Raw genomic sequence first — 262,004 nt, 5'->3', positions numbered from 1 at the left:
ATGTATGTTATAAAACACAAAAACAGACATTAAAAAAAGGACCAATGAGGAAATCCTATTTGATCCTAAATTTAACAGCAAACTACCACAGTTAATTAGAATTAACTGAGTAATAGGCAATAAGCCTGGAAGGGTAGGCTATCATCAGTTTGTAAAAGGAAAAAGAGGAAGGAACAAACATTCATTTTTGTCATTCAGTCATTTTTTTCAGTAGCGTCTGACTCTTTGTGTCTTCATATGGGGTTTTCTTGGCAGAGATGATGGAGTGGTTTGCCTTTTCCAGCTCATTTTACAGATGAGGAAACTGAGGCAAACAGGGTTCAGTGACTTGCCCAGGGTCACACAACTAGTAAGCATCTGAGGCCAGATTTGAACTCAGGTCTTCCTGATTCTCAGCTCGGTACTTTATCCACTGCACTATCTAGCTGCTCAAACATTAAGCACCTACTATGTGCTAAGCACTGTATAAATGCTTTACAAATATTATATTTGTGAGGTAAGTACTAATATTATCCCCCATTTTCCAGTTGAGGATACTGAGGCAGACAGAAATTAAGTGACTTGCCCAGACTTACACAGCTAGTAAGTGTCTGAGCCTGTATTTGAATTTGGATCTTGACTCTAGGCCCAAGGTCCCATCCACTGTGCTTAAAAGGCTAAATAGAGAAGCTTCTATTTTATCCAAGAGGCAAGAGGGTCCTTAACCAAGGGAGTGACATCTGACACGCACTTAAGGAAAAATCCCTGGTTACAGAGTGAGGAAAATGAATTGGAAGGAGAGACATAAGACAAGGAGGCTAATGCAGTCAACCAGGTGAGAGGTGACAAGGGCCTGAGCAGCGGGGTGGCAGGGTGAATAGAGAGAGAGAGACATGTAAGAAAGATTGGAAGGTAGAAACAAAAATGTTCAGCAACTAATTGGATATATGGAATCTTTCTGTCAATAAGCATTTAAGTGCCTACTGTTTCCTAGGCACTCTGCTAAATGCTAGGGTACAAAGAAAGGTCAAAGTCCCAATCCGAAGGAGCTCGTAGTCTAAGACAGTCTATATGGGCACCAGCATTACAATGCGGTTGGGGAAAGATTCTTGTAGATTTGCAGGCGGGGTTTGAATGGGGGCTTGATGGTTGCCAGCGAAGCCAGGAAGCGGAGATGAGGAGGAAGAGTATTCAAGGCATGGGGGACAACCAGTGAAAATGCCTGGAGTCTGGGGCCTGGGATGTGAAATTCTCTCCTGGGCTGGATGTCTTGTGAAAGGAACAATGGGGGAGGAGTAAGATGGAAAGGTTTGGAATGCCCAACCACGATTTTACATTTGACCGTAGAGGTCCTAGGGAGTCACTGGAGGGAGAGTGAAGAGTTGAGTGCAGAGCATGGTGCCTTGAAAGATGCCTGCTCCAGCCATGCCGTTAGTGGGCAGCAAAGGCCGGGGGGAGGAGGGAAATGTCCTCAGTGGCACCTGAGCAGCCACTGTGGGGGCCTGAGTAGTAATGAGGTTGTAATATAACCAAGTGTCTCATAAATTGATGTCTCTTGTTGCCTTTGGTCACACAATGAAATCTACTTTGCTGACACCCACACTTTCCCCTCCAAGGAGAACACAAGAGTCATCTTTCCATTTATTTGCAACTTAAGTCTTCTAGTACAGTGCCTTTAGGGCAGAAATTGGGAGCTTGAATAAGAAGGAGGTGGAAGAGTAAGGGAGTATTGCGGAATAAAGGTTGGTGAGTCTGTGCTGGAGACGAGCCCTATGATTACCTATCAAGGAGGAGGGTAGGATGAGACCCCTTTTTTCATCTTCTGATTGGCTGATCATTGATCCCCTTGGGGTCAGGCCATGGCCTTAACTTTAGAAACTGCTGGTCTAGAGCAGAAGTCAGTGAGAGCTCGTGTTTACTTAGTACTCATTGTTATTGCTCAGTCATTTCGGTCGTGTCTGACTCTCCGTGACCCCATTGGGGGTTTTCATGGCAAAGATACTGGAGTGGTTTGCCATTTCCTTCTCCAGCTCACTTGACAGATGAGGAAACTGAGGCATAGAGGGTTAAGTGACTTGCCCAGAGTCCCATAGCTAGGAAGTATCTGAAGTTAGATTTGAACCCAGGTCTCCCTGATTCCACTGCACCCCCCCCAGCTGCCCATGTAGCACTATACCTTCCTAACAACAAGCCTATGAGAAATACTCCCATTTTAAAGGTAAGACAACAGAACCCAAGACTTTTTATTCCACATCTCTCTACTAAACAAAAACAACATGAGACAGGTTCATGGACCAAACAAATATCACTGGACTGCTGCTTTACCAGAGACCCAAGGGTCTCCTTTGTCCATTATATTTTGCCAGCCTCCAGGTTAAAGGGTCCCTTATCCTGATGGGGTTTCTACTGCTATTTCCTCAGCTCTCTCAGTATAGGGACATCCATAACTGCAGTCTAACTGCTTTTTGCTATTTCTTGATGTCTCATGGAGTCATTAGCCTCCACTTGACCAATTCTAATTTTTAAGTAATTATTGTCTCTGGTGAACTTTTGTATCTCTTTTTCCATTTGGCCAATTTTGCATTTAAGGAGTTTTTTTTTCTTCCATGGATTTTTGTGCCTCTTTTTTTATTTGGTCAATTCTATTTTTTAACATGTTATTTTCCTGAGTATTTTTTGTGCTTCCTTTACCAAGCTGTTGCCTCTTTTTTCATTAAATTTCTTGCATCCCTCTCATGTCTTTTCCCATTTTTTCCTCTACCTCTTTTATTTGATTTCTAAAATCCTTTCTGAGCTCTTCAGGAACCGTTCCTTTTTGGCCTTGTATCCAATTCACATTTTTCTTTGAGGCTTTGCATGTGGCTGCTTTGATTTTGCTGTCTTCTTCTGGGTTTGCATCTTGACCTTCCCTGTCTCCATAGTAACTTTCTATGGTCAGGTTTTTCTTTTGTTGTTTGCTCATTTTCCAGCATATTTCTTCATTTTTAACTTATGTTAAAGTTGGCCTCTGCCCCTGGAGAGGAAGGGGTGCAGCGTCAAGCTTCAGGTTTTTTGTGCTACTGTTTTTAACACTAGTTGTAGAGGTCTGAAAGTTTTCAGTTTTTCTGGCCTGTGCTCTGGCCTGTGAGTGACCACAAGCACTCCTCTCCACCCTGGAACTGGTGCTCCCTCACCTGTGACCATAAGCACCAGTGCACTAGTATTCCTTTTCACTCTGGGACCCCGACCTGGAACTGTGTATGGGCAATGCACCCAGTGCCAGCAAAAGAGTCCCCTGTAATTTCCTTCTGGGCACTTGTTCACCCCATTTACTGTCTGTGTGCTGAGAGCTCTGGAAGCTGCTACCTCTACCAGTGCAGCTGGCTCCATGACACATCCTCCACTGTACTTCAAATCCAGCCACCACTACACACCTTTCCTGCCAACCTCTTACGTTTTCTTGGATTGGAAAATTGTTTCACCCCACCTTTTATTGGTTCTGCTGCTCCAGAATTCAATTTGAGGTATTATTTTAAAGTTGTTTGGAGGGGTAAAAAAAAACTATCAAGGCAGCTAAGTGGCACAATCCTGGAGGCAAGCTAGATCTGAGTTCAAATCCAACTTCAGATGCTAGCTTTGTGACCCTGGGCAAGTCACTTAACCTCTGTCCACCTCAGTTACATCATCTATAAAACAGGGATAATAATAGCACCTACCTCTCAAGGTTATTGTGAGTTTCAAATGAAATAATAACTATTTAGCACAGTGCCTGGCACATAGTACATACTACAAAAATGTCAGGAATTATTATTATCATCATTATTACATGAGTTCAAATCCAGCATCAGACACTGTGTGAGACCCTGAGCAAGTCACTTAACCTCTCTATGCCTCAGTTTCCTTAACTGTAAAATGGGGATGATAATAGCACTTAGCTCACTAATAATATTGCTTAGTACAGTACCAGGCACATAGTAGGTCCCTAATAAATGCTTGTTCTTTTCCACTGTAAAATGAAGAATATAAATGCATCTATCTCACAGGATTGTTGTGAGGATAAAATAAGATATTTATGATGCACTTAGCATGGTGCCTGGCACACATAGGTGCTTAATGAATGCTTATTCTCTTGCCCTTTTTCATCCTTAACATTAAGCAATTAGGGTCTGCTGTCTCTACTTCTTAAAAAAAAACCTTACAAGCTAGGAAATCGTTGATCAATGTGAACACTTATACAGAGAAGGCCAGAAAATGGGGATTGTGTGAAACTGTGACTCCACTATATGTAACTCACTCATTCATTTGGACATGTTGTAAATTTAACATTGTAGTACCACCGTGGTCCTGCTCGTCGATGTCCTCTTTTGAACCCTCCCTTCTCCTCTGTGTATTTTTAAATACTTCATTAATGTTCTTTTCTTTACTTTCTCTTTTTTTCATCACTATGACCACACTCCCTTCCCAGCCCCCACTCCCAATAAAAGCTCTCATAACAAATGGATAGTCAAACAAAATGATTTTGTGTTGTAAATGCCACGTCCAGAGATGTATCTCATTCTTCAACTATAGTCCATCACCTCCCCTAAAGGAAGTGGGAGGTGTGTGTCATCATCAGTCTTCTGGAATCATGACTGGCTATTGCATTGATTTGTGGTCTTATGTCTTTTAGAGATGTTTTCCTTTACAACAAATAGCCATCATACATAACTAGTTCTCCTGGTTCTCTCACTTCTCTCTGCATCAGTTCACACGAGTCTTCCCATACTTCTCTGGATTCAGCACTTTCATCATTTCTTATGGCATTCTATTCTATTCCATTTAATTTATGTTCTATAACTTGTTCAGACATTTCCCAATTGATGGGGAAATTAAGGGGAAATTGTAAGTGGGAAATTGACCCTTCATTTCACCGAGACTCTATGGTGTTTCCTTCTGGAAACCTTCCATTAGGGAGCAATCAGACTTAGAATAACCAGTTCCAGAATTGTGGAATGGAACTACACTAGGTCCAGTTCTTCCACCCCTTGGGGGTCACCATTACTAATAATACTAATGGGAGCTATCCCATGAAACAACAAATTACTGAGTTTTAATGTCCCCACAAACAATGTCCCAAACTACACCATGAACATGCAGCTGACCCCACATCGAGTCTGAAGTGGACTATGATTTATCAGCAAATTAGAAATGCTCAGACACAGCTCACTGATGCCAGTGGTGTTCGTGTGTTCCAGCCACGATCTGGGCAGTCAATTTTTTCTCCCTGAATTACTCTTTTCTTCCTAGGGCTCTATTCACCACTGGTTTCTTTCCCTACTGTGATCCTTCTCTTTTTTAATAACTGGATGCTGTGCTTGATTGGTTTGGATTAACAAAGGGAGATCTTGCAGGAAGAGTCTCTAAATTTGGGGCAGTTAGGTGACACAACAGATAGAGCCCGGGCTCAGAATCAATAATACCCGAGTTCAAATGCTGCCGTAGATACTTATTAGCCGTGTGACTGTGGGCAAGCACTTAAGCTCTGTCTGCCTCAGTTTCCTCCCCTGTAAAATGGGGATAATAATAATAGCACCTACCTCCCAGGGTAGTTGTGAGGATCCAATGGTGTAATTGTAAAGTGATTAGCACAGTTCCTGACACATAGTAGGTACTATATAAATGTTAGCAATTATTAAATTTGGCTGTCTAGCCCCAGGTTTAGGCATGAATGGAATATATAGAAAGTATATGAGCTTCAGAATCATGATGTAAATGACAGGATGAAGCTCAGCAGCAATGGGAAGCCAAGGTGCAAAAAGCATGTGATGGGAAATGACACATGAAATGGGGCTTGATGGCTTATCTCATAGGAGTTTGAGAGGATGCCTTATTTCCTTATCTTTACAAATAATTTGTGTGTAGTGGAGGACTAGCCAATGTGGGCCCAGTCCTCAGAGCATATGCAGATATGACCTTCCCGATAGATAATACAGAGTGTGCACAATGTTTTCTACCCACTGTCAATCCAATATGTGGGACTTTGGGGAGCCCATTTCTGGCCATGATCAACTGAGGAGCTGGTGTACCGTGATGAGTTTTATAACTGACTTCAGCGATGGAAGGAGTTTGAATACTGAGCACCAAAACAAAAGGATCAATGCTCCCTTCCCTCAGCCCCTTTTGTATTTTGCAGCTTTCAGGTGAGGAAGAATTGTTATGGGTTACCAGGTCAGAAGAATGGCTTCAGTTGACTCATCTTTCCACCTGGTCGTCGTGTGTCTATTAAAAAAAAACAAACATGGCACCTTTGTTTCTTGTATCTCTTGTGTTTATTCTTTCTTGATCACAAAGACAGAGCAGGCCAGGTTACAACCTTGAAAGTTTTGAAAAGATTGGAAGACCCATCAGAGGTCTAGCACCTGTAGATGGAAGCTGAGTCTGCTATTGGCCATGGTAGCCCAGTCCAATGAAGAACTAGGCCCAAGGAATGACCTGCTTGACCCAGCCCAGCCATAAATTAATCCACAGCTAAGACATACTATCTTGCAGGCAAGGGAGTGATTCATCCATTGGTTATACAATGCACGGAAATGAACTTTATGAAAACTATGAAGGAAAAAGAATCCCGGGGCTAATGACCAAGAGGTACTCCTTGGTCACATGTGTTTCTTATAGGGATTCCTTTACTATTGTCGTTCAAGTTGGTTCCCTCTCTCTCTAGGGAGCTTTATATATATTCAGGAGGAAGTATTCTCAAGGTTGGTGGGAGTTGTGGAGGGGAATATTTTGAACCCACCATTTTAAGTCTGATGGCATTCTCTATAGAACTGTATGCAGAGGAGAGAGTTCAGCCTTGATTTGTGGAGCAGGGAATGTTTTTTGCACGTCTGTCTTTTCTGTACCTTCTCAATAAATATCCTTTTGTAAAATCTATCCAATATCAGCTGCTTAATTGATATGGGGAAGATAGCAACTGGTTAATGACATTGAGGGAACCACACAGATGAGTACTGTGAGCGACGGGGACCTAGCCTGTCAGTACAAGTAAAGGCTGGGAGAATGAACCCAAGAGGGCGCTATATATGTACAACTGGAGGTAATTGTTCTTTGAATGTTATCAATCCATATGGCCTTGGCTTTTTTTTTTTTTAATTTGGGAGTTCATTTGTTGCTTGTTCAATTCCATTTTTTCTGAGACTGGATTATTTGCCATCTCTATTTATTGTTACAATAATGTGAGTTTTATATTTTTGTAAATATTCATCCATTCCACTTAAGTTATTTTGTGGGCATGTAATTGGGCAAAATAATTTTTAAAAATTTCTTTTATTCTCTCTTTATTTGTCATTTGCAATTTTTAAATTGGCAATTTGGTTTTCCTCTTATCAGATTAATTAGCTAATTAACATCTAACATTTTATTCATTAAAAAACTCCTAGTTTTATTTATCACTTGAATTTTTTTTGTTTTCAATTTTTTTTCTCCCATTTGCTTTTCAGAATCTCCATCTTTGTCTTTAGTTGGAATTTTTTGATTTGTGGCTCTTCTTACTTTTTTAGTTATAGGACCAATTCATTGATCTGTTATTTCTCCATTTCGTTAATGAAAAATGTTTAATGGTGGATTTCAAAAATTCTGGTATGATAACACTTTGTTTCAATATTCTTCAATGCAGTTATCTATTGTTTCTATTATTTATATTCTGATCTAATGATTCTTTTGAATTAAATTATTTAGTCTCCTCTTAAGAACCCTTTCATAAGATATCCTTTATTGATTATAATTTTGATTGTGTTGTGATAAGTATGTGTTTTATACATCTGCTTTTCTGCATTTATGAGATTTTATTTCATTTGTTTGTGAAGTTTTTCTAGATGCCACACGTAGCTGAGCATATATACATAGTTTTTTAAATTCCCTTTCAGTGATCTTTGGAGATCTATATCATACATAATATTTCTAAAATTCTATTCAAGCCCTTAACTTCTTCCTTCTTTATTTGTAATTCTATGATACTATCTTTTTTTTAAAAAAATTAGATATCTCCAAGTGTCAAAGGGCATACTGAGTTCCCAAACTATCATCATTTTCCTCTCTATTTCTCCCTGAAATTCAATTAATTTTTCTTCATGTACTTAGATGCTGTGCTATTTGGTGTATAGAAATTAAGTATTGATACTATTTCTTTATCCTTTAGGCAAAATCTGGTTTCCTTATTAATCTTTTTTATCCATGTAAATTTTTATTGTTTCCTTGTCTGAGATTTGTTACACCAGCTGTTGTTTTTGGGGGGAGGGCAAGACAATTGGGGTTAAGTGACTTGCCCAAGGTCACACAGCTAGCACATGTCAAACGTCTGAGGTTGGATTTGAACCCAGGTCCTCCTGACTCCAGGGCCGGTGCTCTACTCACCACTCCAGCTAGCTGCCCCCTACACCAGCTGTTTAAATTAGCCAGAAGCATAATAAATTCTACTCCAGCTCCTCATTTTAATTCCAGTTAAATCTTTTGAAATGTTTCAAGTGTGTTTCTTATAAACGTATTTTTGGCTCTTCTCTCTAATCCTGCTATCCTTCTCTATTTTTTGGTGAGTTCAGCCCAATCACATTTACTATTGTGATTGTTAATTATGTATTTCCCTCCATATGTTCTTCTCTTTTTCCTATTCCCTCCTAACCCTTCTTTACAACGAAGGAGTGAAGGAAGAGTAGGAATCTGATTTATTGTTGTGGTTCCGTCATTTCAGTTGTGTTCACACTTTGTAACCCCATTTGAGGTTTTCTTGGCAAAGATCCTGGAGTGGTTTGCCATTTCCTTCTCCACCTTATTTTACAGATGAGGAAACTGAGACAAACAGGGTGAAGTAACTTGCCCAGGGTCACACAGCTAGTAAATGTCTAAGGCCGAACTGGAACTCAGAACTTCCTGACAATATCTCTCCTATATGTCCCTTTCTTTCCACTCACCAGCCACCATCCTTGTACAGACTCTGATTACCTCTTGCCTACACTCTTGCAATAATTTTCTAATTGATCTCCATACCTCAAGTACTGCAGTCAACATCATGGGTTGGTTCTCAAAGTGTGGCCTAAGGGCAAGAGGCAGGGGGAGATTGGGAATCTCTAAGACCCAGGGGGTCACTAAGGTCAAAACTAATATTTTGCAGGGCAAGGCAGTAGGAGCTAAGTGACTTGCCTAGCCAGATTTGAACTCAGGTCCTCCTGACTCCAGGGCTGGTGCTCTACTCACTGTGCCACCTAGCTGCCCCCAAAATGATTTTCATAATAATATTAAGCTATTATTTTCCTGTTAGAATATTCCTCCCTTTCCCAACTATGTATCTGTGTGAGGTTGAATTTTCTTCATATAGTTCAACCAAAACAACTTTTTACAAGAGATGGAATGCAAAAGCAGATATGAAAATCCAGATGTCTTCTATTAAGTAAGACATTAAAGAGACTTGCAAAAATATACAAACAGTGCCATTCTTTTCACTGAAGTATTTTGTTTTAGAAATTAGTTACTTTCATGACAGATATGTTATTCACATGTAATGGATTATTTTTGTTATTTTTAAACGAATTAGTGAATTTTTAAAAATTTATCCATTTTAATTTTTAATACAACTATCAATAGTATGGCCCTCATAAGCAAACAGGGCAGCTAGGTGGCACAGTGGATACAGTACCAGGCCTGGAGTCAGGAAGACTTATGTCAAAATATTTTGGAAATGCCCTCTCTCCCAGAGCTAAGGCCCAGCAAAGCAGGCCGTGCCCTGAGCTTGGCATAACTATAATCCTCTGCGCTCTGGATGATCTCACCCTCTGGCAAAGAGTCTTGCACCAGGTGTTTACTCCATCTATTTCCCAGGGACCTAAGAGCCAACATCCATCTCACTCCTGACACGCTCATGGTGTTCCTTGTCCTGTACTCCTGTTCCCGTCACAGAACTCTGCTTCTGTACCCCACCCCCAAGACCTGGGACAATACTGTTCCCACAAGACCCGTGGGAACAGTAACTCAAGACCTAAAAATGATTATGTCACAGTCCAGCCCACTTATGTATATAAGCATTGCCTGTACCCAACACATTAAGCCCTCCTTCTCAGGAAGGGGGCTTCTTTGCATGCAAGTCATTTTCCCCATTCTGAAATAAATTATACCACTGCTTTGTGTCCTGACACACCTGCTTTTAGCCTGCTCTGTTTGGCTCCAGCCATTCCCAGGTTAGAGACCAGTCCAGGACTGCTTTCAAAATTCTGTTGACACTTATCTTCCTGAGTTCAAATGTGACTTACTAGTTATGTGACCCTGGGCAAGTCACTTAACCTTGTTTGCCTCAGTTTCCACATCTATAAAATGAGCTGGAGAAGGAAATGGCAAATCACTCCAGTATCTTTGCCAAGAAAATTCCAAATGGGGTCATAGAGAATTGGACACGACTAAAACAACTCGATGACATAAGCAAGCACTCTTTGGGGTTCTCAGTAATTATTAAGAGTGTTAAGGGGTCCTGGAATCAAGAAGTTTGAGAACCACAGCTCTACATGGCAGCCAAAGTGATTTTCCTTAAGCCAAGATCTGACCGCATCACTCAATAAACCCCAGTATCATCTCCAGGATCAGATATCAAGCCCTTTGTCTGGTGTTGAAAGCCCTTCCCAACCTTCTTATCTTTCCAGTTTTTTTTTTACACTTTACTCCTCTTCAGGAACTCTCCAATCCAATTACACAGGCCTCCTTGCTGCTCCTCACACCCCGAACTCCATCTCCTGACTCCTAGAATGCCCTCCCTCCCTGACTTCCTCCAAGACCAAGCTCAAAACTCACTTTCCACAGGAGACCGAAGCTTCACCAATCCCACCTCCTTCTCAGCTCCCCAACCCAAACCCTTTCTACTGAGATCACTTTCCACTTAACACTATATACACTGGATCTCATACGTACACAGTGGATTGCATGTTATCTCTCCTGTTAGAATTCAAGCTCCTTGAGAGAAGGAAGCATGCTTCCCCCCCCCCACTTTTTTATCCCCAGAGCTTAACACAATGCCTTGAACATAGAAAGTACGTAATGAATATTTTTTGACTTGACAACTTTTATTTTCGTTCTTTTTTTAAAAAAAATTAATCTCATTTTTTCCAATTACACACAAAGACAATGTTTGACATCCATTGTTTTATTTTGAGTTCCAAATTTTCTTCCTCCCTTCTCCAATTCTCCCCTTCCTGAGAGAGAAAACAACTTGATACAGGTTATACATGTGCAATCATGCAAAAGATATCTCCATATTAGTCATGTTGTGAAAGAAGACGCAAACCAAAAGTAAAAAATAAATAAATAAAACATGAAAAAATAAAGTGAAAAATGGTACACTTCGACCTGCATTCAGACTCCATTAGTTTTTTCTCTGGATGTGGAGAGCATTTTTCACCATGAGTCTTTTGGGATTGTCCTGGATCGTTGTATTGCTGAGAAGAGCTAAGTCGTTCACAGTAGATCATTGTACAGTATGGCTGTTACTGTGACTTGACAAGTCCAGTTGAGGATACAGGCAAAAAAAAAGTACCATAGTGACAGAAAAGAATTCACAATTCTGATACTTATCAGCTGTGCGCCCTTAAGAAGGTTAGTTCCCTCCCTCTGGCCTTCAAGTTTCTCTTCTATAAAATCAGGGTATTAGCCTTTCTCTTGGATTTTTTTTAGATTTTTCCCTTCTGGAATCCTCTCACTTCTAGAGTTACCTCGTCCTCTCCATGGCCCTGATCAAGGGGGTAATGGTGGGGTGTGTGTCTCAGTGCCACTACTGGGAGTCATAAAGGATTCAACACAATTTATGTCTAAGGGGATTGTGTGGGCAGCACTCTTGGGATTCTCCTTAGCCATTCCACTGGGTCTGTCTCACCAGGAACCATGGAGGAACCAGGACAGAAGGAGAAAGGGCCAGTAGAGGGCATTGGAGGCTTTCTTTTCAAAGTGGTTGTAAGGTCTGATAAACTTTGGCTCTGAATTCAGCCAATCTCCTTTCCTCACTATGACAGGGTGGGTGTGGGAAGGAAGTGTTGTAAGAGGCTTAATGGCGAGGAAAATGGTCACTGGGGGGAAGAAGAAAGATTTGGCCCGATATGCCCTCTAATGAGGGAATGGAAGCCAAGAGTGCTGCTCCCCAGCTGGGACCAGAAGAAAGCCCCACCTCCCCCCACTATTATAATAGTTCATTAATACACAAAACAACTTTGAGCAATACAAGCTCTGTTATATCATTTGTACAAATGAGGAAACAGGCTCAGATCTGAGGTGGGAATGGGACCCTGATAGTTTTCTGCTAAGCCAGGCTTGTCTCCAGTCTTTGCTTTGGAGAGATCGTAGGAGGCAGTGGGATGTAATGGGTGCAGCCCTTGCTAAACTGGAGCAGGTGCTGTGGAAGGTGACAGTGGAATGATCTATTCCCTCTATCTCTAACACCCATTCTATCATGGAAGGTTTCCAAGAGGAAGGGGCCTTCAGATTGCAGCAGGGGCAGCTGATTCAGCTCTGGGGAGGAGACAGGGAAAGGAGGGGATGGATGTTTGGAGAAGTCCTAATGCCTGCATACTCCCAGAATTTCTTCTACTCCAGTTGTGCTGGAGATCTCTCTTCATTCTTCACATTGGGCTCACTTGCCCATAAGAAGGAGACCCTCCTTCTTACTCTTGTTGGGCCGCCATCTATAGCCCATCAAACAGAGTGTATATTTTTATGCTGTGTCCTAGGCTTTCTTCTCTTCTCTTCTCAGCTCTTCTCTTCTCTCTTCTCTCCTCTCCTCCTCCCTCTTCACTTTACTCTCTTTACTTCTCTTCTCCTCTCCTCACTTCTCTCTCTTCACTTCACTCTCTTCTCTTCATTCTGTTCTTTTCTGTTCTCTCTTGATGATCTCTTTAGCTCCCATGGGTTCAATGGTCTTCTCTATTCTGATGACTCCAGGATTTATATTCAGCCACAGTCTCCACTGAGCTCCAATCCCACATCACCTTATCAAAGATTTATGGAAGATTTTGAACAAGAAGACAGAGCCATCTCAAACTCAACGTGTCCATAACAGTCCTCATTATCTTTCCCAAACCTATTCCTATTGAGGGCATCACCATCCTCTAGTCACCCAGGTGTGCACTCTCAGTGTCACTCTCACTTCCTCCCTCTCACTCACCTCACATAGCCAATCTGTTGCCAAATCTGTTCATTTCTATCTCCGCAACATCTCTTGTATCTACTCCTTTCTCTCCACCAATACAGCCATTGTGTTATCCAGGCCCTCACCACCCCTCACTTGGATTCTTGTAATGGCTTCACTTGCATCCCTGCTTCAGTTCTTTCCCCACTTCAACCTCACGTCCACCCACAGCTGCCAAAGTGATCTTTCTAAAACACAAGTTGGACCCTGTCACTCCTCCACCCAATAAATTCTGATGCCTTCTTAATAGCTTTTTGCTGTTGCTGTTCAGTTTTTTCAGTCATGTCTGACTCTCCATGACTCCATTTGGGGTTTTCTTGGCAGAGATACTGGAGTGGTTTGCCATTTCCTTTTCCAGCTCATTTTACAGATAAAGAAACTGAGGTAAATGGAGTTAAGTGACTTGCCCAGGGTCACACAGCTAAGAAGTGTCTGAGGCCAGACTTGAATTCAGGAAGATGAGTCTTCCTGACTCCAGGTCTGGAACTCTGTGCATTATGATGCCCCCAGCTGCCCTTGCCATCTAGCCACCCTCTAGATTCTAATCATTCTAATTCTTTAAAGACCCTGCCACATAGCACAGTGACACCAATATGGAAAATTGCATCATATAATAAATGCATTAGAGGTTTACAAAACAAAGGGCCATGTGAGGTCTGAGCAGGAAGCTCAGGTAACATTAAGGTTTCTTAGATGTCAACCTTAATTTCTCACTCTCTTACCACCCTATATCCAATTCTCAAAGTATAAAGCCTTTTTTTAAAAGGAGCATTTGGGGTTAAGTGACTTGCCCAGGGTCACACAGCTAGCATCTCAGAGCAGATTTGAACTCAGGTCCTCCTGCCTCCAGAGCCAGGGCTCTATCCACTTCACCACCTAGCTACCCCAACACCTTTTCACACTTAAGAGGAGTGCCTTTGATTTGATTTGATCTAGATAAACTGCCACTAGATTAAGGGTTGAGTATTTTATTACTTAATTTAGGTAGGGTGAGGTAATTTTATTGATTTATTCAACAAACCTTTCCCCTGCTCCCTTACACATAAAGGACAATCCATCCCAGGGAGTGATCTTAATTCTCTGAAACTAAGTCTTAATTTAAAGTGACCAAATTAAGAATAGAAATGTTTTTGTTTAACTCAATTCAGAGAGGTATTTCTGTTCACCTTTGACCAGATGGAAAGAGGTATCAGGTTTCAGGAAGAGATTTCCTCCCATGATACACTGTCATTAACATTACCATTGTTCCATTTGATATGTCAAGAAATCCTGAACTCAAAGCATGGGACTGTTTCACTTTGCTTTGGAAGTTTGCCTTTTGTTCTGGGATCACTATAAAATAGAAGTGGAAATTGCTTGGGGGAGAGAGAGACAGACAGACGGAGAAAGAGACAGAGACAGAGAGACAGACAGAGACAGAGACAGACAGAGGAGAGAGAGAAACTCCAGTTTGTTCAGGGATCTCTGCCAGTTTGGGAGTCTCTCCAAGCAGAAATGTTTGGAGGTCAATAAATTATCTCTGACAGATTTTGGCTTAAAACATGGAGTACAGAGTTCTTCTTTCACATGAGGAAATGGAGGCATTGGATGCAGATAACTTTAAAAACATTTTATTGTTATCTTTTATTTTTACATCACTTTCATTTCCACATATATTCTTCCTCCCTCCCTCCTCTCCCTAGAGAGTTATCTCTTGTAACAAAGAATAAAAAAGAGAAGAAAAACCAATTCAGCAAAACCAGCCATTATATATGTCAAGATTGACAATGTATGCAATGTTCTGCCACATATCTTTGCCCATAGCCCATCCAGGTCACTGAGTGAGAGGACTGTGAAGAGGGGAACAGAGAGGAAAGGGCTTTTTCTTCCTCCCCACCCCAAACACCCTAGAACTTATCCATGTATCAGAGAGCCTGGAGTCTTTCTTCCCTGACCTTCTTGTCAACGCCCCTTTCACATGACCTCTCCCTGAACGGTGAACTTCTCCCACTCCCATCCTTGTTCGAGAGACCAGTTTCACTTGGACCTTCAGGTCTGCTCCCCAAAGGGGGAGAGCAGTGGCACACCCTTAACACTAATATATAATCATGTATCCCCCTATTGAAAAATTGAAATAAGATACTCTGCTTATTGGTGATCAATGTCCTGTGTTTGCACAAGGGGCAGGGCAGAGTTGTTGAGTAGGGAGAGAGAGCTCTTCAGTCTCTTCCAATTGCTGAGTCTCTTTGGGTTTTCCAATCACTTTGGGTGTTTCTGGCTTCTGACTTCATTGTTGTTGTTTGTCCTTCATTCTCAAAGAAGACCGTGACAATGGGGAGGTGATATATGCAGGTAAATCGGATTTAAGTAAGGGAAGGCTGTGCAAAGTCACGAGCCTCACTCTCTCCTCCAGAGCAGCCATCTGGGTGTACTGGCCACATACAGATCAGGATGACTGGAGATAGCCCTGCTTCTGGCTTTGAGAGAGAAGATGGAAGATGCTAACCGTACTTCATATTACTGAAGGAAAAGACTGGCAAGAGCTGCCAGTCTCTATCATGTCCCTATCCCCAGCTTGCTACACTAGAGACTTTGGGGAGCTTCCCCATGGGTGAAATCTAGGACTCTCTTGGTTTAACTGAATTACCTCTCTCTCAATGAGAGAACTCCTTCACTCTGTATTGTCTGGTATGTATTCTCCTGTGTATAATTTCCCTGATTTTCATTTTGCTATCGAATTGTATAAATGGGTTTCTTGGCTAATTTCTATGTGTGTTCATTGTAGAACTGCTTTTTCTGGGGAAGTGAGTTAAGCCTTGGATATAAAACATGGAGCCCCAAATTAATGAACAGCAATCAGAAATTAGATTGAACCTGAAAACCACATCCTGTCAACCAAAAATATTTAAGTGAGCAGATAGATAAAATTCTAACTCAGTACTGAGGAGAGTAGCACTGGCCAAATTTCTGTCCCGCAACCTTCTGCTTCCCCTCCCGGCAGGAATTAAAGTCTCCCTTGGAAAAGGGTAGTGGGGAGAAGAGATTAGGGATGTTGATTCTGCCTCCCTTTGAGTCACACAATGACACCCCCATGCTATATGTAGGAGACAGCCCTTGCAATTTGTATACTAACTAATGTGACAGATAAGAGTAATTAGACATATTTCTCAATGCATACAATAAAACTTGCATGCAAAAAAATCATTACATACAGATATCAACCCTCTAGGAACAAAACCTGATTCCTAGAGGCCCCTATAAGTCTGTTTCATACCAATGCTGATCATAACGTTTTCTTTCTGGCTAGGTGGAGGACATGTGCCTCCTCTGAAGTGGTGGTTTGGCAAATTTCTGTCAATCTTGAGCCAATGTGGAACACTTGGATCTCCAAGGGCAGGTAACGTAGAAGTCTGTCCCAATCATGATCTGGGAGCAGACTGATGACTGGGACTACTGTTTTTATGGTTTGGCTAAGGACATCTATCTATAAATTCCATCTAAGTTCTGACTGGTGTTCAATTACCTGTTCTTCATCCTTTGTCTGGAAGGGGTGGTCTTGACCTGCTCGTAAATTGGATTTAAGCAAGGCAGAGTTGCACAAAATTGCCAGCCTTACTCTCCCTTCCAAAGTCATCAAAGTCCAGTGGCAAGACAACAATCAGTACAACTGGAGATGGCTTGTGATGCAGTAGATGATCTTGGTATCTTGGACGCCTGACCAAGCTCTAATGCTACACAGCACCTGCTTCAGCTGCCTTCATGGCTTTTAGGGCAAATTGTTCTCATTGGCCCATTCTGCTAGGGGAAGCCTTCACATGCTTGGGTAAGACACTCCGCTCACTCACTGATGGGTTGGAGGCTTGTCAGTTACCTTCAACCTGGTTTAGCCCATCTGCCCAGACAGTTTACTGGGGTGTGGCTGCTGTGCATGCTACAGCTTCTTGGAGCCACAGGTGAGAGCTGAATGCCAGGTAGACACCAAAGGTGGATGAGCAGCCATGAAAATGGCTCAGCAAGCCCTAATGCCAGAGGTGCTAGTCCTCTCTTAACACCCCACATACCCTAATTGCCTAAGCTCATGTTGAAAGGAAACTGTCAAAGTTTTAGTTTCCTAAAATCTCTAGCAAGTGTTCTTAATAGATGATTTTCCAGATTTAAAACAAATGTCATAAGTAATTGCCAAATGTGAGGAACACAAATAGGTCAATAGTTGTCAAATGTGAGGGACACACACATCATTGCCAAGCTATACTATTCAAATCCTTTTCTTACTATAAACAACTTACATACCAATCACTCAGTCCTCAAATGGAGGCTTAAAACAAAATGGAGTTGTTCATCTTAAGTTAACATAATTATTCCCATTCCAGGACCATTCCAGGTTCCCCCTGTGAAGTAGATATGGCTACTCATACCTCTTGGATGAACAAATTTAGAGTCATCTCCACTCCAGATGTTCATATGAACTATTTGTGCTCAACCTGTGGTAGAGCCTTCCAAGCTCATATTGGTCTGTTCAACCATAGTTGGACCCACTGTACTTTGACCCTAACATAATGATGTCATTTTGGTCCCCTTCAAAATCAAAAGACAACAACCAGCCAACCTCTTGGATGAACTACAATCCTTTTTTTAATAAGGAGGACCTCCAGGTCTTACCATGCAACGTGCCTTGTTGCTGCGTCCTAAGGTCCTTCAGGTCTTACCAAGTGCCTGTAACTAAGCCCTCCAGACCCTAGGCAGTGCCATATGCCCTGCTTAAGGAGCTTAAGGATCCCTGGGTCTTTCCATTTACCCTGCTGGTGCATCCTTAGTATTTCCAAGCTTTTCTATGTACCCTGCAGCTAAACTCTCCTATATGTGCCATCTTACCCAACTGGAGTGTAAGCTCCTTGATAAGAGAAACTATCTCCATTTTCTGTTTGTAACCCAGCACTTAGTGCAATGTGTGGCAGTGATCAATAAATTCTTTCATCCATTCATTGGTAGTTACCCACCTCTGTGAAAAAGAGAGGTGCATAAATAACTTTTTTCAAGAATTTCTTCACTGAAGAAGAAAAGGAAAAGGAAAATATGGGACTCTTACTAGATGGAATATAATGGTCAAGGGAAGGCTTTAGAAAAAAAGAAATCAGTAAATCTAACTATTTATAGCAGATGGGAAGGAACCAGTGGTGATGTAGGGATTAAAGATATGTGAGAGAAGGGATGATTACTGGAGCAAGATCCTAGAAAGGGCAAGAAGAGATGAAATCAAGGAATTCACCTTTGTATAGAGTAGACACATCTCTTCTGTGGTAAGAGAAATGATGCCCAGAAGGCTTGAGGAATGAAGGAAGGAAACTGAGAAAGTTCACAAGGGGTGAACTCAAACTCCTCAGTGAAATGAGAGGCCAGGTCACCCCCTGTAAGTATGGGGGTGTGGATATGTTTGATAAGGAGAGGAAAGGAGAAAAGCTTTGGAACCATTATGGCAAATGAGACAAGGAGTTAAGTGTAGGGCCCACATGAGGTTATGGACCATGAACCGTGCATGGGTCCATGATTCTGTAATGTCATCCAGACACCTTTAGGACAGTCTAGGTTTGATGTTTATGCTGTTGTGTTCCCGTCATTGTCCAAAACCCTTCAAAGTCTTCCCCTGTTTACCACCAATGAAGTCTAGCATTCTCAGCTCTCTTTAAGGACTCTTTGTTAGCTGCTCTACCTGCCCCTCCCTTCATCCCATCTCAGCTGCCATGCTGAGTTCTGGTTTCAGCCAATTCTAGTAATTTATATAACACCTTAAGCTTTGAGAAGCACTGTCCATACATCAGCCAATTTGATCCTCACAACCTTGTGAAATGGATGCTGTTATTAACTCTGTTTTGCAGATGAGGAAACTGAGGCTTGGTGAGGTTGAATGGCTTGCCCAGGATCATAGAGCTAGTAGGAAGGTAAAGCAGGATTTCACTTTAGGTCTTTCTGATGCCAAGTCCACTTCTCTATTCACTGTACCATAATATCTTTCTCTTTATCTAATTGAATTTGCCCGTGGCCTGGCCAGTTTGCTAATCTCCATGTTGTTGTTAATCCCATTTGGTGTTTTCTTAGCAAAGATACCGAAGGTGTTTACCATTTCCTTCTCCAACTCATTTTACAGATAAGGAAACTGAGGCAGACAGGGTTAAGTGACTTACCCAAAGTCACACAGCTAATAAGCATCAAGGTTGGATTTGAACTCAGGTCCTTCTGACTCCAAACTCTGCAATCTATCCACTGGGCCACCTAGCGGTCCATCCCTCCTTAAAACCTAATTCCTAATCCCTCATCCAAGAACCTTTACCAGATTAATCTTCCTCCTAAAAGGATGATACCGCAAGGACTCATTTGTGTGTCACTTTTAAGTTTTTTAAAATTTATTTAAAAATTTTATTGACACCTTTAGTTTTTATATCACAATCATTCCTAGATATACACCCCACAGTCCCACTATCACCCAGTGATGTAACAAAGAAAACCAATCATGTAAAACCAACCTACATAGTCACTCTGTCTGACATCTCATACAACATTCCACTTCCATAGTCTTCCATCTCATTAGTGAAAGCAAGAAATTACACTTCTTTATCTCTTATCTGGGGCCAAAACTAGCCACTACAATTTTGTGTGCTGAGTGTACCACCCTCTGTTCTGCCATCTCCTTTGGGCATATGAGAACTTCACACAGGGAGCGCTCAAATGGTGGTCAGAAGAAACGATACAAGGACACCCTCAAGGTCTCTCTTAAGAACTTTGGAATTGATTGTGTGGCATGGGAGACACTGGCACAGGACTGCTCAGCATGGCGTGCCCACATCAGAGAAGGTGCTGTGTTCTATGAGCAAAGCAGAATTGAAACAGCCCAAAAGAAATGCAAGATGCACAAATTTAAGAGAATTCACCCCAAATGTTCACACAGACTATCTGTGCCCAACTCATATTGGTCTGATCAGCCACAGTTGGACACATTGAAACTGGACTCTCTCATAGTGATGTCATTTTGGTCCTCTTGGAGAATGAAGGAAAATGACCATAACCAACCTCAGCGATGAGAAACCTGATGTCAGACCCTTAGCCTTGCCTTCTATTCCAAACAGTAGCTCTGGGGGACATATTATGGGTCTGTGGTCATCCTCCTGACACCAACCTCAAAGGTCAGGGATATCCCCAAAGGCATCCCAGTTCCCATTAATTACCAAGTGGGGATTCTGTCATCCATAAACTTAAAGAAAACTCACTTCCATTTTCAGCTGGTACTGCTTTTCAGAGGGACAAGTTCCTTAAATTGTAGAGCATTCTGGGTAAAGAAATGACATTTCATTGCCCTGACCTTATCGCTTTCAAGTTTCAAGGGGGAAGAAGAGGTGACACCCTGGTATTACAAATGCCACCAAATCTGTGAAGCCTACCCTGAATCATCTGGCCCAAATCAGAAGTGACTGTTCCCTCCTATGGCCCTCTTTTTGAGTCTCTGCATTTTTTCAGTAACTTTCAGTAACCATGAGCACGTACTTCTTCCCTTCCCCTGCTATTCCCTGTCTTTTAAGTACTCAGAGTTTGTTAAATGAGATTCCACCCCAACCTGTGTGTGAGCTTCAAAAGTTCAGTTGTCCATAAATGAATTTGCCAGTAGCTGAGCCTAGTAAGACACCAGCGACCGGCTTAAGAGTAAGTTGCCAGAGGTTCAGGGTCCCTACCAGAGCTGGCCAGTGGCTGAGCATGGTGAGGAATGACCTGATGAAAACCCAGCTTAGCGGTGGATCAATACTGGCCAAGAGGAAGTGACTTGTCTGTTAGTTGTACCACCTTCAGAAGTCAGTTTGGTGGGGTGAATGCCTTGTAGCAGCTGCTATAAGTTTGAGCAATGGGGCCACTAGATGGCACAGAGGACAGAGTGCTGGGCCTGGAGTCAGGAAGACTGGTCTTCCTGAGTTCAAATCTGGCCTCAGAAACTTACTGGCTGTGTGACCATGGCCAAGTCACTTAACCCTGTATGTCTCAGTTTCCTCATCTGTCAAATGAGCTAGAGAAGGAAATGGCAAGCCATTCCAGTGTCTTTACCAAGAAAACCTCAAATGGGGTCACAAATAAGTGTACGCGACTAAAATGACTGAACAACACAACCTCTCTGGGAATGGAGGTAGTGGAGAGGTAGAGTATGCCATGGTGTTAGGAGAAATGCTTTGTAACTTCTGTTCCTGCTAGGTCTTCTTAGTAAATATCCCTTTTGTAAAAAATTTTAAAAAATAATAACAGAAAAAGAATTTGATTATAAATGTTGTTCATAATATGTAATGATCATATATATGTATGCATGTACATGTATGTCACTTTAGCTTCTGCAAAGCATTTTCAGAGACAAGAAGTTCCTAACATCCCTAGGAGGTAGGCAGGATCGGTATTTTTATCCCCATTTTGCAGTTGATCAGACTCAGCCTCAGTTAGGTTAAGTGATTTCTGAAGGTCACAGGGGCAGAGGTAAAATTTGAACCCAGGTATAGAACAAAAAAGTATCAACAGTGCTAATGAGGTGATGAGCATGTTTACTACCTCCAAAGAACAGCGGAATAGGCAGAGGAGAAAAGTTCTATTCAAGAGGACTGAGGAAGGCTGGAGAAGGACCACAAAACCACAGAGATCTAGAGCTCATGTAGTCCAAATCTTTCATTTTACAGGGTCCAGTAAGTGATGGACTGGGGATTTGAACCCAAGTTTTTGGACTCCAAATGTGTAACTTTCCATCATACCAAGAAGCAGAGCCAAACAAAAAAAAGCAGCTGTTTCGATAAGTAAAGCTTCTAACAGTAAAGTAGCATAATGATGTCTAAGTTTGCACTTAGAAGTTTGTCATGAAGCATTTCTGTAACCGAGTATTAAGCTATGTTTTGGGTCCATTCCTGTGATTTCATCAGTATTGGAAACTCCAGGTATGGAAACTCCCTCCACTGATGATGCATAGCCACTTCAAAATGTCTTAGAGTTTCCTGGTAGCACCTAGGGGTTAAGTGATTTGCCCAAGGTCACACAACTAATTAATGTTAAATACTTACAAACTACTTACATAAGTATAGGTATGTGGATTATGTATTATGTTTCTACTATAATCTCTGACCTAAAACTGGGAACCCTCCGAGGGCAGCAATTGTTTCTGGGAATACTGAGGACTTGAGGCATAAGACCATGTTTCTTTCTTCCAAATTTTCCTCTATCGCACATCTTAAGAGTTGAATAAAGCAACAACACACACTCCTGCCTCCTGTATCCCTAATTCCATAAGCCCTTCTTAGTCAGTCAATAAACATTTATTAAGCACCTACTGTGTGTCAGACACTGTGCTAAGCACTGGAAGCTCCTTTATAGGAGACATTTAAACAGGACCGGTCCCAGGCTTCCCTCGGACCTATAATCATCTCCTTTCTCCCCATCGGAAGCATACATGACTAGGGTTAGCCAAGATAACAGATGTGACTGGGGGAGGTTTTGTCTCACATCAACTGCTTTTATTTGGGGTCTAGAGCTAGACTGTGGTGGTTTGATTGACCTAGATTTTAACACCAACAATATTGATAACTCTGCCTTCTGTCACACCCCCTCATTATGGTAAATGGACCTGTTGCCCACAGAACTTGAGAATGGGGGCAGATGTGACAGATCTCACCTCCAGGTAGTAATTCTGGGCCTGTCCCTCTGTTCCCCCTGGGGGTCTGATAGCATAAGCTGGCCCCACCCAACAATGTGTTTCCTGGCCACAAAACAGGAGCCTGCAACCAGAGGTTGGGGCCCAATCTGGCGAAGGTCCAGGGGAGCCACTCCAACTCGCTGGGCTTTTCTTCTGAGTTGACAGCTTAACCACTAGAACCTCTCTCCCTCACCCCTCACCTTTTCTCCAGACACTTGTAGTCTTACCTGCCCAGGAGAGAAATTTCTCACTTTTCATTTTTCCTTCAAAGTCAAGAAATGGCAAGCCAAAATAATCTAGGCTGTGATCTAAGAAAAGGTTGAATTTCCTTGGAAATGGATGGAAGATGGAAGGCATCACAGGGATCCGAGTGGATCCCACTTTCCAGATGATGAAAGAGAGGTCAAGGAGAGTTAGATGCTTGGTTCGGGGTCATACAGAAAGTGGGAGATCCTGGATTCAGTCCCAGGTCTTCAGGCTCCAAACCTAATACTCCTTCCACTACACCACTTCCGCCTCCTCTTTTACGTATCCCCTTAATTGGACATTTCAGGAGCCTTGGTGACTGAGACTAAAGAGTTTAAGGTTAGACTATCAAATATACATTCTTTTGGCCCTGGCCACGATCTTATGGGGTACATGTGGGAAGGGAAGAAAACAACTTGTCTAGGTCAGAGCCTCTTGTTTCTTGCCGATGTGTGATGTTATAATCCTTTTTTGTTTTAGTTTTGATTTTGATGATCTTTGGTACAGATAGATAGAAGATCTCTGAGCCACTCTGTTCGAGCAAGGGGGAAGTGTTTCCTCTGAACCCAGGAAGCCCAGATGCCTGGTGACCCAACTGTGGCAGCCAGAAGTCTCGTTTATTATATGAATTCCAGGCAGGGGCCTCAGCATTTTGCTTGGACCTCTCTCTCCCAAGACTAAAGGCATTGTAAGTTAGTGGCCAGGCAGTGACTACAAGAACCTAGGTCTTCTGACTCTCAGTTCAGTAGGGTTCTGAGAAGCCAGAGTGGAAGAGGGAGGGGACAGGGAGGATCACATGGTAGAGGAGATGGAAAATGAAAGACGGTTGAATAGTTTGAATCTCAGATCTGAGAAGGAATAGATCAGCTGGGTGAGTCCCTCTCTCAGCCTCAGTTTCTCTTCTGTAAAATGAAGATAACAATATATCATTATCTATTTTATATGGTTACTGTGAGTGTAGCCTGAGAGAATTATCCTTGTCCTTTTAGCTCTAAATTTTTATTTTCCCCTAGGTCCAGGGACATGATTCTCAGCGATAGGGACACTGGAAGAGCACTATTTTTTGTTTTTATTTTTGTTCTCAAATGTGCTATTTATTTATTCTTAACATTCTTTTCTTTTTAAATTTTAAGTTCCAAATTCTCTTCCTCCCTCCACTCACTGAAAAGGCAAGCAATGATATCAGTTATACATGTGAAATCATGCAGAACAGATTTCCATATTAAGCATATTTCAAAAATGGCAGAGCACTTTCTGATGAGCCTGGCATGAAGGGGATTGCCCTTCCCCCCTCATCAGGGGTCCCAGTGAACGCATTTAGGGTTCAGTCACTTTATCATCAGTCAAAAAGCATTTATTAAGCACTGTGGTAAGTAATGGGGATACAAAGACAGACAAAAAACCCAACCAACCTGTTCTCAAAGAGCTCAGTCTAACAGGGGGGTGGTGGGTGGGCAGGGGATGGTTATAAACTGCTGTCTATAAGCTGTGGTGACATATGTTCACCTGCATAATCTTCCCCTCTCCTCCCCTCTCTGGAACAGACATCTATTCACTACTCTCCCCAGCTTGGGTTTTTGTACCCAATTTATCGACTCCTCCCCACCCCCATGCATTTCCACACTTCTCCTGGAGCCAGCCAGATGCCGGTATCCCCAGGAGCCCAAGTGACCACTAGGCAGATAATCTGTTCTTTCTTCTTTTAAACCTTGCGATTATGAGAGAGGTTCAAAGATACTAATCAGAATCCAAAAAGAGAAAAAGTCTAGAGTTGCCAAGGCTATCGATTATTATGAATCTCATTCTGGTCAGGTGGAACAGTTGGTTTCCCTTGTGGTCCATGAGTCTGAGAGAAGTTCTCACTGTTTTCCCCACTTTTACTTTTTTTTTAAGTCTATGCTCCTGAGACTCAGAGCAAACTACCCTTTCTTCATTCCTTTGGAGATTCTCTTCAGCCATGCCCAGTGATCTGGGACAGTAATGGGAAGAAGGCTAGGGGGTGGTTGTCTCCAAAATGTTTCCATATAGGAATACTTGATTGAATTGATAATTTATGAAATTATGAAATGAGGGCAGCTATGTCTGGTCTTTGGGCATTCACCAGGAAAGACCATAACTAGCTACAGGAAATGAGGTGCTAATCACATTTTAATTAAACACAGCAGGTATGGGGGCAAAAAGCCTATAAAGGCAGAGACAAGAGGCAAAAAGTAGTATAGAAGTAGGGAATGGGTTGGTGAAGACAGGCAGCATGAAGAAAAGGTTGGGGCAGGGAAAGAGGCAGAGAATATCACTCATATAACCATGGTTAGAATTGGGAGCACTAGGCAGTAAGCACCCAATGGAGATGGAAGAATGCGGAGGGACAGGAGTTGGAGGTCTCATTTTTATAGGTTTTTTGGGCGGGGGGAAACAGACCAACTCCTATCTGTACCATCCTGGGGTATTTAACATATTAACATTATATAGTTAACATATTATCATTAACATATCCATCTCATCTCAAAGTTATCAGCGCCTTTTGATGTTCTGCTGGGCTAGAACTGCGGAGGTCTGGATTTAGCCTGGAATTTATGTATCACAGGACCAGAAACCTTGACAGCAGCGTCTAGATGGTTTCTCCTGATTCAGCACATATTACCAGTCGTAAATTTGGGTTAATATATGACACAACTTGTAGACTATGTTCCTTTGATCTTTGGAATGGTTCGTATGTGACTTCTAGGTTCTTACTGCCCCTTTATACTGGCTACCTCTAAACTTACTACACTGACTAGGAGGGGGACCAGAACAAGATATAATTTTTACACTTTAATCTAGTTTTCCTTTCATTTTATTCTATGTACAAGAAATTATGTGACTGAAGCACACTCAGTCTTTGAATCTATGAATACAGTGTGGTGAATCTAAAGCATAGAAGACACCACAGGATGAGGACTTTGAACTAGGTATGTACACTAGATGTTACATTTCAATATTTTGAACAATTTTCCATTTCATCTCTTAAATCAATTGCAGACCCAGCTATGGAGGGGCTGATCAAAACTGCTTAGCACAATAACAATAACAGTGATATGGGCTTGGAGAGGGAGACTGGGAAACCTTACCAGTTCCTGGCTAAGTTCCTTCTATGGGCCTAGGAAAAGGCTATCTCAGGCACATGCCAAAAGAGTAACTGACAAGACTGGCTAGCCTAAAAAAGGGCTATCTCAGGCATGTGCCAAGGGAGTAACTGAAAAATCTGGCTGGTGTCTCGAGGCTCTTTCACTTCTTCACAGGATGAGTAATATAGTGATGCCTGTTTTTCTGAAGGCTTAAGGAAGACAGTATTCCAACTACAGGACTGACAGGACCCCAAAATAAGGACCAGTGTGCAGGAGGAAAGTACTTTGCGAACTGTAAAACATGGTAATCATACCTCATATTTATATAGTGCCTACTATGTGCCAGGCACTGGGGTAAGCACTTTAAAGTTATCATCTCATTTGATAGTCACAATAACCCTGGGAGGTAGGTACTATTATTATCCCCATTTTACAGAGGAGGAACTGAGGCAAACAGAAGTTAAGTGACTTGCCCAGGGTTACACAGCTAGTAAATGTCTGAGGCCAGATTTGAACTCAGGTCTTCCTGACTTCAAGTCTAGCACTCTATCTACAATGCCACTTACATTTAGAGCTGAAATAGGCCTTAGAAATCAATTCCTTATTTTTCAGTTCAGGAAACTGAGGTCCAGATAGATTAAGTGACAGAAAAGGGATACCGTTGTGTGTTTAGGATTGGGGGTGCAGGACACCCTCTGCAGCAGAGTGGGAAGACTTAGAATCAGAAGACAGATTCCAATAGTAACTATACTGCTTATTACTAGTAGCAGTTTCAGCAAGGGGTTCAGCAAGGGGTTACACTCAGTAGCTTCAAAGGTCCCTTCCAGTTCTAAATATATTAGCCTTTTGTGGTACAGGCTCTGTCTAGGGCCCTGAGAGCAACTCTCTAAAACTCATTCTAAGAAGTTAAGTGATTTGCCCAGGGTCACACAGCTAGTAAGTGGCCAAATGAGGCAAAATTAGAATTCAGGTCTTTCTGGCTTTCAGTTCATCACTACATTCATTGTACCACCTTATATCTTGCCACTGGACCCAGATGGCTCTGGAGGAGAAAGTGGGGCTGGCGATTTTGCACAGTCCTGCCTCACTGTAGTCTAATTCACTTTCGTGTCATGGCACCAGCTTCTTGATGTCACAGTTCTCTTTGTGAACAAAGGACAAACAACAACCACAGCTGCTTCATAATAATCCGTAAAGTTCTTTCTTTTGAGTCTGAGATTGGGGGATAGAGAGAAATGGTAGGGTCTGGTATTATCAGGTGCAGGTTAGCTCAATGAGCTATTTATGACTCGTACTATAAACCTCTCTAGAAGTAAGGCTAGGACTGGCTGTGCCTTCCCACCTCCTCCGCTTACTCTCAACACCTCCACCCCGTCCATGCCCCCCAGAGGAACTCAGGTCACCCACACAAGGCACAGAAAGAAAGCCATTAGGCCAGGTGATCAAGTTATGCTGCTCAGGTGTCAGAACAGAAGTTGGGGTTCATCTTCTGCTCCTTTCCAGATAAACTCTGTGATAACTGAGGAAGCCAAGTCTAACGACTCAGAACTGCCAGCCTTCTAGTGAGCCTAGCGTAGAGAGAGACACGCGGAGCCTAGACCTCCACATTAGCAATGGGGCCTCTCTGGTCCTTTTGTTGTGTCTTCAAGAGGGAAAACTGGGGCCTCCGAGAACCATGCCCACAGCCCTATCACAGCTTAGGTCAGATAGCAACCAGCAACTACAGAGCCTCCTCCCTTCCTCCTCCCCAGGGCTCTACCATTCCCCAGGGGGCAACACACTCATTCTTAGATATCCCTAGACTTCTCTGTCCTGTGAAGTTTTTAATAAGACAAAAAACAAGTTAGTGTTAGATTCATCAATCTAATAAACATTTATTAAGCACCTGCTGGGTACAGGGCACTGTGCTAGGCAATACAGGGATACCAAGTTTAAATGAAGTACAATCCCTGCCATCATAGAGCCTACACCCTAGTATAGAATAATATGCAAATATAGATAACTTTAATATGGCAATATACTGTATAACTAATTACATGTGTTATATAGCTTTGATATGGAAATATATTATATAACTTATACTGTATAACTACATAATTACATGTTGTACAGCTATTATGTATCTATGGTATAACTGTATAATTACATATATAGCTTTAATATGGCAATATATTACATGATAAGTTCATTAGAGAGGTGAAAAACTATGTTCTCAAGAGAGCTCCAAGGGAAAGGGTATTACTGGCCTGAGTCAGTTCAGGCCTCAGTTTCCTCCTCTGTAAAATGAGGGGGTTGTATTCAATGGCCTTAAACATCCCTTCCAACTCTAAATATATTATCTTTTTGTCGCATAGGCTCTTGGCCCTGACTGGCTGGGTCTCCAAGAGTATGTGTCTAAGACTCCTGCCAGGTGACTTACCCAGGGTCACATAGTTAGTGCATTTGAATTAGCCTTTAGAGCAGTGGTTATTAGACTGGGATCCATGAACTTGTTTTTTAAAAATATTTTCCAAACTATTTCAATATAATTGGTCTCTATATTAATATAATATTTATATTATTTCTATAATTGGTAATCCTATGCATTTTATTTAAAAACATAATTCTTACCCAAAGGGCTATCAAATTGTGGTGAATTTAAAGGGTAGAAGATACCACAGAATGGGGACTCTGAACTAGGTATATACAGTAGATTTTTTATTTCACTATTTTGAACAATTTTCCATTTCATTGCTTAAATTAATTGCAGACCTTTTGATCCAGCAACACCACTACTAGGTTTGTTTCCCAAAAAGATTGAAAGAAAAAAGGAAAAGGACCTATTTGTACAAAAATATTTATAGCAGGTCTTTTAGTGATGGCAAAGAATTAGACATTGAGAGGATGCCCATCAATTGGGGAATGGCTAAACAAGTTGTGGTATGTGATTGTGATGATATACTATTGTGCTGTAAGAAATGATGAGCAGAATGCTTTCAGAAAAACCCAGGAAGACTTACACGAACTGATGCAGAGGGAAGGGAGCAGAACCAGGATAACATTATACACAACAACGGCAATATTGTCAGGATGATCAGCTGTGAATGACTTCACTACTGTTAGCAACATAATGATGAGAAATAATCCCAAGGGATTCACGACAAAAAAATGCCATCCACCTCCAGAGAAAGAACTGATGGAGTCTGAATGCAGATCAAAACATGCTACATTTCATTCTATTTTTTCATGGTTTTTTTTTCTTTTGGTTTGCATCTTCTCTCACAACATGACTAATAGAGAAATATGATTTCGTGACTGCACATGTATAACCTATATCAAATTGCTTGCCATCTCAGGAGGGGGAGAAGAGGAAGGGAGGGAGAAAATTTGGAGTTCAGAATAAAAAAATGAATGTTAAAAATTGTCTTTATATATAATTGGGGAAAAATAAAATATTATTTTAAAAACGATTCTGAGCAGGGTCCATAGGTTTCACTAGAGTGCTCAAATGGTACATGCATGAATGCTTAAGAGCCTTGGTTCTCAAAAATTGTGGGTAGAGGGAGTTTTATTAGGTGTGCTGCAAAATATTGCTCCCCACACACCCTTTCAGTGGGTCAATCAACATTTGTTAAGCACCCACTACATGCCAGATGTTGTACTAAGTGCTTCCTTATGACATAAATTATAAACTAGCCACTTTAGCCTCTACCATAAACTCTGCTCCTTTTGAGCTTGCAATGAATATCACGAACCATCAGAAACTACTCCGAGCAAGATGCCCTCCGGACCTCAAGAGGATGCTCGCCATCTCTTTTATGAGCCTTCTCTCCACACCCTGACACTTCCACATCCCTCAGTCCGCTGCCTGCTCTGGCTTGGCATAGGGAGGATCCCGATAGCAATTCTATCCTTGAGCCTCCTCAACTGGGGAAGTAAAGGAAGAAGGAAGGGAAAGAAGAAGAGGCAGAGGAGGAGTCCCAAGACCCAGGTAATGTTGGGAAGGCAAGGACACATTAAGCATCCATCAGCCAGAGTGAAGAGAAAAAAGAAAAACACAAGGGTTATGTAAACCTTAAAGGCAAAGAGAACAGACCTGTGATTTCACCGATACAGAGAATTCCTGGATGAGGGAAATCCCTGTACCAGTACAGGTCAGTGTTGTTGTTCGGTCATTTGGGAATCTTTGTGACCCCAATGAGGATTTTCTTGGCAAGGATACTGGAGTGGTTTGCCATTTCTTTCTCATCTTCCAGATGAGGAAACTGAGGCAAACAGGGTTAAGTGACTTGCCCAGGGTCATACAACTAGTGGTTTGCCATTTCCTTCTCCAGTTAATTTTACAGATGAGGAAACAGAGGCAAACAGGGTTAAGTGACTTGCTCAAGGTCATACAGCTAGTAAGTGTCTGAGACTGGATTTGAACTCAGGAAGATGAGTCTTCCTGACTTCAGGCCTGACACTCTATCCACTGCTAGAGCACTGGGAGGCCAAATGATTTGTTTAGGCACACACAGCCAATATGTGTCAAGGTGGGCCTTGAACCCAGAGCTTCCTCAATTTCTTCTTTAAATTTCATCTAACCTCACACTCTTTTGCTTACAGTTGTCGCCCTCTCCTCCCCATCTCCACTTCCCTTCTGCTCATGCTATTCCCCATTCTTACAATATCCTCCCTCTCCCTCTACCTGTTGAATGCCTAGCCATCCTCAAGATCCAAGATTGGTTTTCTAGCCTTCCTACTTCTCAAACTTTAAACCTCTGTAGAATTATGAGTTATTCTCCAGTGATCAGGGCCAGGACAAGAATTACATAGGAAGAAAGGGGGAAGCTGGGAATGAGACATGGGTTTCCTTCCTCCCAGGCCTTTCCTATGGGAAGATGTCACTCCCCACTCACTATCAGGGAGGCATGAGCTCTGACTGGTGTCGTCCAAAGGGAGCATGGGATGCATGGAGCCATACCCATTCTTGAGGTCAGTTCCTTTGGACCAGTGGCAAGCATTTGTGATCCAGCTGCCAAAATAAATTTCCCTTGTATTTTCCTACTTTCCTCTCTTTACTCTGGGCTGATGGATGCTTAATATTTCCTTTTCTCACCAAGCAGTGAGATGTTGCTTTCCTGACCTATCAACACTAGAACAATGTCCCAACTCACCAACAGTCAATATGAACTGTGATTTATGGGAGCCTTCTCTGGATAGAGGCTGGCCATATGGTGTAGAGAGGGGAAACAGGAGAGGAAGCAGCAGAAAGGAAAGCATCCCAATATATAAGAGCAGCTAGGTGGCACAGTGGATAGACTGCCAATCCCAGAGTACTGGACAGAGTACCAGGATTGAAGTTGGACAGACCTAGCCTGGTATCTTAATATTAACTGCAGTTAATATTGTAGACAGATCACTTAACACCTCTGAGTCTGTTTCCTCATTTGTAAAACGAATAGTATCTATAGTGTCTACCTCAGGGGTCATTGTGAGTTCAAATGAGATAACGTATATAAATTTCTCTAAAGCCCTTAAAGTATATAGTCTAAAGGCCTTAAAATATAAACGTAGGCTGCTATCTTGGGAGTAGTCAGTCAATCAGTCCAATCAATATTTATGAAGCGCCTACTATGTGCTAGGCAGCATAGTAAGCACCTGGGGTACAAAGAAATGTAAGTACTAGGTGGAGTGAGAACCTGAGTTCAAATCCTGACTTAGTATCTGTGTGGCCTTGGGTAAATCACTTAATTTCCTGCTTTCTATAAAACGAAGGATCAGACTAGAAAAATTCTGAAGTCTCTTCCAACTGCTATGATTCTATGAACTCTCAAAGGATCTCAGGGGTCATCTAGTCCAGCTCTCCAGGGATCTTAGGACTGTACATTTGGAATAGGAGGGAACCTCCAAGGTCATCTTATCCAATCCCCTCATTTTATAGATGAGGAAACCATGGCCCAGGAAATTTAAATGACTTCATTAGCATCACATAGCTGGTAAGCAGGGATCTAGGATTCGAACCCAGATCTATCTCTGCCCACCAAGTCCATTCCTCTTTCTACCATATTGCCTTTCTATAATCTTTGTAAACTTAAATACTGCTGGATTTTGTAGTGTCCTTCAATATCTGTTACTTTCCCCTTTAATTACTAGTAAAGTTTCATCTTTTACCATACTCTTAGATTGGGCCAGGAGAGCTGGAGGCTGGGAGAGAGATGTCCCCTGATGTTTTCCTACCCCCAATCTCCTCCACCCTTGCATTCTGTGCCTCTGCCTCCCTATTCTTCCCAGTTTGTCCATTCACCCTTTCACCCTTGCCCACTCGGGCACCCACCCACTGGTGCCTGCCCGCTTACTCGTTCCTGGAATCAGGTTGGCTACACCACCTTCCTCTTCCTTTTTCTGGTTTTCACTTGCCCTTTCTCATTCCTCTCTCTTCTCAAATATGTAGGCATCTGTGTGTATACACACCTCTTAGTGTGTGTGTGTGTGTGTGTGTGTGTGTGTGTGTGTGTGTGTGCTATAGTATAGTGCTTTGTGAAGTTCATAAAGGGCTTTCACAGACATTCCCTCCCTGTTCTTGTTCAGTCATTTTCAGTTGTGTCATGCCTCTTCGGGACCCCTTTTGGAGTTTTCTTGTCAAGGATACCGGAGTGATCTGCCATTTCCTTCTCCAGCTCGTTTTACAGATGAGAAAACTGAGGCAAACAGGGTTAAGTGATTTGTCCAGGGTCACACAGCTAGTAAGTGTCTGAGGCCGTATTTGAACTCAGGCCTTCCTGAATCCAGACATGAGTCAGACATGACCCCAAAACAACCACCACCACCACCACCTCTGCGCCTCTCAGAAATCCCCATTTTCCTTCAAGGCTGAGCTCAGCTCATCGATCCTCTCAGCTGTTCACACTCTCTTCTTCCTCAACTTACCCTGCCTCATATGTATCTGTGCTCCTTGCTGCCCCCTTCCCCTCCCTCCTCCCAGCAGAACGTAATCTCCAGGCAGGCAGAGGCTGTTTTTTTGTTTTGGTCTTTGTACAGCACCGTACACCTACACAATGCCCTACATAGTAGATACTTGATAAATGCTTACCGAATGGAATTGAATTTCCTCTTATATAAACCAAGAATACAAACACTTGTACTTTTACTTCTCGGAGCTATTGGAAGAACCCAAACTGTAAAATGCTATTACTGATCAGTCTGACCACAAACATTCCTTAGGTATTTGCTGTATACAAATCACAGTGTTGCTGCTGGGCTCTGGAGGGCCAGGCAGCTGGGTGGTGCAGTAGATGGAGCACTGGACCCAGAGTCAGAGAGACTTGAGTTCAAATCTGGCTTTAAAGGGCACTTCTTAGGACACTACCCATGAGGATTAAGCATTCATAGATTTAGAGCCAGAAAAGGAGCTTAGAGGACATCAGTTCCAAACCTCTCATTTTACATTTGAGGAAACTGAGGCAAATAGAGGTTAAGTGACTTGCCCAGGCACTTTCTTACTTTACAAGGAGACATCGCTCCTTTTTTCAGAAGTTTGTACTTATCTCTAAGTAAATTCTGTCCCTTAGCAATGTCCAGCCATTGATCCCAGCTCTGTTCTCTGGAGTCACACTGAACAAGTCAATCCCTCTCCCATACTTAAGACAGCTCTAATTCCCCCATTAACTGGATTTTCACCAGACTATAAATGTCCTTGGTTTCTCCCATCCATCAATCCTCTTCTGGCACGATCTTGACCAGGGCCTCTTTCCTCTGGATGCACTCTAGCCTATGCATGGCCCTCCTAAAATCTGCCCAGAACTAAGTACAAGGGGGACTAAGATAAGGGGGAATGTCACTTGGCTAGTCCTAGACACTCACCCTTTTTAAATACACCTCAGATCTCATTAACTTTCTGGGCAGCCATGTCCCACTGATGGTTCATATAGGGCTTCCCGTCCACCTGCAGCAATGATTCCCAAGAAATAGTTGAAGTTGTGAGGAGTGGCCAAGAAAACTTTGTTAAAAAGCCTCCTCAGATATCTCTGTGGTTCTCAGGGAGGGCCTATGGTTAAGCCACAGGCCAATCAGAGTCTTCTTTTCCCCAGAGAGACGCTTCCACAGACCACCATGTATCCTATTAAAACAGGGGTTTTCCTGGCCCTTTTGAAAACACACTACACCATAGATTCTTAATCTTGTGTGTGTGTGTGTGTGTGTGTGTGTGTGTGTGTGTGTGTGTGTGTGTGTGATGGATTCTCTGATAGTCTGGTGAAACCTATGGACCCCTTCTCAGAAGAATGTTTGGATTTTTTTTTCTTTCCTCTTTAGAAGTCTCCCAGTTTGAGAGATTTTATTTTACTTTATTTTTTAAAAATGTTTTGGCTGATTTTTTAAAAATCACCATAATTTCTCCTAGTATCCCTCCTCCACCCCCTCGCAGAGGGCTATCACATATAACAAATTGCATTTTTAAGAGAAAATGATAGAAAAAGTCAGCACAATAGATCAAAACATCAGGAAAAGCCTGAAAGAATGCATAATACTTGTGGGCTTCTCATCTCTGAAGGGGATAGGGCTGGAAGTGTAGAAGAAGCTTTTTAAATGCAGTAACTAAAATATATAATATCAGAAAGGAAACCAATGATATTGAAATAAAGTTAGCAAAATATATTTTTGAAAGTTCTTAGCCCAACAGCAAGAGATAGAAAGAGAAATTCCATTTAAAGTTACCATAGACACTATAAAATATCTGGGAGTCTATTTGCCAAGACAAACCCAGGGCCTATATGAACACAATTACAAAACACTTTTCACACAAATAAAGTCAGGTCTAAATAATTGGAAAAACATCAGTTGCTCATGGTTGGGTCAAGCTAATATAATAAAAATTACAATTTTACCCAAATTAATTTACTTGTTTAGTGTCATACCAATTAAACTACCAAAAAATTATTTTATAGAGCCAGAAAAAATAATAACAAAATTCATCTAGAAAAACAAAAGATCCAGAATATCAAGAGAATTAATGAAAAGAAATGCTAGGGAAGGTGGCCTAGCCATACCAGATCTTAAATTATAATATAAAACAGCAGTCATCAAAACTACTTGGTACTGGCTAAGAAATAGAGTGGTGGATCAGTGGAATAGGTTAGGTACACAAAACATAGTAGTCAATGACTAGAGTAATCTACTGTTTGATAAACCCAAAGACTCCAGCTTCTGGGATAAAAATTCACTATTTCACAAAAAATGATGGGAAAATGGGAAAATAGAATGGCAGAAACTGGGCATAAACCAATATCTCACACCATATACCAAAATAAAGCCAAAATGGGTTCATGATTTAGATATAAAGGCTGATACTATAAGCAGTGTGGGAGAGCAAAAATAGTTTACCTGTCAGATTTATGGAGAAGGGAAGAATTTATGACCAAACAAGAGATAGAGAGTGTTATGAAATACAAAATGGATAATTTTGATTACATTAAATTGAAAAGTTTTTGAACAAACAAAGCCAATGCAACCAAGATTAGGAGGGAAGCAGAAAATTGGGAAATAATTTTCACAACCAGTGTCTCTGATAAAGGCTTCATTTCTAAAATATACAGAGAACTGAATCAAATTTATAAGAATACAAGTCATTCCCCAATTGAGAAATGGTCAAAGGATATGAACAGGCAGTTTTGAGGAGAAGAAGAAGATATCTATAGTCATATGAAAAATGCTCTAAATCACTATTGATTAGAGAAATGCAAATCAAAACAACTCTTAGGTACCACATCTTACCTGTCAGATTGGCCAACATGACAAAACAGGAAAATCATAAATGCTGGAGCGGATGTAGGAAAACTAGAACACTAATGCATTGTTGGTGGGGTTGTGAACTGATCCAACTGTTCTGGAGAGCAATTTGGGACTTTGCCCAAAGGGCTATAAAAATGCACATACCCTTTGACACAGCAATACCACTTCTAGGGCTGTATCTCAAAGAGATCACACAAGTGGGGAAAAGGACACATATGTACAAAAATATTTATAGCGGCTCTTTTTGTAGCAGCAAAGAATTGGAAATCAAGGGGATGCCCATCAATTGGGAAATGGCTGAACAAGTTGTGGTATATGAAGGTAATGGAATACTATTGTGCTATAAGAAATGAGGAGCAGACAGACTTCAGAAAAACCTGGAAAGGCTTACATGATCTGATGCTGAGTGAGGGGAGCAGAACCAGGAGAACATTATACACAATTACAAACAGACGGTATTGCTAATGACTAACTTTGATAGACTTGGCTCTTCTCAGCAATGCAAGGTTCTAAGACAGCTCCAAAAGACTCATGATGGAAAAAGTGATTCACCTCCAGAGAAAGAATTACGGAGTCTGAATGCAGATTGAAGCAAACTATTTGCTCTCTTTTTTCTGTCTGTTTTTGTTTCTGTTTCTGTTTTGTTTCTTCTTTCTCATGGTTCATTCTATTGGTTATAGTTCTTCTTTACAACTTGACTATTGTGAAAATATGTTTAGGGTGAAGGTATATGTGGAGCCTATATTGGACTGCATGCTGTCTTGGGTGGGGAGGGGGGAGGGGAGGGAGGGGGAGAAAATTTGAAACTCAAAAACTTGAGAAACTGAATGTTGTAAACGAGAACTAAAAATTAATTAATTAATTAATGTAAAAAAAAAAGTTCTCGGGCCCCAGGTTTTAAAACCTTGAAGACTAAAGCCTAAAACCTAAGGGAGATGGATTCACTTGAAGAATAACCAGGCTCCTTGAGGACTTGACTTCTGCATAAGCATAGTGTGATTTCAAAGGTGCCAGGAAAACTCCTGGTGCACCAGACAGTACATTTCCCTTACTTTACAGAATATGTGTATTAGCAAAAAGCTGAAGGTCAATTAAATTCCTATAAATTAGAATCCCGGTTTCAATTTCATTCCTACTGGAGGCGAACAGTTTGAGATCATTGAAATGTGAAATAGATGACATTTGGGAAACTATTCTCACAGTACATAGTTCCTGCCCTCAGGGAGCTTATATTCTATGTGAACCAAGTTCAAGGCCTGCAGTTTCCCAAATATGATCTGTCAGTCTTTCAACCAACAATTATTATAGTCATAATAATAATGATAGCTAATACTTACATAGCACTTTAAGCTAAATAGCATTAAGGTTTGCAAAATGCTTTAAATGTGTTATCTCAGTTGATCCTAACAAATGGCACTGTGAAGTAGGTACTATTATTATCCCGATTTTACAGATGAAAACACTGAGGCTGAGAGGGGTTTAGTGACTTGTCCAGGGTCACACAGGGCCATCCCTTAATTCACTTCTTAAAGAGGCCTATTCACTGAATGGGTGTTACCCCATTCAAAGTGAGAACCTGAAAAGACCTTAGCCTGAAAGGGCCAGGGTGCGCCATTGCATCCTGGATTATCTCCAGTCGTCTTGGTGAATATCAGGCCACTGGACTCTGGACTCTCTGGACTCAGGCCATGGCTCTGGAGGAGAAAGTGAGGCTGGTGACCTTGCACAGCCCTCCCTCACTCAAATCAAAGTCAACTGCAAAGTCATATCATCATTTCCCTGATGTCATAGTCCTCTTTGAAAATGAAGGACAAACACAAGCCTTAAAATTTGCTTGATTCTGATACCTAGTATATATTAAGCATTGTTCTATCCCGGTGGAGACAGACGAAAAACAAGGTAATTCCTGTCTACTGGAGGATATAATATATCCACAGAGAAGTAAAGATTAGATTATTTAAGGAGGGAAAAAATAAATACTAATTATCTGAAGCTGCTCTTTTTACTCAGTTCTGGGTCCAATTGTGTTACTCTAAAAAAAAACCTTTTGGTTTTCTAAGTTTGGCCTTTGTTATGACTTCTTATGACTCCTCTCTCTCCCTCTCTGTTCTGTTCTAAGTATGGACCATCCTATTGCCTGGCAAGATCGCCTTTTTTTTTTGTAATTCTCTATCTCTAGAAACACTCATGCTAATTTAGGCCTTGCTCTCCCCTCCTTGGGCTTCCTTCCCCCTGAAGACAGCCTGGAACCACAGGTGTCTTGTCTCCAAGCCAGAAGCAGGAAGCTCTCCTCTCCCAAGCTCTCACCACCTCCATCCCTTACATAAGCTTAGAGGATCTAGGGATCATTCTCTCCACTACTGAAACAGTGGGGCTTGATCCTACACTAGAAACTCCCATGCCCCACATAACTTCTCTAACTGGAACTCCCCTGCCTGTGAGTGAGAGGTGGGAAAACCAAGCTGACTCACTTCACCAAGACCCTGCCCCCCTCTCTAGGCCCCGTGGGCCTCTTCCACATTGCTGAGCAACCCTAGTGTGAAAACCCTGATGCCATTAAACTCCTTGAGGGTAAGGACGGCCTTTTGCTTCTTTTTGTATCCCCAGCACTTAGCCCTATGCCTGGCACTTGCTGTTCTGTTCAATTGTTGCAGTTGTGTCTGACTCACCGTGACCTCATTTGAAGTTTTCTTAGAAAAGATACTGGAGTGTTTTGCTTTTCCTTTCTCCAGCTCATTTTACAGATGAGGAAACTGAGGCACTTGCCCAGGGTCACACAGCTAGGAAGTGTCTGAGGCTGGATTTGAACTCATGAAGATAAGTCTTCCTGATTTTAAGGGCAGTGCTCTCTCCATTACGCCACCTAGGTGCCTGGCACATAGTAGGTGCTTAATAAATGCTCCTTGATTGATTATAGATTGACTGATGCTCCTACAGGAACTGAGAGAAGTGGCAAGAAATCAACATACCCTAATCTGATCTCCAATTCCCCTCCTCCTCTTTCTTTCATGGCATAGAAATCATTTCGCCCAAGACCTAGATCTCTCTTCCAATGGCTGGGCAATTTCCTCTAGACTTTAGAGTCTAGAGATTCAGCTCTAGCCTTGTCTCCCCAAGAACTGTGATCCAGGTATATCCTTGTTCCCTCTTCCCCTGTTCCCTTTCTCATGCTCCCACAACCTCAAGTTAAACCACAAACCTTCCCTTTGTAAGATTTTAATCCATGCCAGCCACAGGACTAAAAGAGATAAGACCTGGGAGCTGGAAAGTCCCATTCAGAGTCTTCAAGGGAAACAGAGATTTGCACCTTTGGGTGGAGTAGCAGGAGGACTGTGACCTGCCTCTAACTCCTCTTAAGAGGTTTACTGGCTAAAAGGATAACTACTACTAAACATCGGTCTAGGGGTATAATGTTCTTTCATATTTTCAGGAGAAAAAAAAAGTTACTTTCCTGAGTCTCTCTGGGTGAGAAATAGTTGTGCCCCTGACCAGTGATAGTTTAATTTCAGCCAGTTATCCGCCTCCCAGCAAAGGCTCGTTAACACCCCAAAGTCAATCACTGATAGCTAACAAACATATTTGTTCAAGCAAGCAGTAAAACAGAAATTGGGGAAGTTATGTGGATTAAGGTAGCCGATAGAATACACAACAGCAAATTGGTTCTTGGACCCCAGAGACAAAATCTCAATTCAACGAAAGGAGAGAACACCTCACTGGAGAAATCTGCTCTTAGCAGGTGACACGTTGTGGGTGGGGAGGCTGTTTCCCCACATGTCTGTGGTTCCGGGGACTCCCATTAGCTATTTCAAAGTTTGTGCTTCCTTTTTCCCCTGTTTCTTGGACTCTAATTCTCTCCTCCACTCTCTCTCTACCCCAATCCAAAGTCAAAACTCCCACATATGCCATATCAAAGGCTCAAAGGTTATTCAGACAAGGAGGAGACTTGTGCCTCTGGCTTTTTAATGCCTTTCCTCTACCTGTCCCTCTGTATTCCTCATCTTCCTCTCCTCTTCCTTCCCCTCTTCTTCCTCCTTCTTCTCTGCTGTGTATCAGATGCTTTAAAAACATTAACTCATGCGCAGAGAGTAGAGCACCAGCCCTAAAGTCAGGAGGACCTGAGTTCAAATCCAGCCTTAAACACTTGACACAATTACTAGCTGTGTGACCTTGGGCAAGTCACTTAACCCCAATTGCCCCGCCTTCCCCCCTCCAAAAAAATTTAAAAAAAACATTAACTCATTTTAACCTCAGAATGACCCTAGGAGGAAGGTGCTATTATTATCTTCATTTTACAGTTGAGGAAACTGAGGCAAACAGAGGTTAAGCGACTTGCCCAAGGTCACACAGCCACTATAAATGTTTGCTGCAGTGATATAAACTCAGTTCATCCACCGAGCTGCCTACATACAATTGATCAGCAAGTCCTGTTGATGCCACTTCATAAGAACTCTCCACTCCATCTCCTTTAGTCTATTCATATAGCCACCACCCTAGTTCAGGCCTGTATCATCTCTTACTTGGACTATTGTAGTAGCATCCTAATGGATCTCCCAGTCTTGAGTCTCTCCCCCTCCAAACTATCTTCCACATAGTTTTTCTAAGAGATTTTCCTAATGCACAAGGCAGATTATATTACTCCCTGGCTCAAGATACTCCAAGGCTTCTAGAATAAAATGCAAACTCCTCTGAGAGAAGAAAAAAGTTCTCGGAGCATTGTCAAGGACACAGCTGCTGCTGACTTCATGGGCACAGAATGCTCACTGCCAAGGGTTTGGTGTTCTGGGTGCCAAAGACCTCAGGAAGCTTATAGTACAATCTGGCACACAAGACTTCCCCAGGGGCAAACAAAATAGGAAAGAACCCAAGGAAACACAAATTCAGATGCACTATTCAGAGACATGGATTACCCACATGCAACCTCCCCTCCCCTCCTGTCCTCTCTCCTCTCCTCTCCTCTCTTTCCCTCATTCTTCTTTCCTCCTCCTTCTAGGAAAACTAGCTGTGCAAAAACAGTATAAAGAACCAAGCTTCTCTCTTTTTCCAACTTTTATTTGCTGTTTGTAAGCAGCCCCACCATGGAAGAGAGGTCCATAGGCTAATGGACTCATAGACTTAGAAGGAAAGGAACTTAGAGATTCTCCAATCTGTTGTGTCTGACCCTCTGTGACCCCATGTGGGGTTATCTTGGCAAAGATACTGGAGGAGTTTGCCATTTCCTTCTCCAGCCCATTTTATAGAAGGCAAACTGAGGCAAACAGGGTGAAGTGACTTGCCCAGGGTCACACAACTCCTAAGTGTTTGAGGACGAGTTTGAACGCGTGAAGATGAGTCTTCCTGATTCCAAACCCAGTGCTCTGTCCACTGGGCCACCTAGCTAAGCCCTCATTTTTCAGATGAAGAAACTGAAACCTCGAGATGTATGGTAATTTGCCCAAGATCACACGGGTATCAAGTGATGGATTCAGGCTGATGCCCTGCTTAGGTCCCGACTTCCTTAATGAAGTGACATCATTTTGCTGTCAAAAAATGAAATCAGATTAAGTTGGCATTAACCCATGACTGGTTCTTAGTGATTACCACTTCCCTTTCTAAGCACTCACAAACCATCCCACTTTATCCCACAATTGTGGCAGAGATTGATGTCAAGCTCAATCTATAGTGCTGGGTTTTTTTTTTTTAAATTGACCTTTCCCCTTCCTTGTGAACAGGACATTTGCTAGGCCAGAGCCCATGCCTGGAGCTTTAATCGTTTCACTTCCAGAATGGAGTCCCTAATATCTTGATCGTTGACTGACCCACTACCTCAGCGTCCCTTTACTCCCTATTCCCTAGCCATCTTCTTGCCAGTCACCTGCTGCATCCATACCACCCTTTGCTCTCCCCCTCTACAGGGGCACATATGACAGGTGTCTCAAGTTTTGTAGCATGATTGAATCAGTTTTCTTGGAAGGACCCTATTTATCATCCTTCTGACTTTCCAGGCCACAGAAACCCTCCCTGGCCATGACTCCGTCATGTGCATTCTCTGTCTCCCTCTCTTAGACTGTAAGCTCCTTGAGGGCAAGGAACTATTTTTGATTTTACATTTGTATCCCTAGTTCTTAACACAGCACTTAATAAATGCTTTTTCATTCCTTCATTTTAATCTTCTGTCATCTCTCCCATTTTCCAGGACTCCTCAGAGTTAACTGACAATTGTCTTGTGATCACATCTGCAAGTTCTTTCAATACAAGCAGCTATAATTTGAGTTTCATCCTTGTGGGAGTCAGAGAGGCATTGAGAGCTGCCAGGGGGATACTGAGTCCACAGAATATTGAAAGTGGAATGGATGAGGTTGGGAGAAGGGGTGAGACTTTGCACGCACGCATGGATTGAATCCCTTTCTCAGTTTTGCAGGCTTGGGCCTGAGGAGGGATTGTCAGTCTTCTATTCTCTTCTATCCCTTGGGTAAAGGAGATGGGGGATTTTGTTGTTATTGTTCAGTCTATTCAGGCATGGCAGAGTAAACATGTGGCCCTGCTATATACATGCACGGCTCTGCTGTTGCTTCAGTCCCTGATGGGGGGGGGGTCTCTTCTTTCCTACCCCTATAAAGTTATTATTAGAGACAGAATGGACTAGGATATATACATCCATACCTATACATATGTATATATGTGTGTGTGTGCATGCATACATACGCATACACATGCACATATACATATACATATGCATATACATAACCTTGTGAGAGCTTCAAAAGGTCAGAAGATAGACCAGAGGTCCCATCAACTGTATTCCATACCAGAGTTTGCCAGTAGCCGAGCACAACCCTGAAGAGAAACCTGCTTGACCCAGCTGAGCGGTGTAAACAGACCCATTTGGGGTTTTCTTGGCAAAGATACTGAGGTGGTTTTGACAGATGAGGAAACTGAGGCAAACAGGGTTAAATGACTTGCCCTGGGTCACACAGCTAGTAACTGTCTGAGGTCATATTTGAACTCAGGTCTCCTGGTTCCAAGTCCAATGGTCTATCCACTGAGTGACCTAGCTGTCCTCACACGTGTTGTATGTAGGGGAGCAATTCATGCAAATGGTTTTAGTGCATTTGGAAGTGAACTTGGTGGGTTGAATGTTTTGTAGCAATCCCTTTAAGATTGAGGTCACTTTCCCCAAGGACTGAAATGGCAGAGTGGAGAATACACCCTAGTTCAGATGAGATGTTTTCATACTTTGATGCTTGCTACATCTTTTCATTAAATACTGACTTGTGCAGTAATTTTGTATAAATGAAAATACCTTTCACAATACATCAAGGGGTAGGGACTGTCCTCTTTGGTATCTCCAATGTATCTCTAGGTACAGTAACCTGGTACACAGTGGGTACTTAATAAATACTTAGTGACTGATGGATCTTGTAAAAGTTCATTGATTCTAAAGATGCTAACTGGCACTGGGCAATTGCTATGGGGGGAACACACACTGGAATGGGGCTTGAGCCAGTGGAGTTAGAGAAATACCCATAACCCTTTAGGATTACCCCTAGAACTCAAAGTTCAGATTTAGCCAGCTATGGGGACCCCACTTGTTAATGAGGAGAATGAGCCAAAGAGCCCCTACTGATTCCACTCACTCGTGTCCAGGAGTGGACAAGTGGAGATGGACAGCAGGCAGCCAGTGGCTGCTTTCAGCCTGCACTGCAGCTGCTGCCAATGTCACTGAACCACTGCATTGAGAAGGCAGAGATGAAACGTAGAGAGCTGGACCGGCTGGGGCACAGACCCTAGAGTGGAGATGGGGGCTAAGTTACTGAGGTGGCAAGATAAATGAGTGACCAAAGAAAGAGAATGGGCTAGTGGCTGCTGTGAGATCAGGCTTCTCCTGAGACCAGGCAAGGAGGTCCAAGCTCAATCCCCTGGGGCTTCCTCTTTTTCTTCCTCTGTTTGCAGAGCTAATCCGAGCAGCTCTCAAGCAAGCAATCCCTTCCCTTCTCCTTTCCTCATGATTTACCTGCTGGGAGGAGATTGGGGATGGTAATCAGATAGACAAAGGAGCTTCTTTAGTTTTACTATACTATTTCCCATAAAATGTATGTGACCATGGTATGGATTTCCACTATAATATGGGGAGAGGGGCAAACTGGTCTCTAATCATCTGACATCCCCCACCCCAGGATGAAATAAAAAAGAATAAAGTGTAAAGACAGGAGAGATGTTAGTGTGTCAGCAAGGTGTTAACCCTCTGCTAACTCTTGAGGGAATGTGAAGTTCTCCTCTGATGGAATTAGAAAGGAAGCATACCATTAGATAGCAGAAGACAGGCCACATCCCAGGGTCACCTTTAAAAAGTCAGCTTGTAAACTCTGCAGTCAAGACTGGGGGCAACTTTGTGGAAAGGAACACCCTCCAGACAAATAAAGACTATAAAGGGGTCAAGTGGAGGAACTCAAGGCAAGAAGCAGTTTCAAGAACTGGGACCTCTGGCAGTAAAGAAGAGAGCTGATTATATGTCCAAGAAAGAACTAGTTCTGGCAATGCAGGAGGGTAAGCTACCGAGAGGAATGAAACGTGGCAGCCCAGCTGAGTAAGGACACACCAGCAGAGCTGCTCTGCCCAGGGTGGGAGCGTCATGAGCATTCCATGATGGGAGAAAGGACACACATAGAGTAATGAGGATGCTAGCTGTCCTCGCCACAGGCATTTGCTTAATGTATGCCTCACTGTCTATAGTCTGTTTGCGCCTACTCTTCCATCTGACACTGCATATTTGCGGTAGAGTGCACCCCAGGTAGACGGGAAGAATATTTTGTGGTTGTTCCTCTTAACATAGTCCTAGTGAATGCTGGGGCTCAGAGCTAACTGTGTCTGGTAGATGATCGATCAACGAAAGCCCACTCGCTGGAGCTGATGAGCTCTGATTTTAAGAGTGAAGATCCATCAGGCACTGATCAGAGTACTCACTTCCCTGGGGACCCAATCTGTAAACCTAAGAGGGCCAAACCAGGGGGGTTGCCTAAAGGGGATGTTACATATATATATAAGATGTCCATCAGGAAAATCTCCCAGAAAAAAAGAATCGGAGGCTAGAGCCAAATTGAGATTGCCATTATTTGAATATTGCAGAAAAATAATCCATTTTTTTCCATACCCGTAAGTCAGTACTGAATCCAGGTCAGCATGTGTCCCGCCCCCCCCCCCCCTTCCAAGCTGAGACCACGTGAGTACAAGGAAATAGGAGGAAGAGACTCCAAGTGTTTATTATAAACAAGGGTACTCTGTAAGCAGTAGGAATATTGTAGCCTTTGAAAAAGCCAGCATATTTGTACTAGATACCCTCTATGGATAAACCAGAAGGCAGGTTACTTGAAAGTAGTGACACCTAGTGGCCACATCATACACCCTTTGGCTGGTTAATGAATTAAGCGACAGCCTGCTTTTTTGTAGACTTACAGAAAGTAGAAACAAGTTAGGTCAGCACCTTATGTCCCGTGGGACACCCACCAAGGACACCGAGGCACCTGGCACCACGGTTACACTCACCTACCCTTTGCTCTTAATCATCTATGTTCCACTCTTTTCCATTTGAAGATCATTCTCCCTAATAGCAAAGTGGGAGTTGATTACTTCTGCCATCTGCAATTAACTTTTTAACAACTGCTCCAAACGAACGGGCCACTCATTCTCCTCGCTACAAATATAAATCGACCTTTTTACTGTCATCAACATTTCTGGCAGTGCATCCGGGCCTTCGGGTTTCCTGTAATTGTTCTTACAGGTCTCTGACCCTCTTTTGTATTCATCCTTAGTTATGTATCCTTCGCAGAATCCTAGGGCTAGAAAGGATCTCAGGAGTAATCTGTCCAAACCATATCTGAACAATAACCAACTTCCTTTAGCTTTAAAGTAACATATGTTGATGTAAAATGCTATCACCTCTAGATAGAGGACTGATGGACTCAGAAGCACATTGAAGCATACTTTTTCCCTTTACTTTTCTTGCTGTTTCTTTTTGGAACACAGCTAATGTGGAAGGATGTTTTGTGTGACTTCATATTTATAATGAGTATCATTATTTCTTGCCTTCTCAATGAGTGGGGGAAAGAGAATTTGGAACTGAAAATATAAATAAAACATTCTGTAAAGGAGCTTATAGTCTAAAGAGGGAGACGACATACAAACAACTATGTACAAACAAGGTATAGACAGGATAAATTGCGGATAATCAACAGAGAGAATGCACTAACTATGAGGGAGATTGGGAATGTCTTCTTGTAGTTTGTTGTCGTTCGGTTGTGTCTGACTCTTCAAGACCCCATGGACCATAGCACGCCGATACTGTCTATGGAGTTTTCTTAGCAAGGATACTGGAGTGGTTTGCCATTTCCTTCTCTAGTGAATTAAAGAAAACAGAGGTTAAGTGACTTGCCCAGGGTCACATTTGAATTCAGGTCTTCCTGACTCCAGAGCCAGCACCCTATCCACTGAGGCATCTAGCTGCTCCTACTTCTCGTAGGTATATACAAGATATAGAAAGTAGATGGGAGGCATTCCTACCTATAATAATGCCTGAAACACAGTAAGCATTTAATAAATGCTTGTTGATTGCTTGATCTTTCCTGAACTCCAGTCCCATGTTACCAGATGCCTGCTGGACATCTCCAAGGAGATGCATAATAGGAAGTTCAAATTCAACATGACCAACACTGAAATAAAATCTTTTAAAGTTTGTACCGATGCCCTTTTTTTTCATTATTGTAATGTTCCCCAGTAACCCTCCCCTCTCTCTTCCAGAGAGCCGTCCTATATAATGAATAGTATAACTGATCAATAAATGAAAAAAGTAAAAAAGAAAGAAAAAAAGAGCATATATCCTTTTAAAATCAGAGCTCTGATCAATGGGTGTGAACAAATACAAACTGTTAAAAAAAAACCATTACACTTTCTAATAATCAAAGAAGTTATCTTTTTTGAGACTAGGTCTCCCTATCTGGTCTGGGCTCAAAGTGCAGCAACTATTTACTGGAATCATCACACTATTGATAGGCACGGGAGCTTTGACCAGCTCCATTTCTGACCCGTTTGCTGGTCTACCCCACTTTACATAAGATGTTGGGCCTCCATTCCTGGGGCTTCATCATTGTGGTGTTGGACTTCGTTAAGACATGAGATGCGCTTAGCCCACTGAAGCTCATAATTGCTGAGCTCAGATGATCTACCAACATCAGCCTCCCAATAGCAGGATTATAAACATATATCACCATGCCAGGCCATCAAAAGAAATGCAAATGCAAATGATTCTGAGGTACTTCTTTATTCTCAACAAACTGGAAGAGAGAGCTTCAAACTATCAAGTTCAAAGATGGTGCTGCTGTGGAAGAATAGGCACATCGTTGGTGGAACTATAAATAGGCGAAATCTTTTAGAAAGCAATCTGGCAAACACAGCCAATACATCGATTTGTTTCACTCAATTGTACTTATGTATTACAAGGAAGGATTTTATCGGTGGAAGTGTTTGGGTGGGGGAGTCATTGGTAAATGTTGAAGATGTTTTTAAAAAAGAGTATCAATAAAACATTTTTAAATAGACAAAATCTGGAATATAATAATACCCTTTGGACCAGTGAGCCCACAGCTAAGAATGTAAAGGAGTTTACCCAGTTACTTTATTTCTAATAGCAAAACAAAATAGAAATAACCCATATGTTCAACAGGAAATGGCTAAATTAATTGTAGTCTATGCATGTAAAAGAATATTATTATATCATAAGAAATGAGAACTAATTAAGAATACAAAGAAACACAGAAAAATTTACATGGAGTACCACAGAGTCAAGAAAACAAAATCAAAACAAAAATGTATACACTATGATACATAAAAGTAACAGCAGCAAAATCTGATAATATATGTGAAAGAAAAAAATCAGAAGGGCACAAAGAAGATACTGCTATTTTTTTGGTAAAAAAAAAATTAATATACACATTCTATAAACAAATTATAGTTTGGAGTTTATGATTCTAATTTTTAAAACATTTACTGATTTTCTTTATATCACCAAAAATTTTCCCTTTATCCTTCCTCCTCCCTCCTCCCAGAGAACCATCCCATATAACAAAAAACTTTTTTACAGGAAAAAAAATGAGAAAAAATTTTGATCAATACATCAAAAAGTCTGCAGCGTACTACATCTAGGGACCACCCACCTCTAAAAAGCATCGAGTTAGGATTGTCTTCTCATATCCCTTTTATGGGGCCATGCTCGTTCTTTGTAACTTTGCAACATTTACTTTGGATTGTTTTGTGGTTGTTCTTTCTATTTACGTTGTTGTCGTCACAGTGCATATTATTTTCTTGTTTCTGTTTACTTCACTCTACATCATGTCATGTAAATCTTTCCATGCTTCTCAGTAGTTATCACTTTCCTCATTTCTTATGGCACAATAATATCTCATTACATTAATATACCACAGTTTTTTTAGTTATTCCCCAACCAATGGGCATCCACTTTGTTTCCAGTTCTTTGCTACCCCAAAAAGTGCTGCTATAAATATTTTAGTGTATATGGAAATTTCCTTATCAATGACCTCCTAGGCATATAAACCTATCAGTGGAATCTCTGGGTCAAAAGTTATAAACATTTTATTTATTATCATTCCAAATTGCTTCCCAAGTGATTATCCTGTTATTCTCAGTTCTACCAACAATGCATTAGGTTGCCTAACTTCTCACAACCCCTCCAAACATTGATTACTCCTATTTTTTTCATCTCTGCCAATTTGCAGGGCATAAGGCAAGAGCTCAAGTTGTTTTGATTTATATTTTTCTTACTACTAGTAATTTGGAGCATTTTAAAATATGGTTGTAAATAGTCTGCAGTTTTTTGAGAACTGTTTATTCATATCTTTTCACTACTTTTGAGGAATAACTATTGGTCATATCCATACACATTTTCTATTCTATGTATATGGTTTCTATTTTTAAGATTTTATATATCTGCACATTTGTTTTGTCAGTGTCTTCTAAATCTATAATAAAATTTATTTTTTTAAGATAGACTCACAGCATTAGTCTTAGCACTGGAAGTGGCCTCAAAGACTGTCTAATACAACTTGTTCTTGGCCAAGAATCTCCACCACAATGTCATCAACAAATGGCTATCCAGCCTTTGCTTGAAAAGCTCTAGTGAGAAGGAACTTACTATCTCTTAAGGCAGCCAACTCTACCTCGTCTAGCTCTAACCATTAGCAGAATTTTCTGGCGTCAGGTCTAAATCTACTTCTCAAAAATTTCCACCTACCTTCCGTTCTTAGTTCTCATGGAATCACATGTTCTGCCCTCTGGAGTCAAACAGAACATGATAACCCTTCTAATACTTGAACATGTCTTGACCACCAAGGCAGGGATCATTTGGGATTGTTTCAGAATTTTGCTTTTAGAGGATCTTGTTCCTCTTCACCCATCTTCAAGTCATGGGGTCCAAAAGTCTAGAGTACATTTCTGACCACACCTAACTTTGAGCTATTACAAACTCTAATATAACATGATTTCTTTCTTGAAAAGCTCTGGATATTTCCAAGGCCACAGGAAGATGCTTGAGGCTAGAATATATGTAAAATAAGTGATATTGGGGGTAAGAAAGGGAAGTGGGGATTGGAGGTGATATTTGAAGGAGAAAGAAGGAGGAAAAGTTGGAGGATGGTAGAGGAATAGAGGGAAGAGTGGAGTTGGATTTAGTCCTCAAGCTGGGAGAAGGAATGGATTCTCAAAATCCAATCAGCTTTCAAGGAGGATTTGATTCATTTAAATTCAATAAGCATTTATTAAGCACCTACTATGTGCTATGTCTTGGGGCAAAAATGAAAAAAAAAGTCCCTTTGCATAAGGAAATTACATTTTACTTGAGGAGGATACACCAAATAAAACGGATGAATAAATAAAATATAATTTGAGGAGGGGGAGAGTATAGTCAGTTCTGCTCTACAGCTTATTTTGAAATATTAATTTGTTCCAATATGACTGGTATATTAGGGAATAATTTTAGCACAACCTGAATTCCAAGTTTGGTTTTTTTGAGATTTTGCCCAAACAGTAAGAATGCTTTAGAGAACTACACTACTTCAGGTCTTTTTCAAGATAAAGTGCCATATACATTGCATAGCTATCCAAAGGTGCAGCAGGCACTGTAGGTGGAGCTGGGCTGGTGTTTCAACAATCCTGCTGGCAGCTTCTGTGGGGGTATAAGATTCACCCACAGCCAGCACCCAGAAAGCTGACAACAGCACAGGTTCTTCTGATCTGCTTAATTAAGGAAAGCAAGGTGAAGGGGTTGACGAGCTTACTTCTAATTCAGCATTCAAATATCATTCAGTTAGTTCAGGGGAAAAAGCCAGCACCCTGAACTTCAAAACAAAATGCAAACAAATTACAGACATCAACAGACTTTGTCTGATTCAATCCCAACACATAGTTACCAGAGTTCAACAAAATCTCAACATCCGGGTTTACAAGCTGGAGGGCTCCTTAGCTACAGCTGCCCAGAGTCTCCTCATCAGCACCATCTCCAGAGCCCGCACAAATGGCTCTGTCCTCCCTTCTTATAGGGCTTCAGACATCATCAAACATCATCTGACTCACCAGAGCTCAGGCTCTGGCTATTGGTTCTTGAGTTGGCCCCTCCCCTTAGGACCCTGGGAGGTTCACATCCACATGGATTAGGTTAACACCTAATGGGGTTTGGGCCTGGGGCTTAGCACCTAATAAGGCTCACTGAATTACTCAGAGAAAACAAAGGCTATTTTGCTTATCAACACAGCTGGCCTGTACCTTCACCCCATTCTCCCACCTCTTTCTTAACCACTGTATAAAACCATGCTACTATTTTATTAAGTTATCTTTTTTTAAGTGTGTCACTGACATTTTTCTCATGATCCCTGACGTTTTTATTGCCTGATTTTTAGTGGGGAAAGGATTTTTTTTGAAGCCTATGTCAAGGTATAGCAGAATTGACTTCCTAACAACCGGGGGAATCAGGGACATCTCTTCATAGAAACTGGCACCTGAGCTGAGCCTGGAAAGAAACTAGGTGCCAAAGGAGATAGAAAACTGGGCTTGGAGTCAGATCTGAGTTCAAATCCAGCCTCAGACACTCATTCACTCTGTAACACAAGGCAAGTTACTTAACTCTGTCTGCTTCAATTTCCCCATTGCTAAAATGGGGATAGCACCTACCTTCCAGGGTTAAATGTAAAGATAAAATGAGAAGATATTTGTAAAGTGTTTTGTAAAAATTAAAATGTTATACGCATGCTAGCTATTGTGATTATTGGTGCTATTAACTAAAGATTCTAAGAAGCAGAAGTGAAGAGGAAGTAAATTGTAGGCATGGAGAACATGCAAAGGCACAGAAAAGAGAGATGAAATTCCCAGCTCAGGAAACAGCAAATAGGCCAGTTTAGCTGGAATGAAGGGGAACGATGAGAATAATTTCGAAAAGGTAAACTGGATCCAGATTTTGCAGATTTTACCACTTTAGCTGTAAATGCCAAGCTGGGGAGTTCCTATTTAAATCTAGAAAGAAAAGAGAGCCACCAATGATTGTTGAGCAGGAGAATGACATCACCAAACCCAAGCTTTAGCAAGATTATTTTGTGTAAGAAGGATGAACGGAAGGGAGGAGAGATTGGAAGTAGGTATACTAGGTATACCAATGAGGAGGCTAATGCAAAAGTCTGGGAGAGAAGCAATGAGCATTTGAATGAAGGTGATTGTGGTGTGGGTTAAGAGAAAGGAATGGATGGGAGAGAAGTTGCGGAGGGAAGAAGGGTAACGAGATTTGGTCCATCCCTAGACAGTTCTAGGTGGAAGATGGACGATCACTTGCCAGGGATATCATAGAGGGAAATCATGCTCAGACAAAGGCTAGATTATACATCTTCTCTCTGAGGATCCTTATAACTCTGAGACTCAGTGGTGAAATTTTAAAAGGTGAGTAGCCATTCTACAGTGACTTTGGGGCTATGAAAGTGGTTATTCATATTCTTCCTAATATGATTCACTTACTAGAGAATCTGGATGAACAGCCAGTTAATTTCCAGAATTAATTAAATGAATGCCAAAATGGTGTTAGTGACCCACCAAGATATAAAAATGATTCTCTTGCCAAAAGTGTTCCATAGAATTCTGGCCAAGATTTTTTAGAGGTTCAGTATATGATGCCCCTGAGAAAGAAAATTGTCTATGGTCTAGTTGTTTTCTGATGTCAAAAATGTATTTACTTTATTTATTGAACGTCCCTTCTCCAGAAAGAGTATTCAAATAAATACTTTTTTTCTAGTAAAAAAAGAAAACCACTACCACCAACATGAGAGTTAAAAACTGATTAGTTATGGGACGAGCCAGTCCAGGACAGAACTTAAACTCTATGACCCTAGGTGACTAGAAAAATAAGGGTGTCCTCAATAGAAATAGACACGTTTGGAAGAGGAGTGGGTCTAATGAGCTATTTCACAGTTGTTGAGGTTGAGAAGCCTATGGGACATGCAGTTGGAGATGTTGTCTTGTTGGCAGTTGGCTATGCAGGGTTGACACAGACTATAAGCTTCTTACATCCAAGGACCATTTGGTTTTTGTCTTTGTGCCCAAAGTACAATCACTAAGTACTTAATAAATATGTATTGAATTTTTGAAGATCACATGGTTGATCCCTATATAGGGCAATTAGGCTCCTATTCAACAATTTTTTTTAACACTTGCAATGTGGACTTCCTGTGCCAGGCAATATGGAGAAGGAAAGGAAAGAAAACAAGAATCATCTATAAGAAACAACTGGATGAGAATGTAAGATCGCATCTGTATTGTGAATTTTGCTCCATGGCTACGGGTCAATCCCCCAGCTTTAGCTAATATTGGCCATCCATTAGGAGGTGACAGGGTAAGTAAATGCTAATAAAATCACAGATGGTCAGAGGAAGAAGAGACTATAGAAAATAGAATGTTAGCGTTGAAATGACCCTAGGACATAAAATGTTAAGGCTAGAAGGCAAAAGGTATGTTGGAATCAGAGTGTACCAGCTCTCACTAGCCAATTGTTAATATTTCAGTGTGACCATTTACACCCCAGGAATCAGCAAAATCAGGGCTTGATTTATTATTTTGTTGATTGTTTTGACTTTAAAAAGTGGTGGGGAAAATATTAATAATGCAAATTAAACTTAAAGTATCACATGTGTGTTCTCTCCATCCCCACCCCACCAAGAGCTGGTTGTTAAACATTTACCAACATACCACTGAAAAGGACCACTGAGCATAGAATGTTAGGGTTAAAGGAGCTAATAGGGCACAGAATACCAGGGCTAGAAGGAACCATTGAGCATAGAATGTTGGGGCTGGCAGGGCCAATAGAACATAGAATGTTAGAGTTGAAAAGGACCACAGACTAACATAGACTGTTATGGCCAGGAGGGCCAATAGAGCATAGAATGCTAGTGCTGGAAGGGACCATAGAATATAGAGTGTTAAAGCTGGAAGGCACCAGTGAGCATAGAATGTTGGGGTTGGAAGAAAACTTAGAATATCGAATATTAGGGCTAGAAGGAACCACTGAGCATTGAACATTGGGGATGTAAGGGCCAATAGTGCATAGAATGTCAGAGCTGAAAGGGACCTGTATTAGAGACCATATAGTTCAAGCCCATCATTTTATAGAGGGATGCCCAGAAAGGTGAAAGAATTTGCCTAATGTTACTCAGTGTTGAAGGTACAGCTGGGACTGGAACCCATTCCTCTTAGTCCTTCCCATAACCCGAGCCAGAAAAGGCTTAAGACAGTTCATTGCCCTCTCCCCTGGGAACAAATGCGAGTCCCTCAATCTAAGGCTAGTCCACGGCAAGCACCGCACCCTGCTGCGCAGCAGGGGTTAAGCAGTGAAACTCCAATCCCTCTGACGACACCCTGGTGAGTGGTGATGGTAAATGTCAGATCCTGTGGTCTGGGTTATTTATACCCACAAGCCTTTGGGAAGTGAAACTTATTCAGAGCCAAGTTGTTTGGGGTTGAGTTTCATAGACTCAGGCCACAGAGGCAGGGCTACCAGCTCAGCCTGAAAGACAATGAAATAAGCAAAGGGGATGTGGGAAGGAGAGGAGAGGAGCATCTTACAGCCATGGCCCGTGCAGGTGAGAAGGCACAGAGCCCACTGTGGGGATTCCCAGGTCACAAAAGAGCTAGCGATTCACACGAATTCTATCTCTTTCTTAAAGCATGACTTGGGTTCATAGGATCATAGATTTCATAGTTGAAGGACATTTTTGAGGCCATAAAGTGCAACCCTTTTCATTTAACAGATGAAGAAACTGAGACCCTTAAAAGGTTGTTACTTACACAAGGTCACATAGCTAATATAAAAGTGTTTCAGGTAGGATTTGAACCCAGGTGTTCTTGACTCCAAGCCCAGTGTTCTATCCACTACCAGGGATCTCAGGGGAGTTTGTGAACTTGGATAGGAAAAATATATCCACACAATATACATACATGTATATGCATGTATAAATGCACATATGTATATACATGTACACATATGTACTGCATATATAGAAATATGTATGCATGAATGTAGTATATATGTGTGTATATATATGTGTATATATATATATATATATATATAGAGAGAGAGAGAGAGAGAGAGAGAGAGAGAGAGAGAGAGAGAGTTAAATTTCAGTTAGAGGCCACTTCCTGGCTAATAAGAAGAATGCTAGATTTAGAAACAGAAGACCTGAGTTAAAATTTTCCGTCTTGGACTATTTATCTATCTATCTCTATATTTACACATATATACACACACATATCTTTACTTTCACTAACCTCTAACTGAAATTGAACATTTCCTTGAATTATTAAAAAAATATTCTAAGAAGGGTCTACAGGATTTTCTAAACTGCCAAACAGTTTATGACATAAAACCGCACTACACTACGTTGTCTCTCTAGCATGGGACACTTGCCTTCTAGTTTGATCTTTGCCATCTTGCTTGCCATTTAACCTGGGGCAAACCCTTTCCCCTCATAGGCCTCAGCTGGACTAGATGAGCTCAAAGGCCTCTTCCTGCTCTCACCTTCTAGAGCCCTGTAATCTAGGAGTCCTAAATAGCCTAGAATGGGAGCTAGGTACCCTGTGCAGAAATCCTACCATTCTCTAGCCATTCTCTTCTGTCAACATCTACTCCTGGACTGTTTAGTTCATTCAGTGAAAACACAGGTTAAGGAGGACCAGGTCATGGATTTCACTCCAGTTAGGTTACCTTATTCCACAGGGAGAAAAGTGCTATTTTCCGATTATATAGATTAGGCCCCTAAACCTGGTGAGATATTCCTCTCCTCCAAAACAGATACATTCTTAATTATTAATAATGAGCAATGTCATCATTTTTATGACTAATAATAACATGAGCTCGAGACTTGATTTATAAAATTAATCATTACAGTAACAGCTAACATGTATCCCCACAACACATCTGGAAAGTAGGTGATATTAGTACAGATAAGGAAACAGGTTGAGAGACTAAGTGATTTTCCCAGGGTCTCATACCCTGTAAATATCTAAGATAGGATTTGAACTCAGGTCTTCCTGGAGCCACTTAATAACAATAATAGTGAGGTAATGATTTCATTGATATGGAGAATTCTCAGTGAGGCAACACCTTCTACCTTTTCTGCAACTTTTAGTCTTAGGGAGTTGTCCAGGGTGCTGAGAAGTGAATGACTTGGCAAAGGTCACAGAGCCAGTAAATCCCACACTAGGAGGGATTGTTTCATTCATTGTATTTGCATCCACAGTATCTCACACATGGTAGACATTTAATAATTACTCGCTGATTGGTTTACTGATTTCATGAGTTATTTGTTGTCACTGTTGTTCAGCGGTTTCTCAGTCATGTGCGACTCTTCATGACCCCATTTGGCATTTTCATGGCAAAGATACTTGGAGTGGTTTCTCATTTTATTTTCCAGCTCATTCTACAGATGAGGAACCTCTAGAGGCAAACAGGGCAAAGTGACTTGCCCAGGGTCACATGGCTCGTGCGTGTCTGAGGCAAAACTTGAATCCAGCTCTTCTAAGTTCAGTACCTTACCTACCACACCACGTTGCTTCCCAATACTTCACCTCGAATTATTCATTACTTTGGAATGACCACAATATTGGTCAAAAATACTTGGTTTATTGTAAGATCTTTGTAATGGGAGTAGCTATAGTCTGATACAATCATAGGATGACAGAATTTCAGTTGGAAAGGGCCTCCACAGGCAGCTATTCCAAACCATTATTTGTTATTGAAAACAGTCGTGGCCAACTCTTTGTGACCCCATCTGGGGTTTTCTTGGAAAAGATACTGGAGTGTTGTGCCATTTCCTGCTCCAGCTCATTTTACAGATGAGGAACTGAGGCAGACAGGGTTAAGTGACTTGCCCAGGGTCACACAACTCATAAGCATATGAAGCCAAATTTGAACTCATGAAGATGAACTTTCCTGATTCCAAGTCCAGTACTCTATCCACTTCAACATCTAGCTGTCCATTCCAAACCATACTCCAAAGGACTCCCCACTGAAACATACTTAATAAGTGCTCATCCAACCTTTTCCTGAGGACCCATAGTAAGGGAAAACCCAATACCTCCAGAGAATTCCATTCTGCCTTTGAGCATTTTTAACTGTTAGATTTTTTCCCTTACATCAATCCTAAATTTGCCTCTACACAATTCCCACTTTTATCTCTTGGTTGTGTCTTCCTTTGTTGTGTCAAAAAGAACATAACAGCCTTTCAAATGCTTGAAGACAGTTATTACATCTCATACTTGCAGAGCACTTCAAAGCTTACACAACAACCTTGTGAGAGAGGTAATTTCAGATAATGAAATGGAGGTTCTTAGAGGTTAAGTGACTTGCCTTTAGTTATCCAGTGTCTGAAGTGGAATTCAAACCTGGGTCTAATATGTCACACACTACGCTGTGCTTCCTGCCTAATAAGAAGAATGCTAGATTTAGAAACAGAAGATCTGGGTTAAAATCCCACTTCTACAATTTATTAACCATATGACTTGCACGAATCTCTTGCAGGAACTTGGTCCTTTGATCTCCCTTACTTTCAACCTTTACTTATCCACTGGCTACTTTCCTGCTACCTACAAAAATGGCCAGATCTTCCTCATGCTTTTGTCATCCCATGACCCACCCCGCCCCACTATGCTCCCACCTCCCACAAAAGGACCTTGGGATAACATAGACTAGGGGTATGCTGGAGCTCAGACAGGCTTACAATTTTCAGTGTGAGCATTTATACCTTGGAAATTAGTAGAACTACAAATCAGAGCTTGACTTATTTTGTTGACTGTTTAGACTTAAGAGTGTCATAGAGAAAATGTTAACTGCAGAGTAAACTTAAAAATATATTGTGATCCAATCATTTTGGAGAGCAACCTGGAATTGTGCCCAAACAGTTATAAAACTGTGCCTACCCTTTGACCCAGCAATACCACTGTAGGTCTGTTTCCCAAGGTGATTAGGGAAAAAGGAAAAGAACCTATATGTTCTAAAATATTTATAGCAGCTCTTTTTGTGGTGGCAAAGAACCAGAAATTGAGAGGATGCCCCATCAGTTAGGGAATGGTTGAACAAGTTGTGGTATATGATTGTGATGGAACACTACTATGTTGGATGAAATGATGAGCAGGTTGATTTGGGGACAAAAAATTGGAAGGACTTGCATGAAATAATGCAGAGTGAAATAAGCAGAACCAAGAGAACATTGTATATAGTAACAGCAATAATATTGTTTGAAGAGTAACTGTGAATGACTAAGCTATTCTGAGTAATATGAACATTCAAATCAACTATGAAGGACCTTTGAAGGAAAATGCCATCCACCTCCAGAGAAAGAACTGATATGTGGAAGTATGTACTATATGGTTATACACACACACACACGCGCACATATATATATATATATATATATATATATATATATGTATGTATATTAAAGAATATTGTGTATACATTGGAAGAGGGGGAGATCTGGGTGTCAAACATTTACCAGCACACTACTGACAAAGACCAAGTCAATCCTGAAGGCCTAATCCCCAAAGGGTTACATTCTCTTTGGCTTATTAATAACCTTGTCTCTGGGGGAGTGATATAGAAAATCAATGTTGTTGTTTTTCAGCTGTGTTCGACTCCTTGTGATCCCATTTGGGGTTTTCTTCACTAAGATAATGAAGTGTTGTGCTATTTCCTTCTCCAGCTCAGATGAGGAAACTGAAGCAAATGGGGTGAAGTGACCTTCCTAGGGTCATACAACTAGCAAGTGTCTGAGATCAGAGTTGAACTCACTAAGATAAGTCTTCCTGACTCCAGGCTCAGCACTCTGCCCACTGCACAACCTAGCTGCCCTAGAAGATAAATTAAGGATAGGTAAAAAGATTTGTCTTGCTGGGGTGAGGTCAAAGAACATAAATTTGTAGGGGACTCAGTCAACTTGGTTTTGTAATTTCCTCCAGCTCCATTCAGCAGTTTATGATTAGGAGTGGAGGAGGCAGATGGTGGGAGTAATCCAGAGCTGGAGTGTGCAAGGTATGGGCATCAGTTAGGACCAGAGGCAAGGTTTTAGAGAGCAGAGAACAGGGTAGAATTGAACCAGATAACTTTAGGGGGCATCCACCTACTGTGCACTCTCTCTGGGCTCCCCAGAGGGCAGATGACTAGGACCACTTAAGGTTGCTAGGGTAACGCAGAGGGGCTGTGCTATCCTCACCATTTTTTATGAGGCCCCACCAGATTCTCAAAGAGTCAGCCAGCAAAATTAAAATTAGCTTTTAAAATTAAATTAGCTTAAACTTAAATTGACTTAAAATTAGCTTTTAAAAAAGACATTGAGAAGGGATAGCAAAAACATTAGATACAAAACACCCCCCCCCAAAAAAACCAACCTAGAGTGGACACTCCTACAAATACACACAAGATCCATGAGAAAAGTAAGCTTAACTTAGAGTAATGGCAGACAGATGTAGAGAATACATGGCAAAGAAGTAACACAAGTCCTTAACTGAAAGTCTTTTTATCTCTTTGTAAAGTCCTCACAAAGTTCTCTTTGGGTATAATTCTCTGCTGGGCTCCAAGGATCCTTTCTAAAATTCATAGCTGAAACATTTCTCTACTATGATGGGTCATGCTCCCTGAAGATACCTTTCCTCTTTAGTAGTTATCACTCTACATCCATATCTTCTGCTCCTGATGCATGGGCTTCCAGTGCCACTGGCCACTACCACTCCAGTGAGCACTGAATCTACTGCTGCCATTCAGCTCTGACCACTAAGAGGAGTTCTGATGGGACCTCCAAACTCACTAGTTTGTCTCAACATTTCCATTCAGAATACTCATTTGCCTAAGATCAAGAAAGAATAAACACAAAGAGACGCACACATCCATGTATTCACAGATGCCATGGTCCAGTGAGACAGAAAACGTTAGTCCTTTTGCCACCCAGGCCTTGGGGAGGCAGATCAGGGGAGAGAGATTTGGAGGGGCAAGTCAACTCTTTTATATATCCACTAAGTTCTGGCTTAGCAGTCAATTAGAGAATTATTCATCATGACTCTGTACAAGTCCTTAAATCACTCACGGCCAGGAGGGGGTCCCTAGGTTCCATTTGTTGGATTTGGACCAAGCAGGAAACATTAGTATGTGCTTTATATAATCCAACACAAAGGGGAAGTTGGTTCATGCCCGATGCCCGTAAATAGGCACCAGGGAATGGGGCAGACAGTAAGTGCTAAAGGAGCTCAAAGGAAAGGGGGTTTCAAGGAAAGGTTCTCTAGAGGAAGTTGGACTTGAACTGGATCCAGAGAGAAAAATGAAGAATATTATAAGTTAGGGGGAAGGGATGGGGAAGAGACACGTATTTGCATAAGCAAAGACTCAGAGGTAGGAATTTGATTGAATTCAATTCAATTGACTCGGCCCCATCATGGCCATCTTCAGGTCATGCTACTGCATGACCCACCCTTGTCCAATTCCAGCTCTGAGAACAGTAATTAAATCAACAGTGACACTCCTGAAAAGGACATGTCAAGTACTTACACTATGATTCCACTTATCATCCTCATGACTTCCATGTCCATAATCCTCCTCCCTGGCCACTGTATGTAGTCTTCCCATACTAGAGTGCAAGCTCCTTGAGGACAGGAACTGTCTCCCTTGCTTGGATTTGTATCCCCAGGATTAGCATAATGCTGAGTATATAGTAAAAGCTTTTTCATTCATCTCTTCACTGAACATTTACTATGTGCAAGGCACTAGCATTCGCAATACTTGATGGGAGGATAATAAAATAGCTTTCAGTGGAGTAGAGGTATATGGAGGATAGCAATTTGTTTTTTTAAATAAGAAAAGAAAAACCCTGCTTGTTACCACACTCCTGGCTGACAAGGAGGATTGCTGAAGACATTCTGGCTCCATGACTCATGCTCCAACAGTTCCATATACTAACAACAGAATAAGGAAAGAAGGAATGTTTCACCAGTCATTTCAGGACTTCAGTGGGTAGCCACAGAAAGATGCTCATCCTGGAGAGATAGCAGGAGCTGATGTCACTCAGCCAAGGTCCCATTTAGTTTGCTTGCTTCTACCTTCCTTCTGAACTCTTTGGGAGCAGGTATCACCTCCCAGACATGAAAGAAACCCACAGGATGAATCTCTTTAGATGGGAATTCAAGGCTTCTAGCCCCCACCCCCAACCCATAAGATGCTGACCCTTCATTCCCTTCTGTTGCAACCAAGTCAATTTGTTCTCTGTCCCCTAAATATAGCATGAACATGCTTATGTGACTCGGTTCACATTATTCCTTGCTATACTAATTCATTGCTATTGCTTTCTTAGGGAACCTGATTGAATGATCTCTCTCCATACTGCTTTTTCTTCAGAGTATTCTGATATAGAAGGGCCCAGGTAGTAATTTTGTGAGTTCAGGAGATCCTGATGGTCCATCAAAGCCATCAGAAGTCCCACAGGTTAGTGACTGGATGAAGAGGAGAGTCTGCTGGAGTAGTAGTGCCTGATGGCAGAGGAACCACCTAGAGAGGACACCTAAGGATGGCAGCAGTTTCAGGGAACGTGACCCTTGAAAAGAGAAGGGTCATCTGTGGATCCTAGGAAAGCATCAGTGCTCAGAACCTAGGATAAAGCTATACTTAAGAGAATCTCTAGAGGACTCCATGAAGGGTCAAAAGGACATACAAGACCAGGAGTCAGGAGGTACCTCTTTGCCACACATGGATACCTCACTACCATGTTATTTTGAGTTTGAGTCCACTCTCCCCAGGGACTTTGTGTGTGCAAGGGCAGAGTGTGCCCCTAGTTTGGAGAAAATATTTTTGTCACTACTTTTCTTGCTTTCTAAGGAAATCTCTTTTCCAAAATCCAGTGAAGTTCAACTGAATCTGATTGATTATGGGGAATACATCCATAGGAGCTCAGAAGTTATAGCATTATAAACACCAACCCTTCAGGGTTGCCCCCTAGAACACAAAGAGAGTGGTAATCAGTCACCCTGTGAGGACTGGAACTGTAAGTGCAAGTTGGAGGTGGGAATGTGAGCCCAAGGGAGGGTCTATAATGGGCATTTAGGGAGCTGAAGGGTCACCATGACCTTCTCCCTTAAATGAGTTTTAGAGGAGTAGGAATTCACAGAGGGCAAGAAGCCACAGGAGAAATAGCTAGATAGAACATTTATTAGCACTTATTATATGCCAGGCAGCAGACTAAACACTGAAGATAAACATATAAGCAAACAATACAATCCCTGACCTCAAGGAGCTGACATTTTGATGAGGCGTGATGGCATAGAAAGAGGAGATGGAAAGGAGAGGAAGGTCCTGTGTAAGAGCGAGGCAGTTGTTGAGGAAGAGAAGACTGGATGCATGTGTGAAGTGAAGTGTGTTTGGGGTCCCTCCTAAAATAATGGCCCAAGCAGACAAGCACCAAGCAGGACAGCAGGGCCACGCTTGGCCTTTACAATTTCCTGGCATTCAGCTTTGTTTTGATGTTTTTGCCATTGTTATAGTCATTGTGTATGTCCTTCTTCCTGGGTCTACCTTCTTCACATTTACATAGCTTCATCTAAGTCTTCTCATGTTCAATCGACTGCCAAGTTTCTTTGTTTTTACATTTAATTTTTATTTTTCCCCAATTACATGTAAAAGCAATTTTTGACATTAACTTTTTAGAATTTTGAGTTCTAAATGATCTCCTTCCCTACTCACTCTCCCAAGTTTCTACCTTTGTAGCATCTTTGGTATATGGCCACTTCTCTTTTCTGGTGCTGATGCTGCCCTGGTGCAGGCCCTCATCTCCTCACACCTGGATATCTGGACTTACTGCAATAGCCTGCTGGTAGATTTACCTGCCTCAAGTCTGTCCCTGCATTAGCCTATCCTCCACTCACACGTCAAACTGATCTTCCTAAAAAGCAAATCTGACCATCACACACACACACACACACACACACACACACACACACACACACTCACTCACTCTCACTCACTCACACATATACTTCAATAAACTTCATTGGCTCCCAATTACCTCTAGCATCAAATACAAAATCCTCTGTTTGACTTTTATTTCCCAGCTTCTTCCCACTTTTCCAGTCCTCTTACACCTTATCCCCTTCCATATATGCTGCCATCCAGTGACTGGCCTTTTCTGGCTTGATCCTCATGGAAAGTCTCCATCTACAGACTTCTGGTATTTTCTGGTTGTCCTACATAGGTGGAATGCTCTCCCTCCTCATCTCTGCCTCTTGGCTTCTTTAACTTCCACAATATCCCATCTAAAGTCCTACCTTTCACAGGAAGCCTTTCCTAGTCCTGCTTAACCTTAGTGTCTTCTTTTTCTAAAATAGTATTTTATTTTTTCCAATTACATGTAAAGACAATTTTTAACATTCTTTTTTTAATAAAATTTTGAGTTCCAAATTTTTCTCCTTCCCTCCCTCCCCTCCCCTTTTCCTAAAATAATAAGCAATTTGATATTGGTTACTTATGTGCAATCACGTAACACCTATTTCCACATTAGTCACATTGTAAAAGAAGAAACAGTTTGCAAAAAAATTTACAGTTTGCAAGAGGGGAAAAAAACATGCAAAAAATAAAGTGAAAAATAGTCTGCTTTGATCTGCATTCAGACTCCATCCATTCTTTCTCTGGATGTGGAGATCATTTTCTACTGCGAGTCTTTTGGAGTGTTCTTGGATCATTGTATCGCTAAGAAGAGCTAAATCAATCATAACTGATCACTGTGCAATGTTGCACAATGTTCTCCAGATTCTGCTCACTTCACTTTGCATCAGTTCATATAAGTCTTTCCAGGTTTTTCTGAAATCTGCCTGCTTGTCATTTCTTATGGCACAATAGTATTCCATTACATTCATAGACCACAACTTGTTCAGGCATTCTCCAATCAGTGGGTGTCCCCTCAATTTCCAATTTTTGCCACCACAAAGAGCTGCTATAAATATTTTTGTACACGTAGGTCCCTTTCCCTTTGGTCTTAGTGTCTTTTGAGATAACCTCCAATTTATCCTGTCTCTGTCTTGTTTGTACATAATTATTCGTATATTGTCTTGAGGACAGGGACTAGGTTTGGGTATTTTTTTTCCTTCCTTTGTATCCCCCGTGCTTAGCCTAAAGTAGGCACTTAACAAACGCCGTTGATTTGACTTGGCTGTTGACTTCATGATAATCATTTCTCAGAAAGCAGCAACAGTCCATTATAACGATGTAAGCTCAATTTGTTAAGCCAGTTCTAAATCGATGGAGATCCACTTTGTTTCTAGTTCTTTGCTCCTACGTAAGGTGCTGCCATAAATATTTTGATATATATGGAGCATTCCTTTTATCGCTGACTTCCTTGGGATATCTATACCTAGTAGTGAGAGCTCCAGGTCAAAGAGTATAGACATTTTATTTGCTTTATTTACAGAGGTAAGCAGGGGGTAGACTGCTGTGCCTGGAGTCAGGAATACTGAGTTCAAATTTGGTCTTGGACATTTCCAAGCTGGGTGACCCTAGTCAAGTCACTTAACCTCTCTATTTGCCTCAGTTTCCTCAACTATAAAACAGGAAAAATCTACCTCACAATATTGTCGGGAGGCTCAAATGAGATGATATTTTAAAAAAGCACTTGGCAGGGCTGCACAAGGTCACCAGCCTCACTTTCTCCTCCGAAGCCATCTGGGTCCAGTAGCAAGATATAGATCAGAATGATGGGAGATGGCCCTGGATGTTGGCACATAGTAGGCATTATATAAATGCTTATTCTCTTCCTGTGTTATCAGAACAATTTCAAATTGTTTTCCAAGATGGCTAAATGAATTTACAGCTCCACCAGCAAGGTATTCATGCCTATCTTTCCATAACCCCTCCAAAATGACTCTTCCCATCTTTGGGAGGAAAATATCTCTTGCCCATGGATCATAAAGACATCGACAAGAAACTAGGCTCATAGTTTGAATATAGTACCAGCTCATGGGCAAATTATATGTGATGCTCCGTAGCTGGTTAATTAATAAAGTAACACCCTGCATTCCTTCACAAGCCAGTGTGCGCTGCTTATACTACTGCACTGTACCAAGTGTCATATGGGATCTCTTCCAAATATCTCTCTCTCTCTCTCTCTCTCTCTCTCTCTCTCTCTGTCTCTGTCTCTCTCTCTCACTCTCTCTCCCCCCCTTCTCTGTCTCCCCTCTTCTCTCTCTCTTTCTCTCTCTCTCTCTCTCTTTCTCATTCTCTCTTTCTCCTTCTCTTTCTCATTCTCTCTCTCTTCCTCCCCTTCTCCCCCTTTAAGTGGCCAAAATATGGAACAAAATATTTGTTGTTCTTTTCTGAATAGGTTCCTTGTTCTTAATTTTTAAAACAGATGAAAAGAATGTTTTCTATTGTTCTCTTTAAGACAAAGAGAAAACTGAATACTAAGACAATCAGGGTTAAGTGACTGGCTCAGGATCACACAACTAGTAAGTATCTGAGGCCATATTTGAATTCAGGTCCTCCTGACTCCAGGGCTGGCGCTCTATCCGCTGCACCACCTAGCTGCCCTAATAGTTCTTTTTTAAGAAATATGTCCCTTAGTTGATTTGAGGGATGAGGAGAATGTACTGGCCCTCCTATAGAAAATATTTTACCCTCTATGTCACCATAAACTGTTGAAACATAGCCCCTATCAATATCTTCTTTGTATACAGCAGGTAATCGAGTATAAGATTCTGCATGGAGCGAGAAATGTTTGTCAAAGGGTTGTGTGAACCAGTGAAGCTCAGAGTGTTAGGACTGGAAGGATCTTCAGAGGCTATTTCACATCTAACCACTTTGTTTTACAAATGAGGAAACAAAGGCACAGAGAGGAAGTAACTTGCCCAAGTAGCAGAGCCAAGCCTTGAGTGAGGTCTCCTGAATGTTTCATTTATATCAATGTTAGGTTGGGATCCACCTCCAGGTTCTGACTTTTTTGTCTCCATCTTCCCTTTCCCTCAATATCTCTCTGCTCTGGAGTCCTATACAACCTGACAAGTGAGCCAACTCCACCCAGGAAAACTGAGCTGTTCCAGCTGAGCAATGGGAGAAACCCACTCTAGATGGTGAGAGTCTGAAATGTCCAACGCCCATGTATTTCCAGCCATGTTGGACAGCACATTTATCCCAGTGGGTACATTCCCTGAAGATCTCCCAGCTGTCAGTCATATGGAAAAAGGAAACCTTGGGTGACTGGCCATATTACAAAAACTTTCTCCTCTTCTTTCCTAGGACAGTCATCTGAAAACACAACACAAGCCAAACAAAGACTTCCAGGGTGACTCAGGCACTTGGGAAAGAGCAAACATTGCCTCATCAGTGCCTTGGATGCCTTGTTTTGGGGAGGGTGGGGAGGGAAGCAAAGAATTGTACCAAGGAGAGATGGCCTTGAAAATGGGGACCTGATGAGGGGCAGAAACTGAACCCTTTATTCCACCCATTTCTGGTGCTTTGTCCTTCAGGGATCTCTTGGGAAGAAAATATTAATGCCAAAGTGGGGCGGCCAGCTAGCCAGCCAGTCAGCACCATGTGTTGAGCAAATCAAGGATGCAGAGCCCTTTTCTATGTCCTGTAGGAGGGTGGAGATGCTGAAGAAATAGATGTTCCCATCCTTGGTTGACCTCTAGAAGCTTACAGGAAATTGGAGAGACAGTACACAGGCAAGAAAAAAAAGTTAAAAAGAAAGAAAGGAAGGAGGAAGGGAAGGAAAAAAGAAGGAGGGAAGGAAGGAAGGGCACGATGGAAGGAAGGGCAGGAAGGAAGGAAGAGCAGGAAGGAAGGAAAGAAGGAAGGAAGGAAGCAGGGAAGGAAGGAAGGAAGGGACTTAAAATTTGGTCTACAGGGAGCAAAAGTTGTGAAATAGGCCAAGTTTTTCTTCAGCCCCAGGCCCCCATATTTATGCCCTTTCTGTTAATTTCTCCTCTCACCCCATATTGGACCTCCCCATTCATATCCCCAGTGCTCCCATGCTCTCTGATCACTCTCCCTATCAAATGGCAAAGGTTCTGGTCTCCTTTCTCCCAGCTTCATTGACGCTCTATGTAATTACGACAATGGGGGCAGAAGAGAAGGGAGAGCAGGAAATAATCTCCTCCTAAGAAAAGAACAGCATCCTAGTCAGTGAAGATCAGGCAAAGACTGGGTTTGGTCAGCAATGTGGAGGGCCAAACTCCAAGGGGTCATAAGTAGGAGGTGGGGATTGAGAGGTGGAGATACTTACATATTTTTGTGTGTGCATATATTGTCTCCTCTATAGATAAATAATAGCTAATAATAACAGCTAGCATTTATATAGTGCTTTTAAGGCTTGTAAAGCAATATATATACACAAATACACATATATAATCTCATTTGATCCTTACAACAACCTTGTGAAGTTGGTGCCTCATTTTACAGATGAGGAAACTGAGGCCAAGAAAGTTTAAATGACCTGCCTAGGGTTACACAGCTAGTAAAGTATCTGAGGCAGGATTTGAATTCAGGTCTTTCAGACTCCAAGTCTAGTGCTCTATCCACTAGCCACCTAGCTCCTTGAGGTCAAGGACACTTTTAATTTTGTATGTCTAGCACAGTGCCTGGCACCTAGAAGGCACTCAGGCAATGGTTGTAATAGAATGATTCATTGAGATTCGAGCCAAGGAGATGAGCACCATACAAGGCAGTATGCACCAAGTTCTAGGGAGTTGACTGTTTGTAAAACTCAGTATGTCTCCTCTAAGCTTTCATCTTTTACGGTGGCTGGCTGAATATCCTGCCCCCAGGCGATGACTATGAACCCATTCCTCCTGACTCAGCTGCACAAGGATGGCTGTGAGTTTGGACAATTTGCATTTGCACACTTTTCTCTGAGAGTGGGACAGAAGGCTTTATCCTCTATTAAAGAAGCTCATGTAATAGTCAGCTAACAGGCTGGGACAGATAGAGGAGGGATAAGGGAATGACACACCCTGGGGAAATGAAATCACATGTGGGCATCCACTCAATAAGCTTATAATTATCAGAGAATCTTATGATCAGAAATCTAGATAGAGGGGGAAGGAAACTCAAGAGGTCATCTAGTCCAATCCCCTCGTTTTAGAAATAAGGAAACTGAGGCCTAGAGAGGGACTTATTTACTCAGTAAGGGACTTATCCAGCACATACAGGTCATGAGCTTCAGAGCTGGGATTTGAATTCAGGAGCCGCGATTCCAAGTTTAGCATTCGTTCTACCATGGCCCATCTTGCTTAAGATCCTTTACACAGTCAGTCAATGAATATCTGCGTTCTTCGCCTACCTCAATATTTGTCATCTTGTTTTGTTTTAGATAAAGGGAGAGTAGCATCCCAGTGTTTGAGAGTTTCCAGCCAGCTCAGCATTAATGCCCCAAGTGACAAGAGGTGACCTTTGGTATCCAGACCAGTAGTAGTTGAGATGAGGACTCATCCAGCTGTCAGGCCACATCTGGACTTGATAGGACTAATATTATATAGAAACTATGCTAAGAGTGAATCTACTCTTCCCAGAGACCAAGGCGGTATAGGGGAAAATCCACCCCAAAGTGCTGTGGGGAAATGTTTGTACTTTATTTTTACTTATATATTTAAAATTAATATCCCTTTGTAAAAGCTAAATGATTAAATGTAAGTGGCATGCTGGTCATTGGCACCTAAGAGCCAATAGCAGCAGAGAACAGACAAACAAATGAAGTATTTATTAAACATTCACTATGTGCAAAGCACTGTGCCAAGTGCTGGGCATATAAACAATAAGACAGTCTCTGCTCTCAAGGAGTTCACATTCTATTTGGGTTTCATTTGTTTTTCCGTTGTGTCTGACTCTTTGTGACCCCATTTGGGGTTTTCTTGGCAAAGACACTGGAGTGGTTTGCCATTTCTTTCTCCAGCTTATTTGACAGATGAGGAAACTGAGGCACAGGGTTAAGTGACTTGCCTAGGGTCACACAGCTAGTAAGTCTCTGAGGCCAGATTTTATTTCAGGAAGATGAGTCTTCCTAACTCTAGGCCCAGCACTCTATCCATTGCACACAAGGAAGGATTCAGTTGCAAGTCAGATGGAAAGGTCCCATGGCTCTTAAGGTACATTAGCAAAGCAGATCATAATGCTTCTTCTTAAATGTCACTGCCTCTGATAAAATCCTGCTGGTTTCTGATGTTGAACTACTTTACTGTGCCAAGGACTTTGGTAACATGAATGTTCTTTTCTGGGTCTTCAATAGATGTGGTTATAGCAGTTTATAGCAGAAACTGGGAGCAGTTTCCCGGTTGCATCTCCACAGGACTTTTTGTAACTGGGCTGGGTGTATTGCTACTGCAAATGTTCTTGGGTTTATTGTCCTAGGCTCTCTTCATCAGGGTCAAGGGTCAAGATGGTCAAGGTGGCAGCAGTGGTTTGACCCACCTGGCACACACCCCCTTCTGTGTCTCCCTTCATGGTGCCTCATTGCTTTAGCTAGGCTTGCCTTATGAGTGACAGCTGGTTGGCAGCTTGCGGGGATGACTGGCCTTTCTCCACAGGCGCTTCTACCCCTGATGATAGCCATGAGGGCTGGGTGGGAAGCAGGACTGGTGATCCAGGGGTGGTGATGCCACTCCAAAGAAAGGAAGAGGCACTTTTCAGCCTTCAAGGTAGCCTAGAACCTTTGGGGCAGATATAGCCAGCCTGGCTCTGAGAGGGTGAGACCATAGCATACTTCCTATGCTTCTATTCGGAACTCAGCCAGTATATCCCTTCTAGGCCCCATGTCCTACTCCTGATCCTGACTCTCTAAGAAACAGGTCTATTCTAATGCCTAGTTCAGGGGTGGGGAACCTGTGGCCTCAAGGCCACATGTGGCCCTCTAGGTCCTAAGTGCGGCCCTTTGACTGGATCCAGGTAGAGCCACACTTGAGGACCTAGAGGGCCACATGTGGCCTTGAGGCTGCAGCTTCTCCACCCCTGCCCTAGTTTATACTGCACTGATTTTTCTCTTACTCTTAACTATCCTCTGCTTCTAGGAGAAAAGTCCAGGTTCCTCTTTATTCCTGGTTTTCTGAGATCTGCAACTAAGAGTGTCTTAAAGGCCATCAGTGATCTTATCACCAGTGCTAGTGTCCGTTTCTCAACTGCTATTCTCTTTAACCTGCCTGCTACATTTGACACATGCTTCAAAGTTTCCCTCCCTCTTCCTATTCCCTCTCATCACACCTCTTACAACTCTTCATTGCAGGCTGTCTCAGCCAGGTTTGGGATGGTTGACTGATCTATTTGATTGCAATTGGTAGGACGGGAATCAGGAAGACCTAAGCTCAAATCCCGCCTCAGACACTTACTCGTTATGTAACCCTGGATAGCTCACTTAACCGCTGTCTGCCTCGGTTTCCTCATCCATAAAATGGCCATCATAATAACACCAACTTCTCAGGGTTGTTGTCAGGATCAAATGACTTGATTTTTTTCCATAACCACTCTTTGGGACTTCTTTGGGACTCCATTCCCCCAGGAACCTCATCATTGGGAAATGGCATCATCTTCCTTTTTTTGTTTTGTTTTTTCGTAGGGGGGAAGGCAGGGCAATTGGGGTTAAGTGACTTGCCCAAGATCACACAGCTAGTAAGTGTGTCAAGTATCTGAGGCCAGATTTGAACTCAGGTCCTCCTGACTCCAGGGCTGGTGCTCTACTCCCTGCGCCACCTAGCTGCCCCTGGAAAATGGCATCATCTTGCAAGATCCAATCAGCTTTGGTTCTCAGACCTCATCAGTACCCTCTGTCCCTCTGACCAAAGGGCAGGGTCATGAACTCCAGAACCTCCATTTAAGGAGGAGGGCCTGCCCCCCCTCTGCCAGGTGGCTTCTCCTTGCCCTGCTTTGTAGCTTCTTTTTATATGCTGTCTTCCTTCATTAGACTGTAAGCCCCCTGAGGCCAGAGAAAGTCTTTGTTTTTCTTACTTCCATCCCCAGTGCTTAGCACAGTGCCTGGCGTGTGTTTAATAAATGTTTATTGACTGACTAATCAATATATAAAGCTCTACACAAACCTTAAAATGTTATATAAATGTTAAGTATTATTACCCTTCCCAAAGAACACTGAGGCATTTTTATACTTCAAAAGATTTCATCAGTGAATGGTGGAAACCGAAAATAAATAAATATGTTTTTTAAAAATACTTCATCCATGTGAATTATCCCACCCGCTCACCTCCAGACTATGCCATTCCCACTCTTCTAGAAGCATTCATTCATTCATTCATTCATTCATTCATTCATTCATCAAACACTTACTTTGTGAGAGGAACTGTGCTATTTTTCTGTCACCCTAAAAAAATGCCTTTTACTTCATGTGACAGGCCAAGATGACCTAGCTGGATAACATACATGGTGTAGCTGGAGAGAACTAAGAGGGGATTCTCCCCAGGTGGATGATCTAATGCCCAGGGGCAGGCCCTTGGATGGGCACATAACTAGAGGGGTGGACCCTTTCCTAAAAACAGGGGTTGCCCAGCCTGTTGCTTGAAAAGCCCTCAGACCTGACAAACAACAGTGCGGGCAATCTCCCTCACAGGGGTGGGCAGGTGCACTTGATGTGTGTTTTTATGCCTTGGTAAAAGAAATTGCCAGATTTAAATATTTTGGCTCTGAGTGTTCCATTCATACCAGGGCAAAAGGACCTCCTAGAACATCCCATTCTTTGCATAGTACAGTTTACTTACACCCACCCTGTGTCATTTCATTGCCCCTTGGATTATTTATCATTTTAATTCTTCTGAGAGACAAGTGTTCCCTGACTGTCAGACATAGAACATCACCAGTAGGACAATACAAAACATAAAGAGTTGGACTTCTGCAGGCAGTTGGTAATCACTGAAAGCAGAAGGTGTTTTCCCAAACATGTCAGCCTGATCTCCACAATTCAATTTCAGGCCCAGCTCACTATTTTTTTTGTTGTGGTGACCTAGCTATTAATAAACTGATTCAATTAGCTGCCTGTCCAGCTGCATTACCTGGGAAATATATATTTGCATCCACTTTATGTTCCAAGTGTGGATGGTTAGACCATTCTCATTTGTTCAGCTGCATATTTCACTAAGGAGGATTCCTAGCGTACCTGGGCTTGATGTGATTAGCATGACATCATTTGTGAAAAGGACCATTTGAAAAACTGGCCATTGGTCAGAGATCCTTCTTTCAACTGGACCCTATGCTGAAAACCATCCCTAATATAGTAACTGCTCTGAGCAAATGAATGGCTCCCTGTTTAATCCCTCATGGAGTGCCAATACTCAGTGCACTGATGAACAATGCTTTCTCTACCTGAAATTCTTGAACGATTTTGACACATGCAAGTGTCACAGGGGATTAGACTAGAACATTTTCAATGGAACTAGACAAGCATCTTGTGGTGTTTTGAGGAGGGACACATGTGCTCTGGCCTGTGAGCCAACCCAGCTCCCCAATACACATCAGAGACATCTTGTCTGGGCAGAGATTTCAAGGCTGCCTTTTACTCTGATTCAAACTTTCTTAATATCAATAAACAAACACAGTAGATCAAATGTCCTCTACACCTTAGTCAGTTTTGTGACCATAAATAATGATGTGGTTCATGGTAGAAAATGGCAAGTGAAAAACTGTCATTTTTTTCTTTTTTAATTAAGGATTTGAGATTTGAGATTAGGCATATGGGTGAGTTGCAGTCTTCTCCACCGTCACTTATTAACAAAAGTATAGCTTGTGATATTTTCCATTGGAGGGAGTCTTCCTCTCTCTGAGAAATCTTAAGCATCGATTCCTGAATTCCTTTAAAATTGTGTCCTCCTGCAAGAAATTGTTCCATATCTGGTCATCTGGTCATTTCCAGGCAACTATCATGACTTCATCTTCTTATGTATGTGCCATTTCCACTTCTTGGGACTATGCAGAGTCTAAATGCAGTGTTTCCACTGCTGTTTTCAGCTTTCTTTTGTGTGTCTTCCCCCATTAGATTGTAAGCTCCTTGAAGGCAGGGAATGCCGTTGTTTTTCCTTGTATTTGTGTCCCAGGCACAGTGCCTAACATGTAGCAGGTGTTTAATAAATGTTTATTGATTGAATGATTAATTGATTGTCGCTGATGAAAATAAATCACTGCAAAAAATGCTGACAAGCATGTTTCATTTCTGGTCCATTTGTTGTCTTCCTTCCAATTTCCCATGTAATTCAGATAGTGGGTCCTGGTCTCTGACACCCTCTGACACCAGATTCCTAACATGAAGATCCTCAACATCTAGTATTCCTCGGGCTCATAGATTCAGAACTAGAAGAGGCCTTTGAGGGCAGCTCCTTCGGCCCATTTTTGCTCCTGCCCCCAGTTAAGAGCTCTGGGAAGCTTCTCTAATTAGCTCATTTCCAATGTATTCAGTTGACTCATCTGCTCACAAACCAAGGCTCCCAATGGCACTGAAGATTAAAACACTGGTTCATAAAAGAACTGAACAGCAAAGCGACAGGGAGTAATCACAGCTGCATGCCTAGTGGAACAGTTTCATTCCACTTCCTCCCAGAGTGGTTTGGGTCTTGACCCGCTCCAAACACTCATGACTCCAATAGGGGAAGTCTGGGCAAAGTTCTCTGACTTCACTTCAGTGGAGCTTCCCATCTGCATCTTTTGTGAGATTTCTAACCGTTCTCATTTAGGATCATAGGGGCAGCTATAGGTGGCAATGGAGAAAGCACCAGGCCTGGAGTCAGGAAGAATTCAGTCCTGAGTTCAAATCCGACCTCAGATACTTCCTAGCTGTGTGACCCTGGGCAAGTCAACTCACCCTGTTTGCCTCAGTTTCCTCATCTGTCAAATGAGCCGGAGGAGGAAATAGCAAATCACACCAGAATCTTTGCCAAGAAAACTCCAAATGGGGTCATGAAAAGTTGGACACAACTGAACAATAACAACACTAGAGTAAAGACAAACACAATTTTAAAATGCCCCCTACCGTCTTACATCTTACAATAGAACCATAAGATATGGAACTGGAAGGGTCTTTAGAGATCATTTGGTCCAACCCCTTCATTTTATAGATGAAAAAAAAATGAAGCTTAGAGAAATTAATTCACTTTTTCTAGAATGCATAACTAGCAAGTAGCATAGGTGAGATTCAAACTCAGATCCCCTTGGGTAAATGGGGGAAGGAGGAGGGAATGAATGAAAATTCAACCAGATGATGCAATATGGGGGAGGCTCGTTGGCACAGGGCATTTGGTGATTCTTGGATGCTAGGAATAGCAATACTAAATTGAGTCTATTAACAGTCTTTTTGATTCCCCCAGGTTACCCTCTCATTTTATAGATGAGTCACAGAGAAATTAAGTGACTCGTCCAGGGTCACACAGCTACTCAGTGTCTGAAGTGCGACTTGAATCCAAGTTTTCCTGACTCCACGTCCAGTGCCCTATCCACTATAACACCATGTGGTTTTCAGTCACTTCTTTGACCATCACCCTCGGATCGTGGACTGCTTCCTGGCTTTGCCTTTAACTTTTATTTTCCTTCAGTAACAGTGTGTATTTAGGAGCCGAGGCTCGGGTGCGGGGAGACTATACTGAGTAGATTTATTAGGCCATTCATTCCCCCTGCACACATACCCTACTGCTGACTCATTGCCTAGATTTTGTCCAGTCGTTTCAATTGTGCCTGATTCTTTGTGACCGTTTTGGGGTTTTCTTGGCAAAGATACTGGAGTGCTTTGCCATTTCCTTCTCCAGCTCATGTGACAGAAGAGGAAACTGAGGTAAACAGGGTTAAGAGACTTGCTCAGGGTCTTACAGCTAGTAAGTGTCTAAGGCTGGATTTGAATTCAGGTCTTCCTGGTGCTCCATCCGGTGTGCTACTTAGCAACCCTATTCCCTAAACAATCTCCCAAAGAAGCACCCTTTCTTTGCTCTGGGAAGCTATGACAAAAGTCTTTATAATTCTTTCTACCAACCAGAGACATCACTGTGTGATTGGGCAAGTCACTTAACCTCTTTCTGCCTCAGTATCCCCAACAGTAAAATAGGGATGATAATAATAGCACCTACCTCCCAGGGTTCCTGTGGAGACCAAATAGATCATATTTGTAAAGCACTTAATACAGTACAGGCACATAATAGGTACTTAATAAAGATTGGTTCGTTTCCCTGCCACATAGTAGGTACTTAATAAAGATTGGTCCCTTTCCCTGCCTTCTGCTACACCTCTACAAATGTTCTTGGGGATAATCTGTTTTAGATCATAAGCTCTCTTCAGGCTGATGTCCTTTTCAGCTATTCTTCCTTCTTTCTCGAGGTGATTTTCCATCTTTCTCCTCTGTTGGTTTTACTAGCAAGTTTATGCTCTAAACCCTCAGGGGTCAAGTTCCTCCACTTGGCAAAGGGATATAGTGTCTGCTGGCTCAAATGGTTTCTAGGTTTTTTTTCAGCTTTGTTGTGGCAACAGTTTTGAATTGCAGCAACTTTTCTAGAACAGTCACTTTTAGTCCATTCTGAATTCTTCACAGTTGACAGCTTGTTTAAACAGGTGGGGTGGGAGCTGTGGTGCCTTCTTCTCATCTCTCCTCTTTCTTCTATCTCATTGTTTACTTTAACCTTTTCTTGGACCAGCCAAGGGATATGACTGCACACAGACAGATGCTTTCAAAATGACTTTTAGGTCTGTAACCAGTCGCTTCCTGTCTGATAAGACATAAACGATTTTATTTTATTTTTTTTTTTTAGCATTACACGGTATACACTTTGAGAAGAATCTGCTGACTCCTTTTTAAAAAATAAAATATTCAGAATGTACAGGTGTGAACTTTCTGAGTAATCTGCTGGCCTTTGATCTCTTTTATTCCTTGATCCTGAATCACATTTTCCAATATGGTTTTCCCCTGAGCTCACTAATGTCTTAAAGGTAGTAGCGTCTGACACACAGTATTGCAACAATTTGTAGTGACTGAATTTAGAGAATCTTGTCAAAATATCCATAGCTCTTCTCTATTTTAACCTTCACAATAACTGTTGGGGACATAAATTTTAAATGTCTTACCACAGAAAGGACAGCATGGTATCGTGGGCAGATTGCCAGCTTTGGTTTCAGGAAGAACCTGATTCAGGTTGTTTTGACACACATCTGATTGGATGAGCTCCCAATCTCCATTTAAGGAGGGAACTCGGCTCAGACATCTCCTCATTTCTCACCTGGCTGCACTACTTTGGCACTTCTCTGACCAACTTCTCCGCCATGTCCCTGCCGTCCTCTCCCCACCCCCAGCATCCTTCAACTTCCTTTTGTGTGCTATCTTCCCCCATTGGATTGTAAGCTTCTTGCAAGCAGGAACTGTTTCTTTTTTATCTGTATCCCTAGCATTTTAGTATAGTGCCTAGCACATAGTTCTTGTTATTCAGTCATTTTTTAGTACGGTCCAACTTTTCATGACTTCATTTGGGGTTTTCTTGACAAAGATACTGAAATAGTTTGTCATTTCCTTCTCCAGCTCATTTTACAGATGAGGAAACTGAGACAAACAGAGTTAAGTGACTTGCCCAGGGTCACACAGCTAGCAAGTATCTGAGGCCACATTTAAAATCAGGTCTTCCTGACTCCAGACCTGGCAGCATCCTCTGTTACTTTTGGGTACATGATGACGCCAAATCCAACTCCTTTATTTGCCTGTCTGAGGAGAATCTGAGAGCCGTCTTTTTATTTTAGCTTCAACTTTGATTTTCATTTACATGGTAGATAAAACAGGTACACACACACACACACACACACACACACACACACACACACACACACTCCTAAAGGCAAAATGCAATTAAGTATATGAGACAGAGCACTTTCAATAAAGTATGATGAGATTTCAGAGGAAGAAGAAACCATTTCTGGCTAAGTTGATGAGAAAGGCTTCATGGAGAAGGCGCATATGGATGGGTAAGGCCTTGTACTCTATAATGGCTGTTAAAATGTGTGAGCAATAGTTAATGGATTAAGCATGTCAGCCAACTTTTAAGCCTGAGAAACCCGAGTTCAAGTCCCACTTCTGACATACCCTGGTTGTATGATCTGGACAAGTGGTTAACCCCTCAGTGCTCTAGATAATTCTTTAAGATGATAACTTGAAGAGGTGCCAACCTATAGTGGTAGAAGGGACCTCTTTACCAGGGAGTTCCCTAAACCAGCGAAATCACCAATCTGATCCCTATCCTTATTCCTATCTCTATTTTTCTTGTTGTCATTGGCCCTTCATTCTTGAAGAGGACCAATGACATAATGAGGGTGATGCCTTGACTTGCACATGAATTTGATTTTAGTGAGGCAGAGCTGTGCAAAATTATCTCCCGTCCACAGTCATTAGAGTCCAGTGACAGAACAAAGGTCAAGACAATGGGCGATGGCCCAGGATGCAGTGGATGACCTCGGCCTTTCTAAATTTGGAGATGGCAGATGGAATATCCCATTCAAGGAATAGCTACCAGTCAAACACCACCATTTTACGTAGGTGGGGAAACCAAGGCCCTGAGAAACTAAGCAATTTCCCCAGTATGTTCAGTAGAGGCAAGACTAGAAGAACACAACAACTAGAAGAAATATCCTTACTTTCTGGATTTCAAGATCATGCTTCAGTTACAGTCTTACTAACCTCCCTTAGTGCCTGGCACCTGCTCAACCTGGAACAGCCATTAAACTCTGCTGGGTCTAATGCTAGAATATCTTCCTGAAAACTCAAAAAAAAAAACCAACCCAAAACTCTCAAAGCTTTTACTGCCAGAGCAGTTCTGGGACTTAAGGCAAGTACCCCAGGACAAGCAACACAACAGATGCCCTCAAATCAGCCTTAAAAGATCAAGTCAATTGAGCAAATTATGGAGAGTCCTCAAACCTCAAGGCACAGGAATCTGTTGGGGACCCAAGAACTCTGCTTCCTGTAGGTGTTGATCCAGAGGGATACCATGAGGCTAATGCTAGGACAGTCATCACCACTGTGGGTGAGGAGAAGAGGGGAGCAGAGCTAGACAAGACCAGGGAGGAGTTCATCTGGAATACGGACACCATGGAGGCATCATCCAGCGATCTAATAGTTTCCTACTTTACTGAGTTATTCTTACCAACTAGGTTTCAAGTTCAGGTACCTCTCTATCTGCTGAAGAAGTACAAATGCTACCAGTACCACCCTCTGATTTTTGGTGACCTTGAGAAAAGCTCCGCTCACCTTTCCCTAGTTATGGCTGTGTTTCATTAAGCAACTTCTTGGTATTCTCTCTTTCCTTGGATTTCATGATATTGAATTCTCAGACTTTTCTTCCTCCACACACTAAACATAGGTAAGTGCTGCCCAAGACTCTGTCTTATCTGTATGTCTTCTTTTTTGTTGATTCCATTCACTCCAAGCGCTTCATTATTACCTCTAAATGTCTGGCCAGTAAAGGAGTAAATGAGTTTTTTATACTAGGAACAAGATAGGATCTCAGCTCAAACCAAGAGAGAGAGACAGAGATGGAGAAAGAGACACCAAACAGAGAGACAGAGACAAAGACAGAGAAAGACAATGACAGAAAGAGAGAGAGGCAGAGACAGAGAAAGAGACAGACAGAGACAGAGAAACAGACACAGAAGGAGAGACAGCAAGACAGAGAGAGACAGACAGAAAAAGGGACACAGAAAGAAAAACAGAGAGACAGACAGAAACAGAGACAGAGACACAGGGACAGAAAGAGAAAAAGACAGAGATAGAGAGACAGAGAGACAGAAAAAGAGAGATACAGAGATATAGACAGAGAAAAAAACAGAGACAGAGAGACAGAGACAGTGAGACAGAGAGAGAAATACAGAGACAAAGAGAGAGAAACAGAGACGAGAGAGACACAGAGAAACAGAGACAAAGACACAACACAGAGAGAGAGAGAGAGAGAGAGAGAGACAGAGACAGAGACAGAGATAGAGAGCAATCTCACCCAACCTCACCCAACTCTCCGCAGAGTTGCAAGCCCAGAAGGTCAAGCATCTTCATAGGGTTGGCTTCCTATACAAGTTCATGGCTCTGAGAGCCCAGTCTGCTACTGGAAAGCCTCTCTCTTTCAACCACCTCCCTAGAGATCTTCTCCTGAAGTGTCTCTACAATCACCTGAAATGAGTCTTTTATGCAAGCACAGAGTTCTGGACTCTCTCAGTCAGTCGTGACTTACACCTCCCTCCACTCATGCAGCACTACAACCCAGGATGGTCTTTTAGGGGAACGGGGGAAGGCTTCCTGGAGAAGAGATGATGTCTGGGTTGTCTTTAAAGGAAAGATGGAAACTAAACAGCCAAAGTAAGAGAGGGAAGGCAAAGGGACCAGGATGAGCAAAGGGACATATTCAGGGGTCGGAAAGAATATTCCAGTTTGACTGGAGTATGGAATGTGAGGCAGAGAGTAGCATGAAATAAGGGCGAAAAGTCAAGATGGAATACAATTCTGGAGGGTTTGGAAGGCCAGGCAGCAGAGTGTGAACTCAATTCAATAAGTGATAGGAAGCCACTGGAGATTTTGGAGCATAGAAGTGTCATGACCAGATCTAAGCTTAAGGAAAATGATTATGATGGTTATATGAAGGATGAACTGAAGCGCAGAGAGAATGGAGACTCCCTATGGACTCCAGCATAAATCACCAACTTCTTGGTTTGACATTCAAAGCTTTTCACAGTCTGTCTCCAATTTACCTTTCCAGATTCATCTCACATTTGCTCCCACATTCTACATTCCAGTCAGGTAGACATACTTACTATTTGTCAAACTTGGCGTTCCACCTTACTTAGATTTTCTAAACATCCATGGAAAGTGGAGGAGGCAGCCAGGTGGCTAAGTAGATAGACTGCCGGGCCTGGAATCAGGAATACCTGAGTTCAAATCCGGCCTAAGACACTTACTAGCTGTGTGACCCTGGGCAAGTCACTTAACCCCTGTTTGCCTTGGTTTCCTCATCTGTAAAATCAGCTGGGAAAGGAAATGGCAAACTACTCCGATATCTTTGCCATGAAAACCGCATAGACAATATGGTCTACAAGGTTATGAAGAGCTGGACACGACTGAACAAAATACAGAAGAGTATGACGGCAGTGGGGATACGCATGTGGCAGAAGCAACTCACAATTCCTGGCACTCTAAGCCCTGAAATCCTCTCTCCTTGTAGAGTTCTTGAAGCGGCTTCCTCCCTTGTTTACCTAGCTTTCTCTACCTGTGTCTATCTGGAGCATGTGCTGCATAGAATGACCCCCTACTGACACTACATCAGTGCAGAAGGGTGGGGAGGGGGACTGAGAAAGAAGCCAGGGAAGCCAGGAGGCAGAGGTGAGGAGGGGGAACATTCCAGGTGTGGAGGGACATCAGTGAAAAGGCAGAGTCAACAGATGGAGTGTCATTGGGTGAGGAGCAGCAAGGAGGGCAGGGTCTCCACAACATCATTGAACAGGGTTATTTCTGTTGCTATATCTCCCAAGAAATTCTGACTGATCTTGATGTATGGATAGGAGACTTCTTGCTGCAAAACAGCCTGTAAGGCTCTATGACCAAATCAAATGCTTTCTTGGAATCAACAAACAATAAACTTAATCCAATTCATTAAACATTTATTAAGTGCCTACCACATGCCAGGAACTGTGCTAAGTGCTGGGAAGGCTTCCCCCTGCAGCATGAGAAGATGAGAACAATTTGTTCCAATGGCCACAAAGGCAGCTGAAACAGGACCTGGGGAGCGCTTAGAGCTTGGTCAGACACAGAAGACATCAAGATCATTGTCTTGCCACTGGACTCTGGAAGAGAGAGTGAGGCTGACAACTTCGAGGGATTCTGCCTCACTTAAATTCAATTCTCCAATCCAATCCAATCACCCCATGATGTCATTGGTCCTCTTCCAAAAGAAAAGACCAACAACAACCAGGGCTGGGGATACAAACAGGGGCCAAAGACAGTCCCTGCCCTCAAGGAGCCCACAATCTAATGGAGAGTCAACAAACAAATATATACAAAGCAAGCTATATACATGATAAATAAATAATAAACAGATGGAAGGCACTGGATTAAGAAGGCTTAATTAAGTTAAATTAAGGGATTTTCATTTAATAACTATTAATATATATCATATTCCATTATTAGTGATTACTAATTTAATGAGGCTTAAGAGGAAGACTTCCTGTAGGAGGTGAGATTTTAATTGGGACTTAAAGGAAACCAGGGAGGTCACCAGTTGGAGTGGAGGAGGGAGAGCATTCCAGGCAGGGGGGAGAGTCAGAAAAGATAACCTAGAGCCAAAAGATGGAATATGAACAGGAATCTTATAGTTTCTTTTCTCTTTTCATTAGTCTGAGATGGTGGAGAGGTGGTAGATTGTTGAATATTACTTGTGAAAGTCTGCTTCTTCCCTCATGAAAGATACCTCAGTTCATGTATAAACAACTCTCATAAAGATTTTGTATATTAGGGAAAATAGACATACAGATCAGTAGTTATTGATGACTCTCATTCATGGGGTTTTTTTCAGTATCAATAAAGTCTGAGACTGTTTCCACACCTTTGGTAACTTCCCCTCCTTCAGATACCTTGTATATGGGCTCCTCAGTACTTAATAAGTCAGATGTTTCCTAACACTCTCTGGGCTTTTCTGGTCTCCTTCTAGTGACAATTAATTGACAATTGTTAAACTTCCATGTGAATTTACTGTAGTAGGTATCAATATCATTTCTGTTGTCCCTTTCCCATTTCTGAATTTTCAACAACTAGTCCAAGTAATTCAGAGTTAAAGCATTTAAACTGCCCATCTCATCTTTTTCTCATTATTCTTCTTCTTGGGTTTATTTCTTGTTGTTTTCCACATTCTGATCTTAGCTCTAATGAGTTGATGTTGTGATTGTAATCAGGCAGCTGACTCAGTATAAACTCCCATGTCAATGACAAATCTTTCTACGTTTGTTAAAATACATTTTGTTCTTTAAGACTTTATTTGGTGTTCACCATTTCTAGCAGCTAGCAATTCTGTTTTCAAAGAAAGTGTTCAGAGTTTAAAGGTGTGAGGCTTTTGTGTGAATTTATAAGTCTTTAAAAGCCTCTCTCATTTCTGTTTTCATGAACTATATTTTCCCATATATTTCTTCCCATCCTCACCTTTCCTATCTTCACAATGAAGTCACCACATATCAGAATATATGTTGATTTGATTTAGGGGTTCCTATCAAGTTTGGCTTTTTTTAATAGAATTTCTCTGTCATTTCATCCTCAGCAACTGGTGTTGGTGCATAAATGGCAATTATTTTCATGCTGGTCTTTTTTGTAAATACCATAGTACTGAAATAGGTCATGACCAAATATCCCATGAAATAATATTTCTTGTACTCTCTAGCTGTACAATAAAACCCAATCTGCCAACTCCTTTCCCCTGTGGGACATAGTTACATTTAGCTTCAACTTCCTTTTTTCTCTTACTTTCATTTAGAGCAAAAATGTCAAGATTCATCCCTCCAGCAATATGTCCACTCAGTCACTGGACTCTGCAAAGGACCTTTGATTTACACTGCTTTAATACCCTTCTAGATTTCTGGCTAAAAAGGCTGCTTGTGTGTAAGTAGAACACTCAGCTCCCATACTATCTACTCCAACAAAAACCTGAAATTTTTGCCAGGCCAAACAATGATCAAGAAAACCAATGAGAAACTATAGTAAGTGTCAAAAAATCAGCCAGAATCCCACGGACAATAGTAAAACAAAACCAGCCCCAACGCCTGCAAACAAGCTGGCAGCCTCCCAGACCAGAGCCATGTGCATCTTGCAGGGTGTTGTATCTAGAGACAGAAAGCGTAGAAGGCTTTGGGAAAGCCCCTCGGTGAGGACTATGGAAGCCCTGGGGAGCAGCACCCCAGGAGCACTCGGATTCCCAGGGGATCCTACATCTCTAGCATCCTGTTCTGAAATACTATAGATGGCTCTAAATATACAGTGCTCTGAACCTCAAAGCAAAATAAATTTCCTCATCCACAAGAGGAAATTAAGAGGGAAAAAGAAATAAAATTTAAAAAAAATTAGAAACCTGGAAGATGTCCATCAACTGGGGAATGGCTGAACAAATTGTGGTATATGAATGAAAGGGAATATTATACTGCACCATAAGAAACAGATGAAAGAAATTATTTCAGAGGATCCTGGGTAGTGTGAACCGATGCAGAATGAAGTAAATAGAACCAGGAAGATAATCTATTTTTTTATATTTTAAGGAATAATCTATTTTTTTAAATTTCTTTTTTATCTTTAGTTTACAATACTCAGTTCCACAGGTTTTTGAGTTCCAAATTTTCTCCCCCTCTTTCTTCTCCCCCACCCCACCCCAAGACAGCATGTAATCCAATATAGGTTCTACATAATGTCTTCATGTTAAACTTATTTACACAATAGTCAAGTTGCAAAGAAGAATTATAACCAATGGAATGAATCATGAGAAAGAAGAAACAAAACCAAAAAAGAAGAGATTTTAAAAAAAGAGAGAGCAAATACTTTGCCTCAATTTGCATTCAGACTCCGTAATTCTTTCTCTGGATGTGGACAGCTGTTTCCATCATGAGTCTTGGAGCTGTCTTTGAATCATGTACTGCTGAGAAGAGCCAAGTCTATCAAGGTTAGTCAGCACAGATAGCTCGTGTCTATAATGGTGTATAATGTTCTCCTGGTTCTGCTCCCCTCACTCAGCATCAGATCACATAAGCAGGAAGACAATTTATACAAGGACAAAGTCGTCAAGAGAAACAACTTTCAAAGACTTAACTCTGTTCACTACAATGGTGCTCTGTCTATGGAGACTACATCCTGACCGAGAGCTGATGGACTCAAGGTGCTGAAGGAATATGTTGGCCGCTGGGTGAACTGGTTTTTCTTTATACTGTGTTTGTTACAAGAGCTTTCTCCCCCTCCATTTCTCCCAGTTTTTGATTGGGGGACACGGGGAGTCAACAATAGAGCCGCCAAAGCCAAGAGGGCCATTGAAAACATTTTTTTAATGTTAAGACAACAGAGGGAAATTTGGAGAGAAGCACAGACAGATAGGACAGTTTTTAAAGTAATACGTGGAATTTATTATATACTTTAAAAAAAAAGCAGGGCAGCTAGGCGGCACAGCAGATTGCTGGGCTTGGAGTCAGAAAGACCTGAGTTCAAATCCAAGCTCAGATACTAGCTGGGGGACCCTAAGTTGTTTCCTCTACCGTAAAATAAGGCAAAAAGAGCAATCACCTTCCGGGGTTGTTGTGAGGATCAACTGAGATAACTATAGAGTGGTTAGCGCAGTGCCCGACACGTAGCAGGTGCGATATGAATTCTTATTCCTCAGCTCTATTCGCCAGGGATGGCAACTTTCAAAGGGGATAATGTGTGACCCAGACGGCCCTGGGCATGCGCAGTTCTCCTTTGGGGAGCCTTTGAGAAAACCCATTCTGCTTAAGTTGGAGCTGCATCCCGTGCGGGTGCGGGGCGGGGAGCGGCCTTTGTCTTTGAAAGTGGCAGGCCTGAGCCTTGCTTCTCTTAATGCCGCAGCTCTTCTCTACCGTGCCCAGAGGCTGTCGTGAAGGGGAGACTCTCCTTCCCCGGCTTCCTTTTACCCCAGCTGGGGCCTGGGGGTGTTAACAGAGGCAATCTCCACAAGGCCTCGGAGTTCCAGTCTGAGGTCCAGGACTGCAGGTGGGGTGGTGCAGCAGTCAGCCGGCCTGGCACGGAAAGCCCTGAGAAGCCAGGGTGCCTGGGCCTTGAGCCAGAATGGAGGCGGGATTGAACCTGGACTTGGGACTGAGCTCTATGGGAACTGAGCTAAACTATGAACCCAAACCCCGACCCATCCCCAAGGTGGAGAGAGACGGGGCAGGGATAGTGCCTCCCATGTGTTGGGGAAACAACTTTTGTATATTTGTGATAGTGCCTTCTGAAGTAGCTATGTCTGTGCAAAAGCTAAAAAATATATTATGTATATATTATATTGTATTGTGTTGTGTTATATCATGTTATACTATTTTATACCACACTATACTAATGTTATGTTATGTTATGTTATGTTATGTTATGTTACGTTATGTTATGTTATGTTATATTATGTTATATTCCCTTCCCTATAAGGGAAAGATTCATGGTTTCATATGTGATCCTCTTTTTGCGTTCTGAGGTATACAAGGACATGTTCTTTGGGGAATGTTTAAGTTCAGAATTTTAAAATGAAATTTTAAGTGTAAAGAAGTACCATTTTATTTATTTCTTCTCCTTCAATCTACTTTACATTCCACTGCCAGATCAATCTGTACATAATGCTGAGAGGAAGATTGGCGGCCCACTAGATAGAACCAGGCATGGCGTCATGAAACCTGAGTTCAAATCTAGCCTCAGATACTTCCTAGCCAAGTGATCCTGCCCAAGTCAGTTAACTGTTTGCCTCAGTTTCCGTATTTGTAAAACGAGCTGGAGAAGGAAATGGCAAACCACTCCAGTATCTCTGCTAAGAAAAACCCAAATGGGGTCACAAAGAGTCGGACACAGCTAAACGACAAAAACAACAAATGTCCAAAAATCTTCATGGGCTCCCCATTGCCTTCCTAGACATCTTAACCTATATTCGAGAGCCTCCGCAACCGAACTGCATGGTGTTATAGCCTTATGTCACACCATTCTCCTTCCCACATTCTGCCAGATGTGTTTGTAGTTTCCCCGAAGACCCTTATGACTATCTGTTCCCCCAACCCTCGCTGAACTCCTAACCATCCTTCGAGTTGTCATTCAGTCCTTTTCAGTCGTATTTAACTCTCCGTGACCCCATCTGGGGTTCTCTTGGCAGAGATACTGGAGTGGTTTTGCCATTTCCTTCTCCAGCTCATTTTACAGATGAGGAAACTGAGGCCAACAGGGTTAAATGACTTGCCCAGGATCCCACAGCTAGTAAACGTCTGAGGCTGGATTTGAACTCAGGTCTTCCTGACTCCAGGCCCAGCGCTCTATTCTCCGCACCACCTAGGTGCCCTGACCATCCTTCAAGGATCAGCCCAAGAGCTAGAGACGGAGTCCGAGGACCTGGCTTCACGTGCCTCGCTGCACTATTTACTGTCTGTTTGCCTTGTGGAAGTCGCTTATCCTCCAGGCCTCATTCGCTTCTTCTGTGAAATGACAGGAATCAGAGTAAATGATGTCCGGCGGCGGTCACTTGTTTATGTGTAAAGTTTTATGGTTTACGAAGTGCTCTCTTCACAACCAGCATGTGAGAGTACGAATATTCCCATTCTGCAGTCAAACTGGGGGCAGCTAGTTGACCCAGTAGGTACAGTGCTGGGCCTGGAGTCAGGAAGATCTGAGTTCAAATCCAGCTACCGATAATAGTTAACATCTATATAGTGCATAGTACATGGTAAACGTTCCGGGCACTTTACTAAGTGCTTTACAAATGTTATCTCATTGGAGCTTCACAACAACCCTGCAAAGGAAGGGCTATTACCACCCACTTTACAGATGAGGAAACTGAGGCAAATTATAGAAGTTAAGTGACTTGCCCAGGGTCACACAACTAGTAAGTTAGCTGAGGTTAAATTTGAACCCAGGCCCAGGGCTCTATCCACCACACCATCTAGGTATTAAAGAAATTAAAAAACAAAACTGTCCTTGACCTCAAGGAGCTTACTTTCTAACAAGGGAAATGTACAGAGGCAGGAAATGGGATGTGGAGGCTGAAGACCATGACTTTTGGGCCAGTTTGACTAAAAAACAGAGGCTGTGGATGAGGGTAATAGCAGGAAACAAGGTGAAAAAGTAGGAGCGTAGGAAGGGACCTTGGAGTTCATCTCATTCTACAGATGAGGAAACGGAGGCCCAGAGAGGTTGTGACTTGCTCAAGGTCACTCAGGAAAGGCAGGATTTGAACCCAGGACCTCTGTCTCCAAGGCTGGTATTTCTTGCCAGGTAGGTGGGAGTTAGAATATGGAAGGCTTTAAATGCCAACCTGAGGAGTTTGTATTTCATGAGTTGAATTGAACTGAATTCTAGCGCTCCTAGAGGAGTCAGAGAGATCGCTCTTGTTTCCCTATTAGCTAATACCAATGACAACGGATATGTGGTCTAGATAAAGAGGACCCCTATGATAGATAACTGCACGCTGGGTCCCGGCACTGGGGCTTATTCACTGTAGTAAAATGGAGTTTATTGTCTGTTTGTTCTAACATAGGAACAGCAGGGACCATGATCCACATTGTATAGTCGAGGAAGCCTCGGCTCAGAGAGGTCATAGAAGCGTGCATTTGAAGCCACGGTGGGTCTTAGAGCTCATTCAGTTAACCTTTGCCCCTATTCTCATGAGACCTTTCTCAGTATTAAGGTAGTTGGAGGGAATATATGTATGTACATATATACATATACACACACACACACACACACACACACACACACAGAGGGCACAGGGTAAGTTGAATATGGAGGGATGATAGCTAAAAATAAAATTAAAGGGTGAGAGAGAGGAATGTCCTGGGAGAAGGAGAAAGGGAGAGGTAGAATGGGGTAAATTATTTGACATAAAAAAGGCAAGAAAACGCTTTTACAATGGAGGGGAAGAAAGGGGAGGTGAGAGGGAATGAGTGAACTCTCATGGGATTTGGCTTAAGAAGGGAAAACATACACACTCAGTTGGGTATCTTACCCTACATGAAAGTAGGTAGGAAGGGGATAAGAGGGGGTAGATGATAGAAGGGACAGCAGATTGGGGGAAGGGGTAGTCAGAAGCAAACACTTTTGAGGAAGGACAGGATCAAAGGAGAGAATAGAATAAATGGGAGGTGGGATAGGATGGAGGGAAATATAGTTAGTCTTTCACAACATGACTATTATAGAAGTGTTTTGCATAACTACACATGTATAACCTATATCCAATTGCTTGCCTTCTCAATGAGGGTGGGTGGGGAAGGGAAGAAGGGACAGAATGTGGAACTCAAAAATTTTAAAAATGAATGTTAAAAATTGTTTTTACACGCAACTGGGATATAAGACATGCAGGCAATGGGGTGTAGAAATCTATCTTACCCTACAAGAGAGTAAGGGGAAAAGGGATAAGAGAGAAGAGGCAGGTGATAGAAGGGAGAGCAGACTGGACAAGGGGTAATCAGAATGCATTCCATCTTGGGGTGGGGGAGGGGAGAGATGGGGTGAAAATTTGGAACGCAAAAGCTTGTAGAAATGAAATGTTGAAAACTAAAAATAAATTAATTAAAAAAAAAAGAAAACCTCTTGGACCTTCACGACCATGGGGTCGTGAAGAATCAGACATGACTGACAACGGCAACAATGTGCCAGGCACTGTGTTAAGCACTGGGGATACAGAAAGAGGCAAAAGACAGCCCCTGACCTCAAGGAGCCCACAAGGAGACAACAAACAAATAAATACATACTACCAGCTATATCCATGACAAAAAAAGAAATAATTAAGAGAGGGAAAAGCACTAGAATTAAGTAAAAGGGTTTGGGAAAGGCTATCCATAGAAGAGATTTTACTTGGGACATAAAAGGAAGCCAGTAGGAGGAGATGAGGAGGGAGGGCATGCCAGGTATGGGGGAGCAAAGAAATGACGTCTTGTTCGTGGATCAGCAAGGAGCCCAGTGTCACTGGATCGAGTACATGTTGGGGGGTGAGATGCAAGGAGTCTGGAAAGGTAGGACCGGGCTAGGTTTTGAAGGGCTTTGAATGCCAAACGGGATTTCGAATTTGATCCTGGAGGTAATAGGGAGTCACTGGCGTTTACTGAGTAGGGAGAGGGGGTGGTGGTGACATGGTTGGACCTTGCTTCAGGAAATTCATTTTGGCGGCTGAGTGGGGGATGGACTGGAGGCAGGGAGAGACCTGAGGCAGGCAGACACACCAACAGGCTATTACAATAGTCCAGGCATGAGGTGGGGAGGGCCTGCATTAGAGTGATGACAGAATCAGAGGAGAAGGGGGTGTATTTGAGAGATGTCACAAAGGTGAAATCAGCAGGCCTTGGAGAGTTATTGGACTGAGGGAGGAAGGGCAGAATGATATCAAGGCCGCCAGCTTGAGGGGATGGAAGGGTGGTCTGGCCTCTATAGTAATAGGAAAGGTTTAGGTGGAAAGATAACAAGTTCTCTTTTGGACATGTTGAGTTTAAGATGTTTACTGGACATCCAATTCGAGATGTCCAAAAGGCAGTTGAAATGTGAGACTGGAAGTCAGCAGAGAGGCTGGAACAGGATAGCAAATTTGAGAATCGTCAGCACAGAGATGGAGATTAAATCCATGGGTGTTGATGAGATGACCAAAGTTTGTGGTTGTTGCTCATCCTTCATCCTATGCTGGGGTCAGGGTACATTGTGTTCGGCTGTGGTTGATCAGCCCAATAGAGTTCAGAAGGCTCTACCACAGGTTGGGCACAAGTAAACCATTAGAACGTTTTGGGATGGAGACAGCTCTGGATGTGCACAGCTCACATTTCCTTTGTGCTACTGAGATTCTGCTTGGCTCGTGGAATATACGGTGCCTTCTTTGATGCGGGCACACCGTGCTGGGCAGTACTGTGCCAGTGTCTCCCAATCTACCCTAAAGTTCTTCAGAGAGACTTTGAGAGTGTCCTTGTACCATTTCTTCTGACCACTGTGTGACTGTATAGAGAAGAAAAGTTCGTTCAGTTGTTTCAGATTCTCCATGACCCCATTTGGGGTTTTCTTGGCAAAGATACTGGAGTGGTTTGCCATTTCCCTCTCCAGCTCATTTTACAGATGAGGAAACTGAGGCAAACAGGGTTAAATGACTTGCCCAATAAGTATCTGAGGTTAGATTTGAACTCATGAAGATGAGTCTTCCTGATTCCAAGCCCAGTGCTCTATCCACTGAGCCACCTAGCTGCCCTTAGAGAAGAAAAGAAGGCTCCTTAAAATATTGGTTAGTGGGTTGGTTGATTTTATCTTTATATTTTTTATGTTTGCCAGCATCTCTGGATTCTTCCTAGAGATCTCTTCTTTCTTGGATAAGTTGAGGCTAAAGATGAGCTGGCACAGCTGAATATGGGGAGCTGGATGCCAAATAATTTCTGGAAAAGGCTTGTGCTTTCCCAATAATAGCCCTTCCTCTCCAAGTCCAGCAGCGCTTGAATTCAAAGAAGGAAATAATTGGGTTTGTGCCTGATTGAGCCTTGGCTCAGCGTTTATTACTTGGGCAATCCGTGTAGCTTTACAGGCCTCTGGGGCCTGGGACATGCTGTCATCTTGGAAAACTGGGAAAAAAAAATGTTCTATGTAACCACACCCTGCCCTGTCCCTGCGGGCTCTCCCTCAGGGCTGTTGTTATTCTTGGCCCTAAAAGACTTCTTTTTCCTCTCTTATATCTCATTAAACAATGTTCTGGTACAGTCTTATCTCTCTTCCAGAAGGTAAGTTTCCTGTGGGACTGATGAAATCTTATTTCTAAGCAGACCCAATTCTCAATTCAGAATTTGTGACTTTGTGATGATAGGGAAGGGACAGGCATGTGGGCTTCCTTTTCAGGGCTCTATTCGAGAAGGTGAGGGCAAGCAAGATTGCAGGAGGAATGTTTAACCTGCCCAAGAGAGCAAACTTTTCAAAGGATCATAGAGCTAGAGCCAGAAGGAGCCACAGAGACCATCTAGTGTAGTCCAATCCCCTCATTTTACAAATAAGGAAACAGAGTCACAAAGAAGTTAAGTCATACAGGTAGTAAACATGACAGACAGGCTTTGAACCCCAGTCCTCTCTGACTCCAATAGCAGTGCTCTTTGAGCCCTTTAATATCTGCCATATGTATACAAACTACTAGCTTGCTGATTCTAAATAACTCTCTTATCTTCATTTAGATATCCTAAATCTTTGCAAAATTAATCTCAGGGGATGCCTATCTTCATTTTCTCCTTCCTTTTCTGTCCTTCCTCAGGCCTCTGGAGTTGTCCCTACTAGAGGGTCTCAGCAAGATTTATGATTTTTGTCCATCATTTTCTCTCAGGCAGGATTAGTTTACTCAGCCTCCAACTTGTCATCACCAGCGACACCAACACCATCTATGAGGCTGGGAAGGACCCTTATTCACTGTTTAGTTTTGCTGAGCCTTAACTTCTTCAACTGTGATAGTACTGGTGGTATAGAAGTCAGAGGGTTACTAAAAAGATCAAAGGACATAATGTATATAAAGTGCTTTTCAAACCTTAAAGTGCTACAGAAATGTTAGCCATTGTCACCAATATTGATTAACATTAGTACCATAACTTATAATTAATAATGTATCTATATAATCAATATTATTGATAGGTGGTTCAATTGGACTGGGAGTCAAGAAGATTGGAGTTTAAATCTGGCCTCAGACATGTCCTCGTTGTGTGACCCTGGGCAAGTCACTTAACCTCTGTTTGCCTCAGTGTCATTATCTATAAAACGGGGATAATAGCACCTACCTCTCAGGGTTGCCATGCAGATAAAATGAGATAACATTTGTAAAGCACTTTGCAAACCTTAAAGCATAATATAAATGCTAGCTATTGTTATTATTCTTAATATTAATTTATTATTATTAATTTAATCTATATACATAATTGAAAGGGGGCAGCTGGATGACCCAGTGGACTGAGTGCTAGGCCTGGAGTCTGTAGCAACAATATTGCTCGCAGCTGCCGTGGCTGTGTAAGACCAACAACACCAGCACGCAGGAGGGCTGCTAGCACAGGTTCTTTGATCTGCTTTTCTAAGGAAGGTGACTTCAAAAGGTTTACAATCTCACTTTAATCAAATATACATACATCATTCACTTAGTTCAAGGGGAAAAATCAGCATCCTGAACTTGGGAGCAAATACAAACAGAAATTACAAACAGAGAAAATATAAACAGAGCAAATAACACAAATCAACAGACAGGCTTCTAGCTGTCTGACCAAGGCACTATATATATAATCACCAGAGAGAGAAGCACCAACATCTCAGTTTTCAAAGCCAGGGGGCTATTTAATGGCTACCCAGAGTTTCATCTAGTCAAATCACACTACACTCTTCCAGTGAGTGAGCCCCCAACAAAATGCTAACCTCAGAATATATACACACTTCTTTAGGGACAGAGTGCTTCACACCTCTCATGACTTAATTAGCAAAAAGGGTGTGGGCCTTCCTACAAACAAAGGCAAGACTCAGTCAAAGCTGAGAAGCATTCCAACACAAAAGACAACAAAAAATCCCACTTTGCTTGTCCTTACAGAGTCAGAAAGACCCAAGTTTAAATCTGGTCTCAGACACTTATTTGCTGTGTGACCCTAGGCAAGTCACTTAACTTCTATTTGCCTTAATCCACTGGAGAAGGAAAAGGCAAACCATTCCGGTATCTTTGCCAAGGAAACCCTACGGAGAATATGGTCCACAGAGTCATGAAGAGTGGGACAGGACTGAAAAACAAGAATAGACTTGGAAGTGCAGTGCTACCTCAATTAATGAGATTCCTAGAAACAATACTCCTCAGTAACAACTCATTGTTACAACTCTGGAAATCAAGAGGAAGCAGGATGGGCCTGGACCATATTCGCTCAATGCTAACTTGGCCACATACATGGTTCAGCGTTTCTGCTCCTCCATCCCTGCTCCCTTCTCCCCACCCCCTGCCTCCACTGCTCTCCTGTACTGTCTGCTCCCCACTTCACCCCCAATTTAGCCATTTTCCAAATCATGGACATCTACTTTGTTTCCAAGTCTTTACTATCACAAAAAGTGCTGATAGAAATATTTTGGTATATTTGAGGACTTTTTATCAAAGCCTAGTAATGGAATCTGGTCAAAGAGTATGGATATTTTAATCTGTTTATTTGCACAATTCCCTCAGTTACTCCTAACGTTTACCAAATGAGTGGCTTTTTCTGGCTCAGTAGCCAGTCCTTTTTGATGCCCTCCTGTCACAGGGACCAAGGGATTGATCAAGTTGTTCTGATGACAGAGAACTGCCTTCAGCAATGGGCGGAAGCACTTGTCCATGTCTAGCTTCAGGTGCAGAGCTCAGATCCCACCTGCTACATAGAGAAGGGTGGAGCTAGAAGAGACTTTGGGGATCATAGTCTTTAGAAGGAAGTCTTGAGGACTGGCGGCTCACCCTCTACTATTTACAGAATGCCTGAGTGTGTCAGTTCCATGGCTGGCAAACCCTCACCTTGTACTCTTCCTATCACGCTAATATAGAATTCCCAGCTAACCTAAGCAAAAACCTACCCCTTCTCCCTTGCCACCATCTGTCATTCTCTTATCTCCAGCCACTTCAGCCCTTTCCGTGTCATGTACCAATCCAGCTCTGCTCACCACCCTCCTGCCCCCATGAGCCCTCTGGAACTCCAATCTGTCCTTAAATTTTCCTTCCCCCCACTTTCTTTTGTGCTTCTCCTATCTCCCGGCTCTCATGAAGATCTGACTCTCCCCAGAATTCACTTCTCTGGACAACCTGATTGCACCCTCTCTTATGCCCTCAACACGCTGGCCTTGGAGGGGTAGACGACATACTCTGCTCTCCACTGACACTTCTAGACCCTCCATTCCCTGCCACCACTCAGCAACCTCCTCTCCTTTGAGGTTGACTCTATCTAGCTATATCTCCCACACCAAATCCTGCTGGCAGTTGTCTACCTCCCTGCAGATCGAGTTCCAGGATCACAGTCTTCCCTTCCACCACAACACCTCCCCTTATACTAGGGGGCTTCAACATATGTTGATGTTCCCCCAACCCCCCATTCATCATCCTCATCAACTCCTACAACTCTTCCCCTCCACCACGGCCGCACAAAGGGATGGTCACTACTTTGACTCTCTCCGCCACTCAAAAGCACGCCGATTCCTCTATCTGAACATAACCTGTTACCTTTCCCTAAGCTCCACTCCTCCTTTATAAACTGATGAAGACTTCCAGTTCACCTACTCCTCAGTACTCTCCTAGACTATACACCTTACTGGTTTGACTTCCTTCTCTTTCTAATCTCGACCCCATGGTTAATCACTTTGACATTACCCCAACCCCTTCTCTGGAATCCCTTGCACCCTTGTTCTCTCTCTGCTCACACTCAGCCTGCCAAACCCCAAAGCTGGATTAGTCAGTCTATCTGCCTCCTCGGCTTACTACTAGACAAAGGGAAAAAGGCCTTTACCTCTATCTTTGACCTCTTTGGGACAAATTGCTTAGTTGTGGAATCTCCAGGGCAAAGGGTACATTCAGTTTAGTGCCTTTAGGGTTATAGTTCCAAATTGTTTTCCAAAATGGTTGGATACCTCTCACAATTCCACCAACAGGACATTAAGCACTGAGAGGGCCATCTCATAGTATCTCTCGTGGTCACTATTTTTGACATCTTTGCCAATCTGATGGGTATGAGGTAGAACTTCAGGGTTGTTTTCATTTGTACCTCTCTAATTATTAGTAATTTGAAGCACTTTTTTCATATGATTGTTAATAGGCTACACTTCTTCTTCCAAGAATCACCTATTTATCCTTTGATCATTTATATATTGAGGAATGCCTCTTATCTGATATATGTGTATTAATTACCTATATGTCTTAGATATCAGGCTTTATCAGAGAAATATGTTGCAAAGTCCCTTCTAATTCTAAGGCATTGATTGATTTTATTTGTACAAAACCTTTTCAATTTTATGCACTCAAAATTCAATTTTATTTTTATTTCATATTTTAACTATCTAGGTACTAAATTTCTTTGCAGCTGAAAGACTGCAAGTAATATCAGCCCCCTCTAAATTCATCTTCCTGGGAAAAGCACAGTTGACCCATCTTAATTACAACTCTGAGTGTCAAAATATGGTAAATAACAGCCAAAATGTGGCTAGGGACTTCAAAGGCTGATTATTCCTGGTCTGTACACATCAGATCACCCTCTTCTGGCCAATCACTGCTATCCACATATATCCATGGAGGAAGACAGACACCCAGGCTTACTTACTCAAGGAGAGATGCATGCCCTGATACGCGCATGCTGGATAACACATCAGCTTTTGGCCCAAACAAGCATAAAGGCAAAAATGCTGCCAGGTTGGGGCACGCAGACAGGAAGACATATAAGGAAGGGCAGGAGCAAAGTAGAGGAAAGGGGAGCCTTGAAATGATCCTGAACTGAGAGCCCATAGTAAGGGGAAAAGGTTACAGCTGCCGCTGCTATTTGTTGTCCCAGCTCCTGCCCCTACCTCTTCCCTTACACCTCCCAGGGCTAATCAGGCTCTATGGTCTTTGTGGAGAAAGGTGCCATGGTACCCAGTTTGCTGTTGGCATTTGGGTAGGCACATAGAGCTTCTTCCTTACATCATGTTTACATAGTACTTAAGGACAGAAAGGGGATTCTCCCCCTCCCCTACCCCTTTCTTATTACAGGGCCCTCACTGGCTAACTGGGTCTGCAAGGTCAAGCCAGGCTAAACTCAACAGTGTCTACATCAGTCTACACAACAGTGGGTCAAGACAGACTAAACTCTAAACCGCAACAGGAGCCAAATGTCTTATAAAGTAGGAGTTCTTAACCTTTTGGGGCCCCTTCTCAGAATTTAAAATGCATAAAGTAAATTACACAGAATTACAAAAGAGACAGATTATATTGAAATAAAGATGCAATTTTTTTCAGTTCATAGATCTCCTGAAATCTAGCCACGGACTCCTTGGGGTCAATGAACTCCAGGTTAAGAACCCCTTTTATAGTTTATATTGTTGTATTTTATTTATCAATATTAATAAATACTTATATTTATTTTATAGACTCCATATCACCCTGGCCCATAATCTTAGGGATTCATTCTCAAACCAAAAACTCTATCTGATACTGCTCTGGTTAGAGTACTGATGGCTCTGGGTTCCCTGTCTGAAGTACAGCTCTGTGTAGTGAGGACAGAGTTTTGAGGTTTTTTTTTCTTTCTTTCTTTCTTTTTTTTGTTAACTTCTGGAAAAGCCTAACTTCCTGTTTTCTCAAAGCTGGCTGCAGGTCAGGCTGTTGCCTGAGACAAACATCTGGCTAAATTTAGGGTAAGTGAATCTAAGCTACACGGGATCTTAAATGAAGCCCATGGCCTGAGAAATGAAAAGGGGACATCTAGGAAGTGGATTCTCTATCTGCCCTCATCTTAAAAAGCTCCTTCCTTCCTGACCCACTGATTAATGTCAAGCTTGCTGGGTCCCCTCGAGGTCTCTTTTCTGCCTTCATTTTCAGCTGCCTCCCTCCTTGGGTTGGTATCAGAGGCAGAGGCATCCATCCATCCCTAGGGAGTTCTGAAAGAGGCCAGCTCATCATGTCAGGCCTGGTGTACTGGCAGGTCATGCCGGGGGCTAGCAGATGGGGAGAGAAGTAGCTGGCTCTGATACCTGGTACTAAGAAGATGAAGCAGTCACGCGGTGCACTCTTCTGCCCCTCATGTATTCTTCATTCCTCTATCTGTCTTCTTCCTTTTGTGTCCCTTCTCTCTTTTCACCTTCCCCCCCTCCTCCAACTCCTTCTCTGTCCCCCTCTCCTTCAATTCCCATCTCATACTCACTTCCACCTCCATATACACTCTCTCACTTGAGATGGGGAAAAAGACAAAGAAAAGGCAAGAGACAAGATAGAAGGAGGAGAAGGAAGGGGGGCAGGGAAGAAAAGAAAGAAGGAAATTTATGAGGAATCTCCTCTCTTCTTTCAAACATAGGGCAACCAAAAGAGTTACCCAGGGTTCAAGGTACATCCATTCAAAAACCATAGCTGACAAACTGCAAACCTTATGTTTATTTTTAATGGATAGAGGACACGAATAGTTGAAAGCCAAGCCATTTATTGACAATAGCATTGTGAGCAAAGAATATTTCCTACAGAAACCTAGGACACATTTCCCAAAAACACATAACATCAGTACAAAGAGGGGACACCTTGGGAACATGAATAGCTAGGGTACATACACAGGGGGCAAATAATGCCTCTGTTGCTTTAAGGCTGCCGATGTATTCTGGTGATATCACACACACTTACCGCTCCCCCGGTCTCAAGTTGCACAAAGTCTTTGCCAAGAGTGCAATCTCTGCTAGAAATGTGGGTTTGGGGTATGATCTCTATTAAGCATCTCTCTCCAATATTAGTTAGTACTGTGTTGGTCTTGTTGTCATATCCCTCCACTGGTCTCCTGGCTTCTTCACCATACCCAGATAAGGCCAAAACCAGGCAGAATGCTACCAGGATTGAATTAAAGCTATTTTGAAATTTTAACTTGCTCCTACAAAGAGGCACTGCATCCTTGTCCCCAGACTCTCTCAGACTTAGGGTTAGAAGAGTCCTTATAACACCCATTTAATTGTCTTATAGAGATCCTGTGCACTGTTCCGGTGAGCCTCAATCAAAAAAACTACAAGAGTTGTGTGCATTTCAGGTCTCAAAATATTTCTCAACCTCCAAAGTCTTTGTCAAGTAAATGAGAGAGAGGAGGGAAAACAAGGAGCAGAAACCCTTCAGTGGAGCCATCTGGGTTGAAGCCCCCATCTCCTTTCTCTTCAGTCCTCCTTTCCAAATTCCTGCTTTTATGATATACATTTGGTAAATAGAGACACAGTTCACAGACTTTGAGCCGACCCATTGAGACAGGGGACAGAGAAGTTTTGATGGCTCTACTCAGGTGTAAACTTTGTGAGAGCAGGGTCTGTGTTATATCTGCCCGTGTATCTAAAGGACTAAATGTATATCCTGAATATACTTCAAGGACCTGTGATTTCTTAGTGAGGACCTTAAGCCTCCCTCCACAGAGAGCTGCCTGAGTCTCACAAAGCTTCAGTGACTTGTCCTTGGTCACTTAGCTAACAAGTGTCTGAGTCAGAAAGACATCCCGCAGGGCAGAGGGTACTCTGCCAAACCCAAACCCAACAACACCCCTTTAGGCTGGGCTTTCTCTATCCCTAGTCCATAAGACCAACCAAATCCCAAGATTAAGTGACTTGCCCATGGTCATACAGCTAGTAAGTGTTTGAGGCTGAATTTGAACTCAGGTCTTCTTGATTCTGGGCCTAGGGCTCTCTATCCACTGTACCACCTAGCGATCTAATACTCAATATCCTTCCGCTGTTATAATTTTAATCCTCTCCTTTATATTAAAGAAGACCTGGCAGATGATAATTTTCTATATGATGAATATTGGTGTAGGCAGAAATTTGAGAAAAAAATTAGAATGAAGGGAGTGAAGCTAAGACACTGGAGAAGGAGGAGGAAGAAGAAGAGACAGTGACTTAATTCAGAAGTCACAAACACAAAATGAAGGAACAATGAAATAGTACTACTATGCAAGTGTGTTTCCGAAAGTGAGAGATTCCCCCAGCAGTACAAGATTAAGGATATAAATGTAAATGTGTGCCTAGTAGAGATAAGCTCTTAAGGTAAAATTGAGCCTAGTCTTAGAAAAGGGACCTATACTACTGGTAATATATAGAAGCTACCTACCCCTTAAAGCTGCCATTAGGGAGCCACCCCCAAAACCCTATACCTGAAAGATCTCCCCATTCAAGCACATAGATGCTACACATGGTGAACCTGTCTACCATTTACACAGATTTGTTAGACTGAATTTAAACTGAATTAAAACACTAAAGGGAGAGTTTCCTACCCTTTCAGACAACTCCCTGAGATTTTAATGGTGGCCCTCTGGAGATAATGTCCTCATTTTGTCCACAAATACAAAGGTTCAAACCCAAGTTATGTCCAAGTCAAGTAAAAGGAAAAGATTGTGCCATGGCAGTCTGGGAGTAGGAAGGTGGTGGGATGAATGTTCTTTGGGGGCAAGTAGGACCTTGAAGTGGAGTTCTTTTACTCAGTGTGGGCAGCCACTTAACTTACTTTATGCTTAGAGCCAGCCCAGGTTGGGTGAAGATCTCAGGAAATCTAGGGCAGCTACTAGAAAAAAAAATCAGTGGAATGGGTCAAAGGGCTGGAAGATCTCTCACGTTAAGCACCTCCTCATTCTTTTCACTTCCCACCTCATCTTCAGTCAATGCAGGGGTAGGCAGCTACTCTGAAGCCCAAATATAGGACAGAACTCCAGGTTTTGTGACAGCTCCCCACTTTTTCTCAGTTCCTTTTTGTTTGTCTTCAAAGGTCACCAGTGAGACCTATAGTTAAGATGGTGACATGAAAGCTTGTAGAGAATCTTAGCCCTCCCATGCAGATGTCAGAAAGCAAAAAAAAAAAAAAAAACTAAAACTAAAAAGGGCACCAGATCAAATAATTATCAAGACATCCAAAGAGAGAGGAGTAAACTCCTTTGTACAGCTCAGGACTACACAAAGAGATGGCCAGAAGCCCTGGCTCCTAGAAGAGGGGGCCCACAATGGAAGCAAACATGAAAGCAGAAAAAAAGTCCTGAAACCCACAATAGCCCTCTAACTAGCGATGGCCCCTGGGGCCTGAATGCCACAATGCCTTGATCAGGGTTATCTTACGGGAGCTATAAACCCTCAGTGAGCATACCAGGGACAATCTGAGAGTTGTCTGCAGCACCACAACTAAGCACAAGTCATGGGAGAAGACCAATAGACCCCAGTCATCCTGATGAATATCAGGCCACTGGACTGTGTCAGTAAGGCAATGATAACCATGTAGATGATAACTGTAAAAATGCCTATGTGGTTCTATATCACAAAGTATACGAGACTCTCTACATAGAAGGTAGGAGAAATAAACCATTTATTCAGACACCAGAGAACCATATCCCATAAGCCATCTACCCAATCTATCACAGCAATGAAGCATTCGATACATAATATCACAACATGGAGACTTGCCATCCAAAAACTTCTCCAACTCCGTGCTGGGCTCTTCCCAAAAATAAGCTCATATTACAGCTAAGTCAGTCTGTTGAGCTCTAACTATCACGGCGGTCACTAGCAGCCATAACATCTCTCTCAGCATTTCCTGTGACATAACTTTCTTTTTCTGTCAGGAAGTTCCTCCCACCACATGTGACTTATAGGCTTCCTGTGATGTAAGCAGGTCACACGGCCTATTAATGGGTGGGAAAGATCTTCAAATCTAAATTGCTATTACATGGACCCAGATGTCTCTGGAGGAGAAAGTAAGGTTGGTGACCTTCCCTCACTCAAATCAAAGTCAACTGTAAGTCATATCATCATTTCCCCGATGTCATGGTTCTCTTCAAAAATGAAGGACAAACACACAAGACCCCAACTGGAGATGTTAGAGAGACTGGAAGACTCTCACAGTAACCAAAGATACCCTGACGACAGTCTTTGACTAAGGATGCCCCAGGCGAGCTGGAAAACCTTATAGTGTCAGACCAGAAACACTAAAAACTTCTGACACCCTGAGAATAGACATCAAGGGAGGTGGAAGCCAACAGCAGAAAACCAGGAAACCAGGAATAGGACCAAATAAGACCTGATAACCCATTCAAGAATATCAGAGGAGGGAAGAGACTGGCCCTGGCACAAAGCCCCAAACCAGGAACTGGGGCTAGAGATATGAGTATACAAAAGAAAACACTGAACATGATCACGAAATACTATAGGTCAAGAGTAAACATAGAAGAGCTCCACAAGTGCATCAAGAATCTCAGAAATAAGATAGATTGACCATAAGAACTCCAAGAGTGATCAATAGAAATGGAGTAATGTATTTTTTTTAAAAAAAAATTTTAAGTGAGATTCTGGCTCTGGAAAAAAAGAATCAGAATGAGAACGAATAGCTTAGAACAGAAGTTATAAGTCTTACCCAAGTAGTGAACTCCCTAAAGGTCAGAATGGAGCAAATAAAATTCAGTCAATAAAAAATATTAGAAAAAAAATCAAAAGATTGAAAACTTAGAAGATTATATACTATGATCAAGTGGGGTTTATACCAGGAATAGTATAGTGGTTTGTTTAACATAAGAAAGACCATGAATCCAATAAACTTTGTCAATAATAAAACCCATATTATATCAAAAGAAGGTAAAAAGCTTTTGGCAAAATCTAGCACCTTTTTCTATTAAAAAAAAACACTAGAATTCAAAAGAAAAAAGTGAACGTTTTCTAATATAGTAAATAATATCTATTAAACTTCAAGAGCAAACATTATATGTAATGGAGAAAAATTGTAGGCCTTTCCAATAAGATCAGGGGTAAAGCAAACATGCTTATTACTACCACTAGTACTTAGTGCTAAAAATGTTAGCTGCTGCAATAACAAAAAGGAAATCAAGGGAATAAGCATAGGCAAAGAGGATATAAAATTGTCATTTTTTGTATATCACATGATGATTTACTTAGAGAACCCTAAAGATCCAATCAAATAATTAGTCAAAAGAGTAAATTCAGCAAAGTTACAGAATATAAAATAAATTCACATAAATCATCAGCATTCCTATATATAATCAACAAAATCCAGGAAGAGCTCCAAAAAATTCCATTTGAAATAATTATAAAAGCTATAAAATATTTGGTAATGTATCTACCGATATTCACCCAGGGACTATATAAACCTATCTGTTCACCTGACCAAGGCCTTTGACATTGTTGGTCATGAGGTCCTGTGGAAGATCATGGTGAAACTGGGTTGCCCAAAGAAGTTCATCAGCACTGTACACCAGTTTCATGATGGCATACTCACATAGGTTCTGGATGAAGGATGATGCTCTCATGCCTTCCCAGTAACCAATGGAACTCCCATTCTTCTTAACATGATGTTTTCCAAGATGTTGTGAGATGCCTTCAAAAAGGATGAAAACAGCATCAAGATGAGCTTCCTTACTGATGGTAAACTATTTAACTTGAAAAGGCTACAAGCCAAGACTAAAGTGGAGGGAGAGTTGGTACATGACTTTTTCTTCTCAGATGATTGTGCACTCAGTGCAGCCTCTGAGACTGAGATGCAACAGAGTATGGATTGATTCTCTGCCACTTGTGCTAATTTTGGCCTGACAATCAACATCAAAAAGTACCATACCATCTACACATGAAGCCATTAGTCACAGTAAATGGAGAAACTTTTAATGCCATGAATAAGTTCACTTACCTTGGCAGTATAGTCTCCCGGGCTGATGTGGTTGATATATGTATTGCCAGAACTAACTCAGCATTTGGGAGGCTCTGAAAGAAAGTGTTGCAAGGAACAATTATCAGGTTACATACCCAGTATCTACAGAGCCATCAGCTGACTACACTGTTACATGCCTTGTGAAACCTAGAGAGTCTATAAGTACCATGCCAGAAAATTGAACTGCTTCCACCTGAAATGTCTCAGGAAGATGCTGAAGATCACCTGGCAAGATAAGGAACTGGGTACTGAAGTCCCCTCTAGAGCTGAACTGCCAAGCATTCAAACTTTATTGCAGAGAATGTAAAGCCAATGGGATGGCCACATAATTTGAATGCCAAACCCAAGCTTATCCAAAAGACTATTTTACAGAGAACTCAGACAAGGTAGGTGCTCACATGGTAGTCAGAAGAGGTGACGTAAGGACACTCTCAAGGTATCTCTAAAGAACTTTAGTGTCAATTGTGAGATATGGGAAATGCTGGCATGGGACCATCTAGCATGCCTAAATCAAGTGCCTAAATCAAAGAAGATGCTGTGCTTTATGAGCAAAGAAGAATCATAGAACCACAATGGAAATGTGAGTTGTGCAAATCCAGAACCATTTCCACTCTAAATGTTCTAATGGACCACGTGTGGTAGTGCCTTTGAATTACCGTGATGGACTGTAGGCTGATTAGCCACAGCTGACCACACCATACCTGACTCCAATATTGTGATCATTAGTTTTCTTTGAAAATGAAGGTCAAACAACAACAACATAAACTTAACTATAAAACACTATCTAGAAATAGATAAGCCTAAATAATTAGAAAAATATTAATTCTTCATGGGTAGGTTGAGCCAATATAATAATAAACACAACAATACTAAATAAACTAATTTATTTATTCAGTATTGTACCAATCAAACTCACAAAAGAATATTTTATTGAGCATGAAAAAAGTCAAGAATCCCAAGGATAATAATGAAAAAAGTGAGAAAGAAGAGGGTCTGACAGTACTAGATCTCAAACCACACTACAAAGCCATAATCCTTAAAAATGATTTTGTACTGGTTTTACAAAAGGGGAGAGAGGCTGACCAGTAGAAGAGATTAGGTATATGACACACAGAAACAAATATAATATCATAGTATTAAATAAATCCAAAGACTCCAGTTCCTGGGGGAAGGACTCACTATTTCACAAGAACCACTGGATAGTAGTATGGCAGAAATTCGGTTTAGACCAATACCTTACATCATACAGTAAGATAAGCGCCAAATGGATACATAACCTATATATAAAAGGTCATCAACAAATTAGAGGAGCAAGGAAAAAGTTGCCTTTCATTTCTATGGATAGAAGAAAAGTTCATGACTCAACAAGTGATAGATAGGAGCCCATATGATAAAATGGAAAATTTTGATTATATAAAAATAAAAACTTGTTTCACAAATAAATAAAATGTAGTAATAATTAGAAGAGAAACAAGTAACAGGAGAAATTTGTTTGCAAGTTTCTCTAATTAAGGTCTCATTTCCAAGATATATAAAGAACTGATTCAAATTTATAAAACTGAGAAATATTCCCAATAGATAAATAGTTCAAAGATATGAACTGGCAGTTTTTGAAGCATGAAATCCAAGCTATATATCATATGAAATCATATGAAAAAAATGCTCTAGGGAATAGCAGGAAAACATACAGCCAAGTTCTACCCCCACAATTCCCCCAAAAGATCCAGAAAATGCGTGAGACCAAGTTAAGATGAGGAAATCCAAGGAAAAAAATCACAGAGAGTCATTCTTCCAGTATAGGTTGGCACAGAGAGAAAGATAGAGAAGTCTGAACTTGGGATAAATTCTGGCCAGAAACTTTGAAGAAGAAGCACAGAAGTCAAGGGAAACATAAGATAATATAGAGTGAACACTCATTAGGGACTAAACAAGGATAAAGTATTTATATTCTAATATGGGGAGATGATATATGTGTCCCCTCAGAACCCTATGATCATTGGGGAGTCTAATTAGACAGAGGTCCTGGGAATGTTTTTGTTATGTTGTACTGATGTTATAAAGAAGAACAGATAATAGAGAGGCAAAGAGGAAGGATGGGGGAAATTATCTCACATAATCAAGGTATACACGTAGAAGTATACATAAACAAGAAGAAAGGTGTGGGGGTAGTGGCTGACACTTGAACCTCACTTCCATCTGAATTAGACAAAGGAAGGAAAAATACACAGAGAGAACTGGATACAGAAATACATTTCATTCAACAAGGAAACAGGAGGGGAAAAAGAGAAGGGGTAGGGAGAATAAAAGGAAGAGTTGATTAAGGGAGGAATTAGTCTTAAACAAAACAAATTCTAAAGATATACAAAAATGTTTATAGTAGTTCTTTTTTTAATACTATTTTATTTTTCCAATCATAGGTAAATATAATTTTTTAGATTCATTTTTACAAAATTTTGAGTTCCAAATTTTTCTCCCTCCCTCCCCTCTTCCTAAAATAGTAATTTGATATAGGTTATATATGTGCAATCATGTAAAACATATTTCCATATTAGTCACGGTTGTGAAAGAAAAAACAGATCAAAAGAAAAAAAAGTGAAAATAGTATGCTTTGATGTATATTCAGACTCCATCAGTTCTTCCTCTGGATGTGGACAGTATTTTCCATCATGAGTCCTTTGCAATTGTCTTCGATCACTGCATTGCTATGAAGAGCTAAGTCATTCATGGTTGATTATCACATAATGTCGCTGTTACTGTGTACAAGGTTTTCCTGGTTCAGCTCATTTCACTTTCATCAGTTCATACAAGTCTTTTCAGGTTTTTCTGAAGTCTGCCTGCTCATCATTTCTTATTGTACGATAGTATTCCATTACATTCATACACCACAGCTTGTTCAGCCATTCCCCAATTGATGTGCATCTCAACTTCCAATTTTTGTCACCACAAAAGGAAAGGAGCTCTTTTTTGTAGTGGCAAAGAACTGGAAACAGTGAGGGTGCCCATCAATTGAGGAATGGCTGAACAAGTTATGGTATATGGTTGTGATGGCTGAAAGAAACGATGAAGGGGATGGTTTCAGAGAAGCATATAAGATAAGATAAGAGAGTGAGATGTGCAGATCCAGGAGAATGGTTTATACGGTGACAATACTATAAAACAAACAACTTTGAAATACTTAGGAACTCTGACCAACGCAGCAACCAATCACAATTCCAGAGGGCTCACGATGAAACATGCTTCTCACCTCCCTAATACAGAGGTGATGGACGCAGAGTTCATTAGTATTTTTGACAAGGCCAATGTGGGAATTTGTTCTGCTTTACTATACAGGTTTCAACAGGTGTTTTGTTTTTCTTTCTTTCTCAGTTGGGGAGAAAGGGAGGGAAGGATAAGGAAGAGAAGGCAAATCTTTGTTGATTGAAAAACATTTTTGATTTTTAAAAAATGCTCCAAACTATTGGAGAAATTAAATTCAAGCAATTTTGATGCTTTCCTTCACACCTATAAGACTGGCAAAGATAACAAAAGAGGGAAATGACAGATTTTGGAGAGGTTGGGTAAAAACAGATACATTAATTCACCGTTGGTGGAATTCTTCCAGGCTTACTCGTCGATCCTCTTTGACCATAGCCCCGAGCCACAGGAACACATGAGGACCATCCAGGAGTGTCTGCTCAAGCATACACATCCTGCAGGAAGACAGAATACGAGTCCCTCCCTGGAGAGCCAAAACATGCATGCCTGTTTCCATAGGAAGTGTCCCAGGTCAGAGAATCAAAGTGTTTCCTTGATCACCTGTTACATATCAGACCAAAAAACTATTTCTTTAATTAAGCTCCTAATTAGGGTTGGTTACTGGTTCATAGGATTTAGATCTGGAAGGGGCCTGGGAGATCGCCTAGTTCCACCCCCTCTTTTAACAAATGAGGAAACTAAGGAAACTAAATGACTTGACCAACACCTCATTGCCAGGAATTAGCAGAGCTGGAATTTTGTATTGCAACTCTAGACTCCCAACCCACCACTCTCTCCTCTGCAATATTTCTGCCTCTCCCTGCCTGGGGGGGATAGGCTTTATGAAATCCCTGAATTAGACATCTCTGCCTAGAGGTCTACCTGAGATAAAGACTTTGTCGTTTGATCTTTTCAAGGAGTCATACTGTATTTTGCAACTGGGTTATTAAAATCTAAACAAGAATGTGCCCATAAGCTTCCCTAGGAAAGCCGTGCCAGATGAAGGTGATAAATGGTCTTAGGGGTCATGACAGACCGGCCTGGGGACCTGGGGATTCCAAGTGAAACAGAAAGGAATTCACATCAGACAGGGTGGCACTTAATAAGCAAAATAAAACTCTAAGTTATAATGAAAATGTAAGAGTACATCTTAAAATACATAAATGGAGAAATCTTGGTACCATGGAATATTAAAGCTTGAAGCAACCTTAGGTATGATTGAAGTCAAGCCTTCATCTATTTTTCAGAAGAGGAAACTGAGACCTAGAGACAAAAAATATCTTGTCCAAGGTCATATAACAAGTAAGTACCTGGTCCTCCTGCAAAAATTCTTTCCCCTTTCCAATCCACCTCCACATAGAGTCCAAAGTGAATTTCCTAAAGCAACTAATGAAGTTTAACGTTCCACACTTTACTTTATGTTGCAAGGCAGCTGATGGCACGGTGGACAGAGTGATGGGCCTGCAGTCAGGAAGTCCAGCCTCAAAAACTTACCAGTTGCGTGACCCTGGGCGAGTCACTTCACTTCTGTTTGCCTCAGTTTCCTCAACTCTAAAATGGGGGTAATAATAGCACTCACCTCCCAGAGTTGCGGGGAAGATCAATGGAGATATTTCTTAAAATCGCTTAGCACAGTGCCTGGCACACAGTACATGCTACACAAATGCTTATTTCCTTTTTCTTCTCTCCCCACCTTCTGGGTCGTCCAGTGGATCGAGTTCTAGGCCTGGAGGAAGGAAAACTTGAGTTCGAATCTAGCCTCAGAAACTTACTAGCTAGCTGTGCGACCCTGAGTAAGTTGCTAAATTTCTATCTACCTTAGTTTCCCCATCTGAAAAATAGAGAAAGCACCTAACTCCCAGGAGTTTTGTGAGGAACAAACGAGATAAAGTACACAGTAGGCACTTATAGATGTTTGTTCCCTCCCCCTCTCCCCATTTATATATATATATAGTGCTTTAAGGTCTGAGGCTTGCAAAGCACTTTATCAATGTTATCTCACTTTATCCTCATAACAACAACGGGAGGTAGGTGATTATTATCTTATTTTACAGTTGAGGAAACTGAGGCAAACAGAGGTTAAGTGATTTGCCCAGGGTCACACAGCTGCTAAATGTCTGAGGTCAAATCTGAATTCAGGTCTTCCTGACTCCAGGTCAGGTCCAGCACTCATCCACCGAACCACCTACGTGGCCCTGTTGGGCACTTACTGTGCTTCTAAGCAAGGGGTACTGGGGAGTGATCAGAAAGGTGGGAGAAGAATCAAGAGATAACTGCCACAATTACCCGGAGAAGAGAGTGTCCAGGAGGAGAAGGTGGTCAACAGCATCTGATGCTGCAGCGGGGTCAAGTAGGGTAAGGACTGAGAAAAGGCCATAAGATTTAGCAGTGAACGTAGGTGACTTTAGAGAGAGCAGATCTGGGGGGGGGTTTTGGGCAAGTGCCCAAGGTCGCATAGCTAGCAAGTGTGTCAAGTATCTGAGGCTGGATTTGAACTGACAGAGCAGTTTGGCTTGAGTGATGAGGACGGATGCTAGAGTAACGGGTTTTTTTAGGTCTTTGGCTGTGAAAGAGAGGAGATATATAGGGTGGCAGCATGAGGGGACTGGTAGAGTAAGGGGTTTTTAAGGATGGGGAGAAGCAGGCATGCGTGGAAGCAGCAGAGAAAGGATGAACAGAGACTGAAGATGAATTAACTGAAATCCTATGAGAAGGCATCATAATTTAGAGTCAGAGAACCTGGGATTGAGTCCTTAAAGGAATGAGTGAGGGGATGCTGACATTAGTCAAAACACATACTCGATCAAGGGCTGATAGGTGGCACAGGAGATAGAGCACTGACCCTGGAGTCAGGAGAAACTGAGTTTAAATCCAGCCTCAGATATTTACTAGCTGTGTGACCCTGAGTAAGTCACTTAACCCCAATCTCCTAAGGAAAAAAAATACATATAATCAATCAGTGAGTGGTTTTAAGTGCTCACTGTATTACACTAAGTGCTGGGGATACAAAGACAAAAAGCCCTCAAGGAGTTTACATTCTAATGGAGCAGTCAACATGAACTATATAATTATATATGTAATCTATACAAAATGAAGACAAGGTAGTTTGAAGAGTGCTTGAGCAGCTGGGGGGATCAGGAAAGGCCTAACGTAGAAGGTGACCCTTGAGCTGAGTCCAGAAGGAAATCTAAGATCTCAAGAAGTGGAGGTGAGGAGGAAGTACAGTTTTTTTTCCTCCTCTTATTTGAAAGATAGGAGAGAAATGAAATTTCAGGAGAGATGAGAAGTGAGCATTGGGAGGACTGGACTTCCCCAGCACCGCTTTGGTAGCAATTGAGAACAAGAAAGGAACAGGACAGCCAGACACCTTGCCATGAATGCCAAGGTCACTGCTACTGCTGGGGGAGAAAAGCATCAAAGGGAAGAGAGCAGAGACCTTAGCTGTTCCTGTCTGCTGAGAACCTTAATGGCTGCTCCCTTTCTGCTGACAACGACAAAGACAAACTCCCACTCGCTGTCTTCTGGGTCACCTTGGCTTCTCTCCCATTCCTTGTTTCTTTTTAAAAGCCCATTCACTTTCTGTATTGGCCAAATGTTCTCAAAAAGAAACCAGTTTTCTGAGATATTCTCTGTGCGTCCTTGAAGAAACGAAAGGAAGCAGAGGATTAAGAGGTTATGGTTTCTGTAGCACAAGAAAGAAAGACAGACAGAGGTGGTGAAAGAGACAGAAAGAGGAAGAGACAGAGAAGAGGGTGGGAAAGAAAAGAGATTGAAGAGGGCGAAGGAGAGAAGGAGAGAGAGGGGGAAGAGAGGGAAGGAGAAGGAGAGGAGGAAGAGGAGGAGAAAGAGAAGGAGAGGAGGAGGAGGAGGAAGAGAAGGAGGAGAAGGAGAGGAGTAGGAGGAGGAAGAGAAGGAGGAGGAGCAGGAGGAGAAGGAGAAAGGAAGGGAGGAGGAAAGGAGAGAAATATTCTTTCTAAATCATTGCGATGACAGCCTAGGGGGTGCAATATGAAACAGAGAGATTTTACTGATAAGTAGAGTTAAAATTTCCCCCACAAGAGGGGATAAGAAAAAAGCCACTTACATACATACATATGTGTGTATATATGTATATGTATATAATATATGTACGTATGTATTTTCTTTTGCCCAAAAAGAATGAGTAGGCAGTGGCATATAGGGGAAGAGATGCCTCCAATGTCTCTTTTTCTTCCTGAATTGGTTTAAAGAAACCTCTCCCATTGGGGTGTAGAAGGGTGGTGTCTATAGAATAGAGAAAGGCAAGCTTGGAAGGAAGAGTTGAAGAAAAATGGCTCTCCCCATTTAAATGTGGGGGCCAAAGAGAGGAGTACACAGTTTTCTCTTTTAGCCAAACATCCCAACCCTCAATCATTATTGCATGTGTTGATTCATCCTGGGATTGTTTTAAATTTTTCATTTATAAAAAAATCCTCACTTTTGGGAGCTTAAATGTTTTGATTCTTTAATCCTGCTTCTTTTAAGCGGAATTTTCCTGCATTATTGATACAAGCTTTAAAGTTTCTCATACTATGAAAATTTTAGTTTAAAAAATATTCAACTTGAATGCTCTTTCTGTTATTTCATGCTTTGTGTTTGGCGTTGAATTTAGCTCACTGGTTTCACCATTACTTGGAAGATTTATTGCCTGTCTAATTTTATAATTTTGACTCGATGCCCGTTGGATTTTATCTTTTTGACATACAATTCTGTTTCTGGCTGAGTATGTTTTTAGTCCCTTTATGCTATTTTATTTTCTTTTTCTCCCACTGAAAATTTCTGTTTTGTTCTGTTTCCATTTTTGGTTTTCTTTCATTTTGCTGTTATTTTTGTTTCGGATTTGGATTTTCACTCTTTCTGTGTAATTGCCTCCACTTCACTGATTCTGCCCTAGGAAGAACTCAACAATGGGATGGGGGTGGCAGGAAGTCTCAGAGTGAGAAGGCAGAGAGTCAGAAGAGCTGGGAGAGAAATATTTGTTATTCAGTCATTTTTCAGTCCTATTCAAGTCTTCGTGACCCCATTTGGAATTTTATTGGCAGAGATACTGGAATGGTTTGCCATTTCCTTCTCCAGCTTATTTTATAGATGAGGAAACTGAGGCAAACACAGTTAAATGACCTGTTGAGCATCACACAGCTAATAAGTGTCTGAGACTGGATTTGAACTCAGCAAGATCAGTCTTCCTGACTCCAGGCCTGGTACTCTATCCACCGAAGCACCTAGCTGTCCAGAAATATATTAGCTTTGCTGTTATTTGCTGTTGCTAACTTAAAGAATTGCTTGTTGTATACTTACTTCTCCGTTATAGGTTTGTTAAGTATGGGCATTATAGATTAATCTAGTCACTAGTTAGGTACAAGTTACTTATAAAGCATTGGGATGTTTTTGGAAAAACGCAAAGAATAAAGAAGAGGCATATAAGAGGAGAGGAGAGGAGAGCTGTCTCTCTTCATCCTATGCTGCCATCTCTGAAGGGAAGAACCATTACAGTCTCTGGCTGCAATGATGAAGAGAGAGTCATTCCAGCCACCCCATCTCAGCCACTTGTGTCTTCTGTCTGTTCTCCATCTTCCTGAGTGAGGATGAGAAGGGACATTCTATTACACTAGCTTCTTGCTGCCAAGGTGAGGGGAGAGAGTACCATTTCATCAAATGTTCCAGCCTGATTTCCTGCCTTGGGAGGAGAATATTACTACTCCTTCTGTTACAAGTTCTTTTTTCAACTGCCTAACACTCTGAAATGATGCCGCTCCAAGTCATAACTCTATTGAAACTGATCATCTTTCTAAAGTTTTCCTTTAATAATTACCAAGCTCTCTCCTGATCATACTCTCCCCAGTGATTCTGAAACCCTAGAGGTCTTCATTCAAACTCCATCCCTCCCTGCCCAATTCCTTATTCCCATTCCACTCAACCCCATCCCCTTCCACTGTGCCCTCTGGAATGCCTGTTCCATAAGTAACAAACATGCTTTCATCTTCCCACTCTTTCCATCTTTTGGCTCTCGCTGAGACCTGGCTCCCTCCTGATGAGACAGTATCCTTAGTTTTTCCAGCACTGGCTGCACCTTTCACTCATTGACTCACCAGCAGAACTGGGACAGTTGGAGTTGGAACACTCCTTGCTCCCCACTGCTACTTCCAGGTTTTTCCTCTACCACCATCACTAAGAAACCTCTCCTCCTTCATGCAATCCATATGTACTACCCAATCAAAATTTGGGTACCGGGGCAGAGCCAAGATGGTGGCTGGAAAGCAGGGACTAGCCTGAGCTCCCCACCAAGTCCCTCCAAAAACCTATAAAAAATGGCTCTTGAACCAATTCTAGAACTGCAGAACCCACAAAATAGCAGAGAGAAGCAGGGCTCCAGCCCAGGACAGCCTGGATGGTCTCTGGGTGAGGTCTATCCCGCATGGAGCTGGGAGCAGAGCAGAGTTGAGCGGAACAGAGCCCAGCGTGAGCGGGGCAGACTAACCAGACCAGGAGGCGGGCGGAGCATGCCCTAGCGCCCTGAATCAGTGAGCTGTAGCAGTTACCAGACCTCTCAACCCACAAACACCAAAGACAGCAGAGAAGGTTAGTGGGAAAAGCTGCGGGAGTGGAAGGAGTTTGGGTTCGGCTACCGCCCTGGGGGCAGCGGAGGTGGGGCAGCTACAGAAGTACAGCTGCAGTTGCTTCTGGCCCCAGGCCCACCTGGTGGGAGGAATTAAGTGGCAGATCAGAGCAGGAGTGAAGAGCCTGCTGAAGATCTAAGTCCAGTCTGGGTTGGGGGTTCTTGGGCAAGGAGGAGTGCTGGTGTGGCAGCGCATCTGCCCAAGCTTGGAACATAGTTCTCCAAACTCTAAAAGCAGTCATACCCCACTGAAAAACTCAAGGGTCAAGCTAGTTGGCTGGGCATATGGCCAGGCAGTGAAAACGCACCCAGATTCAGTCTCAGACTTTGGATTCTTTCTTTGGTGACAAAGAAGACCAAAACATACAGACAGAAGAAGTTAACAAAGTCAAAGAGCCCACAACAAAAGCCTCCAAGAAAAACATGAACTGGTCCCAGGCCATGGAAGAGCTCAAAAAGGATTTGGAAAAGCAAGTTAGAGAAGTAGAGGAAAAACTGGGAAGAGAAATGAGAAGGATGCGAGAAAACCATGAAAAACAAGTCAATGACTTGCTAAAGGAGACCCAAAAAAATACTGAAAAATATACTGAAGAAAACAACACTTTAAAAAATAGACTAAGTCAAATGGCAAAAGAGCTCCAAAAAGCCAATGAGGAGAAGAATGCCTTGAAAGGCAGAATTAGCCAAATGGAAAAGGAGGTCCAAAAGACCACTGAAGAAAATACTACCTTAAAAATTAGACTGGAGCAAGTGGAAGCTAGTGACTTTATGAGAAATCAAGATATTATAAAACAGAACCAAAGGAATGAAAAAATGGAAGACAATGTAAAATATCTCATTGGAAAAACCACTGACCTGGAAAATAGATCCAGGAGAGATGATTTAAAAATTATTGGACTACCTGAAAGCCATGATCAAAAAAAGAACCTAGATATCATCTTTCAAGAAATTGTCAAGGAGAACTACCCTGATATTCTAGAGCCACGGGGCAAAATAGAAACTGAAAGAATTCATCGATCGCCTCCTTAAATAGATCCCCAAAAGAAATCTCCAAGGAACATTGTCACCAAATTCCAGAGCTCCCAGATCAAGGAGAAAATACTGCAAGCAGCCAGAAAGAAACAGTTTGAGTATTGTGGAAACACAATTAGAATAACCCAAGATCTGGCATCTTCTACATTAAGAGATCAAAGGGACTGGAATATGATATTCCGGAGGTCAATGGAGCTAGGTTTAAAACCAAGAATCACCTACCCAGCAAAACTGAGTATCATGCTCCAAGGCAAAATATGGACTTTCAATAAAATAGAGGACTTTCAAGCTTTTTCAGTGAAAAGACCAGAGCTGAATAGAAAATTTGACTTTCAAACACAAGAATCAAGAGAAGCATGAAAAGGTAATAAAGAAAATGAACAAGAAAAAGAAATCACAAGGGACTTACTAAAGTTGAACTGTTTTGTTTACATTCCTACATGGAAAGATGATGTGCATGATTCATGAGATCTCAGTATTAGGGTAGCTGAAGGGAATATGCATATATATATATATGTTTGTGTATATATATGTATAAGTGAATGTGTATGTATGTACATATGTATGTGTGTATATATATATATATATATATATATAGAGAGAGAGAGAGAGAGAGAGAGCGGGCACAGGGTGAGTTGAAGATGAAGGGAAGATATCTAAAAGAAATAAAATCAAATTAAGGGATGAGAGAGGAATATATTGAGAGAGGGAGATAGGGAGAGATAGAATGGGGTAAATTGTCTCACATAAAAGTGGCAAGAAGGGGGCAGCTAGGTGGTGCAGTGAGTAGAGCACCGCTCCTGGAGTCAGGAGGACCAAAGTTCAAATCCGGCCTCAGACACTTGACATACTTGCTGGCTGTGTGACCTTGGGCAAGTCACTTAGCCCCAATTGCCCTGCCAAAAAGCAAAAAAAAGAAAGTGGCAAGAAAAAGCAGTTCTGTAGGAAGAGACGAGAAGGCAGGTGAGGGGGGAATGAGTGAATCTTGCTCTCATCAGATTTGGCCTGAGGAGGGAATACCATACATACTCAATTGGGTATCTTACCCCACAGGAAAGAAGAAGGAAGAAGATAAAAAAGGCGGGGGATGACAGAAGGGAGGGCAGATGGGGGTGGAGGTAATCAAAAACAAACACTTTCGAAAGGGGACAGGGTCAAGGGAGAAAATTCAATAAAGGGGGATGGGTTAGGAAGGAGCAAAATATAGTGAGTCTTTCACAACATGAGTATTGTGGAAGGGTTTTACATAATGATACACATGTGGCCTATGTTGAATTGTTTGACTTCTTAGGGAGGGTGGGTGGGAAGGGAAGAGGGGAGAGAATTTGGAACTCAAAGTTTTAAAAACAGATGTTCAAAAACAAAAACAAAAAGTTTTGCATGCAACTAGAAAATAAGATACACAGGCAATGGGGCGTAGAAATTTATCTTGCCCTACAAGAAAGGAAGGGAAAAGGGGATGGGAGGGGAGTGGGGTGACAGAAGGGAAGGCTGACTGGGAACAGGGCAACCAGAATATACGCCATCTTGGAGTGGGGGGGAGGGTAGAAATGGGGAGAAAATTTGTAATTCAAACTCTTGTGAAAATCAATGCTAAAAACTAAATATATTAAATAAATTTTAAAAATATCAAAAAAAAAAAGAAAAAAAATTTGGGTACCTGTTATCTCCCCTTCCTTCCTCAGTGAATTTAGTACCTGGCTCACAATCTTTCTTTCCTCTCCAATTCTTGACCTAACACTAAGACTCTTCAACATACATATTTTACACACTTAATAGTATTCTATTTTTTCCAATTATATGTAAAGATAGTTTTTAACATTCACTTTTATAAGATTTTGAGTTTCAAATTTTTTTCTCCCTCACTTCCTGCCCCTTCAAGACAGCAAGCAATCTGATACAGGCGATACACATATAATCATGTTAAACGTATTTCCACATTACTCATCGTATTGCCAAGGCAATATTCACAGCAGTTGCTATTGCTATGAACATGCTGGCATGGTTCTGAATCACAAAATATAACAGACTCTCCATACAGAAGACAGAAGCAAAACATTTATTCAGGCACCAGAAAGCCAAATCCCAACAGCAGTAAACCAAATCCATCATAGCAACAAAGAAGTTAATGCACATTATCACAGCAGGGAGTAACTCCATCCCAAAGCCTTCCCCCTGCTCGGGCCTTCCCACAAACAAACGCTCACAATCCTTTGCCTGCTTCCACTCTCTCCCACCGCTCTAACTGCTCTGACCTCACTTCCTCTCAGTTCTGCTTCACCCTTCCTGCTCCACCCTTTCAACAAGCTCCTCCCACCAGATGTGACTTAGGCTTGCATGTGACTTAAGCAGGTCACATGGGCCTATTAATGGATGGGAAAGATCTTCAAATTAAGCAAAAAATATATTAACAATACAGTCATGTTGTGAAAGAAGAATCAGAACAAAAGGGAAAACCCATGAGAAAGGGAAAAAAACAACAAAAAAGAAAAAATGGTATGCTTCGATATGCATTCAGACTCCATAGTTCTTTCTCTGGATATGGATAGCATTTTCTATCATGATGTCTTGGATAATTGTACTGCTGAGAGGAGCTAAGTTTATCACAGTTCACCATCGCACAGTGTTGCTATTGCTGGGTACGATGTTCTCCTGGTTCTGCTCATTTCACAGAGCGTCAGTTCATCTAAGTCTTTCCAGGTTTTTCTAAAGTCTTCCTGCTCATCATTCTTATAGCACAATAGTATTCCGATACAGTCATATACCACAACTTGTTCGGTCAATCTCCAATTGATGGGCATCCCCTCAATTTCCAATGCTTTGCTATCACAAAAAGAGCTGCTATAAATATTTTTGTACATGTGGGTCCTTTTCTCTTTTTTATGATCTCTTTGGGATACAGACCTAGTGGTGGTATTTCTGGATCAAAGGGCAAGCACAGTTATATAGTTCCAAATTGCTCTCCAAAATAGCTGGATCAGTTCACAACTCCACCAACAATGCATTAGACTTCAATATACATACTGATACCGCTTCAAACACCTTAACCTCCCAATTCCTCGACCTACTCATTTCTCAAAGATGATCATAATCACTAGCCACAAACAGACCACTTCCATATTCACTGTGTTAAAATTGTATCTTGTTCTGGTCCTGTACTATACTAGTCAGTATAGTAGGTAAGTTTTATAGGGAGCTAGTATAAAGGGACAATAGCAGGAAATAAGATTGCAAAGGAAAAGGTAGAAGTTTTATACAATCTGTCCCAAAAGCTACAAATAATATAACTTACAAATTGTATCATATATTGACAAAAATGCACATCCTGTTAATATGTGCTGAATCAGGGAAGCTATCAAGGCACTATGTTCAGGGTTCTGATCCTATGATATGTAAATTCCAGATTAATTCTAGACACCACGATTTCAGACCAACATCATAACTGCTGACACTTTGGGATGAAGACTTTAAGGTTTTACTGATAACTTTGACATGATTTGGAAATGTTAATGAATTAACTCCAAAGTAGCATAGATAAGAGTTGGTCTGTCTCCCCCGAAAACCCTACAAAAATCAAACTCCTGCCCCCTGAGTATTCTTCCATTTCCTTCGGTTCCATTCTGCCTAGTGCTTCCAACTCTAATCCATGGTCATGTCAGTGATACTCTCTGCCTCTTTCCTTCCCCATCTTCTTCCCCATGATGCCTTGCCTTCCTTTACTATCCCATTCCCTTTTCCCGTATCACCATCTGCTTCTGTACCACTTTTTGCTGCTTTTCTGTGCTTCTGTCCCCCATACTCTCTATGTTTAATTAAAGTGTGATTGCTGCCCCACTTCCCACTGCTAATCAGGATCTTACCTGGAGAGTAACCAAAGAACTAGGCATGCCTGCCCCCATTTCATAATTTACTAAATTAATTATCAATTCACTAAGGAACTCTGAAATTCCTTTATCTGATCACAGTTGGCATTCCATTTCTCCCTCTGCCTTCTCACGCCAAACTCTGCTCATCCCCACCATGGCCTCTACTCTCTCAATAATTCAGTTCTCTTCTAGGCCATCACTCTGCACCAGCTCTACTGGCCTCCTTTCCCTATCCTGACCTCTTGTGAACCAGTTTAATTCTATACTATCCTCTTATCTTGAATCTTATCTTTGCCTCTTATCTTATCACTGGTTATTGCCATGCCAAACCTCAGCCTTGGATCACTCCTACTATCTACTGCCTTCACGCCTACACATGTGCCGATGAACTAAGGTAGAGAAAATCATGCAACTGCTCTGACTGGATCCAGCACAAATTTAAGTTACATAACCTCAACTGGGCCCTCACTGTGGCTAGGAAATCCTTCCAAACCTCCTTAATTAACTCACTATTCCACTCTCAACAGTGACTCTTCCAACTCTTTTCACCCCTCCTCAAACTTCCCATGGCTCCCCCTTTTCCCACTCTCTCAGCTGAGAACCTTGCCTCATATTTTACTGAAAAAAAAAATGAAGCCACTTGCCATGAGCTCCTTCTTCCCTTCTCTTTATCTGACATCACCCTGGTGCCTCCTGACACTATTTCCTCCTCCACTTCTGTCTCACATGAAGAACTGGCCGCCCTCCTTGCCAAGGTCAACTCCTCTGCTGGCACAAGTGATCTCATTCCATCCCATCTCCTCCAGCCGACTGCCCTCTCTATCATCCCCATTTTTATACTTATTCCATCGAATAAAGGATGCCTTTCCCAATTTTTCTCAATTCTAGTATTTTCCCTTTGTTGATTATTTATTATGTATGTTTGTATATAGCTTGTTGGTATATAACTGTTTGCATGTTGTCTCCCCTATTAGATTGTGAGATCCTTGAGGACAGAAATCATTTTTTGCTTTTCTTTGTATCCCTAGTGCTTAGCACTGTGCCTGACACATAGAAAGTACTTAATAAATGCTTACTGACTGACTGATAAGGGCATTGAAAAGACAAGTCAGAGAATTAAGAGATTGCAAGGTGATTCATAGCAATGTCAGGCCTGTGGAGGTCACTCAGCTAACCCTCTGTGATTCTATGACCCACTGGAGCATTCAAAAACAGAATCTCAGTTCCAACAGCACATTGGATTATAGCTATACAGCCCCTCTTGAGGAAGAGGCATTGGTCAATAAAACAGAAACCTTAATGATCAAAGAGGGCAAGACAGCAAGGAAGGAGAAGGGAATACTTGGAATGGAAAGGGATAGCTCAGCAGGGAGAAGGACCAAAGCTATGTCAGAAGTCCATAGCTCACCTATAGGTAGGGCTGAAGCTGAGTCCTCTGCCCACTCAAAGCAGAAAGAGATAATTCATCTGTGGATAAGGCATGGGCTAGTTCCCCTGAGTCATACAGAGGAATCCCATCTCTGTCATCCCTTGGGTTGCACAGAAAAGCCTTACCTGGGGGCAGATCCAAGACAAGATATGTTATTCCATATATCAGAGCCAAGATAGGAACTTTTTTCAAAACCTCCATGGATGCGCATCTGTCAGGCAATGGCTGAACAAGTTGTGGCATATGATTGTAATGGAATATTACTGTGCTATAAGAAATGATGAGCAGGTAGATTTCAGAAAAACCTGGAAAGACTTATATGAACTGACGCAAAGTGAAGTGAGCAGAACCAGGAGAACACTGTACATAGTAACAGCAATACTGCAGGATGATCAGTTGTGAATGACTTAACTACTCTCAGCAAGACAATGATCCAAGACAGTTCCTCATGATGAAAAATGCTATCTACCTCCAGAGAAAAAACTGATGGCATCTGAATACAGATTGAAGCACACTATTTTTCACTTTCTGTATTTTTCCACCTTTGGCTGCATCTTCTTTCACAACATGACTAATATTTTTCCATGATTGAACATATGTAACCTATATCGAATTGCTTAATGTCTCAGGGGAGGGAGGAAGAGAGAAAATTTGGAACTCAAATTTTCTTAAAATGAATGTTAAAAATGGTATTTACATTTAACTGGAGAAAAATAAAATATTATTTTAAAAAAAGAAAAGACCTCCACCTTCCTAAAAAAAAAAATTCACTAGAAGGGTATAAGAGAATTACTATGAGGTTGGATGGTATCCAATAGGGGCAAGATGAATTGTTTGGTGGAAAGTGTCAAAAGCCCTTCATTTGAACACCTATGGACCCTAAAAAGAAGAAATCCTGGATTTATCAGGAATGCTTTTAGGGATGCCTCGAGTGGTTCTATGTTCCTGACATAACGGCAGAGGTGTTGTTAACTAAGTCTGGCAGCACTATTTGGTACAAAGGGGACTTACCATTCAAATTCTGTTACAGGTGAGCAACTATGGATCAAGACTGGTGACAAGAGGTATAGTACCCCCTGAAAGGGCAGATATAACCAAACTGATCAAACAGTCAAAACACTAAAGATTGTAAGACCATGGAAATAGTCTAACTGTGACAAATGGATAACCCACATGAAAGCATTCAAACAATTGGGAGGGCATCCATAAGACAGCCTACATTATAAAAACTCAGCCACATCTGTCTTGAGGTTGGACTCTTGTATAAGGCAAAATGATCTCCTGTTTAGTTTAGGAGACGATAGCCATACATAGGTTAAATTCACTCAGGGATACCAGCTTCTGAAAGCTATAAAACCAACATAAAGAAAAGGAAGCAGTCTCTCCTGTCGGATTGGCTAAAATAACAAAACAGGAAAATGATAAATGCTGGAGAGGATGTGGGGAAATTGGAACACTGTTACATTGCTGGTGGAGTTGTGAACTGATCCAGCCATTTTGGAGAGCAATTTGGAACTATGCCCAAAGGGCTATAAAAATGTTCTTACCCTTTGACCCAGCAATACCACTTTTAGGGTTGTATCCCAAAGAGATCACACAAGTGGGAAAAGGACTCATATGTATAAAAATATTTATAGCAGCTCTCTTTGTGGTAGCCAAGAATTGGAAATCAAAGGGATGCCCATCAATTGGGGAATGGCTGAACAAGCTGTGGTATATGAAGGTAATGGAATACTATTGTGCCATAAGAAATGGGGATGATACAGACTTCATGACAACCTGGAAAAACCTACAAGAGATAATGCTGAGTGAGCGGAGCAGAGCCAGAACATTATACACAACCACAGATATACAGATTCTGTGAGGACCAACCCTGACAGACTTTGCTCGTCTCAGCAACATAAGGTACAAAGACAACTCCAAAGGACTCACGATGGAGAATGCTATCTACATCCAGAGAAAGAACTGTGAAGTATGAATGCAGATTGAGGCACACTTCATGCTAGCCTTTTTTCCCCCTTTTTTTTCTTTTCCTCTCTTTTGTTTTTGTTTTTGGGTTGGTTTTTTTTTTTTTTTGGTCCTGTTTCTTCTTTCTCATGATTCATTTCATTGGTCATGGTTCTTCTCCATAACTTGACTAGTATGTAAATTAATTCAACGCGAAGTTATACGTGGAAGTTATATGGGATTCCATGCCATCTTGGGGGGGGAGAGGGGGAGGGAGGGAAGAAAATCTGGAACTCAAAATTGTGTAGAACCCAGTGTTGTAAACTAAAAAAATAAAAAAATTTAGAAAAGGAAAAAAAAAGAAAAGGAAGCAGGACAAGGGAAGACCACCAACAACCCCGAAAGCAATAAGCATGACCTCATCATTAATTCCCTACGAGTCTATTCTCTCGAGATTCATAAGGACTTGCCCAAAGATAACAGGGAAGACTGAAGATGTAGAATGCACTGCCATCTTGGACAGCAGAATGCAAGTAACTACTGTATTCCAGGCATTCTCAGTGTGACATTTGAGAAGAAAATCGTATAGCCTTTGAACGAATTTTGACTTGGAGAACTAAGTAGCAGAAGAGGGTAGCTGACCATGTCAAATGCTACAGAGAAGTCAAGAAGGATGAGGATTGGGAAGAAGGCAACAGATTTGACAACTAAGAGGTCATGAGAAACTTTGAGGACAGCTGTTTCCGGTGAAGGACTGGAAGCCATTAGGTTGTTACCAGATGGAAGGGAGAGGGAATAAGCATCTATATAGTGCCTTCTATGTGCCAGGAACTGTCCTAAGTGCTTTTTTACAAGTGTTATCTCCTTTGGTCCTTACAACAACCCTTTTAGGTCAGTGTTGTTACTATCCCATTTTTACAGTTGAGAAAATTGAGGCAGAGGTTAGAGCTAGTCAAGTATCTAGAGTCATATTTGAACTAGAAGTTTTCCTGACTGGTAATTTACCTACAGCATCACCTAACTGCCTAGAAAGGGGAGATTTAAAAGGCTAAATTTGAAAGAGAAACTTCAATCACTTATCAAATATTTGTGAAGTACCTGTATTATCTACATAATGATAATAACATGGTTATTGTTAATTTCATCGTTAGCATCAATTGTCCCAGTCCTGCCACTGTGTTTCCATGTGCAATTTCAGAATCTCAAGTGCATTTCAGTAATAGGTTTACCTGGAGGATCAGATTCTCCAAGAGGCAATTTTTGACTGGCTGTAGTAATTAAATGGCTATAGAGATTTTTTTTCCTATTTGCCTATTTATTTCCTTCTCTAAAGGAAAACAAAGGGGAATGAAAGAGAAAAGTAATACTAGAAAAGTATTTTCACTGAAGCAGGGAAATAACTTTCTAAAACAGGGTAAACTGACATGTTCTCTTCCCGAAAGTCTGAGTACCAAGTATTCTTTGACTAGTTACATGTTGAAGAATGGTTTGTTTCACCTTTGCCCACCTTTGTAATGAAGCCACCAAGCATCAGAATATATGTAGATTTAGTTTGGAGGGTCCGATCAAGCTCTTCATAGGATTTCTCTCCTCATCCTCCTCCTCAACCAAAGTTGGTTCTAATTGCTTTCATGGTGATCTCTTTGCAAATGCTTATCATTATTACAGCAATACCTGATGACCAAATGTTCCATGGAATCATGTTTCTTATGGCCTCTGCACATAGGATAAAAATCACTATTCTATTCCATCTCCTTTCTTTGCCTTTGCAAGGAGTACCTGTGAACTATTCTTCCATTTAGCTTCAACTTTCTTCTGGTTTCCCTTGTAGCATTCCCTTCGGACTCACTCTCTAAGGTTCCAGTCTCACTGGCAAGTTGGAGTCCCAGAGAATAGCAGATTACTTTTTCCTTCAGAATTCTAGAAGTAAACCCAACTGGTTGAGGGTGGTTTACTATTATTTCACTTATGAACCTCCAATTGGTATGCTCACCATTAGACAGCCAGGCTTAATTAATTAGCTTTTAGAAGTAGATATTTACTAAGGTGGTTATAAGAACAGTTGACACAAAACTGTTCCCCACCAAAAACAATCCGGGATGCGCCCTTCCACAAGTATATACAAAGTCCAGGAGCAAATACAGAGCACACTTGTTAAGGGAGCTCACAGATCCTGATTTCTAGAAAGCCTTTTCTCCCTTTGCAGAGTCCTCATAAAGTTCCCCTTTGGTGTGTGTTGCTATCTGATTGGCTCTGAGGGTGAATGCCCTAGTAGAGACCTGAATCTGCCTTCCCTGTCCCTCACCATCTACTGCAAGAGGGTTAGTTTGTCTTTGGCTACACTGGGAGCTAATATATAAAAGCTGCCCTCAATCACTGGTGTTTTGGTGCTCTGATGCTAATTGGAAGTCCTAATCATCTGACCTTTTAAAATTTACAATGCCATCCTCTGGTCAAGGTGAGGCAAGGATAAAGTGACTCCCCTCCTCCAATTTTCACACCAACTGATTCCCTGTCAAGGGCTCAGCCTGGAGCGCCTCCACCACTAGATTGGGCTGCAATTAGAATGTCAAATGCCAAATTGGCTTACTGTTCAATCCAACCCCACACAGGGTTTGGCTAATTCTCTTCAACCAACCAGAAGACAATTCCCACTTGCATTCAATTTGTACTTTGGTTTATATCTTTGGTTAGTTCATCAAAAGGCATTCTTACCCAATAAAGGCATTAGGGCCATGGAGCATCCTGTTAGTCATATTGATTGGGGTTAAGAGGTAAGTAATAGGCCTCTTTATAGCAAGAATGTCAAGAATGAGATGGTCCAGTTCTTCTAGCAATATGTCCACTCTGGCTGTTGCACAAGAATCTCACATTTAGAGTACCAACAGCCAAAGTGAAGTTTCTTTCTTTCAAAATGATGATTCTTGGCAACCTCTGCCCCCTTTTACACCACCATACCTAAACACGAGGAAGGGCGCTACATAGGACTGAGAGACATTTTTTTTTGGCTTTGCTTCATGGGTTACTATGGGTTACCACGGGTTACCATGACAACCTACGGCTGGTGATATTCTTCTCCATTTATAGTTAGCCAGGCTGGTCCTTGGAATATAAACTTGCTGTCAGTAGTCCCACACTGCCTCATAAATGTCATCTTCACAACAACCGTGATGTACGTAAGGCAGGAGTCATTTATCATAATGTGACTGCTAAGGAAAATGAGGCCCACAGAAGGGAAGTGAGATTTACCCAAGGTTAAAAGCTAGTAAATGGCCAAACCAGAATGAAACTTCAGGCCTTCTGATGTTCCCAGTCCTGTTTCCACTTCACCAAGTTTCCTCTACGTGGTGGTCTGAATAGTCATGGAATTTAGATTCGAAAGGAACCTCTAAGAGCACTAGGTCCGATTCCCTTCATCTTACAGAGTAGGAAATGAAGGCCGCCATACTGGCACAGTGAGCAACTTGGCCAGGACCACATTCAGGGCATAAGTGACAAAAGTAAAATGAGAACCCAGATCTTCTGATTCCAAATCCAAGACTCCTTCTCTCATCCCTGACTCCCTAGTAGGTCAGTTACCTCCTCCTATATGGCACCCATATTGTGTTCTGTGAGGGACAGTTGCTGTAATAAGAATGATCCCCATTCTGCCTTGAGCTTCTTGAAAATGTGGTCTTTTCCTGTTTTCTCATAGAAAGGAATGTGAAAAAACTTTTAGCACAGAGCAACCTGGCTCACCTCCTACAGAAGACAATAGGTCACATTTTACATGTATTTTAATTTCTATATTTTAACGTTCATTTTAATTTATTTCATTTAAATGATGGCAAAGGCCTGCAAATCTACAGGTGAGACTCGGCACTAATGCACTTCCCCCAGCAGGCTGTGTTGAGCTGGAATAGTTTAGATGCATATCCCACTCACCTTGTCCATCTAGATTGGAGGAAATAATCATGTCCTAGAACTCCCATTCCAAGAGAAGGGAAAGAAAAAGAGTTTCAGGTTTCAGGGCCTGAAAGAATCAGTGGGGATGAAGATTTTGACTCAGTTCAATTCAACAAATATTTATCTACTTTTTTTAAAAAAAGCTATTTTCTGCAAAGTTCTGGGCTTGGACTTGGGCATGGAAAGACAACAGAAATAATTTCCCATATGTAAGGAACAGCAAGTTCCTTAAGCAGCTCCCTCTCTGGGAGGAATGCAACTTTTACTTGCATTGTTGGGCCAGGTCTCCAAAGGGCAGTTGACTCCTATTACTCAGGGCTCTAGAGGTAACCCTGAGGGGCAGGGTTTTTCTAGTGCAGTCACTCATGAGCCCCCACTGGTGTGCTTCCCCAAAGATTATCAGTCAGAACTAATTAGCTCTCAGAAAGGGTGTTTACTAAGCAGGTATAAGGATAGTTGTCATACAAACATACCCTAAAACTGGAGTGCACTCTCCCCCTTGTGCACACACAAGGTCTCTGGACCTTGAACTCAAATTCGGAGAGCATGTGTGGCCAAAGAGTAAACTCAAAACTCCTAGTTTCTGGAGGTATTTTTATCCCTTGATGGAAGCCTCATGAAGAAACCCTAGTAGAGTCCTGAAGCTACCTCTTCTTCGTGAGTCTAGTTTATGCTCAGTATGTCTCTCAGTTCTCAATGTCTACATTACAAGTGTTCCCTCTTCTCTCCTCTTCATCTCATATCACCTAGATATCTTCCCCCATTATTTCTTCCTTCACTCTGGTTTCAAATGAAGAAATAGCACTTGAAGGAACAAAACTGCTATAAGCTACTGCTACTTCAAAAAGATTGCTACCAACTCTGGCAGAGACTCCCTCAAGTGGGGAACCTGCAGCCTCCAGGATTTCTTCTGTGAACTTTGGATTCAGTCAAAGGCCACACTTGAGGACCTAGAGGGCCATATGTGGCCTTGAGATGCAGGTTCCCCACCCCTGCTAGATCTTTGAAAGTTCACAAGGTTTTCACTGGGTCATTGGGAAGGGAGGAAAGAAGCTCAATTTTCTACCACCACCCCCCCCCCACAAGGGTCCTGAACCACAGGAATGACCACCATTTCACTGACCTGCTGCTGGAATTCATGAAATTCATGAAATAGATCCAAAGGTGTGTCTGATTTCTTCAGCCAGTTACAAGATATTTTCTGTTTCCTATCATCGGCTTTCATCCAGTGACCCAAAGCCCCTGTGATTCTTTCAAACTGATTAAGGACTTATTCATGTATACTTTACTTTTGATTGACTGATTCAACAGAAATATCTGGACCTTCCATGATTAACTGGGGTGAGGATGGATCCTCACCTAAGAGACACATGCTGTTGTTCTTGCTCCAACTTTCTGTGACCTTGTGGACTATTAGCACGCCAAGGCTGTCCAGGGGGTTTTCTTGGCAAAGATATTGGAATGGTTTGCCATTTCCCTCTCCAGTGGATTAAGGCACACAGAGGTTAAGTGACTTGCCCAGGGTCACACAACTAGTAAGTGTTTGAGATCAAAGTTGAAGAGATACATATACTCAACTCTGTTCTACCTTCTACTCTCCCTTGCCCCTTATCCTTTCATCAATTATGTTATGCCATATCCTAACCCTGGGTTATCCTACCAGCTACCTCCTTCACTCCTATTCACATGCTGCTGACGAAATGACAAACCACGCTGACTAGATTCACTACAAATATGTATTATCTAATCTCAACTGTACCATCATTTCATCAAGGCAATCACCATCCCACTCTCCTCAGTGACTATTTGAAACCTCATCTCCCTTTAAGCCTCCCCCAGGACACCTTCATTCCACCCCCACAGCTGAAGACCTCATCTGATGCATACTTCACTGAAAAAATTGGGGCCATTTGTCCAAGGCTCCTTCTTCCCTCCTCATCTTACATTATGCAGGTATCTTCCCCCATTTTCTCCCCGTTCACTCTGGTCTCGAATGAAGAAGAAGCCTTGGAGGAACAAAAGGTTAAGAATTTCAAGGGAAATAATGAAAAAAAGTGGAAAGTAGTGTGAGATCTCAAGTTTTACTACAAAGCAGGAGTCATCGAAACCATTAGGTAATACTTAAAAAATAGAGAAGTGGATTAGTGGGACAGATTAGGTATACAACGTACAAAAGCACACAAGTATGGCAGCATAATGTTTGATTTAACTCAAAGATACAAGCTACTGCAGTAAGGACTCTCTATCTGACAAAAAACACTGGGAAATTGGAAAGTAGTCTAGTAGAAATTAGGCATAGATTAACATCTCTATATAGTGGCTCTTCCAAACTTTTTCATCCCTTCTTAAACCTCCCATTGTTCCCCCCACCCCCTACCCTCTCAGCTGAGAACTTTGCCACATATTTTACAGAAAAAATTAAGGCCTCTTCTTCCCTCTTCCTCGTCTCATAGCATGTATATGCCTTCTACCACTATCTCCTACTGTCTCACATGATAAGGTAGCCGTACTCTTTACCAAGGCTAACTCCTCTACTTGATCAATCGATTCCATTCCATCCTGTCTCCTCCCACAGACTTCCCCCTTTGTCACTTATTTTCAATTTCTCCCTATCTACTGGATCCTTCCCTACTGCCTGCTAAGATGACCGTGTCTCCCTGATCCTCAAAAACCTCTCCCTTGCTCCTTCCATCCCAGATAACTACGGCCATGCATCTCTTCTGCTCTTTGTGGCGAAATTCCTTGACGAAGCCATCTACAGCAGTTGCCTCCACTTTCTTTCTTCTCACTCTCTACTTAACCCCTGAGAGTCTGGCTCCCAACCTCATCAGTCTACCCAAAATGCTCTCTTCAAAGTTAGCAATGATTCCTGAACTGTCAAATCCAATCACTTTTCTCAACCATCACTCTCCTTGACCTCTCTATAGCCTTGGACACTGTTGATCACTCTCTCCTCTTTGAGACTCTAGTCTCTCCTGGTCCTCTCCCGGCTCTCCTCTTACCTAGCCTTACTTTGCTAAATCCTCATCTAAATCATTAGGAGTCCCATAGAGTTCTGTCCTGGGCCCTCTTTTCTTTTCCCTTTATATGACTTCACGTGATGCTCTCATCAACTCCCACGGATTTAATTACCATCTCTATGCTGACAATTCTCAGATCTACCTATCCTGTTCTAACCTTTCCGCTGAACTCCAATGTCTCATCTCCAGTTGCCGTTCAGACCTCTTAAACCGGATGTTCAGTAGACCTCTTAAACTCAACATGTCCAAAACAGAGCTTCTCTCCCCCTGCTTTCTTCCCCATTACTATTGAAGGCAACACCATCCTCTCAGTCCCTCAGGCTCACAACCTAAGAGTCACCCTGGGCTCCTCACTTGCCTCTCACCCCCATACCCAATCGGTTGCCAAGGCCCATCAATTTCACCTTTGCAGCACCTCTTGAATATACCCCCTTCTCTCCTCTGCAACAGCTACCATTCCAATGCAAGGCCTCATAGCCTCACACCTAGCTTATTCTAACAGCTTGTTGGGGGGTCTGCCTGCCCCAGGTCTCACATTACTCCCATGATCCTCCACTCAGCCACCAAAGTCATTTTCCTAAAGCACAAATCCAACCATGTCACCCCAACCCCTGATCCCCATTCAATAAACTCCAATGGCTCCCTGTTGCTTTCAGGATCAAATACAAAATCCTGTGTTTGGCGTTCAAAGCCCTTCACAACCCCACCTACCTTTTCAGTCTTACACTTTACTCTTCAACATGTACTCCTCAATCCAGTGACACTGGATCCCTTGTGTTCCGTAAACAACACACTCCATCTTTGGGCTCCAGGCACTATCTCTGGCTGTCCCCCATGTTCCTCCTCCCTCATCTCTACCTCTTGGCTTCTCTGGCTTCCATTAGGTCCCAACTAAAATCTCATCTTCCAGAGGAAAGCTTTCCCAATCCCTCTTAATTCTAGTGCCTTCCCACTGTTAATTATTTCCTATCCATCCTACATATAGCTGTTTGTATATATTTGTTTGTCTGTTATCTACATTAGATTGTGAGCTCCTTAAGGACTGAGACTGTCCTTTGCCTCTTTGGGTATCTCCATTTTTTTACACAGTGACTACTACATAGTAGGTACTTAATAAATATTTACTGATTAAACAATATCTTATACCATACACCAAGCTAAGTTTCAGAAGGATTTATGATTTACATATAAAAGATCACATCGGACTTCCAGGGGTGGAGCCAAGATGGCGGTCGGAAAGCAGGGACTTGTGTGAGCACCCCACCACGTCCCTCCAGAAACCTATAAAAAATGGCTCTGAACCAAGACTACAACTGCAGAACCCACAAAATAGCAGAGGGAAGCAGGGATCCAGCCCTTTCAAGGCATTCTTCTCCTCATTGGCTTTTTGGAGCTCTTTTGCCATTTGACTTAGTCTATTTTTTAAGGCGTTGTTTTCTTCAGTGTATTTTTCATCCAGGACAGCCTGGATGGTCGCTGGATGAGGTCTATCGTGCAGGGAGTGGAGGGGAGTGGAGCTCAGCATGGGAGGCAGCAGGACCAACCAGACCAGGAGCCGGGCAGGACAGGCCCTAGCACCCTGAATCAGTGAGCTGTGGCAGTTACCAGACTTCTCAACCCACAAACACCAAAGACAACAGAGAAGGTTAGTGGGAAAAGCTTCGGGAGACAGAGTTTGCAGTTCAGCCACTACCCCAGGGGCAGCGGGGGAGATGCAGCTACAGAACTACAGCTGCAGTTACTTCCGGTCCCAGGCCCACGTGATGGGAGGAATTAAGTGGCGGATCAGAGCAGGAGTGCAGAGCCTGCTGAAGATTTGCATCAGGTCCAGGTTGGTGGTTCTTGAGGAAGGAGGAGTGCTGGTGTGGCAGAGCTGGCTGTATAGAAATAACTCTGAAATCAACGGCACATCCCCTCAAGCTTGGAACAAAGTACTCTTAGCTCTACAAGCAGTCATACCCCGACGGAAAACTGAAGGGTCAAGTAAGTTGGCTGGGAACATGGCCAGGCAGCAAAAACACACCCAGATTCAGTCTCAGACTTTGGAATCCTTCTTTGGTGACAAAGAAGACCAAAACATACGTGCTGAAGAAGTCAACAAAGTCCAAGAGCCTACACCAAAAGCCTCCAAGAAAAACATGAACTGGTCTCAGGCCATGGAAGAGCTTAAAAAGGAGTTGGAAAGCAAGTTAGAGAAGTAGAGGAAAAATGGGGACGAGAAATGAGAATGATTCAAGAAAACCATGAAAAACAAGTCAATGACTTGCTAAAGGAGACCCAAAGAAATATTGAAAAAAAATATTGAAGAAAACAACACTTTAAAAAATAGACTAACTCGGGGGGCGTAGCCAAGATGGCAGCTGGAAAGCAAGGACTAGCATGAGGTCCCCGCCGAGTCCCTCCAAAAACCTATAAAAAATGGCTCTGAACCAATTCTAGAACTGCAGAACCCACAAAACGGCAGAGGGAAGCAGGGCTCCAGCCCAGGACAGCCTGGATGGTCTCTGGGTGAGCTCTATCCCACACGGAGCTAGGAGCTGGGAGCTGGGAATGGAGCAGAGCAGAGCCCAGCGTGAGCAGCTCGGAACAACCAGACCAGGAGCCAGGCGGAGCAGGCCCTAGCACCCTGAATCAGTGAGCTACAGCACTTACCAGACTTCTCAACCCACAAACACCAAAGACGGTGGAGAAGGTTAGTGGGAAAAGCTGCAGGAGTGGAAGGAGTTCTCGGTTCGGCCACCACCCCTGGGGCAGCAGAGGTGGGGCAGCTACAGCTGCTGTTGCTTCCGGCCCCAGGCCCACCTGGTGGGAGGAATTAAGTGGCGGATCAGAGCAGGAGTGCACAGCCTGCTGAAGATCTAAGCCCAGTCCAGGTTGGGGGTTCTTGGGCAAGGAGGAGTGCTGGTGCGACAGAGCTGGCGCATCCCCCCCAAACATGGAACATAGAACTCTTTAGTCTACAAGCAGTCATACCCCACTGAAAAACTCAAGGGTCAAGTTAGTTGGTTGGGAATATGGCCAGGCAGCGAAAACACACCCAGATTCAGTCTCAGACTTTGGATTCTTCCTTTGGTGACAAAGAAGACCAAAACACACAGACAGAAGAAGTCAACAAAGTGCAAGAGCCTACACCAAAAGCCTCCAAGAAAAACATGAACTGGTCCCAGGCCATGGAAGAGCTCAAAAAGGATTTGGAAAAGCAAGTTAGAGAAGTAGAGGAAAAACTGGGAAGAGAAATAAGAAGGATGCGAGAAAACCATGAAAAACAAGTCAATGACTTGCTAAAGGAGACCCCAAAAAAATACTGAAAAATACACTGAAGAAAACAACGCCTTAAAAAATAGACTAAGTCAAATGGCAAAAGAGCTCCAAAAAGCCAATGAGGAGAAGAATGCCTTGAAAGGCAGAATTAGCCAAATGGAAAAGGAGGTCCAAAAGACCACTGAAGAAAATACTACCTTAAAAATTAGATTGGAGCAAGTGGAAGCTAGTGACTTTATGAGAAATCAAGATATTATAAAACAGAACCAAAGGAATGAAAAAATGGAAGACAATATGAAATATCTCATTGGAAAAACCACTGACTTAGAAAATAGATCCAGGAGAGATAATTTAAAAATTATTGGACTACTTGAAAGCCATGATCAAAAAAAGAGCCTAGATATCATCTTTCAAGAAATTATCAAGGAGAACTGCCCTGATATTCTAGAGCCAGAGGGTAAAATAGAAATTGAAAGAATCCACAGATCGCCTCCTCAAATAGACCCCAAAAAGCAATCTCCTAGGAGTATTGTCACCAAATTCCAGAGCTCCCAGGTCAAGGAGAAAATACTGCAAGCAGCCAGAAAGAAACAGTTTGAGTACTGTGGAAACACAATCAGAATAACCCCAGATCTGGCAGCTTCTACATTAAGAGATCGAAGGGCTTGGAATATGAAATTCTGGAGGTCAATGGAGCTAGGATTAAAACCAAGAATCACCTACCCAGCAAAACTGAGTATCATGCTCCAAGGCAAAATATGGATTTTCAATAAAGTAGAGGACTTTCAAGCTTTCTCAGTGAAAAGACCAGAGCTGAATAGAAAATTTGACTTTCAAACACAAGAATCAAGAGAAGCATGAAAAAGTAAACAAGAAAGAGAAATCATAAGGGACTTACTAAAGTTGAACTATTTTGTTTACATTCCTACATGGAAAGATGACGGGTATGATTCATGAGACCTCAATATCATAGTAGCTGAAAGGAATATGCATATATATATATATGTTTATGTATATATATATATATATATATAAGTGAGTGTGCACGTATATATATAAGTATGTGGAGAGAGAGAGAGAGAGAGAGGACACAGGGTGAGTTGAAGATGAAGGGAAGATATCTAAAAGAAATAAAATCAAATTAAGGGATGAGAGAGGAATATATTGAGAGAGGGAGATAGGGAGAGATAGAATGGGGTGGATTATCTTGCATAAAGGTGGCAAGAGGAAGCAGTTCTGGGGGAGGAGGGGAGAGGGCAGGTCAGGGGGGAATGAGTGAATCTTGCTCTCATCAGATTTGGCCTGAGGAGAGAATACCATACATACTCAATTGGGTATCTTACCCCACAAGAAAGAAGAGGGAAGAAGACAAAAAAGGGAGGGATGATGGAGGGGAGGGCAGATGGGGGTGGAGGTAATCAAAACAAACACTTTCGAAAGGGGACAGGGTCAAGGGAGAAAATTCAATAAAGGGGGATGTGTTGGGGAGGAGCAAAATATAGTTAGACTTTCACAACATGAGTATTGTGGAAGGGTTATACATAATGATACACATGTGGCCTACGTTGAATTCCTTGACTTCTTAGGGAGCGTGGGTGGGAAGGGAAGAGGGGAGAGAATTTGGAATTCAAAGTTTTAAAAACGGATGTTCAAAAACAACAACAACAAAAAAAAGTTTTTGCATGCAACTAGAAAATAAGATACACAGGCAATGGGGCGTAGAAATTTATCTTGCCCTACAAGAAACGAAGGGAAAAGGGGATGGGAGGGGAGTGGGGTGACAGAAGGGAGGGCTGAATGGGAAACAGGGCAACCAGAATATACGTCATCTTGGAGTGGGGGGGAGGGTAGAAATGGGGAGAAAAGTTGTAATTCAAATTCTTGTGAAAATCAAAAACTAAATATGTTAAATAAATTTTTAAAAATAAATAAATAAATAAATGAAAATTTTTTTAAAAAGGAAAAAAAAAATAGACTAACTCAAATATCAAAAGAGCTCCAAAAAGCCAATGAGGAGAAGAATGCCTTGAAAGGCAGAATTAGCCAAATGGAAAAGGAGGTCCAAAAGACCACTGAAGAAAATACTACCTTAAAAATTAGATTGGAGCAAGTGGAAGCTAGTGACTTTATGAGAAATCAAGATATTATAAAATGGAACCGCAGGAATGAAAAAATGGAAGACAATGTCAAATATCTCATTGGAAAAACCACTGACTTAGAAAATAGATCCAGGAGAGATAATTTAAAAATTATTGGACTACTTGAAAGCCATGATCAAAAAAAGAGCCTGGACATCATCTTTCAAGAAATTATCAAGGAGAATTGCCCTGATATTCTAGAGCCAGAGGGTAAAATAGAAATTGAAAGAATCCACAGATCGCCTCCTCAAATAGATCCCCAAAAGAAAACTCCTAGGAACATTGTCGCCAAATTCCAGAGCTCCCAGGTCAAGGAGAAAATACTGCAAGCAGCCAGAAAGAAACAATTTGAATATTGTGGGAAAACAATCAGGATAACACAGGATCTGGCAGCTTCCACATTAAGGGATCAAAGGGCTTGGAATATGAAATTCCAGAGGTCAATGGAGCTAGGATTAAAACCAAGAATCACCTACCCAGCAAAACTGAGTATCATGCTCCAAGGCAAAATATGGACTTTCAATAAAATAAAGGACTTTCAAGCTTTCTCAGTGAAAAAACCAGAGCTGAATAGAAAATTTGACTTTCAAACACAAGAATCAAGAGAAGCATGAAAAGGTAAACAAGAAAGAGAAATCATAAGGGACTTACTAAAGTTGAACTGTTTTGTTTACATTCCTACATAGAAAGATGATGTGTATGATTCATGAGACCTCAATATCATAGTAGCTGAAAGGAATATGCATATATATATATATATATATATATATATATACACATATATATATATACATATATATATATATGTGTATACATATATATACATCTGTGTGTGTCTATGTATGTATATATGTAGGTATATATATATATATATACATATATATACACACACACAAAGGGCACAGGGTGAGTTGAATATGAAGGGATGATATCTAAAAAAATAAAATCAATTTAAGGGATAAGAGAAGAATATATTGAGAGAGGGAGAAAGGGAGAGATAGAATGGGGTAACTTATCTTGCATAAAAGTGGCAAGAAAAAGTGGTTCTGTAAGAAGGGAAGAGGGGGCAGGTGAGGGGGAATGAGTAAATCTTGCTCTCATCAGATTTGACCTGAAGAGGGAATACCATACACACTCAATTGGGTATCTTACCCCACAGGAAAGAAGAGGGAAGAAGATAAAAAAGGGGTGATTATAGAAGGGAGGGCAGACAGGGGAGGAGATAATCAAAAACAAACATTTTCGAAAAGGGACAGGGTCAAGGGAGAAAATTCAATAAAGGGGGATAGGTTAGGAAGGAGCAAAACATAGTTAATCTTTCACAACATGAGTACTGTGGAAGGGTTTTACATAATGACACGCATGTGGCCTATGTTGAATTGCTTGCCTTCTTAGGGTCGGTGGGCGGGGAGGGAAGAGGGGAGAGAATTTGGAACTCAAAGTTTTAAAAACAGATGTTCAAAAACAACAACAACAAAAAAAAGTTTTTGCATGCAACTAGGAAATAAAATACACAGGCAATGGGGCATAGAATTTATCTTGCCCTACAAGAGAAGAAGGGAAAGGGGGATTGGAGGGGAGTGGGGTGACAGATGGGAGGGCTGACTGGGGAACGGGGCAACCAGAACATATGCCATCTTGGAGTGGGGGGAGGGTAGAAATGGGGAAAAAATCTGTAATTCAAACTTTTGTGAAAATCAATGCTGAAAACTAAATATATTAAATAAATTTAAAAAAAAAAGAAAAGATCACATCATAAACGAATTAGAAAAGGAAGAAAAAATATACCTTTTACAACTACGGATAAGAACAGAGTTTATCACAGAGATAAAAATGGACAGTTTTGAAGATCTGAAATTTAAAAAGGTTTTGTACAAACAAAAACAATGCAGTCAAAATTAGAATAGAAGCAGTTAACTAGGGAGGAAAATCTTTGTAACAAGTTCTTATGATTAAAAGATATCCAATACATGTAAGGAAGTGATTCAAATGTATAAGAACAAAATCCATTCCCCAACAGATAAATGGCCAAACTGGAAATTTTCAAAGGAAGAAATTCAAGCTATCCATAACAATATGAAAAAAACATTCTTCAACTTACTAATAATTAGGAAAATGTAAAGTAAAGCAACTCTGAGATTCTACCTCACAAACATCAGATTGGCAAAGATAAAAAGATAACAACAACAAAAAGATAATTGGAGTAGCTATATGACATAGACATATTAGTTCGTTGCTGCTAGAGCTCTAAATTAGTCTAAACATTATAGAAAACAATTACAACCAAAAAGTCACTGAATTGTGATTATCCTTTGATACAGCAATACCATTACTAGGCCTATACTCAAAGAGATCAAAGAAAGAGGAAAAGTACCCATATGTATAAAAATATTAATAGCAGCTTTTTTGTGGTGGCAAAGAACTGGAAACTAAGGGGGTTCCCATCAACAGGGGAATGGCTAAACAAATTAGATTATACGAATGTAATGGAATATTATTGCACCTTAAGAAACGATGAAAGGGACGGTTTCGGAGAAACATGGGAAAACGTGTATGAACTGATGCAGGAGGAAGGGAGCAGAATCTGAACAACTTAGACAATAATACCAGTGTAAATAAAAACAATTTTGAAAGATGGAAGAATTCTGATCGATGCATCAACCAACTACAGTACCAACGACAAACCATGCTTTGTCACCTGACATGTAGAAATTCTTTTTGACTAAACATATTTGTTACAAGGGTTTGTTTTTTAAATTGTGTGCGGTGGGGAGTATGTGTGTGTGGAACTAGAAGGGAAGAAGGAGACAGGGATAGGGTTACCAAAAATAAGAAAGAGTCAGTGAAGCCTTTTTTTCAATGCACAGAAGAGAACACAAAGGCTTTCATAAAAGCAGGACAGCTATGAGAGCTACCTGTTGAGTTTATTAGATACTTAAAAATAAAAGTTGGAGAAGAAGAAGAGATAATAAATGCTTATAAAAAACCCAAATAAAGAGGTACAGAATGAGACATACCTTTTTAGGCATAGCCAATGTTGATCTGTTTTGCTTGTCTACAGGAATTTATGACAACGGAGGGTTTTTGGAGAAGGGGGAGGAGCTGGTGGGGAGTGATAAAGATGTACAAAAAGGGAAAAAAGGTGTCAATGAAACATTTTGAAAACACAGAGAGGGGCACAAAGGGGCATTAACAATCACTAGGAACAATGATAGCTGACATTTATATAGCACCTACTATGTGCCAGGCACCGTGCTAAGCATAAATCTCATTGGATCCTCGCAACAACTCTGTGGGTAAAGTGTTATTATTACCCCCATGTTACAGATGAGGAAACTGAGGCAGACAGATGTTAAGTGACTTGCCCAGGGCCACGCAGCTAGTAAGTGTCTGAAGCCAGATCTGGACTCAAGGTCATCGGGACTCCAAGCTCTGTGCTCCAGCTATTGTACCACTCAGCTGCCTGAATTTTTTTTTTTCAGAATGAGGACATCAACAAGTAGGATGTAGGATGGTTTTACTACTACTGTTTTAAAGTGTGTGTGTGTGTGTGTGTGTGTGTGTGTAAACAACTTGGGGGAAAAAAAGAAATAATTTGTACATAATCAGAGTTTACAGTTTCATGGACAATTATTTTGTGTTCTTCATCTAATGAAATGCTCATATTTGTTGATGCCATACTAAAAAAGATTTTTTAAAAGCAATCTCTACATAAAAGAGATTTGCAGTTTCATATACAACCTTGTATACATATATGTGGAAATGTTCACTTTATTTGGTGTTTTAGCTCAGAATAATTTTTTTTTAATTTTTTTGGAGGGGAGAAGGCAGGGCAATTTGGGTTAAGTGACTTGCCCAAGGTCACACAGCTAGTAAGTGTGTCAAGTGTCCTTAAGAAAGAAATCTAGTCCATAAACCCCAAGGAGGTTTCAGGGATCAAAATTTACATTCCTTTAGGCACAGCACCTGCAGGTAAGGATATGATACCCTATGTGGACAGAGGGAAGGGAAGGGAAAGAAGAAAGGAAGGAAGGAAGAAGGAAGGAAGGAAGGAAGAAGGAAGGAAGGAGGGAAAAAAGGAGTTGCATTGCCCAACTGGAATTGGCCAGCCCCGTGGGGCAGCTACTACCTACATGTAGGCCGCTGTTCTTCCTTCATTCTCAAAGAGAGCCAATGACATCAAGAAGATGATGACGTTACTTACAAGTGAATTGGATTTAAGCGAGGGAGGGCTGTGCAAAGTCACCAGCCTCACTCTCCTCCAGAGCCATCTGGGTCCAGCAGCAAGATTTAGATAAGGACAACTAGAGATGGCGCCCCATCACTCAGGTAGGAAAGAGAAGTACCTGCATCTAAATTCAGGTTTTCTTTTTTTTGAGGGGGGAAGGCAGGGCAATTGGGGTTAAGTGACTTGCCCAAGGTCAGACAGCTAGCTAGTAAGTGTGTCAAGTGTCTGAGTCTGGATTTAAACTCAGGTCCTCCTGACTCCAGGGCTGGTGCTCTATTTACTGCGCCACCTAGCTGCCCCTAAATTCAGGTTTTCTAACCCCAAATCCAGTACTCTTTCCACTCTGTTTCAGCTGGGACCTAGTTATCAGAGGTGGAAAAGAGAACGACAAAAACCCATAAAGCCTAGGTCAGCCACCTACCCGGTTTTACTGAGGGGTCTCTGCGATCATGTTTGTCCAAAATATCTTTCTCTCTATAATCTAGACTCCTAACTCTACATCATGCTGTATCCCATTGTAAGAAGCCTTCATGTAGCTAACACATTGAATGACAAAGTCAGGATCCGAAAGATATCAGCAGGCTAGAATCAAATAAGATGAATTTTGTAGCAATAAATGTAAAATCCTGTGTTTGGGTTCAAAAATTCATCTGTATAGCTACAAGATGGGGAAAGTACATCTGGACAACAGTTCCCGTGAAAAATATTTGGGTTATGCTGCTAAGAAATGATGAAGAGAATGGTTTCAGAGAAACTTGGGAAAACTTGTACGAACTGATACAGAATGAAGAAAACAGAACCAAGAGAACAATTTATACAGTAACAGCAACATTATAAAGACAAACAATTTTGAAAGACTTAGAACCTCTGATCAACTAAATGACGGACCACAGTTCTAGAGGACTCATGATGAATCATATTACCTACATCCATATAGAGATGTGATGGACTGTAAGTAAGGAGGATTTTGTTATATTTTTTAGAGTTTAGTTTCTCAGGGTCCATGGCCAGGGCAATGTCTAGTTTCCAGGTGTTAGATACTAACTCCCAGAATAGCCCCAAGGATCCTAGATAGTAATTCCTAGAATCATAGTGATAGACAGTCCTATTGCGACTGTGTCATGAGATATGGGGGTGACGTAATTGATATTTACTATGCTTGCGCAGAATGACGACATTGCTAAAGTTAACCTGTGAGCAAGATGCCTTCTTTGTCTGTTGCCCTATAAAGCAAGTGGGCACTGGTCAGTGAGTGGGGAAACCACAGGGAACCCATGGGGGAACCATGTGGAACCCACAGAGGAATCCGTGTGTGCCTTGACCAGCCCCCATCAAGGTTTGGGGGGATTTAAGGGAATGCACAAGCTGTGCCTGTCTTGATTTGCCCCATCCAGACATACGGGCAGTTGCCCCTCCTTCTTGGCCGCCCCTTTCAGAAGGGTGATTAGGGAATGTTGTAGGAGCTGGTGTTCCCATTATCAGAAACTCCCTCTTGAGAAGACTTGACTAGAATAAAGTAAGATTATTAACCCCTCTGAAGCTGTCTTCCTGTCCTTCCTGTCTGACCAGATCAACACTGAACCTGTTAAGAGGCTAGAGTCCAGAAACTCCAGTGCTTCCCTGTGTGTTATCTGTGAAACATAGACTCATGAGAACAGACTGATGTTTTCTTTCTTTGTTTTTTTCAGACATGGCCAATTCAAGAATTTGAGGGTTTGTTTTGTTTTTTTTTTTTTGCTGTACATGTGTTTGTAATAGAGATGTTTTTCTTGCCTTCTCAATCAGTGGGGAGGTAGAAGAGAAAGAATGTAACTCTGCAAATAAAGTTTAATACACTTTTTAAAAAGGAAAAATATCTGGTTGACTTTGGAGGACTACAAGTAGTCAACAGCAGAATATGTTAGCCCATACGACTCACAAGATCTTAGACTAAATTCAGTGATAAAAACAAAGAAGGTGACAGTTCTAATCAGACCATATCTGGAGTAATGTGTTCATTTCTGGGCAACACATTTTAGGAAGATGGAATGTGTAAAGTGAAGGACAATAAGAATGTTGAAAGGCGTCTAGAACATGTATTATATTATATTATATTATATTATATTATATTATATTATATTATATTATATTATATTATGTTGTTTTATTATTTATTAAATTTATTATATTTATTATTATATATTATGAACAGTTGAAGGAACTGGGGATGGTTAGCCAGAAGAAAAGAAAACTAAAAAGACATGATAGCTGTTTTCAAATATTTGGAAGGCTGTCTTGTAGAAGAAGGATTAGATTTGTTCTGTTTGGTCCCAGAAGGCAGAACTAGAAGTAATGGGTGGAAGTTGTTGAGAAGCAGATTTAAACTCCACAAAGGGAAAATTTTTTTTTCTCAAAATTATATCTGTCCTCAGTAGGACATGAGTTCAAATCCAACCTCAGACACTTACTAGCTGTGTGATCCTGGGCAAGTCACTTAACCCTGACTGCCTCCCTCCCACCTTTCACCACCTCCCCAAAACAAAATTAGATCTGTCCAAAAGCGAGGTGGGCTACATGAATGATGACTCAAAGCCTTCTAGCAGAGCATGGCTGATGTCGTCCAAATGACCTCTGAAGTCTCTTCCAACTAGACTGGTGTTATTGGCAGGTTTTATAGGATGGACAGATAGGAATCCAGCGGGTGAAGCAAGGAAGGGAGGCATTTTGAACATAGGAAAAAAAGCCTAATGTCACAAGGTAATTGCCTGTATTGTAGAGTACTTGCAACAGAGGTAAGAGGTAAGGCCGGAAACTTACCAGGGGCCTTGAATGCTGGGGAAAGGATTTTGAACTTTCCTAAGGACCCAGTGGAGATTTTTGAGCAGAGGAATGACACAACTGGATCTCGATAAACACGGAAGAGTGTTGTGGTTAAAGAGATTCTGCCATAGGATCACACATTTTGGGCAGGAAGGGGCCTTAGAGATCATCCAGTCTAATCTTCTCATTTTACAGATGGGTGGACTTAGATCCAGAGAACAGCCCTCTTTTCGCTGTATTACACAGCAAAGTCTAAAGTGCTATATAATTATGAGTTATTTTTTTGGTCGAGGTTTATGATCTCATTCATGTGAGGAAACTCCCTCTTACCAATGCAGATTACCCACTGATGTGCAGTGATAGTCTTAGGGCGCTGCTTGGGGCACGAAGTTAAATGACTTGTTCAAGGCCACACAGCCTACAAGGCAGAAGCAAGATGCGAGCCCCAAGTCTTCCTGACACCAAAGCCTCGCTACCCACCAACACCGCTCTGAGTCCAAATGCAAGTTATCATTATTATTCACCGGTTGTTAAAATGGGTTGCATTGAGCCATTCCTAGTCTCATCAGACCTTGCTTGTGACCAAGACTAACAGTTAGTGGAATAAACTCAGGGAGTGCTGTTAGGTCAGTTTTTCTTGGGGCATAATTAAATGGCTTAAGATGGTATAAAATTAAATAATAATAGCTACAACTTGTAAAGTGGCTTTAAGAGCTTTACAAATACTATGTCGTTTGAGCCTCACAACAATCCTGAGAGGCAGGTGCTATTATGTATGTACAGATGGGGAAACTGAGGCAGGCTGTAAGCCAGGAAGTATGTGAGGCTAGATTTGAACCTGTTTTTCTGACTCGAGGTCTACCGCTCTATCCACTGTACCACTTAGCTGCCTCTTCAACAAGCATTTATTAAGTGCCTGTGAGATAGTGGGTAGAATGCTGGACTGGGGGGTCAGGACGAACCGGGTTCAAATTCTGTCTCTGACATTTGTCAGCTCTGTGACTCTCAACAAGTCACTTGATCTCTCTAGACCCCGGATTCTCATCTTTAAAATGAGGACTTTGGACTAGCCGGTCTCTTTCAGCTCAAAACCTCTGACCCCGTGTCTGGCACTGTTCATAATAATAGCTCGCATTTTAGGATTTAAACGAACCTTGTGGGAACCAGACGAGGAAACACAGGTACCGAGCAGTTAAAGTGATTTGTGCAGGTTCACGCGGCTGGTAAGCGGAAAAACTGGGATTCGAACTTTGTTTCTGGATTGGTAAATATAGCACGTTTCCTACTGAACATTACTGGCTTCTGTAGGTTTAGAAGGAACGGAAAGAGAGGAGGCTCCTCCTCCTCCAGAACTGATTCGTCTCCAAGACAACCAAAGCCCACGCATGCGCAAGGTCACTCTTCCTTCCCGTAACCTCCGGAAAGCATCCGGTAAGGATTGGCGCATGTGCAGTTCCTACCCATTGCAGCTGCCCCAACCTCGTCCGGGCCTCAAGCCGCCGCCGCCGCCACCACCTCCAGTCTGGCTCAGGATCTGTCGGCCTCGGCAAGCATTGTCCGGAAATAACGCCCATTTCTGATAGAACACGTTCTCGCCAATCACCGCTCCCAGGAGGCGGAGCGACTTGGAGGGGGCGGGCGATTGGACTCTCCTCTCAAGTTGGGAGTTTGCTTAGGGCCCCGCCCCGAAAGTCAGAAGTCGAGTGGAACGCGTGGAAGGAGCGGCGCCCGGCGAGTGTAGGTGGAGAGGCGGGGCCCGAGGCCGAGGTTGGAGCCTGGGGGCGGGGCCGGGCCGGGCGGGTGCCCAGAGCCGTCAAGTGAGGGGATCGAAGCCGAGCAACAGCGGCGACGGCGGCAGCGGAAGAAGACGAGAGCGCGGCACTCGGTGCCGGTAGGTAGGCGGGCAGGTTGGCAGGCTGGCGCGCGCGGACTCCGGGGCTGTGAGAGTGGGGCCCCCTGGACGTCGGGGCGCGCATCTCCACCGGAGCCCCGGGCCCTCCTCGGGGATCCTGGGCAGCGAGGCCCTGCCGGCTGCCTGCCCCACGCCCCGGCGCCCGCACCCCGGCCCGTTCCTCAGCCCCAAGGTCCACATCTGCGGGGGGACCTGCCCTTCTCCGCCCGGGGCCAACCCCCCTTCCACTGCCTCCCCGTCCTCCTTGGACGGCGACTCGGCTCCCCTAAGCGGGCTGCCCGCAGACGTGCCTTAGCTGCCGCCCGGCGACTCGTCTGAGGAACGTGGACCAGCCCCCCTTAGCCGCTCAGAGTCTGTAAACCGAGGTGGGTCACCTTCCTTCGTAAACCGAGGCGGCTGAGTTCCTGGCCGTCTAAGAGCCCACCTGACATTCTTTGGCCCTCGAAAGAAATGTTCCTGTCTAAAACCCCACGCGTGTCACTCCCCTAGCATCCTCCCTCCATCCAGGGGCCCTGGTACTGGAGCCTCGGAAGCCTACTTAGGAAAGCTTTGCGGATTCTTCATCCTTCTATTCAGCCCAGGATCTCTTTACGGTATGCTCGGTCGGGATAGAGTGATTCCCTTCCCGTCTTGGCAAATAGGAGGGTTGTATCCCTCTCCCGGTTCCTAAGTCGAGAGGCATGGCTACAATGTTAATACAAAGTCAGAGACGTTTTTGTCCGGCTAGGCACCCCCAATGCTCAAAAACTTCAGAAAAGTGCTTCCCCCAACGGTGGTTAAAAGAATATTCTCAGCCCTGAGTAGGCAAAGGAATAAGAAGAGGGAGGGGACAAATGGGGGGGGTGGGGGGGAAGGAAAAGAAGTAAGAACTCTCAAAATGGTAATATATTTCTTATTAAAATGTAAACAAATAATTCAGTTCTGTTAAACAAGCTTTCATCTAGTGCCTACTACAGGTCAGTCCCTGGACTAGGCCCTGGGGATACAACGAAGATCAAGATAGCTTGTAAAACATCCTGACGATTTAACAACTCGTGTAAATGCAAATGAAATTTAATGTGGTAGCGGGTGGAGGGCCCATAGAGCCATCTAGACTGTCACTTTAATAATTGTTTCAGTAAAGATTCACAATCTCTTGTCTAGAACTGGGTCTTTCAGAAAAACTTAAAAGAAGGTAATAATACTTTACATTTGAATCTTGCTCTCTTCTGCTCTATTATAAACTCCTAAGGGCAGGAGCATTATTTTAATAATTTTTATCATAATAGTTTTTATTATATTTTATGTTAAAGGTGACATAAGCTTGCTTACAGTTTAATTCAACAAGCATTTATTAATCATTTGTTATCACACAAGGAACTATGCTAGACTGGGGATCCAAAAACAAAGATAGATGGCCTCAAAGAGCTTACATTGTACCCAGGAAGCCCTTAATAAATGTCTGTGTTGAATTGAGCTTTTCTAAGCGTTTTCATATTGATCTTATCTTGTCTTTACAACTTCTCTATAAGGAAGGTAAGACAGAAAGAAAACTCAACTTGCCTAAGGTGACACAGCTCATTGGTGGCAGAGATGAGATTCCAGAGTACAGGGCTCTTGACTCCTAGTTCCAGGATCCATGGACTGCAGACAGTCTTGTAAATTTAAAATCTTGGAGTGGAAGAAGAAATGTTTCATTTGGAAATGGGCAATCTTAACATTAAACCCAACCAATAGTATACTGTCCGTCACCTTAGTCATCAAGCACCTACTATGTGCCAGGAATTGTGCGCACTCAAAGAGGGACGCTTGCCTTAGTTGAAATGGATATTTTGTTGGTGGGTATTTTGTTTCCCAGAAATCTTACTTTCTCATTTGTTTTTTAGTTGACCTTAGTTCAGCAAACCCCAATTCAGGGGCTCTTTTTTGTGTCATGGACCCCTTTGGGCAACCTGGGGAAACCTATGGACTCCCCTCTCAGAATAATGTTTATAAATGCATAAAATACATAAGATTAAAGAGGAAACCAATTATACCAAGATAGTTAATTTTTTTTAAGTTCACCAGACCTGGTCCTCTAATGTTGGATCAATCCAAATTGTTTTTATCTCGAAGGTGATAGTTCTTGAAGAGTTCTGAAAACATAATGAATTGTAACTTACTTTTTTAAAATAAGTGTACTTTAAATTTTAAAAAATAAGTGCATTAGGTTGCATTTTAAGGAAGAAAGTGTTGCTTTTGTCAAAAAGGCTGGAAATCTCTGCTCTTGGTCACACAGCTAAATAGGCTTTTAGTTTGTAAGGAGCATTTCTGAAGGATTTTTTAAGCCTTCATAAAGAAGGTAAAAATATTCAGTGTCGTCACAGCCCCTAAAACCTGCCAGATTAGTCTTCCTGTTAATAAAAATGTTTGGTTGAGCCTGTTCCCTTCACCAGATGGAGGTTTGGTTCCTCATTTTGAGTCTTATTTGAGAAGCTGTTTTATGATCTGCGGGGAGTGGCGTGTGTCATTGGTTGCTGAGAAGAGAAGCTGTGTCCTTATTAGTTATTTGCCTTGCTCCCACTGACTCTAGTTTTAGATGAATGATGAAAGTGCCATACTGGGCAGAACCATACTTTTCTTCCTTTATTCTTTGGTAGAACTAAAGGAGTCATGAGACTTCATTAAGGGGTGTTTTGGCTTGACCTTTATATAGGTGTGGTGGTTCTATCATTTTGATGTGTTAAGTTACTTTAAATTTCTTTTTTCCTGTTTCATAGTGGCACAGTCACTTTTAGCAGATCTTTGTTAGCAGGCCTACCTGCCTTGATGAGGTTGACATGTTGTTTTTTTTGTTGTTGTTTTTTTTTTTTTTTGAGGAAAAATCTCAGCTTTTCTAATCCAAATTCATACTTAAAGAAAGTAAAAAATTCGTTTAATCATCTAGATGGCATATAGGCAGCATTTGTCTAGCAATCGCTCTATCATTTAAAAGCTGATTTATTTTTCCTGGCAAAAGGTTAAAATGCAACTAAAATTCTGCTTTCGTGATTAATAAGTCACTACCGCAGTTGTTTCTGATGCTTCCTGTTTGCTTCATTTTAATATTTCAGTTAAACTGAAAACATCTGAGCATTATGGGCACTTTCGATGGTAGCAGTGTGAAATTGATAGGGTTTATTAGCCAAAAAAAAAAGTCCATGACACTGGGCCTGGGAACTCTTAAGAAAAGTTACTTAGCCCTTTGTGTCCATAGAGGTAAGGTGGAATGGAGTGTGTATTGGGATGATCATTTAAAATAATACTCTTGTTAAAGGCTTAAATTTTCATAAAAGCACTGATCAAAAAGTAGAAACTTAGTAGATTAGAAAATGATAGGCTAGGTGATCAGCAAGTTGCGGAAAGAAAATTTCAGTTGAACTGAGCTTCATTGTGTGTTTTCCATTCTGTATTTTAGATTTCTTTTGTTAATGCCAAGAAAAATATTTTTTAATGCCCTATATTCTCCTTCATTATATTCTCCCTAGTTCGGAGGGTTTTTCCTCACTTGTGGTATAAGGGAGTTGGACTAGAAGGTTTAAACATGTCCCTTCCAGTGCTGCCAACATTTTATGGTTCACTTTTTTCCTATTATTTTTCTTCTTTTGACATCCTTAACCTTTTAATAAAAGTCACACCTTAAAATTATACAGCAATAAAAAGTCAAAACAATTTCCATTCATATCATGAATTTTGATAGTAGCTTTTAAATTATTTTTATTTTTCAAGAAACAAGTATTTTTAAAATTAATCTTTCCTACTATTCCCTTTCCCCACAGAGCAAATTTTTTAAAAATCCTTCAATATATATCTACATAGTCTGGCAAAATAAATTCCCATATTAGCCATGTCCAAAAATGTATGTCTTTCTCTTCATTTTTAAGTCCATTACCTCTCTGTCAGGAGAAAAGGTGTGTGTTTCATTCTCTTTCTTTTGGATTCTTAGTTCACATTATTAGAGTTCTAAAGTTTTTTTTCCTCCTCTATAATGCTATCGTTCAATAATTTGTTCTAATTCTGCTTACTTGACTCCTCATCAGTTCATAAAGATCTTCCCAATTTTTTCTGAAATTGTCCACTTTGTAATTTCTAGTGACACAATAATATTCCATTACATTCATATACCATGATTTGTTTAGCCATTCCTCATATGAGGATATCTTAGTTTCCAATTTGGGGCTGTCACAGTAGCCTTTTGAAACAAACAAAAAAAAAAAGGACAAGGATTTACCTTTGTTTTGCAGATAGGAAAAAAAAATGAGGAACCAGAAGATCTAAGTAATTTGGACAAGGTCACATGGGAAGTTAGTAGCATGGCCAGAATTAAAACCCACATTTCCGGATTCCTAATTCAGTGCTTTTTCTACTAATCTATGCATAGTACAGACAGATTTCTCTCAACCTGTCAACTTTGAGCTTTACTAAAGCAGAATATTTACTTTTATTTAAGTACCTGGCACATCAGGATAGAAGGTTAATAATGCCCACCACTTTATAATTGAATAACCACAAAACACTTTCACATGAATTGTTTCATTTGCTTCTCATAAGTGTTGAGAGATAAGATCAAAGAATTTAGAGTAGGAAGGACCTTGAGAGAGCAACAAGTCTAACCCCTCCCCGCCCCCCCATTTTACAGATGCTTGAATTAAAGGGAAAATAATGTATATCTGTTGCCAGAAAAATAGGATTTTGCCTCCCTTATTATGTAAATCAGAAGAAAAAAAAGCTTGTTTTTTTCCCAACTTATTAACACTTTTTTTCTTTAGATAGAGGAAGCTAATTTATCCCTGGTTTTGAGTTTGAGGGCTACAGAGGTGTAAATGACCAGTATTAGATCTTATCTAGAAGGCAGCTAAGGATGGGAGGGAAAGATCCTAAGGACCCTAGGTACTAGGTTTCTTCCAGCTCAAAATCTTTGAATGCCTGTGGATGGTGATGGATGGACGCAATCCATGTTTCTCTTTGAAGAAAAATTACCTTGGTTCTGAGTTAGTTTTAAATGTTCTTTTAAAAAAACACAAAATGAAAATACTGGGCTTTAACCCAACCAATGTTCCCATTAAATAACATTTTGTTTTCTGTTGGGGAAGCTTTATTGATGACTGATAGTCATTTCTAAAGTGAACCTAGTTTTTAGAAAAAATAGATCACCGGATGTCGTGTTCTATGTTGCACTCAGTTCAGATGAAAATGAAACCTTTACCTCCGGAGCCAGAGCTCCCAGACTTGACTTGAGTTTTGGGTAATAGAGTGAACTTGCACTCAGCCAAAGATCTGATTTATTTCACAGAGTGAACTTGATAGAAGCCTTAGTCATATTCCAGGCATCTTTGCTTAGGTGAGCATATTACTTTCTCTGGAAGGTGAGTCATCTCTGCAGGGGTGTAGGTGACAGGCTGCTCCCCTGGCCCAGTTGTAGAGGAAGGCTGAGCAGCCCTTGTTTGTTACTGAGTGAGGCATCGTTCCTGGGACCAGACATTCCTGCTTTGGAGGCAGGGGTAGGGAAGTAAATGTTAGCACTTAGGTATATTTGGCTTTAAGGGAGCCACTTTTTAAGCACCGTGTATCGAAGTTTGCGTACCCTTATCAACTAGAGTCATTTCCTCTCCTGAGCAGGGCCACCTTGAAGGTGGGAAATAGCCAGCTTGCAGGTGATAGCGTTGAGAGGCTGGATGAGAGCTTTGGCCCAAAGGAGCTGGGAAAACCCCCTGGAGCAAACAGAGCCTTTGTTTGACAGATCTTGGAAAGCTGTTTTCTGCCCCTTTACCCTTTCCGAATTTGAGCAGACTAGGGATAGAGAGCTTCAGTGAAGAAAAGGGCTGAATTTAGGCTCTTGATTCTGGATGGCCAAACTGGCTTCTTTAACTGTCATTTTGTGGAAAAAGAAGCAGCAGGGGGAACTCCTGAGCTAGACTTTTATCCTAGTTTACTCATCCCAGATTGTTAGCCAACTTATCTGTTGAGGGGTAGTGTGATGTGGTGTTTTTCTACTGTAGGAGGAATTAGAAGAAGTTTTCTAGTCTCAGCTCCTAACTAGCCATGTGACTTAAGAAAGTCACCCATCTCTCTATACCTCTCTTAACCTTCTCCCTCATCTGTCAGTTGGGTATAATACTATTTGTACTACCTACCCAATAGAGCTGTTTTTAAGGATCAAAATGAAAATTGATCTTTAAACTGCAAAACCCTACACAAACAGTAAGGTGTTATTGTCTATGGTGGTTGTGCTGCTAGATATAGTCTTCCCTAGGGTGCTTAAATCTTTAGTGTCTAGAGCAGTAGTTCAGTTCTCGGGCCTGTTGATAGACCTTCTGCCTTATAAATTGAGCCTGTTTCTGTGAATGCTTCCAAAGTGAATTGTTCATTAGTATTTATGAGCTATATCCAAATACCATCACTAAAGGCTTATTGGGTACTGTGGGAAAGGATAGTGACTTTACTGGTACAAGGAACAGTGGTGAGGAAATTCCCTTTATGATACAGATCTTAGAAAATTAGAGATCTCACTGCCTGGAGCACTGAGGTTAAGTTAAGTGACTGGCTCAGGATTACCCAGGAAGTATGTGGAAGAGGCAGGACCTGAACCTGGGTCTTCAAGCTGGACACCTCCTCTCTATCCACTACAACACAAGTTATTGTTAATAATTTGCAAGTTTGGATTCTGGCTAGCCTTATTTCTTTTTTTTTTTTGAGGGGGGAAGGCAGGGCAATTGGGGTTAAGTGACTTGCCCAAGGTCACACAGCTAGTAAGTGTGTCAAGTGTCTGAGGCTGGATTTGAACTCAGGTCCTCCTGATTCTAGGGCCAGTGCTCTACTCACTGCGCCACCTAGCTGCCCCAGCTTTATTTTTTTATTACAGTATAGTTTTCAGTGTAGGCAAACACAGATCTGCCATGCCACTGAAAAATACCATGTTAAATTTTTTAAAATATTTCATTATAAATGTAACCATAACCAAACAAATTAAATAAGGAATAAAATCACCCATAAAACCATAAATGCCAGTTTACAGTTGGCTAAAAGAAGAGACAAAATAATGGTAACTTCTGAGATTTTATATCCTTTTCCAAAATCTTTTGTCTATGTCAGATTTTGTTGCTGTTATTAAAAGTGTATTTTACTCATAGGACCATAGAATTAGAGTTGGAAGGGATATTAGAAGTGATTTAATTTAACCACAGCTTACAGATAAGGTAACAGCCCACAGGGTTTTAAGTAATTTGCCCGGGATCGTATGGATGCTAAATGACTCACTTTGGATTTGAACCCAAGGCCTCTGATCCTAAATCCAATGCTTTTTCAATTTCTTTATCTAGATATATTGTCATCTAATGTGACCTCTTAGCTAATTTTAAAGATGGAAATTGAGGCCCAAGATGGTTAGAAGCCAGTATCTTATAGAGTTAGTATCTTTTGTTTATTTTGTTTATTTTTAGATGGCTGCTCCCGCCATATCACTTCACTCACCCTCAACTAAATCACTAATAGCCTTGTCCCAAGCTCTGTTAATATAGGGCGGAGTCTGTGTAACAGCTGTTCTAGGCACAGAAAGCAAACTGAAGACTCTTTATTTGACTCCTGTTTGTACCATCAGGTCCTTGAAACTACAAGAAAGACAAATTTGATAAGAAAATATAAACCTGGATAGTATTACACAGATGTCTCAAAGGTTGCTGACGTTTTAGAGAAGCACTTTAGCAGATAGAAATTTGCAGTCTGAAAGACCTGAGGGTTCCATTACTGTCTCAAACACTTCCTAGCATTGTGACCCTAGACAAGTCAATTAATATCTCTTAGTTTTAGTTTTGGGGTTTGTAAAATGAGGAGATTTTGCTTCATGACCTCTAAGGTCTCTTCTAGCTCTAAAGCTATGATACTTTTTAAGACTCTCTTAAAGTACCCAGTATTGTGCCTTCCACATGGTAGGCATTCTGTAAATATTTGTTAATTGATTCCTCTCCCCTAAACTACAAATCCACCAACCATTGAGAGATAAAATTCCTGAGCTCACTGCGCCATAAAGTGAGGGGGGTGGGTAGGGAAGGTGGCATGGTGCTTGTTACCTGATGCTTAGCCCTCAGTGAAAAGAACTGGGAGTCTGATTGCTTCCCCAGCCAGAAACTGGTCAACTAGGTGACACATTAAAGTTTTCCTTTTTGTAAAGAAGAATCTTGCTTATTTGCAAAATAATGTAATGTTTGAATGTAGGCCCCTTTTGAGTGTGGAGTGTTATTGTATCTATGACCAGCCACCCACTTTCCTGCTGAAGTTTCCTTTTTTCTAGGCCAGGTCTTTGTCTAATGTGTTGTAATCAGGAATTGCTGAAAGGCTTATAAGGAAATGCAGGGCTGAACCAGACCTAAGTCTGTAGTGTGAATGATGGTGATTCTTGGGATGAAGAAATGGGAACACTTTGGGATAGGATGTTATCTTGGTGAACTGGGCCATCTGAAGCCACTATCAGACAACCTAGACTGATGGAATTTGGCTAGTCATTCTCTGAGAGAAAGAATTAAAGTCACACAGCTAAGTGCATGTCAAGAAATGTACATAGTTCTGATCCCACATTTCTTTTACAATTTCTGATGGGGAGGTAGCCCTGCTCCTCATCAAAGCCAAACCCTCCACATGCGCCTTTGACCTCATCCCTTACTGTTGTCTCTCCAACAGGTTGACCCAACTATCACTCCCCTCTCTAATATTTAATCTCTTCTTTTCTCTTGGTCCCTTCCCTGCTGTCTCCAAACATGTCCAATGCTCTGCCATCTTCAGAAAGCCTTTACTGGATCTTACCATCCATGCTGTTGTTATATATCTCCTTCCTTTCTTAGTTTAACTTCTTTAAAAAAAAAACCATAGTCAGTGCCTCAACTTCCTCTCAACTCTCTTCTTAACCCCAGCAGTCTTGCTTTTGACTTCATCACCTTGGTGAAATTGTCCTCCCCCAAAGTTACCAGTAATCTCCTAATCACCAAATCAAATGCCCTATTCTCAGACCTCATCCTCCTTGACCTTTCTGCATGTTTCACATTGTGGGCCACTTTGACCTTCTGGATATTCTCACCTCTCAGATTTCAGGACACTGCTTTCTCTTGATTTTCCTCCTGCACATCTGACTGCTTCTTCTCCAGCTTCTTTGCTGACTTATCTTCCACTGTATACCTACTAACTGTGAGTGACCGCAAGGTTCTGTCCTGAACACTCTTCTGTTTTCTCTGTTCTCTTTCTTTTGGTGGCTCCATAAGCTCTATGGGTTCAATTATCACCTCTATGCAGATGATTCCCATAACTATATATCCATCCCCTCCCTGAGCTCTAGGACCACATCACCAACTGGCTATTGGACAAATCAGATTGTCTGGAGGCATCTCAAACACATGTCTGAGACAGAACTCATTATCTCTCCCAGACTCACCTCTCTCCCTTCCTGGGTACCACCATCCCTCAGGTCATGCACAATCATAGCCCACATGACATCCCTCACTCATCCCACATATCCAGGCAGTTTCCAATGTGTCCTTTCTATCTACAATATCTTTCTCATAGGTCTCTACTCCTACAGCCAACATCCTTGTTCAAGTCCTCATCACCTCTCACCTAGGCTTATACAATAGCTTCCTATTTGGCCTCCCTGCCTCAAATGCTTCCCTACTCTGAGTGAACCTTCACTCATCTGGCAAATGGATTTTCCTAATGTACAGGTCTGATCATGTCACACTCCTCACCCTTTCACACACACTCAGCAAACTCCAGGGCTCCTTTTTGGTACAAGGATCAGATCAGAACCATTCTGTTTAACATTTGAAACTCTTTACAACCTGGCCCTCTTCTGTCTTTCCAGTTATCTTACACTTTACTATCCTCCTCAAACTCTTTGTTCCAGTCCCTCTGGTATACAGTGTTCTGGACATTCAAAAGCTCCACCACCTGTCCTTGTGCCACTAGCTGGCCTCCAGGCCCACAGCTCCACCAACAGTGCATTAATGTAACTGTTTTCCCACAGCCCCTCCAGCATTTGTCATTTTCCTTTTTTTTAATCATATTACCCAGTTTGATGGATATGAGGTAGTACCTCAGAGTTGTTTTAATTTGCATTTCTGTAATTTTTAATGATTTATGGCACAAGTGTCAAACTCTTACCTGCTTGCACACTCCTAAGTCTTGTGGGAACAAGTTTAAAATGTAATTGCGAAATGTTTAACAAAATGAACAAAAATACAGGACGACATAATATTAGTTTGTGGTTTTCTACATTTCTATTTCAGTCTGACTTCACTGATTTCTAGCATTTTTCATATGGCTAATGATAACTTGGGTTTTCCCCCTGAAAACTGACTATTCATGTCCTTTGGCTATTTATCAATAGAAGAATGATTCTTATTCTTATAAATTAAACTCAGTTCCTTTTATATCTTAGAAATGAAACCTTTATGAGAGAAACTTGCTTCATGAAGATGTTTGAATGCTAAAATCTTAACCTTGTCTTTCATCTGAATCTTAACCTTGTCTTTCATCTGGGCTGTCATCCATTGGTCAGCACTTTAGAGAAATGACAAGTATCAATTAGAGGCTATTGGGATTGAAGCTGAAGAATGTGGGGGGATGGGACTGGGTGACCCATACTAAGTTATTTAGATGAAAATTAAGTTTTAAGGACAGGAGTGGGATGGGGGAGGGGAGCGGTCATAGAGACTCATGAATGATCCAAGATGGTATTCCGTATATTCCTTGTGAGCAGATAACAAGTATCACAGAAGTACTCAGTTCAAGTACAAGATGTACATCTAAGGTTTCTTTTTTCCTTCCCAAATAACATAAGAGAGGATGGGGTACTACGATGATTTGTGATTTATGCACCTTTGCCAAAGAATAGTTGGTGGAGAATAGTTATTGCCAGACTTCAAGACTGAACCCCTTTCCCATTTCTCCTCTTCTTCTCCAACACGATACAAGGAACTAAGTGGGAAGGTGGATAGATGTCTGTGGAGAATTTTGTTCTTTCATGTGAAGTGAAAGATGCTCACTTGCTTCCCAAGCTAGAATCTTGATCATTATGGTATTTATATTTGGGGCCAGTTGTCTGAAGGTCAAGATAAGGCAGTTTCTGAAAGTAGACCACAGCGAAAGTTGAGCTGCGCTGTAAGGACTAAAGCCTGGGCTCTGCAGTTTCTTCCATTTCTGCCATCTGTTGGAAATCTTCTGTGGAAAAGTTGTTTGCTTTCAGTATTTATTTGAAAGTTCCTCAAATGAGTTTCTTACTCTCAGAACTAGTCATCAGTGGATACAATTCCTTAGAAGCATCCTTCCTTGCAGTGACAATGAGCCCATCTTCTTTAACCCATTCTTGTAGTAGTTGAACCCTACTTTAGGAAAATTCTGGTATATGCTGGGGAATCCAGATTTACAAAATGGATAAAATGGGGTGTATGTTTGTGTGCGTGTGTGTATGATGATTTGCCTTATAAACATATTTGCCAGGGGGCAGAGCCAAGATGGCGACCGCAAAGCAGGGACTTGCATGAGCTCCCCACCACGTCCCTCCAAACACCTATAAAAAATGGCTCTGAACAAATCCTAGAACTACAGAACCCACAAAATAGCAGAGGGAAGCAGGGCTGCAGCCCAGGACAGCCTGGATGGTCGCTGGGAAGGGTCTATCCCACGGAACTGGGAGCAGAGCCCAGCGTGAGCCACGCCTGAACCAACCAGACCGAGAGCTGGGCAGAACAGGCCCTAGTGCCCAGAATCAGTGAGCTGTGGCAGTTACCAGACTTCTCAACCCACAAACACCAAAGACAACAGAGAAGGTTAGTGGGAAAAGCTGCAGGGACAGAGTGAAGGAGTTCACGGTTCGGCCACCACCCTGGGGACAGCAGAGGTGGTGCAGCTCTGAGGACTACAGCTGCAGTTGCTTCCAGTCCCACGTCCACCTGGTGGGAGGAATCAAGTGGCGGATCTGAGCAGGAGTGCAGAGCCTCCTTAAGATGTGAGTCCAGTCTGGGTTGTCGGTTCTTGGGGGAGGAGGAGTGCTGGTGTGGCAGAGCTTACTGTGTAGAAATAGCTCTGAAAACAACAGTGCATCCCCTCAAGCTTGGGACAGAGTACTCTATACTCTACAAGCGGTCATACCCCCATGAAAAACTCAAGGGTCAAGTAATTTGACTGGGTACATGAACAGGCAGTGAAAATGGACTCAGATTCAGACTCAGACTTTGGAATCTTTCTTTGGTGACAAAGAAGACCAAAACATACAGCCAGAAGAAGTCAACAAAGTCAAAGAGCCTACATCAGAAGCCTCCAAGAAAAACATGAATTGGTCTCAGGCCATGGAAGAGCTCAAAAAGGATTTGGAAAAGCAAGTTAGAGAAGTAGAGGAAAAATTGGGAAGAGAAAGGAGAGTGGTGAGAGAAAACCATGAAAAATAAGTCAATGTCTGGCTAAAGGAGACCCAAAAAAATACTGAAGAAAATAACACCTTAAAAAATAGACTAATTCGAATGGCAAAAGAGCTCCAAAAAGCCAATGAGGAGAAGAATGCCTTGAAAGGCAGAATTAGCCAAATGGAAAAGGAGGTCCAAAAGACCACTGAAGAAAATACTACCTTAAAAATGAGATTGGAGCAAGTGGAAGCTAGTGACTTTATGAGAAATCAAGATATCATAAAACAGAAACAAAGGAATGAAAAAATGGAAGACAATGTGAAATATCTCATTGGAAAAACCACTGACCTGGAAAATAGATCCAGGAGACATAATTTAAAAATTATTGGGCTACCTGAAAGCCATGATCAAAAACAGAACCTAGACATCATCTTTCAAGTAATTATCAAGGGAATTGCCCTGATATTCTAGAGCCAGAGGGTAAAATAGAAATTGAAAGAATCCACCAATTGCCTCCTGAAAAAGATCCCAAAAATAAAACTCCTAGAAATATTGTCGCCAAATTCCAGAGCTTCCAGATCAAGGAGAAAATACTGCAAGCAGCCAGAAAGAAACAATTTGAGTATTGTGGAAATACAATCAGGATAATACAAGATCTAGCACCTTCTACATTAAGGGATCGAAGGGCTTGGAATATGATATTCCAGAGGTCAGTGGAGCTATGATTAAAACCAAGAATCACCTACCCAGCAAAACTGAGTATCATGCTCCAGGGCAAAATATGGACTTTCAATAAAATAGAGGACTTTCAAGCTTTCTCAGTGAAAAGACCAGAGCAGAATAGAAAATCTGACTTTCAAACACAAGAATCAAGAGAAGCATGAAAAGGCAAACAAGAAAGAGAAATCATAAGGGACTTACTAAAGTGGAACTGTTTTGTTTACATGCCTACATGGAAAGATGATGTGTATAATTCATAAGACCTCAGTATTAGGGTAGCTGAAGGGAATATACATATATAGAGAGACAGAGGGCACAGGGTGAGTTGAATATGAAGGGTTGATATGTAAAAAAATCAAATTAAGGGATGAGAGAGGAATATATTGAGAGAGGGAGAAAGGGAGAGGTAGAATGAGGTAAATTATCTCACATAAAAGTGGCAAGAAAAAGCAGTTCTGTAGAAAGGGGAAGAGGGGGCAGGTGAGGGGAATGAGTGAATCTTGCTGTCATCAGATTTGACCTGAGGAGGGAATACCATACATACTCAATTGGGTATCTTACCCCACAGGAAAGAAAAAGGAAGAAGATTTAAAAAAGGGGGGGATGATAGAAGGGAGGGCAGATGGGGGGAGGAAGCAATCAAAAACAAACACTTTTGAAAGGGGACAGGGTCAAGGGAGAAAACTGAATAAAGAGGGATAGGATAGGAAGGAGCAAAATATAGTTAGTCTTTCACAACATGAGTTGTGAAGGTTTTTACATAATGATACACACGTGGCCTATGTTGAATTGCTTGCCTTCTTGGGGAGAGAATTTGGAACTCAATGTTTTAAAAACAGATGTTCAAAAAAAAAAGTTTTTGCATGCAACTAGGAAATTAGATATACAGGCAATGGGGCATAGAAATCTATCTTGCCCTACAAGAAAGTAAGGGAAAAGGGGGTGGGGGGGGGGAGTGGGGTGACAGAAGGGGAGGGCTGATTGGGGAATGGGGTAACCAGAATATATGCCCTCTTGGAGTAGGGGGGAGGGTAGAAATGGGGAGAAAATTTGTAATTCAAACTCTTGTGAAAATCAATGCTGAAAACTAAAAATATTAAATAAAAAATAAACATATTTGCCATAGTTTAATGAACTCTTATATTCCTAGACTCTAATCAGAAATTCAAATAAGAATATTCACAATTTAGCTTATGTTCAATGTAGTTTTATATCTAACTCTTTAGAAATTGGTCATCCAATTACCTTAAAGTTAAGCAGAATATATAGTTTAATAAGCAGAACACCCTTATTCCCCAGCCTATATGTATTAAAGGCAGTTTTCTATATTCTTTAGAAAGCATCTCCCCTAAGACATTGAAATATGATCAAATTGTTAAATATTGATTTGACTTATATGTAACTTTTGAGGAACACATCTGTAATGTTAAGTGAGCAGTAATTTTTTCCCTTGAGGCTAGTTTTCTTTAGTGATCTACATTGTATTCTCTGTTTCCAGTGATCCCTAAGGAATTGTAGAGTTAGCTTTTTGATTCCTAATGCAGTAGTAAATGAAAGAAATTGAAGACTAGAATGAAAATGTTATCATACAGGGTATTCCTAAAGTCTGGACACATAGGCAAAAATGCGTATTTTCAAGAAATGAAATGAATGAATGAAATTTTTATTTAATTGAAATATTAACAAATAACATCTTCAATATGATTTCCATCATTTGTGATGCAAAGGTTGATGCACTTTGCCAGATTCACATGAACTCCATGCAATAACTCCACATTTCCTATGTGTCCAGACTTTAGGAACCCCCCCCCCGGTAGTTCTGTAATACCCTTCAATCAAATCACAGAATATGTGGCCAAAGACTACTGGCCTCATTTGTAAAGACATTGAGTACAGAAGAGGAGTGATACCCTGTGTTACTTAGTAATTATGACTGAGAATTGGACCTGGACTTAGAAAGACATGAGTTGGAATGTGTTTACACACTTACTAGCTGTGTGACTCTGGGCAAGTTATTTAACCTCTACCTCAGTTTACTGACCTAAGTGGTAGCTGTTAACAGGAGCAGACTAAACCAGGGGTTTTTAACTTTTTTGTGGTCCTATTTTGAGGTCTGGTGAAGCCTTCTCAGACAAATATTTTTATAAAATTAAAATACATAGGGTTGTTAGTAAAAATGAAGATATCATTGTTTCCTCCGTCCTTCAACTCTCCTTAAGAAACCTAGGCCATCAGAACCTTTAAGAGTAACCTAGCACAGTCCTGACAAGCGTCCCTGTTCTGTGCTGCCTTTTTGAAGTTTCTCAAAACAAACTCAGATTTGGTCTTTCTGATCATAGACCAGATCAGTGTGCTCTTCAGGCAACAACTCTTAACTATGTTGCTTCCCCTTGGGCCATTCCCCACACTTCTCACTAATAGGCTTTGGGGCTTGTACTAACTTCTGCATTCTGGCTTCCAAGGTTTACTTCTGTTCACTTGTGCTCAGGCTGCTCATGCGCCTACACACAAGGCACCAGAATATTCAAACGATCCAGAGCTCTTCACTGCACTCCTTCCATTCTTCACCACGAGAAAGCCAGGGTTCTAACCCCAGACCTGTTCATTTAGTCCATCAGCAAGCATTTATTAAGCACCTGCTATGTTTGGAGTTCATGTACTGCTTCTGCAGCCTACACCAACAAAGACAGTAGAGTGGTTATTAAATCACTTGTTATTAAACTCTCCTGCCTTGTGTATTCCAAAGGTTCTTAAAAAATCCAGCCCACAGTGTTCTCTCCCTGCTCTGAATTCCTGTATTGGCATTTATTATTTATAGATAATTAGTATGTAGCATATGTGACACCTACAACCAGTAAGTGGAAGTTCCCAGAAGGCAAACTTTGGCTCAGAATAAGGAGGAGCTCTTTAAACAGTTAAACCAGTCCAGCAATATGATGATTACAACAACTGATAATGCTTTAAAGTTTGCTGAGGGCTTTTGTTTGATTCTCAAAACATCCCTTTGTGAGGTAGATACAATCGACATTGTCCCTGTTTTACAGATATGGAAACAGACTGAGAGTGATCAAGTCACTGCCAGTGATCCGGTAGACCGGCTATCCAAGTCTGTCCTTTCAGTTCAGCATTCACCAGTGTGTGGTGCTGCCTCTGCTAAAGAATAGATGGCTTCCAGAGGCCTGTGACCTTTCCCTCACTAGACTCTGGATAATCATGTGTCAGAGGTACCATAGAGGTGTGTTGAATAGAAAGCAGCAATTGTAATAGTAGATTTGAGTTCAAACAGGGCAATTCATTCAACCTCTCACAGCTTTGGTTTCCTCTACTATAAAAGGAAGGGATTGAACTAGACAATTGCTAGTCCCTTTCCACTCTGTGATCTCTTACAGCCTACATTATGTCTTTCCAAAGAAACTGTAAATTCCTCAAGGGAAAGGACTATAGGTTTTATATATTGTTATGTTTCCTGTAGGAGTTAGTACTGTAACTCAAAAAGAGTCAGGTGTTAAAGGAATATTTGTAGATTGATGGCTATTGGCTGCTACCTCAGGCCCCAGAAAAGGGAGGAGAGAATGTAAAGGGAAGGAAGCATGTCTCAAACAGCTGTAGATTTTATAAAGAAGTAGGGAAAGGCCAGCCAGGAAAAAAACTTGCTTGGCTAGAATTTCCTGGAGTAGGCCTGGCCTTCTGTATACCCAGCCTTTCCCTGCCCTCTCGGCTCTAACCCCCACCAGTTCCGTGGCTGCCAAGTTTTTCTCTGGTCACAGGGTTACTCAGTGCCTCCAAACATTTTTCACAAGAGGCTCTCAAGCAGGACTGTTAACAGAAGTTGGTGCTTGTTGCCTATAAATAGATGTAGGAAGCCTTGGCTACAGAAGTTGAAAGACTGGCTGATGAAATTGATTTGAATTACCTTCCCCCTTCCTGAGTCACAACTGATTAAATTCATAGTATGTGCCCTCCTCAGACAGAAAACACTTAAAGATTTGGAGCTGGAAGAGACCTTGGATATCATCTAGTTCAGCTGAGGCCTGAAGGGGGAAAGCGACTACCCAACTGTCACACAAGCAGCAAGTAGCATTCTTGGGATTTTGCCCAGTTTCCACTCCACCACCCTACCTCCAGGGCTTTGAGACAGGTAAAAATGGTAAAGTGGTATGGGTGATGTCTTTTGATTTGTGCATAAATTGGATTTAAGTGAGGCGAGGGTTGCTCGAGGTTGTCGGCCTCACTCTGTCCTCCAGTCATCACGGTCCAGTGGCAGAACAGAGTCAAGATAACTGGCGATGGCTCAAGATGCAGTGGATGACCTTGACGTCTAAGCAGGCTCTGCATGCTCCACAGCATCTGCTTCAGCTGCCTTCATGACTGTTGGAACAAATTGTTTTCATCTGCGCATTCCCCCCCTCCCCCGCCCGGGGAAGTCTTCACATTCTTGCGATAGACACCCCCCTAACTCCGACGGGTTTGAGATCCCTCAATTACCCTCAGCCTGATTTAGCTCATCTGCCAAAACAGTTTACCAGGGTATGGCTGCTGTGCATGCTACAGCTTCTTGGAGCCACAGGTGAGAGTTACGTAGATCAGGTGGACACCAAAGGTGGAAAGGAGCCACGAAAGGGCTCAGCAGCCCTCACACCAGGAGTACTAGTCTTCCCTGAACTCTCCTTACACCCCATGGTGTACATTTACATGGTATCTCCTTTATTAGCATATGGGTTTCTTGAAGGCAGGCACTGTTTTTGTCTGCCTGCTCTTCTTTTATCCCCAGTGTTTTAGAACAGTGCCGGGTATATAGTAGGCACTCAATAAATGCTTGGTGATTGAATATAGCTTTCAAATACTTTTACATCTGCCATCTCCTTGGATGAAGGCATGGCTGTATGTGGTTAAGTGCCCAGTGCAGCACACAGTAGGTACTCTAGAGCACTTGGAAAAAGCCTGGTGGGAGAGGAAAGTTGTGAGCCCAAGTCTTCCCTCTCCCTTGAAGAAATGACTAGCATGTAGATAGAAGGGGGTAGGTGGGAAGGGTATAGAATAAGCAAAGGTGTTTGGATGTGGGAAAGATCCAAAATAGGCATGGTTTATTTGAGGAACAGTGAGGGGGCAGCCAATGCCAGGGCATGGAGGTGGGAGATGGAGCATTGTGTGTGATGCACATCAATTAGGCCAGTGTAGCTGGATCACTGAACAGTGCAAGGAATAAAGTGTAAGACTAGATAAGTAAGAAAGAACCGGGTTATAAAGAGCTTTAAATGCCAAAAAGTGGAGTTCATATTTAATCTTATAAGTAATAGTGTCCTATACTTGAGACTGGTTTTTTTAAAAATCCTAACTAATCCATTCTCTTTATCCTTGCTAGATAAGTTTCCCCTCAGTGCCAATATGTAAGCCTCCACCATGATTCACTCCTAGTTTTTCCCTGCATACATGTTTTTGTGATCTTTTATTTCTCCTCTGCAGCACAGTCAAAGGGGAAGATTTGATTATTTGGTCCTACAACTTGTCCTAGGGCCCACCTGGGTGGCTCTGAGATTGTGTGCACCTATGGTAATGTTTTCATTTAGCTCCCAGCATCCCTCTCTCCTCTGTGGCTGTCTACCAGATTGCATCATCTGGGTTCATTCCAGTTCAAGGTCATGGACTCCAGCCTAGATCTTGTGATTCCAGATGTAGCATTCTTATACAGGATGGCCACTCTGGCCTGAGCCCCGACTTCTAGTTCTGGCTCTGCCACTAACCACTGGTGTGTATTATTGTCTCATCGCCTCTGTTTCCCGATCTATAAAGTGAAGTATTGCCTGAAGCCCCTTAGGTTCCTCTGTGTTCCTTATGATCATGGCAGACACACACTAAACAGTTTAAGCCCAGGCAGGCATCAAGACCCTGTATTCTGGCAAAGATATGTGCAACCCGGGACCTCTGTACCTTCACAGAGTCCCAGTGTGCCACCAAACACTGGAGTTTTTATGTTTTTGAAGAGGAGGAAAAAGAGATATAACACTAAATTTAAATTAAAAACCCCAGAAGTAGGTTGCTTGCTATCTGCTTCCCAAAAATCAGTTCAGCTTTTCTTATCTTGCTGTTGAGAATCCCTTTCTTAACTCCCTCCATTGATGAGGCAGCATTCTGAAAGGATTTGGTAACAATAGTAGTGCCTGGGCGATGAGCTGTTCACCTACCAGTATCAAGGGTCTTTGCCAGTCACACTTCTACCCAGTAGTGGAGTTAGAGATGCTGTCACCTAGGCCTAGGGAAGTAGGGTGTCACAACTTTGTTCCCTCTACCCATGTAAACATGAAAAGTAAGTCTGTGTTATGACCTTTGTCTTGATCCTGCCTGTAATTGTTACATTTGTTGTAGATTAGCAAATATTTAATTGAGTGTTTACTAGGTGCTTTAGGCAGCAACTACCTCTAGATGTGATGTGGGCCCTGCCCTCAAGCAACTTACAGCCTATTTGGAAAGTGAAGGCAGAGGCATAGAAAATAGCAACACTAGGTTGTATACCCTGGGTGCCAAATGATCATTATAGCAAGTAAGTCCTCTATACTGCATGCTTCAAACACCCTGCCTCATGGGCTGCACAGCTACCAGTGCTTTGATTTAAATTAAAATGCATTTGGAAATATTGAACAAGCAAATAAAAATACATAAAACTTAGATAATATTAATATGTGGTTTTCTAAATCAATATTTGGCCTACATGGATCCTTACGTGCAGTTTAATGGCCCCCGTTTCTGTTTGAGTTTAACACCACTGCTCTACCGGTGCTTCTTAAACTGTGGGTTGCAACACCATGTGAAAAATTTGGCAACAATAAGAGATTTCTGAACATACAACAACCAAAACTTAATTCAAAATCGAACACGGGGGTGTTTCTGGCAGCGCTTGTATAACTTCAGTGCAGCCTTGGTTCTGAACACAAAGCACAGGCACTTTGCACTGCACAAGCCCTCAAGCCCTGCAGTACCAACCAGAACAGAAAGGGTCTGTGGGAAAAGTTTAAGAAGCCCTGCTTTAGACATTCAGAGGAGAAAAAGATCACCTTGGGCCAGGATAGTTAGGGAAAGTTTCTTGAAGGAGGTTTCTTTTAAAAGATGTTGAGATTTGGTAAAGCAGAAATGAGTGGGGAGGGCAAGTAATCAAAGTGGGAAGGGTCATGGGGCAGTAAAATGTGGAACTAGGAATTCTTGCTTGAAACAGAGAAAAGGCCAGTCTGAGTGGAGCAAAGGGTTGGGGGTAAGGAGTGAGTGAGTGTGTGGTAGTGAGAGGTACAGTTGGAAAAGTAGATTGGAATCTCTTGGCTTTGGGGTTGTCTTTTCAGCCAGGTCTTCTCTGCCAATCACTGCCTTCTCTCCCTTTTACTTACCTCGCATAACAAGCCTTTGTAGCCTCAGTTTTTCATTCTTGGCAACCACAGCCAGGCTTGTCCCAATGAAACCTGGTGTCTAGGCAAGGTAGAAGGTCACAAGCAGTACTGAAGTGAATTTGGTTTAAAGCTAATTAATTATTAAGGAAGTTGAGTCATCCCACTTCTGCAATTTTTCCCACTATGAATTCAAAGTATATGTTTCCATTTCTAATTAAAATAATTATTAGGGATTTACATTGGTCTGTCCTGATCACTCAGTATCATTTTCAGCATTAAGAAGTCTTCGTAGTGGTCCTGTAAGATTACAGGGCTTTTTAAATCTCCATTTTACTTATGGGGACACTGAGGCATAGGGGGGACTGAAGTAACTTGCTAAGATGATAACAAGACCAAATGGTGCCGAAATCCAGAAAACATATTGTCTTAGCATTGGACATTACTCCTGTATATCTCCAGTTTGGTCACAATACATCTCTTAAAAATGCTCAGTATAAGTAGGAGCCAATTTTTTAATGATTTCTATTTTATTTTTTCCCAATTACATTTAAAAATAACTTTTAACATTCTTTTTTTAATTTGAGTTCCAAATTTTCTCCTTCCCTCTCCTCCCCGCCTCATTGAGAAGATAAGCAATTTAATATAGGTTGTACGTGTGTAGTCAAGTGGGAGCCAATTTTGAAAATGAGGAAACTCTAACCCACTTGGGGGCTGAGAAATGAGGTGGACAAAGCTTCAACATTAGGCAGCAGCCGGGTTAGGCCGGGAGCTGTTGGTTTGCCTGGTGGGCCAAAGAAGGCAAGGGCTGTGTTTGTTTTGTATGCCCTGCAGAACACCTACTATGATGCTTAGCTTGAAGTTGACATGAAATGCATGTTAATAGGACAAGACGGGGTTGTAGCAGGCAGTGCTTTGGACTGAGTATGTTCGGTGAACAGAGCTCAGGGCATGTATGTCATGCATGCCTCACTGTGTATAGGCTGGCCTAGTTAGGTAAGGGCTGTTAGACTTCAGAGTTCACTTTTGTGAACATTGTGGGAGAGAAGTGAACGGGCAGCACTTTTCAACCCTTTGGCATTGAATTTGGCATCCAGCATCTCAGCCTGTTAAAATGGTTGACTTAACGGGAACACAATGATGAAAATGTTTAGTGATGCTCTATTCAGCAGACCCCTTAGTTAACCACTGTTTATGTTTGGGTTTTCTTTCCCAAGAGTCCACTTTTAGGCAAAATAAGAAATGATCCTTCTAACATGCTATGTCAAAGATTGAGGGTTTAGGTGGCTTTTTGGTGGTGCTGTTGGTGGTGGTGGTGGTTGATGTTTTAAACAACTGGTTTCCCATGTTTCTCTTCAAGTTAATATGTATTTAGTCCAGTCTCCTACATCTAACACAGCAATTCTATGAGATCATCAGTCATCAACAAAAGAACTTTCATAGTTTCATATACAATCTAGACCTAAAAGAGACCTTAGAGATAATCTTGTTTTACATGAGAGGCCTGAGGTCTAGAAAAGCAAAGTGACTAGAATCCTGGACTTGGAGTTAGGAAGAAGTGAGTTCAAATCTAGTGGCAGACATTTATTAGCTGTGTGACCCTGGGCAAGTCACTTAATCCCTGTCAGTTTCCTCATCTGTAACGGGGAGGAGTGTTGTGTAGATAAATAACGTGTAAAGCACTTTGCAAACCTCAGAAGTGCTAAATAAACACCAGCTAGTATTGTCACTGTTACTGTTATCGCCTCAAGCAGTGCTGGATCAAGCACTTGTTGATGTTGGAAATGGGGGTTCTGAGTCAGGTAGGAGTTGGGCTAGGTGGCCTCGGAGGTCCCTTCCAGCCCATGGCATTGATGGACCAGATTCATTCAGGAAGCCTGAATTCCCCGCAAGGCCAACCGCCTGCCGGGTAGCACTAAAAAATCTTGGCTTATAGGATCAGAAGAATCTTAGACCTCAAGCTGGAAGGCCCCTTACAGTTCATCTCAGAGGACGCCTTCATTTCATAGATAAGGAAACAAAAGCCAAGTGTAGGGAAGAGGCTTGCCCCAGGCTGCACAGCTAGTGAGTAGCCAAGCCAACCCTCAGACCCAGGTCCTCTCTGCATATGTAGTAGATGTTTGATAAACATTTATTAAATTATTCATTGTAAGACTGCCCCAGTCACCCCCCCCCCCCGAAAAGTCCCCAAACAAACCTCCTATTGACTTACTTGGAGAAGGCAAAAACAAAGCTATTAAAGAACCTTGGGGGACTACAATATAGTGTGCCCATAAATACATGCTGGGGCCCTGAAGATGTTGAATAATCTAATTCCCCTCTATTACTCCTTGGTTTTCTTGGGAACGTGGCGAACACAGAGTAGGTTTGGGTGTAAGCAACTTCCTGTGGTCTCAGCTTTATCATACTAGGGTTAATAGGAGAGCATAGGCATGGCTACACACTGGTGAGGGTGTGTTTGGGAAACATGGGCAGGGCTGGGGAAAATTTTCCTGGCAGATGAGCGTTTTTAGGCTGTAGGTTTTCTTTCAGTCTGCTTCAAGGCAGGAGTAGGGTCATCCTAGGGCCACTAACTCCTTAGCTCCAAGCTTCTGGGCTTCTGCTTTGCCACGTGGCTAGGAATATCAGATAGGACATCGCTGTTCTTGTCTTTTGCCATTTCAGCATGGTGACGTCTCTTAGATATCCAAGTAATCTTAGGAACAAAGCTCTCAGTTCTTCATTTTCCCCATTGGTCTCTTCTGCAGTTGATCTGAGTTGTTGCTTTTTTTTTTTTCAGCCTAACACCCAATGCAGAAGTTTGGAGAACTGGGAGAGGGGAGTGGGTGTTCACAGCTGTTGGGCAAAATTATACACGAGAATAGCTGAGTGAACTTGGAGGATAGTTCACTGAGTGCCTGAGTCACCGTCATGTGGCTGATGGAAGGCTCTGAAGCCAGCCACGGGGGATTGCTTTACAGCTTTCTGGCACTCATCGTGTTTCCCTGGGGAGGTGATACCTTAATACTGCTAGCCTGGTGTCCTTCACCAGTTGTGCTCTAGGGCTGCAGCTGCTGTCTGTTAAGTTAGCCCCTGAATGTGCTCCTTGTTATCTTGGCTTGTAAGCCTGCCAAGGTTGGTTGAGTCATAAGCAAAACCATGAGGGATGTATGGACTTGGCTGCCTAAGCCAAAGCATCCACTTCTCCTTAGCAAGGGCAATTTCTCCTAAACCCTGGTAACAGAAGGACAGTTGCCACTCTCTGACTACCTGTCAGAAACAAGATGGCTGCCTCCACTTAACTCCACGATGAATTGAAGGCTTTCTGAGCTAGGCCTCTGTTGTCCCAGGGAGAGGTGCTTGGTTGTATTTTGAGTGGGTTTAAATTACATCAGGTTTGATGTTGGGAGTTTCCAAAATATTCAACAAATTTGTGATAAGTAGTCAAGATACGTAGATTTTGGTCCCATCTGTGCCACTGGTTTGCTGGATTTTGTGGAATAAATCAGTTTTGTAAGGCAGGTATCTTTTGCATATTTTGGTGTTGAAGGTCATCCTTCTAAAACACTGGAAAACACCATGTACATGGATAAGTAGATTAGCGTTAGGACTACCTACTTCAATCAGTTTTTTTTTAAGCTGTCTCTAATAGAGGTTCACAGTGTCATGAATAATATCCTTTTTCTATCTTTCGTGAAAGGAAATGTTTGTGTTTGTAGTAAAAAAATAAAAATCCCATGTGAAAAATAATCAGTCCTTTCATCTTCTTTGCAAAATAAAAAACCCAAAGAAGGAAATAGTGGTATGTGAATAGCACCGGGTTAGAAGACAAAAGACACTTTAGCTCCTTGGGCCTCTTTTTAATCATCTGAAAAATGAGGGAGTTGAAGGAGATGATCGCTAAAGGTCTTTCCCAGCCTATGTGTAACCTCCAACTCAGTCACCCCAGATCAGGCCTCATCACCTCACAGCGGGAACATTGCAATCACCGGCTGGTTGGTCCCTCGCCCAGTGTTTCCCCCATCCATTCCATCCTCCACCTAGCAGCCAAAAGTCATCTTCCTAATGCTCAGATCTGACCAGGTCACCTCCTCTCTCCCTACTCACTAAACGTCAATGGTTCCCTATTACCTCCAGGATCAAATAGAAAATCCTGTTTAAAGTTCTTCACAAACTTGCCCCTTCCAACTTTTCCAGTCTTCTTATACCTTACCTCACGTACTCTGTTATCCAACTACACTGACCATCTTGCTGTTTCTGACATGTGACGCTCCATCCCCCACCTCTCTACCTTTTCCCTGGCCTTTTTACCATGCCTGGAATGCTCTGCCTCCTGGCTTCCTTCAGCACTCCGCTCTCAGCTCTCATTCTCCCCCTTGCCCACTACTTCCTCACCTCTGAGATTATGTCTGATTTGCAGTATCTGTGTCTTATATGGATGTAGTTATTTGCACGTTCCTCAATTAGAATGTGAGCTCATTGAAGACAGGGACCGTGTTTTTGCTTTCCTTGTATCCGTAGCACTTAAGTACTTAGCACAGTGCTTGGCACATGGTAAGGGCTTAATATACGATTGCTGACTGATGTGTGTGTGTGGTTATACATAGGTAGATGTAGACATGTATACACATTATATTAGCAGTTAACAGTTTTAGTCAAGGGTCTGCAACGTAGGGAGAACCTGTATTGTACCAGTCACAGCAGGGAGGGTAGGTCTGAAGGAGGATGGGCCTGGTCCTTCTTTGAGCCTTAAGACTTCGCACAGCTCTGCCTCACTTAAAGCCAATTCACAAGCAAGTCAAGACACCACTCTCGAGTTATCGTTGGTCCTCTTCAAGAATGAAGGACCAACGTAATTCTAGTCTAGGAAGACAAAGCATACTCACCTGGAAAAGGATGGAGTACAAGCTGAGTCCTTAAGTGCTGAGGGCCCACGGAGTAAACAACTGAGCCAAGTTAGAGGACACTGTCATTTTTTTGTTCCTATTAACTCTTACCTTAAACCACCTAAAAAAATTACTTTCAGTGAGTAACTGTCTGCATTCGATACCTTGTTATTATTCATTGAATAAAAAAAAAATCCTGGTATAGTCAGGAGTACACTTGCCTTTTTATGAACTTTAAAAATAACATGGACCAAGATTTTGTGATTGTTTTGTTGAAGAGTGGCTTAGTTGTTTACACAAAATTCTAGCAGGGTCAGGCCCTCTGCTGATGCGTTTCTTTGATTATAGGAGAGAAAGTGGCCAGGAGAAAGATGAACTTTTGTTTCTTCCTTTCATATTCTGATCAGTAGTAGCTCATGTTTGGAGAGGATTGGAGTAGGGGTGGATAGACAATGAAACAATTTTAGCCTCTGCTGTTTTCTGAATTTGAATGGTTAGAAGTGTTCTTAAATTTTTAAAAAGCAATTCCATACAAACATTACAGTAGGAAGCATGCCAGTTGCTTCTGGAGAGCCACAAAGCCATGATGCATCCTGGGAAATTAAGGATCTAAGCCTCTAGTTTGACATACACGATTTACATCCAGAATGTAATATGTTTTTTGTGGTTAGTGTCAGAACACTTAAAAAAATCTGCTTATTTCTCATATTTTTAAAAGGATAATAATCCACTGTGAACTAACCTAAGAATAGGTAAGGCTCTCCATGTCTCAAGCAGGTGACAAACGGATATGAAGATCACTACTGATTATATTTATGTGTCCGACATGTGACCAAAATCCTTTTTGTTAGACAAAAGTATTTGAAACTAAGAACCCCAGCCGTATTAACAGAGAGAGATCCACATCCACCCTGGCAGTCTACACAAGTTTCCTCTGCTTCATTCCTCAGCCCCTTGTAATCTCACTTCTGACCTCATCACCCAAGTAAAAGTGCTCTCTCCAAAGTTACCAGTGATGTCTTAATGGCTAAGTCAGATGGTCTATAGCCTTTGTCCATCTTTATCCTTCTTGACCTCAACACAGGTAGCATCTTGTAACTGTGGACCACCTTCTCTTTCTGGAGACTCTCTTCACTGGGTATTCATGACACTGCTGACCACTCCTTAGTCACTGTTGCTGGTTCATTATCCATATCCTGCCCCTTAAATGTGGGTATAGCTCACTCCCTTCCCCAGGATCTGCCCTGGACTCTTTTCTCCTCTCTCTATATTCTCTCATGATGACCCCATCAGCTCCCATGGGGGTTCATTATCAGCTTTTTGCAGATAATACTCAGATCCATTTGTCCATCCTTAGTTTCCATGGCTAAAGCAACTCATCTTGTCACCAAAACCCATCCCTCCCCCAAATTTCCCAAGCTCTGTCAAAATTGTCTAGGTTTTCAGCCTTGACTCCACACCGTCACTTAACCCACATAGCCAACATCTCTCACATCATTCCCTTCTCTCTCTTGCCACCTCTCACCTGAATTATTATGACAGCCTCTCCTTATTTTGGTGAAGGCTGGGACAATGGCCTCAATTGTTTTCTCTACCTTAAGTTTCCGCCCTCTCCTGTTCCTTCTCCGCCCAGCTGCCAAATTGATCTTCCTAAAGCACAGGGTCTGACTGTCACTTTCCTGCGTAATGAACCAGTGGTTCCCTGTTGCCTCTAGAATGAAATAAAATGCCTCTGTTTGGCATTTCAAGCCCTTCACAACCAGACTCCAATCTGATTCCAACCTCATTATACACTAGTCCCCTTCAGAAACTATGGTCTAGTTCAGGGGTGGGGAACCTGCAAGCCTTGAGGCCACAAGTGGCCCTCTAGGCCCTCAAGTGCAGCCCTTTGACTGAATCTAAACTTTACCGAACAAGTCCCCTCAATAAAAGTATTTGTTCTGTAAAACTTGGACTCAGTCAAAAGGCCTCACCCAAGGACCTAGAAGGCCAGTTGTGGCCTGGAGGCCAAAGGTTCCCCAGCTCTGAGCTAGCCAAACTGGCCTTCTTTGTCTTCTACACAACATTCTACCTGCGCCACTCCATACCTCTGCACATGCAGTCCTTCTCAGTCTTCTTCCTGACCTTTACCCATTAGAATCCCCAAGTTTCTTTCAAAGTTCAGCTCGAACCCACTCCTACAAGAGAACTTTTATGATTTACCCACCCAACCACTAGTACCTCTTCCTACAAAAATGCCTCGGATTTGTTTTATTTACTCTTATGTGTATGCATGTTGACTCTCCTGATAGAATGTAATTAAGTTCCTTGAGGACAGGGACTATTTCAGTTAGGATCTGTGTATTTTCATTATGAGAGGAACAAAATTGAATTCTTTGTTGTTGGGGAGAGTTGTGGATGGATTTTAAAATTGTCACGTGCGTGCGTTTGATGCAAAAACCTTGCTGATACATTACATGTATGGAGGACATTACCATGAAACTTCTCAAAAGGTCAAGTTAGAGATTTTTTTCCTCTTTTTGTTTTATGTATAATATTTCTGTATTTTAATATATGTATGTATACATGTGTGCATGTGTGTGTGTATATATATGTACATTAAAACAACACTTCTGAGTACCTTTTGTGTTCAAGGTACCATAGGTTTTTATTGAAACAATAGACAATATATTTTGATTTGCCATTTTAGTGAGAGCTCTGCAGTAGCTCGGCTTGTTTACTAAAGCATTTATGTAAATTTCTATGCTTGTAGGTGGGCAGCATAAATCGCACTGTGGGCTGGCCACATGTGACCCCTGGGCTGCATTTTAGACCGCCCTGCCATAGAGTATGCAAAGATGAATAAGACAGGAACTCATAGCCTGTAAAGGATATGACATACATTGACATCTGCGTTATACAGAATAGCATTAAGGTACTATTAAAGGGATAATAATGATAGTAAAACAAGGAATAGTGTGACAGTATCCTATGAAGGGTAAAAAGCGCTAGGGTCTTAATTCGTGGCTGGGGGGAGGTTAAGACAAGAAGGGCATTCATGGAAGAAATGGTATGCATGTGGCATAAAAAGATAAAAAAACCTCACTTTTCCTTTTCCTGATGTTTTTCTTTTCTGACCTTGCCCTGCCTTCAGTCCACTCCATCTTCCTCTTTGGTATTGATCAAATTTATTCAACTCACATTTAACTGCCACTATGTATAAAATACTTTTCTGGGGTGAGGAGGAGAGTAAAAAGTTTAGCTAAAGCATTGTCTCCACCGTTGTGGAAATTATAGCCTAAGACCAAAATACAAGTAACAATAATTCAAAATGTTACATTGTAAATGAATTAAGAGAATTTTCAACATGTGATTTGGTTTCCCTCAGGGTCTCAGTGAACCTGTGAGATGGCAGTGATGGAGATTATGTGCCAAAGTGCACCAGACTCAGATATTGGGCACCAGAAGGAGCTTGCCAAGGGAAAGAGCCAGATTCCAGCCAAGAAGTTCAGCTCTGTCTGCAAGCTTGAAACTGTGGAGAAGAACCGGGTTTTCTGTGGGCAATGGGAAATCCTGAATGATGTAATCACCAAAGGGACGGCCAAGGAAGGCATGGAAGGAGGATCGGCCTCCATCTCTATCATCGCCCAAGCAGAATGTAAGTGGTAACCCAGCCCAGCACTCCTGGTCTGGGGAGGGAGAGAGAGCAATACCTTTACATCATCTCTGCAGATCTGAGTCTGGGTCTTGATTTAATTTTCAAACAACAGTGAATTTCTGCCTCATTCTCCCTTGTTTCATCAGTGGTTTGTGTAGTTGGGAGACCTCTCCCAAAATACAAGCCCCACATCTGGTGGGAGGTTTACAAGGTTTCCTGGGCTACCTAACTTTCTGCAAATAGCTGTCACATATATACCCTCTCTGTATGCTGTAGTCAGGATAGAGAAAAGTATAGTAATTTGTTCCACACAGCAAAGGGAGGAAGCTTCATGTATGACGAGAAACACGGATGACTCAAAAAGCATCGATGAGAGGTCATGTCTGTGTCATGTCAACATCTATGATCTATGATGTGGAAGAGGGCAGATTTCTTGCAAGACCCCCTTTTTGACTGTACCCTTTGACCCTTCACCTACTTGGTAGGTCCATCCCCACACGTGCCTTGAATCTACAACCCAGCTCTCCGGCCCTGCTAGACTGGTATAAAACAGAAGTAGTATTGTAAGGCCCATCCCCTTCTCCTTCTCCTGCTGTCATGATCTTCCTACCTGGGAAAGGAGTAAATTCGGAGAGGCCAACAGTAGTAGTGGCTCCCTGACAAGAGCAGAGCTAGACACAAGTTACCTCTCGAGGCCTCAGCTGATATTGCCACTACCAAGGAAGAATTTGAGTGGGGTCTTTGACCAGGGCAGGTTGTCTTCAAAGGTAAACAACCCTTCTGCCCACTCCACCTCCAGTCTGTAATAAGAGCTCACATTTAGATAGCACCTTAAGGTTTGCAGAATGCTTTTAGGCACCTCTTATTGGTGTCTAGAGATGTCAGAGACTGTGGGGGGAGCCAAAGAGTCACATCTAAAGAGATGAGGGATAAGACCTGGCATAAAGTCCCATCTCCCCTGCTGGGGCAAGTTGCTCCCCTCTCCTCAGGCCTTATTCTCCTCATCTGTAGTAAGGAGGAAATTGGACTAGAAGATAATCTCCTAAATTTTTTCCAGCTAACGCCTCAATATGAAAAGAATCAGTAAGATTCAGTCAAGAGAATGAAAACCCAAAAGGAGGGGTGATATGGGGGTCACAAGTGGTAGGAGAAGAGGATCAAGGAAGCAGGCAGTGGAAGAAGACGTCGAGTGGCCAGAGGGAAGGGAAGATATTATAGGGACTAGGGCACAGCTGCTTATTGCACTGCAGCTTGGTTGCTGTAAAACTTTTCATGCCTTGATGTAGGTGCTTATTTTCTGTTAACATTAACTCGCCTAAGTGTTGAACACTTGTTCTTTCTCTTCCCCTTCCCCCACCCCCTTCAAACAGGTGAGAACAGCCAAGAGTTCAGTCCTACCTTTTCAGAGAGGATTTTTATCGCTGGCTCAAAACAGTACAGGTAAGGAGGCAACTTCAAAGGGGAAGGCAGGGAGATTTAACTGGTGTCTCCTTTGCCCTACTGACTGAACCCAAGCAATTCCCCTCACCACTTCCTGCGGGATGGCATCTGGAATAAGACGAAGCTCACTGGCTGAGTAGTAGCAGTGCTACTAGCAGCTGCTGTGGATGTGTAAGACCTGTAGCACCAGCACACAGGAGGCTGCTAGCACCCATTCTTTGATCTGCTTTTCTAAAGGAAAGCAACTTTAAAGGGGTCAACAATCTTACTTTAATTACATTCATTGTTCAGGGGAAAGGTCAGCACCCTGAACGTGGAGAAAATACAAGCAGAGAAATTAGCACAAAGATAAACAGACAGGGCTCCAACTGCCTGAACAAAGTAATACAACCACCTACGTACACCACTAGGTTGGCGGAGCTCTGAACAAACAACTACTCAGAGTCCTGTCCAGGGAATCAAGAGGTCCTTCTCATAAGTGAACCCCCAAAGCAAAATATCAACCTCAGAATATATATACACTTCTCAGAGCCAGAAGGTATCACAACCCTCCTGACTCAATGCCTAATTAGCTTAGTACCAAAGGTGTGAAAGCCTTCCTGCAAGCAAGCTTCCCCTAAGTAAGCTTCCCTTTAGGCAAGTTCCTCCCCCAGTGAGCTCTGTGTGACTCAAGATGTATCACAGCTGTGATTGAGCACATGTGGTCACATAGGCCTATTAATGGACAGGGAAGATCTTCCTATTCTATTAACATTACACTGGCCCAGCCTTTCTCTTCACAAAATAAGTTTTTCGGATGCTTCTATATCTTGCAGGCTAGAGGTTTCTTTCTCCTTAGGCATTAGTTCACTTTGTTTCCCTCCACCTTTGATGCCTTTGTCATCAGGGAGGATGCTGGGAAATATCTCTGCTGGCATCTGACATGTGGCCCTGGAGAAGTGCTACCCAGGCCACCAGCCCTGCTTAGGAGACACTTGTGAAGTGTCCAAACTGCACACCTGTCTCCTCTGGGAAATGTTGGGGTAGGTTTTAAACATAAGCGTCTACTGAGGTCAGAGTTCATAGAATCATAGATTTAGAACTAAAAAGGGCCTCAGAAGTTACCCTCATTTAACAGAGTAACTTGTCCAAGTTCACCAAGCTAGTGAATGTCTGGGATTTAAACACAAGCCCCCCTGACTCCCAATGTTGTACTCCGTGTGTGTACTCACAATACACTGAGGGCGTGCCATTCTTCCCTGAACCCCTCCCTTATTCCTAATAGTGACAACATGAAAAACCCCAACTAAGTTGACAAAAAAAAGAATGCCCTTCCCCCACCTCTTTTCTGGTCAAAACTCATCTACTGTGTCATCCAGGAAATTGGGAGTCGTTAATCTTGAGAATTGGGAAATTGTTCTGGAGAACTGGACAAGTCTCCATCCCACTAAGATGTGCCAGATGTCTTAATGATAATATCAGTTGACATTTACATAACACTTCAAGTTCTGCAAAGTGCCTTGAAAGCCTTACAAAAATCCTTTAAGGTATTATTATCATCATCTCAACTGTAACTACAACGTTCTTTATACTAGTAGGGACAGCTCTTGCTTACTATAAGTCATAAATTAACTATTCCTCAGACCCCTCCCTTCCCTCAGGGAGCTCTGTGATGGCCCTGCCCCCTCTGCGACAACCCCAGCAGTTTCTGGACTTGGAATCCCGGAAGCCAGAGGGCCTTCAGTGACTGGGGACCAACCCTCCCATCCCCCACAACTAGAGCAGCTTCAGTGCCCAGAGCAGAGGACCCCTGCCTCCAAGCTGCACAGGTGCCACTGCCGCAGCCAAAAGGGAGAATTGTCTGTGTTAGTTTTTGAGAGCTGCTGAGAACCACCCCATAACTTAAAAGTGAAACTTTTCTGACTTTTATTACAGAATAGTCAGTAGCAAATTTAGGGGTTGAGATGAGGTTGTAGACAGATCCATTATAATTGATACTCTGTTATGAATGAATGAATCCAAATGGCAAACCTGCCTGAGGCTGCAAAGAGTGACTTGCTATCTATTTCTCAGCCTTTTGGAGAACCGGAGATAAGGTCTTAGGTCTTTGGCCAGTTCATACAGCTGTATACAACTACATACAACATGAACTGCTGGTGCCATCCTCTGAAGGCCAGGGGAGATAAGGACAGTGGAAGGGAAAAGCCAGCACTACTCTCTGCTCAAAGAAGCGTGTATCTTACTCACTAAATCAAATCAGCAAATATTTTTTGATTTGCATATTCAAGTTAACAGCCATTTATTAAGTGCCCACCATGTGTCAAGCATTGTACTAAATTCTAAGGATACAAAGAGCTCACAGTGTAATGCAAGAGACAATGTGCGAACAGCTATGTACGAACCAGCTATACTCAAAATAAATTAGAGATAATCAACAGAGAAAGGCACTAGCATTAAAGGAGATTGGGAAGGGCTTCTGGTAGAAGGTGGCACTTTAGCTAGGCCTTGAAGGACATGTTATGGTAGATCCTGAGGGGCATATACAAGAAAGTATAAGATAGGGTCCCTGCCCTAAAAGAGATTACAAATGCAAATGCAGTTTGGGAGATAAGACACACACAGGAAAAGATAACCAATGATGCCAGGCTTGTATGGTTAGGGTCAGGTAAGTGCTATAGAAAGTACATGCTCCCAGAGTTCCAAGGAGGGAGAGGTCACTGCCAGCCAGGCCAGTTTGAGCAACAGATACTCTGGTATCAATGCGGAGCTGCCCAAATCTTGTCAACAAATATCACGTTCCTCTAAAAATGAATTGGGGATAGGGAGGGGAGGCCTTCAGCATCTGCAAAATGTTCCTCTAAAATCCTCCTTCAGGAAGTGACCAAAACAAACCTTTGTTGTGTCTGGAGCCCTCCCTCCCTAGTGCTTGACCCCTCTCACCTGTTTGTTCTTAACCATCCCTGCGATGATCCCTACCTTTGGATGACTGGGGTACAGGGCAGAGAGTGGGCTCCCCGGAGGCACTTACACATGCCTATTGAAGCAGAGCATCTCTCCATTTGACAGCCGATCTGACAGTCTAGACCAAATCCCCAACAATGTAGCCCACGCAACGGAGGGGAAAATGACCCCTGCTTGTTGGAAAGCAAAGCGTCGAAACAAGGCTGGGAAGAAACGAAAGAAGAAAAGCTCCAAGGTGCCAGGCCAGAGGGGTGGACCCTTGGCCAAGCCTCTCCCCAAAACCCCTGAGCAAGAAAGCTGCATGATCCCTGTACAGGTGAGTGAGCTGAGCTCTGCCCTGTGTCTCCTTTTGTATGGCCTCTGCCAGTTGGGGGGGTGGGGGAGGGGCAGGGGCAGGGTGTTGAGTGATAGTGCTCATTTGAGGCTCTGCCCTAATGCTCATGTTTTCCCCACTAGGAGGATGAGTCCTCAGGCCCATATTTCAACAATATCCCTCAGTTCGCCAACCCTCCAAAGGAGATGCTCCACAGCCCATTGGTTTTTGAGAAAGTTGGAGCAGGCTTGCATTCAGCACTGAAAACCCACCCTCGAGCTGAACTCCATAAACTGATCAGCCCAGTGCAGTGTCTGAACCACGTGTGGAAACTTCATCACCCCAAGGACTTCATCCCCCAGCCAGACCTATCACGCTCTTCCGCCTATAAGAGACTGCCCCATCCTTTCCCCTTCTCCCCATTTCTTGTTCAAAAGCCCAGGCCCTTGGGGACCTTCTTGCTGGGCAACTTGGCCCATGTAGAAAGCCAGCACCACCTATCTGGCCTAGGCCTGGAAACTCCCTGCCCAAAGCATGGCACTTCTGAGAAGCTTTCCGTGGAGGAATATCTCGTGCATGCCCTGAAAGGGAGTGTGAGTGTGGGTGAGCCCAGGAACCTAACCAGCCTCGCTAAGACCTGGCAGGGAGGAGGGACAGGTCACCGAGGCCCAGTACCTGAGACAGAAGAGAATGAAGGCGTCCTGCTCACTGAGGTAAGCCACCAGGAGCACTCCTTAGGGCAACAAGAATCCCCTCCAGGCAACATGGGGCTGGGCCTGGGAGGGTTAGGAGCCTTAGAAAATCCAAAAGATCATTTTCTAGTTTCCTATTGTTGAAAAAAATTTTTTTTCCTAAATGAAACTGAATTGCCACAACTAGGCTGTCAAAAATGCTAAACTGGCACTTCATTCAGAATTATCCATTGTTAGAGCCTGTTAGAATGTGCTTCTGACCCTGTGTCCATGACCCCCACTCTGGTGACCAGGCCAGTTAAGTCACCAACCTTAAGTGGTTTGAGCAGTAGACACTCTGGTATTAATTTCGAGCCTTTTTCACCACCCTTGCTTTTTCTTCACAACAACCTTACTTACTTACTGAAAGGCTCCAGAGCTCCAAGAAAGGGTAGTCACTTTGGGGTGGAAGCAGCTCGGCACTTAACTTACCGAGTCTGGGTCAGAAACATCCCAGCTGAGGGAGCACCACCAAAAATGATAGCTTAGAAACTCTTTCCTGCTTCAGTCCTTTGTCCATACATTATTCAGGGCTTGGATGCCTGGCCTTTGATTCTAGTGTGTCTCTCCTTAGAAACTCAAACCAGTGGATTACGAGTACCAAGAAGAAGTTCACTGGATCAAGAGCCAAGACTGCCTGGGCAGAGGTTCTTTTGGGGAGGTGTACAGAATGGAAGACAAGCAGACAGGGTTTCAGTGTGCTGTCAAAAAGGTATGCATGCAGGGGGCTCTTGAGGATAAGCAGAGTAGCCAGTCATGTGGGAAGCTGGGCGTACATCCAGCTGTCTTCCTTCCTAGCTTTCTTTCAAGGACAATCGCCGAGCAGCTTTGAGTCTGGCATGTAGCAGAGCTCTGCTGCTGGTGCTGTCTGCTTTGGTCAGGCTGAGAGAAGCACCCATTCTCCCATGACCCAGAGTAGGAATTTTGTTAGTATGTGTACATGTCTATGTCTTTATGTAGGGCGTAAAAGTGCAGCGATGATTGTGTTCGTGTTGGAGGCTCCCCTGTGGGGGCCCAGGGTATTAGGCCACTACAAAGGCTACAACCCTACACAGGCTGTAGTCAGTCAAGCAGGGGTGTGGAATAGGACAGAATGCACATCTCGAGGGAATCTCTCCAGCAGGAGAAAGGGGTGGTGTCAAAATGAGATCAACTGGAAGAAGAAAAAAGAATTCCACAATTTTGCGACTAAAAACAACTTTACCAAAGGTGGCTGAGTGGAAAGATCACTGCTCTGGAGTCTGAAGGCCTAGGTTCAGACTCTGCCTGTAACCTATATAATAACCTCCTTAGGCTTTGGTGCCTTTGTCTGTCAAACGAAGGGGTTGGACGAGGATGGCCTCTGAGGTCCCTTATGGCTCTAGAGCAGTGGTCATTTGGAACTGAAGACCAGAAGAGTGAAGAGCCTTTTCTAAGGTGAACAGACAGTGTCAAAGCCAGTCCTGGAACAGAGGTTTCTTAGTTATTTCTACCCCAGCATTCAGGGTTTTTTCCAGGTTGGGGTATGGGGGTAGCAGAGAAGCAGAGTAGCAGCACAGACTTAGGATTTCATCCATGTAGGGAACTCTTGGTGAACTCAAGCCTTTCTAGCCTCATTGGACATTACTAACCCTCCCACACTCTGATCCAGGGAAACTGTGCCTCACTCATGACTCTCTATTTCTGGTCTCCATGCCTCTGTCTGGCCATCCCCCAGGCTTGGAATTCACTCTCTCCTTAACCATTACCTCATAAGAGTCTCTCTGGTCCTTTAAGGTGCCACACAGGCACCATCTTCTGCATGAAGCCTTCCACAATTCCCCAAATGTTGGTGCCCTCCCTCCCGAACTGGCCTGCGTTTAACTACTTTGTATGTGTACTTTGTGTATTTATTAACTATATTTACACTGCATATATTTTATGTATACATGCTGTCTCCCCTGTTAGAATGTAAGCTCATTCTGTGTACTTATATCCCCAGAGCTTAACACACCTGGCACATGATAGTCATTTAACAAATACTTGACTAATTGATATCAGTGCTGACAGGTGACTGTTCTTCAGCTTATAGGCTTCTCAGGTTGCTGGGGCACTCAGAGGTTAAAAGTATTGCCAGTGTAGGCCTGAGGCAGGACTTTCACTCAGGTCTTTCTCACCCCAGGGCTGGGTGGCACAATGCATTTCCCTGTGCCAATGTCCCAGAGTGCTAGCCACCCAAGCAGATATCAGTATTATGGTAGAGAATAAGTGTGATTTCTCCTTACCTCCCTGTAGTTAACCAGGACCCAGATTTCCCGACTGCCCATCCAAGGCTTTGTCTCTGATATGAGGCTATGAGGCTAGGCAAGAAAGGAGATAAGAGCAGAGTCAATGGCAGGAGCCCAAGCATATTAGCCCTGCTCCTCCTTGACCCCTATCTGGCCTTGTGCCCGGCCTTGTCCTTGCCCCACCCTTCCTGATTCAGCTGCCCCCTCTTCTGCCTTCTAACACACAGCTCACATGAGTTGGGCACTACCTGGCTCCTCTTCTTCACCTCTGTTCTCGGTGATAGCAGCTGAGAAATTTGGAGGCAAAGGTTAGAACAGACTAATGTCACCTCTTTGATGCAGGGTAAAATGAACTTTAGTGAATACACCTTAGACTCAAAGACATGAGCTGATAGACATAGCACAAAAGAGATCTTATAACTGGCTCTGAGTATTGTGTTTGGGCCAAGTGAAAAACAGAAAGCATCATCTGGTTTGTAACGTGTGGTTGCTATGACATTAGCCATTTAGATCTAAAATCTGCACTGAGTAAGGGTGTGGTATGTTCTGTTGGGCCAGGCATAGCCATGAAGTGTGGGTGAGAAGGGAAGGAGGTATCATGTCACACTCATAGATTGTTAGAGCTGGAAAGGATTGTTAGAGCTGGTGATCATCTAACAAACAGAAATGTATTCTCTGTGCCCTGCACACCCCACCCCACCCCCCACCCCCGCCCAGCTTCTCTATCCAGCCAGTGTAGTTGGGAGTGAGCCATACTGTTGGAGTGACAGCAATCCTACTATGTACCTTGCTCCCCTCCCCAGGCTAGATTTTAATCTAACCCTCTCCTTTTATGGAAAACTGACTGAGTTGTTAACCAAACCTGAAAAAATACTGCATAAACTTAATAACTAAGCACCTCCACCCTCTCTCCCAGAGAGAAGCATGAAGTTTTCGCCAGCATTGGCCATCATCTTCTGCTTAGAGGCTAGGGTCAAATGCCTGACCTTTTCTGCTTAAGTTTGCCACTCAGTGATAAAAAACACTTAGCCATTCCACCCAGCAGGGGGATGGGAAGTTTAAAGTTTGTGAAGTGTTAAAAGTGAACACTTGAGTATTGAGGGATGCTACCACTGGACTTCTCAGGTGTTCTCATTCAACAGTTCTGACTCCCTCAGCAACAACACCAGTGGAGTGGAGAGCAGAAATAGGGAATCTCTCACTTCCCCCAAAGACAATACAAATACATCAAACCAAAGCACATTCAGACTTCCCAACACCAGATCTGCTGAAGACAGCCTGGGTTGACTGATCTCAGTGCTTCCCCACCCAAATCTCTTCAACGCTTAATTCAGTTCTGATCCCCAGAAGCAGCTGGCAAAGCAGTTCACTAGACAACTCTCCTGTTCTTGTAGCAGGACAGAAGATGAGGCCAGCATACTTGGGTTCGGTATTGAGGAATAGGGCATTATGTTTTCCTTACCACCCCCCCAAGGGCTCCAAGAAGTTACCAGGCCTGAATCTGGGAGGATCAGGGGTCAAGGCAGCACATTAAGGGTGTCAGAAAAACCAGGAAAGTGGTGCTTCCTAGTTCTATGGGAGGAACTGGGAAGTACAGATGCCACATGATGATGCCAGCACTTGTTGGTTCTCCTTCTAAACCATTAGAGTCACTGATTCACCACATATGGCAAGTGTGTACCATTATTTAAAATCATTTCATCAGTGGTCAGAACATCTTAGGGATATCGGAGGACCTTTTTTAGATTTGTCACAAATTTGTAAAAGGCAGCTAGGTGGCACAGTGATTTGAATGCCAGGCTAGAAACAGGAAGACCTGAATTCAAATCCAACCTCAGAACTCACTAGCTCTATGACCCTCAAGCAAGTCACTTAACCCTGTTTGTCTCAGTTTCCTCATCTGGAGAAGGAAATGGCAAACCACTCCAGCCCCTCTGCCAAGAAAACCCCACATAGGGTCACAGAAAGTCAGACACAACTGAAAAACAACAAACAAATTTATAATGGGGAGATCTTAGCTAACTCACTTCATCGTGCCATAGGCTGTGCTAGCTCCTTAAGAGCAGAGAATGTCTCTAATTTGCTTTGTCTGGTGCCCAGCACAGCCCCCACACATTTATAAACACATCTCTAGTAAATACTGAAACATTGCATGGATATCTTTTGAAATATTAAAAACACCTTTCAGCTTTTCATTTTTCATAGTAATGGAGAGATTCTCATGCTATTGCCAGTTGGTTAAGGATTTTAGAGGCAGGAAGACTGATGATTTTAAAAGAGTTTTTTTGAGTAAATTCTTAAACCTTTTTACTAAGCCATCTTCTACACTGTTTATAATTAGAAAAGCTACATTTTCCACGGAGAGGCAGCACATGAAAAGTTTCCCATGCAATCAAAGCTTCTATTATGCTAGATTAGCTGTTCCAGGAACATTATTACCCTGCTCTACTAAATCACTAAGAAAACCCATATGAGCTGTGTTGTAGAACCCTTGGGGTTCTGTGGGGGAGGGGAGTGCTGCTACACCGACGCCCTCTGCTGGGCTCAAAAGTGCTGTATTCTGAGAGCAACAAGAACCAGAGCCAGGCTTCTGATTAGACAGGGAAAAGGTGTGCAGAGCATTTCAGAGCTTGGGTCTGTGACCTTGTAGGTTCCTTTTAATAAAAGTCCAAAGCACAGGTGACCAAGAAAATGTGACCAACAATCTGAATGGAAACCCAGATTTTGTAATAAGAAGAGACCCAAATGCTAGCATGCTGAAGGCTGATTTTATAGGAGCTGCCATCAATTTAGATAGAGCCTCATGCTAACACCTGCTGTTCTTCCTTCCTTCCCCCCCATCCTAGGATGAAGAGGGACCGTGTTCAGTTTGTCCCAACTAGATCTACTCAGTGCTTAGCAAAATGCCAAGAGAGACTGGATATTGAATAAATACAACAAATCATTGTTATCCAGCATGATCAGTGGATAGCGCTGAGATAGTGTGGTTAATAATAAGTAGTGTATACTGCAAATATGGATTGCCAGTTTAAAGAAAAGTTCAGTAAAATAAAATGTGCCTCACAATAAAACTTGACTATAATTGAGTCATGAATAACTTAAAAATACTCTGTGCCCTTGCCGTGTGTCAAGGTTATCATCATAAACAAACAATTAGCATTGTAACAGAAGGGGACAGAAATTTCTGGTTGAAAGGATGCCAGATAAACCACCTCTTGTCCACTCTCATAGACTGACATTACCGACTGACTTTTGTCTCCCCCTTCTGGTTCCTTTCAGGTGCATGTCGGAGTTTTTCGTGCAGAGGAGTTAACGGCATGTGCTGGACTGACGTCACCCAGCTTTGTCCCTCTCTATGGTGCTGTGAAGGAGGGTCCTTGGATCAACATCTTCATGGAGCTTATGGAAGGTAAGAAACAATGGCCGAGGCCCTTCCTCCTCCTCTGCCTCTTCTCTCAGCTTCCTCGGGTCTTTGGTTTTTTTGTTTGTTTGTTTTTGCGGGGTGGAGGGGGCGGGGGGGAAGGCAGGGCAATTGGGGTTAAGTGACTTGCCGAAAGTCACACAGCTAGTAAGTGTGTCAGGTGTCTGAGGTCTGATTTGAACTCAGGTCCTCCTAACTCCAGGGCCAGTGCTCTACTCACTGCACCACCTGGCTGCCCCTCGGGTCTTTGTTCTATCGGCTCTCCCTACCTGTGGTGGGAATTGCTTTGATTAGCTCCTGGTTGTTGCTATTCTACTTGGGCACCCTTCTCAATGAGCAGCTAAGACCATAACCCATTGGGGAGGGTCTAGGAGAACAGTGTAATTCTTGCACATCACAATCTAAAGACTGGAACTATTTTTTTGTCCTTTCAGGCGGCTCCCTGGGTCAGCTTATAAAACAGAAGGGCTGCCTCCCAGAAGACCGAGCCCTTTATTACTTGGGACAAGCCTTGGAAGGGCTGGAATATCTCCACACACGAAGGATCCTCCATGGAGACGTGAAAGGTGAAATTCACAGTCTCGCTGTCCTGGCCTAGGGTGGTTGTGTTCACAGAAGTTCCTGGACTCCATCCTGCTGGATGATTAGAGTCTTCTATTCTTTTCCTCCTAACCAGTCGTCCTCTAGTCCAGAGGCTCTTAACCTGGGGTCTGTGAACTTGTTTTATTTTTTAAAAATATTTTTATAAATATTTCAGTGTAATTTATTTCTTTTGTAATTCTATGTATTTATTTGATGCATTCAAAAACATTATTCTGAGAAGAAATCCATAGGTTTCACTAGACTGTCAAAGGGGCCTCTGACAATCAGTCAATCAGTATTTATTAAGCAGTTACTATGTGCCAGGCACTGTGCTTAGCATTTGGGATACAAAAGAGGCAAAAGCTGCTGCCTTCAGGGAGCTTACAATCTAATGGGGTAGACGACATGCAAATAAATATATACAAAGCAAGCTACATACAGAATGAATAGGGAATAATTAAAAGAGGGAAGGCTCTAGAATTATTGACCCCCAAAAGGTTAAGAATCTATTCTCTGGTCAAAGGGAAAATATGTTTTCAGTGCTCTTGATTCCTGACCATTGTAATCTGTAGTAATCGGTATTGTTGGAGAACTGACAATAGTCATCTTGACATCTACAATTCCAGAACTAGATTTGGGAATGCTAAAACATGTATATTACAAATGGAATTGTGGAGGCAGTGCCACCAAAAGGGCATCTTGGGTACCCTTTTCCCCTTCCTTCCCTGCAGGCCAGCCTGGCCTTAATGGCACATTGTGCCAAACTGACCAGCACCTCCTGTACTGGAGAGATGGAAAGTAGCCCAGAGTGGAATGAATGAGAGAGTTAACCAAACTTTGGGAGGGAAGTTTACAGAATTTGAGCCCAATTCAAGTCTGACCTGTAACCCTCTCCCTTTTATGAGTAATGAAATTAATTAGAAACATCCACAGCCGTTCTGAGTTCGCCAGAACATGGACTCATTGAGGACCAGGCCAGACTAAGCCGGGGGTGGCGGGCCAAGTAGCACCACACCCCTCCCTGATCCTCATCTTCTTCCTCTGGGCTCCCAACAGCTGACAATGTTCTCTTGTCTGGTGATGGCAGCCGGGCGCTCCTCTGTGACTTTGGCCATTCTGCTAGTTTGCAGCCTGATGGCTTGGGAAAGTCCTTTCTTACAGGTAAGGTCTGTCTCCTCCATTCAGAATCTCTCAGGGTTCTTAGATTTACCTCACTTTTGTGACCACTAGTTAATTGAGTAGCCGGCGGTGTCAACAAAACTACCATTTTGGAATGACATGCTTAAAGCCATCTTTCTGTTCACCCAACCCCTGGATTTTAAAATGTATTGATTTTGACTGAAGAAAAAACTGTTAGCCATATCTGATCCTTTATTATTGAAAAAGTCATGTTGGGGACTCTAAGTTTATTTTCATTTTCTACCTCCCACACAGACCCACACTCTTAAAAAGCAAATTAAAGATAAAGCTTAGTACAGAGATCAAGGACCATTATAGACACAATTTCAATCCCTACAACAGATTGTTCTGTATGTGTTTTCACCCATTTGATTCATCAATATAAATTTCATTTGGAAGACTTGTATCTTTAAAGTTCCTTTACAAAGTGACTTTGGAGGGAGCCATGGGATATCAATGGGTAGTTATCCCCCAGCCTCCTGCTTGCTAGAATTCTAAGACATGTTTTTACCCTTGACTTTGTAGGGAACTACATCCCCGGCACAGAGACCCACATGGCTCCAGAAGTGGTGTTGGGGAAACGCTGTGACTCAAAGGTAGATGTCTGGAGCAGCTGCTGCATGATGCTGCACATGCTCAACGGGTGTCACCCTTGGACCCAGTACTATAGTCGGCCTCTCTGCCTCAAGGTGAGTGAGGATAGCATATCCAGGAGTTGCCTGGACGGGTCGAGGATTCCCCCCGCCACCACATCCATTGCCCTGATGAGCTCAAGTGTCGAGGACAGCTGGCCTCCTGCTGCCTGATCCTTGCTGGCCCCACCTAACATTGTTCTCCTTTTTGATACAGACTCCCTAGGCCAAGCCATTGCTTGTAGCTTCTTTAGGGTCTCAGGCTACGGCCTAATTTTGGACATTTTGATTCTAAAACAGAGCATTTAGTAGGAAGAGAAAATGGAATATAAAAGATTTATTCTTCAAAGCAAAGCCCAGCCACTTATCTTTCTGAATCTCACAGATTGCCAACGAGCCACCACCTGTGAGAGAGATTCCCCGCTCTTGCACCCCTCTCACTGCTCAAGCCATCCAAGAGGGATTGGAGAAGGAGCCTGTCCAGAGGGCATCTGCCACAGAACTAAGGAGAAAGATCTGTCTGGCATTGCAGCATGGTAAGGAATTTAATACTTCTTCTCCGACTAAGCTATGACCTCCCCCATCTCATTGGGACACTTTTTAATGTAGAAGACAGTCCAGCTTCAACTGATATAGAAGGGGGCCTCTGAGCTCCATTTGACAAAGTAGACAGGATTCCAAACTGTACTGATGACCTAGTCCTCGAGTACAGCGTCCTACGGACCCACCCCTCCTGGGGAGCACTAACTGGGTATAAGGGAGCTTTTGGAACACGGGAAGACTAGTTTACTCTTGGAGTCTAAAACTGGGTTTCTGGATTGCTTCCATTGCAGAGAAATTTTCTTCCCCACACCCTGGTTTCAGAATCTTCTCTTTGCTTTGACTGAGACCTTCTCCCTGATCTGTTTTGTAGCTTCTTAATCATGTAGTTACCAATATTAAAAGTAGAATAAAAGAAATGGACTGTAACCACTACCAAATAGACGATGTGTGTGGCTGAAGCATCCCCCAGTCTCTGGAAACTATCCCCATTCTCCTCCCCATGAGCCTTTCTCCATCTCTTCATCAGTCTGTTCACTAGCTCACCCAATATGAAACTTCCTTATTGATATCCCCTTTCCAGGCACCTCAGGAGACCCATAGAAAAATAGATGTGGTGTAAATAGCATTTATCCTCCCTAAAATGTTTAACATATGTGTCTTTTGTGTTTTGTAGTGGGAGGTTTGAAAAGTCCTTGGAGAGGACAATATAAGGAACCAAGACAGTTGCCTTCAAACAAAGAGAATAGCCTAGAAATACTGGAATCCTTGTCTTTGCCAAGTAGGCCCATCCCAGAGGCTCCAGGGCCTGGGCTAGCCATTGAAACAGTGGGTTTGACCACCAAACTTCAACCACCTTTACCACCGGACCCACCAGAGCGAAATAAGTTGTTGCCACTGAGGCTGAGCCAGGAGGAGTCTGGGACCTGGGAGCCTCTGCCCCTTTCTTCCCTGGGCCACATCCCTGCCAAGAGCTCTTGTTCAGGGGAGCGAAAATCAACCTCTCCAGATGAGGAACTTCAGCAGCTTGAGATAGGTAATGAACTTCTCTTGAGACAATCTAGGCCTGGTCACTGAGAGGACCCAGTTGTGTAGTGGCCTGTTCTTCCTCCCATAGCTTCATGTTTCGTAGGTTTTCTTTTCAGCACTTTCCAATGGGACCCCCTCCTTTGCCTTGAACCCCTCTGCTCTCTGTACGTGAGTCTTTCCCAGGGTGGGGGAGTCGGCGCACTGCTGGTGTTTTATATCTTGTCCTGCTGTTTCTTGCAGAATTATTTCTGAACAGCCTGTCTCAGCCATACTCCCTAGAGGAACAGGAACAAATGCTCTCGTGTCTCAGCATTGACAGCCTCTCCCTATCTGATGCTGGTGAGAAGGTAAATAACTCATTTCCTGAGGACAGCTCTGGGGGTATTGATTATGTACATAGTCTGTATTTCCATAGGATGGGTTCATGTTGGGAAGCTAGGTTGGTTGACACTTGTAGGGACTGGTGAATGGCCTGTGTGTGAGTAGAGGAAGAAGCAAGCAGATTCCCCTGCCCCAGTTTTGTCCACCTCTTTTCCTTTAGTAATCTGGAGATGGCATCTCATCGGGACACTTTTTAATGTAGAAGACAGTCCAGCTTCAACTGATACAGAAGCGGGTCTAAATAACCCCAGGACATGGCCGAATTAATTGGCTTATTGGCCCTCATTCAGATGATTCGCTTTCCCTTTATGTCAGGCCCTTCATGAGCCCCTGCTCAAATCCCTGAAGGTTGTAAGAGTGTCAGCCTGGACCAGTGATCCTATCTAGAATTTTAACTGTTTCTCTGCCCATTTTAGAAGGAAGGAGGCACCTCTCCCCAAAATGTGACAGACAGGAAATTAGCCTCAGCCCTGGGTTGGAATCACAAGACAGGGAATAAGCAGGCTGACTTTGTCCCCTTTTGATTTCAGAACCTGTCCAAGGTTTCTCAAAGCTTACGAGAGAACTTCAGCTCTGGAATCCATTCATGGAACAGTCAGGCAGACGGGCAGAGTTTCAGCTGGAACAACCTACTGGGGCGAAGCCGACACGCAGACGTGCCCAGCTATTTCAACGGTAGGACCAGTCACCCACCTAGCTCAGGCTCCCCTGGCCCTTCGTCTGTAGGACAACATTCGGTCTGCACAAGAACATGGACTTGTTCATTTTTTCCTCTCCCTCCCGTTAGCTCATATAAGGAGGAATTTTCAGAACTTGACTCACCTATTCAGCAAATAGGGTACTGGATGAAAGCCCTTCTTCTTCTATGGCTTTTTCCAGCGGGGCAGTGGGGAAAATCTTGTCCTCAACATTTTCTGAATTCTGCACTTTTTAGGGTTGGAAGGACCCTATCTGACTTAGATAAGCAGACAATGTCTTCCACCCTAGAAGAGAGCCAAGAAGAGAAAATGAATTCATTTTATCAGCTGGATAGGAAAAGGAGAAAAGAGGTCCCTTGGGATGTGTCAACCCAGAACTCAATGATTCCTCTGTGGCTGCCATAATCCAGGACACCCTGCGGTTGTGCCTTGGCCCTGGAATCCTCGGTGTGATGATGCCAGACCACGGGGGAAGGGAAGGAGGACAGGAGAAAATGGCCTTATTTTGAAACTTGGCTCACAAGCCTGGTTTTGTGGCTTTGCAAATAGACTTAGAAACTCCCATCATCACATAAAAAATTTCCCCAGCCTTTCCCAGTTACCAGTGTCATGCTGATGATGCATTGGATAGTGCAGGACATCAGTGGGCAAATAAGGCTCCAAAACAATGAATTACATTTTTAAACTCTTAGTTGCCCACGACCTGCTAGCCATTGGGTTGTTTTTTTGTTTTTGTTTTTAACATCCATGCTAACTTGAATCAGAATTGAAATTTTTGTTTCTGTGTCTATAGCACCCTAAAAGCCAGTACTGGCTCTTCACATTTGAGAGCCACATATCAGCAGAAAACTTGGGCGGGGCGGGGGAGGGACACTGTCACATGGCTTTAAGCAGTCTCTTCAGTTTTCTTCCATGGCAAAAGATAAAATTTTCTCTTTCCTTCAGAGAAGTGGGAGCCCATAGGTGATTACAAAGTAGCATTGACAGAAGGCTCGAACCCTATCTCCCGCCCCCCCCCCTTCCCCAGCTTTAAGGATCTCACATCTTGCTCATGGTCAAACCTGTCTTTCAGGTGTGAAAATCCAAATCCAGTCCCTGAACGGGGAGCACCTGCACATACGAGAGTTCCACCGAGCCAAAGTGGGAGACATCGCCACAGGAATCAGCAGCCAGGTAAGATGGCAGAGACCACCTCAGGGAGCAGGAGCATAAGTCAAAAGAAGTGGGAGCCCCACGAGGTAACTGGCTAAGGCATGTGTGGTGTAGTGTGCCTTTGCTGGCTGCCTCTGGCCAGAGAGGGGAAAGTACAGGAGACTGGACCAGAGGCTTCCTGAGCTTAACGATGGCCAGAGGAATCCCAGACTTGTAAGGAAAAGCCTTGCTTCACAAGAGTTTTTGATTCTTAGTGGTGGCATAACACAGCCTGGCTTGCTTTAACTGCTGAATGCGCCTTCTGAGCCTGCTCTGTCCTGTACTCCAATTCCCAGATCCCTGCCTCTGCATTCAGCCTGGTGACCAAGGATGGGCAGCCTGTACACTATGACATGGAGGTACCTGACTCGGGCATCGACCTTCAGTGCACCCTGGCTCCCGACTGCAGTTTCGGTTGGACCTGGAGAGTCAAGCATGGCCAACTGGAGAATAGGCCCTAGCGTCCCTTCCAGCCCCAGAGCTTGGGATCCTAGAAATCAGCCTTGGAAATGCTGGAATAAGTACCAGCTTTTGATTCTGCCTGAAGAGGACAGGTGGACTTGGCCTTCTCCAAGAGACTTGGCATCTGGTAATAGGGATGAAAGTTGGAAACCAGAAAGCTGGTACTTGGAAATTTCTGATGGTCCACCCAGCAGTCCACCAGTGTGATGGAGAAATGGTGTGTGTGTGTGTGTGTGTGTAGTCATCTTCACTTGAGTCCTGACTAAATGAACTGGTATGGGCCTTGCTGAGTGTGGAGGAGGAAGACATTTAAAATCTTCCTTCCTAGGAATAGAAAGGAGTTCCCTCTCTTGGCAGAGAAAAGATGCTGTGGCATGTTCTGCAGCAGTGAATCACCTTACAGCAATAGGGAGAGATCAGCTTTGAATCTGGAGTTGAAGGGAAATGTGGGACAGCCACTGTGCCCTGCTTTCCTCCCAGCAGGTAGGTGTGAACAGGATGACTCTCCAGAAGGTGCTCACCTGTTTCCAGTTACAGGAACTGGTGAGGAGGATAGGGTGCTTCCTTAAGTTAATGAGGAGGCTGAGGTGTTCCGTTTTTTTTGCTCCCCTCTGGCCAGGCCGCATTCCACTGGCTCACCTTCATGCTGCAATTAGGACCTTGCAGTGATACTGAATCTTCTCTGACTCTCTTCCTCCTATTTAAAATGAGAGACTTTCAAATGCAAAGCAAAAAAAAAAAATCCCTAAAGGCATAAACTTCCCATTACTAGAATTCTCTTCATTTTTGGCGGGGAGAGGCATATCTATTTGAGAAGGTATTTGTGTGACATGAGTCTCAATAGAACCAAACTTGTCTGAACCCCACAATGCCTAGTACATGTTTTCTGCACTGTCGGTGGTCAGTAAATGGCCTATTCAGTGAATTTCTCTTTCCCACTTCCATCTAGGAAGCCAGGCTGACTAGAGCTTCAGGTTACAGCATATGTGAGAAGGCCTTTACTGTCCCAGGTAGAGGAGTTAGCATCATGCAGTTTCAGAGCTCCTTCATGTACAGCTGACTGGGCATTGGGAGAGAACCAGGTTTTATTCCCAGCTCTACCAATGCCTCTGGGATCTCAGACACACAACTCTCCCTTAGTTTTCTCATACGTAAAAGTGGTCGCAGTAATCACTCGTTTCTAAGGACGTGGTGACGATGCAGTAAGATCATCGATGTGAAAGCACTTTGCAAAGTGAAGTACCCCCCAAAATGCCAGCTCATACTGGTTCTAGCTGCCAGGTCCAGCCAGACCAGAGCCTCAGCCCCTTGATTTCATTCACTTGTTTAGTGTCCCACTCAACAGGGACCGACTGGGGCAGGTCGAGGCACTGAGGCGCCTTTGCCAGCTTGGGCCGGCCAAGTCCACGTCCCTCCCAAGCACCGAGAGTAGCACTTTGGGTCCTCATGCAGCTTTTTTCTCAAAGCACTTTGGCAGCGTTGCTGCCCACTTTGAGGGCAGGTCCGTGTCCTTGTGTCCTCCGACTTTTATTTTTATACTTAAACACATTTCCACAGATTTCCCACCCACTTCTCACCCCATTCCCCACCCACCTGGAGGAGGGGCTGAAAGGACTTAAGCCTTTGTCAGGGGCAGAGCAAGGCCTAAGCATTGACCTTCTGGCTCCTGCCACCTTCCCATTCTGTTCACTGTGCCCTCGCCATGTAGCATTAAGTCAACTATGAACTGTTTACATTTAGGAGGAGGGACAGTCATGATACCACCAGCCCCGTAGCCAATCTGGGATGGGAGCCTCCCCCCTTGGGTCTTTCATTCTACAGATGGTCCATCAGAGGATACTGAGCCCCCCTCCAAGGCTCTGGCATGGCTCTATTCCCACCAGAACTTTCTGTGCCATCATGGGCATAGGAGTGGAGGTAGATCAAGTTTAGGGGTCTGAGCCTCAAAGCCTGATGGATGCGTATGGATGAGCAGCAGCATGTTCCAGTGGAAAGTTTGGAGTCAGATGACCTCGTTTCAAATCCTTTCTCTGCCCCTTACTTGGATGACCCTGTGCAAGTCCCTTAGGCTCTCTGACCTTCAGTCTCGTCATCTGTGAAGAGACAGTTGGACTAAAAGATAGCCTAAGGCCCCTAAATCTATGACCCAGACATGTGAAGGATATCTTAAGGTCCCTTAATGTGCTTGCTCTGTGAAAGGAGGGGCAGGAACATGTGAGGGCCCAGATTTCTCCAGCCGTTCCACCGGAGTGCAGCCACTGAGAACCCCAAATGCCAACAGACACTAGTGGTGGAGTCACAGCTGCCCAGAGCCAAGGACACTGGAGAGCAAGTCCTCCAGCCTCAGTACTGCCCTCCTCGCACCGTCAGTGTCAGCAAAGATGGACTGACTCTTCAGAGTTGGGTTGTAAATGTTGCCTTTTTTTTTCTTAACAGTAAAGTTTGGAATGGTGATTATTTTCCTAAACAAGTGTGTCTCCTCTTCTTGGATTGTACATGAGGCCTTCCTTGTTGCTCCCCTTGGCAGCTGACCTGAAACTTCCTTTGACCTCTTGGTGGAGTCTTTCTAGACTATTCTCTGATTTCATAGCAGGGGTGTTTTCAGAGTCTTTAACTTGTGCCCTCCCCAACTTCTCCGGCCCAGTCTAGAGCTCTGTGCACGCAAACCAAGCCAGGTGCTCCACCCAGCAGCAGGGAAGTCCCTGGACACCGTCCAGAAACCAGACGGAGGAGAGGGGGCTGACGTGGGACCAGCACACCTAGTGGCTTAATGACTGGCCCTCCCAACCAAACTGAGCCCAGTCCTGAGCATCCAGGATCAAGGAAATATATGAGAAACAGCTGCCAGAGTGAATAAGAAGGGGATACAGAACATACCTCCCAAGACACATTTCCTACCTCTGCAGCCATCCACCAGAGGAAAACTGACACAGGCCCAGAGTCCTTGAGTGTGCTGGGAGTCAGCCACTTGTGGCTCAAGTCCTGTTAGCCTGAGGACCCCCCAGGTAGGCACCACTGGCCTAGCAGAATGGCCTCCTGGAGGACCTGAGTTCTCTTGGTCAGTTGGGTCAGCGAAAGATGAGCTTAAGCTGAGTCTGAGACCCTCAAAACACTAAGTGGAGGAGTGAGGATTCTGCCCCCAGGCTCTGGGATTTATCCAGTCTTGGGGAGAGTGTCATGGGGACCAAAGCACTGGACCTGGAGTTTCTCAGAAAGCCCGGCTGTGTGACAGTGGGCAACTTGAGAAGATCTTTGGGCCTCCCTCCACTCCTTCCAATATGTCTAACAAGCCTGTGATTGCAGCATTTCTGTAGCTCCTTAAGGCTTACAAAGCACTGTGACTCTTTTGACACAGCCCTGGGAGAGAGGGGCTTTTATCCACATTTTACAGATGAGGAAACGAAGGTTAGATGACTTGCTGAAGGTCACATGGGGCGGCTAGGTGATGCCATAGTGCACAGACCGCCAGGCCTGGGAAAACTCTTCTTCCTGTGCTCAGATCCAGCCTCAAAACACTTGCTAGCTGTGTGACCCTGGGCAAGTTTTTACCCTTTGCCTCAGTTTCCTCACCTGTAAAATGGGCTGGAGAAGGAAAGAGCCAATTTCTCCGGTGTCTTTGCCCAGAAAATCCCAAATGGGATCACGTAGAATCAGGGCACGACTGAACAGCAAGGTCACACAGGTGATAAGAGGCAGAATCAAGAGGATGTGATTTGCCCGAGGTCACACGGCTAGTGTTGGGGGCAGGATTAGAACTGGGGTCCTTCTAACTCCAGGTACAATACTGTCTACCGCGCCACTTAGCTGCCCCTAAGGTGCCAAAGGCTAGTCCGGTTGAAACCGGGCTTCAGTTCACCTCCCGCAGTCCTGAGTTCGTGGCTGTTTGTCGGGGTGCTTGGAGATCCTAGAAGACAATACAGACGCTGGGAGTGGGCTAGTGTGTGAAGCCACGAACCCCAGGGAGCCGGCCCAACCTCATGGGGGTCCCGAAAGACAGGCTAGGAAGGAGAAAGTCAAATATCTGGAGGCTGGAAAGGAGCGCGTCGCATAGGTCTGGGTGAGCCTCAGGGCACCTTTACCTCCCTCTTTCCCTGCCCTCCCTCTCTTCCACTCTCGCGGCCCCTCCATTCAAGCGTCCTGCTCCTCCTCCTCTTCCGCTCCTCCTCCTCCTCCCACGCAAGCTCAGCGGAGTCCGCTCCCTCCATCCCAAAGGGGCGTAGGAGAGTGAGAACGCGGCCAGCTACGTCCCTACCTCCTTCTGCCTCTTTCCACGGCCGGCCCCAGCCACCCTGTGACGTCATAGTGAGCCGTGACGTCACAGGTCCCCCGCCGCTGCCCTCACCGGAGAGGAGCGGGGGGGATTCAAAGACCGCGCTGGAAGCGGAGGGGCAAGCAGCAGCCACCAGCCCACTCCCCAATTCGGGGCAGGCACTGGAGTCAGCATGGGGGTGACAGGTGCGAGGAGGAGGGGCGCCGAGGCGAGGGCAAGGGGAGTGGGTACAGAGGGCTCTGGGCAGCGCCAGGACCGCAAAGACCGCCCCGCAGGAGCAGAGGTAGAAGTGGAAGGTCCATCCCGGAGTTAGAGCCAGAGTCCAGCCTTTCCTCTCGCTTTTTGTTTTTTTACCGAGGCACAGAGAGGTTCCGTGACTTACCCGTGGTCACACAGCTATTACAGCGTCCCAGGGGGCATTTGAACTCAGGTTAAGCCCAGCTCTCTGTCCACTACTACTTCAGGAAGGGAGCAAAGGAAGAAGAGGACCCAGAAAAATCACCCCAGGCTACCAGCGCTGCCCTTCCCACACACCTGGGCCCCCAGGCAACACCTGCGCCCAGCTGCCGTCAGTGCAGATCTTGCCCCTCCCCGCGGTGATGAAAGGTTAATTCGTGAACCCATCCCAGGTCCCCTCCCCTCCTGGAGGTCTGCGCTGGTCACCAAAAGCCCCTTCAAAGCCCCAGTGAATTACACCTTCATCTCTGTCACCTACAGCTGTTGTCTCTCCTGAACGCTGGAGGGCTGAGTTATCTAGGAAACCCTGGCACAAACAACGCAAACCAGAAGCTATTCCAAAAGTGACCTCTGTTTAGAAAATCAGCCTGGCCTAATAGGTCAGAGCTGGCTTTAGACAGGGCCAGGAAAGCTTGAGTTCAAGGCTTCTCCTCCCCCAAAGACACACACATACACACACACACACACACACACACACACACACACGCACTGGGGCAAATCCCTTAAATCCTCTGTGTTCTAAGCAGCTCTCTAATAGTAAAGAAGGTACCAGCCTGCTTCAATAGCTTCCTGGGGGGGGGCCAATGAAATCACAAGTCCACTGCCTAGGCCTTTGATTTTTGTTTTGGTTGTGGGGAAGTATGCACGTTTCTTCACAATCTCTGCTACCACGGGCTCCGGTCTAGCTGGGATTGTGGTTGTCCCCTTCTTTCTCTCCCCCTCCCTACAATGGCCTCCACCACCAAAAATCAGGTTCAGTCATGAGGAAACCACAGAAATCATCAGACCAGAATAGGAGTCTCTTCTCCCTCCTCACCCAAAGACTGGGATACAGTCTCACACTCAAGGCATGTGACAACATTTCTAAAGATCTGGTGATGACAAATCCCGATGCCTGGCCCCTAGTCTCTGATCTATTCCCCTCGTTCAGACAGTCCCACTTTGGTTCTAGAGAGTTCCTAGAAAGCAACCTCACTGTTTCTATAATGTCTAGAATGAGGTTATTATCTGTAAAATATTTAGCACATACATAATAGAGGCTTAACAAATGTTTGTTCGCTTTCTCACGGCCCTACATAGCCCTTAACCAACCTGACCCCTCAATCAGAGAAGGTAACTTCTGTAATCCAGGATGGCCCTTCAGCCTTATGGGGAAAATCCAGCTCTGTGTTTGCTACTGCAGGCCTCCTAGCTGGTTGCACTGTCTTTTGATAACTATGGAGGAAGGAAGAAGTTTTGCAGAATTCACTACCACCACCACCACCATTGGATGGAGAGTTTCTCATATTAAAAAATTACATATCTTAGAGGAAAGAATAATGAATTTGGGCCTCCCCTTGCCCAGGGATCATTCTTTCTCCAAGATTCGATTTTTGCCTTTGAAGATCTCAGATTTTTTTCTCCTCCCCCCCTCCCCACCACACCACACACACATACATCTGGTATAGACTGTTAGACATCTTCCCAGATCAAGTAACCAGAGTTAAGGCCCTGGGATTGGATAACATCAGGAGAATGAAGGGAACATAAACATGGGGCTGGAAACCTTGGGTTGGGGAAGGGAAATGGGTAGAGGAGGAGAGGTCTGGATTGAGATCAGTAAAAGACTGTAAGAACATTCTAGTGGTTCCCCTGTTGTTAGTGTGGAGGAGACTAGAGAAAGAACGGGGTGGGGGGGGGGAGGAGAGAGAGAGAGAAGAATGGAAATGTCCATTTAGGAGGAAAAGATATGCTTACAACAGTGGTTCTTAACTTAGGAACCTTGATAACTATATTTTAATGTGATTGGTTTCCTTTGTAAATCCTATACATTTTATTTGATGCGTTTGAAAACATTATCCTGAGGAGTCCATAGGCTAGATTACCACGCTGCCAAGTTCAGAAAACTGTTTTAAGATTAAAAACTCCTCCAAGCCTGAGAGTGTAATATGGGGCCCTAAGTGGGGGAAGACTTCTGTAAGTTTGAGAGGGAGGGGTGTAGAACAGTATAAGAAAGGGGATAATTGACAAAGTGGACAAACCCCTTAAAGATATCAAGCCGAGAGACAGACAGACTAGGGATGAAATGGAAATGCAAGGTGGATTTGAGATAAACCTTTGATGGAGGGAGAGAGAGCAGGTGATAGGATGAGATGGGGTCATGAAATACAGATGAGAGACAGAGAGGCAGAGACAGAGAGACAAGACAGAGAGATCTAGAATAGGTGGAAATGTAAGATCTAAACATTTGATGGAGGGAGAGAGGACAGGTGATGCAAAGGGATACTCAAAGAGTAGAGATGAGAGACGGAGAGATAGAGACAGAATAATGATACAGAGCCCAAGGATGGGTGGGAAATGGGTTTGCGATGGGAGTTGGGAGTGAGTGAGTGACAGGGTCAGCTCAGGGAAATGGATAAAGGATAAGGCCGCCTTCTTCGATGACCTTTGCACATTTTCCCCATTTTTAACTAGGTGTCAACGGATTTCCTTGCTGTAGTAAGAAGTCTGTGGAGGTCGTGGAGACACAGTGAGGCCCAAGACCCATCCCTAACCTCCATTCCTCACTGCTCCACCCTATCCCCATATCACCTGCCATCCTATCTCCCCACCCTGCTCCTTATCCCATCCCTGATCCCACTCCCCACACACAGCTTCAGAAACTTGAACCTGACCCACCTGGGGGAGGGGGAAGAAGAGAAGAAAAGGGCTCCCCTGCTCCCCAAGCCTTCTCCTCAGTCCCTTTGGTGATTATTGGAAGCTTCCCAGGACACTAGGAACTCGAGGCTAGAAAGCACCATAACCCCATTTTGCTCTTAATAGGAGGATCCTGAAGGGGAAAGGGAGTGATGGGGACCAACTCCACAGCCTCCCCTTCTATGACGAGTATAGATGTGCCGAGCGCATGTCTGCATTCACTTCAGGGGTAACTTCCCAGTACCCCCCTGACTTCTCCTACAAGGAGGAATTCAAGACCAAGCCCTTCGGGGGCTATGACGCTCTAAGCCAGCAAGGGTCAGATCTCAGGAGGGTCGAAGAGGAGGAGTTGGAGGAGGAGTTGGAGGAGGAGTTGGAGGAGGAGGAGGAGGAGTTGGAGGAGGAGGAGGAGGAGGAGGAAGAGGAGGAGGAGGAGGAGTTGGAGGAGTTGGAGGAGGAGTTGGAGGAGGAATTGGAGGAGGAGGAGGAATTGAAGGAGTTGGAGGGGGGTAACAAAGAAGAGAGCGGCACAGCTCCAAACAAGTCTTTTGTGGTGGCGGTGGCAGTGGCAAAATGGGGCACAAAAGCAGGGTGAGCTAAAGAAGTCTCCTAGTCCTGCCTTCCACCCACCCCTCGCACACACCTGCTCCCTCCCTCTTAGGCTGTCTGACCTGCCGAGGGGTCCCCGGTGGGAAGTGGGCTGGGCTGGGCCAGGAGGGTTGCAAAAGCCTATGAGTCTCATCTCATTGCTGCCTCTGGACCTTCTCCTTGAAGAGTCAGACCCAGAACTCACGGGAGGCTATTGGGGGTCAATCACTCCCCCTGCCACCTTGGAAGGCAGGGCAGGTTCCTTTCAATGCAGAAAGTCAGATCTCTCCCCAGTCTCCTGGTGAGTGGCAGAGGAGGAGGGCCCAAGGGTACCCAAGAAACTTAAGGAGGAAGCTGTGATGCCCTACCCCACGCACACAAACATGTACACCGTTGCTCCTTGCCCCCAGCTCATGGCCTTCTTTTTTATTCTTAACAGTGATGACTTTCAGGAGGACCCTGACCCCCAGCCTGAGCCTGTGGAAGATGAGATCGAGGTAACAGAGAGTCAACTTGTTGTGGGGGTGGGGGACCCTCTTTTCTGGGGATATCTCTCCTGGGATGGGAGGTAATCAAAGGTAGTGTCTATTTCCAATTTCAAAGCTACCCCCCTCCATTCCTCCTCTCTCCTACTGACTGGCGGAGTCCATGGAGAGGGGCTGGCAGTCTTTTTAGACCATAGTGCCTGCCCTTTGCCCACTCTGAGATCTCGCTGCCCAGCTCCCAGGGCCTTTCTGCCTGCTGTGCCCCCACATATGCATCATTCCTACCCCTTGACCACTTGCCCCAAGGAGGGAACAGGAAATACATCGGGGCATTAGACCAGGTAGGAGTGGCGGAGGATCTGGCGAGCGGACCTGCCCTTGAGGTAGAGGAAGGGAAGGAGGAAGAGGAGGCAGTGGTTGGCACAAGTGTGTGTGTCTGTGTTGGGGAAGGGAGGGTGGCCCATGGGCTCTTGCCCTCTGCAGCTGTTAGATGACACCCTTGACCTGGAAGCAGAGCAGGACCTGGATTCGGATCCTGAATTGGAGTCCGAACTGGAGCCAGACCCTCAGCTGCTCCCGGAATCGGAGTCAGAGCTAGAAGATGAAGTCCCTGTCCCGGTCAGCGTCTTTGTTCAAACCTCCAATCTGGCATTCAACATGGCCCCAAAGAATGTGCCCACGGGACCCAGAGTAAATGTCCAGATCCAGACAGCTGTTGGGCCAAAGGGGACGTTGGAGTTAAGTATTTCCCATGAGCCCCGGAGCCCAGAGCCCACAAAGGTGAAGGATGGTCTGCACCATACTTTCCGATCGGTCTTTGTGCAAACTTCCAAGCACCTGTTCCGGATGGACAAGCTGATACAAGCGTCTGACCATAGCCTCAAGCAGCCAATAGGGATAGGGCGCCACCCATTCCCAACGCGAGACTGGCCTTTCCAGAAATCTGTAGGAAGAACTTCCAGGGAAGGCCTGCTCTCTGCTAACAAATTGTCCAAGATGTTTATGGAGGACGTCAGAGTCCAGACCTCTCACCCAAGCTTGGGCATTGAAGGTTTCCCACCCCAAACCCCCATTCAAGCATTACTACCAGAAAAGTCATCCTCGGGAACCCAATTGCTGTCTTCCCGAAACTTCTCTGCTAAATTCTCGGAGCCGTTGGACTTGAGGATGCTGGACTCTCGTCCGACCTCTGCTAGCCTTCCCCCGGCACTGGTTTCTAGCGCTGTGACCTCCCGAAATTCCTCTGCTACAGAGCCGATACTAGATGCCAAAGCTCTGATTTCCTGCAAGTCTTCCACAGGGCTGAGAACAGGTTTGAGGTCACCCATGACCCCAGGGTCAACCACGGACCTTTCCTTTGCAACTGAGCAGCCAGTGTCCTCTTTGCCCCTCTTGAAGCCACCAGAAGCAGGGGAGCCTCAGAAGTCCATCAGCCAGGAATTTGCCCTGAAGCCAAGCTTTGCCCTGAACATGACCAAGTCAGTCTCAGAAAGGGCATCCATGGAAGGGGAAGTTAACCATCTCCAGTCTCCATCTTTAACCGCAATGTCATCAGGACCTTGGAAAGAGTAAGTAGAATCCTAGTTCCCACCCAGCCTTCAAGACCTCATTTGCATATATGTGTATATTTGTGTTCTTTTGGGGAGGAAGAGCAGAAGAGGATCTGATGAATTGTCCATTTCCTCTCACATGGGAACATACATAACACTACCCCATCCCCTCCAGAAGGGGAAGGGGGCTAGAAGACGGTCAGGTAGGGACAAGGAACCAGAATGATGCTACCTAGAAATCACAGAGGTGGTGGATGCTGGAGGAACAAGGTGATGGGAGCCAAGGAACCCCTGGAACCGTGGAGAATGAGGGCAATGAGGCCCAGAGTTCCAGCTGTTCCACATCTATGAGGGGTGGAGGAGGAGGGAGGGGAATCATTTCCATGAAGTTCAGACCCCTTTCTCAGAGAGAACCCCCTGGCCCAGATGGATAGATTCCTTCCCCTCCCCCACTCCCAGACCTCTTGCTTGGCTCTTTGCCTGGACCAGGGTTGACCATAATACATACATGGCCTCTAGGGTGAGGAGGGAATCAAGGTCTGGGGCATGGAGGGGGGTGCGGAGCCTACGGACCAGCGCATCCTCTCCCAGCGCTTCGTGGGAATAAGCAGACATTGACACAGATGGACATCCAACTCCAAGAGCCTGGGAGGTATGGGGGTTGTTAACTCCCCCATTTTCCTGCCACCCATCCCCCCCCCACTGCCTCCAGCTAGGAGAGGCTACCCTTCTCTCCTCTGGTGGTGGGAAGGGCCTGGGCCTCCCATGACTCTCTCTCTCTTATATTACAGCTCCAGGTCAAGAATCAGAAGTGGGAACCCACTATTCCTACATATACATTTTAAGCTGTCACCCTCACATCATATCCCCAAAATGCTTAGCCAAAGATCAATAAACCCTCCAGTGGTGGCTTTCCCCACCGGCTCCGCTTTTTTGTCCTGAGGCTCCTGGGTTGAGGGAGCTTTGAGCTCTTCTTTCCTCTTTCTCCAGCTGCGACGATGTTCTTTTTTCTACTCGTTTTTAGTTTTTGGTTTTTTTAGGGAACCCCTCCCCACTTCCCTTCCCCCACCATGAGCTTCCCCTAGGTCCCACCTGGCTAGAATTGCCCACCTGTCCATTTCCTGCAGTTACTTCCTCCCACACAAAACTTACTACTGGCCCTGTGCCCCAAATGACAAGGGATGAACATGGTGGCATTCTTAGCGGGTAGCCCCTAGGTGAGGGTTCTTAGATCTAGTTTGTGGCTTTCACTATGGATGTTCGATGAGGAGGCTCCCTCCCGGGCATCAGTTGCTAAGTCTGTAAAAGAAATCAGTGGACAAAATAGAAGCAATCCCTCTGATGGCCTGGAATGTGAAACCTGCTAGGATTCTTTGAATAGCAGGGAGGTCTCCTTAGGTTGGGACAAGTGATGACCAAAATTTTCTGAAAGTGGCTCTTCCCATATTTTTCAAGGGGCTTGTGTAAGTTACTGGTTTATGATTTTGGGGAAAGAGTCAAGGTACCAACGCTCTAATTCCTGGTATGACCTTGAACAAGCTCCTCCAGCCTCTCTGGGACTCCAGGGAGTCAGACTCAGTGCTCTAAAACTATGATCTCGTGATTTATACTTTGGTTCTTGCCCGAGGAGGATTTCAAGTGGACATACCACTTTGGCTGAAAAGTCCTGAACTGCTTGTGGTGGAGCGGAAGGTCATCCCTATCCCCTGAGGCTGGTGCCCCAAGGGAGGGTCCTTTTGGAGCATTGTAGAGTGTAGAGTAGGGTAGGCTAGCTAGCTTCTTTAGGGTCTCAGAGACTGGCTTTAGGATTAAAAATCCTCAAAAACTGCCAAAAATGCCCACCTAGACTCAACTTCCTAGAAACAGGGTCCATGGGACTGAGAGGGACATCAGTGCATAGAATCCTAGGGCTGAGAGGATCCTACTGCAGCCCCAAAGCTGGAGGAAAGAGAAGGAGGGAAGGGAGGAAGGGGAAAAAGAATGACAGGAGAAGGAAAGAAGAGAGAGGGAGCCAAGGGAGGAAAAAGATTTCTGGGAGCTTGGCATGTGGCACAGGATGGCAGGCAGAGGGAGCAGAGAGAGGAGTAGGGTAGAGGGACCAGGAAGAAGGGGACCAGAAGTCGAAAGAAGGAAAATGAGAAAGCAAGGGGGAAGAGGAAGAAATTCAGAGGTGAGTGATTGGGAGGGTTCAGAGGCTAGGCATGAGCAGAGAAGAGCAGGCTTCTTCCCCCTGGCCCACACTCATCTCTCTGGGTTGTTTTTTAGATGGCAGGGAGGGGCCAGGATCATGATATATTGGGGTGGGGGTGGAGAGGCCCTGCATCTTGCTATGATGTAAAAAGCCCTGGCCTAGAGATCATGTGACAACAAATTGTCCAAGCCCTGGCCTGGAGGGCAATGTGCCCTCCAGGTCTGACCTGCCAGCAATTAACTGTGTGAACAAGTCACATCATGATTTTCACTAATTTTCTAACTGAAATTTGACGTTCTCCTTCAATGATTTGAAAACATTCTTCTGAGAAAGTATATCCCTGGCTTCATCAGTTAGGGGCTCCATGATCAAAAAAGGTCTAAGGTCCTCTCTAATTCTAAGATCCTTATGGATCCATGTTGCAGGTGGTCACCCACAGAGGACCTCCAGGAGATCCACAGTGATACAGAAATGGTACAGGTGAGGCTCTGATCCTCCCACCTTCCTTTTTCCTCTGAAGATAATGATGGAGTGCTTCTGTTCTCCAAACTTCTCAAGACTTCAGGCAGAGTACACCTACCCATATAACCTTCCTAACCTGGGTCCCCCCAAAAGGGCACACTACGAAGATGGGAAAATTGGACCAAAATTGAGACGGAACCTCAGGGCTTCCACTGGCTAAGCCCCCATGACTGTTGAGGCTACAATTTGGGGGAAAGGGTATTAGGGTCATTCTGTACAAGCCTCCTAAGGACACAACAGTCCCTGCTCTTTGAGACTCAAAAGATTTTTTTCTTAGGATCCAGAAACAAAATTGAGTGGAAGTGTGTGGGAAGGTATTGTGGGGAGGAGGAGGTTTTATAAGATTTACAGCCAAAATGGTCATCTGATCCACCCCCAGCCCTGTTTGAGAAATGAGGACAGGATCACAGTCAATGAGTAACTAGCCCCAAAATTCCATGCCAGGGACAGAATTTGAAATCTTCTAACTCCAAACCCTAGGGAGGAGCAGATTCAGGCATCCTTGCACTAGGGACCACTTTTGTTTAAGGGTTTGGGTTTGAGGCCAAGGACAAGAAGGGTTGCTGTGGACTATTCGTTAGTACGCTGTTGTCCCAGATGGACCCAGGGTCTTTGGAGGCTGAGGTGGGGGAAGACCCAACGGATCTAACCCCAAATGTGAAGAAGGAACTTTTGGCCTCTTGGACTACCCAACAGGCTCGGGCAAGGCCTGGTAGAGGAGCCAAGCCTCAGAGGTGAGGGCTGGGAGTTCAGTGTATGGGGTGGGGGGAGAGTAGGCCTCAGAAAGATCGGGAGGGACTTGGGTGTTGGGAAGACTAGCAGTAGTTGGGGGTTGGCTCATGGTGGACCCCAGGATGAAAAAAAACTATTTGGAGGTGTGTTAGGGGGATAGAAGGGGAAAATGGAAAAGCATCACTCATAGTAAGGCTGTACTTGGGTGTCAGTATTGACAGCCTTTTTGCCAACAGGAGACGGGACCTCTCTAGTCTCTTTGCACCAGTGGACATCCCAGCTGAGTATGAGCATCCCCTGACCTCTAGGCAGGTGGCAGGTGAGAGGAGAGGCTCCCACCTGGAACACAGGCCCTTGGTGGGGAGGGAGACTTAAGCCCAAGTAGCCCCTGGGATGGAGAGGACAGCTAGATGTCCCCAGCTGGGGTGGAAGGTAATAGAGCTCTGTACAAGGAACTATGTATAAGTCACATTTTTGTAATTCTAAGGCATTAGGTGAGATCATTTTTTTAAAAAGGAATTATGCAGCAAATCCCTTTGTAAATGGAAGAATGGCTTTCCTTTTGTGTAAATCTAGATTTTCATTTATTGGGTTTATTTAAAATGGGACCTAACTTGCTGACCCTTCCCATGCCCTACTTCCAACCCTCTCTCCCCTTTGCCCTTCCCCTTACAATTTTAAGTTTTTAAGGCACCAACTGCGCCCCCACCATCCCCACCCCACCCCCAACAGCCTTCCAGGATGTCTTCCAACTGTTTAAACCGGGCTCCCAGGGCAAGCTGGACATGCGGAGCATGAAGGGGGCACTACGGACTCTTGGCATTCAGCTGAGCCCCCAGGAAGTGTGTGAGGCCCTTCGGAGGGCCGACCTGGATGGTAGGTCTGCCCATAGGGTTCTATCCAAAATCAAGCTCCCAGAGCTCAGCCTCTCATTATACCACTCCCCCTTACTTTTCTTCCTTTCCCTGCCTTTCAAGTGTTCCCTCCAGAAAACTTTCTCTAATTTATCCCTGTCCTCCTCCCCTCTATTCCCTCCACAAACTTCTAGGCCACAGAAGGTAGAAATAGGTGCTTACATGCTTATTGACTGATTTCACTCAATGAATTATGGTAGCCAAGGTTACTTTTTTACTCAAGTTGGTTTATGCCTGGAGGCTGTTTTTTGCTCACTGGGTGGGGACCCTGAGCCTCCCTTCTGAGGCTGAATGTTCCCCCTCCTCCCCTCTCCCCAGGGGCAAAAGGCCTTTCTGTTTTAGCGTGATCCCCCAGAGCCTAGTACAAACCCATACTCTGAGTGTACCAACCTTCTCCCTGCTCCAAACATATGCACACTCCTGAGCAAACACAGGCACGCAGTTTCTCTTCTTCCAAGGTGATGGAGCCGTTGACTTTGAGGACTTTCTTGGGATCCTGACTGACAACCACCGTTTTGCCCAGTGCATGGGTGAGGAGGCATTTCTTTTTTTTATGGGTAGTGGGGTCCAGAAAAGGAAAAAACTAAAACCTGTCACGCTCCTGAATCCTTTAAAAGAAAAAAAAAATAAACCTCACTAGTCCCTAAAAATACTGTCCTGTATTTCTTCTGTCTGTCACAGTCCAACTCTTGGAAAAAGCTGCCTAGCTCTAACGCTAACAGTCCACTTTCTCTCTCACTTCTTGTCATCCGGCCTCTGCGCTCACTGGACTGAAGCAGCTCTCTCTCCAAGATAATGCTAGTGATCCTCTTAATTGCCAAATCTGATGGATTTTTCTCAATCCTCAGTTTCTTCAGCATTTTGACACTGCTGACCACCCTCTCTGCCTGAATACTCTTTTCTCCTTTGGATTTTTTTTTTTTGTGACCAGTCTCTTTGGAGTTCTCCTTCTACCTGTGACCACTCCTCAGTCTTCCTTTGCCGGATCTTCTTCTGTATCCTACCCACTAACTTGGAGCTCTGTCTCAGAGCATCCTTTCTCTTCCATTTGTTTCTCTCCCTTCCTCTCTCTGTCTCTATCTCTATTTCCTGTCCCATTGGGTTTAACAATAACTCCCAAATCTACATAGCCACCCCTAGTCATTCTCTAGAGCTCCAGTCCTCTATTTCCAACTGCCTGTTGGTCCCACAGGCATCTCAAACTCAACATGTCTGAAACTCCCCATCTCTTCCTCCCTCCCCTACTTTTGTTGAGAGCACCACCATCCATGTTTAGGCACAGCCATCTTAAGACTCCTCATTCCCCATATATCCGCCCAGTTGGCATATCCATCAGTGGAGTATCTCTCAAATCCCCTTTCTCTCACCATTCACCCGACCATCACTATAGTTGGTGCCTCTTGTCTAAAAGATCCTAACATAATTTCTCTACCTGCCTCAAGTCTCTCCTCTCATCAATCCATCCTCCATAAAAATGTCCAAGTGATTCTCCTAAGATACCCCTTTGATTATGTCCCTTCCCTGCTCAAAAAGCTATGAGTTTCCTGTTACCTATTCAGCAGAAGACGTCTTCTCGCTGCTGTTCATACAACATTCTATCTCTTACCTTTACACAGGCTGTCTCTCCTACCCCCAGAAACCCCTCTATACTTCAGATATACTCCTTTACCTCCATCTCTTAGAATAAACTTATTTCCATTATAATTCAAGTCTTTTCCAATGTCCACCCCAACCCAACCTGGTAGCTCCTTCCCACTCCAAAATTACCCTGTTACACAACTGCCCTAAGACTTTTGGGACACCCTCTATTTTGTACATGTCCATAGTGTCTCCTGAACAGACCATAAGCCCTTTGAATGCAGGGACCATTTCGTTTTTATGTGTTATCTTAGCTGTGTCTGGCATGTAATAAGCACTTAATAAATGCATGTTAACTGATTTAATGCACCTAAAGGTCGGATGAGAAACAGTCGTATCAATGATCCCCATGGTCTGGAAACGCTTTTCTTTGAGATGATGTCTAAGTTTGTGGGTCAGGGGGCACTGTCCCCCAAGTCAGTAGCGGATGTGGTGAGGTGTGCGGGGCCCAGGCACTTCCCCCCCTACTCAAGCACCTCTCCCCTTATCCTCCAAAGTTGTTAAGGATTCCTAGCTACTACTACCCTACCCTGACTATTCCAGACCCTCAGTAGGGGGAGGGTGGGCAGGGCATAGTGACAACAACCATGGCTGCTGGAGATGGTGGTGGTGGTGCCAGTTTTTGTCCCCTTTCCCAGATCCCCTGAGAAATCCAAAAGCCTGGGCTGGGGTGGGGACCATTGCCTAGTGGCCTTGCCCTCCCCACCCCATATCCCGCCTCCCCCAGTTACTATACAGACAAACAGAGAGTGTTGCGAATGAGCTCTTGGTGGAAGGGCCTGAATCACAAACACAACCGAAGCTACCGATCCCGATCACACACGGGCCTCAGCTTCTTCTGCCAGGCCACGCGCCTGTCTGGACTGAACAACCAGCAGCTTGCCCGATCCCTGCATAACCTCCGGGACTTGAGTATGGATCTTCCATAGTGAAGAGGGGAGCAGTGAGCATGGGAGGAGAACGGCTAAAAGGGGGTTCCAGGTGAAGGGGAAGCCCACTTTCAAGGGAGAGAAGCCCAAAACAAGTCTTCTTCCTGCTACCCAGATGTCCAAGGCCCCTATTCTCAGGTCCCCAACCTGCCCTCTCGGACACGGTCGACCGAAAGGAGGATTCGAAGCAGAGGCCCCAGACTGACCAACCTGGCCAGGCCCTGCAACAAACCCAAGCCGCCTCAGCGGGAGGCGCCTCGGCGGGCTCCCGGTAAATGTTAATGGGAAAGGGGGCTGGCTGGCTTGTGCCCAGCGTCCACCCCACCTCCCCCAATGCCAATTCTGTTCCTTCCTTTGCAGAGCCCATAGGTCAACGACCACAGTCAGAAGAGGGGACTGCAGAACTGGGACCAGCTCCCTCCCCACCCACCCTGGTCCAGAGCCAACTCCCTTCCCCACCCCCTGCTACCCCACAGAGTCACTCTTTACCAAATGTTTACCAATAAAACATTTCCTTAGAGAAATTAGTGGCCTGACTTGCATCCTCCCGGGGTGGAGAGAAGGGGGGGAGATGGAGGCTAGCCCAAGGAACACAGCATCTTCCAAATCCATTTATTCAGTTCCAAGTATAAAAATAAGGTCCCAGAGGTTTCTCCCTCTCCCCTCCCCTCCCCCCATCCTCATTCCCTACCCCCGTCCTTCCTACCTAGGCCAAGGGCAAAGAGTGGGGAGGCATTTCATAAATTATAGATGCCAGCCCCACACTTCTGGGATATGAGCATGGCTTACATGATGAAAGGTAAAGGGGGGGCAGCACCTGGCATTTGGGGGGAAGGTGGTGGAACATTTCCTCATCGAGATGCTAAGATCTGGACTGCTGCCCCTCTGTGGTAAGAAGAAGAAGTGCATTTATAGAAGGTTGTCCCCAGGCATGATTTATCGCCCTTTCCTCAAGATTGTCATTTGCTCTCCTAAGCAATGGAAAAGAGGGCTCTCTGTTGGCCCAATGGATGAGCTGGCATGTCCCTGCTTGCACAGGTGGCTCTGACCTAGGCTGGTCCGATTTCCACAAGTCCATGGACATTGGAGAAGAGGAAGGGAGGGATCCAAGCAGCCCAGGGGCTACAGTGCGAGGTCAGGGGTCACCTGCAGGGAGGTGCCAGGGGGCTTTCGGCGGGCACTCTGACGGCCTGTATCTGACCTTCGGTATGGCTGATTCCGAAGACCTGTTGGGAGCAGCAGATAGACACCTTTAGCTCTGGACTTTGGCTATAGGCTAACTTTCTCCCTTTCCTCCCTACTCCATCCCACCCAGTCTCACTGCTCCTTCACTACCAGCAAGACCAAATTCATCTTTGAGAATGCTTTCCCCTACCCTATCACTCCTGGCAGTCCTAATGTGTCCCCCAGGGAGCCCTTTTCCCATTCTCCCTCATTGCTGCAGGGCTCTACAAACCCGGCCTGGAGGCCAGACATCTCTCTGCTAAGCTCTGTAGCCAAGGAGGTGCTACTCAGAATCAGACATGACATCATCCCAACCCCAAGCACGCCAGTGGGGTGAAGGACTAGGGGTCCTCTTTACCTACTCTGAGTCCTGAATATCAGCTACCCTCCTCCCCGAAACCAAGGGGACAGCTGGGCCATGGCAGAAACCATATTGCTTAGTGGGGTCAGCCTGCCCCTGGCCTCCCAAACCATCAGGTACCTTAGGTTAGGGTGGGGGTAGGATTCTAGAGGGGGCTCTCGTCACTGAGGCCAGCCTCCAGAAACAGTCGGGATGTCCGCTTGCCCGTGCGGGCAGTGAAGGGCGCTGTCTTCAACACTGAGGTGAGGGGGAAGGGTGGGGACCAGGAGGAGGGAGAAGAAGAGGAGGAAGAAGAAAAGGAAGCCAGAACAGTGTAAAGTACAACCAGATGGTAGGGTGGAGGGGTTCAGGGGAGAACATGCAGGAGCTGACCCCGCCCTCTCCTGAATTTGTGGGAGAAGGTGGCTGCCCTGACACCAGAGAAAGGTGGGCAGGTAGAAAGATAGGATAGAGACAGAGGCCAGCCCAGGTTGCTCTTCACTGGTCTCCCTCCCTCCCCTAGAGACTGCCCCCACCCTCTCACCAGTGATAATGTCCTCTATGGCCCCATCACGGTCACTCTCATAAATGAGGGGCTCCTTCTGCTGCTTCCTCTTCAGCTCCGAAATGAGGTCCATTTGTTGCCGTCGGGCCTTGGGTGGGGACTGGATCAGAGGCGATGGGAAGACATGCTTTGATCATCTGGGCCTTCTACTCTTCTTCCAATCCCCGGCCACCCACTGACCACCCCAGGCACCCCATTTCTCAGGGAGAGAGTTGGGAAGGTGGTGAACATGATGCCCAGGGGGATGGAGCGAGGGGAGGGAGGGAGGGACAAAGAAGAGACACCAGACAGCCTCATCCCCAGAGCAAATGCTTGAAGACCTTCCTGGGGAATGGAAAACCACTTCGCAGGTATAGACTTTGGCCTCCTTAGGCTACATAAGGGGATGCTGCCCCCCACAACAGACAAGTAGTGAAATGTGGTCCTCATGAAGACCAGCTGTGGTTATAGGGGGCGAGCAGGGAGGAAAGAAAAGAAATCCAATGTCTCAACACCCAAGCATGATGGGAGTCACCCTACCTTGGACTCTGCAGGTTCCCCTTCGCCTGCGATGGGAGCCCCGGCCTCCTGGGCTGCAACCTCCTGTTTCTTCCACTGTTCTACGTCCTGCTCTGCTTTCTGGCAGGAAGTAGCCACGGTCAGCAACATGACCATTCCTCTCCCCCCACCCAGTGCCCCCTCTAGCCAGGATCCCTATGTCCACTTTTCCCAGACATCTGCCCCTCTAGGGAACCCTGTCACAAGTAGGGTTCTACCCTAGCTCCCTCCCAGGAGGCCCAGCCTCCCTCCCCTGACTCCTGATGAGCCTGGCACGGCAGGAGCAGAAGCCAGAGACAGGACTAGGGGTAGGCAGAGTATACAGTCACCTAGGGCACGAGATGTTTGGATTTTTTTTTTAATGGCTTTATTTTTAATGCCAGAAAATACAACACAGCTGTGCATATTTTTTTTCTTGGATTTACAAGTTTAATCAGAAATAGGCAGTGGGGAAAAAAAAAGAAAAAGGCAAAGCCAGCTTTCTTTTCAGAATCAAAATGCAGAATAAATGGAAAAAAAATTATGGTGGTGTGTGTATTTATTTTGATAGGCAGCTGGGCAGCCTGAGCTCCAAATCCTGCCTCAAAGACACTAGCTGTGTGACCTTGAACAAATCACTTAAACCCTCTCAGCCTCGGTTTTCTTATCTGAAAAATGGGGATAATAATAGGGCTTTCCTCACAGGGTTATCATGAAGATCAAATTTTATATATGTGTATATAAATATATATATATGTGTTTATATATACACATATACACATATATACATACCCACATACACACACATATACGGCCATATACACACATATACACATATATACACACACATATACACACATACACATACACTCATGCATATACACATACATACACACACATACACATACACACATATATACAGATACACACACATATACACATACATACACAAACACATATATGAAGCACTTTGCAAGTGTTAAGATGCTATATAAATCCTAGCTATTGGCTAGTCTTATGCGGCTCAGAGCCTCTAGTAAACAATGACAGATAATGGGTACAATTTTCAAACCTCACTTAAAACACATCATGGAGGGAAAGGGCTGGGGGGGCAGCTAGGTGGCGAAGTAGCGCACAGAGCACTGGCCCTGTAGACAGGAGGACAGGAGTTTAAATCCTGCCTCAGACACTTAATAGCTGAGTGACCCTGGGCAAGTCACTTAACTCCCTCCACCTGCCTCCAAAACAAACAAGACCGTCAGTCACCAGCCTATCAGCAGGCCACGCTTATAGAGCACTTTAAGGCTTTACATGTGTTCTCTTCTCAGCTGTCCTGTGTACATGCTGTTATTATGCCCCTCATTACAGATGCGGGAACTGAGGATGAGACTGGAGGTTTGCCCAGAGTCCGCCACCAAATGTGTGAGGAAGGTTTTTAAACCCAGGACTTCCTGACCCCCAAGTCCAGTACTCTGTAACCACACCCCACAGAAAATGGAAGATACCTGGCCGAGGCATTCCAATAACCCCAGGACCCCTTGGGGGTCACGCAGCCCCTCTCCTTCCCAAGCCCCTCCCCAATACCTTATAGGCTTTGACGAAGCGGCTGAACACAGGGAAGAACATAGACGGAGGGGTGGTCTTGGGATTCTCCCCGAAGTACTCCACCACAGACTCATACGCTTCCTGTGAGTAAGTACCTCCCGTCATTTTGGCGTATCGCCGCCCCGCCTGACCCCTGTTCCTCTCCAGTCGGGCCTCCACTTCCCTGCCTGACCCCCACCCCGCTCCAGTCCAGCCTCCAGTTCAGGGGAGGAAGTCCTCAAGCGTCTTTTCCTGACCTCAACAGCTCTCCACTCCCACTGCCCCCCACCACGATCCTGACCCTGTAACCCTCTTGTGCCAGGCCCCCCAAGCCCAGCTCTACCTGGGTCCCACCCCTCTAACCCATCTTTGCTATTCCTGAGTAGAAAGTAAGATCCACGAGGGCAAAGTTTTGTTTTTGGTCTTGACATCTCCCGTGCCTGGCTCATAAGAGAAAACAGGATGAAAGGCTTATCCTGCTAGGATGCCTTTCTGCCATAGCCCCTTAATGTGTGTGTGTGTGTGTGTGTGTGTGTGTGTGTGTGTGTGTCTGTGTGTGTCTGTGTGTCTGTGTGTACACTCGCATTCGAGTGTGTGTCCCAATCCCCAGGATGGTCTTGCCTGCCTGCCCTGTGCATTCATCATTCCCTATGGCCCCACCCACTGGCAAAGAGCCCTGCCCTGTCATCCCACCTGAGCTGTCTTGCCATCAGCCAACAGCTTCTCCATGCTGGGACTGCTGACCTTCAGGAATTCCTTCAACACCGGATTATCATCTTGGCGCATGAACTCCCGCCTTGTCAACTCCATGCCCCGCTGGAGAGCTCGGGTGTCCTGGAGGACACTGTCTAGGGACACTGGAGGGAGGGTAGGTGAGCAACATGTCAGGGAGAGACAGAATTTCTCTTGCCCCCATTTCTTTCTCTCTTTTTGAGGCAGTCAGAGTTAAGTGACTTGCTCAGAGTCACACAGCTAGTAAGTGTCTGAGGCCACATTTGAACTCAGGTACTCTCATTTCTTATTCTCTTTTCCTCATTCAGTCAGCCCTCTAAGGGGCCAAGCTGCTTCGTTTCTCCCTCCCCCCGGGGTAAACCCTGAGGACTGAGAGGCCGATAAGCAACAGGGAGCCCCTCAACCCCTCCCCACCCCCACCCTCCAGCCCCATACCAGCCCCAGCCTTGTCCAGAAAGTGAAGGTCAGCGTGGAAACAGGTGAGTTTGGGATACTTCTCTCCAATCACCTTCACCAGGTAGTGCAGGAGTGTCTGCTTCCGGTCTGTCGACTTCATCTCCAGCAGCTGCAGGGAGGTGATCAATCGCAAGACTCCAGCCCCATACGCAGCAGAAGGGGACACCCAGATGTGCCAGTATGACCTCCCCACTCCCCGATCCCCTTGGACTTCCCTCCCCCTGTCCCAGGGTGTAGTTGAGCCCACTTACTGCATCAAGGCTTTGTAGCCTGAAACCATAGGCTGCCCCGCGTTTACTGCTGTTCATGTAATTCCCAAAGGCCAGGACGATCTGGAGAGAAGAGAGGAAGAAGAGAGACAGAGAGGGAGAGAAGGAGGAAGAGGAGAGAGAGACAGAGAGAGAGACAGAGAGAGAGAGAGAGAAAGAGAGAAAGAGAGAGAGAGAGAGAGAGAGAGAGAGAGCTAGCTCAGCAGGCCTCTGCCCAAAGGAATTTTTTTTTCCCCTTAGGAGACAGGGAACAGATTTTTCTATGTTCTGAATGAGTCTTCCCTGGAAGTTCCTTAGGGACAAGAGACCACATCCCCACCTCCCTCAGACTAGGGACTCCTTTGTCCCTAGAGGCAGCTGTGGTATAGAAAGAGTCCAGGATTTTAAATCAGAGGACCTGGGTTCAAATTTAAGCTCAGGACCTAACACCTGTGTGTTAAGGTAAGCCTAGGCCAGCCACTTTGAGTCTTTGGGGTTCATTGATAAAATGAGTGGTTTGGTTGAGAGCAGACCTTCTTAGCCTTTCTTGGTGTCAGAGTACAATGACAGACACAATGACATAACACTGTTGCAGACTGGAAAGCTTATAGACCCCTTCTCAGAATAATGTTTTTAAGTGTATCAAATAAGATAGGATTACCAAAGAATCAATTACATTGAAAATCATTTAACAAAATATCTTTAAAAAGCAAGTTCACAGACTCCAGATTAAGAATCCTGGGACTATATGCTCTTTGAGATTTCTTCCAGGGGCAACTATGTGGCTCAGTGGATAGAGTGCTGGCCCTGGAGTCAGGAAGACTCGAGTTCAAATGTGGCTTCAGACACTTACTAGCTCTGTGACCCTGGGCAAGTCACTTAACCCCAATTGCCTCAAAAAATATATATATATTTCTTCCAGCTCCCATTCTCGTCTGATTAGGAGGTCCCTGAAGACAGGGATTCTATCACCACCACCACACTCCATCAGACTGGAAAATTCCTAAAAATAGGCCTGGGCCCACGGCCCAGCACCCAGGAAACGCCATCTGTTTGACAAGCACAGACCTCATTACTTCTCTTCCCCCATCCCCTTACCTCTAAGATGTTTCGGAGCTTGTCTGAAGACTTGAGGGATATGGAAGCGGCGATAATGGCGTTCAGTTGCTGTAGGAGGGAAACAAGGATGAGGAGGTAGACCAGACTGATGGCGAGGGGAATGGAATGCAGCCTTCTGACCCTAAAGTCAGGCAGCGGCAGAGAATGGCTGGCCCGGTGACCTCCATTATGAAATAGTTTGTAAATTTAAAAACACTCTATAAATGGGAATGTTTATTGTTGGGGTTTGGCTGAGGGCTCCTACTTCCGTTGCCCCAAATGCCCTAAAATGACCCTAGGGATTCTCTCCCAGGTCTCAGGGGAGAGGGCTCTGAATTCATCTTCTAAGACAGACCTGGGCCCTCACCAAACAAGGTCCCCATCCCCCATCCTGCCCCCCCAAACACTGGATGTGGACCCTGTGGACCCAAGCATGAAGCCCCTTCCCGTCCATCAAGCCTCCCCGAGCATCCACACCGGCATGAGCAGCTGAGCCGTGTCAGGGAAGTTGCCCAGGAAAGCCAAAGTGGACATTCTCTCAGACAGGCGGGGGATGCGGCTGAAACGCAGCATGAACCGGTCCTCGTCCGACAGCTCCTCCACCGGCCGTTGCTCCTTCTCGTAGCGTCCAATGAGGCTCAGCTCATACTCCGTGGGGAGGAATCGAGTCAGGAGCTCCAAGAAGTCCAGGCTGAGGGCCTGCAAGTCATACCTGGGCAGGGTGGGGAGGGCATGAGTTATACACACACACACACACACACACACACACACACACACACACACACACACACACACACACCGGACTTTGAATCCAGACCCTGCTCTTCATTACCTGTGCGACCTATGGTGGAAGACCACCAAACCAAACATGTTTGTATATATTTGTTTCTTTGTGGCCTCACCCATTAGATTGGGAGCTCCTTGAGGGCAGGGATATCGTTTACATTTTTCTGTATCCTTGGTGGACACTGCCTGGCACAGACTAGGTGCTTAATAAATGTTTATTGACTGACTTGACTCTCTGCCCTTTGCAAGGTCTCCTGGGCCTCTACCTGGCTGCTACACCCTCCAAACCACCAAGCCCTGCCATTTAACCACCTAATACACCCAAAGCACAGCTGGGCCTTGCCACAGTGCCTTTAGAACATCTGAGCTTTCTCTTAGAGGCAGCTAGCTATCATAGTGATAGAGTGCTGGGCCTAGAGTCAGGAAGACCTGAGTTCAAATCCAATCTCAGGCAATCTAGCACAGGTCACACACACTAGCTGTGTAACCTTGAACAAGACACTCAACCTGTGCCTCAGGTTTCTCAGCTGTTCACTGGGGATCATAACAGCACCTCCTTCCCAGGGTTGCTGTGAAGATCAATTGAGACCATCTTTGTAAAGCATTTAGCATAGTTCCTGAAAGACAGTGGGTCCTTAATAAATGCTTCTTCCCTTCCCTTCCTACTCCCCTCCCTTCTCTTATTGTCCTCCTCAATTACAGTATGAGCTCCTTGAGAACAGGGACTGTCTCATTTTTTGCATCCCCAGAAGTTGCTTGGTACAGAGTAAGTGCCTAATAAATGCTTTTTCATTCACTGATTCAAGCCAAACTCCAGGCCCTTTCTTGTACCTATCTATCATATGCTATGCACTCTTGTACCACTCTCCCTCCTACCCCCCGGAGCTCTCTTCTCTGTTTTCCATCAATTCTACTCATCCTTCGAGGCCTTTTCTAACCCTGCACCAGCCCACCATGAGCTCCAGCAGCAACTCCAGCCTAAGCCCCAACACCTAGGCATTGTTTTGTTTCAGGTTATTTCCTTTTGTCTCCCCAACTATGGTTGCAGGTATCTGGTAGTCAGGGGACCAGGTCTAACATTCCTCTGTATCGCCCCACAGCTCCAAGCATAGAGCTGGACAGAAAATAGACTGTCAAGAAACAGACATCAAAAAAGGTCTGTTGACAATTCTAGGGGATGAGGAAGATGAAGCCAGGGAAGGAGGATGAGAGGAGCCCAGGCCCAAAGGAGCTGGCTTAGAATGCTGGCTCTGCAAATAACTGCTATGTGACCACAGGCAAGTCCCATCCTCTGAGTGTCAGCTTCCCTTTCAGTTAAATATAGGTGGACCATAATCATCATAGCCTTCCTCTTTCTATGCCAACCCCAGGTGCATCCAGTGAGGTGAGTGCCATGTCCCTCCATATGTGGCACAGTCGGGGATTTAGGGTCCAAAGACCTAGGTTCAAATCCCAGTAATGCCATCAGGGTAACCTGCATGACCATAGGTAAGTCACTTCGATTATCTCGGTCTCAGTTTCTTCATATGTGACAAAGAGGGTTTTGGACTAGATGACCTTGAATGTCCCTCGGAGCTCTAAATCTAGGCTCTCAAAGGTGCCCCCATCTCGAGACCCAAGAGCCTACGAACACAGGGACAGGGAAGAACAGAGCAGGGAGAAGAGACCGAACTGCAAGAGAGATAGCTCCCCATCTGTGTGCATATCACCGGGGCCATGAAAGAATTTACGTGTGCACGTGCAGAGTCCCTTAACACTAATACCAGCAATAGTAACTATCATTGCATTTACCCACCACCTCCTGACTGAGGAGGGCAGAATGAGACGCATCTTCTGGAGACGGTCAAAATAGGAATTGGTTTTGACCGTACGAAAAAAAATTAATGGCTAGCATTTACAAAGTACTTTAAGATGTGCAAAGAGTTATTTATAAGGTACTTTACTTCATCCTACAATAACCTCGGAAGGTAGGTGCTGTTGTTATCCCTATCTGAGAGATGAGGAAACTGAGGCTTGAGAGAAGTCACGTAACTTGCCCAGGGTCACACAGCTAGTAATTGTCTTAAGGTGGGATTTGAATTCAGGCCTTTCTGACTCCAGCACTTTATGCATTCACTGTGCCACCTACCTGCCCTAGGACTGGGACATCCTAGTTCTATAGCACTGGGATAGCTCAGAATTTTGGAGCCACAAAGGAATCAAGAGTAATCCAGACACATGACCCATTCCTCTGTCCACTTCTCTGCCAGAAACTTTTCTTTACTCATAGGTAAGAAGAAGGGAAGGAGAGCTCTGGGAGAACTCTTTTTACTCATGGGGCAAAAAGGGAAGGAGAGCTCTGGGAGATCTCTCTTACTCATGGGTAAGAAGGGAAGGAGAACTCTGGGAGATCTCTCTTACTCATGGGTAATAAGGGAAGGAGAACTCTGGAAGATCTCTCTTACTCATGGGTAAAAAGGGAAGGAGAACTCTGGGAGATCTCTCTTACTCATAGGTGAGAAGAAGGGAAGGAGAACTCTGGGAGATCTCTCTTACTCATAGGTAAGAAGAAGGGAAGGAGAACTCTGGGAGATCTCTCTTACTCATAGGTGAGAAGAAGGGAAGGAGAACTCTGGGAGATCTCTCTTACTCATGGGTTAGAAGAAGGGAAGGAGAGCTCTGGGAGATCTCTCTTACTCATGGGTAAGAAGAAGGGAAGGAGAGCTCTGGGGGATCTCTCTTACTTATGCATAAAAAGGGAAGAAGAACACCATGAGAGGCATAAGGAAAGAAAATGGTGAGGAAAGACAGGACTAGAGATCGGAGCACTCACGTCTCTATGGCCTGGCAGATACGATCGGTGCTCAGGTTGCCTTTGCGTAAGGTGATGGCCAGATTCTTCGCCCGGTTGGCCTCAATGAGTGTCACCTTGCTTGGGGCCTTTTGCGTTGTCTTGGCTTTTAGGGCATTCAAGTCCAAGGAAGGACCCTGAGACTTGGTCTTGAACTGTTCCTCAAAGTCACTCATATCCAGTTCCTAGCACAGAAGAGAAGAGATCAGTGGGTTCAGGGCCAGAGGGAGACCTAGCACAGCATCATTAAGGGTGTGTGACATCACAGCCTTCCTCTTTCTTTTCCCACCCCAGATACTTCCAGTGAAGTTGATGCCATGTTCCTCTGTAGACCTCAGACAATTCTGCCCCATCCTGGGTTGACTTCACCCCAAATTCATTAGGTCCCAGGTGTCTCCCACAGTTAAGAATGCATGGAACCGTAACCCAAAAGGAAAGACAGAATCAGCAAAAAAAAGAGTCCCGAGTGTGACGCTGCCCTACTGAAAACTGAGTGGGTACACAGGGCTCAGAAGACTCAGATCCCATGGCTGAAGTGGCAGAAGACCATACCTGCAGCACTTTCTCGTCATTGATCTCTGTAAAGACAGTGCCCGTGATCTGGTTGGGCTTTAGAGCCACCCAGTTGAAAACCGGCATCCGGAACTTGGTCTGAATTGGTTTCTTGGCCTTCACTGTACAGACCAGAAATAAGGTTGAGACAAGGGGTAGGGGAGGTCACAGCCATACTACAAAGCTAGGGTTGGGGAAAGAGATAGGCCTATGGGCTGAAGCAGACCAGAAGCAGGATATATAGGATTGGGGGAAGTGTGAAGGAGGGCAGGGAATAAATGGTCTGTTGCTTCAGGAGAAAAGATAGGGACAAGAAGAGGCCTAAGTAAGTGTGATTGAAGTATAGATTAGAGTTATGGACTGGGCCAAAAGGGAAGAAAAGGCGGGTGGACAAATACGGGGCAGGGGGGCAGCTAAGGTGAGTGGGGTGGGAGGAATGCGGTCTCAGACCAGCAAAATGCAGGTTTCTTATTAAGATCTCATGAACAGAGCTCCTATACACATATATACCTCATTTCTTCCCTGAGCTAGAGGAAGCTGGGAGAATATCAAGGGATATTGAGGTCAATACCCATGTTGGCTCCCCCACCTAAAAAAGAAATCCCCACTGAAACCTCTAGTCCTGGCTCTACTTACCTGTACTAGTTTCTGAAGTGGGCTCCCCAAAGGCACCAGGAAGTCCTCCAGGAGGAGGAGGGGGCACTGTTCCATTCATCCCTGGTGGTGGGGGTGGTGGAGGTGGTGGTGCTGGGGATGCCCCAGTTCCAGGCAATGGTGGGGCAGGGGGTAGTTCCTGGTTACCAGGAAGGGGTGGAGGTGGAGGGGGTGCTGAAGGTGGGGTTTCCTGAAGGGTAGGTGAGGCAAGACCAGGGATTGGGGGAGCTGGTGGTGGTGGTGGGGGCGGCGGTGGCGGAGGACACACAGATGCAGTGGGGGGAGTTGTCGGAGGTGGGAGATCTGCAAAAAGCAGCAGAAAGCAATTAGACAGTCATCTTCTTTGCTAGCAGACTGCAGTTCCTGGCAGCAGTGGAAAGTAACAGAAGTTTCTCAAGCTTCCTAGGAAACCCAGGTTTCCTAGCATGCAGGGCTCACAGGGGACCTTCTAGTTCAAGATCTGCCCCTCCCCTACCCAGCACAGCCCATGCTCCTAACCCCACGGCAGCCACCTTCTCTACTGGCCCTACCCCCTTTCCTGGGCCTAGTCTCACCTGCCTGTCTACTATACCCCCACCTATCACAGTGGCTACCTTGGCCCTAACTCTAGCCCCAGAACAGGGACTTAGAGGAAGCTTCAGTGAAAACCTTTCCTCCAGCCTCACTAGGAGCTCAGGGACACCCCTAAATCCGAATCCCTCAGGAGTATTGGTGTAGTGTTGAAAACAACTCAAATCATCAAATCCAACCTTCTTATTTTGTGCACAAGGAAACCAGGACCCACAGAGATGAAGTAACTAAGCCCTAAGTTCACACAGGTAACCAGTGACAGAGCCTGGATTAAAACCCAGGTCCACTGACACCAAATTCAGTGTTCTTCCCACCATGCTAAGCTGCCTCCCTCAGCCATGCCCAGAACATCTCTCCCTGTGAACTTATCCTATCCCCCACCTTTACGAGGGTGAAGGTGGCACCCAGTAGCAGGCCTCCCAACACTGACCACAGAGCCCCATCTCTATTACCCCCATCCCCAAACAAACACCTGTGCTGGAGGAGTCGGGTGCTCCAAGCGTCATTGGCTTTGGCGTCATCGAATCAGATGGAGTTGCCACAACAACCGGGATGATCTCAATGGTGATGTCTTCCCCAGGTCCTCTCAGGATTCGGATTAACCCTTTCCTCTCCAGCTCCTCCAACTTAAGCTCCAAGGCGGAGGGCTGGGCTGGGACTGGGGTGAGTACAGGCACCTTCTTGGGGTCAGGGGGCAGCTGGGAAGTTCCCATGGTGGCACACTCACTGTGGCGCTCCTGGATACCACATCCCCAAAGAAGGATAGAATCAATCACCCCACCAAGGACACTAAGCCAAAGCCCACTGACACAGATTCCCACTGAGTCCTTTGGCGCATTGAGTGCCAAGCTCGTTTCCATGCCCTGTGCCACTATGCCGCATCTTTCTCTCCATATTACCCCCAGGCCAATGCCATCATCTTCCATGTCCTATCCTGCCAATAGTCCCCTGCTCCCTTTCTGGCCTCCACAACCCCCACCTCTGACTTCTGTATCCACATCCCCCCTCCCCCAACCTAGCCTTACCCGGAGTATGTCCAAGTCCTTTCGGGTATGGCTCAGCTGCTTCTCCAGCTCAGCTATCTTGGCCATGGACTCGTTCTCTGCCTCCCGGAGCCGCTCTGTCAGCTATGGCAGCAGCACATGGTGAGCACACCCACACTGGGCGAGGGGGCGGGTACCAGGCAGGCCTGACACCCAGGAGGGGGAGGGAGGAGGGACAGGAATCCCTCTTGCTTCTGGGCCCTTCCTTTTTACTCCTTAGTGTGTGGAGCTAGGACAGGTACAGGGAGTGGGGACAAAAAGCCAGCTGGCAGTAAGGTGGGCCACCCCTCACTGTCTCTGGCACAGACCCCACTGGGGATTCCACATTACACAGGCCCCTTCCTTTTCCTGGACCAAGAGCTAGAATTCAGCCTTTAGCTGTGAAGAATAGCCTTTGCCCACCCCTAGTTCTACTATTTTATTCTTTAGGGTACATTCCTTTTCTGCCCTATCAGTGGTGGGTACCGTGCATAGTCCTTGAGCAAAAAAACACCTAGGCCCCTATGCAGTCTCAGCCCGTGGGAACACCAGTCTGTCTGGGAGGGTGAGTAGGGAGGGCAGGATCAGAGGAGGAGAGAGAAGCTCTGGGAAACAGGAAGACCCTAATGACGAAAACACAAACTGACTCATCCATTTCCCCCATCTTCCTCTTTCTAGTGGAGGTCAATAAGAGATCTCAAAGCACTCAGTGTTTTCTCCAACCGGTCAGGGGAGAATCCTTGATGAAGGAAGTGGGGGGTGAACAGGTGAATGTAGAAGAATGAGGTACCTGAGCAGGAGTTTTGACTTGGGCTCCCAGGGTCACCACTAGATGTCCTGGGGTGCTTCCTGGGGCTAATCCTTTCTGCCCCCAGAATCATACCTGCTTCAGAGGGGGCTACAGTAGAAGGGGGTCTCCTCCCTGCTCCTACCCTCTTACCAAGGCCACCTGCTCCTGCAGTTCCTCCATGTGCTCCAGAACTGCATTCTTGGTCTCTGTGTCCTCCAAGAGGGCACCCACATCAAACACATTATCCAGATATGCCTGGATCTGTACCTGCAGCTTGTCACTCTCTGTCATCCGCAGCCTCTGCCACCAGGGAAAGGACAAGAGAAAAGGGGGTGAGGGCGAGGAGAGGCCCCCTCCCCTAGTACTCCCCCAAATCGAGGAAAGGAGCCAACCCTACTAATCCCTCTCCCATTAAAAAAACAGCTACCCCAAAAGTCCCCTCTTCCAGGAAGGCTTCTTGAATTGATCAGAAAAATCAGACCTAATAGTTTATATTTTTTATTCCCTACTCGATTTGGGCATGAAGTCCTCCATACACGGTCTCTTCCAGGCATCCAGACTCTTTCCTCATAAGGCACACACAATTTTCCTGCCCCTAGGCTTTCATGCACTTATTTATAATCAGCAAGCACCGAATGTCGGTTTCTTTCTCCTCAGATGTCTGTATGCCCTGCCCTCACATGTGCAGTGAGTAAATCTGTTTGAGACTCAGGCTATAGGGTACAGTACAAAGAACACAGGGCTTTGGGGCCTGAAATCCTTAAACTGCAGTCCAGTTTCTGATGCTAACTCACTGTATAATCTCGGGCAAGTCACTTCTATAAAATGGCAGGCTTGGATTGGACAGTCTCTTCCAGCTCTGAATTCTGGGGTCCCATGAGTCAAAGGCAAGGGCCAGGGCTTGGCCTGCGTGACCATCTGTGCTTCCAGCCCAAGGCCATGCCTTCACACAATAGGATGTTTGGACAAGGTCTCTTGCTGCTGATGCTGCTAAGAGTGTCACTGAGAAGGGACTCCCACCACTCGGGCTTACCTCCAGGTAAACGTCCAGGCCCAGGTGGGTGAACTCATACTGCAAGAAGACTCGAAAATTCATGTTCTCCACTGAATGCACCACGATGTTGATAAACTGCATACAAGCCACCTGGGGGCAGGGAAAGTCAATGGTCAGTTTGTGGAAATGGGAACTGCTTGCAAGTGCCAACCCACCATCCAAACCCCAACTCTGTTTTCCTCAGCTTCGCCTGCCCTCTGCTTCCCCTCCCCATTATTCCATCTGGATCCATCCAAACTCCTCACCCAGTCCTCAATACCCTAAAACCTCCAGTTTTCCTGACAGTCAACTATTTACAGCCTCCCTGAGGTTTCAAGGCCTCCCAAAGAAGCCCCAGGAACCAAGAAAGTTTCCCCTGGGGAGACACCTAGGTCCAAAGCCAGCCAGCAAATGATGCAGGCACAGGACCGAGGCACTGGAATTCCCAGCCTGAAGCTCGGAGCCCTTGAGGGCTTCAAGTCCGATCCAATGGTCCTGCCTAGAACAGCTGTGTTTCCCCCAACTTAACCACAGCCCACTGCCCCCAACTCACCATGAAGTCAATGTTGCTATCTTCATTCCGGAAATACTCCATCAATCTCTCAAACCTATTCTTCTCCCCACACACCTTGCAGGACGAAGGGCAAAAAGGAGAGGCTGAGTTAGGGTGTTAGATAGTGCCTGCTCCCCCGAACGCTCCCAAGTCACTGGGGCATCATGGGAAAGTTTTCAATCTTAAAGCCAGATAGACCTGAGTGGTATTCCATGACTAACACTCAGCTCGGCTTCCTCATCTATCCAAGGAGATAACTATATTCATACCACCTATGTCATTGGGTTGATGGGAAAAGAGTACTTTGCAAATCCTGAAGCCCTATACGAATGTGAATGATGATGATGATGGGTCCCCTTTAAGTGACAGGATCCTGAAAGAACGACTTGTTCTACCCCTGTATTGATTTCTCCTCCATCAACTAAGGGACTCAAAGTGTATTCTCTTCTAGGCTAGTGTGGGAAATGGGGAGGGGAGTGCATATTCTTACAAGGTAGATAAGCAGTCCCATTTTTATAGGATGACAATGACTCAGCTAAGACTAAAGCCTTCTACACCAGGAAAACACAGACAGACAGACAGACAGACAGACACACACACACACACACACACACTCCCTCTCACTCTCTGTTAACCACCAGCCTAAAGCTGTTGAATTTCAAAGTATGCCTGTGTTCCCTGAAACATCAAAGGATCATATGTTTACAACTACAAGGGACCTCAGAAGTCAATAAGTCTGATTCCCTCACTTTACAGATAAAGGAACTCAGCTGGGTGACACAGTGTTAGATTTGGAATCAGGAATTCCTGAGTTTAAATCCAACCTCAGACACAAGTTGTATGACCCCAGAGAAGTCACTCAGCTTTGCTGTGCTCAGTATCCTCAGTGGTGTTCTCATCAGTAAAATGGGCGTAAAAACAGAACCTGCCTCTCTGGGTGGTTGTGAGGATCAAATGAGCTAGTAAGCTTTGCAAAGCTTAAAAAGCACCATTAACTGAGGGACAAAGAAACTGAATGGATTACTCAAGGTCAAACAGCTAGCAAGTGTTCAAGGTGGGATTCAAAGCCAGGTTCTTCCTGGCTAGGTATAACATCATATGCACTGTACCACATAGGAGCCACAGAAAGTTGGCCTCTGCTACCCTGGCTGTGCTAAGAGGAAGGAGGAGCAGAGCCGAGCCTCCCTACAGATGCCTGCCTTGGTGGTCCCCCTCCATCCCCTTCACCTCCTGCCCGCTGGCAAGCTCTAGGCTCTGAAAGCCTGATCCCATTATAATGCTCAGAACCCATTAGGGGTCTCCTCAGGCCCAAGCTGCACTTGGAGAGAGCCACGAAAATAAGACACAAACCAATGTCCTCAGCCATGCCCCGAATAACCACGATCAGGACAGTTCACCATGTTCTCCCTGAGGGACCAGGGGATGCCAGCCTGGGTACCACTCCAAGACCTGAATACTTCATAGACACTGCCGGTTGCCATGGCCCCCTCTGCAAACCTCACACTGTACTCCAAGTTCAACTGAGCTAACCCTGCCTGCCTCTGTGTTCAGTTTCCTAGGTTAAAGTGCCAAATTCACATAGCAAACAGACAACCCAGAATCAACTGGTGCATGGTCACCAAGAGTGGCAGTGAAATCTGCAGTCAGAAAAACCTGGATTCAAATTCTGTCTCTTCCCATTTACTACCTCAGTGACCTTAGGGCAAATCATTTAACCTCTCAATAAGAGGGTGGGACTAGATGATCTCCAAAGTCCCTTCCAAATAAAAATCTATGATGAAAGAAATTAGATGGTGTTGGTGGAGATGTGAACTGGACTGGCCATTCTGGTAAGCAATTTGGAACGGTGCCCCAAAAGCTAATTAAGACCCCTTTCGACCCAGTGATACCGCTACCAAAGTCTACACCCCCAAGAGATCAAAGTAAGAGTAAAAGGACCTATATGGACAAAAACATTCATAGCAGCAAAGGATTGGAGAGTGAGGGGTGCCCACCAGTTGGGGAACGGCCAGACAAGTTACGGTACATCCCTGTGATGGAATGCTGCTGTGCTGTAAAAAATGATGAAGTGGATGGTTTCAGAGAAATCTGAGATGTGTATGCAAAGTCTGATGCATACAACTGATACAAAGTGAAGTGAGCACAGCCAGGAGAACAATTTGTAACTGTAATGATAAAATGACTTTGGGAAGTGTTGAACACAAGGACCAACAATTCCAAAGGATTCATGATAGAGAAGTGATGTACTCAGATGGAGACTTTTTTTTTTTGATATAGCTTAATAAGGGAATTTGGAGGCAGCTAGGTGGCACAGCGGATAGAACACCAGACCCGGAATGAGAAAGACTCCTCTTCCTGAGTTCAAATCTGGCCTCAGAGACTTATTAGCTGTGTGACCCTGGGCAAATCACTTAACTCAGTGACTCTGCCTCAGTTTCCTCGTCTATAAAATGAACTGGAGAAGAAAATGACATACCATTCCAGTATCTTTCCCAAGAAAACCCCAAAAGGGGTCATAAAAAGTCAGACATAGCTGAAAATGATTAAACAACAAAATATACGGGAATTTGTTGTGCCTGACTATACATGTTTTAACATGGGTTTTGTTTTTCTTGCTTTCCCAATGATGGGGAGGTGGATCTTTGTTCAAAAACAGAATAAAATTTAATTTAAAAAGAGATCAAATGGAATTCCTACTCAATACCACAGCAGGGACCCTCTGAGTAGCCAGAAGTCCACTCAGTTTCATCAGGATGAACAGCGGGTAGCTATATCTCAGGAAAATAAGACTGAATGTCTGGGGAGAGCTTAGAGGGAGGCAGCCCTCCCAAAGCACCCCACCACCACCACCAAACTAGAGGGAGGGTGGGGAGCGCAGACCTCCAGAACATCTTATACGTAATCTGTAAACACTCATGTATACATCTTGTCTCCCCCTCTTGAAAGCAGGGTCTGCTTCACTTTTATTTTGGGGTCCCCAGAGGGCATGTAGATGTGGGGCATGTAGTAAAAATGCTTGTTCATTGACTGCTTCATTACCTGATCAGGGGCTTCTCCCCTACAGTCTCTAAGTGGGGCAATCCTAGCACTGGAGTCTTCCTTTATTTCCCCTAAACAATCGCCAGGGAAAACTGGTGCCGGCCACTCTCAGGAGCTATAGGAGTCACTGTACCTACCATCCCATACTCTTTTTTTTTCCCTTGAGGCTGACAGTTTCTCAGACACTACCTAGCCTGGATGTATTAATAGTTGAGCACAGGCAGAATGTGGGGGAAGAAGGCTACTGAGTGCCAGGAGCTGACTCCTTTAAAGGAGCAGACCCTTTTCTAAAAAGAAAAAAAAAAAGATGGTGGTAGGTAAAGCAAGGGGAGAAGGAGAAAAGAGGAGAGGGGAAGAGGGGGAAGGAAGGACAGAGAGGGAGAGAGAGGGGGAGAGAGGAGGGAAGGGGTGGAAAGAGGGGGAAAGAGGTGTGGAAAGAGGGAAGAGAGGGCAAGAGAGGGGGGAAGGCGGGGAGAGAGAACTTAGCACCCCTAGGCATGGAGAAGGTCAAACCCCACCACAAGGGACTGAGGAATAGGGGGTGACTCAAGCTAGAGGTACAAAGTTCAACTGAGTGGGCTTTTGACAAGTGGTTGTGGAGAGGGAACACCAAGGGGAAAAATAGTGGCTGTGGAACCTTGGGCAACTCACTTAACCTCAGCAGGACTTAGTTTCCTCATTTGTTAAAAGAAAATCAGGTGTGATGAGATGAGCTCTGAGGTGCCCTCAAGTTCTAAATTCTCTGATGGGAATACTTGCAGGTTTTGGAGTAAGAGATTAAGGGCAGAGACAAGGGAGAGAGAACTGGGCCCCATGACGGAGCAAAGGGGCTGGTGTCTGGGGCCTCTGGAGGAAGAGTTTGGCTCAGCCTTGATTCACCCCCTTTTCCCCAGGCCTATTCAACATCCTCTTCCTCTAAGTGGGCCTTTACAAACTAAGTCATCCTCCCCCACCCAGCCGTCTGCTCCATTCATTCACCCCACTTGGGTTTCCCACACACTTGCCTCCAGAATTCACACTGCTCAGCTTTTTCCGCTTCTGTCATTTTATGGGACAAGCTAGGATTTAGGTGTGTCTTGGCTCCCTCATTAGACTGAGGGTTGCCTGAGGATAGAGACTGGATCTCCCCCATCAAATGTGAAGCCCCTTGATAATGGAGGCTGCTTCCCCCATCATCAGGGGGAGCTCCCTCCCTCTGGATCCCCTGTGGGGGGGGCACAGGATGGATTATGCTCTGAGTGTGTGTGGGGGTTGAGGGGTCTGGACAAATGTAGTGATGAGACCGAAAAGGAGCTCTCAGCCAGGCACCCAGGGGAAACATAGACCCCACCCATGTCCCTTCTCTCTGGAATAATCGACCAGCCTCAATCAAGGCAGGGAGGTGATGGTGGTACAGTGAGGGCTTGGGAGTCGGGAAGACCAGAGTTCAAATCCTTCCTCAGACCCCTCCTTTTATTTATTTATGCATTTTATTATTTAGTTTATATTATTGTTTTATTTTATATTATATTTATATTGTATTATTTAGTTATTTATTTATTATTTATTTACTTAACCTCTCAGCCTCAGTTTCCTGGGCACTACAAAAGCACCTAACTCACAGTGTTCCTGTAAGATTAAAGGAGCTAATATATGTAAAGCACATTACAGAACTTTCCTTGAAGTGCCATATAAAGGCTAGTATTATTACTATCAATAGTACTTATTAAACTACTAGCAAATGCCAAAAGGCACCGTGCTTATTGCAGTGCATATCAAATGAAAGAAAATGTCAGTGCCCTAGTCCCTTGTGAGGCACTATTATTTTTTTTAAGACTGGAAAATCTAAAATGCTGGAGAGGATGTGGGGAAATTGGAACACTGTTACATTGCTGGTGGAGTTGTGAACTGATCCAGCCATTCTGGAGAGCAATTTGGAACTATGCCCAAAGGGCTATAAAAATGTGCATAGCCTTTGACCCAGCAATACCACTTCTAGGCCTGTATCTCAAAGAGATCACACAAGTGGGGAAAAGGACACATACATACAAAAATATTTATAGCGGCTCTTTTTGTAGCAGCAAAGAATTGGAAATCAAGGGGATGCCCATCAATTGGGAAATGGCTGAACAAGTCATGGTATATGAAGGTAATGGAATACTATTGTGCTATAAGAAATGGGGATGATACAGACTTCATAATAACCTGGAAAAACCTACACGAGATAACGCTGAGTGAGCGGAGCAGAGCCAGGAGAACATTATACACAACCACAGATATATGGATTCTGTGAGGACCAACCCTGACAGACTTCGCTCTTCTCAGCAACACAAAGGTACAAAGGACTCACGATGGAGAATGCTATCTACATCCAGAGAAAGAACTATGGAGTCTGAATGCAGATCGAGGCACACTGTATGCTCGCCTTTTTTTCCCTCTTTTTTTCCTCTCTTTTGTTTTTGGGGGTTTTTTTGGTTCTGTTTCTTCTTTCTCATGATTCATTCCATTGGTCATGGTTCTTCTCCATAACTTGACTAGTGTGTAAATTAATTCAATGTGAAGTTATACATGGAAGATATATCGGATTCCATGCCGTCTTGGGGCGGGGGGGCGAGGAGGGGAAGAAAATCTGGAACTCAAAATTATGTAGAACCAAGTGTTGTAAACTAAAAATAAAGAAAAAAAGACTGGAAAATCTAAAAGTTCCCATTTTATAGATGGGGAAGCTGAGTCCTCGCAGTGACCTGACCAAGGCTACGCTGCTAGGAAAGTAAGCAAAGGAGTGCCAGGCTCTCACCTGCTGCCCCCCCCCCCATCTCAGGACATCCACACCACCACAAAGCACAACCAAGGAGCAGCAGTCACTCCAGACTCAGGTCCTTGCCTAGATCACACTTGCCTGCTGAAGTCCAGGTAGCCAAAGGAAGTGGAATCTCTGTGACCCTCCACCCTAGCCTTGAAATCCCAAGCCTCTGAGGCCTGGGGCTGGAACTCCCATGATCCACCAGAGTAAGGCTAGGACTCCCCTGACCCAGCACAAAGCAGCAGGAAGAGGGAGACAGATAAAAGGGTTTGGTGATGCCATACCTCTTTGAAGTTGTCAAAGGCTGCCAAAATGATTTCGTGTCCCCCCCGCACCAGACACACTGCAGCCAGCAGCTCCAGAACAAGAGCCTTGGTTCTACAAAGAGATTTGGGGGAGGATGAGACAGAAGTGAAATGTGGGCCAAGCTGGGAAGGAGGGATGGAAGAGCTGGGAAGGGATGCTGGGAAGGTGGGACTGGGTGGCTGGATCAGAGAGAGGCAAGGAAGGGTGGATCTGGGATGGGAGTCAGTGAAGGGTGGGGTGGCGGTGGGGAGGATTGGGGGAGGGGGACAGTCAAGTTCAGGAGAGCTGAGACTTAAGGGAAGGAGACAGGAGAAAAATACACACACATGTCTGGGACAGGCTGGACCTTACCTGGGGCTCTTGTTGTTGAGACTCAGGGTAATCTCATTGACACAGGCTGGATGGTTCATGACAAGGCTGAAGCCAGACTGGGGAGAGAGAATCGTCCATCAGTCAGTCCACTATTATTAGAAGGTCTACTTAGGCCATGTGCCCCCAAAAAACTCCCACTGTGGCCCAGACCAGATTAAAATATCATTGGGAAATGTTTAACAAACTAAATAAAAACAATACAACATAATGTTAATTTGTGGTTTCCTAAGTCAGTGTGGGGCCCGCAGGGATCTGTTTCTATTTGAGTTTTGATACGCCTAGTCTACTAGTGCAAGTGTGATCACTCCCATTAAACAGATTCCAAAATCTGAAAAGTTTCTGCCCAAGGTCACATACCTAGGATAGGTGTCAGAATCAGGATCTGATTATGGAAATATTTAGCATGATTACACATGTATAACCTACATCGAACTGCTTGCCTTCTCAATGAGGGTGGCTGGGGAGGGAGGAAGGGAGAGAATGTGGAACTCCAAGTTTTAAAAACAAATGTTGAAAATTATTTTTACATGCAACTGGGAAATAAGATATACAGGCAATGCGGTATAGAAATCTATCTTGTCCTACAGGTAAATAGAAAGGAAGGGGATAAGAGGGAGAGGGGGGCCATGATAAAAGGGAGAGCAGATTGGGGAAAGGGGTAATCAGAATGCATGCCATCTTGGGGGGGAGGGATGGGGAGAAAATTTGGAATTCAAAATCTTGTGGAAGTGAGTGCTGAAAACTAAAAATAAATTAATTTTTAAAAAAGAATTGCCAAAAAAAAAAACCAAGATCTGAATGTAGACCTTTAGACACTGAGTCAGCTCCATCTTGTCCCCCTGCCTTTGGGCAGGAATGTGGCCAAATTCCAACCAGAGACTGAACCATCTACCTTCCCCCTTCCATCTCTAGGTAAGAATTCCCACAGTCTTCCTCAGTCACTCAACGTAGACCCCTCAGTGTGCAACCACCCTCATGGTTACAAAATCACCCAACCTCAGAATTGGAAAAGGTCTCAGAGGCCATTTGTATCCATCCAGTCACTGCATGAAGGTGCCCAGTGCAGGGTGGCCCACCCCCTCCTGAGACATCATCCCCTTGGCACTTCTGGGAAGCTCTCACTATTAGGAAGGTTTTCCTTCCATCGAGCTTAAGTTTGACTCCCAGCAATTTATTGCACCTAATTCTGATCCCTTAAATCCCAAGCAGAACAGGTCTAATCCTTCTTCCCCATGAGAATCCTTTAGACACTTAAAACAGCTATGGCCTCCCCACCCCCCCACCTCTGTCCCAGTATTTTCTTTTTTTAGGCCACCTAGTCCCAATTCCTTTAACCAATTCTAGCTTCTCTATATAGTATCTCTCCTCAATCTTTTGCTTCAACCGAAGTCCATTTCCTCTTGTCCTCTTGTAGTTACTATTTTCTGTCTAAATATCTCTTTATCCTTTTTAAGGCCCTAAATTAGGGTTTTCTTTAACCTTCTCTATTTCAGGCTAAATGATCTTGGTTACCCTACCTACTCCCCATAAGAGTTAGGTTCAGGGACACGCTGTAGTCAACTCAAACCAGCTCACATAAGAAAGGTGATTGTTAAATTTTCAGTGGGAACATTTTCAACCTGGCAAATGCTACAAACCAGGGCTTGATTTATTGTTTTGTTGATTGTCTCGACTTAAGGAAGCGAGGGAGACCATAGGCAATGAAGTAGTACCAAAAGTGTCTACAGCAAGTTCCTCTGATAAAAGCCTCATTTCTCAAATATATACTGAGTATATTACTGAGTCATATTTATAAAAACAAGAGCCATACCCCAATTGATAAATGGTCAAAGGATATGACCAAGAAGTTTTCAGAAGAAGTAATCAAAGCTACCTCCAATCATATGAAAAAAAATGCTCTGAATCACTATTGGCTAAAGGCAAATTAAAATAACACATCAGAAATGACAAATGCTGGAGGGGTTGAGGGAAAAATAGGTACCCTGAGGGAAGAGTGATCCAGCCTAACCAGTCTGGAGAACAATTTGGAACTAGGCCCAAAAGACTATAAAACTGTGCATACCCATTTGAACCAGCAATACCACTACTAGCTCTGTATCCCAAAGAGATCAGAGAAAAAGGAAAAGGACCCATACATACAAAAATATTTATAGTGACTTTGTGGTAGCAAATAAATGGAAATCAATTCATTAATTGGGAAATGACTGAAGAAGTTGTGGTACATAACTGTGATGGAGCACTACTGTGCTGTAGGAGATGATAAGTGGGGGCTGGGGCAGGAGTCTGTCCAGAAAAAAACTTGGCAAGACCTACATGAACTGATACAAAGCGAAGTGAGCAGAACCGGGAGATCCTCGTGCACGGTAACAGCAATGCTGCACAATGATCATCCGTGAGAGCCTCGGCTACTCTGATAAAGACAACGATTTAAGATAATTCCAGAGGACTCATGATGAAAGAATGCCTCCAGAGAGAGAACTGATGAACTCCAGGTGCCAAATGAAGTATAATTTTCTCACTTTCTTTATTTTTCTTGCTTTTTTTGAAATGTGACTAATATGGAAATGTTTGCATGATTTCACATGTATAATTGATATCACATCGCTTGCCTACTCAGTGGAGGGGGTAGGGGTGGGAGAAAGGGAGAGAATTTAAAACTCAAAATTTAAAAAGAAAAGAATGTTAAAAACAAATAGATAATAAATTTTAAGATATTTTTAAAAGAGAGAAAATGTCAACAATGCAGATCACACTTTATTGTGTGCCATGCATATATATAGATTTATATATATTACGTATAGTGTATTTTATATATATATATATATATATATAAAATTTGGGGGGGGGCAGTTGTTAAACATTTACCAGCATATCACTCCTTGGCTTCCAATCTTTTCACCTTCTTCATTCCTGGGACGGGGGTATCAAACAATGCCTGGATGGCTGGCTGGAGATTGTCTGAGGCTAACAGGGGAGTGCTTAAATAGAATTCCAAGGCTCAAAAAGCAGCCCACCTCATCCCCAAATGAAGAGAAAACGGTATGAAAAGCAATGTGGCGTATTCCACAGAACTATGGCCTGGAAGTCAGAAGACCCGAATTCAGATCCTAACTCTGCCTCTTAGCTGAATGACAGAAGCTCAGACTAAAAAATGAGGGCTGATATCAACTGCCTCGAGTACTTCAGAGGGTTGTCCAGATCAAACGTACCAAATGTAAAGGGGGACAGACGCTGGACTTGGAATTTTGTGGTATAGGGAACTCCCTAATGTGGACAGACCCTCTAACGCAAAAGTTAGCATCTTCTCTGCAACTCACGGTCTTAGTATATTAGAATATGAAGAAGTTATGTGATTTGCCCAGGGTCACATAGCCAGAAAAAGGACTTGAACCCAGAACGTAAGTCTTCTTGGCTCCGAGCCCAGCTCTCCAAACGCTACCGTGTATGTGTGTATACATATTTATCTATATCTACAGACAGATATAAATATATACACCACACATACACACATGTATATTTCTTTATCTCAGGACTCAGATACTTATTAATTGCATGGCCATGGGCAAGTCACGTAACTACCTCAGTTTCCTCATCTGCAAAAGGGGAGTGGGACAAGGACATACACTTCCTCATCTGTAAAAACGGGTTTAACGATAGCCCCCACCTCCTAGGGTCGGTATAGGGATCAAACGAGAGGGTTGTTGTGAGGACCAAACGAGGTGATATCCCAGCACGGTGCCCGGCACAAAGTGAGTCCTCTGCGAATGTTAGCTATGGTTATCATGGTTACAAAGGCGCTGTGCCGAGGGCTGTTACAAATATTATCGCATTTGATCCTTACCACAACCCGAGGAGGCAGGGGCTATTGTTAAACCCATTTTTACAATTAAGGCAACCAAGGCAGACTGACTTGTTACGTGACTTGCCCAGGTTCACCCAGATTAGTAAACATCTGAGGGTTGATTTGAACTCAGGTCTTCCTGACTCTAGGCACATTGATCTATCTGTCGTAAAATGTGGATGATAATAGCACCTACCTCCCAGGGTTGTAGGGAGGAGAGTAATTTTGTCAAATCCTAACGCGCCATACAAAAGGTTTTATTCTTATTCTTATTAAATTATTACCACTGTTTTCTAATAGTCTACACCACATCTTCTCACCCTATGCAATTCTTGCCCAAGATTATCTAGGACTCTCGACATGGATACTAATGAAGAACATGGTGCTCTCCGTCAGGTATCCCTTCCACAAGGCCAGCCCTCATCCTCTTCGGGCCACGTATGTCTTCTGAAGCCATCTCCCCAAATCTTGTGCACAATTCTTTGCTGGTAAAATGCTACAGTCTACTTGACTCCTTCTTGGGCCTCTCCCTTGTTCTTTGGGTAACCCACCACTTAATTCTTTAGAGGGTAGTGATATTCCATGACCCACGGCCAAAGGGCATCACTGGAAGAAGCCTGGAATTGTTAATAACACTGAGTAATTTCCTAAATGCAATCGAGGACACTTTCTTCCTCCTGTCCATTTCTAGACCCAAGTCAGCCTCCATCCATAGGGTCTATCCAAAGTATATGTGGACAATTATGCCAAACCACTTTGGGTGATCACAGACTTCACTTAGGCTTTGCCACATTCTGGGACTTAATGCAATCAAACAGCTTCAAAACTGTGTGATTCATAGGCCCCTCTGCTCCCTTTTCCTCTACTCTGACAAAGTCGCTGCTCAAGGCTGAAGGCCACTTTGCGTTTTCTTTGTTTTTTGGGTTGCCATAGTCAAACGATTCCTAGCTCGGTGCCAAGCCTATCATGATAAGCCTTTGAGCTGGTTCTCGGATAAGAAATCTTATGTGTCCCCTGGACCATACGTGAAATATTTCCATCTTGGCAGGACTGGCTAGAGCTTGGGCTCTGCAAGCAAAGCCTCCAATAATCCAGAGTCATCTTTACTGCAAAGATGAGGACTTAGAGGATTTCTGCAGAATAGGGGCAGGTAGGAAGAAAGAAAGCAGAGGGCCTCTCAGGGGGAATTTTATTTATATTTATATATAACATATTATTATCATATTGTATATTGCATATTAATATAGCACATCTAATTATATTTAAATATTGCATTGAACATTTTATTAAATATCTGTATCAAAATATTTTAATATCTTCTTATTCTATTCCACCACAATGCTCCTCTGATGTGTTATCATGATATGCCAGTGAAACTGGGTTCTCCAAACAGGCCAGGGGAAAACAAGCTCCAGCAAGTCCTACCCAGCTTAGCCAGTAAGGTTTCAGCAACAGGTATATATCTACTACCTGAGATAAGTACAGAGAGGCTCATGGCCAGGAGGCTGATCACCAAGTGACCATGGCAACCTCATCAACATTATCATCTCCAGACTGTCACCCTTATTCCAAGGTAGGCTCTATTGTCCCAGAGTCTGAGCAGGAACACTATATGCTAATCACCCACCCTCGAGCTGGAACCTACAGAATGGAGCTTGGCTCTACTTGGAAGGGGGCTGGTGGATTCCACCATCAAGCTAGAATTGGAATTCCACGAGTCCTTGGAGTTCAGACTCAAAACTGCCCTTTTTGATGCTACTGGTTGTGAAGAAGAAGAGAACGGCTTCCCCAAGAGCTGAGCTATCCCCTCACTGTCCTGAGATTATCCTAAAGGCCCTGCCATCCCCTCACCCAGGGGCCAGACTGTGCTCACCTGGTAATTCATGATTGCACGGAGACACATGATGCACACATGTACATCGTCCTTCTGGCTGACGATCCGGGAGTTCCTCAGGGTCTTCCGGCTGTGAGCTGGGTTTAGCCTAGGCCATAGCAAACAGGTTAGAGCCCAGAAGATCCTTGGGAACCCCTCTTCCTGGCCCTGCTGTTGCCCAGAAGGAACTAAAGTTTCAGGGAGCTCTAGGACCATGATGCCCTCCTTCCTCCCACCAATTACCAGCCAGCCACGGGCCCTAAAATGCCAGACCTAATTAGGGCCCCTAGGGGCTTCACCATCCCCTAGAAAAGGACAAATAATACTTTCTCCTCTTTGGCTCAGACATAAGTCAAACTGTCTTCTGGAGGAGATCTTGTTCAACTCCAGGGAGAGGGGATTAGCTCTGAGACAATTTATGCTAATAGACTATAAACTCCTTGAAGGCAGTGGTGTTACCTTTCCTGTATCTCCCAGCATTTAGCTGGAGGTAAAATACAGTGTATACAACAGGTGTATAATAAATGTTTTTTGAGGTGCTGGTTGATGGTTTATTCTCTTATAGTTCGGCTTACAAATGAGGAGGTGGTGGGAAGAGAGGAAAGGTTTTGCTATTTTGTGTCTGGGGCCCTGGGTTTGAATCCAGGTTCCGCTACTTAATACCTGACTAACCTTGGGCAAATCGGCTTCCCCCTGACTGGGTCTCAGTTTCCTTATCTGTGAAATAAGTGGGGGAGACTAGATGAACCCTAAGGTCCCTTCCCAATCTCAGTCAATGATTCTAGGATACAAACTCCTGAACAAATTTATGTCCTGCTTGAATATATATTCAGTCACCTGCTTGGCCCTGAAACATGAATTTGAGTGCATTTATACCTGACCGCAGGAGCCACTTGGAGGCAATAGATAGGCCTGTCTGATTGGCCCTTCACAGGACCCAGCTGAGCATGATGCCAAAGGACCTTGGTGCTCAGGCAAGATTTTGATGGGCACCAATGGTCAACTACTGGGGACCTCTGGCATTACTCACATAAATGGAATAAGTTTTCCTTCTTTCTTTCTAAAGCAAGAGGACTTTGAGCTGAGCATCCGTGTGAGTTTGACTACCTGGGCCCAAGGTGGTGATGAAGAACTGGGGATCAACAGGGGCTTCAGCATCCAAACAGGCTAAAAAGACAGTCTCTCGTCCCTATGGCCAGCAGAAGCAATGACCCTGGTGGCAATGCTCCCAGATCTGGGGTTGGGGGACAGTCAAACTACAGCCTTCCAACAATGCTAAATTAGGAAGATGGCAGCTCCTATTCACCTCCCCTCACCCTAGCACTGACCCCCAGGGAACAGAGTTAGGACCCAAGCATGCACCCCAATCCTGTCAGAACATTACATACCGGGGAGAAGGGGGACATCTAGAGGCAGCAGCAGAAAAGAAAGAGTTAAGAAGGGGTGAGAAGAGAGTCTCAGTAGAAATTTCCTTTTGTCCCTTAGGCAGCCAGGTGGTGCAGTGATTAGAGTCAGGAAGACCCGAGTTCAAATCCCACCTCCTACACTTACTAGTCAGTAAATCTTGAGTTCAAATTCCACCTAGCTGTATGGGCAAGTCACATAACCTCTCTGTGCCTCAGTTCCCCATCTGTAAAGTGGGAGGATTAGACTTCATGGCTTCTAAGGTCCCATCTATGATCCTTGGGCATGGGATAGCTCTCTACCCCCAGGCTGGAACTAACCACTGTTGCCAACCCTCCCTTAGAAGGTTTCCTTCCACCATCACCAAGTGCCCAGTGGCCAATCATTCTACAACTGTCCTTGTGGTGCTTATCCTGCAGTCCCCTGGGCCCTTTCTAGTAATGTGCAAAAGTTCACCTTCTTCCCAATCTACCCACAGAGCCCCGAGGGGTTTCTGCCACCCTCCCAAGAGTTGCCAGCCTAGGCAAGGATAGCACCCGGGCACCTCCTGGGAATGCTTCCAAGGGCTCTCACCCCTCATCCCAGACAGGCCCAGAGCAAGCTGAACTCAGCCCACACGCCACCTCCGAGGCCCTCCAAACATTCCCAGGACTGCATGAGGAAGAAGAACAGAGTCCTTGTTACCTGACAGTCAGGTGGCGGCCCTTGCCTTGGGACAGGGAGGAAGAGGAGGAGGAAGAAGGTGGAGAGCTTTTGCCGAGATCTTCAACTGACTGGTCCAGAGGCTTGCTCTTCTCTGGGCTGGGGGTGCCATTATCTGTGCTCTCCATGTCATACCTGTGGGGACAAATGGACTGGGGAGGCTATGGACCCAACCTGGCGAGAGCGACAGTGACAGCCTGAAGAGGCAGGAGCCAGGACAGAAGCAGTGGTGATCGGGGAAAGTCCTCCCAAGGTTAACAGAGGGAAGGAAGAGCACAGAACCATTAGGGGCGCACAGATTAGTAGAGAAGAGAAAGGCTGAGAAGATGGCTTCAGTCAAGAGACACATCTATTGGCTACCCACCAGATCAGTACAAGGTCAGGCCCTTTAAAGGGTTGCACTTGAGAACCTAGAGGGCCACATGTGGCCTCAAGGCCGCAGGTTCCCCACCCCTGCACTATGGGAAGGAGGAAGAAGCAGCAGCATTTCTACAGCCCCGCTGGGGGCCAGGCTCTATGCTAAGCACCTTACAAATGTTATCTAAATGGATCCTCACAACAACCCTGAAAGGTAAGCGCTATGGTTATCCTCTTTTTTACAGTTAAGGCAACCGAGGTAAACAGAAGTTAAGTGACTTGCCCAGGGTCTATTAATGTCTCAGGCTAGATCTGAACTCAGGGCTTCTGACTCCAGGCCCAGTGCTTTTATCCACTGTGCCACCTAGCTGCCTATGATGATGACGATAACTAACATTTATGTAGCACCTATTATGTACTAAACACTTCACAAACATTATCTCATTTGATTCTCACAACAACCTGGGAAGCAGGGGCTATATGTAAAGGTCTCCTTATTACAGTTGAGGAACCTGAAGCACACAGAGGTTAAGTAACCTGCACAGGTAAGCATCTGAGGCTGGATTTGAACTCAGATCTGCCTGACTGAGGCCCAGCACTCTGTCCACTGCACCACCCGACTGCCTCTGATACTACAGAGACTACAAGGAACAATAAAATCATAGGCACTGGATAGAGATGGAGAGAACCTTAGAGATCATCAGTCCAGCTCACCCATTTTTACAATACCTCACACAGTGCCTGGCACCCAGTAGAAGCTTAATAAATGCTTGAAGCAAAGACCGAAGGAGGGAAGGAATAGCTCTGGGCTTCAAACTAAAGTCATCTAACTATAAAGTCAGTGCTCTTACCATGGAAGCTCACCACCAGCACTACTTTGAGACTGGGGATTGTTCTTGGGTCTCCTCATTGCTATTTCTCATAGCACCCAAGAACAGGGCCCTTGGTTCCATGAGACCACATGGAGTGCATATGTATGCTAAGGGAGTGGGAGGCAGGCGGAGGAAGGCTAAAAGAACCAAAGTCAGACTGACTGTGCCAGGAATGACTTGACCAGGGAGGGAGGCAGGGGGAAGGAGGGTATAATGTCAGGACTGTTTATCTATCTTCAAGACTTCCTGGGTGAGGTAGAAAGGCTGAAGAGAAAGAGGGGACACTTGGGGAGGTCTTACGTGACTGAACACTGGGCAAAGGCCAGGTACTCCAGCAGCACATCCAGGCCCTGGTTCTCTTCATTTAGGAACTCTTGCACCCACCTATTGGAGAAAGGACATAGAACAGGAGAGGCAGCTTCTTCCTCAGAGACCAAAAGGAGAAGATGCTGCTCCCGTCACTTCTTCTATCCCAAATGTAGAGGCATGGTGAGGGAGGAGGAGGTAGAGAGGAAAGTAAACCATTCAACACTACAGTGTCATCTTCCAGGCTTCCCCAGGGAAATGTCCACTGCCTCCCGGGCACCAGACACACCCTGGCACTGGCTCACTAGACGGCAGCTTCCAGGCACTAGCCGTGGGCCATGCCAGGAAGTTGGGAGCACAGAGTCTACCATCATCTCTGCTTGGTATGGGGGTGGTCCAGAGAGATGGGGAAGAGAAAGAGCCTACTCCCATCCTCTGCTGGAAGAAAAGGCAAAGAGGGAAGGCATCCCCCAAGTCTGCCAGGATATGGAGTGTATGATAGATTTTAGGTCACAGGTTTTTAACCAAAGGTCTGTGAATTTATTTTTAAAAATATTTTGATAGTTATATTTCAAAATAACTGGTTTCTTTTGTAATCTTATGTATTTTATTTTGTGCATTTAAAAACATTATTCTGGGACGAAGTCCATAGGCTTCACCGAACTGCCAAAAAGATCCATAATATATGGAAATAGTTAAGAACCCCTGTTTTAAATAAGATATAATTTCTCCCCCTCCCTTCAATACAGAGACACCTCAGCTCCCCAAAACAAAGCCCAGAGGAGAAACTAGAGCTCTGACTATGGTGAAAAAGCAAGAATAAGGGTTCCAGAGACTTGTACCCTAGCTAAGGGGGCCACCCAGATCTGCTATGACATGAGAAGTCCAGGGACCCTCACTTACCCAATGTGGTTGGTCCTCAGTGAAATCTCCAGCTCCCGAAGGACCTGTGTGGACTCCTGAACACGCCTCTTAAACTATGAGCCAAAGACAGAGGAAGCCTGGTAAGTAGGAACCCAAGGCCTATCTGTCCTCCCTCTTTTCAAGGCTCACCTGGGTCCCTCAGATGGCAGCCAGGAAAGCAAACACACACACACACACACACACACACACACACACACACACACACACACACACACACCAGTGGGCACACTCTTTTCATGCTCCTGCTTCCCTTTCCTCCCCACCTTCTTGCATCTGTTGGGACATTAACTATAGCTATGGGCATGAACAGACCCTCCTATTCACGCCAGTCTATCTAGGGTACTCTCTCGCTTGGACATACATGCACATGTCCCTCCATACACACTTTATTCCTGGTGCCCAAGGTGTGAAAGGTGCAAGGGAAGAGAGAAGCAAGACAATATAAGAGGAGGAAGATACCCCCAGGTTTGTCATCCAATCAGCTGTCACCTTTCTGCTGACTCCACCCGTCTCCAGGTAGCTCTTAAGTTTTTGGATATAGGCTGCTGGGGGGTTCTTGACTTGAAACCGCTCCTAGAAGGTGGGGAAAGAAAGGTGGAAAGTCTTTGAGTACTTCCACAGCCCAGCTATATACCTCTGTTTTCTCCAACACACAGGACAGAACACACCTGGAGGCTCCCAGCACAAATGGGAAGATCTGACCAAAGGAGGTGGAGGGGGGAAAAAGACAGGCATAGGATGATAGGGTTTGAGTTAACATGAACCTCAGGGATCGTTCCAGACAACCCCCTCATTTTACAGATGAAGGAACTGAGACCCAGAAAAGCTAAGTGATTTGCCAAGGAAAAGTAGAAAAAAAATCCCCCTTAAAATGGGTTCAAATCCTAGTACTGTTACTTATTATCTTTGTGACCTTGGCTTGATTTAAGCTTTCTGGGCCTCAGTTTCCTCACCTATAAAAAAAAGATGCAGATTGGACTAGATGACCTCAAAGATCCCAGGCAGCTGGGGAGCAAACCTAGATAGAGTGCTGGACTTGGATTCCAGAAAACTGAGTTTGAATCCTGCCTCAGACATGTGCTAGCTGTGTGACACTGGGCCAGTCTTTGTCTCATCTGTAAATGGTCATGATAATAGCATCTATTCCCCAGGACTGTCATGAGGATCACATGAGACGCCTTAATGTTGTTGAGTCATTTTTCAGTCGTGTCTGCCTCTTTGTGACCCCACTTTCGGTTTTCTTGGCAAGGATACCAGAGTGGTTTGCATTTCCTTCTCCAGCTCATCTTACAGATGAGGAAACTGAGGCAAACAGGGTGAAGTGACTTGTCCAGGGTCACACAGCTAGAAAGACTGGAAGGCCCAGCACTGCATCCACTGTGCCACCTAGCTGCCTGCAAATCTTAAAGTGTTACCTAAATGCTAGCTATTAATTAAAGCTTGTCCCATGAACACACAGATAGGATTTGAACCCAGGTCTTCTGGCTTTAAATCCGGAGTTAGTCATAATCTATTCAGGGCTGTAAGGAACCTCAGATCTGTCATCAAGTCCAGCCCCCTCACCACCTCCCAACCACCACATGTGAAGGAAATGAAACTAGGAAGAGAAAAAGAGGAATGAGGGTGTCCAGATGTGTAGAGACTAAAAAAGCCTGGCTCAAAGAGACACGGAGGGAGGAAGGAGCCATCCATATTGGACCATCAGTCCCTCCTGTGATAAACAGAAAGGAAGGAAGCCAGACTCACGGCCATCAACTTGTATATGTCTCCATTTCTTATCTGGTAAAAGTCACTATGATACTGAATTGTATGTTGAGTAACCATCCTTTATAAAAATCTCTAATAGTTAGTTCCCCCTGCCCTCCCTCACCCCATCCTTGGCACTCAGTACTACCAGATGGCTCTCTTTACAATTCGGCCCTTTCCTCTAACACTTAGCAAGTCTATTCCAAGAGTTAAGGACACTAAAAAAAAAAATCACTCATAAGGGACCAGTGAAGTATAATAGAGAGAATATGGGTTTTGAACCTCAGTGTTTTCATCTGTTAAAGGGAATAGCAATAATTTATACTACTTACTTCATGTGGTGACTGTGGGGAAAGTGTTTGGGTTTGCATTTCCTCCCCCCCCATGATTCATATTATATTCACAGATACATTTGTACATGTATATCGTATCACCCTATATATACAAGATGGATGTATAGGTACTGTTTAGTTGAAAGGAATGATTACCAAATCCATGTTCAAAATCCATGGCCTAGCCCCTAACTCATCTCTTTACTTCAGCCTCTGACCACACCCTCAGTCCCCAAGAATGACTGAAAGGCCTTGCCTTGTGGTGACAGCGAAACACCACTAGATGGCTCCCCTGCCCCTTCTCAAGCTTTGCCCACGCTGCCACCTTGGGCAGTGGGCCCAGATGCCATGTCCCTCCTCTGTCCAAGGGCAGGCTCAGAGCCAAAGGAGGGAAGTTCTGGAGCCAACATTCTGAGACCACCACCCTCGGTCCACCTTCCCAGTGGCCCAGGCAATGCCATTCTCATCCTCGAGGCTGGAGCTCCTGGTCGCCCTCTTCTTTCCAAAGCCTTCCACGCCCTCAAGCCATCTGCCCAGCCCAAGAGTGGCAGCTGCAGAGGTCTTAGTAGGCAGAAAGCACCACCCCCCTCAACAGGCGCGCGCGCGCGCGCGCGCGCGCGCACACACACACACACACACACACACACACACTAGCTGTCCTCCAGGCCCCTGCCTGGGTACATACTCTCATGTTAGAGCATGTTCCCATGTCAGTGGGCACCTGTCAGGAGAGGCACACACAGCTTATCTCTTTGTACCTATTAGAACATGTTCATAGGTGCCAATAACTGCTTCTTTCTAACAAGACTGGCATCCAGAGCTGAAGTCAAAACCTTCTTCTTCTCAGAACTCCTATAGTATTCTCTATACCTCCAACTTCTCCCCTCTCTCAAGCCCTTTGATGCCAGCATTGGGAGCCTTTGCAATGCCCCCAAAACTGTGGATCCTTATCCCTAGTCTTATCCCCAGTTCTCAGCTTAATTCCCTGCTAACCGTCCCTACCACCACCACCACACGCACACCCCATGATGAGTCTCAGCAAAGTAGCTCCACCATCCCATTAGCAAGAGAGCCAGGACCCAACCCTGGGTCTCTGGGGAGGTTTCCTTACTCCTCCCTCCTCCTCCTCCCTAGCTGCTTGCTGGGAGAGAAGGCTCCTTTATGTCTCTCCATCTCTCACTGCAGTGGCAAGGCTTTCCCCAGCACCAGCCCCAGCCCCTCCCTCCTGGGCAGCTTCTAACAGCAGCGCTGATGGGCTAGGGCATCGCAGGAAGAAGAGTGAGGGCATCTGGCAAATCTCAAACATGGAGAAATGAACCAACCAGCTCTGTTTAACAAATCACTCAGTTTCTCTGGACCAGAGTCTATCTGTAAAATGGGAACATAATCCTCCTGTACCACCTTCCAGGGGACAAAATGAGAAAACACATAAAGATATGTTTCTTCTTTGGTGCTAAAACACAATACCAACTCAGGCAGCATAATGTTACTATTATGACATCAAAACATTTTAATAAAGAACAATTGTAGTTCTATAGTATTTTTAAGGTTTATAAAATACTTCCTTTACAATGGCAGCTAGGTGGAGGAGTGGATTGAGCTCTGGATCTGAGTTCAAATCCAACCCGAGACCCTTACTAGATACGTGACCCTGGGCAAGTCACTCGACCGCTTACTGCCTTGGTTTACTCAACATAACAGCACCTACTTTCTAAGATGGTTGTAAGGATAAAATGAGATATTTTTAAGGTTCTCTGCAGATCTTAAAATGCTATAGAAACACTCGCTGTTCTCATCTATCCCTCTCTGGAGCACATGTTTTGACCCAGCAACGCCGCTACCAGGTATATGCCTCAAAGAAAGAGGGAAACGACTCGTGTGTACAAAAATATTTACAGCAGCTCTTTTCTTAAGAGTAGTCCTTTTCTTAGTGGCAAAAAAAAGACAAATTGGCAAATAAGGGGATGCCCAGCTGTTGAGGAAAAACTAATAAACTAAACCAATTATGGTATAGAAATGTAAAGGAATATCATTTTACCACAAGAAATGACAAAAGCGGACAGCTTAACAGAAAACTGGGAAGATCTGTAGGAAATGATGCAGAACAAAGTGGACGAACATAGCTGAGAGAACAATGTGTGTAATAATAACATTATACCTTAAAAAAAAACAGTAGCTTTGGAAGAGTTGAGAACTCTGATCAATACCCTGGCAAGCTACCATTCCAGACATCCAAAGATGAAACACATGCTATCCGCCTTCGGGCAAAGAGATGCAGAATGGGCTACACATTTTTGGATATGGCCGATGAGGGAATTGACTGTGAATACCTGTTGTTAAGGTTTAATTTTCTTTTTTTGTATGTTTAATTGGTGGGGGGAGGAGGGCAGGTGGTAGGAGGAAGGACAGAGAATGCTTGTGAATAAAGCAAATGGCCACCCCACCCAAAAAAAATTAAAAATGAAAGATAAAAACAACTACCTTGTAAAATTGGAAGCATTCTTATCCACACTTTACAAATGAAGAAACTGAGACTCAGAGAGGTCAGAGGTCACACAACCAGGAGGCGCCAGAGATCCAAACCCAAGTGCCCTGACTTCCTGTCCACTGCTCTTTTTCTAACACCATAGACCTTAGAAGTCACCCTCCCTTCCCCTTCCCCAGACCCTTGGCTGGGAGACGGCCTGTATTCAGATGTGTAACGGCTGGTGGATGAAGGACACGTTCCCAGTGAGGGGTCCCCGGTGACTCAGTAAGCTGAGAGTGGGCTGTGTCGATGTGGTGGTGATCTGGATTCTTGGAGGGGATGCCCTCTTCGATGACAACACAGAATATTAGAGTAATGTTTCTGGCTTTGCTCTCAGGGCAGCCCTGAGCCCTTCAGACTAAGTGTTCTTTATCTAACCAGTCAGTGACTAAATTGGTGCTTTGTCCCTCATGGGGAAAGTTGGGGGGGAATTCCTAAGAGCTGCATAAGTCCCTCCACTCCAGGCTCTAAATCTAGGCCACAGCTCCTTCCCTCCATTGGCTATCCCTCCCACCCAGAATTTTATTTCCCTACAGTACCCTCACATCATACCAGCTGAAGGATCATGAGAGATTCCTGCCCTGCTGCTCCCCTCCTCCACTCCCCACACCCTCTTCCTCACCCCCACATGCCACAGCAGGGAGGGAGGGTCCCACTTTGCTCTTACCTGGTCACAGATCAACTCCCACTTTTTCTCGCTGTCATACTGGCTCAGAAGCTGTATCTTGTCAGGGGGCAGGTTCATGCAGTTCTGCCAGGGACAGAGAGACAAATGAACACAGGTTTTAGTGCCTAGGGAATGGGATAGATGGTGGGAACAAACAAGGGGAAGGCAGGAAAATACAGAGTCCCCCAAAGCCTGTGACAGATGATCCCACAGCAATAGAGCCTGGGATGAAGAATGGGAGCCCTGGGTTCCCAGGCCGGTTCTGCCAGCAGCTCCGTGAATGACCTTAGCCTGTTCTTTAACCTTCCTGGGGCCCCAGTTTCTCCATCCCTGACATGGATTTGGCCTACTTTCCCCGATGACCTGGAGGGAGGATACAACAGGAGAGCCAAGCACTAAGCAATGCACAGGGGGCTCTCTACTTCCCTTGTTAGCCATGCCCATGGGCCGCCATACATACACATGCCTATAAGTGTAACCCCCCATGTACGCACAAACACTCTCCCAAGTATCATTCAACTCCTTCATGGGAACTTAGCACCCAGCAAACCACTCTGTGGAGAAGGGCCCTGGCTCCTCTCTTCTCTCCCTCAAATCCCAATGCTCCAGTGTGGGCCTTTCGGGGTCCCCTGATGGGTACAGAGTAGGCATTTTGCTTGGAAAGTAGGAGAAACTCAAGTCTGGGGAACTGGGGAAGGTGAGTCATGGTTTCTCATGTGGGAAGGGGACTCTGGAAAGAACACACCCCACAGGAAATAAGACAAACCACCAGGGCCTGGGGTTTCAGTCTCTTGGGTTCTAGTCCTACCACCTACCTGGGAATTCCCTTGGGTGATGTTACCCTTAGCAATCTGAGTCTTAGAAAAAAAAAGACCAAGCCCTCTCTCTCTTATCCACCTTCCATGACAGACCCTCAGAGGAATAAATCTGCAAGCTCACCTTACACAGTCCTGCTCCTAAACCCAGGGCTGTTGAACTCCCTGGGTGTTATAAGGACCACAGGTGGGGACCTCTGGGGGCCCCAAAGACTTTTTAATTGGCCTGAGGGCTAGGCTCACTCTACCTAAGGGTCAAACAGAAACTCAGATTCCTAATCTGACATCCCTGAAGAACTCCAGGTCAGAACTCTCTCTCCCCTCTCTCTCCCCCTCTCTCTTTCTTTCTCTGCTCCTCCCCCCACCCAACATGCCACTCCTCTCACCTCCCTTTGATCATGCCCACTTAGACCCCTTCACTTACTATACCCTTACCAAGACCATTCACATACATATATACATCCCCTTTGCTTACAAACACAGCTCTTCATTTAAATTGGAGCAAGGGGTTGATAATAATAGTACCCGCTTCCTAGGGCGGTTGTGAGGAATCCATATGACTAAATGTCAACTCCCTTGCAAGCTTTTAAAGTTGTATGTAAATGTTGGCTATTGTGGTTATTTTTTTATAAGTTTGTTTATTTTTAGTTTTCAACATTCACTTCCCTAAGTTTTAAATTTTCTCCCCTTCCCCCCCAAGATGGCATGCAATCTGATAAAGGCTCTGCATACACATTCCTATTAAACATATTTTCACATTAGTCATGTTACATGGAAGGATTAGAACCAATGGGAGTAGCATTGTTATTATCATACAAACACTATCACACATACTCCCACACACTAATTCTCTTGAACACACCCACGTACACAATAATGTTCTCATACAGACACGCTTACACACACAATGTTCTCATATACACCCCCCGACACACTAATGATTTGTTCTGTAGAGTTTGGATTCAGTCAAAGGGTGGCACTTGAGGGCCTAAATGGCCTCGAGGCTGCAGGTTCCCCATCCATGTATATACTAGCATTTTCACATACCCCACCTTATATGCCCCATAAGTGTTCCCACACAGTAAAATATTCCAAAGTTTTCATGAGTACAAATTTTATCAGGTTCTCCCACACGTGTGCTCTCCTCACTTGGCCTCCCTCCAAGCCCGGAAGAAGTTTTTCAATCTCATGGACCCCTCTGATAGTCTGTGTCAAATCTATGGACCTCTTCTCAGAAGAATGCTTTTAAATAATTGAAGGAAATGCTCAATTTTCTAAATAAATGCTAAGATGATACATAAATGAAAGTAAAAACGTAATTTTTTAAATTTTGGCCCATCCAAGTTCATGGACACAGTGAAAACTATCCACAGACCCTAGCCTTAGAGAGATGTAAAGAGACCCTTTTTTTGCCTCTGTGACTCCCAAGCCAACATGTTAGCTCATCATAAGAGGGAGAATCTAGGCCACACCCTCCCACAGAGCTTCCTTCCTCAGAAGGCCCCCTTCCAGGAAGGCCAGGTTGGGTATACCCAAAACTGAAGTATGGACCTGGGGAACCTCTGAAGACTGGAGGATGTCAACCCTCACCCCAAAATCACTGCTGTACGGACTGTCCTTCAAGCAACAGGAAATCAAGCACTCAGTGCCGCCATTTCCTAACTGTTCCCCCTGGGCCCACCCCCACAGGAAATGTGGTAACCGTTCCAGGCCCAGTGGCCCGTTCCCCAGACAGATGAGGGCCAAGTTGGGGAAGATAGTGGGGGAACATCTTCTCTTTCCCCAAGTTATGAAACCGGAAACAACTTCTATCTCCTCTCTGCTCCCCTCACCACTCAATCACCAAAAGGTATAGGCCAAGCGATCAATGGGCAAGGGTGTCAGTCTGCCCCTCAATGGGTTTGGTTGAGGACCAATATCTGCCTCTTGTTTGGGCAGGTTCTGAGCAAGGGATCCATCCACTGAAGGGATAACACCCCCTTAGATGTTCTGAGCCAACAAATCACCCGCTTGGTTTGGCTGGGTACCACAAAAAGTGATTCCTCAAGCGCCTTTCTGCCTAGACCTACCTCACCACCCAAGACTACCCAAGATGTCTACAGATGTCTGTCTCATTTCACCGGTAAGACAGACGTGTCAGAGAGAGAGAGGTCACAGGTGGGCGAGAAGCCAGAGATAGAACAACAGACACTGGGAAAGAGGACCCGGAGTCAGAGAGAATTGGGAAGGAGAGGAGTGGGAGACAGAGATGGGGGGAGGGGGAGACAGAGACAGACAGATACCCCCCCCATGCCCTGCACAAGTAAGGGACAAAGACAGAAGAACCGGATAAGAAAAATGGGGGAGTGAGATAGACTCAGAGAACAAGAGAAACATACAAAGAGAATTGAGAGACTGAGAAAGTGAAACAGAGAAGAGAGAAGAGATGAAGGGAGAGATCGAGGGAGGACACCTAACTACCTTTGACAAACCTTATGAAGACAGCAGGGGAAGTTAGTACAACAGGAGAGGGTGTACAGCATCAGGGTCCGGAAGCCATGGAGCAAATAGGACGGGAGGGCCCAGAGCCTTGGGCAGGGGGAGACACAGAAAGGGCAGGGGATCAGTTTACCACTGGAACCTTTTCCCATCAGCTTCTCCATCTTTCTCTATCCTAGTGATTCTTCTAGAAAATGACTATTGCTTTTTTTTGGGGGGGGGGTGCAGGGAGGTAGGGAGAGGGGCCATTCCCAGGAGTCGGCAGAGATCATAACATCATAACGATTTAGAGCTGGAAGGATTATCAGAGGTCACAGTCCAATCATTTCATTGAGAGACAAAGTGACCCACTGACTTGCCCAAGGTCACAGAAGTAAGTAGTGGTAGAGATGGAGTTTGAACCCAGGACTTTTGACTCCAGAAGCAACACTCTTTCCAGTACACCAGGAAGCATCCAAAGGTGACAGTTCCAGCCCTATAAGATAGTACAGTCCAATGGATAATGGGAGGTGTTCGGGTGAGCAAAGCCTAGTGGGACACCTGGGTTTCTCCTAGCTCACCCCTGGCACTTGTATTAGAACCAACCCAAGGGGGAAATCAGGGAGAGCCCAGGCAGTACCTGTTCCCCTTGCCCAAATATCAGTCATGTCCCCCCCCCATCAAGTCAGGAGGTTTTTTATTGGGGGGGGGTGGAGATACACACGACAGCCTGCCAGCCAGGCTAAATTTAGGCTCAGGCATCAGAAATAACTCTAATGGAACCAAGTGCTAATTAGCAGCTGCTGCCCTGGTGTGCCCATAGCTACAATGGGGCATCTCACAGGGAAGGGGGCTGCCTCTACACTGATTGGGGGGGGGGAGCAGAGGTGCACCCTGGGGGCATAACAGGAAAGGAAAGGGGAGCATAAGCCAGAGATAGCTCAGCATAGACTGTGGCTGGCTATGTTAGCCAGCATAGTGAGGTTAGGGGAAAAACAGGGAGAAGAAGGTCACCACTACTTGGGCATCCATGCCTGTCTGGCACTGTCCTCTGCCTGCCACCACCCTCCCCTCATAGCTTCTGAACACCAGGGACAGGTGCACCCTGGGGCTGAGCTGGGAGGGGCACACCCCACTTCCTGGGCAGGGAATAGAATGAACAGTTGTCCAGTAGAGGGGGGAGGGACAGACTGGGCATAGCAGGAGAGCCAGAGACAATGAGTGTGTATTATAAGAAGAGAAAAAGTGGACATCACAAGTGAAAAATGGCCATCACAGGAGGATCCATCCCCAGGAGGAAAGGCCTGTAGTTGGGGGTTGGGGGTGGGGTTAGGTTCTGTGAGCATAGCTTTTTCTTCCCACCCCTCTCCATTCAAGGGAATCCCTTTAGTCTGGAGGAACAGAGTGTAGAAGGAAAAGAAAAGAAGCACCTGATGGTAGGACTTAATTCCAAAGAAGTAAGTTAGGGTCTGTTTATCAGACTTTCCTATTAATGATCAGTTGAAAGAAATGGGAACGTTTAATCTGAAAAACAGAGGACTTGTGGGGGATGGGGCAGGGGGTGGGGAGCAGGGAGGCAGGACATGGTAGCCGTCTTCGAGTATTTGAAAGGCAATCAATGAAACAGAGGGTCCAAACTTCTTTGGTTTGGCCTTAGAAGGCAGAGAACAAAGAGCCCTGATCTGCCTAAAGCAGAATGGGCTGCTTCAGGGATTAAAGGGTTAACAGCAAGAAGCACAGCCAGGTAGGATAGCTTTGAAAGCTTGGCAGACACTTAAAAACAAAAATAAAAAACAAGCTGTAGACACCTGTAGTTTCATGTACAATTCTTTTACATTCTGCTTACTGTGTAGACAGAAAATGCAATTAGAAAAGGAAAAAAAAAAGAAAATGCCCATTCTATTTAAGCTCAAAATAAAAATACATTTTTAAAGAGAAGAGGGTTCCCCTTCATCAGAGATCTTCAGGCAAAGGCTGAATGGCCATTCCATTAGTGATTCAACAAGCATTTATTAAGCACTTACTGCATGCCAAACCCTATACTAAACACTTGGGATACAAATAAAAGCAAAAACAGGGTCTGGGCCCTGAAGGAGCTCCCATTCTGATGGGGGAGACACATGCAAACGACTATGTACATAAAAGATACACCCTGGGAGGTAATCTCAGAGGCAGAGCAATAGCTTTGAGGGAGACTGGCAAAGGCCTCTTGCTGAGGACTGATGGAAGGTTGGAGGTGGAGATGAGGAAGAAGAGCATCCCAGGGAACAGTCGGTGGAAAAGTATGAAGGGGAGTCAGGAGATGGAATGTCCGGTGAGAAGAACAGCCAGGTACCTGTTGGAGGACCCACCTAACTTTTAAGAGGCAGGTGAGATGTGTTTATCGGCAGCTAGGTGGTGCTGGAGTGGATAGAGTGCCAGGCCTGGAGTCAGGAAGATTCCTCTTCCTGAGTTCAAATTCAGCCTCAGACACCCACTAGCTGTGTGACCTTGGGCAAGTCACTTAACCCTATTTGCCTCAGTTTCCTCATCTGTCAAATGAGCTGGGGAAGGAAATGGCAAACCGCTCCAGTATCTCTGCCAAGAAAACCCCAAATGGGGGTCGTCCAAACCAATAATGACGACAACTCACTGCCATCAGAAACCATCTCATTTGGTTCCATCCACATCTGCCCAGGAAAGAGTAACCTTCTACCTCCACCAGGAACCTTGGGAGAACGTCTCCTCCCTCCCCGCTTCGGCAAAATCAGGGGAACCGAGACTCAATTCCACTGGCTCAGTTTCACTTTGAACTTGCATTACTTCTGGATTCCCTCCTTCCCACCCCCCCCACCCCCACAACAACCTGCCCTGGGCCTGGACTTCCCTAACCAGTGAGACTCCCCAATTTACCTGCAGAAGATCAGATGTGTACCAGGTGCCATTCCCTCTTTAAAAAGAACAACTCCCAACCTCAGGCCAACATTTATTAAGTACCCACAATGTATCAGGCAGAGTGCTCAACAACGGGGATACAACGAAAGACCCCCCCAAAAAGAGTCCCTTCTTTCAAGTAGGTCAGTCACAGTCTAAGACCCAGAGCTCATCATATGAACCTGCAGTTCCTAACCCCAGTTCTCCTCCAGCCCTAAGGCAATTCTTTCAAGAGGTTTTAATGAATTTCTTTTTTAAAAAAATCCGAATCACTTTAATTTTTAAAAATAAGATATGCTGGTTGGTTTGGCTGACTTCTTTTTCTTCTTCCTCTTTTTTCTCTAAAAAAATATTTGTTATATGGCATAGCTCTCTGGGGCAAGGGAAGGATACAGGGGGAAATTTAGGCGATGTAAAAATAAAATATATCAATAAAAAGTTTATTTTTAAAATAAAGCATGACACTTTTAGGCACACTTAGGAGGGCACAGGGCAAGGGGAGAAGTCTTGTGAAATCAGACATTTCACAACTCCAAAAGGTTAGGACTCCTCCTAAAGGGAGTTGATCACTATGTGCCAAGGAAGAGTAGGCCCTAATCCCAGCCAAGGCAGAGCCAGCAGGCACATGGAGCTGCCCACGCCCATTCTGGCGCTCTCCAGCCAGGGAGACTGAACACAAGCAGGCACTAATGACAGAACACGAGGGGAATGTGGGGATCAGAGAGGAAGGGGAGCGGGTGACAGACCCTCCTAGCCACACAAGGGGTCCCCACCCCCTTGAAGATAACAGACAAGCTAGGTGTCCAACCAGCCCCTGATGTCTGGCCACTTGACACTAGAAACACCCTGCACGATTTCCTGCTGCCCCACCACTCTTAGCCCCAAGCTTCCTGTTGTTGCCTACACTGAGTACTCATTCATCAGGGAACCTCCCACCCCCACCTCTCCTCTCAGGGGGAAGTGGTGGCCTCTCCCCCACCAGCCCCACCAGACATACACACAGCTACCGTTAGCACGGTTACTCCACCCTCCCAAAGTGGAGATGCCTCCAACTTGGGGCCCTGTACCCTCCCTCTTGAGGTTTCCTGCTGCCACTGTCATAACCAGGGGTTTGCTGTGTCTGAGTAGCCATCCCCAAGGTGGCAAAGGCAACTGGAGGTATCCACGAGCTGGGCATCTGGGGGCATCGGGGCTGCCGAGATCCTCTGAAAAACTTTGGTGGTGGCAGTATAGGTTGATGGGCTGGGCCTCAGGGGTCCCTCTATAACAGGGGTGGGGAACCCACGGCCTCGAGGCCAAATGTGGCCCTTTAGGTCCTCAAGTGCAGCTGTGGCCTTCGAGGCACAGGTTTCTCACCCCTGCTCGATAAAATGGACCCAGAATAGAAAATAATTGGTACTTTGGGCATTTTTCCTTACTCTCTGCCAGGCTTAACCCATCACCCTGGGAAGCCCCTTCTGTTACTGTTAGACCTATAAAGCCTTTCAAGTTGTTCAGCCCAACTCTTCTGACCCCATGGACCAGGCCCTTCTATCCTTCACTACCTCTCCAAGTCTGTCTAAGAATCCTTTCAAGGATCTCCAAATTACCGGGGCTCTGGTCTCCCAGGGAAACCTATTTATGATAACAATAAGAATGAGTTTTGTATAGAGTATATAGTGTGCAAAGCACTTTAATCACCTTAATTCAATTGCCCTTCACAACAATAAGTAATTCTTATTCCCTATTTTACAAACAAGGAAAGTGAAGCTAGCACATGTTAGGGATTTGTTCAGGGTCACAGAGCTAATCAGGATGTGAGGCAGAATTTGAACTTGGGTCTACTACTCCATGCGTAGCCCTCTCTAACCATTACCTGAGGTTCCTTCCTACATTCTAGCAGACATACCCACCCCCAGCCACACAGACACACAAACATACACATATACATCTCTTCCTTCTTTCTAGGTTCCTGTTGTCTGATCTTGAGTACCTTCCCTCTGGGTGTTTCCTCCACAGGATTAGACTGGAAATTGAGCAGTACAAGGTTGGACCAAACCTCTTCCTGTTTTGGAATTGAGAAGGTGGAGGCATCCCTGCCCAGCCTGGATTCTGAGCATGATGCTCTCAGTTTGTCACTACCATGCTCTTTTCCTCCCTCAACCATGGTGGTATATAACGTAAAGTTATCTACCTATGACAGTCCTGGCCACACCCCAGTTGTGGTAGGCCCAGGAACTAGGCTTTCCTCCCACTGTGCCCTTTACACAGCCCCAAAGGTTTGGCCAAGGTAACTGTGGCCATTCCCAGGGAGAAAAGCAGAGCTGAGATATCTGCTTTCTGCTATTTATTCAACTTAGGGTCCTGGGAAAAGCACTAGGTGGGAGAATGAGGAGTGCCTGGAATTCAGAACTCCTGGGTTCAATTCCCTTGGTCCCAGTTTGTTGAGTTTTTGGCCCTCTCAGTCTGAATGAAGGTCCAGCAACCCCATATCCTTAGCAGATCTATCAGATGGAGTAGACATCATCAGACATGACCACTAGAGTCCCTCTCAGTCTGAGGGTCCACCAACCCCATACCCCAGCAGGCCTATCAGATGGAGTGACCATCATCAGACATGACTACTAGGGGTCCTCTCAGTCTGATGGTCCACCAACCCCATAACCCAGCAGACCTATCAGATGGAGTGGACATCATCAGACATGACCACCACTAAAGACCCCAAGGCCAACTACAGTCACATTGGCTCTGTTCACTACTCACAAGACCCTCCTCCTTCAAGTCAACAATCCTTTATTAAGTGTCTACTGTGTGCATCATGCTAGATGGTAAGGATACAGACTATCATGAGCATCATAAAGCCTGGCCCAGCACCCATCCATAAGACACTGAACTGCTCTCAAAGGACTAACATGGGTATCAGGGAAGAGAACACAAGAACATTCTCCCTTGTATAAGGGTTAATTACATGCGAAAGGAACAAAAAGAGGAGTAACCCTCATAGCGTGACTAGGGCTTTGCCACAGGGTGATGACATGGGGGTTCCCCTGTGGGAGAAGACCATGAGACAGAAAGGACAGAGAGGCAGAGGGGACAGACATGTGTCCTCATCTCTACTGCCCTGCCAGGTCATGGATTAGAGATTTGGAGCTGAGAGGAGCTTAGAGGTTATTGACTCCAAAAGGCCCATTTTATAGATGAGGAAACTGAGGTACAAAGAATTTAAGTGACTTGCCTAGGATCAAAAACCTAGTAAGCGCCCTGCCTGTTGGTGCTATGTTCTGGGCCAGGGAGAAGAGGAGTGTGCCCCGGCCCCAAGGCCACCACTCTAACACTGACCCTTTGAGGGTCCTGCATCCTTTACCTCCTTCTCAGCTAGAGCCCATTTTCCACCTGGCCCAGGGATCTGCTCCACTGGAGATACCCCTACTTAGCAGGGACCAATAGATGAACCACAGGGGTCTCTCCCTCCCTTTGCCCCTCAACTGAATTTGCTCCAGGCATGGGATTTCCCAGTTCTGGCTCTGGGTACAAGTAAAGCAATTTTTTTTAGAATGGGAGAGATCTTTTTAACCTGGGGTATGACAAAGGGCTTCCTGGAGGAAGTAAAACTTTGAGATTGGTCTTAACTTCAAAACAGAGCCAAATCTGAAAGAGGGGGAGGGGAATAAGTCCATTCCTGGCATAGGGATGATGTAAGAAAAGGCACAGAGACAAGAGAGGGCAAGACGAGAACAAGGAACATGCAATCATACTCTTTGCTTGAAACTTAGAACACAGAATAAAGCAACATTTGGGCTTATGATTTAGAACTCAAAATTTTTAAAAATGAATGTTAAAAATTGTCTTTACATGTAATTGAGAAAATATGTAAATGTTTATTATTTAAAATATTATTTTAAAATTATTTAATTATTTAAAGTATTATTATTTTTAAAAGTCATTTTTTAAAAAAACTGAGCTTAAGACAGACAAATTATGGTATATGAATGGAATTGAAGGGAATATTATTGCCCCATAAGAAATGTCAAAATGAGTAGTTTTCAGAGAAACCTGGGAAGATTTGTATGAACTGATACATGCGAAGCAAACAGAACCAGGAGAACAATGTATACAATGACTACCACTCGTTAAGGAAAGCAACTTTAAAGGATCAGAACTCTGATTTGATGCAATGACTTTAATGATGAAGCACACTTCCTGGCAGAGAGGTGATGACCATACAGATAACAACAGAATGAGACATACTTTTCAGACACAGCTAATGGATTCATCTGTTCTGCTTGATCAAACTTACTTGTTATAGGGAGAGAATATTTGTAAAGCACTCTGCAAACCTTAAAGCGCTGTATAAATATTAGCTATTATTATTATTTCATGGTTCATTAATAATTGATAGTATACATTAATAATTCATAATATTCTGAGCTTGTGATAATCAGTATAATTAATAATCACAATTAATAAGGTAGTGATACTATTATTTTGTGAGGGGATGACGATAATGAGGTGAAGAACGTTTTGAAAAGAAAAACAGCGAGGCCTAATTAAAATGATCCATTGACAGACATTTGCTCTCACCTCCATTACCCTGGCAGGTCACAGGATCACAGTTAGACCTAGAAAGGGCTTTACAAGTTATTGGGGGGGGGGGGGAGCGCCTAGGTGGTGCAGTGAGCAGAGCACCGGCCCTGGAGTCAGGAGGACCTGAGTTCAAATCTGGCCTCAGCCACCTGACATACTTACTAGCTGTGTAACCTTGGGCAAGTCACTTAACCCCAATTGCCCTGCCTTCCCCCTCCTCCAAAAAAAAAGTTATTGAGAATAACATCTCCATTTAATAAATGAAGAAATTGAAGGACAAAGAGGTAAGGGACTTGACACGGTCAAACAGTGAATAAATGTCCAAACCCAGATCTGGCCCCAGGTGTTCCTGACCTCAAGTCCATCCTGCTCTCCACTATACCATGTGTTCCCAGCCATCCCCACGAGGTGCCTCTGTGGACCCTTACTCTTCTCACCCCATGATGACTGGGTCCATCCCTAACATGCTGTGAGGTTAACTACTGCCCTGTTTGCAGAACTACATCTGGACAGAACAAAAGGCCCAGAAAGCTACATGTATGGAAATAGTGATCTTCCCTTCGGGAATCAGAGCCAGAGTGCTGCCTATGTCTGCTAGAATCCCCCGCCCCAACCCCACGTTTAGTCCCAGACGAGCCCCAGGTTCAACAGCTGAGAACACAAACTTATAAACAACCTCACCCTCCTTCCCTGAGGGCCCTCCTCTTCCTAAGGGGTAACCAAGAACATCAGAGCCAGAAGGGGCCTTTAAAAAAACCATCTAGTTCATCCCCCTCATTTAAAAAAATATTTTATTGATATTTTATTTTTACATCCCTTTTATTTCCAAATCCATCCCTACCCCTACCACCCAGCAAACCATCCCTTGTTACAGAATTTAAAAAAGGAAAAAAAAATTGGTTTGGCAAAACCAAAACATAAACCCTGACAGTATATACAATATCACACACCTATAGTCCCCCCTCCCCTCTTCTGCAAACCAGCGTGAAAGCAAGAGTTCCCTCCCTTGCAAGCTAGGTGATGAAGTGGAGAAAGTGGTAGCCCTGGAGTCCAGAAGAGCAGGATGAAAATTTGATCTCTGACAATTACTACCTGTGTGAACCTGGGCAAGTCACTTAATCTCTGTCTGACTTAGTTTTCTCAACTGTAAAATGAGAATCATAATAGCTTCTAACCCCCAGGATTGTTGAAATCATACTTGTAAAGCCCTTAGCACAGTGCCTAGCACATAGTAGGTACTTAATAAACGTTTATTCCCTACCCCCACTACCTTCTTTTCTAAATTTTTCTCCACGGACAGTTTTTTGTTTCAATTTTTTCTCTCGTTCCGTCCATCTATGTCCCAATCTTCTCAGGTTATGGAAAAGGAAGTGATTTGCCCAAGGCCAAAGAGACTGACAGCTTTTGAAAGGGCTAGGACAAGAGAACACCTTTTCTGGCGAGACCACCAATTCAGCGCTGAACCGAAGCTCAGCTGGAGCCTTGGGTGAGCACATCAGAGCAGAAGAAACGTTAGGTGTGGGGAAATCCTTGGAGATACCCTACCACAACTTTCTGCCTTCGGGAGGAGGGTGCAGGTAGGAGTGAGGGGGAGAGAGAAAGATGGAGCCTCGAAAATCACTGGAGTCCTTGGAACAGTATGGGCCCGCCACCGTTGCTAAGGCAGCAGCCAGAAACCCCATACTGCAATCTGTTCCTCTTTCCTTCCCCCACCACCCCGACATTTTAAACAGCAGCACCCCACTAAGTAGCCTCAGGGATGGTAGCCCCCTCAACTGAGGGTGGGAGGGCACTATTTCCATAGCTACACAGGAACAGGGAGGGGGCTTGGAAGGGCAAAAGACAGGTTACATGGGCCCAAGGAAAGCAGCAGATGGTGTCTCTGAGCTGTAAGGTAATGATAATGATGATGTTGGTGACAAAGACAAAAACAACTCAAACAGATGTTACATGTTAAGGTTTACAAAGTGTTTTCCTTACAATAACCCTCTGAGTTGGGTGGTATAGGTATCAGTATTAATTAATTAATAATTAGTATTAATTTGGGGGAAACAACCTGTAGTTTCACCAGTTTAGGGATCTCCTTGTGTGGGAAAACCCCTCTACAAATGCAAATCAGCAGCTTGTGTGTAAATTATTGTTTCAGAGAGTTAGCTGCCTGGGGTACTGAAGGGTTATGGAACTTTCTTGGGGTCACACAGATGATGTGTGTGTGTCAAAGGTGAGACTTGTACTCAGGTCTTCCTGGCTCCAGGGCCAGCTCGATGTACACCACCCTGGGATCCATTTGATGGATGAAGAAACCAAGAGTGATTTGGCCAGGGTTAATAACAGTAGTTAGTGCTGGGGCTGGGATTTGTACCCGAGGTCTCGGGACTGGTGATCTTTCCATTATCACACCAAGGGATAATCCTCGGCTGCCTTTGCTGGAATGGTGCCTCAAGAAGTCCAACCAGTGTTTGGGAGAGGCAAAGGGGAGTGAGAAGGGTCCCTGAGAAAAACCAAGAACAAGAGAGCTGACCAAGATTCCGAGTGTGGACACGGGTGTCCTAACCAGGCCCTGTGATGGATGGTGAGCATCTCTCTAGGTAGCCTTGACTGGGGATGAGGGAGAAGAGAGGAGTGGGGGTGGGGGGGGTGATAGAACCCGTCCAGGAACACTGAGAAACCACTACCCACCAGGTTCTTTTTCTTCAGGTAACTTCCTCGTCTTTCATACACTTACTTCCCTGCCTCAAGAGGGCCTGACATTTTGTGACTGTAAGGGAAGGCTTCCCTCCACAACCCCCTGCCCTCCCAAGAAAAGAAGCCAGGCCCCAAGATATCCAGAATAGGAGTGGGATCACAGTTAGACCTAGAAGAGGCCTTAGAAGTTATGAAGCCTAACATGCTAATATTACAGATGAAGAAAAGACTCAACAGGGCCAAACAGTGTCTAAGCCTGGATTCAGACCTAGATTACAGCTACACACACACACACATACACACACACCCCCTTTAGACTGGCTGCTGTTCCCTGAGGGCAAGGGCTACCCCTCCCCATACAGGCTGAGCAATAGCCACAGGAGATGTTCAAATGAGGTAATATTTGTAAAACCCTAGCACAGTGTGGGGCAGCTAGGTGGTGAAGTGAATAGAGGGAAGGGCCTGAAGTCAGGAAGACTGAGTTCAAATCTGGCCTCAGACACTTGCTAGTTGTGTGACCCTGGGCAAGTCACTTAACCCTGTTTGCCTCAGTTTCCTCATCTATAAAATGAACTGGAGAAGGAAACAGCAAACCACTCCTGTATCTTTGCCAGGAAAACCCCAAATGTGCCTCGCACATATTAAGGGCCCTCCTTATCCAGGAGGCTATTCCTTATTCTAATAAAATATCCTCCCTTACTCCCCAAACCCCATAAAGGTGATCTTAAACCAAGCATCAGACATCCTGCATCAAGGGTCAAGATGTGACCACTCACAATGCACCTGGGCACAAGCCTCTAGGTAAATCTAACTTGCGGCAGCCTAAATGTCTTACTCCCACTGGTCAGCAGAAACACTGACAGAATCTCCAGTCACCGTGTGGTCTGGATTCTCTCCACAAGAACAGAGCTGGCATCATACAGATTTAATCTGTACTATTCTACATGCTCCTAAATTTCCCCGTCTGTGTCCTGACTTAATCCTTCTACCCCACACCCACCTCCTTAGTCATAACTGTCTCACTAGCTTGCTGTATGACCTTAGTCAATTCTTCATTCTAAGCCTCGATGTTTTCTCAGCTACAAAAAGTGTGAAAGGATCTCTGGTCCCTCCCACTTCTGACAGTCTGGAAGCCTATAGATTCTATTATACCGGGAAATTCTAGGAGGCAGATTCCACTACATGAGGAAATCCCAGAGGGTTCATTCAAATCCAGCCTTACTAGCAGTGTGATTTTGGGCAAATCACCCAATGTTGGACGAGGGTTAGACCAATAATGCCTCTATAGTACAGTACTATTTAGCACTCTAAAGTGCTGAAGTCTATTCAGGTCTCAGGCACTTACTAGCTGTGTGACCCTAGGCAACTCACTTAACCCCACTCGCCTCAGTTTCCTCATCTACAAAATGAGCTGGAAAAGGAAATGGCAAACCACTCCAGTATCTTTGTCAAGAAAACTCAAGGGAAAAACCTGCCTGTGAGGTCAGGAAGAGTTGGACATGGACTGAAAAATGACTGAGCCAGCTGAACTCTGTATCTATAATGACCAATAAGATTCTCCTCCAGATCTCACCCCTTGCCATTCCGGGGGGCTCTCAAGAAAGAATATAGATTGGTGGATAATCTCTCTAAGCATTAACATTTCTATCCACCACCACCACCCACAAGTATCTAAGGCTTCTCTCTTGCAGGCCAATCTGTGTATCCAGTGGCTCCATTTACCATTAAAAGGAGTTTTACAGAATCCGGAAAACACATCCGGACAATAAAATCCTAATGCGTCCGACTAAAACCAAACATTAATAATTTCTGTTTCATTCATTGTTTGGAAAGCTCCATGATACAGCTCCTCGCCATTTAGGGCATTTGATTTAATTAACCGTAGTGAGTTGCACCATCAGCCACTAAGGTTACCAAAAGACCCACTCCCCATCCTTGGGGGCTAGCATGAGCATGATTTAGGGTAAAAGGGTGAAGAAGAGGGGGATCACTAGAGAGTTAGATGCTGTGGTCCAGCTTGGCCCCCAATACACAAGATCATCCCCTTCCTCTGATGAGGCGTGGGGATGGGAAAGCAGGGAACAAGCATTTATTAATCACCTACTATGTGCTAAGAGCTTGACAGATATGATCTCATCGATCCTTGCAACAACCCTGAAAAGATGTTACTATGATCCCCATTTTACAGATAAGGAAACTGGGACAGGCCGAAGTTAAATGACTTGCCCAGGGTCTCACAGATAATAATGTTTGAGAACACGTTCCTGATTCCAGGCTTAGTCCTCCAATCTACTCCATCACCCACACTCCTGTGGGGCAGCTCTGTAGGTCTGGGATACTAAGTATAACTTCAGAGTTTTTTGATATGTTGTTCAGTTTTTCAGAACTTTTTTTTTCTTTCTTCATACTTTATAGCTCTCTGGGATGGGGTGAAGGGAAGAATACAGTAGGAAACATAGATGACACAAAAACAAAATGTAGCAATAAAGGTTATTTTTTCAAAAAAATTATGTGGTCCCTCAGCTTGGGGGAGCAAATGTTATTACCAGCTACTGGTTCCTGGAAAGGCATTGTCAAAAAGCATTAGATGTGGAGCAAGAGGGCCTGAATTCAAGTCCCAATTCAGTCATTTACTGGTTGTGTGACCTTGGTCAAGTCATTTCCCTCCGTGGGACCATTTCTTCATCTGCAAAAACAAAGACTTTTCCCCCCAAGGTTCTGATCAGTTTTGCTGAATTTTTTTCTCTTTTTCCTCTTTAAACAAATTTTTTTTTTTTGTGATAAGGGATGGCTCTTCAGGAGGGGGAGAAGGGAGGCCAGAGGAAAAATCTAGGCAATGTAAAAAACAAAAGTTATCAACTAGAATGCCTTTTTTTAAATGGAGTTGAAACTTGGCCCTAGAGAAGGATTGGGAAAATAAGTCTTTGCAAAGGGGGGGAGCTAGCTGTAGACTTGGAATATTGTACCAGATGTCAGAGACAGTTGACGTATTTGCTGAATGACTTTTCTTCCTCTTTCTTTTTTGATCTTTGTTTACAAAGAATGGTTGCTGGGTAGAGGTGGTATACATTCCGAAATATAGGTGATGTAAAACCAAAAGATTTTTTTTTAAAGGGGTGGGGGTTGGCCAAGACCGAAAGATTTCAAATGACTCTTGGCTCTAAATCTAAGATCTTAGCACTTGGGTGTGGCCTCAGACAAATCACTTAACTTCCCAGTAAAAAGCAGCATAATACTTCTTCCACCTACTTTGCATAGTTTTTAAAAAAAGGATCATATAGATATGGGCTCAGGACTATTCTCCTCCTCCCAGGATTCACTGGGAAATACTCCTTCCTGACCTCCCCTGCTTCTGACTTTATTTCTACTCAGTAATCCTACTCCCCAAGGGTCCTGGGGAGAAGAGGGGAAAAATTAAATGATCCATCCCATGACTTGTTGATGAATGAGGGTGGGGAGGCGGGGGAAGGGAAGTTAAGGAAGGGAAAGGAGGTGTGCAACATTCATCTCACTGGACTACAGAATAAGAACCATTACTGGAAAGAACTTTAGAAATTATCTAATCTGGTACATAGCCGATACTCAATTACTGAGTGAATGAATGGGGGAGCTATAAAAGAAATGGAAGAGATGTTTCCCAGCAATAACACTGGGAGATTTGGGGTTATATGGAATTGGGAATTCCAGAAGATCCCACTCCAATCTCCCTTCCCCCCACATACCTGCAAATAAATACTTAATAATCTAAAACTGGTTGGTTTCACACTGACAGCCTCTGGGCCCAGCCCCTTCAGTCTCCTCTTGTCTAGAAAGAATGTGAAAGATGATCAAAGTCAAACACTGAAAGCATATATATATATATATATATATATATATATATATATATATACACATATATTCAAGATCGCTGAAGTAACCTGCTTCTTTGGAGGCACTCTTGGGAAGCTGTCCATGTGGGCTGTGGTCTAAGCATTAGCACATGTAGACTGTCACAGGCTAGGTCCCTGGAGGGGGTAGCCACATTACTGACAGATCCTGCCCTAAGCTCAAATATATCCAGACATAATCCTCTCCCACTCCGGAACCCCATCAATCCCATTCCCTCAAGGGGAGGAGAGGAAGGCCAGGTCCCTAGCAATTGGTGGCTCACACAGGACCTGGGAGAAGACAGCTCAGAGAATCATGTCACCCTTGGAAGGGACCTCAGAGATTATACAGTTAGACCTAGAAAGGAAGTCATCTAGTAGCAACCTTCATTTTACAGATCCTAAGAGGAAATTGAGTCCCGGGAGACAAAATGACCCTTGTCCAAGGTCAGACAGGTTAGTAAGCGGCATTCAAGTTCAGGCTCTCTGACCTCAAATCCACCATTCTTTTTTTATCACTTCGATCCAAACCAATTTAACAGATGAGGAAACTGAGGCCCAGGGTCACATAACTAATGGTTGACCTGGGACTAGATTTGCTTACTTCCAGCCCCAACGCTGCTGTCAGGTCCAGGAGAAGCAAAGGGAGAAATGAGGGTAAATCGTCTCCTTTTCTGGAGTCTCCCTTCTCCTCCCCGGCCCACCCCACTCCCACCACCTCGTTTTACCAGACTTCTGGGTCCCAAGCTTTCCAGGGAAAGTCAGATTTTCCCTACCTTTCTATCCCCACCTTCCCACTACTCAACCCTCCCCCTGCCAATCCCTGGCTGCCAGCGTTATCCCTGGTTGCTGCCTCCCTCCCCCACACAGGTGCTCAGGGACACCTTCTGACTTTCAGAGGCAGGGTCTGCTTCCTGCACTCATCCCTTCAGAGGCTGAGAGGGGCTGGCCTAGATAACGGCTCCCAACCTCTCCGATGGAGGGGTGGGGGGAGAGAAAGAGGAGCCACTCCTCCCGGCTCCAGGCCCAATAACCCGGGACACCCACCGGCCCCAACCCGATCCCAGACGAGAATAAATGAGAACAAGCACCCGAGCTGGACCGCCGGCTCCCAGGAGGTTAACGTCAACGCCGGGGTCGGGGATCTGGAGGCTCTCTTCCCATGTAACCCTTTGCAGCCCATGGCGCCAGCCCCAAAGCTAGCGCCAGGCATGACCTCCTCCGACCTGGCGAACGTCAGGGAGGCTGGGTTCGAGAGGGAGAAGAGCTAGGACTCGCTCACGCTCCAAGACATCGAGCCCCGGGGACGGATACCTGGCTGGGGGCGGGGGCGCGGCGAGGGGGCTGGGGGGAAGGATCGGGTCCCCTCCATCCTGCGGCGCTCAAGGCAAAGCAGGTGGGGAGTGAGATGGAGGCAGAAGTCAAGAGAGGGAACAAAGTTTGGGGTGGGGGTGGGAGGCGAGGGGAGGGGCTGACATGGACGCTGACTCACTCCGGCACGAGACCCCCTCTCGCCCCAGGTCCCCGCTGTCCCGGCGGCCACAGAGCCCGGCGCAGGAGAGGGAGGAGACCCCAGCGCCCTCCCCGGGCCCCCCATCAGGGCGCACTCACCAGGACGCGGTTGAACCTCTCCTCCAGCTCTCCGGCCCCGGGCATCGGCTGCTTCGGGGCTGCAGGCTGCTTGTGGGGCAGGGCGGCTGGAGCCGGGGGATGATCCCCGCTGCCCGCCGCGTTGCCCATGGTGCTGCCCACCCAGCCCGCCAGACGCCTCAAGGGTCCGAAATCCAGCTTTCCGGGAGGTGGGGGCTCCAGACCTGCAGGGGTGCCCGGGGGCAGAAGCTCTGGCGGATGGGCGTCTCGGCGGCGCCCGGCGCTCAGTCCATGGTGCCCGGGGCGGGCGGCTGGCGGCTGGGGGACCCTGGGCGCCGCGGGCGTCCCGTCCAGGCGGGCCCCCGGGGAGCGGCGGAGCGCGGCCGGGCGGGCGGGGCGGAGGAAGTCAGGCTGCGGGCGGCCAGGCCGGGGCCCGAGGGCTGGGGCTGAGGAGGGGGTGGGGGCGGCAGGAAGCGGCGGAGGCTGCCTGCGCCGGCTCCCCCCTCCGCGATCTCCTAACTTCTGGTCTCGTTCCCTTTACGCGCAAAGCCAAACCGCATCTCACTGCGCACCCAGCCCCGGGGGGGCGGGCGGGAGAGGGGGCGGAGGCCGAGGGGCAGGGCGCGGCCCGGGAGGAAGCCCGGACCCCGGAGCCGGTCCCCGGGGGCGGGAGCGGGGGGCACCTGGGAGCCATAGTCCGCCGGGGGGGAGGGGGCGACCGAAACCGATTCACCTGCTGGAGAGGGAGCGGGGAGCCGGGCGCACGAGCTGCTGCTGTCGGCTCGGGCGACGCCGCCTCAGGGTCCTAAAACCTCTCTTTGCTCCGGTCCACGAGGGGCTG

At 44.1% G+C, this 262,004-nt stretch overlaps 3 protein-coding genes across 6 annotated transcripts; 2 read left to right on the top strand and 1 right to left on the bottom strand.

The window, feature by feature from the left end:
- The first annotated feature begins 140,821 nt into the window (after nt 1–140,821).
- MAP3K14 (mitogen-activated protein kinase kinase kinase 14) lies at nt 140,822–190,187 on the top strand. Of its 2 annotated transcripts, XM_036757484.1 has the most exons (16): nt 140,822–140,942; nt 169,666–169,935; nt 171,306–171,375; nt 174,421–174,631; nt 174,772–175,341; nt 175,934–176,071; nt 180,885–181,014; nt 181,461–181,592; nt 182,665–182,769; nt 183,313–183,476; nt 183,805–183,955; nt 184,636–184,995; nt 185,229–185,335; nt 185,900–186,044; nt 187,140–187,240; nt 187,555–190,185. In XM_036757484.1, exons 2-16 carry the CDS (start codon nt 169,686–169,688, stop codon nt 187,717–187,719), a joined length of 2,799 nt encoding a protein of 932 aa, XP_036613379.1. In that variant the 5' UTR covers nt 140,822–140,942; nt 169,666–169,685; the 3' UTR covers nt 187,720–190,185. The 2 variants fall into 2 exon arrangements, with proteins under 2 accessions (XP_036613379.1, XP_036613378.1); XM_036757483.1 differs by lacking the exon at nt 140,822–140,942 and having other exon boundaries at nt 169,686–169,935; nt 187,555–190,187.
- A 10,868-nt stretch (nt 190,188–201,055) lies between these two features.
- On the top strand, nt 201,056–204,953 carry LOC118846977 (EF-hand calcium-binding domain-containing protein 3-like). Its single transcript, XM_036755633.1, has 7 exons — nt 201,056–201,192; nt 201,427–201,509; nt 201,923–202,066; nt 202,563–202,634; nt 204,059–204,179; nt 204,470–204,654; nt 204,787–204,953. Exons 1-7 carry the CDS (start codon nt 201,056–201,058, stop codon nt 204,951–204,953), a joined length of 909 nt encoding a protein of 302 aa, XP_036611528.1.
- A 316-nt stretch (nt 204,954–205,269) lies between these two features.
- Nucleotides 205,270–261,491, bottom strand: FMNL1 (formin like 1). 3 transcript variants are annotated; one of them, XM_036756747.1, is made up of 27 exons: nt 261,185–261,491; nt 242,275–242,358; nt 237,462–237,575; nt 236,982–237,055; nt 236,073–236,156; nt 234,526–234,678; nt 232,438–232,546; nt 226,703–226,779; nt 226,330–226,423; nt 220,225–220,299; nt 219,672–219,782; nt 218,789–218,938; nt 217,852–217,953; nt 217,299–217,563; nt 216,239–216,559; nt 215,603–215,724; nt 215,033–215,235; nt 211,912–212,146; nt 211,435–211,503; nt 210,340–210,420; nt 210,068–210,197; nt 209,594–209,757; nt 208,901–209,002; nt 207,320–207,418; nt 206,780–206,900; nt 206,377–206,493; nt 205,835–205,897 (listed from the first exon to the last, which is right to left on the bottom strand). In XM_036756747.1, exons 1-26 carry the CDS (start codon nt 261,311–261,313, stop codon nt 206,402–206,404), a joined length of 3,360 nt encoding a protein of 1,119 aa, XP_036612642.1. In that variant the 5' UTR covers nt 261,314–261,491; the 3' UTR covers nt 205,835–205,897; nt 206,377–206,401. The 3 variants fall into 3 exon arrangements, with proteins under 3 accessions (XP_036612641.1, XP_036612643.1, XP_036612642.1); XM_036756746.1 differs by lacking the exon at nt 206,377–206,493 and having other exon boundaries at nt 205,270–205,897; XM_036756748.1 differs by lacking the exon at nt 206,377–206,493 and having other exon boundaries at nt 205,270–205,897; nt 237,492–237,575.
- Nucleotides 261,492–262,004: the final 513 nt, after the last annotated feature.

Source organism: Trichosurus vulpecula, chromosome 4, assembly GCF_011100635.1.
Source record: "Trichosurus vulpecula isolate mTriVul1 chromosome 4, mTriVul1.pri, whole genome shotgun sequence".
Taxonomy (NCBI): Eukaryota; Metazoa; Chordata; class Mammalia; order Diprotodontia; family Phalangeridae; genus Trichosurus; species Trichosurus vulpecula.
The sequence above is the reverse complement of the archived record's forward strand: the minus strand, read 5'-3'. Positions and strand labels throughout refer to the sequence as shown.

Excerpts from the sequence above, each read along its gene's own strand:
- LOC118846977 (XM_036755633.1), top strand. The coding sequence starts at position 201,056 with ATGGACCCAGGGTCTTTGGAGGCTGAGGTGGGGGAAGACCCAACGGAT. Across the intron at positions 204,180-204,469 it reads TCAGTAGCGGATGTGGTGAG|TTACTATACAGACAAACAGA; the intron begins GTGTGCGGGGCC and ends CGCCTCCCCCAG. Across the intron at positions 204,655-204,786 it reads GCATAACCTCCGGGACTTGA|ATGTCCAAGGCCCCTATTCT; the intron begins GTATGGATCTTC and ends CCTGCTACCCAG.
- FMNL1 (XM_036756746.1), bottom strand. The coding sequence starts at position 261,313 with ATGGGCAACGCGGCGGGCAGCGGGGATCATCCCCCGGCTCCAGCCGCC. Across the intron at positions 216,560-217,298 it reads ACCCGACTCCTCCAGCACAG|ATCTCCCACCTCCGACAACT; the intron begins GTGTTTGTTTGG and ends TGCTTTTTGCAG. Across the intron at positions 215,725-216,238 it reads CACTTCAGAAACTAGTACAG|TGAAGGCCAAGAAACCAATT; the intron begins GTAAGTAGAGCC and ends TGGTCTGTACAG.
- MAP3K14 (XM_036757483.1), top strand. The coding sequence starts at position 169,686 with ATGGCAGTGATGGAGATTATGTGCCAAAGTGCACCAGACTCAGATATT. Across the intron at positions 181,015-181,460 it reads CTTCATGGAGCTTATGGAAG|GCGGCTCCCTGGGTCAGCTT; the intron begins GTAAGAAACAAT and ends TTGTCCTTTCAG. Across the intron at positions 185,336-185,899 it reads TATCTGATGCTGGTGAGAAG|AACCTGTCCAAGGTTTCTCA; the intron begins GTAAATAACTCA and ends TTTTGATTTCAG.